This window comes from Rhea pennata, chromosome 6 (genome assembly GCF_028389875.1).
Source record: "Rhea pennata isolate bPtePen1 chromosome 6, bPtePen1.pri, whole genome shotgun sequence".
NCBI lineage: Eukaryota > Metazoa > Chordata > Aves > Rheiformes > Rheidae > Rhea > Rhea pennata.
The window spans coordinates 36,699,908-36,970,529 of NC_084668.1; the positions used below are offsets into that span (position 1 = coordinate 36,699,908).

The following is a 270,622-nucleotide window of genomic DNA, read 5'->3' on the forward strand; positions in this document are numbered from 1 at the left end:
GTTTGCAAACACACTTGCCCACAGGAAGCTATACCCCTGCCTAGCTGTTTCAGTACTCCATTCACTTGGCTGTTCTTACCTTTGTCATTTTTGCTGAGTTTGGCTGCAAGACCTCAGTATGCAGAAGGAGTGAGCAGTCCTTGACACAGTGTACAGTACTGGATCCACGCTCAATAGGATAAAAGAATTTTTTTTTGCTACTTAAAGAGATTGAATGTTTTTGTTTTCTCCCTCTCCTTTGTCTTAAAAAAGACAATAACAATAGATTGTGGGTACCAACTTTGTTACTATTAATAAGCAGGGAATCAAAGTAAAGAGTAGGTCAAGCAATATTTCTATCATTTTACTAATGGGATCATGTGGAAAAGAAAATGCTACTACCACTGCAGCAGAGTTGTTTCATGTCACTTTATTTTTAATCTCTTTCTGTTCCCTGATTATATAGACAAAGGCTTTTTAATGCATATGGATTCCTAGTGACAATACTGTAAAATAGTTCTGGCAGTATGATAATAAAAACTGCCATGTTTTCCAATGGCCTTTGGACCAGGCCTTTCTATCAATTTACTTTAACAGTAAGCAGGCATGTGTGAGGTAGAAAATGACATAATCAAATGTTGGGTAATGGATATTTATATCTATCCGGATTTCACTGCTGAAATTCTGTACTCAAAGCATTTCAAATTTCACAGATAAAAGACAGTAGAAGTTTAAAGAAGGAGACTTATTGTTTAAGGCAGAGAAGAGCCTTTTTATTCTGCAAATTAAAAAGTTTCATTCAGGAGATATATAGATTTTGAAGCTCAAGAATGAGTTTTTCAGGCAAAATATAATGGCATGCTAATTTCTTCACTTGAAGAAACTTAAGTTGCAGTTGAACTTGCAATGTTTTTTTCAGGGAGAAATGCGGTGAATTTTCATAGCCCTATCTCATCAATGTCAAAGATGCTCAAGATTGTTTGCTCTGGATCCTTGTTTGGTGTGATACGGTGTGATCCTTAATCAATCCATATATTGCTGTAGTTTTTAAAGTCTGAATATGAGGCAGTCTCAGGGTTTAAGCTGTTCTGAGTTAGTTGGAAGGGCAGGCTGAAGCTGATGTATTCTGGAGCTATTTAGGTAGCTATTCTGCCTTGCTATTTATGTTCCACTATTGGGAACTTATTTCCTTCCCCCCCCCATTTACTCAGGTTATCTTCCATTAACTCAAATGGGATGTAGAAGCTGTATGTTACAGGGTCATATCAGAGCTTTTTGTCTTATTGTCAGTGTTTTCCATTTAGTTCCATAGTTGCATGGTCTATGTAGAGACCAGTGTTAAAAACAATGGGGAAATACTATCTGACAGGAGTGATGGCGGGGAGCGGGGGGAAATGGCACAGGTTTTGGATTAGTGTGTGAAACACTCCTGTAATCATGTTTTGTTGTCCTTTCCCCCTGCTTCCCTTTGCCCCCAATAAATGACCCTTCCTTTTTTTTCCTGCTTATTTCCTTTTGCTCTTGCTTTACAGCCACTTTTGAATTACCCTTCGCAAAACTGTATCACGTGTAGTGTTGTATTTCCTGCTCATGCTGCATGGAGCAGTCTTTTTACTTGGCTGGTTTCTTGTTCAACCAAAATATGTGCATGTTTTTGCTTTCTTGCTTGTCTTGCATTATGAGCCTTGTATAGCAATTTCATGAAGCTATGAAACTGCAGGGGCAGATTTTTTTTTAGCTGGCCTATTCTTACCCAACTGCAGCTTTGCTTCTCAGATGTGCCATAAATAGTATCATTCCTTTTGTTAGTGTTGGTTGTGGAGGTGCTTGCCCAGCCAGGAAACTGTGGCCTTAACAGTAGAAGAAAGTAGATTAAGAGAAGGGTATGAATTTAAGTGTAGCAGTCAGTCCTAAATACCTATATGCTTTGTCTGGGGGGAAAAAAATACCTTCTCCCTGAAGGTTAATGCAGAACAAATCCACTTTGCTTACTGGATCAACTTCTATGTGCCAGCATTTCTCAAAGACCTTTGATAGATTCAGAAATATTGTGCTGTTTTTTTTTCTTCTTTTCAAGATCATGTTTGCTTAGTGAAGCCTTCTTGCCCTTTGGATTCCTTTAAGATCCTTTATGATCAGTACAATAGGTACTAGTCTTGGTATGGAAGTCAGGATATGCTTCTGGGACTTGAGACCAGTATGGGGACAGTGGTGTGCGATTTCTGCATTGTGCTTAGAAATGTAAGAGCAGCCATCCTGGGTTAGACTGACAGTCCATATTATCCATCTAGCCCAGAACTTGCCAGCAACCTGGGTGTCTTAAACTTGTCCAGTTTCCTTTTGAATCTTTGCAGGCTCTCTTTGCCCTTAGTGCTCTGTGCCATAGATTGGCTGCGTGCTGCATGATGGCTGCACCCAGAGTTTAGGAAGAATTTGCAGTCCAAGACGTTTTGCATTAAGTGGAAGGTATCCATGGTGTGAGGAGTCTGGGTAGCCATGTCTTTTTCAACAGTGGCCCTCAACTGCTATGCTCTTATGACAGCTCTTTTCTAATGTGAGGATTACGACTATTTTATCAGCCCCAAGAAAAACTCAAGCATAAGGACAATTGGCAAATAGAGGTAAGTGTTTATGTACAGAAAGCAGATCACATATTAGCCTGTGGGCCTGCTACCAACTGTAAAATGAGCTACACAGAACATCCAGGTTTTTGATAAAGCTGAGACTTGCTCTGTAACTTCCTGGTGTTCCTTTCCCTCTGTCTAGTGCCCTTTTTATTTACTTGATACCTGAGAGTCTTTGAGTAGTTTCAGACAAAAATAAACAAAACCTCTTAGCATACACTGCATCCAGGCATTGCTGTGGTTCTTGCCTCCCAAGTGGAGAAATTTGGGATGGGGAGGTTAATTTACCCATCTCTGAACTCTGGGACACAGCAGAGTTGAGAATCCAGACTTGCTAATATTTTTTTCTGATCTCTGAATAATAATTTGTTCATTCTTGCCTTTGCACAAGGGAATGCAGCATATAACCTACACAATGCTGTTGCCGTATTTCTCATTTGCAGTAATTGAGCAAGATACCTCTGAGTATGTAGGCATGTTAATTGCTATCTGGGGAGCTGGACTGATCTTGTTTACTTGTTTTCCCTAAGTTTTTCTGAAGGCAAATTAAATATTTGGCTTTTCAGCTCTAAGCAGGCAAGCAGATACTGTGCTTAAACTGCAATGTTATTTTGCAAACCTTGGTTTGTATGCTAACCCAAGCATGCAGTTATGCTTATTACTTACACTGTTCTTTCTGTAAGTGCACAATAGTGGGCATTTGTAAACAAGAGAATGTGTATTTTTTTTTTCATACCTTTACCTTGAGAGCTGAATGGTTCATACTTTGTTTCTCTTTGACTGAAGCATGATATTTTTCTACACATCAGACCTGAGACTGGGCTGGCAGTAGCTGAACAAGCTGTTGTCCAGCGGCAGGCTGTCCTCCTTTGCTACCAAAGTAGTGTTGCTCTTCGCATTCTCTTCCTCTTCTGTATGTGAGATTATTTTCCTCCCTAATGTTATTGGGAACAGATTGGTGAGTGTCACCAACAGGCTGCTCATACCTGAGTGTGAAACAATGGAAAATGAGGCCTCTGACATAGCAGGTGAAGAGATGGAAGTGTAAACAGCCTACGCCACTGCTGTGAGTTTCTTGGCTTTATTCAAGGGTTTTACCTGAATGTTTAACATGCAAAACAGAATCAAAGGCTGCCATTTAAAGCCCAGATGAAATAGTTTAAAATTAAACAGGTAGCAGATAGGACTGCAGACTGTCCTAATAGTTCTGTGCACTGTATACTGCCTTTCCATTCCAAAATTCTCCAGCTTCTTGCTGAAAAGCAGAAGTGTATTTGCCTAACTACCTGGAAGCCATTAGGGGTCAAAAATGTTTAGACTTTACTGTACCCAAATGATAACTGATCTGCTGTAAAGATGTGAGATCCCTTTGGTGTTAATATTTTATTATGGCTCTTATTTATTATTGTGCAAACAGCCAGCTGGCATGGGATTCAGTGATGACTAGTAGATATATACATAAATGATAATTAATGCTGCAATAGACTTTCCCTAGCGCAGCAGGATGTTTTCCTGTTCCTAATCCACTCAGGTATGCTTATTGAATTCCTTCTGCACACTGAGTGTAGTCTGGTGATTCAGAGACTTGGCTAGATCTCCTGCTGGAACAGATCAGTGCAGCTCTGAAGCTGGAACCACAATGATTTACACCAGCTAATATCTGGTTCATGAAGTATGCCTTCATTAAACAGTGCTGTACAAAAATGATGTGATTCAAGATATCTGAAGATTCTGGAAAATATTTCTGAAGAAATCTGAGAAGAGCTGGGATCAGAGTGGTAAGGAGCATGTCAGCACGGAGAAGCTTGTTTGAATCTTGGGGCATGAAGAATTTGATGCCAAGTATGCAGTGTTTGCTGTGTTTCTCTGCATCTGGCTGGTATTTTCCTCCTCTGTCAGTACTTTACTAATAGCTACTAATGTAGATATTAATGTGAAGGTCTAATTCTTTTCTCTAAGTCTTCCTCATTTTTAAAATTTCTGATCTAGGAATAGAGTCTAGCTCTGTACTTACCACAGTTAGCAATATATAGCTGGATCTATAACAGCTATTTAAATTAGCATGTACAGCTAATAAAAAACATGTACAAAATATGTACAGCTAATAAACAGCTGGATAATCATGAATACTTTTAAAAAATTCACTCTGGCTTCTGAACAAGCTGGGAGTTAATGTGGACTTAAGCTCTGCCTCTTTTTCACAGTCTGTATTGAACTCCCTGCTTCCCCTGCTCCTCCCCTCAAAATGTGAGAGCCATCAGATTTTACTCTGGACTGCACAGCTTTAATTCATTTTTAGTACTGAAGGAACATTAGATAGTAAATGTATTCCAAAATACTTTTTCAATTTACTTAACATGGGAACAATAATTCAGTGCTAGTCAGCCAGCCTCTGCAGAAGCCAACTTTGACGTTCACTGCACCCCAGTCAAATAATCTGTATTCCCTAGGTTTCAGCAAATACTGTTGCCCCTGAAGTTGGGCAGCCATCTAAAATTTTGAGGGAGTGGATCTCAAAGGTAAATGCAGTGAGCTCCAGCATTCCAGCATTTAGCCTTGGTTGGAGCTCATCCTTTTTTTCTTTTTTTTTTTTTTTTTTTTTGGCAAAGCTGTATCTTGTGGGAAGCAAAATTCTGCAGCAGTAAACAGCAAAAATGTAGGAACTGAAATTGCCACTGTTCAATAATGCCAGAATAAGTTATCACAGCCATTACTGTGCTTTTATGAGAAACTCTATTCCCTTATAGAGATAGAAAATTGCTAAAACATCCATTCTTTCAAAGTTAGTAAAGAAGGTTTCATGTCTTGAGCTCCTGTAGGTGGGCAAAATGCCAGCAACTGTGCATTGCACATGTGTAGTAGGAAATAAATGGAGGAGGATACTTTATGATCTGATGCAATGGGATTTGTAAGGATTCTGTATTGCAACAATAGGAGAGAATATATTCATGTGACTTGGAGAGAATCTGTGTTGTTTACTCATGACCTGGTAATGCAGCCACTCCAGAACTGTGCTGCTAAAACATGTTTGCCATGCTGCTCTGTTTTCTCCCATTGTGTACTGGTGCAGAGCTTCAGAGCACAGGTACCTGGAGTGCTCCTGCTGCTATGGGTTATTCTCTATAGTATATCTTACTAACTAGGGAAGTACTTTATCAAGCTTTAACTCTGCCTGGTTTAAGCCACATAGCTGCTCTTGTCTTAGGAAAGGCATAACTGTTGCAAATATGACTTAATGTATTCTTGTGACATTGAATCATGACACACTATGGTCATGAGCAAGTTGCAGGTATCAGTCCATAGCAGAGCTTTACACCAACTAGCCATGCTAGGCCTTCTCTGCTGTAATATGAAAGGAGTACTTACCTGGAAATAGTCACTTAATTTGCCTTTTAGCATTTCCAAGTCATGAGCAGGCCTGAGAAATGGCACTGATGTTCAACAGCTAACTTCCTTCATCTCTAGTGGAATTTTGCACCGCCTTCCTGAATTGCCTGTGCCTTCAGTGGCTACTCAAAGGGACTGTATAACTATGTCCTCAAAGGGCAAACCAAATTTTTCCGATGATACAGTGCCAGGCAGAACAGCTCACTGAATTACATGGCAAGACCTGATAGAGTTGTTGAGATCCAGCCACTTCTGGAGGTCAGGATAGTCTTTCCTTTTTTAAAAAGTACCCAAGTAATTGGGTTCTCATAAATAATCCAGCTGACTTTTTCCACCAGATGGAATTGCACTGTTTCATGCAGGACTACAGGTTGAGGTGGTCACTGCTGCGTTTGTAACAGTGACCCTGGAAGCTCTTGTCTTCATAAAGATCTGCAATGCAAGTGTTTGCAGAGACTTGTAGCCCATCCCAGTGTATGTGTCATCAGGATGCTGGCATACCAGGGCTTTCACTTACCTTTCCCATTTTTGGCAGTTCCCAGAGATGAGAGCTGTGAGCAAACAGTAGTTGCTTTTATATACCGTAGTCCTAATGCTGCATCTGCAAAAAGTAATGAAAAGGGGGCCTGTTCTGAGCTGGGGGGGAGGGGGATTTCATGTTTTGTCTTTATTGTAATGTGTGATGTTTACTGTATTTACCATATGGGACTCTCTCCCACTCCCTCCTCCTGTTAGGCTGCTTTTGCTGATATTGGGTACAAAGGAATTCTATATAGAGTGGGCTGTGCTTTCAGCTGGTATGAACTGTTTTATGTGTCAAATCTGACCCAGATTCCAGTGGGGAATATGTATTGTAAAAGCTGCCGTTCTTTACGGTGCCTCCTTGGCCTGAAAGCTATGTAACTCAGTGGGCCTAAGAAGTTTTTGGTGTAGGTCTCTTGGATTTCTCCTTTCTTGCTCTTCCTGTGTTGTTTACCTCTTGCCTAAGTTCATCCTGTGATGGTCAGTCACTCTTCTTTCTCTGGACAAAGCAGGAAGATGGACTTTGCTTTGCTTCCTTTTCAGTACTTTGTCACCTCTTTATTGGGGAAAAGGGAAAATGTCTCTATCCTGTATATGTCTATCTCTTTTTGCCTTCTAGTCCTTTTTTTTTTCCTGTGCATGTATTTTAACTCAGCAGCATGTTAGGAGGAAATAGTGATTAAAGAGAAGGCTGCATCAACTGTAGGAAAGAATTAAACAGTTTTATTACATGCTTATCAGTGTGTCTGAATTTGTGGCTAATACTAAATCAGTTTAGGTCTGTCAATACAAATGTTTTCCTTTGTAAGGCTGCTCTAAAATTCAAGAGGAGCAAACTGCATGCAGCTTTGCTCACTAGCTGGAGCTGGGAAGGGTTGTTGTCTCCACACTAAAGCAGAACATAGCTAGCATATTATGGAAAATCTTATTCCTTCTTTTTGGAGCTTTTCCTCTGGCACTTTTTTGTTTGTTTGCTACAGGGCTGAATCAAACCTTGACTTGTTCTGCTCTGATTATCAGTTTCTTGAACCAAAATCGTAGGCTCCTAAGAACAGGCTGGAATGTGTCATGGAATATGCAAATCCAGTTATACAAATATGTTATCACCACTAGATGAGGCTTCACATCAAAAGAAACTACTGCACTCCAAAAGCATAAGATCATAAACTTGTTTGTTTGAGGAAACTCATTTAAGCATGTAAAGACCTTGTCAATATGATTCATCAGTTAACTTGGCATGCAGATGAACATCTTTGTAGATCTAACTTATTTAAGAGCTCTGTTTGCAATTACACATTCTGTGCCTCCAACAGAACAAATGTGTGTGGCTGTAAGGAGGGAGAGTAGGGGAAGTTTTGGGAGGTTCAGGTGAAGTGTACCTTTGCTTACATGATCTTAGACCAAAGGGAAGGTCTTTCAATGCTGTGGCAAGAAAGGCAAAAAAGACGTAGGTATTTTCTAAGAGGAGGAAATAGCTTGGTATTAGTGTAGTCTGCTTAAATTGGCTTCTCCTCTCAGCTCTTGTTAAAGATCTGCTGTTGAACCATAGAATATGTGAGTTGGGACCTGAACTTGGACTTGAATCTCTGCTTTAGTATTCAGTATAAAACTACTAAGAGTTCTTTCTAATCTGTTAATAAGGCTGGTTATCATTCCTTGGCTGTCCTAGCGGTTTGCTGCATTGTGCTCACCACCCTCTGTGAAGCTGGAAACCCTATCAGCTTTTTCCTGAGGAAGGAAAGATGGTGTAGCAGCTTTAGACCCCAGAAGGGTTGGAGAAATTGCTACCTAAAAAGCTACATAGCCCAGAGCATCAAGGTGCTAGCACCAGGGTGGGATCAAGGCCCCTAATGTGGGTTGCTGTCTGATGAAGGGGGACTTCAGGTCTCTCAGCTTGGCTTTCACAAACTGAGCCCTGAGTAGGAAGTCACTCCTGGAGTGGACACACAGGAGACAATCAAACACTGGGGCAGACCATGTTTTGTATGTGCTGTCCTTCATCACTACCCAAGGCAGTCCTTAACCTGGAGAAAAGGATCCATGCCCTTTCTGTGAATGAAAACTGAAGTGAGGTGTCCAACTTGTCAAAGATAGAAGGGTGGGTGCTTTCTGACCATAAAATTGCATGGTTGCTAGAGCATATGCTTGGTGACATCCTTTCCTGCCTTTGACAAGATTTGAGCCTTTACCGCTAGCCTTCTGGGGAGTAGTCTGAATGTGAATGTGCACATGCATATAGGGCAGAAGAGAGGCAGGTGAGAACAGATTTGGTTTCAAAGACTGAGAATCAAGTGCTGCTGCTTTGCAGAAAAAGTAAGATTTAGCTAGTAGGCATCTTTTGCCATCTTTCTCCTATGTAGTCCAAAAATTAATAATGATGACCTTGGCCTCTGAGGTGTCTGTCAAAGCAGTCCATTCTTGTGTTCCTTGTTTTCTAGCAGCAGTGCTCAAGCTGACAAGAAAAGTCTGAGGTAGGTTTAGCTGTTAGCTTTTGTGGGAGGTAAGTCCACAGTGAGATCTTGATCCTCCATTACCCTCTTCTGTTCCCACACAGCAGCCATGATTTTCCCAGCTGCCCTTGCCCCAAGTTATGAGTCTGCAGCATCTGCCAAACTGAGTGAAACCTATAGCCCTCACCTTCAGTTACAAAAAGTTTAATTGCTGGCACACTTAAATGATGGGGCTGCAGTGTGCTTGCCACTTCCAAACAGGCAAATGGACCCTCCTGAACGCTCAACCTTATACTTGAAATCTCTGGGTTGCCTCAGAGCCTCTGCAATGTATCCCTTGTGTGTGGTAAATTGCTGTGAGTAGTCCTTGAAGATGAATGATGTAAGGGAACAGTTGTTCCTGCATGGATTGCACAGAAGAGTTGTTTTTTGAACAGTGGATGTTAATGCAAGTGCCAGTGAAATGCTATGGAGCCTGGTTTCTAGCAGTCTTTGGTAAACATGTCATGTGTTTGCTTTGCAGAAACTGACTGCATGTTTTGCAGTGGCAGTATTTGTCTATGAGTACTTAGCAGGTCATGTCCATAACAGCACCAAACCTGGAGACAACATACTGAGAGGGTAGTCAGTCTTCTCTTGCCCATTTTTCTACCATAAGGTCCTCCTTGGAGCTGGTCTGGGCTAGTCCTAGTTCTGAGCATTCTAAATGCTCTTGGCTATGGAAGTGCAGCAAAGGTGCAGAGTCTTCCCTCTTTAACTCCTCTCAGGGTGGCAGCATCTTTTACCACAACAATTTCTCAGAGTTTGGTTGAAATCAAAACTTTCATTGCTTTAGTTCTGGTATTTGCTCTTGCGATAGTATGCCTCTCAAAGATGTATAAGCCTTCATATATTAGGTTTCATCCTGCCAGAATCGATGCTTTCCCTAAGAGATTAGTTATATTTTGTCATGCAAACATACCTGTCTCTTAGAATAGTAAAATATGCCTGCTTTGTGCAAGGCAGATGCCAGATGTCTCCACTCTATATTGGGAATAGCTGGAAAATTGGTAGTGACATGTCTGAAGTTGGGATCACTGCTCTTTAAATAAGAGGGAAGTCAGGACTTGCTTGCATGGTACTGAGGGCTCTAACAAATTTGTATGGGGCAAATTAAGATATTACAGCCCTTAGATATTGCTTGGCCCTGTAAGCAGTCTGTCTACCTCAACTGCTGGGTTCATGGCCATGGTATTAGCTGAGATCAGCACTGATTTCAGTGTTGTGAACAGGGCTGTGAACTGCAGCATTGTGTGCCTTATCTTTTTCCAGAATGGATGGTATTGCAAAGTGAGTTGCAGTGTGGAGTTGGGCACCTCAGGACTATGTTAATTGCTTTTTGCGTAGCTGGGAAAAGCTTGACAGTTGCACCAGCTAACTGGTCAACAGAAACCTCTCACTTAGCAAAGCCTTTTTTGCTCAGGAAAGGAAGAAACTTCCTTCAAGGTGACAGAAGGGAATTGCCCACTAATCTCATTGCACCTGTATCTAAGCATTTTCAGGTACCTGGCTCTAGCTGTGGCTACCCAGGTGGTTGGGTGCTGGCCAACCAGCAGGGGAGGGAGTGGTGAAGGGGCAGGCATTTGCACTTCTGAAAATGAAATGCACCATGTATTGTGCTTATCAGGATAGCAAGACTTCTGTTGGTTGCTTCTGTTAACTCCATCAGTGGCTGCATGATCTTACCTATAACAAGCACCAAGTGCTAGCCAATGATAAGTGAAGACCTTGACCATACTCTAGTTAAAAAAAAAAAAAAAAAAAAAAAGCGTCAGAATAATACAGCTATTCACCTATTTGTTAAAGCCTTAGCGTTTGTTTTATTTCAGGTCAGTGAACAGAGACCGGTCATGAGACGTTAATCTCTTGCCCTCCATGGCTATTTAATATCCCCTGCAACTATTGTTTTCCTGCTCATGTGATCAGCAGCAACCTTCTCTCCTCCCCTTTCCCTACCACTGTAATGACCTAATTTCAAAGCACTTCTGCTTCGGCCTTCAGGGGGTGCAAATGATGCTATTTGATTCAGGATGAATTTTGTTGAAGTCTTGGGTACTGGCTGCTGCCTATTGCTCTACTGGACTTACTTGCAAAGAGAAGAGAGGTAGATGCCCTGAGGACCAGGGGTGAGCCGGTGCTGGGTGCGATAGGGTAGGCCTGTTGCAGCAGTGAGCACAGGCCATCATGGAGAGGTAGGAACAGCTAAATGGGATTAGATGGTGAGTTCTAGCAATCCTGCTCCCTGTAAGACCAGGCTGAAACAGCTGGTGCTGTAGATACCTGCAAAATGCTCCCTGGCTTCCTGTGTCAGGGGAAGAGTGATCTGAATGACAACCAGAGGTCCCTTCTAGCCTTATCTTGGCTCACATAGCTCAAGGGGCAAGTGAGGGGAGGCATGGTATGGGTAAGAGCCCCCTGTCACTGCTGGCACGGAGACCTACCAGTTAAACTGATTTTTGAATGTGCAAAGCTGTAGTAAGTTTTCTGCCATATACAGCTCAGAATTGAGGACAGACTTTTACAGCAATGAGATTTTACTTTAAACTGTGAATTTTAACAGGAAATTTGTGATAAGTTCTTTCAAAAACAAAGTGAACCTGGTGAGCTGAAAACAAACTTTGACTCATCAAGGTTTCTAAAAGGCCCTTTGAATCTGTAAGGTTTTGGAAGGTGTGCTAAGTTTAACCATTTCACAGGCTTTGCTGGTGCAGTGTTGTCTTCTGGCATCTCCATAAATAGGATCAGTGCCTGAGAGCCAATAAGCAGAAGAATAAAAACAGTTTTGCTTCACAGATGTTTATTTTTCTTTAGCATTTTTGCATTCGAGTACAGAAACATCTCCCAAGGCATGAGTTAAGGTAGCCTTAAAATACGTGACCAGCCTTTGGATGGCTGTTTGGCTATGCCTTGCCTGAAACGAAGCTGGAATCTTTAATTCTGTCACTTTTTTACATACATATTATATATATATATATAATATGTAAAAGCTCTGATGGAGTCTCTCTACCCTGAAATCAGTGTTATATGTGTCCCCTCAGCAGTGAACACTTCTACTCCACTGAGTCTTGGAACTTCTATGTAAGTAAATAGAAAGAGTCCTATAAAAACATGCTGTACTGAGCCTAGGCTACCAGCCAGAGGGAGAAGGAGGTGGAAGGAGAATGTGTACCCAAGTCTTATCCCAAGATGGAGTTTGGATATGAATGAAGGTTGTGACAGTTCCTGCAGGAGATGGAGAGTCTTCTTTGGCTGCACGATGTAGAAACAACAGAAGCAAACCCTTAGAGACCTACAAATGGGGAATGGAAGATGATGAAAGGCTCCAATATTGCACTGGCAATGTGGGAGAGATTTTTCTGTAGTTGACTCTTCTCTCCCATCTTGCTCATATTTCTGAGAAATAACAATTAAAGGGAAGGGCTGAGGAAAATGGGCTTACCATAGGAGGCACAACCCTCTTGTGACAGTGTTCCTCATTTCTGCCCCACTCTGTATGATGTGTGGGAATGGCACAGGACTGTGAGCATGGGGAAGTGTGTACTCCCTGGCTGTACAAAGTGCTGCAGCCTCTCTTTGGCTCTATCTTTCTCTGCAGAGTATCATGGTCAGTTAAGAAGCTGGAGAGTAATAAGGATGCACTGGGGAAATTTAAGCTCTCTGCACTCCAGCAGGGAAGCAGGAAAGAGATGACTAGGAGAAGAGCAGGGAATGTGCAAGTCTTGAGTGCAAGACAGGAGGGATGAGAAGAGGAACACTAATATTAAAAAAAAAAAAAAAAAAAAAAAAGCCAAAGACATCACTTACGTCACCTAGCTGTAGGTGAGCTGCATGAAATCTGAGTCCTTGTTATGCCTTAGCTTTCTTTGCCTTCTCTCCTTTCAGATTTGTTCCAGGCTTTTCTGGAGAGGTTCCTTGTTTTCCTTCTGTAGCTCCCTGCAGGATGCAAATGTTAAACACAAGCACAGCATGCCAGGCTGAATGAGTCAGGAGAGAGGGAGACTGCACAGTGGATCAGCTTCCCTCCTGCTTTGTGAAATGCATTGCACGTTGAACTCAGAGGTGCAGGGGAGCCCCCTTATACTGCTCATTCAAATTCCTGCTGTTGCTAGAAGGAACACTTTCTCAACTCTGTTACTCTGCAGACTTGGAGCAAACAATTGCCTTTGGCAAATCACATACAAATAGAAAGCTGGAGCCTAATTTGTGTCTGTGCCTGGCTAATGACCTAACACCACTGGGTTTTTTTATGGTATTTTTTTTTTATAGTCTTCAACTTCTTTTTGACCTAGAAGTGATAGTAGTGAATGTTTTGCAGTGAATATTAGCCAGAAGAACTCCTTTCATGTGTGCATGTTGAGAATATTCCTGGAATGTGACTTTCCAGCTCATGAGTGATACCTCTTGCCTAACATTATGATACAGTTACCGTGGAAGTCAGATCTAGGATTGACGCTGTAAATAAATTACCACTACTATGAAACTTTTCATGCCATGGAGCATTAAGATGGGCCTGTAAGAAAGGCTCTGTGGGCTCTGGGTGGCCAGAGGCACCACTCTAGCTGTGACATTCAGAGGCAAGATTGCAAAAATGGCTTGCTGACTTACGTGAAATTTTCAAACCTACTTTGTCATCCTGCTGCTTTCTTCTGGTCAGTGAGTCAAGTTGCTTCCCATCCTTTTTAGCTGTCCTTGTTGAACCAGAGTTGGTCTTTTGATTTGCTGCTCCTCTCTGGTACTTGATGCCTTAGGAAGGAGAAAGAGCCAAGTATCATCTTGGGCCTGCAAAGTACCCTTGAGCATGGAATCAGTTGTGTAAAATGACTAGAGGTGAAGGGCACTAGTATCAAATTCCCTAATGCTGATGGAGTTCCCCTCATTTTTGCTACGTTTGGAGAAGATAACCGTAACCAACCTTTGCAGGAGTCCAAATATTAGTCAAGTGTTTGTCAGATGTGAAGGCTGGCCCTACTGCAGAAATGGATAAACTTTCACCTGTAATGTTATACTTCAGCTGGAGAATAAAATACTGCTTTTTGCAACTGTTATGTACTTTGGGAGCCTGAGGTAGATACTATTTCCAGGCTGCAGTAGGAAGATACCCATGACAGGAATGGGCATGGAGCAAGGGATACATGATCCTTTTTACATGTAGCTTTTGGAGCTCTATGGGCTGTAATATGGTGGCAGTGCTGGGACAAGCAGCTGCTGCCCCATGTCCCCTGCCCTGGCCATATGGGGAATTGGGGTGAAATGTGCTCACTGTGCTTCCAGGTGTGCTCTGCAGCTCTGGGGGCAGTCAGCATGGCAAATGGGTGCAGGGAAAGGTTGAAAGGGTGAATCCAGTGGTCCTGGAAAAACAGTAATTCAGATTAGTACATCTGCAGAAACCATGTGCCAAGCCAAACAGGCATATCCTTCTGTGTAGTCGGTTAAAAAGTAAGATAACTGCTTCAGAGACCTTGATGGGCAAGTGAGGAGAGCTCTGCTGAATGGTGCTTGGCCCACTCAGCTTTCTGAAGTGTCCATCTTTACTGCCAGGACATGGCTGTTGGTTGTGCAGTAGCAGACCTGCTGCAGTGTGTAGTGGTGTGTGCACAGGGCAGTCCGCGATCTGCCCCAACACCCTGGCCTGGGCTGCTCAGCTGTTCACATGGGAGCTGCTGAAGTGTCTTGGTGGGGTAGGAAACAGAGGTGGCAGGCAGTTGGGACAGCAACTGTTAGGCTAGGAGGGCCCTGCTCATGATTCAGAAATTTTTAGTTCCTCCAAGAACATGACCAGGCTCTGAGTGCTAGTATTTATGTAGCTTGGTAATCTGGTGCTCAATTTTTTTAAGGAGATCTAAAAATTCAAAAGGCATGGGAGGTTATAGGAATCTCCATTATTTTCTTTTGTAGGGAAACAGGGGAAGGTGACCAAACCTGAGACCCACAAAAGTTAAATTTTACAATGGGCTGAATTGCAGCTCAAATTGTGGACTCTTAAAGAGGGATAAATTGTGCTTCCAGAGTTACTGTTAATGAAAACAGTAGCTTTAACTGCTTAAACTGATTAGGGCTCTGGAAAATTAATTATACTTACTCTCCAAATTCAGCAAAGCATTTTGGTTCCCTTCTTACAGGGTGGGAATGAGCTTAAGCCCCTGCTTAAAATTAAGCAGTGTCACCTGCTGAAATGGAAACTAGAGATCCTGGTAACAATGGCTTATCTTCCTCTTCAGAATATTTTATAACTTTGCCACCTTATGACGGTCATGGAAGTACCCCAACCCCACTAGAGACAGGTGCTATGTAAATGCAATGTTACATGAGAATAACAGGAAGACTGTTCCTTCCTAGTGTTGAGTAACAACAGAATATGAATCAAAACTTCTTTAAAAAAAAAATAAGTGGAGAACAGCATGAGTAGCTGGAAAACTTTACAAGAAAACCTCACTCCTCTGCAGTGTATGGTATGCACTCAGAAGGGATATTTCTAAAAATATCCTGGTTTGGGAATTCGTAGCAAAAAATTCATGCCATAAGAGAAATAACAGTAAAAATAGTGTAATGTTCACAGCAAAAGCTACCCACTAGAGCAGCATGGAAGATCCCTGCACTGAAAGAACAGGTTGTGAAATGCTCCTAAATAGGATCGAATGGAATAATTCAGTCAAGAGGTCATGGCCAAGGCTGTTCTGGGGTATGTAATACCGAGTTACAAAGTGCAGTTCTAGCCTTTTCTGGTCACTGGGTGGCAGTCCATCATTAATATTAAGGCCAAGCAAGATTACATATTTTTATAAGAGCATCAGAAATGCTGTGAACTACATGTGAACCACCTATTATAGTCTGATTACAATTCCACAGCAACTTTTAATGATTGTTTGGGAAACATTAATAAGCTCTGCATCACTGAAAATAAAACCTACTTATTACAGAGAAAAATGCTCCTTTGTTAAATAGCTAGGCCATGCAATAAAGTATTCTTGTGACTTATGAATTAAAGATTATAAGCTCTCCCTTATTTTTAGAGGGCAACTTCACTCAGACTGCACACCTGCTTTTGCACAGGCCGCCTCTGAACACCAGCAAGGCCCTCAAAGCAGCTTATATTTCCCTCAGACCTGCAGGACATCCTTTCTCACTTGACATTAGCAGTAATGATATCACACTAATGGGGCTGCTGCCCAGGAGCTGAACTGTACCTTAGCATGGTTGTGCGTAGTCAGACTGCCCTTTCCCCCTTTCTCCCTGGCACACTGAGGCAGAGGAGGAACTGAGGAGTTCAGCTTACTGTTATGTCTAAAGAGAGAAGGGCTAGAGCTAGTTTGCTATTAACAAAGGGGCAGAAGCCAAAGGAGCAGACAGCTTGAATTTTGTTAGGCAACATCTCTTAAAGAGCGCACATGTTACTAAATTCAAATACTCTGATACAAATGATGCACCTTTATGCAAGAGGAGATTCTTTGAAGGGTATTGCTTAGATCGCACAGGGCTGGGCTGGCAGCTGGTGAGAGAAGGGGCCTGTGGCATGGCATTGCCACAGCTAGGAGTTCCTGGGCAGTTTCAAGGCAGAGGAGGGTTGGGGTTATGAGAATGGGCATTGAACTGGTGGTACTTTAGACTCTTCTAGACCCAAAAGGCAGAAAGCTTTTTTTCTATTAAATAAGTTCTATTTGTTTGTTTTCATTTGGGGTGGATTCTGCAAGGTGTGTGATGCCAGCAATGTTGAAAGCCTTGTGAGTAATTTTGAGAATAGATTATCCCTTTAAGACAAGGGCTAAGTGTAGGCACCCGGATCAGGCAAGGAAAGACTGAAGACCCTTAACTGGTTAAATCTGCAGAGCGAACGTAAGATCTGATCAGCTAAGTTGCAGTGAATATCTCCTTTTTGTCCACTGTAGGTTTGTGGAGGGTGTCTTACTGGGTTTTTTGTTTTTTGGGTTTTTTGTTTGTTTGCTTTTCTTCAGGTGGAGATGATGTTGTTGCTCAGTTGTCTTCTGTATCCAGTTTTGCATGGACCAAATACGTAGTTTCTAGTAGTTTGAGGATAACTTCCAGCAGAGGAACAGCACAACAGAGCAAAATAACCTGCTTCTGCCTTTTCAGGAACAAAAATATGTCCCTGAAGGCTAGATAGTGAACACAAAGAGCTTTTATATATCTGTGCTTGCCTTGCACTGGCACTTTGGTGTGAGTCTTTGCCAACCCAAGTGGACAATGTGCAGTTCAGAAAGGAACCATGGAGTCTGTGGTCAGCTGGGCATTTAAGCCATAAAGTATGTCCCCCCCCCCCCAAAAAAAAAAAAAAAAAAAAAAAAAAACACTTCATAAATCTCTAAACCCAGGAGCATAGCATTCAAATCATCAAACATGCTGCAGTTGACTCCTTAGACTGAAGGGATGGTGCAGGGATTTTAGAAGTGATCCTTATGGTGCTAGAGACTTTTGACTGCAAAGTTGTAATAAGGGGTCAAACACTAGTGCCACCTTTAGCAGCACCTCTTGTCAGCCATCTCTCCCTCCATGTCTTTCCTTATCTGTCCCTTCCTCTAGCAGCTGTTGCTTTTTCTTAGATATGCTTGAGCAGTGGGGTTGTGTCCTCCCTTGGCAGAAGTTCTGGTGGGCTGTTGACATGGGTTTCTGAGCTGGCTGGCACAAGGCAATTCCTTGCCTTCCTCCAAATAGGTTGTCACTGCAGCCCTCTGCTACCTAAATCCTGCCACTTAAGCCCAGCACAGTGCCCCTGCATGCACTGACTGGGTGCTCATGTGTGACTGCAGTAAACCTTGTAATTTCTGCCCAATACAACTATAGAGGTTGGCCTGGGTGTTACTGGTTCCCTAAAACCTGATGGACCATTTCACATACAAGCTCTAGGAGGTTTTGTCCTCAAACAGGGAGGGAGTCATTTGTCTCATGGGTCTCAAACAATATTTGATTCTTTCGCTTAATTAAGATTTGTAAGAGTATGTCTAGATGAAGGCGTGCAAGAGGCACATAGTCTGCTGCCTGCCTTAGGAGCTGACCGTACCCAGGCAGCTCTAGTACGGGGACTGACAGTGAACCATGTTACCAAAGCACTATGCCTGAAAAAATATATTCTGCTTCTCTCAGGAGAGGTTTTAAGTACAAAGAAAGATCCAGGCTTTTTGGCTCTGCTATGGATACTGTCTGATCTTGGGCAAGTCATTTAATCTCTGTCTCAGTCAATCGTCTGTAAAGCAGGATAATGTTACTTCTGTTCTCTGCAATAATGAAATAATAAAACCTTGGGCGTGTTTTCTGTTTCTGTTGTAGGATCTGGCATGAGGGTATCTCCACACTCTGGTGGAGCATCTCCTCCCTGCAGATACACAGGTAACAGATAATCTTGCAGTCACAGTCACTGGTTTGTTCTGTTTAATTTGTGTCCAACTTATGTAGGACTGTAACTCACTGCAAGTGGAAAAACTGTCTTGGCATTGTTCTCTTGTTCTCCTCTTTCTTGCGTTGAAGAGAAAAGCTAAGGCGTTCTGAAGGGTGCCGTCTCCAATCCTTCACCAGCATTCAAGGACGATTTCTAGGGTGCGGTTATTGAATCTCCTTAAATAATGTCATGTAACACTCATGTAAGAGTTGAGTTTCTGTAACCTAGCATTGATTTTTTATGAAGTTACCTAAAATCAGGACACCAAGACTAACACCTGAAGTGTTGTCATACCCTGACAAGGAACAGACAGTAGCTAACCAAAAAATGGAGACTTAGAGGTAAAGGTCTTGAGGCAAACTTTTTAATATGGGATTTAACATTTTTGGTTCCTCTGACAAATGCCTAATCCCAGACCACTTGCTCATTTACTTGGCAGGAACGTTTATTAGCTTAAAGGGGGGAAAATGGTTGAAGGAGCCCATGAAGGATCTGCAAAGTCCATACAGAAGAGAGGGGCTGAAGAACTGTAGCAGAGAGGTAAACTGTGTTACTCCTTTAGAAAATTGGTCACAGGACACCCTGTGACCCATCTCTGGCTCCTGGGTGAGGCCAGGTGCTAGAAAAGCTTAGGCCTTACCCTGCAGTTTTCAGTGAGAGTGGAGACTTTTGGGTCAAAGCCTGAGTGTACAGGTGAGAGAGAAAAGGCACAGGTGCACTACATCTTTGGCAGCCAGAGAACAATCCCAAAGGAAGAAAGCAAGCACTAACTTCAGATAAAAGTCATGCTGCCAAACCCTGTCTATTGGTCTTGCATGATATCTGAATGCTTGTACTCTGCTGCAACAGGGAGTCATAAGTGTGTATTGCTCCCTCCCATGCATTGTCCCCAAACCACTGCTGGTCTAAGAGTAAAAAGAGTAGATTCTACAGAAAGCAATTAACTCCTTTCCTTTTATTAGAGAGCTGAGATAAACCATAGCTATAATAGCTAGATAATATGATCTGCAAGAAATTAAGAAATACTCTGTATTCTGCAGGTTTGACAGATATGCTCTGGCAGGGGGGCTGAGGTATACTGTGGACAACTGCCACCTCGCATGGAGGCTTTACACCTTGCAGTGAGGCTGCAAGGCACACAGCTCTAATCCCTGATGGCAGATGTGTGGCAGGGAGAAAAGGGGATGATTTGACAGGGTTTACTCTGTGTGGGAAAATGTGGAAAGGGAAAGGATACAGGGCTGAGGAATTTAGGAGAGAGGTAGCAGAGCCACACTTTGATGGTGCTCCCTAGAATGCTACTCTGCCCCATGCACTGGACCAGGCTGCTATAGGTGTGAGATCCTCACTCAGACCCCTGTAAGAGATAAATCTGCAAACCACTCACTTTTGCAGAGCTCTGCCAGCGTGTTGCTGAGTGCCTCATGCTGTAAATCTCAAAGACATCTTCAACAGGAATGCTGTTCTGTGAAAACAGTTAAGGCAAAGGGTCAGCTCTCAGGAGAAGTATTCTTTAAAATCAGTGTATGAAACCCAGCTAATACTCCCTTTCCTTTGAATTTTGAAACAGCTTTCACATGAACTCCTAGTATTGCTTCAAGTTCCTATTACGTATCTTCCTGAGACTTGGTCCTACAACCTGCTTTAGAGGGCCTGAAAGTAAATACAGGAGAATCTGGGGGAGAGAACAAGGAAGTGAGTCCTTTGTCCCATCATAACAGCCACAGTGGCTTAAGGTGAGTATACTGCATGTACTGAGGGACTGGTTTGGAAGATCACACTGCATCTTTGCTGGGATTGTTACACTCTCTCTGCTTATGCCTGTTTCCATCATCATTTTGTATTGACACCCCTTATGTGTGAAACAAGGTAAGTACTGATACACCCTCACAGAGTGACCTACTGAAACTGCCTATTTTGCTTTCTCAGGCTGAGCAAAACTTAATGACTATGTGATAAAATGAGTCATATCTGTAATATTTGCATTATCTGTATGCTGTGCTTTTTATAAGCAAAGACGTGCAGGATACAGGGAGACAGCTGCCATAGAGCAAAAGATTCTAGTATCTTTCTTGCCCTCTTACCATTAATATTCCAGCATATGAAGATAATATCATAGCTTCTCTCTCAGATCGGTTGGGATACATGTATCTGCTGCAAGTTGCCAAATTCCTGCATGATGTTTTGAACAAGATGTTTAGCCTGGTGTTATAAAAGCAAAAAAGCTGGACCGATTCACTGCTGCTTTCACTGCGCTCACACAGGTGTAGCCCATTGCAGCATTAGGGCCTTAGCTTTGCAGTACTCACATTTCCTCTGACGTATGCTGAGGCTGAGTGTCTGAGTCATTTAGCCACAGCAAAGCAACACTGAGGGCCAAGTTGTAATGAGCCTGGAAAGAGAGAAGCACCCCAACTGTCTGTTCTGCTGTAATCACTCGACCCAGGAATTGAGAGAGTGTGTAGGAATACAGGGGGAGATGAGCTGCAGCCCAGTGTACGCAGTTGGTGTCTTACAGTTGGTGAGACACTTGTTGAGGTTTGAGGCATTTTAAACATGCCTGGGAAGACTTTCTCATGCATTTGAGAGGTTTTATTATGCACTGACAGCTTTAGTTTATCTGCAAGTCTCTTCAGATGGTTAACTTCAACCTTCTCAAATGTCCTTTGTTTATGAGCTTTGTCTTGATGAAAAATCAGTCAGAACTTAAATTACTGCATATGTTACACTTGGATGTTATCTACAGCCAATCTCTGTAGATGAGAGAGTAATGAGCTTTTATTGATCACTGTAAGAACAGCTTATTTAAGTGTATCAAACAGACATCCTTCAGAGTTCTCATTAGCCCTGCAGATAAAGGGGTACAGGATTGGAAATAAATCTGATTACCATGTCATCTAGAAAGGTGGACTGCCTTTGTCCTCTTGGATCAAATTCATTTTCTCGTAGTCTGATGCCAACATAATCACTCCTTAAAGCAAGAGAGCAACTTTGAATTACCACCAGTTCTAAGCAATCCAGTACAAGGAAGATAAACTAGGCGATACCAAGGTCAGTGTAAAATTAGGGCTATTTTTTTTTTTGTGACTCAGGGTTAGGAATCTTGTGTGGGATTTCTCATAGGCCCATCCTGATTAGGATGGAGCATCCTAATTTTTGCATCACAAGCAGTCTTAGCTTCCCTCAGACCATGTTGCTGTCTTTCGCAGAAGCTTCAAAATACAGGAAGAAGCATAAATGTGAAAAGAGTATTACAAGTCTGGAACCTCACAGCAAGGGTTTCAAAGCAGAGTCAAGAGACTGAAAGAGGTACTTCACTGGTGTTTGTTTTTCTCATTAGCAGAGGGCCTGAGTCTGCAGTATTTCCTGAGACTGAGTAGTACTGATCTATGCAAGGAGACCAGAGAAGGGCTGGCATTGAATAGAGAAGCTCCCAGAAGCTGTCTGCTGGGCACTCCTGCATCTAAGAGCACTAACAGACCACTTACAGTGGCTGCTCTGGATGTACACTGGATGTATGGCAAGGGAGGAACTCTGCACCTCCCTTCACAGCCCAGGCCTTGCTCTGTGCTAGTGGGAATGAGACATCTCTGCTGTTGTGTGTGCAGTCAGACTCTGTCACGCTGCAGACAGCATATAGAGCATGCTAGAAAATTAGGAGTATCTAAAAGGAAGTCTGTCCATGCTTTCCAGCAAGAAAAGCCTAAGGACTTACTGCTGTTACCCAGCTAAGTCCTGCAACCTGTTGCAATGAAAGCAAGTCTGTCTCAAATTCGGTACAGGAAGTTGTGGGCGGAGAATACTCACAGGAGTTTTTCAATCTCCTTCTTTAAGCGTTGTCTTTCCATGGCCAGAGATGTTCTAGTTGTCACTGCAATGTAAATGGCTCACTGAAATCTAGAAGAGAGGAAAAAGTGCATGCCACCAAGTGTCCCTGTCACAGTGAGCAAAGTGGAACCATGGGCAGAAGCGTATGGGACACTTAGACCCCTACAGAAATGTGGCCAAAACCAATTTCCAAGTTGAACTGGACTAGACCTGGAGAGAAAAGATAGTCAAGGAAGAGAGGATGACATGCAAAGCACTGAAAGTGGGAATAAGGAGTTTGATGATGGAAAAGGGGCAGGATGGGCCCATTTACAATGAGCATCTATCTTGAATATGACTTGTCAGCTAGCAGGCTTCTTGCATCCCCATCAGTGATGCATGTTTTCTAACATAATGTCCACCTACTGCACAGTCTCTACCTGCTACTTGTTCTGAGTTCTTAGCACCTGGTTTTTCCTCCCACTGTGTATGTGTTAATCAGACCTGTGTGGTAAAAAGAGGGGATGAATAAAGGCAGTTTGTTGGCTGTAGATCACTGAATGGGCTGGGAAGAGGACAGGCTCGAAGAGACAAGATAGCAGCTGTCTGGACAGGATGTAGGAAAGAGAGCAGCCAGCACCTTGGTCCACCAGTTTCTTAGAAAACCAAAACATACACTTCTCATAATTCACAGCCACAGAGGCCCAGCCAGGCAGCAAGTGCACTGGTTAGTTTTCTAATGCAAAAAGGTAACCATCTCCTAGCCCTGCTGTGTATTTTACTGCAGGTAACAGTAAGTATTCTGGGCAGGATCCTCAGTTAGTAGGAGTTAGTAGGGACTGCTGAAAACCTGTAGGATGACTTACGCTACACAAGGTGCTGGCTCATCATTTATAACTGTAGTGCTTGGTCCCACTGGGGAGAAGGTTTCAAAGCAGTGAGCAAAGACATCTCACTAGGCAGTAAAAGGCTACATCTGGAGTATTCCCGGCCTGAACTGGCTTGTTCAGAAAAGAAGAACCCATGGATTATTATAAATATGCAAAGAAATCTATGACATGCTTGGTAAGCTCATCTGTGTTACTGGATATAGTCTCCCTATTCTTTTTCTCTCTCACACGTGTACACAAGAAATCATGCATTACCTGTGTCAAACTCGTTGGAATAGGCCTCAGGATCCAGGTTTGGGGCTTCTCTGACTCCAAGTATCTCTGAGGAAGAATTCCCTCTGGATGCTGCTGTTCCTTTCTTGCCTCTGTCACTGAGTTTGTGTGCCAGGGAAATTAGGCTATGACTATGCAGAACTGTAGCTTTCTCTGGTTGCTTGGAAACAATGCTGCTGAGCTGAGAGAAATTAAAGAAAGAAAAAACAATGCAAGATTAAACTTGCATCCTGATGTTGTGCTATCCGGCTCAAGTTAAATGATCCTTTTATATTTCTAGATATTGAGTTTCACTGCTAAGTGACCAGTTGGAAGCATAGATGACTGGCTAACAAGGAAGGTGGAGTCTGTTCACTGGGTTCTGATGGATTTAATTGCTTGTAAAAGAAGCTGTTGGTATTCAGTAAAAGTAAGACTATGGAACAGTGAAAATCTAGACCTGCTACCTCTACTTCATATCTGCAGTGTTTATGGCAAACAGGAAGGATCCTACTACTTGCTCTTCCATCCATGCCACATTTTTGCTTACAGCGTTAGGAGAAGCTCTAATGGCCGGGAAATCCCAATGCAACTTACTAAAGCCTCACTGATGGTAGCCAGTACAGCGGCATAATTAATAAGGCAGGAAGAACCCATTGCATCTGTAAACCAGGGAGGTTTGTAGGCTGCAGGTTTGAATGCAAGAAAGGAATGAGCAATCCATTTCCCTAGGAATATACTTCTGATGTTAGCTGATTGCCAAGTAAATAGCAATGGATTTATGACACTTGGACATAATGTTGCCTCTTTGTGATGGCCTAAGTTATAAAAGCAAATATATTATCATTAGACATAACTTTTCCAGGAAATGGCCTACTTGCCATTTACAGAATTTGTGCTATGCTTTCTCTTCCTCATTTCATTTCACCACTCTTTCCAAGGACTAACCTTTAGATATGTGTGTTGCAAGAGGCAACAGTGATGAACACAGCTCTGCTGCCTACTCTGTCTTTGCCAGAGTTGTGATGTGGAAAGCCAGACCGGCAGCTGCTGGGAGAGGGCTGGAATTTAGGGATGGCCTCTCCTACAGGCATTAGATGCCCATGGCCATTCTTATAGTTTCTATCTCCCCCTGTGGCAAATTAAGCACTGAGCCTGTGTCTTCCCTACCGCTACTGCCAGCTTGGGGCTGGGTTTGATTCTGAGGGTGTTTTCCTGGCAGGTATCACAGCTACCCTCTCTGCATAGTAGAGCTGCTGCTTGTTTGCACTGCTTTGAGAAACTAGGTCCGCTGTCTGAGTCTCCTTCAGTCACACCAACCCAGAGCTTGTCTTCTGCTATGGCCAAGCTGGCGTGCGAAGTGACCTTCACAAAGTGCCAAGTCTGACCAGGAGTCCAGCTAGCCCCAGCCTGTCTCCTGTTATGTAGCAAGGTGCCAAGGAGGAAAGTGGCTTCCCCAAGATGAGGCTGGTCCTGAGCTCTGGGGTGTTGTTGACTCCTGCTGTTTCCCCAAATGGAGGCAATGGCACTGTACCTGTCGGGGGGTGGCACACACTGAGGTTTGCTCTTACTGAAGGAGGAAAAAAAAAGAATGGTAGCTGCTAGTGGGTGCCTGAGGAAGAGTTTAAGAGCTGTGGTAGTAGACATGAAACTTTCTCAGTGTTTCCCCATTCTGTGTTGATTTTCCACTCAGGATCTCCTCGAGCAAAAGGTGTTGTCTTGGCAGTTAATACTCTTGCTTGATTTTGTCTTATATAAACTTGCCCCATCAATTTTTGAAATCCAAATAATTGACATTATTAATGTCACAGGGCAAAGATTTCCACTGTTTAAATACAGCCATGTGGGAAAAGGCCCCTTTGTTTTGTGAAATGGGGAAGACTAGGAGCATTTACGATGTTCAGGATTTGAGTGAGACCATCTGTTGGACTGAGACATGCGACCTTGTGCTCTGTTCACCCAGTAGCTACCCTACATTCAGCTGAATGCAAAGCAAGAAAACCCTGTGGAAGACCACAGTAACTCCATGCTCTGCAAGCTAATGCCTCATTTTTCCTCTCATGGCACCTTCTGTGTTTATTAACAATGAGATTAATGAGAGAGCAGGGAGAGACGCAGGCTTCAGGCCAGCATTGCCGGTGCACGAGCGGCACGGGTGTAGACTTACGTTTGACTGCGTGGTGCTGATGCGCCTGAGCAAATACTAAGCCTTCTCAGTGATTTAATAAAGTTGGTGGTAAAAGTTTAGGCTTGTCGAGTTTGTCATGCCTGGAGGCAGCACATGTATTACAGAAGTGTGCTTAAGCCTGTGGTCCCCAGCACAGCAGGTGCAGTGCTGGTCTGGGATTCCCGGAGCAAGAAATAAGGCGGGTGGGGAAATCCTTATCCAGGGCAAGTCGCAGTTTTTTGTTGTTTGTTTGTTTGTTTTTAAGATCACTTAGTGTTCATGGGCTAGCGCACTAAGTGCCATACAGATCAGGAGTAGGGTTCGGGCCCTTCTGAGGGGCTGCCGGGGCGGGCCGGGCCGGCGGGCAGGAGTGCTGTCGCCGCTGGCCAAGCCCCTTCGCGTCTCCGCGGTGACCTGCTCTTCCGCGAGCTCCTTTCCGCCCTCCGAGGGGCGGCCCGCCCGGCGGCGCGGCCCCCTTCCCCCCTCCCCGGCGCGGCATGGCGGCGCGGCGCCGCTCCCCCACCCCGGCGGCGCGACATGGCGGCGGGGCGGGGCGAGGCCGCCATGTTTTTATTCAAAAATCCGGCGGGCGCCGCTCGGGCGAGGAGCGCGGCCCTTCCCGGGCGGAGCGGAGCGGGCGAGGCGCTGCTGCTGCGGCGGGCATGGCCTCCCAGGAGGGCTCGGAAACGTCCCTCTTCGGCCTGAGCGGCGCGCGGGAGCGGATGCGGGAGAAGAAGAACGGCGCGCTGCGGAGCGCCAAGCTGAGCGCCTCGCTGGCCTCCAAGATCAAGACGAAAATCATCAGTGAGCGCGGCTTTGCCTTGCGGCGAGCCGGGAGCAGCTCGAGGCCGCGGCCTCAGGCGTGTGCGCTGGGGGGCGCGGCGGGGTGGACGCGGATGGCTCCAGGGGTGCTGACGCTGCGGGTCCTTCTCTCTCGCTTACAGACAACTCCTCCACTATTAAAGTCTCCCTGAAGCGCAACAACAAGGCGCTGGCGCTGGCCCTGAACGCGGAGAAGGCGAACGCGCAGCGGCTCACGCAGGAGAAGACGGCCCTGCAGAAGGAGGTGGAGCAGTGCCACTTCCACAACGCTGCCCTGCGCCACAAGCTCTGCCTCCTGGTACGGGAACGGCGCGGGGAGGGCGGGCGGCACCGCGCTGCGACCTCGGGAAGAGGGGGTGAGCTGCAGCCGCTCCTCCGGGCCGTCCGCGTCCAAAGCACGCCGCCGGGCGCTGGCTTGCGCCTTCTCACAGGCCCCGACCTACGAGAACTTGATCCCTTCCCTCCAGAAGGACTGCTTCTTGCTCTGGCTAAAGCGTCCTTGTTGGAAGAGACGTTTTGATTTGACATCTCTGTGGTTTCTCTCTCTATTATCTCAACACAGAATAACACCTTGAAAGAAATGGAAAAGCTTATGGCAGTGATTAAGACAGCCCGGCTCTCGGAGGTAAGCCGTAGGGTCTGTGAGCACGCCACTGCTTGTGCTGGGAAGGAGGCTGTATCTGCCCGTGTCTTGTTTTGTGTTACCTGCTTACTTAAGTGTTTGGTGTTCTGCTTTGCTCCTTTGCTTGCTCGAAGCACCCTGGATGCATTTTTAGCTTGATATTGATGATTTCCAGAGTTCGGTCTTGGGTAGCATCCTTTACAGGAAAGGCTACAGTTATTAACTGCCTTCCTCTGGGTCACTGGCTGTGTTGACCAGGAGGTTCCTGAGGGTGTGTGTGTGTGTGTGTGTATTAGTTGCCATGGCAACTCTGGTTAGGGACTGGATGCTTTCTATATGCCCTGTTTCTGAGGTGGGAAGATGGGGGAAATATTCTTGGTCTCAGATTGTCTAAACTGGCTTAGCTTTTCCTGTTCTTGGATTGTCTAAACTAGATTAACTTTATGCTCAAGACCACAGAGATATATTCTGATTGTGCTGCAGCTTATTGCATAATTTGTGCTGTAAATGGCTTGCATAAGGCAGCAAAATCCCTCTGAAGTTTGTTGCTGGTGTAGTCCTTGACCAATATGGCTGACATGCTCTGGAGAGGCTGATAAGCATCCTTCACCAAGGGACATTGCCGATGCAGTTCTGTTGAACCTTTCTGAGTGGGAGAGTGGGGTGTCTGGTTGTGCTGTTGGAAATGGGAGAGGGTCGCTGGTGGTACTGGACATGCTTTCCAGGGGCTTGGGGTCTCACGTCTCTACTAAAACTGAAAGGGAGCCCCAGCTGTCTGCATGCTTGGGCAGGAGATACGTGCCCAGGGGATTACAAGAGCTTTAAACCACCCTTCTGTTGGTCTGCTTCCCAGTTTTGTACAAGTTCTGCATCCCTGTCTAATGGCCAGAAGAACAGCATAACAGAAGATAGCTGGGCTGATGATTCCACAGAAGGTCAGCTTGTGAGGTAGGCCTGAAAGTGTCAGACATTACCAAGCTCATCCTGATTTCTACATGCAAAACTTTCTCTTGTATTTTACACTTGTGCCTAGTTTTCTGCTTCCCATGGGATGCTTTCTAAAATGCCATTGCTCCAAATTTTCCTTTACCTTGTGTCTTTCTGCTGCCATTCTTTGTCTCACTTGCCCTACTGCCTAGTCTGTGCATAATAAACTCTCTCTTCTCATGCTTTTGTTTGAAAGCATATTGCTTGTAGGTAGTTCTTTCTTTGCAGCTAGTGAGCATTGCAAGATTTCTTTTCTGTGTTCCTTGTTGCCTAACCCAGGTGGTAGATCCTGTGGAGGAAAGGGCCTGTCCTTTAAACTTATTACTGTGTATGTGCTACTGTAAACAGTTACACCCCGTATCCAGTAATGGCAGAAAGTCCTGTGATGCTTTTCTGGCAGAGCACTTAAGTCTGTTTGTATAGCTTAAATGTATGTGGTCAGTAAAACTCTGCATCTGTGTGCTTAGAAGTTGTACCTTTCTTTTCATGTGCTTTTTTTCATAAAAGAGCCTGTATGTGTATTCTTGCTGTGGTTATCTAACGATGCAAGAGTAGCTAGGTTTGCAGAAGAAAGTAATGTGTCTGATACCAGCTGATATTGCTGGAAGAAGTGGTCAAGCTAGTGCCTCTTCATACTCCGTTCACTGGAGAATTTTGAAGAGATTAGGTGCCATAGTTAGCTGCTTATGTTTGTTACATATAAATGCTTAGTAGTCATCTGCTTGTATGATGTAAGTTTGTTTTGGGAAGAAGGTCCAGAGTAGGACCTCTTAGGTGTTGAAGTTTCTGTTTCTCCTCTGTGCAGTCTCCTCTTTGAACGCATGGGAACCCTTTTGGTTCCCAGTGGGAGCTGCCCACAAACATACCTCTAAGCAGCATGGTTGTTCTTTCACAAAAACAACTGCAGTTGCAGCCTGTATGCTGAAAGGCCTTATTCGTTGCTTCAGTGTGTTTTTTCTCCCACTTCTGTGTCTGCAGGGGTGTGCTTTCTTTATGAGATGTACTTGCCCAAAATGGGAAATCAGTCCTGCTCTGGCAGTGTATGTTCTTCACTTAAGCACCTGAAGCCTCAGAAATGCATTTCAGTAGTTTTTGGATAGGAGTGAAAGCTGGCACTGTCCTACTGGAGTCTGGAGCCTGTCACAGTTACGGAGCATGCGCCATGGCTGCTGTTCTCTTTCACCAGGCCTGCAGTGATGCTGTTGAAAGCGCCTGTTTCCAAGCTATGTGATGGGGGAAGGCAAGATGGTAGCTCTACAGCAGTACAAACATCCCCAGTAGATCTCCAGAGACCAGTTCCTGATAAGTCCCAGGAAATTGTGCCTGTTGTCTCCAAAGATACTTTGTCACAACACCTGGCTGAAAAGTCTCAGTCCCCGCAGGCAGAAAATATGAAGAAGCCTGGTGAAGCACTGGAAACGGAAGAGGCTCTTGTTGACTGTCATGGCTTTGGAGGTAAGTTTGTATCTTCTGCTGCTGTTCTGGAATAACTTGCCCTGTCTTGGTTCATTTCTGAACTCAAGACATGCAAAGTTATTCCAGAAGAGCAGGATTTTGGGGGCATATTTGTAATAATTTGCAATACCTCCGTATCACTCATCATATTTCCTGGGTAGCAGGCAGTGAGTTTACATAAGCTTTCCAGAAATGCCCGAGTATGCTATCCCCTGAGAATCTGCTTGGGTACATGCTCTTCGTTCTTGTTCTTGTGTGCGTGAGCAAATATATATTCTTCTGTATCTACTGAGCTATTCTGATCCTGGTCAGCAATCTCTATGCAAAAGCTTGGTGCCCTGAAGGAGCACTGTCATTCTAGCAGCTGTATTTTTTCCCTTGTTGAGTTTAATTATAGCCAGTGGGTGACAGCAGGGAGCAAGACACTACAAGGGCAGTGTTTGGGCAGAATAGATTAATTCTCTGCTGCAGTAATAGCCTCTTCTCTTCCTTCTAGGGTGAGATATGCATACCAATACTTTTCTAATTCTCTGCTGATAATAAATCCTTACATGATGGGAGGGAAGAGGACGAAAGACAATTTAAACCAAGCAGTGTGTCTTGTCCAACTAAACTGTTAAGTGGCTACCTGGCTGCAGGAGGGCTTTATCATGCCTTCAGTAGAATCAAGTGATAAGATGATGTGGCCCTTCATCTTACCTTAACATGTTAGTGGAGAAACATAGGTTTGCTGAGGTTTGGGCGTTGTTAGAGAAAGCCTCTATGTACCCTGAAAATGGAATGGTGATGACGCTTTTCTGGGGGTGGAGTTGAAAGTCTTGCAAGTAAAACTCTTTGGGTAAGGCCTGCTGTCCTTTCTCTTGGTGTGTATATACAGGCCTTCAGACTTGTTGACTTGTGGTTTGGTTTGCCATGCAGATAATAAATCTCTTGTTAAATCTTTGAGTATTCCCAAATACTAGGGCTGGTAAAGGCCTAATGTTGCTTTGGGCTCCTTTTCTGTTCTGAAGGCAACCGGCTGAGCGGTTCTGCAACACAGTGACTGTGGGGAGTCCCTGCATAGAGAAAGAACATAATGCTTTTTCTAGCCTTGGGATTCATGACAGTGGTTGTAGGTTTTAGTGAAACTGAGAAAGTTGACTTAGGAATGAGTTTTTTTTGGTTTTTTTTTTTTTTTTTTTTCCCCCACAGAGACCTTGTATGCCACTCGACAAAATCCTAGCAGTTTGCCAGTGCTTATCTGGGAAAGTCATCCTCTTCCATATGAGGATGATGAGATGGCGAAACGTTTCTGTGATCGTCTCTCACAAGGGCATGTTACTCAGCGGAGAAAGCGTTCTACCCTGTTTGCAACAAGCACTCCATCTTCTGCTGTGGATTTCTTATCACATGTTGGTTCAACTCAAGTGTCCCAGTGGAGTATCACAAAGGACAGTAGCAACTCCAACAAAAGTAACACGCAGCTACAGCTGCAATCACTTAGCTCCCTGGCTTCACCTGCTCAAACTGCTGTTGATTCTGATATAAAATCTTTGGGTAAAGAAGTTGTCTGTGATCAGCCACAGACTCAAGAAACTATGTGTGATGCTGAAATTGATCCCAATTGTAGCCAAGTCCCTGAGCTTGTTCCAGTAAAAGTTAAAAGCAAAGGTAACTGCAAAACCAGTGAGAAAACAGCTGTTAAAAAGGCTAGTACAAGAAAAAAGAAAAAGAATTCAATTAAAAGTGCAAAAGGTGGTTCTGATGCACCTCAGGGTGAAGAGAGCACTGAAAGTGTGAATAAGCTACTTCAGCCAGAAGTTCTGACAAATTCTAGTGGGCCTGAAGCTCCTGAGATGAGGCAGGAAGCTCATGTGGGGGCTTTGGAAGGGAAGAATGGAGGCTGTGGTGCATGCCTGCATTTCTATTCTCCTGATGAAGTCCGAGACCTCAGGAGAACATATGTGGTGAATCCAGCACAGCTGCATAATCCTGAAAGTGGTGACTTACCGCAACAAGTTGAGAAGGAGGCTGTCTTTGAGATCCAAAATGCAGAGAGCCTGTTGAAAAGCCCAGTTCATACCTTCTCAAGTCATGAAGTTCCCTCAGATGTTTACAGTCTACAGTGTTCGCTTTCCTTGAGGAGAGAGGCCTCAGGTACGTGTGCTTTGCAGCAGGACTCATCAAGCGTGAGCACAAAGAGTGTCAGACGGAAAACCAACAGGAGAACTAGAGTAATTATGCAAACAAATGACACTGAGAAGAATGTGCTGAACAGCGTGAAAATGTTGGAGGCTAAAGCTGAAGACCAGCCCAAAAGAGGCCAGACAAGCAGGAGGAAGACTGTCAGGGAAAGCAACGGTAACGATCAGAGAAATGAAGTTGAGGTTTCTGTGCCATGTATAGGTGTTCAAGGAGTAGCTAAGGAGAATGCAAAGGATTTACCAGATAATCCTAAACGTAGCAGAAAAACGTATATTGTCTGTCCTTTGGACCTCCCAGGAAACTTGGGTTGTATCAAGACAGATTTTGAAGGGGATGAAATTGTACCTTCCAGGAGTGTTCCTGGGAGCAAAGCTAGCAAAATCCCCAGAGTTCAAAGGATGGTGACTGCTCAGAGCAATAAAAAGTGGACAGGGAACCTTCAAGAAAAGGGACAGGCTGACTTTCACAACAATATGAATGCCTTAAAAGAAGATGTCTGTCTCATACCAAAGACTCAGAAGAAGAGGAGCACCTGTAGTCCTTCAGAGACTGATCCCCTAGCCAGAGAGAGCGATGGGGCCAGGCTGCTTCCTGGAAGTTCAGAACTTGTGCCTAAGCAAAGTGTCCTGATGAGGAAGTTCTCCTGCATTACAGATCTCCTGTCTGAGCCAGATGCCTCCCTTGAGGAACAGATAGCTGAAATCTCGCTTACAAATAATCTTATGAGCATTTCGGACAGTCTTGAATCTTCCACTGTGACCTGTTCTGCAGCTCTGCCTCTCGGCTCCAGGCTTACAGATCTACCTGTCTCCAAGAGCCTAGATACCGAGGGCAACAAAATCCCAAAGAAATCTTCTGTTTGGCCAGAGTGTGCTCTGTCATTTAAAGAAAGGAATGCAGAGGAAATCCCTGAGGGAAGAAACCAGGTTGAGTCAAGTTCTAAAGAACATTCCCAGAGTTCATCTTTGCAGGAACATGGTAAGTAGTGGACTGGGGAGGGGACCCGTATTTGGAGAGTATGTACAAAAACCCATGCAATGAATGCTAATGTGTATTCTCCCCTGCGCTCATTTCTTAAAGCTAAAGGTCACTGTCTGACACACCATTTATGCCTCTTTAGTATTCTTAAGACAGTCACTAGATATCTGAAGTTTGAGCCCAGACTTTCCACTTAGTGGGCTGTAAACTAATTGCTGGCCAGGCATTTTTGTGGCTGCATTTGCTTGGTGTTTATCTGCATTATTGCATGCTAAACATCTGGTTGCTTTTTCAGGTATGGATATTGGGGAAAAGGCTGAGATCATGTGCCAAGTGTCTGTTTTCCCACTCCTGCTATCTACAGGGCATGTTTGTCTACTTAGAAAAATCTATCTAATCAAGTAGTCAAATGATGCAGCCTGATGCTGACCTGTGCCTGCTCGAGTCTGTTGCTATGGCAGAGGGTATGAAGAAGATGGCAAGCTTTTAGTCCTGGATAGTTAATGCTGTGAAAATTCAGACCATACCTTTATGTGGCAGCTGCTATCTTCAGTGCAAAATTGTCAGGAGCTACCTAAATTCTCCCTCTTTCCCCCTTCACTTCCTACCCCAAAGGCTTTGGAGGATGTATCCCCTGATTTAGTACAGTAGCTAAGCTGAGTCTATTTGGAAGCTTGCTCTTATTTGATACTCTGAAGAGAGAAAGTTGTTTTGCCTGTGTGTTGTAGTGGGGTGTTTTGTTTGTGAACAGCTGCAAGGAAGGGGAGAGAAGAAAAAAGAAAACAAGCAGGCTTGCTGTAGCTATGTACCTTGCAGGAGGGCAGGGAGTCTGTTCTCCTGCCTTTCCCTTTGTGGCTGACTTCTTTGAAAGCTGTAGCAAACACTGGCAGGTGCAGGCATCCTGCTGGAAATCTTCTAGGTTGTTTGGGTGCCTTGAACTTACTTGAATCATGAGCTGACTTTTGAGGAACAGGTCTGAGATTTTTGGACAAAACAGTCTCTTGAGGTTAGAGGTGTTATATTCAGGATTGTGCCTTGCTCTGCAGTGTTCAGAGAAACCTGGTAATGCGGTCCTCCTCTTCTCTACTTGGCAGCTATATTTCTTAAGATGCCTACAAATGATTTGGAAACACTGATCAGTTCACGTATGAACATCTGTCTTTGCAGAAATTAGGCCACTGCAAGACTTGACCAATGCCAAGACACTGTCTTCGCCCAGTTTGGAAGGAGCTTCAGGGCGTCTATCCAGGAGGAAACGGGACCCTACCTGCTATGCAGAGCCAAAACTCAACAGGTTGGTATTTAAACTATCCCTTTCCATGCCTCTTCCCATGCTGTACCTCCTTCTTCTCTTTCTCTCCTGTGCAAGCACACATATGCACACCTGCCAGGGCACTCCCTTCTCATCAGTTGGGAATGTGTTGAAGGTGGTTTTTTTTGAGAGCCAAACTGCCTCACTTGCATGACGTGCCCCATCAATCCTTGTCCACTGCCAGGCTGTCCTCTCTTGTCCTTCTTTACTCTCCAAATGGTGTAGTAGTTTATCTGTACAGGTGCCTCTTCAGGGCTGGATCTTATGTCACTTCATGTGTCTTTCAGCCCCTCTTCATGTTTCTTTAAACTGCAGTGGAATTGAGAGTCAGTTAAGTCAAAAGTCTGCGTTAGCACAGATGCCTGCACAGGCTCCTAGTAACATATTACTAAAGATTTGATTTCTCTTTCTGAAACAAACATACCTCTGAGCAGGCTGCCTGTGTGCTACTCCCGTGATAAAAAGGGGCTAGCATGACGATAAAATAAAAGATAAATAAGAAGAGCTTAGGGAAAGCCCTGCTTTTACTTGGTGTTAGTTTCTGATAACCAGAGTTCTATATATTTATACAATGATTGAGTAGTTCCATTTTAATTGGATACCTGTGAAGGAAACACTATGGTTTGGGGAGGGTTGAGGGTTTTCTCCATGATCTGTTTGGTTCTGTATTGCCTTTTTCTGGCAGATATCAATACCCAAAAAGTAGCTGTGTCTTCTCCCAAAGAAACTATGGATTGAGTACTTTCAGTGGCCACTGTATAGGAACATTTGCCTCCTAAAAGGATGCCTTTTATTATTATACTACTGAGTAAAACATATATATATATAACATATTTATATAACATATATATATATATATATTTTTTTTTCCTTCCCTGAAAAGTGTCGTAGCTTGACTTTTATGTGAGGAATGGTTATACTGGGTCAGAGCTGCCCCTGTACTGGAAGTGGAATAATCTGTACCACTTGGGCACCTATTGGTTAAAGCATTTCAGTAAAAATAGAAATAAACTAATTGGGCAGACTGCAATCTTATACGTAGTCAAGAAATTCCTTGACAGTTCCATCTAACCATTTTGGTTCTGCAGCAAACTGAGGCGAGGTGACCCATTTACAAACACAGAGTTTCTCCACTCCCCTGTCTACAAAACCAAAAAGAAGAAAACGCCCAAAACTAAGGCAAAGACCAAGAAGATGAAGGAGGAACAAGAATGGCTTCCTGAATGAGTCCAAGTGCCAAGGCAAGCAAGCTAATTACTGTGGGAGGAAACAAGGAACCAGAAGCGAAACAGTGGGTTGAACAGGCAAACTCTGAGCTCCTAGCTTGTGTATCTTTGCAAGAATTTCTGTCACGCTTTGCATAGCTTATTTTTTATTTAATTTTAAAGTATAAATAAAGTCTCATGTGGACAGTATAAAAGCTTTGTGACTTTTGTTTTTCTCCTCTTCTAAATGCTGGAGCACTTGTCTGTAAGGGCTGTGTGCATGACTGCATATGGCACCACAGGCAGCTGGTCTCCCCTGGAGCATGGGGAGACCAAGCCCTGGAGGGCTGATCAGGCACTGCAGATGCGCACAAGGCTGTTGGCTTGGGTTTAGAAGGGTGCAGCAGCTCAGGCTTTGACAGCAAGCACAAGAGTCAGGCTGGCAAACCACCTAGTGTTACCTCCTGTGGAAGAAAGCTTTTTTTTACAGGTAGAGCTGACACTGGAGAGAATTGTGTTTATGATTGAATGCTGAAGCTTTGGACAGCCCTAGAAGCCCGAGCTCTGTGCTGATCTTGAAGAGACCCATGTTACATTATTGATATATTCTATTCCACTGTATTTGCTATCGGTGAGAATTTGCGTAGCTGTGGAGTTAGACATTCCTCCCACCAGTCTGGAGCACGGCAGTCCCCAGGACAGAGATATGCACATCTGTCTGTGTAAGTGCTAAAGGTAAGGTAGGCTATTTTTGAACAAGGAGGGCTTTTGCTGAGGTCTGCTGATGGAAGTACTGGTGCAAGGGGCTATTGCTGCTGGTGGGAGCGCTGTGGGGCGCTGCTCAAGCAGCTGTTACACTGTAAAGGGGAGACAACTGTGTTTCAGGAAAGCCCTGTGCTCTGTGTTGTAGACCGAGTACACACTGACCTCCCGAACTTGCTTTGATTGGGTCCACTGCTGCCTAATGTTCAAGGTTATTGATGTTAAAAGTTTAAGGGAGCACTGGGGAGAGAAGTGATTATATTAGTAAAGGAGAAAGGAATATGTCTCCATGGAAGCAGGAAAAATAACCCCCCTCCCTTTCCCTGTGGCAGAGTAGGGAGGGAGGCTCTGTTGCCCACACTGACTTCTTTCTCTCCCCAGGCAGAAACAACAGTGCTGCTGCTTTCCGTGAATACTACAGCCGCGCTCATGAGTCCATGTGGATGGACTGGGATCTTCTATACTCTGTGGAGTCCTTCAGAATCTGGAAACTGGGTGTTAGTACAGAGGGGAAATAGTGTCATCTGCAGAGTCAGGTAAATACTACTTCATTGCTTCCACTTAAGCTGTACTTGCAAAGAATTAAAAGGGAAATGTTTTACTTTTTCGATTATTTATTTTCCTGAAAAGTGCTAAAGTTTCTCTTGTACTCTGTAACTCTAAAGCATAAGTAGGAGCTAGTAAATAACAGGGGAATTACTTAGAGGTGCTGCTGTATTATGATGTGGCTGCTTGTGACATGGTAGTTTGAACAAATAATGTCAGAAGCCAGGAAGGAAAATGGTTAGATTTCAAGGTGTTCTTAAGAGACAGATGTTTCCATTACTTCAACATGTATTCAGCAATGATGTGACTTTTCCAAGCAGCATCCTTCTTACAAGCATGTGTTAGTAACAGAATACCAGACTGTAAACTGCTCCTCCATGTTGTAGGTGCAGTGGCAGCTGCTAGCAATTGTAGAGCTGTTTCAAACATGCACTCATCCCTAGAGAAATATTAGTATTAGCTGATCTTAGATAAGATTGCATTTCCATCTTACTAGCCTTGAACAGGAACTCTATTTTGTTAGCTCTGTTATTTCTGAATGATCCTGGCAACAAGGCATAACAGATGATGGGTGGGGGAAGATGCGTGCAAGTACCTGGATGCCTCTGTTTTACAATAGTGCCAATGGTTGCACTTGAGAAAAAGTGTGAGGTGAGTTTTTCAAGTCAGCTTTCAGTTACAATGCCTTCATCCCTGCTAAGCTCGTGTGCAGCTCTCCTACCAGTCAGCTGCCCTAGGGTTCTCGTCTAGCACCTCCAACCAGCATAGTACAGGCAATACCATGTTTCCTAGAATAGCCATGAAAGCCGAACAGCATGAGTTCAATATCCTTCCCCACCACCTTGGCCTTACCATTCCTGGTCTCCACTTATGTCATAATTATTGAGGTTTTCAGGGGAATGGATCAACTACTTTTTGTTATGAACAACCAGCACCCTGTAGAGATTAAATATGCTTACAGGGCAGCTTTGTTTACAAGCTCATTCTTCAGGGTCCTGTTCCTCTTGGATATAGGGCTGGGAATGCCAGCGTGGCCCTCGGCTGTCTTGCCCTGATCTTGTGTAGGCTGACTTTATTATTAGGCTTCAGGACACTTTCCCAGAGGAGCTCAACATATAGCAGATACAACTTTGAGCTCTGCTTCAGGCAGACTAGTGCAAGCTTCCTTTTAGAAAGGACCCCCATGTGCTGGTTGACAGGTAATGGATTTTGTTGGGCCTTTCTGGTTCCAGTGGCTTCAGTTGTAGATAGAGACCCTCGAGGAGGTGGTGGGCCAGTCCAGTGCTTCGCCTACAGAGACACAGAGCTGCCTGTCTGCATTTAGTTAAAGTGCTGCTTTTACTCTCAAGAGTAAAATTTCAGTACAAGTAGTACCTCTAACTACCTGTGTACTGCCTGCTGCTTACCACTACCTTACAGCTGACATTTGCCCTGGGCCAGAACAACTTAAAACTGTGATTTGAGAAGGAAGAGACAGAACTGGGGTGTGGAGTGGGATCTACAGCACATTTGAAGTCTTTCCCAGCATGCACTGGACTCTACTGAAAGGTCCTGGAGTTTCTCTGAGGTAGGATTTCTCCCCATCTCCTAATCATACAAAGAAAGGAAAGAGGCAGTGAGTATTAGTTGCCTTTTATTTTAGTTTGAACTGAAGTATTCTTTAAAAAATGGATGGAATAGTGTTTCACAGGATATCTTAATCTGACTTGCTATATCACAATACGACGGGTAAATAATAGCCCAGAAAACTGGAGAAAGCAGTTTTGCACCTTTATGAAGTGTAGGAGGGGGCAGAGGTAACAGTTCCTATGCTTCACATCCAGTCAGGAGTATAATTAAATGCATGGCCTGCATTTAAACACTGCAGCATAGCTTTTTTAGGCTCATTAGCCTAAAAACTTGTCTCCAGCATTTACGAAGTGCTTATTCTCTTCAAATGCTACAGTCCTGATTTAAGAAATCCCTTAGTACCAGGATACTATGCTCTGAATGGCACTAAAAGATACATTAAGTAAGAGAGGAGCTGCAGTAGATCTGGCACAGTCTTGTGAGCTCGCTCACAGTCAGCAGACAGTACTGGAGAGAGAAAGACATTTCTTGTTTTTGAGGTCTGTTGCTCAGCAGATCGCCACTGGTTTGACCAGAGATGTGTCACAGACTGGCTTTCAGTCTGAGAATAAGGGAGAAAAGAAACACCGATGGTAGGTGTTACAAAGAAGAACCTTAGGACTTCTGTGAATGGCATTAGGAATCCAGACCTGCTTTGAGCTTGAGTCTTATCACATTCAGCTGCTTGGCAAAAGTAAGGCCTAGCCCAGCAGCCCCAAAAGTTTAAGAGAACAGGGTCTTTTAAACATTTTTAAAAAAAGAAGTTTACACACTAATTTCTTCTAGCATTTGAAATGTTACACAACAGAATGTGTTCCAGTACCACTTAACCAGAGCGTAAACAGGAGACGCTTTGTTAGTGGAGCTCAGAACCTGTGCCTTAAAGTTTGGGCAGAGTAGCCAGCTTCCCCTTCAGGTTTTCAGCAAGCTTGTCCATGAACTCAAAGGTGCTCAGGTAGTCAGAACGTGTGACACTGAGGGGAGAAACAAAATAAGACTGTCATTAGCTGTGAAGCTACTGAATGCCCCCTCAGTGGGGGAAAGACTGCTCAGAGCTTTGAGTCTTGCCTCTGAATCTAGAGAGTCATTTTCTACTTTTTAGGCTAAAGTTTTTGGCCAAAAGGCTCAGGAGAAGAGGTAGTCAAGTAGTGTTTTGCAGTGTAGGTTTCCACCCTAATAAATAGGCACGAAAGGGTCTGGCTGATATAGCCAGCCTGTCACAGAAGAACTCCCTGTAGTGTATTTTTTTTTTGTTTTCTCTTCTCCCTTCTCTCCCTCCCCCTTCTCCCCCCAAGTTTGGTTCTCTAGCAGGGACAGAGCAACCTGGCACAGGGAGGGGCTTATGTTCTGTTTGTACAGCACCATGTACGGAAGAGCTCTGTTCTGTAACCAAACTCGAGGAATTCTCTACATATGCAGTACTACAATGATTTTTGGCAAATCTTTTCCAGAAACAGTAAAACAGCCCCTCCAAACACAGGTGCAATTACTTAATGCACTTACTTGGGTAGGCCTTTGATACAGGCAGCAAGATCCTTTGTCATGAAGCCAGATTCAATGGTCTCAATGCAGACTTCTTCCAGGGCAGTGGCAAAGTTTTTGAGGCTAGTGTTGTTGTCCAGTTTAGCTCTGTGAGCTAGCCCTCTTGTCCACGCAAAGATGGAGGCTGAGAGAGAACATAATTTTTTTTTTTTTTGACTCCCTGGGTATTGTTCTGAATGGTTATGTAGAACAATTTTAAAAAATATGAATAAAACAGAAAATAGACTGAAGAAAGCTACTAAGTCAGATATGATAAAGAAAGCTTCTATCTTCATCTAGGCATCCTTTGCATTTTGTGCAGTTCTAAAGAAAAGGAAAACCTGGAAACTTCCCCCTGCCTCCAGCAATCCCCTCTTTGTGCCAGTTCAGCTTGCTTACTTCCTGTCTAGATCAGAAAGAATGATCTGTAGTGGGACTCTACTTACATGGAAAGCTGCCCTCACAACAGAAGATTGCAGTCCCCTTACCAGTATTGCATTATACTGGTTATGGTCCCTTTGCAATTGCAGAGGATTCTTTCCCTCATGTCCTGTTATAGTGCATTTACGCTTTAAGCGTTTGGAGGTTGGCTGGGAGTTTTGGAGAATTAGAGAGGAAAACAGAATAAAACCAACCAACTAACCTAAACCTTAATTATAGTGTGGCTATCAGCCCATCACTCACAGAGGAGCAAGAACATGTCTTGGAGGCCAGGTAGTTTAGCTTATTGCTCAAGTTCAAGCTGTTCCGGCCCGCTTTTGCTCCAGGCTGCAGGTGTCTCCATGGAAGACAAACATGTAATGAACAAACAGTTTCATCACTTAGTGGTGCTAAGCTCTACAGAAATGAGTTGTATGTTCTTACTCTGAACTTATTTTCTTCTATACATAGAGACCACTTAAGGACAGTGAAAGGCTGCTCACCAATGGGGTTAGTGGAAGTTTCTTGGCCTTTCTGGTGCATGCGGTAATGACGAGTGACTGTGCCATGAGCAGCTTCTGCTTCAACAGTCTTGCCGTCAGGGCAGATCAGCACGCTGGTCATCATTCCCAGGGAGCCATAGCCTGCAGAGTACATAGTGACAGTTTTCTATTGAAAGATGCAGTCTGAGAAGGGAGATTCCTAAATAAGCAGCATTGTGCTGCCAACTGCAACCTCTTCCAGGGGAGAGGGGAAACAAACCTACTTTATATCAATAGCAGCTGCTCTAGTTAAAGGAACCGTCAGCTAGGAAAACTGAACATTCATGTCACTTTTAACCCTGCAGGTTTCAGTGATCTGCACCTTTTGAAAACTTTTCTGGGTAGCTGTCCAACATACATTCTTGTTCTGTGGGAGGCAATTTACTGGTGTTACTCAAGAAGAGGTGTATTACAGAAAGCCACATGTTGCCCTGCAAGTTTTTTCATCCATACATGTTTTGGCACTAGGCAGCTTGATTAAACAGGATTCTTGATTAAGGACAAGCTTGTAAAGTTAAACATATTGATCTCTTTGGACCTGAGAGCTAGCTTTAGGTCTTGCTGCTCTGTATAGCATCTGGCAGTATGCTCACCCCTGTTCAGTTTAACCCAGGCTTTCAGTGACTGAATCCCAATTGTTTGGATAGCTTCTGTTAGGAAACCTACTTCTGGTTATACTACTAGAAGTGCCACCTTGTAAAGTAGTATATCTAAATGATCAGCATTCAATGGATTTCCTTGTTAAAGTGAAATCAGAAGTTCTTTGCTTGCTTAATAGCTTTGTGACTACCAGCTTTGAAACAAGTTCTGAAACCGAACATCACCTATTGGGCCATGACATAAGACTGAAGTCACAAGCACCAAGATACCACTTCTGAGCCTGCACCACTGTAGCACAGGAAACATCGCATACCTTGTGCAACAGAGTCGGATTGCACATCTCCATCGTAGTTCTTGCAGGCCCAGACAAAGCCTCCCTCGGATTTCAAGGCCTGAGCTACCATGTCATCAATGAGCCTGTGCTCATACCAGATCTTTTTGGCCTCAAATTGGGATTTGTATTCTCTGGAAAACAAAAACCAGAACAGCTTGATATATAGATAATCATCTGATAAACAGATAAAAACAGGGACCGTACAACTTGTGCAGTAATTGTGCATAGTGAAGTGTGTAGAGCAGAGAGTAAAAAACTATAAAAGAAATTTGCATCATCTTTGCTCTTTTTTTTCCCTCACTTGTTCTACTAGGGTACTGGAAGTCTGTTTCAGACTCAGCAAATCTGTTCACAGACACAGAATCTGTCAGGAGAGATGAATACCAAAGGCAGGTTTAGCAAAGCTTTAAGTACCAATTGCTGTGCCTTGCAGGACATGGGGGACTGACAGGGAAGGTGCCCAGCACTTCCAAACTGCTGCCAAATGCATGGAAATACTGAATTAACTGCAACAGCTCACAAGGCTGGAGGGGATGTTTCTGCTCTAGGCTGATGCACTATGGTAGGAAGTACACAACTATCCTAGTTACCTGTCATAGATCTCTTGGAAGATGTCTTTAAAGCGGCCATCATATCTCTTCAGGATGGTGTTTTTGGTGCTCATGTAGAGAGGCCAGCCTTTAGACAGTGCCATTTGGAAAGAACTGTGGGCAAAATCCTTGATAGACTGGTCAAGATTGTACATTCCCATGGCCACACCACCACAGCCTGTTAGCAGAGGAGGAAGAAATGCAAATCAATTCGGTTTACTTAGTTTTGGTCAAGGACTTGCCAATCTCATCAACTCTAGCCTGCTTGCCAGCACGGTATCCCCAGTTGTCCTGATGTTTTTCTCATTTTAAGGCTGTGAACTTTTTGAGGATTCATGCTATCAGCTCAAGGCTGCAGCAGTCCTGTGTAAGTGAATATGGAGGTTACTGTTTTATAGCTAGGTACATCTCATACTGTAAGCTAACAGCTCTGTGATGCTTCTAACTAATTTGGGCCTAAGATGTGAAACTGGGACAGGAGTGAGCCTGCTTGCAGTTCCTACTAGTGGAATAAATAGCAAGTCTTTCTCATCAAAGCAGCAGGCAGCAGTTTCAGAGCTGGAAGTGGGTTTGCTCCCATTTTAAGTGACTTTCAGGCTTCTACTGAACCTCAGAACCAACTCCAGCAGTCAGAGCCTGCTTTGCCTAGCTCAGATAAACAAGGCTCTGCACACATTCCTGTGTCTTATCTGTGCATGTATTTGGCCAACTCAGCAGTTTTGTCTGCATGTTCAGGTTCATTCTAGCAAGTTGTGGGAGAAAGCACCAGTCCTCTGGATGCAAGGGAAAATCCTAGGAATGCTCTGAGGAACTATCAGCACTCCTATGAGCTGAGCTGTTTGGTGATAGAGGTGGACTAGCAGCCTGAATGGCAGTGCCTTAATCTTACAGCCCAGGTGCCTTGGGGAAGAACAGTATTCAGATCAGGTGAGAGGCTTGGTTGTGGACAGAAGTAAAGCCTGGGGCCTTCATGAGAAAGCTCTGTTCTTTTCAGAGCAGTTTTTCTAGTTTCAGCAAAAAACAGATGTATTATTCTTTGAGTGTCTCACTACCACCTCTCCAGTTTATTGTGCTGTGCTTAGATCCTCACTCTGAGAACTCCCCAGATTTGTTTTTTCTTCTCTGCAGGGGAGGGAGGGAGGAGAGGAAAGGAAAGGAGACCAGGACAACTTTCCAAATACCCATCTGTCCTTATAGCCAATTAATTCTTAATGCATAGCTCTGCATGCAAGAGGGAGGGGAAGCTAGAGGAGGTTTATTTACTTGCCAAAACAGCAAGGTCATTTACAACTATTATTGGCAGGGCATGCAATTCCTGCTGCTACCAGTGAAAATATATATTGTGTCCCTGTCTTTTTTAGAACAGGGTCTGATTAAATACTGAGACTGCATCCTTTAGAGTTATGCTTTTAGTTAGCTGGATGACAATTATCAAGCTTTATTCAAATATTTACTTGCATATAGATTAAAAACTTGTTGCAACAATGGCATCCTAATGCCAACCAAAATTTCTTGATTCAGTGTCAGAGTTGAAGGTCCTAGTATAGCTATAGGACAGAATTCCCTTGTGCACTGTAGATAACTGTTGTGCCAGAAGATCTCAGTGAAAAAGGGCATCCCCCTCCCCCCCTCCCAGCAACAGCAGCAATCTATTATCTCTGCCCTTCCTTGCTTTCTGCTGGCTGAAGCAGCACATCAGAGCAGTGAATCAGACCGGCAGCTGGAGCTACTAGACATCTTCAATACAAGGCTCATTAGTCAGCTATCAAAAGGAAACAGATTTAAATCTGTGCCAGGCAGGACTGGCAGTGAAGCAGGTAGCCTCAGGGTGAAAGGTTCTGTAACAGATATTAGGGATTTTGCTACCTTTGAGCAAGAATGCCAGAGGAATCTTGAAATTCACATTTGAGGGTCGTATATCAGCCTTAGTACCAGTTTGCCAAGTCAAATGCACGCTACGTATTAAGTCTTTGTAGATAAGTAAAAAGGCAATACACAGTCACATAGGTCACCATCAGACATCACACCATGGACCCTTTGACTGCTGATAGGAGAGACAGGTGACTGGTATGGTGTTTTCCTGAATCCTGCCCCTAGCAACATACCTTGGGTTATAGCAAGGTTTATGCAATTGTTTTTAACCACAAAGCCCAGCAGGAGCAGCCTTCCCCTTCCTGAATCTAGCAGTGTCTACAGCCAACAAGGCAATATTGCTAGGAGGTACACTGACACCTTTTGGACTGAATCTGTTTCAGAGCATCTAAACACTTAGCATCGTTCTTACCAAATCTCCCTTCTGTCTTGTGCAGTAGGGATCAGTTTTCCTTTTTGTTGCAGAAAGGAGAATATTTAATAAAGAAGAAGGTACAAGCTACAGGTGTTTAGAGCCCAGCAAGACAGGAACCAAAATGAGAATTATACCTAATCTGTTATCAAATATACCTCCCTTCCCTCAGGATAAGCACTGTTTAGATTGCAGATCAGAAGGGGTGGGGGGAAGTGGCATTACCAAACAGTTATCACATGGAACATGACATGTTTGGCATGATCATGTATTAGATATCCTTCTTTGATCCCAGGAAGATATGAAATAGATTTGAAGTAACTTTCAGTACTTCCCAGATAAATGAGAGGCCTAGACCTTCCCCCACTCCACCTCCTAAAGTCACATTGAACCATGGAACAGATCTGACTGACATCTTAAAGGCTGAATTAAATGAAAACTATCGCTTCCAATCACAGCTTAAAGGCAATACATACTTTCAAAGTTATGTACCAAATAGTTGACTGGTTTGCCTCCATCTTTTGGAGTGTATATCATCTCTACTTTTCCAGGCCCAGGTACCACAAAATCAGTTGCTCTGTACTGTTAAAGGAAAGAAGAAGATTTTTATGTCAGGAGGGCAGAATTGCAAGAGACAACCTACATTCATGTCTGTACAGCCAAATGTTGTTTGGTCTGCAAGTAAAGAGGCTTTAATACAAAAATCTGTATTACAACTACTGATCTCATTAATAAGGAGGAAATCATACATCACCCTAACAAAAGCCACCATAGGACACTTGAAAGACCAGCCTGTAACAAAAGTTATTTCTGAATTTGTGAGTTAGTATACTTTTTGCTCCTTTGGGCTAAATAAACCCAAAAATACCAAAAGCATGTGTTTTTTAAAAAGTTTCTAAATAGTGTCTCATCTTTCCAACTGTCCTGGAACAGCACTGTTTAAAGTTACATTTCCATTAACTCTGTCATCCTTTTTCATGTAGTTTCATTCCAGTTCAGGAAATTGGTTCCTTGAGCAGTTCTGAAATTCACAAGTGTCTTATTCATATCCTTTACATGTTCTCATATTATTCCTTAACTTTAATCACCTACTTAGGCAGGGATTCAATCCTCCTTTTTAATCCTTTGTTTTCCCCTCTTATGATTTTGACCTTCTCAATTATTCAGTATTATGGAGTTAGGAATGTTAAGCCACATTCTTACCTAGTGTCAGGGCTGAACTCTCCCCCCCAGCCCCCCACGTTAGAAGACTCTCCTTCCGTCATGTTTGGCTGCTTTACAGAGTATCATTATCCTTGGAGGACAGTATGGCCAATATTTAGCCTTTTGAGCAGCCCAGAGACCGCTACACTGACTTCCCACAGCCTTGTACTGCCTCTGCTGGGAGAACTCTGGCAAAGGACATGTCCCTGCTTCTGCCCCACAGCTGATGTTCCCAGGGTGAATACCAACAGTTTACCTTCAGGAGTGCTGTCTATATCCAACCCTGATGTTGATGCCCAAGTAAGTTCATTGGCAGGGGAGGGAGAAGAACCAACTTTGTTGACATCTAAATATCATTCGCATTTGTTTTTTGCCGTAGGCCACATATGCTGCTAGGAAGTACTTCCAAGAAGCTGGAAGATGATGGCAGCAAAGAAGGTGGGTTCTTTTGTTGTTTTGTTTTTTAAAAGGCATCACTACTCAGGGAGGAGGCTCTACAGAGGTGAGGAAAAATGACTTAGAAAAGGGAGTTACATCCTGTGGTTAGGTACAGCCCCATCTAATCCAAACACAGGCTCCTGAATACTATTTCTACAGCTGCACTGTCCGAAGAACAGAGGCACGAACCAGGCTCTCCCATACTGTGCTAGATGTTGTACAAAGTGCTGGCAAGAACCATTTCCAGGTGGAGTGCAAGGAGTAAAGCAGCACCACCGAGATGTCAGTCTCTGCAGCTCTATACCACTTCAGAGCTAAGACTGTTCAGATAAAAAAAGGTAAACACTGAAGTGACTCACTTGGTCCCCATAAGCATGGCGGCCAATGACAATGGGTTTCACCCATCCAGACACCAGCCGGGGGATGTTCTTGCAGATAATGGCCTCCCTGAAGACAGTGCCACCTAGGATGTTTCTAATTGTCCCATTGGGAGACTTCCACATCTGCTTCAGCTTGAACTCTTCCACTCTTTTCTCATCAGGAGTGATGGTTGCACACTTTATGCCAACATTGTATTTCTTTATGGCTTCAGCAGCTTCCACAGTCACTTTGTCATTTGTAGCATCACGATTTTCCATGCCCAAGTCATAGCTGTAATAAACCCGCAAAGACTGTCAGAATTGCCCAGGGCATTGGTTCACACCCAGCAGGAAATAAACAGAGCCCTTGCCATAGCTGAAGTCATTCCTCCTCCACTCCAGCAGCAGTTACACTGGAAGAGAACATAGACTCATATATTAATATATTTCTGCTGCTGGTGGGAAGATGGAGACAGGACAACTTCAGTTTGTGGCTGAGGTGCTGTGTCAGCATAGGACATAATCAGCATCTCCTTGCCTTCTCAGCCCAGGCTGAAAACTCCCTTACTGATAGTTTAGGGCAGCACAACACCAGAGTGATTAAGGACCTTTTATTTCAAGCTTCTTGTGTGAAGGGTTCTGGCTTCCTTTATATCCTGAGCAATATAAAGCCACGCTAAGCTTCAAACTGAAAACTGTCTTGACAATGGACCCACAACCCTGCTCTGCGGTGGTACTGAGTCTGCCAACATTGCCCTCAACCAGTCAGAGGAAGCACTCACTGTTTCAACAGCTTTTGGAAAACAACGGGTGCCTAGTGTGGGCCAGCCCTGAAGCCCAGCCAGCTGTATATGAATCTAGCCATTGTGCTGGCTCAGCCAGGGGTCCGCTTCCCTTCCTCCCACCTCTCTCCAAGAAGCGATGTTCCCCAGACTTTGTGTGTGTGTATTATGCTGCTGGGTTCCTGTTTGTTTGGGTCTCAACAACAGCAAGCAGAAAGCCAGATGTAGGTGGCATACAAATGACTCCAGAAGCAGGGGAAAAGGTCAGACTTGTGGGTTTAATGATGGCTAACACCACTGAAAGCCTCTTTCCACACAGCTAGGAGCAATGCAGCTGGATACTTCTGTAATAATGATTGTAGTTCAGTGGCTAGAAAGGGAAGGGAGAGTTTGTTTTTGCTTGACCAGATGCTATAGATTGTCTATTTTGCCAAGCCATCTGCTAGTATCTCTTATCCCAGAAGGGAGCGCAGGAGCTCAGTCTAGGCTTGTGGAACTGCAACAGTTAATTCACACTGCCAGCAACCTGCCCGAAACAGGGCTCAGGCCTGCCTGGAACAGGGCTGCAAAGCAGAGTCTGCGCCCTGCAGCCTCCCTTTTGCCGTGTGGGTAGGTCTTAAAACTGGCATGAGGCCATAAACCTGCTCAAAGTCCACAGATGATGGAGCCTAAGTCAGGGAGTGGCTGCAATACCCTGCATTTCTAATAGTCTAGGCTGCAGGAAGCCACACGGACTGCCTGAAAAGCAAGAAGAGGAGTGCAGACAGAGAAGATTGGGGGGGGGGGGGGAGCAGACCACCTCTGAGAGACACCCCCAAGAGCAGAGCACAGAAAAAAGGTAACCTGCTATTGTGCATTCAATAGTTACTGTGAGAAACTCCAGAGAGGCTGCAAAAAGAGGGTTTCCACAGTGTCTTTGACACAAGCCTACGTTTTCCAGAGCAGTTAATAAGATTAGCCTTTAGGTAAATTAACCAGGGGGTCATAGACTTAACAAATAGGTCTGCCTAACAAAGGTCCTGGGAAGGCAGAGGTTTACCACATGCTCCTTGCAAAGAGCTAGAAAATTTATCAGTATAGAAAGGGCTAGGTAGCCTCTCTGCACTAGCACTGGAGGAGTTGCAAGGCTTTCCAGTGGTATGTGAAACAAGATCAATGCCTAATATTGCATATAGGCTGGCCATATATCATAAAGAATGGTTACCTGTGCAAATCCAGATCTATATAAGGGAAAATCAGCTTTTCTTTAATCAGTTCCCAGATGACCCGGGTCATTTCATCTCCTTGCATCTCCACAACAGAGCCTCCATGGATTTTTGTAGACATCTTGAACTGCAGCAGATACTTAAAAAAAATAAAAAATAAGACATCCTAACACACATCACTGATGCATACACAATTTACAACACAATTAGAATAGAGATTCTAATACAGCATACAGGACCTCTTCTGACATGTCCTTAAAATAACCCTGGTTTATCCCCAATTTCATGCTAGCTGATGTTTTTCTTAAAGCCCTAGCACTTACAGGTACCTGTCTGGGGATAAAATAAAAGATTAATAGCTGAGACTTAAAAGGTTGTGTGTTCTGAGCTTCAATTATGGTTTTGCAAAGAAATCTGAAAGCATGATGAAGCTGTTCCCCCAAATTCTGCAGAAAAATAGATGAGCTCTGTTTACTTTTAGATTTCATGAGTTCTAGGCCAGTTGTCTGCTTTCCCCCTTTTCTGAAATACTTGAGGCTGATATTTGACAGTTGAAATTTATTTTAGTAACAGTTGGTATGTATTGCTGGGGTTATCAGGAGTACTACGTTGTCAGACTCTTCATTTGCTTACTTCCTCAGGAAGGAAGGGAGTCACATCAGGAGCACTTTCTCCTGGCAAGCTTTATGTCTGATGCTAAAATAAATACTGGGCAGATTTGTTTTCTGTATGAAACAAAGGTTTCCTAACGTATTTGCTCACAGAGCCTTAAAAAAGAAAAAACTAAACATACCCCCCGACACACACACACTGAACTCTGCCTTCTATTTGCACTTTGTTCCTTGACAAAAAACAACTCCACAAAACACTGAACTGCTCTAGCACAGTGCTTTCTAACATTCACAGTTTCTCTTGATTCTCAGCTCTGATTAAGCAAGAGCTAATGACTTGGCAGTTTTTTCCTCCCAAGACAACCCAGTTCTTATATGCAGCTATTTGGATACAACAGTAAGACACCAAATCCTTATGCCTGATACTGCAGTCCAAGAGGCTGAAGTCCACAAATGGCCTTTATGCGGAATAAGGAAGGAGTCTTACTGAACACTGTCTATTCATTCACATTTGTTTATTCAGAGGTGTAAGATGTTGCAGAGCTGCAGGCTGTAAGTCAGCGTTCTCCTATTCAAGGTTTTTAAAGCAACTTTGTGTCTTAGTGTCCAATCCATTAAACATATCTAGATTGGGAAAAGAATCCACAGTTTCTGGCTAAGCTTTGTTCCAGGCACAGCATCAGGCTTTGCCAAATAATTAAAAAACCCTCCGTAACTCACAACCCCACGTTACTGATAATTTCATGTCAGTACGTCAGCGTGATTAAGAAAGCAGTCTGGGGCACTCTTATCCCCAAGGAAGGTAAGATCCCGACTCCCATTAGGCCTTCCCAGTTCTCATGAAAAAAGTCTTCGGAGTCCCTTGAGCACACAGGCTGAATTCAGTTTGTTTACGCAAGTGCTGTGGGCCCAGTTCTCCGCTGCAACCTCTCATCGAGGAGAGTATCGCTCTTGGGGCCTAGGCACTGGATTACCGGGCGGGAGACGGGTCCTCGCTCTGGGCGCTCCTACAGCCGCGGCAGCCCGGCAGTCGCTTGCGGCGGAGCCTCCGCGGGCACCCGCGGCTCGGGGCCGGCCGGGAAGGCGCCCTCGCCGCGCCACCGCATCCCCGCGGCGCGGGGCCGCCTCGCTCCGGGCAAGGTGCGCGCTGCCCAGCGGGCTCTGCCCGGCCCGGCCCTTCCGCTCCGCGCCGGCTCGGCGGGGGACCTGCCGCACCTTCCCCCCCCCCACTCTCCCCTCGAAGGGCTCCGGGCTGCGGCCGCGCCAGGGGCGGGCGGCGCCGCGGGCAACGGGCGGGCCTGCGCCGGGGCCCTCCGAGCGCAGGGAAGCGCGGAAGAAGGGAGAAGCCCCAGCGGTTCCCGCGGAGAGGAAGGGCGCGGAGGGTGGGCGCCGCCCGCCCGCCCGCCCGCCCGCCCGCCTCCCCCCCTGCCCGGGCCGCAGCGCCCCCGTTACCTGCGGGCGGAGCCGGTGCGCGGCGCGCGGCGATGCCGGGCCCGGGCGCGCGCGGCGCCTTTTATGGGCCGGCGGCCCCGCCCCGCCACCGCCTGCCGGGCGCCGCCGCCGCCGCGGGGCCGGGCCGGGGGTGCGCGCGCCGGCGAGGAGCTGAGGTAACGCGCGGAGCTGCGGGGCGGGGTAGGCGCCGAGCGGGGCCGCGGCCGGGCCCGGGGCAGCGCCGGCGACCGTTGGGCGAGCGCGCGCGCGCAGCCCCCGCCCCCGCTCCCCCCCAGCCCCCCCCAGCGGCGCCGCGCCCAACGGCCGCCGGCGGCGGGTGGATCGGCGCGAAGCCTCGATTGGCGACGCCTCGGCGCGGCGCGCGCCGTCGGCCGGCGATTGGGCAGGGCTGGCGGCGGCGCGCGGCGGCCGTTGCTAGGGGCGGGGCGGGGCGGGGCGGCGGCGGCCGTTGAGGGGAGGGTGAAAAGAGGCGGCGCCGCCCGGGCCTGGGCCCCGGCTCCGCGCACTTCTGCGCCGCCGCCACCGGCACCAGCACCGGCGCCGGCAGGGCTGGTGGCGCCCGCAGGCAGCAGGTAAGAGCTGCCCGCGCCTGACTGCGCGGCGCGGCCGCGGAACTGGCCCCCGCGGGGGCGCGATCTGCCCGCGGGGCCCGCCCGGCCCGCGGACGGCGCCGCCGCCGCCGCCGCCGCCTGTGGAGCTGGCGCTGCTGGGCTGCCTCCCCCCCGCCCCCCGGCCCTGAGGTGCCTGTGCGCGGGGCCGCGGTGCGCGCGTGGGTGCCTGTACCTGTTTTACTGGTGGGAGAGGATTGCGCCTGCGGGTGTTTGGTGAAGATCCCGAGGACAGCGCAGTCTGTTTTGGTGCCTGCCGACTGAGAAGTGCTCCTCGCTGCCTTAATTTACCTCAGCGTACAGACAAGCGGCTATTTCCCTGTCATATTTTCCACATACAACACTCTTCTTTCCTCTCTGTTTTAGCTAGACTAGTCCTGCTGTCACAGAAACCTTTTTCTTTTCTCTTTTTTTTTTTTTTTTTTTTTTACTCCCCTCCTGAAGCTAAAGATTATTTTTTGGAGTTACATATGTGACGTTTACAAGTTCAAAGACTTCCTTGTTTTCTTTTCTTGACAGGCTGTAGTGAGTTGCTGAGAGGTGAACTTGGTTTCCTGCAAAACTTCTGGTTGACTTCATAATGGTGTTTTTAATGTGGTGGTGCATGAGGGAGCACAGCTTTATACCCTATGCAACATTTAGGGAGTAAATGTGTGTGTGGTATTGAAGAAAGACTAGTAAATGTTGCAGTTATGCTTCTGACATTTTGAACTGCTCAAATTGAGGACAGAACCCCAAACTGAACAATGCAAATGGGAGATCTAGATAGTAAATTATCAGTTGCCTCAAGTATCAAAGAAACAATCATAAATTTACCTGAAGATGTGCTCTTGAAGGTATTTTTCATGAACTCTGGTGTCTAAGTGTGTTCATATCTGTGTTTCTTGCTTAATACTATTGCAGAAATGTATGACACTTCAGCACAACACAAGCAAAAAATACCATGGCTTACAGGAGAGAGAAATGGGGAAGCATTCCAGACTAAAATTCAAAACTTATGCAAAAAACTTCACAGAAGTTTCTCTTAAAACTTCATGAGTGATGTTTATCTATTTTTTTTAAGATTATGTGACTGTCAAGAGAAACTGTGAGCTAAAAGTGCTAATTAAACAGAGTAACAAACGAAAGTACACCAAGAAGTCATATGACTGACAAGCAGATATCTTCTTTTGTGCTTTCCTTTTAGGAGTAGTTAAACCTTGCAATGTGAGCTGCATGTGGCTTCTTAGCACTTTCAGTGTGAGTCAGTTGCCAACCATGTGGTTTTCTCTGGACTATACAGATTTTTTTGTGCCTGGCTTCACAGAACTTGGACTTCTAGTCAGCAAAATATAGGTATAGATTCTAGGAAGCATTTGCAGAATTGGGAATAGTTGTTTCATGAAGGAGCATGCCTGAGTTGCTAAGCAGGAAGCAGAACTGGTATGGATTTTTTGCTCCTTGGCATGGTAAAAGGGTTCAGCCCTCAGTCACATGTTCCAGCAGCTCCTTTTATTCCTGCTCTGTCAAACATTTCACTAAGTCTTGGTTAAACTAAGATGAAGGTGGTACCTGAGTTTGGGAGGACAGAAATAAAAGCTTTGTAAGGTGGGGTGGGTGATAGGAAGGTGGAAGTAATCAGGTGTATGCAACTGAGGTTAAAAAAAGTATATGGGAGGTGCAAAGGTATGACTCTTGGCCATGTGAAGGCTTTGGTACATGGCAAGTCAGGCCAACAAGTATAGAATGTTTTTTTTCCTTAATATAGCCACTCTTGAAAACAAGGAAGTTTCAAACCGTTAGATATAGCAACAGATAAACCACAGCTTGTATTGCTGACCTGGTGACTTGTCTATGCAGGCACTAGGCGCTGTATTGTACTGTGGAGGGAAAGGAAGCAGTGTACTACCAAACTTGACTTTTCCGTCCTGCTTTTACTTACCATTCATTCTGCTTCTTGCTCGCAAGTTAATCTGGCCAAATGGCAAATCTTGTCCTTCTGGCTGCTGAAGCATGCCTGTCTTCTGTTTTCTTGTTGTAAGGGCTGCAGAGGTCACAGCATTGACAGCTGTTCTCTTAAGCTTAAGTGAAAACTTCTTGGTACTATACATACACACATGCAGAGTCTCCGTTTAAAAATTTCAAGTGAGAGTTGGTTCCAATAAAACAGCAACCAAAATGTCTTGTCAGATTGTGTAGTAGCAGTTTTTTATTCTAGTTACTCTGGATGTTTAGTTAACAACTCTAAATTGCTCTCTGTGGAGACTTTGATCCCTTGCCATTCACTAGATAGCCAGACTCAGAGGAGCTGAAGTCCTCTATCTGACCTGTGCTAACAGCAGATGCTTGCAGTAGATGAGGTGGGTGTCCCTGTCAGTAGCTGCTGAGACACCTCTGAAAGTGTTCTGCTTTATCACCCTAGGTATAATATGTGTTGGGTTTTCATGCTGATTTATTTTTCTTTCCCCCAGGGCACGTGAAATGGCCGCAGATGACAAAAGATCTCCTACACTGGAAGCTACCAGTGATCTACCTCGTTCTCCCAGCAGTCCATCTCATCTCACACACTTCAAGCCCCTGACTCCTGACCAGGATGAGCCTCCTTTTAAATCAGCCTATAGCTCTTTTGTAAACCTCTTTCGTTTCAGCAAGGGTAAGTGTGTGTGTGTGTCTGTATTGTGTGCACTGTCTGTTTTGTTGATGATCTCTGCTGCCAAATAAATGCGTAAAAACACCTGTGAAAATGGCAAGAGCATAATTTCAGACTGTTGGCTAAGTAGATGTTGAATCAGTCTTGTGTAAGGGAGGTTATATCTTGCTTTTGGATGATGTAGTAGAGCTTTGCCATGAGAGAAGATAGCCAGCGTTTTGTAGCTAAAAACCTATGGCTGCCAGTGAAGGATTGAGACAAGGCAGCTAGCAGATGGTATTACTCAGCCTCTGGAAATGCCAGTGTTCCTTACCTGTCTGAAACTTTCAGGGCTAAGAGCAGGAGTAGCCTTCATAAGATGTGTGCCTGTCTTTTTAATATAAGTTCTTATACCAGACTTCCTCTACTCATCCTCCTGTGCATCTTATACCTTCATCTGGGTGGAAGCTGAGCTGTAAGAAAGCAGTGCATTTATAAAAAATGCTTCTTGAATTTGCATTGCTGTAGATACTCCCAATCAAGAGGTCTGAAGTGTGGTTGAATTCTTGTATGCAAAAAAAGTACTGCCTGATGTTGGCCTTTGTGCTCCATGTATCATGAAACACTTAGACTCTCAATAGGTGAGCTCTTAAAGAGCAATATATTTGGTTTTTGTTTCATAGCAGAGTATTGCATGGAAGGGTGAATGAAAACTGGTTTCATACAAAACCTGCATATCTCATGGCTGGAGATGGCAAAATGGTCAGCTGCTTTTGTTTAGTCTATTCTTTGTCCAGATCTTGGCTAAGCATAGTTCTGCAGTGTTTGGGCTAGGGAGAAAGGGGTAAGATAGCTTTTTGTATAAGCAAACTTACCTGTTCAGGCTCTTTTTGTACAGGATGAAAATAGTTATTTGGTATGACTGCTGTTAGTTTGTACAGTAGAGTATGGCTTGCCATTATTAATTTTTTGAAAGTAACATTAAATTTGGTCAGTACTGGATTAACTTATTTATCACGGACAAGCAGAGCTGAAGTCAGCAAAGTATTGTGTTGGAAGAATAGAAAAATGGCACATGGAATGAGCATGTTACTGAAATGAGTGAAAACAGCCTGCCTATACTTGATCCTCGGACTGAAAAGGATAGTTTAGTAAAGGCTACAGTAACTTTAATATAACCCCAATACATTGAAAACCAGGATTCTGATGTAACTGAAAATCTTTTCTGAGGGCAGAAGTTAATTATCAAGTGTAGCTATTCCACAAAGCAAGAATTATGTACACTTACCAACATTTATTTATTTATTTTATAAACTCTTTTCACATTGGGCATACTTCTGAAATGGCCTGTGCCTTGAAACACAACTTCTATGTACTGACCTGTTTTTATGTTTCATATGTCACTTGTCAGACTAGAAACTTGGATCTGTATCTGACTTTTGCTATGCATAATCACAAGCCAAATGAGCTATTTATGAGAGGTTTTCTTTTCCCCTTAGTTTTGTATGTGCTTCTGGTTTTCTCTATTGTGTCTAAACAGTTATTTCTTGCCCCCCCCCCCTTTTTTTTTTTTTTTTTTTTTTTTTTTTTTTTTTTTTTTTTTTTTTTAATGAACTCCAGATGATGGTAGGCTTTCATCCTCGGTGGAGAGAGGAGAGACAGGGCAGAGTGATCCACAAGCACTGAGTGGTGGCTGGTCCAGTCCTCAGCATCCCACGAGGGCTCATTCTCTGAGGTCCCCGGTTCCTTACAAAAAGCAGCTAACCGGTGAGCTACAAAGAAGATCATCTGCAACTCTAGGTAACTTCAGCTCCTTATGCTACAAAAGAATATTATACCAGCAAATCTGGGATGCTCAGAAGTGCAGTGGAAGGAATTGAACAAAAATTTCATTGACCATGTAGATTGGTAGCAGAACTTGGTATCAGGCTACACTGCTTCTGTTAGTGAAGTTACACTTCAGCCTTGGAAGCATATCTACTCCATCACCCTCCATGTTCCAGCAGGACACTCTTGTTGGTGTCTCTGCTGTTTCAATTACAAAACAGTTTGGCATGAAGGAGCTGTCAAACTCCAACGTTGTAAAGTCACTTGACTCCTGATGCACAAAATTTCTATGTTGTCATAAGGAACTTCAATTTCTTAACAGCTGTATGCTGAAAACAACTTTAAAGCTCTTTGTTTGGTGGTTGAGGTCTGTGTCGTGGAACAAAAATTTAGGTGCAGTCTTTTGCCTGTAACTGTTTTGGGGGACATTGAATACTTGTATCTAAACCATTTTCTTTATAACCTTGAAATTGTTGCCAGAGGCTATACTGAATCTCCATTTGCTGGACTAGGAATTTAATAATTTCAAAAGTGTAACTGTATAATGGCTTTATGAAAGATGAGAAAAGCTGGTGAGTAGATTGCAGGGGTCCTTGTTGATAGCTGCAGAGTGCTGCAGGCAGTTTGTGGTAGTTCAGAGCAAACTGTTCAACTGAGTAAAAATCCTGTGGAAAACAATGTTTCCAAGCATATAGCACCTACTGTCAACAAATTATGTCTTAAAAGTTGTTAATTTATATGATTTTTTTTTCAGAAAAGTGTCTTTATACGCAAGCAGAAGTCCAGTAGAGATAACTGGCATTTTCATCCTTTAAATTTACTTGCATGCTGTCTCAGTTGGACACATTCATCTTTTTCTTCCTTGCCTTCTAGTACTGTTTATGCTATTCAGTTGTATCTGTCACAACAAAGCAATTAATGTTGCAAGGCTTTTTTCTCAAGTGCCCGAAGTACAGAAGTGTGCTCCAGGCTGATTTGCCAAGAATGTGTTACCTTACTTCATTCTTAGTCACCTCTTATAAAACCCTTAGAAATTATCTGTGGATTGCAGGTTAGAAACCTTTAGATGAGGTAGGTTGTTTAGTAGTCAGAAAGTAGAAATAATCTTGAGATTTGAATTCTACTGAAAGGAAGCAGCTGGAGAGGTGAAACTTGGTCTAAGGAGTGGTAGGAGCTCTTGCTGCATTATTTCAGCTCCTTTTAAGGCCATCCATTTAAGCGCTTGTGTTTCAACTGAAGTATGCTCAGAAAAACATGATGATGAATCAGTGTGGAAAAAAGTAAAGTTAGATGGTGCAGGACTTGCTGGCTTTCTGAAGAGATTTCTGTTGGGTGCTAATTGATGTTGCTATGTATGTAGCAAGTGGTCTGACTGTCAAATATTTTCTCCAAATCTGCTAATAACCTCAGTGCTGTGACAAACATGAACTCTCAGTAATGCAAGTAAAAATCACCTGTATTTGTAGAGGGGAAAATCCTTGCATCTTCCCTCTCCAAAAAGCAGGCTTTTTTTTTTTTTTTTTTTTTTTTTTTTTTTTTTTTTTTTAGTTTCAGAAAATCAGTTTTTGTGCTTTCTTTTTGCTTTCTTTTACCTTAAAAGAAGAAAAAAACTGAAAGTACAGTTTTGAGGATATCTGAACACTGAGCAGAAGAGAATTTTACTTCTACCAGTGTAGCAGATGCTGAGTTGCACAAATAACTTCAAAAATTATTCTCTCTGTAATGATCACAAACTTATTTGTAACTCGTCTCAAGTATTTTTATTTGCTCAGATTTCAAAGCATGAAAAGAAGTGATATGATTTATGTAAGCACATAAATTGGTAACCTCCCATTCTGTTTAGTGACAGTGGTATGTCTAATCTAGTTGGGGTTTCTTGCAGCCTTGTATCCGCAGATCCTTAAATGTCTCTCTGGATTTGGCCTCTACTCATAAGAGATGCTCCTTCTTTCTGACAGCATAGGCAAGAAAATGCCCAAGTCCTTCACAAATTTCAAAGGTCTCCTCAGCCTTATTGAGTTTAAATAGCATGCAAAGTTTAAGCAAGGTGAAATGAAAAAATAAATGTTTTGGAGTAAGGTTCTTAGTGCATCTAAACAATGACAGAAAGAAGCTGCTTCTGAGGATGCTAACCCTAACCCCTTGTCTGATCATTAGCCTGTGCTGTCTGTACAGCAGATGTTCTAGTTGCTCAGAGCCTGTGTTGTCTGATAACTCCAAGCACAACATACAAAGGAGCGGAATTTCTTGTACAAGAAATTGTCTGGCATCAGCTGTGTACTTGTCCAGGTGAATGCTTCCTTCAGGACTGCTTGAACCAAAACATTACAATAGGTTCTTTTAAACTTCATGTTATCCCTTGTGTAAATAGGAGAAGATGCTGGGCTTAGGTCAGAGATGCTTTGTGGCCTATGCAGCAGCAGAATCAGTGCTGAGATTCTGCGTTGGCTTCTGCGTGCTACTCCTTGGGTAAGCTGCTGCATCCTCATGTACTGCAGTAGGATGCTGGATGGCTGGAATATCTTTTACAAAGATGGTGGCCCAGTTGATTATACTAGACTGCATGTTCATACCATGCATGTGTACAGTCAGCAGATTGCTTTCAGGGTGCAGAATACTCTGGTTACTGTGATAATGTCACAGTTTGCAAATCCACTTTAAGGAGAACTAGAAATGCTGATCAGTTGGAGAGCGAGTATTTGGTTGTAAAAGCACTTGTAGTTTTTTATGCAGCTATGCAGGATAATCCTATTAGGGCTAGAGGATCATAGCAGAGAGGCAATAATGGGGAATGGCAGGGGGCATAGTAGGAATAAGGAAACAGCAGTGATCATACAGGGGAGGGCCTGAGAAAAGAAGATGGTGGTTATTAGGAAGCTTAAGGAATGTGACCTATTAGCAGAGCATTTTTTTTTCCACTGAAAAAGGCCTTAAAATAAAAATGTGTATGATAAAATGAAGTTAAGGACCACTTTCGTACTTTTCATGCATGTCATGTACTTTGTATGTCAGTAAGTTTGGTCTGTCACAGTGGACTTGAATGTGAGATCGCATGCCTTAGCAGTGAAGGACTAGAAAGCAGTTCATGTTGTATTTGCACTAGCAAAACTGTGGAATCCCTGGCAGAGGTATTTGCTTATGGTTGAAAGGGTTTGAAGGCTCTCCCTTCTAAGTCTGCTGTTAGTGTTTGGGCAGCTCTGTTCCTGTAAACCAAAACTCAGTTACAATCACAGTTGCAATGAAATAGTTCTTGGCTTTCATTGTGAAGTGTTTGGAGTTGTGAAAAATTTTGGAAGGATACATTTGTGATTCAGTAATGGAGGATGCAGCAGAATTTCATGACTTACTGAGCCAATCTTTCCATGGCCAAACTCAGAAGAGCGTTTGTAGTGAGTAATCAATCATATTTGGGATTGTATTTCAGCTTACTTTCCAGTGAGTGTAGTTCATGTGGGGAGTAGAGTAAAAAGGGGGAAAAACATATGGTGTGTCAGAGGATTTGAGGTTTGGCCAAGGATAAGGGTTAATGCCGAAATCTCAGGATAACGTTCTAGAGTTGTAGGAGCTTATAAGCCCAAGAAGGATAAGTAGGTTAGAAGAAAGCCAAACTGGAAATCTAGACGGGGTTTGTTGGGCCTGTTGAGGCGGTGTTAAGTGAACATGCAGACAGGAAAGGCATAGATGGAAAAACATGATTGTTGTGTAAATCGATAGTCAAGAGAAAATGATGTTCCATGCTCGTGTTGATGATTTACATTGAGAGCTTTAGATGTAGCTGGATTTAGTTGTTCAAATGCAAAATAATGCAAGTAAAAATGGCTGTTATGTGGGGGCTTTTGGCAATGGAAGAAGAAAAGGACAAAAGTGTGGTTGAGTTGTGGGCTGAAAGTGTGAGGACCCTACACATCAACAGCCTAAAGCTGTCTTTGCTTGCTGCAGTTGTTTTTGTGCTGGTTGGATAATGACAAGCAAAAGTTTGTGGAGCTGATCTGGTTGGCATACTTACTGGCCTCACCTTGCTGCTTTTATTTTAAAAACTAATTTTTTGTATATATATTTCTTTTTTTGTTTTGTTTTGTTTTTTTCTGAGTAGCATATGAAGGCTACTGGAACAATTCAGTAATGGATCCTGAACACAGAATGTGCTGCTTCAGGAAGACTGGAAAGACTTGCTGTTACATAGATGTGCAAGTATGGTGAAACTTCTTGGGATCAGATCAAAAGAAGATAATCTTTTAAATGTAGTTGATTGCCATTGGGATGATACTGCGTGGAAAACAAGAAGAAATTTACTGTTACAGTTTCAGTGTTTGTGGAAGGGAAGATGATTTTGCAGATTTAATGGTGAAATATGGCAATACTGACAATTAAAAGAAAGCATAAATATCTGTAAAGCATGTATGCATTAGCTAAGAAAATGACTGTTGTAGTTATAGTAATTGACTTTGTATCAGTAGCAAGAGTTAAAAAAGGATGCAAGCCTGTGTGCCAAGCTTATGTTAAGGAATATATTTTAGACATAGTCTCTCCTGTATTGCAGGAACTTTTTATGTTCTTCCTATACAGTATGTTTTCTCCCAGAAAGAGAGAAATCTCATGATTGTGAGGAAAAAGAGCTGACCAAATCTTAAACTGAGAATTAGTTAGCTTCTCCGGTATAAACACCTTAGCTGTGTGCTCCTATTACTGATGATGTGCTTTTCTTAATGTAGATCACATCTGTTTTTGGCACAACATAATGTCAAAAGGAGCCTTTAACTAACAAAAGAACCAGAGTGGAGTTAGCTGTGGCATATCCTTAATGCTGTGTGCACTCATACTTAGGAATCGCTTGCCTGATAAGATTTATACCTAGTTAGTCAGGAAGGCCTAATAGTAGTTTCCTGAGCTGAAAGCAACACTCCTGGAAACAGGGTTACTCTAGAAAAATTGTAGCAGAAGAGACTAGAAGGTAAGTGCAGCACAAATGTGATAGAAGCAAGTAGGAGATAATGTTTTCTGTGGTATTGTTAGTGGTTTCTTGAAATCTTAAAGTCACATTAATCACTCTAAAATATTCAACCTGGTACTGTCCAAAAGTATAGTTGTTTGATTTTTAAGTGTATTGCTGATGGCTAACGGAAGAACCGGGTCTAAGCACTCTGGCATCTCTTTAAAATCATCTCCTCCTGTTGTGGATTCTTTGCTGCACAGAGGTCATTAAGTAGCTGCATGTGGACTGATTAACTAAAAATATCTGCTGAGAACCTGAAGAAGAGTCATGGAATGCCAGAGTTTAATCATGTTACTCTAAAGGTATTGATCTCTTGACCATCTTCTGCACACAAAGGAACAGCCTAGTGCACTGCAACAGTTAATATGCTTCTGCTGGTGCTGTCAGCAGTCCTGCTGACATCAGTGATATCTAAAACAGTAAACAAAAAGCAGCCATGTCTGTTCTTCCTGTACTAGGGGAATGAAAATAAAATGCTAGTCAGATGGAGAGCAGCGAAGCTGGTAAGAAACTTTAAACTATTCAGAAAAGTTGTTAATGTAAAAAAGTGACTCTGAAAATGTTTAAATGTTCAGTAGATGAAGAACTGTGCTTGTGAATCTTTCTGGAGAGAAGTGCCCTATTTGTAACTCACATAGCAATGATTCAAAGTGATCTAGCATTTTATAGAAATGGAATTAACTGTCTCATGTTTTTCTCCAGAAGTATCTTTATCTTTTGATGTAGTTAAATAAGGATGCCTGTACAGGTTTTCAACAGCTTGTTCTTTCTTTTATGAAAAAATATACATATATGTGGATTGCTGGGTGCAATTTATTCTGAGTTACTGCTTTTAATAGAAACTAAGCTATGGAGTTCTGAGACATACTGTAGTCGTTTGTAAATTGGTTCAAGTTAAGGCATTGACTTATATCAGTCCTAGAATGACTGTAAATATTGTTGTGGGTTTTTTTTTTTTTTTTTTTTTTTTTTTTTTGAGTATTAATATCCTAAAGGGCATTCTAAAGTGAAACGTCACTGCTTTCTAAAAGACTATTATAAGGTTTATAGCATATGTTGAAAATCACTTATTTTCTTTAAAGCATATTTTCATTCTCAGAGAATTGAACTCAATTCTTATAGAGAATGCTATTTAAAATGTCATTCAAAGCGAGCTATCTGGCATCAGAAGCCCCCTGTGAGGAAGAGGGAGGGGGTGCAAGGGCAAGAAATGAAACACACACTAACTTGTGAACAGTGTGCTCTTGCAAATGTTTCTCTCTAATGGGGTGTTGTGTTACAATATAAACGCTGGTGTTTCATGAAAGAAATGATTACTGCTTTCCTTTCTCTTCCAGACAATCGAAGGAAAGTGGAACCGCCCCTTGGAGGTCATGATCCTCGCACAGCAGTTCAGCTGAGAAGCCTCAGCACTGTCTTAAAGCGCCTCAAAGAAATCATGGAGGGGAAAAGCCAGGTACTCCTTCTGAGGGGTTTGTAGGCCAACGTATCCAGAATTGAATGTTTACTGGCATTCCCTCAGCTGCATCTTCATCGTTAATTATGTTCTCATTTTTTTACTCCCTCCTCTTTCTTTATTACCTAATCTAGTATTATGTGACTGTTTTCTTCCTTGAAGACCTGACTACGATCATATGAAACAATCTGACAGTGATAAATAGCAATGAGAATTCAGAGGATGAATTAAACCCGCTGCTTACTGTGGTAGGAAACAGCTAGCAGTATTTGTCTGAAAGACTTGTCCCTGTTAACCAGTTTTGATTCAACTGGGTAAGGGTCCAGTGGTTGCTATTGACTTGTTGCTTCCACTTCCCTCTGTTATGTGGGACTGTGCTGCTAAGAGGAGGATCTAGTTGAGAAAAGAAGCCACAACTATTCAGAAGTCACAATATAAAAAGCTGTGTCTAGGAACAAGAGATGAAGAGGCAAATGTACATTTAATTAAACCAGATGAAAAGGAAAAAGCTTTTTGACAGCTTTTACAGGTAGGCTTGGGATAAACTTACTTGGTTTCCAGTGCTACTCTGATTGTGAGAGTAACTTAGCTTTGATGGAGATGATGTTTGAGAGTGAAAATTAAGCCTGTCATTGTGGTGAGCAGGGCATTGAGTATGGCTTCTACTAATACTTCAGCTGTAGCAACTTCTGAAGACCCTGTAGATTTTCAGACATTTTCAAAGTTATTAGAGAAGCAAGTGCTCAAACAGGCAGGACACAGCAGTCTGGAATACATCTAGATCTTTCTCCGCAGGCAGTGCATTAGCTGTCAACATGTATACAAACCACAATGCATCACTGCCACTGATTGTGGCCATTTCTTGCTTGAGTCACTTCAGGAAACAGGTCCTTCCTATGGTGAACTCAGTCTAACTCTACGAGAAACCACCTTACTGTTGTAGAAAACGTGCCAGATCCTAGGAGGTGCTACTCTAAGCTGCTCTAAACAACCTCTGCTGCTAATGGGAGCCAGATTCCTGCTTGGGATCCTTCATTGTAGGCTGTGCTTGTCATGAGAGTGCTGGCTGACTAGAGCAAGGCAGGCATTTGAAGGTATTGCCAGTTTCCTGCCTTCTTGCTCCTCTCTAAATAGGGAGGTACATATGGACACCTGTGTGTGTGTGTATATAGATACATCTATATCTATCTGTGTGTGTGTGTGTGTATACAGATATATCTCTGTGCGTGTGTGTATGTGTATTCTCACACACATATGAGAATACACACACACACACACACACACACAGGTAAACCCAGCAGTGACTGAGTTCATAAACATCCAGCCATGTGCAAGCATAATGGAGGCAGTATGGAAGAGATGGTGGGCTGAGGCGCTGCAGGCTGTGCACTGTTGCTTGGAACAGCTGCTCTCCTGACAGCAGAACTAGAGACTTGGCTCATCCTGCAGAGGCGCAGCAAAAAACATTCATGAGCAGCCTCTGCTGCTTTGCAGCAGTTCCTTGGCAAAGGTTTTCCACTGTGTCTTTTCCTGCCTGGAACTTAGTATTCATGCTGAAGGTGTCCAGACTCTCCTAAACAGTCTTTGGCCTCTTTCTATACAAGTTTTCTTGGGTGCGGACAGTATGAAATGCTGTCTGGTTGTTCATAGATGTTTTGTTCTCAAAATTGATCTAGCAGCTCTGTCAAACATTACTTTTTGAACATCTGAAAAATAGATCCCACTTCAGGGTACTTTGATTTCATTACTTAAAAATCAGAGTGCAGATCTTTTTTGTAGTTATTTTCTTCTTGTTTTGTTCTGAGAAGACTCTTGCAGTACTTTTTCTTACTAAGAAAAACTCTGTGTATTCGGTCCCTCTAAAAGGCTCATTAACAGAACTGAACTCCAGCAAATGAATGATCTGCAGTCAGAGCTACCACGTGACTGCTAGCAGTTGTCTCCATCCTTGGTGCTTGTAGCTGATGTGCTCAGAATCACAACTGAGAGAGTTATCTTGCTCTGTTTATGGCTAAAACACAAAATGGAAGTTTTACTTCTTTGTTTTCAAGCCTTAAGCAGGGTGAAACCTCCTGTAGCTGCATCCATGCTATAAATAAGTATATAACATTTTCTGTTGAATGTTTGTTTCAGTTTTCTTCACATAGCAGTTAACCTGTAGTTCTGAAACTACATCAGCCTGAGACAGGCTTTTATCACTGTTTACTGGATTTTTAAAGAGTTTGGCCATTTAACAAAACATTTCTAAGATACTTTATTACATGTCTCTCTAATCCTTTTAAGGTACATTCCAGTGTTAGTTGTTGAAATGGTCTGCATGCACTGATAACATCTGATATCCCGGACACCTTAACTTCATTGAATGTTTTTTTTTTTAAGACTGTGCTAGGGCCTGTTATGTGCTAGAGGCAAAGGAGAAAAGGAAGAACAATCAATGCTTTGTACTTTTGCTACTTATTGGCCCTTTTCTACAGCTCATGATAGTTTTTATCTGACTTAATCCCACAGTTGAGAACTCTCCTAACCTTCTGGATTTTTGTAATGCCACACAAAGTCCTTTATGTGCACGTGTGTTTATACACACAGACACGCACACACACAGACATGCACAAAATTATCTTTTTCCTGCACACAGTCTACAAAGCAATGATGAATCCAAACATGCTTTCATATTTACAGAGAAGTATTTCTTTGCCTGCCTTTCGTTGTAGGACAGTGACTTGAAGCAGTACTGGATGCCTGATAGCCAATGCAAAGAGTGCTATGACTGCAGTGAGAAATTCACCACCTTCCGGCGGAGGCACCACTGTCGACTCTGTGGGCAGATCTTCTGTAGTCGATGCTGCAATCAGGAAATCCCTGGAAAATTCATGGGCTACACAGGTAGGGTTTGTCTGCTGAGAAGTAGCTGCGCATTCTCTGTGTGTTCAGCTCTATTTTGACTACTGCTTCTGGTACTGCTTCTGGTATCTGCCTGCTAAGTACTGCGCAGATTTCTGCGAGGATTAGAAATAAGAATAAAGAATGATTGGACCTTCTTCTAGTAGTTCTCCCATGCGTAGTGGTGGCTTATGCCATGTCCAGATGTTTGTACCACCATATCCTTGATGACCAAATATGGCCCCTATGTAAAAAGGATGTCCACCACAAAATGTGTGTCCAAGTAAAAGCTGCACTTAATAGTATTTTTAATATATAATGAGCCACATGCTCTAATGAGGGTGTGAGAAACTCCTTCTGATACTAATTACCGAACTGTGGACATCTCTTGAGGTAATGATTTCCAGACATCAGCTGGTAGATCATGTCTGACTGGCTGTTGTCATACCATGATTTCAAAGTGTTCTGTCTCTTTCTGACCAGACTTGCCTCTGCTGATCATACGTTTTGCATCATTTGACTTGAACAAATTGCCCATGTGTATAATTATCTGAGGCCCTGCCCTTTAAGGGATTAAGAGAACTAGACTTAAACATGCAAAGAAGTTTTCAAAGCAGGAAATCCTTCTTTTCCCACTGCCACACACCTCTGATCCTGCAGGAACGGAGTACTATTTGTTCCTGTTTGCTTATATTCTCTACTTCCCTTTTCCATAGGGGATCTCCGAGCCTGCACTTACTGCCGCAAAATAGCCTTAAGCTATGCACACTCCACAGATAGTAACTCCATTGGAGAAGACTTGAATGCTCTGTCAGATTCTGCATGTTCTGTATCAGTACTGGATCCTGGTGAGCCACGCACACCAGTCGGGAGCCGGAAAGCTAGCCGCAACATCTTTTTGGAGGAGGATCTAACCTGGCAAAGGTAACGTGAATGACTTCATGTTGAGCTCTGGAATATTACTGTTTTCAGGCTGTTGCCTGCTTATACAAATGCTGGTGCTTTCCGTCTAGTAAACTTGAAGTATATCTCCTGTAAAAAAAAAAAAATATCCTGTGCTTGCTTCTAATATTCTGTTCAAGTTGAAAGGAGGAAAATTTTCTAGTGAAACTTTAAAGTACTTGCAGTTCATTCTTATTGGATTGCTGGATGAATACTACTGACAGAGCAGACTTCTGGCTTCAGAGTTAAAAATAAGAATCAGACCTTCTAACAGCTCATAAATCAAGAGAGAAGTCAGTGTGACACTCATTTTTTTTAACCTGTTGAGTTTTGGGTTGGGCAAGAGAATACAAGAGATGCTTTGTAGGCAAATAAGAGAAGGATAGTGGAAGTCACCACCTGCTTCAACTGAATTGGGATAGAAGGGGCAGCTAGTGAGGGTTTTCTGATCTCCTTTCAAAATAGAGTTCTTCCTTTTGCTCTTGAATGGGGGTAGATCTTTACTTCTGGAAAGTTCAGAAAAGATCACTGTACTTCTGCTCAGGTAGCACACAAGTTAAATCCTAAGTTCTGTGACTTAACTTAATGCGAGAGAGAAGAAACAATCGGATGTATTCTTTGGGCCAAATTCCCTAAAAACAGAATTACAGGTAAGTATAAAACTACCAAAAAGATCTTGATGAATCAGCCTTTTTTATGCAAAGGGCAGTGTCAGAGTGACCTGTGTGCCTTTTTCAGTAAATCTTTCTTTAGTGTTTCTGATAGCATTAAAGGAAAAACCTCAAAGGTCATCTTCAGCAAATACTCGGACTTTTGCTTTGCCCTTTGCTCGTCAGAGTATGATGCTACTACATGGAAGCAATGAAATAATCAATTTTTTATGTAATGAAGGAAACTACATCTGCTTTAATGTCACGGCTATCTGAAGCAGTATATTGAAATACTTGAGATAAATACTACCAAATTTTGCATTAGGGGATGAGTATGTGTATGTGAAGTGCTTCTCTTTAGATATACAAAATAATAGAAGACAGCCTTAATTCTGCTTATGATCTGTTATTAATATCTTTGATGGCAATACAACAGCTCTTAGACATGAGCAAGTACAGAAAGTACTTGCATCTTTATTTTGGGTCGCTTTATAGCACTGGGGAAACATACCTATTCTTGAAATGTTGATAACTTGCTATATTAAAATGCCAAACCTTGTTGGGAGATGCACTGACTATACATGGACTGTATATGTTTCCTGTGTGTGAGAGAGAGAGACTGAGATTAGGTAGTTTATTGTTGCTTTTGGGGAATTAAATATATCTTCAATGCCTCTTGCTGTTAAAATGCAAAGCCTCGCAATGAACTACAGTGCTTTCTTAGTACTGGATTTGGTAAATTGCTGGTTGGCCTCCAGAGATACAAACTCAAGACATGCAATTTAAATTACCCCACAGCAGAAAGTGGAAACCCACAACTTTATGAAAGCAGTGTGTTTTTATATGTGGTTTCTGTGTGAGAAACAGCTTGCTTCAGAAGAATGTTACGTACAACTTGAGTTGAGTTTCATCCCAAAATAATGCATTTGAGACAACTCTTGCCTCTCCTCCTGTCACATGCTGCAAAAAAGCAATAATAAAAGCTTTTGTGGCAGTGATGTCGTGTTTACTTGTCCCATACTACTCTTTTCTGTGAACACTTGGAACATGGAGGCATGGCCTCCTGCTTTAATGAACTTGGAGGGCTATGTTCTTTAAAAGTGAAGGGAGTGATATACTGTGGGCAAATACAGCTACTCAGGCTGAGTGTACTGAGTGTATCTTCTCATGAAGAGCATTTATTGTGCTAATATCTCTACATCCTAGAGCATAGCCAGTGCAACTGTATCTCTTGGAGCATTGTGAGGGGTCACTTGCTTAATACAGTTTTGCCAGTAGGAGTTTGTATTTTAGGTATACACAAATCTCTACTCCTTCATCATGGGGTAGAGGGAAAGGAGGGCAAAGGTGGTAGCAATAAAGTTAAATAATTCCAAAAGCTCGTGAGACTGTCTTGGTAAAAGCTGTTCAGCGATAGCTATAGATAGCTTTCCTTGTAGAGCAAAGATATACAAGCAGGATGAGGGAATGGAGGGAATGCTTCTGCCTCCAAAGCATAGAATAGCAGCAAGTAAGGAGGGGGTCTGGAGGAAGAGGAAGAGAAGGTAGAATAACATAATAAGGGTGAAGAGGCTGCATGGTCAAAGATCGAGTCTAAAAGGAGAAGACCTGAGTGCTCTCCCCCTCCCAATATCATTGATCTGCATACGGGGAAACGTTTTTTTGTTCCTCCATTCATTTAACTACCATGGGTGTAAATGAGAGGTAATATTACCGTTCAGTCTATTTCAGCTGTTCTGATACTGTTTCATGTGGCAACTCTCAAACTAGCTTTAAAACAGCTTTTCCTTGCAGTTTGATTCACTCAGACTCTTCAACTACTACTTTGTCAACGCGACTTGGGTCTGTCCAGGAGGATGCTGGGAAGTCTCCGGCGAGGAACAGGTAAACTAATCATACCCATGTAATTCCTGTTCTGGATGCACATCTAGCACTCAGTGAAACCTGTTTTTTGAGTCTTGTTTTTACTGAGCATGCTGTCTTTTTCCTAAAACAGGACTCCTTCAGACTATATGTAGTGGTAATCAGAGATTATTTATGTACACATTCACACTAATAAAGCTACTACTTTTGAGGAACCTGTAGTTCACTGCTGAGTCATTCAGGTAGCGGTAGTGGTGAAGAGATGCTGAAATGCGGTAATGTTAATTGGTTAATCTGATTCCAGATATTTGTCGTAATGAAACCAGTAGCTGAAAAGACAAGTGTGAAAATTGGGTTATGAAGGGGGCAGAAAGGGAAAGAAAGTGCCCAAGAAAGGGAGAGAACTGAGAAGCTAAAAGAAAAGGAACCATAAATAGTGCTGGTATAGGAACCAAAGATTAAGAAGGTCATGAAGGAGCAGAGGAGGAGAGTGATCTCTCCTAGCTGTTGCAGGCTTGTGTGACTTTGATTCTTCCATTGGAACACTTGTATGCAGCCAGGGCTCATGAAAGTGGTTGTCTTGGATAAATTGGATTCACTCCAGATTTTGTAGGATCAGCCAGAGTAGTATCTAAAAGTTTGTGATATCTTGTAGTTGAAATCTGGTAAGTAAGTTCTCTCTATGCTGCCATGAGATAAAATATATGGTTTTTTGGACTTCCTACTCAGTATTTGTCCTAAATGTTGAAGGTTGCAACAGTGCTACATGAACTATCTTCCAGAGCAGCTGTTGCCGGTTGGACTGGATTACTTTTTTTTTTCCCTCTGTTCTGTCTGCTCCCCACTGCTCTTCCATTACATATTATCTTATTTAAGTTACCAGACTTCCTGAAGCTCAAATCTCATCGTAAGTCTTTATGCAGAGGTGCTGGAATTAACTTGGAAGTGTGCGTGAGAGCTTAGTGTAACTTGTGAATGCTGAGGTTTAGTCCCATTAAATGGTCTGGGACTGGAAGAACAAATAATTTCCACTTCACAGTGCTTCTGCTATGGTTCTGGCTGTATACTTCCATTATGGTTAAATTAGGAAAATAAAAACGAGGCAAGCATATGAGGAGCATATCCTTGGCCACTTGTGAAGGCTCTAAGTGAAGCTTTGTGAAGGCTGCTTTGTGAAGGGCTGCTTCAAGGCTTTATCTTTTGCGAGATGAGGACAATGAGGAGGAGATGCACACTGTACAGCAAGAGGTAAAGAGCTCACTGGGGGGAGTGAAAATACTGGTGAGTAAAGTAATACTAAAAATCAGTGCTGGGCAAACATGACAAGGAGTCCAGAGTTCAATGCTAAATAACTGCAGTGATGTCAAGAGACATCTGAGATCTTGAGGATACTCTTCTGCTTCATGTTTGAATTGATGTTGCTTATCTTAGGCCTTTGCTGTTTACTGATATGTGCTATAGCAGGAGGGTTCTGATCTGGTTCTGGCAGGCCCAGATGGCTTGTTCAGGTTAACATTTAACTCTCCCTGGCTGTTCATGGCCTAACCTTAGCATCTGGACTCACATTTGAAAAGTAATGAAGACGTGTAACCTACCTCTGCCAAATCCTGAGGATGTGGAAACAAAGATATTGGCTTTTTGAAGGCTGGTGTCACAGAATGCATTTTCAGGGCTAAGCAATGCTAGCCCTCAGATCTTCTCAAAGCAGCTGTAGGTGTTTCAAGGAAGCTTGATCATGCCTCTTTCTGGAGGAAATCTACTGAAAGATGCAGGTTGGGCAAATCTAGATTGAAGTAGTTCAAATTATTTAATATTTGCTTTTTCTGTGGGTGAGGGATATGTGTACTGTTATTTTTCAGACTGATTATTTATGGGAGCAGGAGATAAAAACAGCATATCAGTCTAACATTGCAAGCAGAAAGATTCAGAGCTCTGTTCTGCAGGTTCTTCTGAAAGGTGGAGGTTTTCATTACAAAAATCCCCCCTCTTGTTTTTTTAGACCAAATAAATACAATCAAGTCCCCAAAGTAACTAGCAGTGTTAAGAACACAGATATGAAACAGGGCTCAACTGTTCTAACTCTTGCTTAGTGCCCTCTTACATGAAGCAAAACTCCCTGCTGCTTACAACTAGAGGTTAATGTAGCTCTTGTGAAACAACTAGGACGTGCTTTTAATGATTGGCTTTAGTGTTAGTCTTAGCTTCTACACAAGAATGCTGTGTTAAGCTGCGTAGCCCTGTCAGACGGATTTATCAGTTCTGATTTTCTGTAATTTAAGACTGTCTGTACAGGAGCAGAACACTGGTCAAGTTTTTGCCTCTAATGCCTGCCTATGACATCTTGCTAATCACACTGAACTGTATGTAGGTGTAGAATCAACATAGTTGCCTTTGATTTTGCATAAATGACTAAAAAGGACTTAAGCAGAACCTTTTTTCAACTCAGTACTGTTGCTCAAGAAACAAAGAAAAATCAGTGATTTGGGCCTGCTATGCCTTCCGGGCCTACTTTCTGGCAGTACAGAAGCTGAATTAGCATGGCTAGTATTAGCTATTTCTTACCTACGCACAGCCCCATCATCCATGGAGAATTCATGTGGAAAAATCAGAGGATCTCTTAGCTTCACAGAGCTTGGTGACTGGCTGAGTTTCATTTCAAAAATTACAAGCCAGCAACAGTTTCTCAATTTGAGACTGTTTCAGGCCTCTGTACAGCATTGGCATTTTGAGCTTTACTGTTGCTATAGACAAACTTTTTCCTTCTTCACTCCTCACAGCACTGTTACCATTAGTAGCTTACACTGCCTGTTTTGGAGCTGCTGGGTGGTGAAAAGAAATTGCTTTTCTCAGAGGTTTAATTTAGCTGTGGAATATTGTAGCGGATGATTTATGGAAGCTGTTTGTAACTTTGCAGTGATTATTGCAAAATGATGGTTTGTCTGTACTGGAGTACACAGCCTGTATTTCCTCACAGCTGGACTGAGGTCAGGGGGATGCTCCATATCGCAGGACAAGAAAAAAAGTCACCAGCTGGACTGACCTCCAGCTCTAGCAGACAGTTTAGCCACCCTGGGGAACTTGTGCTCAAACTTCTTTATACTGTGAACTGTCAGCAATATATTTCAGAGCTGAAGAGAAGGGATTTTCAGTGGGTCATGTGGAAGAAGAGTCTCGGTGCTGTGTTACAGAGATCCTGGCATTAGTTGCCTTTGCTGGCATTTTTCTTGCATCTAAACTGCTGGAGCTTCAAATTACCTAGCATCTTATCCCCAGTCCATTCCAAAGCAGGTGTATATGAATTGGTGTGCCTAAATTTATCTCTAACTCCTTCCTACAAAGAGCTTTACAAAAAAAAGTTCCTTTAACTTCAATGTTCCAGAGTAATAAATTTGCTTTCTAGGGTTCTTTCCTTCTTTTCTTCTCCTACTTTGACTGGGGAAGGAAAGTGACTTTAAGCAACAGGTCTGTTCCTCTGTGCTAACTGTGTCATAGGCTTACGTTCCTTTGTAGCATGCTGCAAAGTCACAGCCTGCTCTGGGTAAGCACCGTGCGATGAATGCTTATACTTCAATCCTTCTCTCTTGCACTCCAGATCAGCCAGCATCACCAACTTGTCGCTGGATCGGTCGGGTTCACCGATGGTACCCGCCTATGAGACGTCCGTCAGCCCCCAGGCCAGTCGCACGCATACGAAGGCTGAGACCAGCGAGGATGAGCGGAAAATCCTTTTGGTACCACTTAGGCTTCAGTTTGTCTTGCTCTGTGAAGGCAGTAACGTTTGGCATCCTTGTCCCATGCAGCAGGTGTAATTTGCTGCCTTTAAAGGCTCTCAGATGAGCACTCTTACATGGTTCCTCTCCCCTGCTGTTGCAGAGATGGAGGCTATTGATGCTGCTTTGAGCTCTCTTCTGGTCTTTCTGAAACAAATCTTAGTTTTATGTGACTTTTGCATGAAGGTCCTTTAGAGGTTTAATCTTGTGAAGCATGTCACAGTGCATGGAGTGGGTGTGTGGTGGCTCCTTGTAGATTGAACTTGTAGGTGCAGTTGTTGTAACTCAGCGACCTGATTCTCTACGTCAGGTCCAGATCCTCCCCTTCATAGGCTGCATAATCTGAACTTTAAGTGGTGGTTTAAAGTGTTACAGTGTTATATGACGAACGAGTTAAAGCTGTTACAGCTTATTGGGCCAAAAAAATAACTTGACTCCCTCACCTTGTTTGCAGAATAAACGTACCCATTTTGTAGAAGGTTATAGTGACGTACTTTTTCAAAGAAAAATCAATATGTAACAAAGTGTTCTGAGTAATCCTGTTACCCTCCCCGCCACATACGCGCACACACACATGCACACACATATGGGGGTGTTACAGGTGGCAGTTCTGGTAAAGTGTTAAGTAGAAAAAGGGAGGGGAGTTTTTTTTTTTAATTGTTGCTGTTTTTTTTTTTTTTTTTTTTTTTGGGGGGGGGGTCCTATCCTCACAAATAGGACAAAAAGGCAAAAAGAGAGGGTTTTTCATACAACCAGAGGTTCAAGATTGCTCTCTATGCCATTTAATATCAAGAAGGCTGAACTGTATTGGTAGATATTTGACTCCTGTCATCATATTGCACACAAGTAGGCATTCCTGAGGGTGGAAAGGTACAGAGCAGATGGTTCAGTTTGGATGGAGCATAGGCTAAACAGGAAGCTGCACACATGCTTAGCAGGCCTGGGAGTAAGGTCAAGGAACAGGCTGAAGTGTAGGTGATAAGGGAAGAGATTACAACATCAAAAAAATGGATAATTTTTTATTATTGAGTTGGGAGGGGTATCTAAATCTTGCTTACTAGCCAAAGCTAGCAATATCAAAAATGGACTTGGTACTGGTCAATACAGAAAGGAGTCCTCAATAAGAAATGATATCTCAGAACTTGAACAAACTTAGCAGCGTGTATTGCTCTGTCAAATGCTTGCTCTATATCTGGGCTGGATAACTGACTAGCATGCTTCATAATGCCTAGGATGAACATAGATTATATAGAAAACTCCTCTTTTAACGGGTGATTTTTTACTGGTCCCTATACGTAAAAATACTGCTGAAGTTTGAGACTAGGACCCTTGAGGACAGCAGTGTATCTTACAGGCGGTACAGAAGCTTGCTACATTAAAAACAAACTCCTCAAGCATTAGTGTAACCAGCTTGTTTCTTCCTTGCTTGCTTATGACTTACATAAAAGGAAAGGATGCTAGAAGCTGATGCCATATGTATCAGTCTAGTGTTTTTATTTGTGCCTTCCTGTAGGTTGTGCATAATGGCTTAGATTGTTTGCTTGTCTGCGAAGTGCTTTTTACCTAGAAGCTGATCTGAGGGCTCAGGTTGATGACATTGAAACCAGTGCTGAGATCAGATTAGTAAGTAACTCTCATTATCTCCTTGTCTAGGACTCAGTCCAGCTGAAAGACCTGTGGAAGAAAATCTGTCATCACAACAGTGGGATGGAGTTTCAGGACCATCGTTACTGGCTGCGAACGCATCCTAATTGCATTGTGGGAAAGGAGTTAGTCAACTGGCTCATCAGAAATGGGCACATAGCCACAAGGTAACCGCGATGCTTTAGGAAGGCAGGGGTCTTCCATCTCTGTGGTAGAAGGCTGTGAGTTTAATTAATATAGGATACCTTAGACTATGAAGATAGACCCCTCTACGGGGAGATGAGAAAGAAACAAAACTCAGATCTCTTCTTTGTTGCCCAAGAAAGCAGGTAGGGTTCTGACTCTGTGGCCTGAAATGACAGGGGATGGCGGGGGGGGGGGGGGGGGGGGCTGGCTGGTTCAGGAGCTAGCGTGGGAGGCCTCTTCTCCATACTTAGCCATTTTTCCATACTTATCCATAGAATAAGTATGACTCAAGTGGACAGAGAACAATGAACACATTATGATAACTGGCCAAAAAATTTATTCAGAGCTCTGTGTTCTGTTTTGATAAATGGAAAACTATGGTAGGGTCACCTAAGCCTAGGCCGTGTGCCTTTTGGATACCTGTTAGCAAAAGCCTCTGCTTCAAGGTAACAGAGCACAGCATACAACTAAAAAATGAAGTGTGTTCTCTCAGCTCCTCAGGGTGGGTTTTGGCTACACAGAACACTGTTGTTACTAAGCTGGGAAAAATCCACTTTAGTCTGTCCAAGTCCAGAAAGCAGTATAGAAGAGAGGAGACTGCTGCAGTCCTTTATCTTCCAAGGAGTGAATCTGGCCTTGAGATCAAGGATCACTATTAGGGTTTGATAGCTAAATTTTTGGTAGAGCAGGTAGGTTTTTAACCTTGCAAGTGAGTGTGAAGATCTAGTGTATCTAACTGTGCAACAGAGGGATTAAACTGAAAATGCAGAGCCAGGATCCTCACTCAGCAGGGAAACTTAGCATATATATCTCAAGTTAAGGATGTTGGAGGGGTGCAGACAGTATGTGTTAATCATCTGCTGGTCACCTCAGATGAATTTAGAGTGCTGGCAGTCTTTTGACCTAGCTCTATACTTGAACCAGTAAGCTCTGCTGCCTCTCCAAATATTTTAAATACTATCTAGTTAAATAGGGGAATGGAATACAGAAGAGTTGGAGAGAGTCACACCTAGCAAATGACTTGATCCTTTTGTAGCATGTTTGTAACGTAAATCATCTGTATTTACAGCCAGACTTACAAAAACATCTCTTACATCTCCAGGGCCCAAGCCATTGCAATAGGGCAAGCATTGGTTGATGGACGCTGGTTGGATTGTGTCAGTCATCATGATCAGCTCTTCAGAGATGAATATGCTTTGTACCGACCGTTACAGGTAAAAGAATGAATCTGATTTGGGAGAGGAAGGGAGCAGTAAAGTTATAATTCTTGCTGAGCTTGGGAGCTGACTGGAGTCTTTTTAATCCCATTCTCAGCGAATGTTGTGCTTGCTTTTTTGTCAGCTGTGCAGCATAGAGAATGGGTAGCCAGACTTTTTTTGTTTGATTAAATTGATTAGTTTACATCTGTAGTTTAAAGCGAAGCCGCTTTTACCCAGAAAGCTTTTAGACTCTTTTGTGGAAGATGGGCTGTTAAGCTTAGTGGTGCCTACAGTAGAGGAAAGGGGGTGCAATCTCTGATCTAGGCCAGTGCCCCTCGTGGCAGTCATCTTTCACAGTGGCCTTGGAGTGGTACAGGCAGTGCTTGTGGCTGTGCTGTAACATGCATAATGTACAATCTGCTGTGCAATTGTTGGTGACTAAGACACAGTGATCATTTACTACTTATGTGTAAAATTCCTTCTTTAAAACCTTTCAAAGAAAGGATCTTTTGCCTGTAGTATATTAGAAATAAGATGAGCTTCTTTTATCTGCAGTGATTACAGTAACCAGGAATTCAGTCCCTTAGTCAGCTTCATGATGCAAGTCTGGGAGGGTTCCTCTGCTGTGGCTCCCAGATAGAGCTGACTGGCTAAGAAGGCTGCAGAGTACAGTGACCAGAGATGCTGTCCTACCTACTGTGAACCTCAATCAGAAAGCTTCCTGCCATTAGCAGCCCATCTTCCTCATGCCTTTCACCTCTTGACCACATTCACATGGTCTTCTATTGACAGTGCCCTGGGGTCCATCTGGCATCCCAGCTAGCTAATCACGGTCTCAGTTTGCTAGTAAAACTTGCCCTAAGCTAGCAAATGCTTGTGCGGTCTCTGCTCTAGCTATTTGTAAGTGGATTGTACTATTCAAAGTTTAAAACAGATTCTTGTACTCATCTGCTGAAAGCACTGTTTGATCTCATTTCTCCTAACTTAAGCAAGAGTTAGGAGAAACAATGTTGGCAACTCGATTGCTTGCTGCACTTGCTGTAGCCAAAGAACAGTAGTGAGAATTTCCTCCTGAGGTGATTAGAAGCATCAGGATGGCTGATGACCATTGCTAAGATGCTCTCCAGGCTCTGGCTTTGCAGCCAGGGTTTGTTTTGACACAGCTAGCCTCAGGTAGGGCCTGGCTTGCAAGTGAAGCTCTTAAAGCTGCTCTGTTTCATCAGTCGCAGAATTGCTCCTATGACTTAGATCTAGCCTCCACCAGGAGCTGTGCATACAGAAGGATATGTTTGTCATCCTTTTTGGGAGTGATGAGCATTCAGCACTGCAGTAGATATGTCCATTAGTGTCAATTAGTCACAACTTGCGTGGAAGTGGGGAGGAGGCAGAGACTAAGCAAAGTGGGAAGTGTAAGGAAATACTTATTTCCTGTTCCAAACAGTCCCTATTTCATGATGATGGGGGGGGGGAGGTGGCTGTATGACTAACCCTGCTCAGCCTGTTGAATGCATCTTTTGATTTTTGAAATGTCTGATCTATATGTGTAGCAGGCAGTGTGATACCTCAGCAGAGCTGAACTTTAACACTTTTTTTTCTTCCTTGTGTAATAGAGCACAGAGTTCTCGGAAACCCCCTCTCCAGACAGCGACTCTGTAAACTCTGTAGAGGGGCATTCTGAGCCATCCTGGTTCAAAGATATCAAGTTTGATGACAGTGATACAGAGCAGATTGCTGATGAAGGAGAAGATAATTTGGCCAGTGAGTTTCAACTGATTCTTGTTTTTATTCTGTCTTCTCCCTGCTGTCTCCAACCCCTCGGGACATAATAGTATAACCGTGTCTTGCTTTGCTTGTGTGTGTGCGTGCATGGGGCTGTAAAGATCCAAGCAAACTATAATCTAGCTAGTCCTCCTGTTTCTTTTGACGAATATGATATTCTGTATTTGGAGCTGAGGAAACTTCATGCATCTGATGGAGAAGCATGTAAATTATCTGCTTCTTTCTCAGGCAGACTGGGGCCTTATAACTCCTGGCTGACTGGAGCCTTATAACAAAGCACTAAAGAATGCCTACCAAATATGTCAGTATGCACACACCAAGATAAGATTAGAAGTATGAAAACACTGTATTCCTGTAGTATTTCACACTGAGCTTCATGTATTAAAGACAATTTTTCTCCTCTCCGGTACCCTCATGATATCCATTTGAAACCCTCTCCTCCCTGTATCTTCCACCTTACCCAACACTAAAAGACTCCGCCAGCCCTAGCAAGCGCACTTCAGTCAGCAGCTTCCAGTCCACAATGGACAGTGATTCAGCCGCCTCCATCAGCCTGAACGTGGAGCTGGACAACGTGAACTTCCATATCAAGAAGCACTCCAAGTACCCACATGTGCCCCCTCACCCTGCTGACCAAAAAGGTATGAGGTAGTCACCAGCTGGAGTTGCACACGATGGAGAGCTGGGCCCTAATAATACCAGCTTATTTAGATGCTACCTCTGTAGCTGTCTTAGAGGGGAAAATATGCTATCTAGTTGGCATTCACCTGCACTTTTGATATGCTCACCTCTGAGGAGGCTCTGTAGACCTGTTGAAACCACCTTCTCTGCAAAGTGTGTAGCTTCCCCTATGACTTTCTCTTTGAAGCAAGGTGTCCTGCTGTCCACGCATAATGGGGCAGATCCACACATACCATTTCTGGCCCACTGAGGGGGGAAAAAATAGTCCGTGCATAAACCAGTTTAAGATACTTGTCTCTCCAGTTTTAGACTGAACTGGAAGACCAAGAAGAAAAAACAAACAAAATTAACTTGAACTCTGATCCAACCTTAACAAACCTGTATTTGACAAAAGAATAATCTTATTGATGAGAAGGGCTAAATTAATACTTATGTATAATTTTTTTGTTAAAGAGACTCTCCATTGAAAAGAGAAATAGAAAGAAATCAAATAGTGTTGAAGACCTCTTTAGAAGGCTTTTTTCATAAAGGAGTGCTGTATTGAAAGATTCTAAATATGAGCAAAATCCCTATGAAAAGATAATGTGCTCCCTCTGTTGACACTTCTGTTCTGTAAATAGCACAAAGGCTGGCTGTAACCAGAGCTTGCTACTGGCTTGGGTCTAGCGACTTCTGGTTGCTTTACCCAGCAATAGCTGGGTAGCTATTGATAGGCTTTGCTCTGCTCCCTTACCTAAAGTTATAGCAGCTGTGTGGATTTCTAGCCTTGTTTGCTTCTGAGGAGTTTCTTGGTCTTAATTATGTTTTTTTCATCGCCCTACTCCTCTTCAGTATTCCCAGCTGTAAAGGATCATCCACTGTTAATTAATTATAACTCCTTCTAATAAGTTCATACTTTTATGAAGTCTAACAGACCTCTTCTTTTAGCGTGGATCAGTATACAAGACTATTTGTATGCTTACATACAGATTGCCTTCTTGGAAGCTGTGAAATGGTGACTAAATTTTGGAAAAAGAGAAAGAGGGGAGAGAGCTGTTCACAGATGACTTAATGCCTTAGACATGAGAGGGTGAGTGAGGTAGGTTAGAGGGGACATTCATTAGTGCCCATTGTAGTCACCTTTTGCTGTTTGTTAAAAATAGATTGAGAAGGAGAAGAAAATGTATGTGCTTACTTTTTCCAAATAGAGGAGCAGGAGTTGAGAACAAATGACTAAAAAGGGAGAGGATTTGTCAGAACTCCTGAGACCAATTCATTAATGATTGCGGTGTCAGTTTGCAGCTCTTGATCAAATGAAAAACTAGTACCTCTACAGAGAGGGAAGAGTATGGAAAGGGAAGAATATATCAAGGGATATACCTCCTATTTGAAAGGAGGGATGTTGGATTAAATGAGCTGGAATAAAGCCCAGGTGTGTTGCAGTACTCTGTAAATTTACAGCTGTAGCAGGGTTATCAATCAGTGTGTGCTGCCAATAAAGCAGGCTGTAGTCAGTTTGGCTGTGGCTAGTGTTAAGACTTATAGGGTGATAATTCTGGTTGCAGACATACCTCAGTCTTTATCTCCTTGTGGAAGGAATTCATTACATGATGAAGGGGAAACATAAAAGAACCTGCCTCTCTTGGAAATTGTTAACTAAATCAAAGCTTTTCATGGCCAGAACTGAAGCTGTTGTAAGAAAGATTTTGATGATGGAGAGTTCAGAGAAGATCAATAGAAAAGGCAAGTTGTGAGGGGACTGAAAGGAGAGAAGGTTCTATTTGGGTTTTGAGTTACATGAGTTGGTAGTACTCTGCAGTCTTCAGTGAATCTGTGCTGACTGATGCTTGTTACCTGTCCCTGAAATGTGTTGTCTCTGAACCAGGTGGTTCTGTAGCAGTGCAATTTATGCCAGAAAACTGGGAGCAATTCCTTTAAGAAACTGGATTTACCTTGAGGTAATTGTTTCAGTTAGGTGCCCAGAACTGGGATACTGTGGAGATGTGAGTCATTAAAGCACATTGTGGACCAGTAAATATTACTCTGCAGTTTTCGGAAAAATCTGTATCTTCTGCAAATACATAAGAATTACTGTGTATCTTTTTTGGCTTCCTGGCATAAGATTCTCTCTAGAGAAAAGTCCTAACCAGAGGGAGCAACAGAATAAAATAAAAACCAACATCTTGAACAGCAGGAAATGTTCCTTAGAAAGGTGAGACTGAAATTTCTTAGGTGCCTAGAGGTTTGTTGCTTAAGGCCTTCAAGAATTATGTGGGAGAAAACCCTACAGCATACACTACAGTGCCTAGAATACTGAAGCAGATGACTTCTAAAACTTTGTTCCAGAAAGTACTAAAATCTGAGTTTAGACATAGGCTTTCACTGTGTGTTCCTGATTTATCTTGGCTGTATTCTATAAAAAAAAAATCTTCCAGGATGTTATGAACATCACAATGACTATGATCAGACAGCCAAGACTAGCTAGTTAAATTCTGTGTAAAATGGTATACAGTTATTTAAGAATAGAGCATTTCAGTTATTCAGTGACTTCGTGTTTTTAGTTGTCAGGGACCTGTAACTTCCTTATGCCCACTATGCACTCTTTGACTGGGCTTGGCTTCTGCAGAATTGTGTGTTCTAAGACTAATTGTAGTGACTTAATTTGCCTTGAAACAAGGTGGGTGTCATCTTCAGTTTTGCTTCCTTTCCAGAGTAGTAACTCAATTTCCTCACAGCTGTAAATCACAGTCCTTGGGGGAAGGCCAAGAGGAAAAAACAACAGAGCTAGAAGTGCAGGTCAGCTCTGTAATCTTTAAGTGGTTAGAGTGTTTCTTCAAATGATTAAGGAGTGTGCAATTTCCACCAGTCACAGAGATCAGCTGCTTAGAAGCAATAGCCAGTGATGTGCCAGCTGTGTTTTAGAACAGTGTTTTGTTGATAGTCTCAGTTTAGTGGCACAACTTCTTTAGGGCTGACTAATGTTTGGTGGGATTTCATGAAATTCTAGTGACCCTAAGCTAGTTGGCTTGTAGTATCTTTTTACAAACAAGTATAGTGATTTATTCGTAGTATCATCTGCCTAGGGAAAATGGCACTTTGCTTATGGTGAGAATCAAAATGGGAAACCAAGCAAGGTTGCTCCCAGCATGTAATTCTGGGGAGGAGGTAAATATTTAAGTGTCTGAATCAGTTTATTTTAAAGGTGACTTTTAGTTGCTATTTTTAAAGAGATACTGTATCAGTACGAAGAGCATTATTTTCTAAATGTCCTCACAGCTAAGTATCCTTGGTCCAGGCAGCAGGTATTTTTAATAGTTAATTTTGATGTCTGCATTTAGCTGGGCCAGGGAAAGATGAGAGGATCTCAAAATAGTATATCAGAGTTCTTAGCACTGTTGCTTGCCAAGGCTTACTACATGATTGCCAGGAGCCCTTTCTGTGCACCTCATTTCATGTGGACCTCAGTGGATGGTGCTGTAGAAGGAAAGCTGTGTGTGTACTCATGCTTAGTTTCTGTATCTTGAAGAAAAACTGTGGTTTGTGGCCAGATCGCTTTGGCGTTTAGTCAGGGCAATCCAAAAGACATTTGAAAAGTCTACCTACTGATCTCCATGGGAGACCTGTGAATCTGTGTGTGCGTTATGGTGTTTGTTTCCAGTGTTGCCCTCGAATATCCAACTGAGCAAGTTCAGGTATTCTGTGGTATGTGTGTGCTTTTATAAAGGCTGTTTGGGGGGCATGTAAGATAGCTTGTAGACAAGGAGTACAAACTCTAACTGCTGGTAGACAAAGGTACAAAATACAGCACAGGAACCTCTTTTTCTAAAACTTTCTATGGTGTAATACATGTAGTGACAGTGTGAGGTAACACTGCATGTTAGCCACTCTGACTATTTCAGACTTGCACCTTATGCATGTGTTATCTGTCTGCTCCAGGAGGAGGTGCAAGCTTCTTACAATACCAGGAACTTCCCTTGGGGCACTATTGTAAGCAGAGTTATAGGACATGAATTTCTGTTAAAGAGAAGAGATCTTGGTTTGGGGTGGTTGCCTGCTTCTTTATGCAGGGCAAGACCAAGGTTAGATTTGAGCTAATGATGACTCCTGCTTTGGCCATGTCAGTTGGGTTATGTCAGACCGAATTTGAGTGTGTTCACGCTAAGAGCTCCTGTTCTGTAGCTGTTGAAAGGTGGAGAAGGATGGGGATGCTAGTACTTACGTTTGTTTGTAGGTGCAGCCCAACATGACTTTCTCTGGCTAGTTTGTACGACTGTGGGTGAATGCTGAAGGTGAGCCAGTCTTTATCAAGCAGTAGGTTAGTGGTAATGCTATACTCTTCATCTCAGCAAGAGGTTAAAAGAATCGGTGCATACCATCAGGCTGCAAGAGATTGAAACTTCCCTTTCTGCCCCCAGGTGTGGTACCTAGAGCATCTGTTGAGTATCTGATTTCAGACTGAGTAACTTTGAACAAGCTCAGATTTTTCAAACAATGGTGCTGCTGTTCAGGGATTTGTGATTGCTTGTGCTCATCATCTTCCTGTTGCTTTCTGTTGGTGTCTGAAAACTGCTTGGCTTTGCTTTCTGTTTGTGGCAGTAGGTCTGGTCCTTTCTCAAGAAAGATGGTAAACGGTTGGTTCTGGACTTTGGATCATCATATGGCATGAAGTTACACTACTGCTTTTGTTTTTCTCATTATACAACCACTTTTTGTGTAAGCTGGTTAACTAACTGAAGACTTAACAGACTAATGACCTCTAGAGAAAACAAGCTTTTTTTGTAGCCACTTAGCCTGCATGAAAGATCAGTCTGGTATTTTTACAGTGATCTAGTAAACTAAAGTGTAGCTGGTGTCCTTACATCTATAGCTTCATCCCATTTCGCATACATTCCTATAAGTAGCTCTTAGCTTTCTCTGCTCCTGGGAGTCCACCTCCATCAGCCTGGATTTCTCCAAACACTTCAGACTGTTTTGGACTTTCTGTAGCTCTCTTGACAGAAAGAAAGGCAACCAGTCTTTCACTATATAAGATAAATCTTATGGCTGGTGTCTCCCTGAATCTGAGATAACAGTAGAGAAACAGAAGTGGAATATGGCAGCAAAACAGTTTCTGAAGCTGCATTTTAGGTCAGAATGAGGAGACCATTCCCTGTCTGGACATTCACATGGTGTGTGCTCACAGTTTACATGTTTGTATTCAGGTCTAGAGAAACAAAGGGTGTGTCAGTTGGAAATGCAGACTCTTCAGTGCTAGTTCACTCTGTGCTCATGTCTAACTTTTGTTAGTTTGGTTTTTTAACAGTAATAAGGACTCTTTTGTTGTCCTTCTAAAACTTTTCGGATAGAACGAGAAGGAGAGGGTATTCTTGTCTTTACCACTCATCAAGCTGTTGCTAAATTAATGACTAACATTTAGATGAGTAATGCTGCTTCTTATGGTGTGGGCGTGTACATCATATAATTATATGCGTATGCCAGTGTAGCCTGTCATTTTTTTTTCCTGTCTCCGCCTACCTCACTCTTCTCTTTTCTTTCAGAGTACTTGAATCCTGACAACGGAGGGCAGCAGATGTTCTCTATCAGTGATGCTTTTATTAAAGGTAAGGGGAACCTTCAAAAGTTGCTGTTTTGTTGTTTAATATAATGATCACAACTACTCTTTAATAGAGATTTAACCTTTTGAAGCGGTTTACTTGATTGTAAACCTGAAGCTATTTGTGGAGAAACTTGTATAAACTGTACTGTAACCTCTTCTTGATGTACTTTAAGGCTTCTTGAATTCCTTGATTTAAAAACAGTCAAGGAAAGTCTTAAAAAATAAAAGCTAAGAGGGAGGGTTTATAATTTTTGTTTGTAACTTCCCCACCCACAAACTTAGATGCTAATTTTGACTTTCTGTACAAGGAAATGAACATCTGATATGATTAATTGCACTTCTACTGAGTAGCTCAAAACTTCATCTCCTAAATCTTTGAGTTTCCTATCACTACTACTACTGAAATGAAAGGCCACAAGACACAGCTGTGAGTAAATCATGTGCCTTCCTGTATCATGGCCAGGTGTACTTGTGGACCTTTTCCTCAGCTGGTGCTGTGATTTTTTTTTTTTTTTCTGATCAGCTCATAGAAAGAAGAAATACGGTGGCAGAGGGAGGAACAACAGTATCTGTGTAGCCAGAAAAATAAAATCTTTAGCTAAAGTGATGCTTGATTTATAACTAAGCTTTTGCAGGAGAGGGGAAAGAGAGGAGGAAACTGTAATTTCCTTTAATTTCTTACATAGCTAATATTGGATGAGGAGTGTCTTGAAGAAATATATTGCTGATTTTAAAGACTTTCTTCAGTATTATAAGGATTGCAATATTATAAGGGTTTTGCAGTGAGATCATGCACTCAGAATTGTTTTAAGCTTGAACTGTGAAGGCTTATGTGCTTGCTGATGAAAAGTTAAGCACTACTAGGGTAAATGACTTATAATAGTCACTCATCATGAGAATGGGGGAATTTCTAGCTGCCCTCTAGAATATCATAATACTTGTGTGGGAAATAACCTAATAACTCTTTCAAAGCACAGAAAACTGTATTGAAATAACCTCTGATCCTGACATTGCAAAACTAACGGGATAATTCTGTGCACTTCTTTGCACAGTATAGGGGCTTAAAGTGGCAATGACCCCCTCCAGTGGGACTGTCCTGCACTGTTGGAACATCCTTTCTGCTTCCAAAACTAGAAAGTGATACAGCTTATGCTGGTATTTAGGATTTTTTAAAAATACATAGATGCACCATGCTGCCAACAGCTCCTTCTGGACTTAACCAGCAAAGCAGTGGTGGGTGGGATCAGGACTGTAGGTCATGTAGAGGTTCCAACTTTGACATCTAAATTGGCAGCATAGCATTTCTTCAAAACATTTTCAGGAGACCTGCTAAATAAGACCTTTACTAAGCTATTTTTTGGAACTTAGGAAAACCAGCTGCTCTTCACTGGTTGTGTTCATGTAGGCTGATATTTTTATTGTAGTCAGGTCTAATAAACTAGCATTATTCTAGGCTGGTATAATCCAGTAGTAGAGTAGCAACTGTTTCTCTTTGGACAACCTGGATATAGAGTTATCAACTCTTGGGACCCTTTTGGAGAATAAAGGAGGCTTTGGTTGACTGAAAATTGAGCCCTCAGTGCCCTTAGCGGGAGGGGGTCAGACAGATAAGAAGTGAAAAATAGTTATAATGAAAAATAGGTGTTCTGTTGTGCCTACTGGATGAGGGAGTACCCAACAATTGTACTTGCAGCACATGATAGTGTTTGTGGTAAGTTGTTAAGACAAAGCTTGGCTTTGGAATTAAGATGAGGAAGAAAAGATAACTTTTATTTAAAAAAGAAAGAGCAACTCTTCCCCACTTCCAAGATTTTATTTTTTTTTAACATCTATTTTTAAATAAATGCAATTGTCCTTGTGCTGTAGCCTGACTTAAATTACTGGATATTTCTAATGCTGCTTCTATCTAGATGCCTTCAAAGCGGTAGCTTTTTGTGAATGAAGTTAGAGCTGTTGATCAACCTTCTAAATATAAAAGACTATGCGTAGTAATTATTACAAGGTATTTTGAGTTTACTGCTTATTTATAGGCAACACTGTCATATAACTTTCTTCTTGAACTGACTATTACTGAATTTGCTAAGACAAGGGAAAAACAAACTATCTGCTATATACTGGCAATATGAGAGTTCCAGCAGCTCAATTTTCCCTTGTACAGTTATCACTGCTATACTTGATACTGTTTGTGGCATCATGCTATCATGACTTCTAGCTCAAACTCAGCATTTCAGGAGGCTTAGACTGATGTCTTGATAAAGTCTAGTCTTGTCTTGTCTTAAAGTAGCCTTTCAGAAAGACAGCACTGTCCAACTGTGGCCTTACGAACAAGGCTGGTTTGTCTCTTACAGAATCGTTGTTCAACAGAAGGGTGGAGGAGAAGTCCAAAGAACTCTTTTTCACTCCGCTGGGCTGGCACCACAGCAATCTGGATCTGCTGAGAGAAGAGAATGGGGAGAAACAAGCCATGGAAAGGCTGCTGTAAGAAAAATGTAGAAAAAATGTTTGCATATCTTGAGTAACAATTTCTGAGGCCCTGCTGTTCGGCCAGTTTTCAATGGGACTTGATCTCTTGTGGACAATGTAAGGGGCTGATGTATATTAAAAAGATGCTTTTCAGTATCTTTTCATTTGTTTTCTTGGGTTTTATACTTCAAAGTAGGAGACCAAAAGTTGAGTGTAGAATATTCTAGACAACTATTCATTCAGATAGCTTACTTTAAATGTTAAGAAATCAGTTTCTGAAAGGTGACTTCAACTAATCACTGCTTTGTATTTTCCCCCAGGACAAACTTTATCACTATTTTTTTTTTTCTTATAGCTCTGCTAATCATAACCACATGATGGCACTGCTTCAGCAACTTCTGTACAATGAGTCCCTATCACTGTCCTGGAGGGATATCATTGTACCTGTGGTCTGCCAGGTAGTTCAGACTGTGCGGCCTGACGTCAAAAACAGAGATGACGACATGGATATCCGCCAATTTGTCCACATCAAAAAAGTGAGTTTCAGCGATGGATATAGGGAAGCAGGAGGATGTAGCTGCAGGCAGTATTCTTTGTTTGAAGAGAAGGGTCCCCTTCCCCTCACCCTCAGCATTCAGTAGTATAACTGGCCAACATGTTTCTTTTGGGTGAGGTGGAGTTCTGGGAAAGAAGAAACTTTGCATCTTCTGTGCAAGGTGCTTTAATACTCTGGAGCTGAAATCTTCTTTCAGGCTATAGACTGCAGTAGCAAAGAGCAACACCTTTGTGATGACTTTATTTTGTTTTTTTGCTTCTGCACATTCTGTGCTTAGATTGAAGAGGTGTTGAGCACTGGATAGGTAGCTTGCAGGACTATGTAGCAATCTCTTGCCCTGTAACTACCCATTATGGAGGATTTAACTCCTGTGTGAAGCACAAGGACTTTCCTTACAGAGAAAAGCTTAATTGTTATCAGGTGCTGCATCCAGTTCTGCCAGATAGCCCACAGAAGAGGCTGCTGAAGTGCAAGGCTGGAGTTGTGGCTCGCAGAGTTTCTTCTCTGTGGCTGATGTGGCAGTAACCTCCAAGGAGCTGTTGGGAACTGACAGTCACAGGCTTGGACCTTTTCCTCCTTGGCAGAAACTCCCCTCAGGAGACCGCCTTTATTTTGGCAGCTGTGGAGAGCCTAGTGTTTCTGATGGTAGTAATGGTAGTACTGTGGCATCTGTTCAGATGACATCAGTTGCTGCTGCCGCCTCTCCTGAAACTTGGGTTCAAAGAGAGATTGAGCTGAATGCGCTTCATCAGTGTTTTCATAACACTGATAACAAGCATCCCTTGAAACATGATATTTAGAAAACTGTTTTGTGTTGTTTATTGCTTTTGTGGTTGGCTATGACTATAGACACACGTTTGCTGTTCAAATAGTAGGCGGAGGTGTGATTTCTATGCACTCTTGCTAGTTATTAGTGGAAATGGCATATGCAAAGGTATATGTTCCTCTTGGCCTATAAAACTTGGATTCCGTTTTATTACAGTGTGTACCCAATTTAATGAATGGTGCATCTGTTGAGAGGGGCCCAGAGATCCTAGGACCTTAATGTTTAGCCTCATGTTGTTGTTGTTTTTCTTAGTTTACTAGACTGTAAAGGAAAAGAGCTGTGTATCACAATGACAGTATCTGATCCTTCATCTTCTAATTGATGGTGTAGTTGAAGTGTGCACATCTGCTGTAATAAGTGGTTTGTGTGTTTACTGCACTTAGAAGTTATGGGAATGCATGACAGCCCTGAAAGTGTTCAACTTTCTCTGTTCTGTTAGATCCCAGGTGGAAAGAAGTTTGACTCCATGGTGGTGAATGGATTTGTTTGCACTAAGAATGTTGCGCACAAAAAGGTAACACAGGCTTGATAATCAACTAGTGTCTCTAGGTCATGCTGAGGACGCAAGTGTGCTTTGAGTTCCTTTCTGGGTTATGAAGCTTTTCTTCCTACTCTAGAGATTTGTGGGCCTTCTCACCTTCTGAGTCCTTGAACAGGGATGGCTTTTAAATGTGAGCAGTGTGTTTTTTTTTTTTTTGACCAATTTTTATCTCAAATGAGAAAAACCAAACGTTCACCATGCAACCCTTCAACCCTTTCACTCCCACCCCCGTGAAAGACAACTGTAATTATCCAAAGAATTAGCCAGAAAGACTTTTGCGATCCTGACTTTTGACAGTGTAGTAAAATGAGCTTTTAACATAAGACAGGGGGTTGGGATGGAGACTCTGGAGTACATCAAGATTTCAAAGTTCTGGGTGGTGACTGCAGGAACCTCCAGAGTTGCGCTGGAGGACATTCCCAGAGCTGGCTGTAGCATGCTTATAAAGAGGGAAAAACATATAGCTAGTGAGGGGAATAGCTGAAACTATTATACATACGTAAAGTGTATGTGTATGTGTGTATATATATATATATATACACATACACACACACACGTATACATGTGTTTGTATATACAGACATATATATATATATTTTTTTTAAAAAAAAAAGTGTGTTGGAATGTCTTTCTCTCCCTTTCTGTCTTCTCCTCTCTTCCAGATATATCTTTTGTTCTAACTAGTTTATCTTTCCCAGATGAACTCCTGCATAAAAAATCCCAAAATTCTTCTGCTGAAGTGCTCAATTGAGTACCTCTACCGAGAGGAAACGAAGTTTACCTGCATAGACCCTATAGTGCTTCAGGTCAGAGCATTTTCTGGTTTTGGTTAATTGCCTGTGGCCCAGTGACTCAAACAAAAGTAATCGGTGCACATGTAATTTCTGAGTGTGTGACGTGGACTTGAGTTGGTGGGATTGCACAGGAAAGGAAAAACTGCTCTTGTAATAGTTAAAGAAACTGTTACAGTGAATACAGTATGAATTTGTCTTGCACTGAAGGCTTTTGAGCACCAAGCATTACGTGTACTGAAAGCAATTTTATGATCCTTATAATTATGCAGTGTTTTTAAAACGTGTAGTTTTTAAGGTTGTATTACACATTGAACACGTAGCTCTGAAGGTCAGAGCTAGACATGGCCTAGATGTGCAAAGGGATGTTAGAAATGAGAGTTAATGAGAGTTATAAGCGAGAGTTAGGCTGTGCCCACATTATTTATTGTCAGGATTGTAAAAGTGTGACAATACCCAGCTCTAATGAAGTGACAAACTACAGAATGTCCCTTCGGAACAAGTGCTTTGCCTTTGTGAGCAGGGAGGTGCCTTGGGTGTGAAAAAGCTGAAATAGACTTTTTCTTCTTTAACACTGTGTGCCTATTTGGGGATCAGTCCTTGCATCTTGGTCAGAATTAATGTAGCCAGGGTGTTTGATGCCCTGCTGACCTTGATCCATAAAGTCTGACTGTTTCCTTAAAATGCATCTGAGGCTACCTCCATTTGGTGCTTAATAGATAGGATTACAGGAAAGAAAGCATTGGCAATATTACTCATCCATGCCAAGAGAGCTGATTTCCACCCACCCCCCAAAAGTTAAGATCTGTCCTTTTCCTGATTGGGGTAGAAGTATCTACTCCTCTTTCTGAACATTTTTCACAGTGATTCTTTCAGTGTCTGCTTCAGAACGTGATTATTTATCTGCATTAAAGTCCTGTGGGATGGAGAATACTACAGAAATACTAGTTCAGCTGAGCAGGTCAGCTTCTAGTAAAAGCTTTATTTGCTGCTGCACTGATATGAATGTTTGTCCTGAGGTCTTGACAAAGTGTTGATAAACTGAGTGTTGTTGCACCTGGAGGAGGAGAAGGGAGAAATGTGCACAGTAGGCAACTGATGATACTTTCTGTGTAGCTGGTTTTCTCTTCTTTCTCAGAAAGGTCAGTATTGAAATGAGAGAGAAGTAAATGTTAAGGACTTAACTCTCTTCTGAGATTTGCAGCATCACTGCCATGCTTTGTTCCTGTCTGCAGGAAAGGGAGTTCTTGAAGAACTACGTACAGCGGATAGTTGATGTCAGGCCTAATCTGGTCCTTGTTGAGAAGACTGTGTCCCGGATTGCCCAGGACATGCTGCTAGAGCATGGTATCGCTCTGGTCATCAACGTCAAGCCAGTAAGTGTTTCATGCCAGAGTCAGCCTGGGTCTTGTGGAGGATCTCAATTCTCTGTGTCAGAGGCTCACTGGAGAAAGAGAAAAGTTGTCTTTATTTTCTCTTCTAAGAAGACCTGGAGCTACTTCTTAAAATATTTTAATACATTATTAAATTCAATTAAATTATTTTGAAAATGGCACTGTCATTTTCTAGAGGAAGCTAGTGATGCTACTTTAGCCCTTAGATTCTCTTTGCCCTTTAGTTTCTTACTGCTATTCTTATTTTCACAGCAAGTGTTAGACCGGGTAAGTCGAATGACCCAGGGAGACTTAGTGATGTCAATGGATCAACTGTTGACCAAACCACGTTTGGGAACCTGTCATAAATTTTATATGCAAGTATTCCAGTTGCCCAATGGTGAGTAAAGGTTAATGTGTCCTAGCTTGTTTGCCTGAGAGAGTGAATGTCTTGCTTATCTTAACTAGATCTGAACTGTTGGGTCCCTTGTGTGATGAAGTATTATCCTTCCTATTAATCTTTTTTGACTTCTGTTACATTTGAACAACTACACTGATCTAAAATTGTGAACATGAGCATGGTCAAGAAGTGTTGGATAACATTTTCTTCCTGAGATGAGAGACACTAGATTTTAATCAAACCAGCATGTTCCATCTGAACGCCCCCCCTCCTGCCCCCCCCATTCTTTAGCCCAACTTCATGCTCAAAACAGGAAGGGCTATATGCAGGTTTCTAAGGATGTTGACTAGCCAAATTTTGAAAATCTTGCAGGATGGAGATTTCACAGCCCCTCTAAGCACCTGTTTAGTTGCTTATTCATCTTCACCATAAAGAATTTTTCAATATGTCCAATCAACTTACCCTTTTGCAATTTGTGCCCACTGTCACTTGTCTTTTCGCTGTGCTCCTCTAGGAAATCAGGCTTCCTTTTCCTCTGTGACCTGCTTTAGATAGTGGAAGTTTGCAAAGGAAGAAGGGAGAGATGCTGCCTGAAGGGTTACCATGGCGCGCACAAACGCTGATCACAATTCTTTGTGGAAAAAGTAGTCTTTACTTCTCTTTGCCTTCCCCTCTGCAGCTTTGAAACTGCACTCAAAAGCTTGTAAAGCCTTTACTGTAAAGGCTGAGCAAATGTACTTAGGAGGATAATGGTTCTTTTGCTTCACTGCTTCTCATCCCGTCCCTGAGTATGCAGTGATCTTTGAACATGCTCTTTGGATTGACATGTTCTATATGGTTTCGACTTGGACTCTATGATGATTGGTTTTACAAAACAGGGAAAGTTTAGAGCAAATGCTTGTTTGTTAGCAAGTGTATGAGTTATTTCAATATAGTAATGTGAATTTCTACAGAGGTATTGTGCCATCAGTGTAATTTACTGTTTAGTCTCAATTATGGGCTCTGTGGTGTGTGAGATTAATTGCAGCCGTCCTATCTACTCCTCTGTTCTTGTTTTTTTTTTCCCTAGATCAAACAAAAACTCTCATGTTCTTTGAAGGATGTCCCCAGCATCTGGGTTGCACTATCAAGTTATGTGGTGCTGCAGAGTATGAGCTGGCTCGTGTGAAAGAGATCCTGATTTTCATGATCTGTGTGGCTTACCATTCCCAGCTGGAAATCTCTTTCCTTATGGATGAGTTTGCCATGCCCCCTACTCTAACCAAGAATGCCTCATTTCACTCCCTTATTGAGGAGCCAGGAGATGAAAGCGAACATCAGAACCTTTTCAATGGAGAGGACTTCAGCACAGCAATCGGAGACATTGAACTCTCTTCTGACAAACTTCCTGTCATTTCTGAGTCAGTGTCCTCTGATGAAGTGAGCTTGGTTGAACAAAGGGGTTTATTTGAGAGAGGTGACCAAGAGAGCAGTCAGCAAGAAACAGTGTGCTCAAAACAGCAAGAGCACCACAAAATAGAGTCAGCGTTTCCAGTGTTCAACTCTGTACCTCCTGCAATACCTGAAACATCCCTGCTGCCCCTCCATGGCATGGACCAGCACTTGGTTACTCTGGATAGCCAGCCACTAGAGCCTCTGCAACAGGCAGATGACCTGCAGGAGTCAAAGAGTCAGATGAGAGTCTTCAGAGACCCTCTCCAGGATGATACTGGCCTGTATGTCACAGAAGTGGTGGCTTCTTCTGAGGATCGTCTCAAGACTTATTCTGCTGCGTTTAAACAGGAGTTGAAAGATGTTATTCTCTGCATTTCTCCTGTTATGATGTTCCGTGAACCATTTCTTTTGACAGAAAAAGGCATGAGGTGTCCTGCCAGGGAATACTTCCCTGAGCAGGTTTACTGGTCCCCTCTCCTCAATAAGGAATACAAGGAGTTGGAGAGCAGAAGGAAGAAGCAGTTATTGCGGGATCTCTCTGGACTGCAAGGAATGAATGGGAGTATCCAAGCCAAGGCTATCCAAATTTTACCTTCCCATGAGTTGGTTAATACTAGAATAGCTGAGCATCTAGGTGATAGTCAGAGCTTAGCCAGAATGCTGGCTGACTATCGGGCCAGAGGAGGGAGGATACTGCAGAAAAACATGGATCCCTTTGCCCAAAGTAAGGATGCATCCAGTGTCCCTACTGGAAAAACTGGTTACAGAATTGAAGAGGATGAGAAGGGACTTGCTCAGAGTGAATCCTCATGGTCTAATAAGGTAAGCTTTAAGGTACGCTATTGAAAGGACAAGGTTGCAAGTTTTTCCTGGCAGTGCAGAAGGCTTAATATTTTGTATTAAATGATAAACCAACTTATATATATATATATATAATATATATGTATGTATGTATATTTTTTTGATGGATCAAAACCAGCATTTCAGATTGTAGTGCTCTGGGTACTTAAACAAGCTGATGGAATTGGGGATTAGGTAGGTTTGAGAAAGCAGAATGGGGAACTGACTGCAAAACTTATCTGAAAAGGGAAAAGCTAATGAGATTCCACTTTCTGATATCCTGGGAAGTGCACAAAGTTAACTCCAAAATCATGGTTTAGTACATTGTCTGTTTGGCTCACCTGTTCCTGAAAATGAGGGAGAAGACATCTTTGTTTCTAAAATTGGACTTCCCTGCTGTTTTAAACTGATGATTTCTGAACGTGTTATACTTCAGTCTTCAGGAGGCTTGGTATAATGGAAGCTGCATGCAATTACAGGCTATAATTGCATTAAAATAGTTGATTACTTGTAAAAGCTTGGGTGATCTGGAGAAGTGAGAATCTCATAATGCAAAAAAAAAAATCTTTTTAGAAATTTCAAAGCAGAACCAGGTGTATTTGTAACCAAGAATATTTAAAAGTAGGAGAAACTGCATGCTATGAAAGCAGTTAACTTGTATGTGAGGAAGAAAATCTGCAACTTTCTTGCACTGGAAGCTGTACAGGAAAAAAGATCATGAACAGCAGTAGTAGAACTGGTCTTTAACAATAGTCGAACTTGTTGAGCCCTGAGGCAGTCTTGGCCCCCATGTAAATAAGCAGTAGTCATTTTTTAGTCAATGCTTAAAATGAACTGAATCTGTATAGCTTCACTGACCATATGAGCTGTAAGAGAAGCCATTGCTCCAGATCAGACTGGTCAATACTGTCACATTTATTCAGTGACCAAAGCAAAATGTTTTATAGTTCTGCATCTTGGGATGCAGCAGGGGAGACAGTCCCACTCCAGCATCTGTTCGTGGAGCAGGACAGAAAGCTGAAGAATCTACTTTCTATAGCCTGAATAAGTAATTAAGGTATAAATATATTGGCAAAGCTCTGACTTTTTCAAATGATGACCTGCTAACATCCAGATGGAGCTGCATCCTGTTCAAGATGTGCTAAAATATGGTGTACCTTGGAGTCTTTGTCACTTTGTTGTGTTTTTCTATTTCTCCCTCTATTAAATTCAGTTCTCCTTAGCTTTTTTTCCCACTGTAACAGTCATGCATATGCATCACTTACATTGTGCAGATTAGTTATGCTGTTCTAAAAGCAGCCATTAGCATTTACACAAGGTATAAATCTACCTAAAGCTCTAGGATAATGTAAGGTTAATCAGTTGAAAAGGAACAAGTAGGGATTGGCCCTTAAAACTACTAGAAAAGAATTTTGTGTTATCAGGAGTTGTGCGCGGATGGTAGTATCTGTAACCAGTGAATGATTTCCCTCTTGCCCCCCCCCCCCTTTTTCCACCAGGTGGACTGCCTGAGTCCAGTAAACCATCAGAGGCTCTGTGTTCTCTTCAGTAGCTCTTCCGCTCAGTCCAGCAATGCTCCGAGTGCCTGCGTTAGTCCCTGGTACGAAAGCTACTTCTCTACAGCTTATCCAGTTGATTAATGCTTTTATTATTATTATTATTATTCCCTCCCTCCCTCCCCCAACTTAAGACAAGGTCAATGCTTGCTTCAAAGTAACTTTTTATTAAGGACTATTGTGAAGGTTGTGTCTGTCCTCTGACAGGCAAACTGTTGCTGCAAGGATTTGCTTGTCTGATCAGGTGGGTCAGAGCAGTATCCCTGGGTCTTTGCAGCCTTTGAGGCACAACTGAGAAAGCCCAGACTAGCACTGGATGCTTCATTTGTGCCTTTGACTGCAGAGAGTAATGTATGTGTTTGGAGGGCACTGCATGCAGTCTTGTGGGGAAGACTTTGTATAAACACAAAAGAGTGTCCAAGCTCAACATTCAGACTTTAGAGAATTTTAGAAAGAATAATTCTAGACTGTATTATCAGAAAGTGGCATTTGAATAAACAGCTTTGTCTGTCTTATATTAAAGTCAGCAGCATTAAAAGCTTTAGCTGTATGTCTGACTTTGAGGCTATAATTAGTTGATGACATGTAACTTGTAGGCTTTTGGCAGTAATCTTTGGACAGGTCCCAGTGTTTCTTCATCTGGCTCAGATCAAAATAGGGAGATGATGGCATCTTTCTTATAGGGGAGGGTGTAGGGTTCCTATACAAAGCTGAGGAATGAGCCAAAGGTGGTGAAAACCATTTCATTAAAAAGCAGTAATAACATTATAGGTATTAGTCAGAAAAGTCTGAATTGTGACACTTATCTTGATGTATGTTTTAAATGGCTTACTTGCTTCAGATTCTGAGAATTCAATAGTTGCTTTAAATGTTTCTTGGAGGAGAATAAGTCTGTAGACTTTTTCCATCTTTTAGGTGTGCCTTTTTTGTAACTGTTAAGATGTTAACGTTTGAGACTTCAAACTGTCTAGACTTTGGTGTCTAGATGTTCCAGGACATGAAGTTCAAAAGTGCAATTGAATTGTATTCAACTTCTAAATGTCAGGTTTAAAGTTATTCCAGTAGGAACTTAAATCACTATTAGCGAACTTTAAACTTGACAGCAGGGATCTGTGAAGGATAGTGAAGGGAAAAAAGCCTTTGAGTACAGGGCTGAAAACAACCATGCTGTAGGTGCAGATTTGTGAATTGAAGCCATTCCATGGCTAGCAGGGGCATCTTCCCTCTCTAAAGTTACTGTTCCTTCTCTGCTTCAGGATTGTGACCATGGAGTTCTATGGGAAAAATGACCTCACTCTGGGTGTGTTTCTGGAGCGCTACTGTTTCAGGTAAGGAAGAACTTATTCCAAATTAGTACAGGTGTGCACTTAAAGAAACAAAACAAAGCAAAAACTCCTCATGGTCCAGTTGTATCCTGGGAAAGCTTACCACCTAAATCTGCTTTTTAGTTTGCTTTATTAGCATACTATAGTGAAACAAACTGGGTTTAGGAATTCACTTGCTCATGCTCACTTCTTATAAGCAAAGGCATTCACTGCTTTCCCGCTTCTGTCCTGTCCCTCTTATTTCTTTTAATGAGGAAATGGAACAGATGATGCAACAAGACGTACAAGTTCATCAAGTCAAAAGTGATTACTCAAGTACTTTCTTGTAATGTATTCCAAACAGCTTTTGACCAAAAAAAAAAAAAAATAATAATAAAATACTCTGTTCTCTCCATTGGTAACCTGCAATAGCAAGATGCGCTTAGTGTTCACGCTTTTCTGGAGGGATAATCTTCCTTGTGCTAGACATTAGGGAAGAGGAACTTAATAGCCTGCTTCAAGTTCCTGTTTAGCTCTGCTGCCTAGCTGTCCTGTGCTCAAGTGAACCTCTCTCAATACTCGCTGTAGTTCCAGTAAATAAAAAGCCTTGTGATTCCTCTTCCCCTCCTCTGCCCTGCTCCATGTGAGCAAAGAGGATCTGGCCCTTAAGTTCTTACTTCTTTAAAGATTTTCCTACTTCACCTCACCTTGGTGTTGAAAGCATTCAGCTTTTTTTTTTTTTTTTTTTTTTTGATACTGGTCTGTCTGCTGCATGACTTGGCAGACAATTCCAAGGAGAACTTACGAATTTTTCTGAAGAGGTTAACATGGCAACATTTGACCCATTTCTTACCTCAAGAGCTGAAACATTAAAGTTTTGCAGGCTCTTTGGTACATCTTTGTGTCCTCAGTAACCTTTGATCTGTGATGCTGCCAAGGTGCTATTCTAATGTGGCGTCAAGCACTTCTTGGTGCTCGATCCCTATTTTTAGACTATGTGGAATACATTGTAGAGTCAGTCTTACCTAGAAAGGTTGTGATATCCACTGATACCCAGTCACTGCTTTTGGGATCTACATAGCCCTTGCTAGCAAGAGAACCTCCCTATGTGCTGTTCCTAAATAAATGCACTTTACTAAGCCTTTAGTGAAGACTTCTTCTGCAGAGTGAACTTTTATAGTAAAGATGTATGCTATTTAATGCCACAGTACCAATATGTTGACTCAGCTCTTTAGAAGTGCCTAGCACATGATGATTTACCAGTGTTTCTGTATCTTTTTTTTTTTTTTTTTTGCCCCCTAAGGCCTTCCTACCAGTGCCCCAGCATGTTCTGTGAAACCCCAATGGTGCACCACATTCGTCGCTTTGTTCATGGGCAAGGCTGTGTGCAAATTGTGTTAAAGGAGCTGGACTCCCCAGTCCCTGGATATCAGCACACGATTCTTACCTACTCTTGGTGTAGACTGTGTAAACAGGCAAGTATGCAGGCTTAAGAACTGTTGCTGTTACTCCTGTAGAATTCCTATGGTGACTGGCCTTGCATGGAAAGGCTGTATTTTTTGAGGAAGTGCCCATTTTTGGAGCTATAGGTAAACTAGTAAAAAAAACTGTTACTTTTGTAGGTGTTTTCAGGTGTCGACAAATTCCCTTTCTCAGAATTGCATTTGAGGGTGAAACATTTTGTGATAGGCTCCTGTTGGAGTGTGTCAAACCTTGCCCTGGCAGAATAGGTTTAAATGGAGTTGACATATTGCTGTAAGTGACTTCCTGACACAGGAGGGCAGCTAGAGTTACCCCCTTAAAGGGGAGGAGTATGGTCCATTGCTGGAAATGAAGCTGTGAAAGCAACTGAAGAATGTATGTATAGGGAAGGGCAGACACAAGACCGCCTAGCTTAGTAATGGCTAAAACCACTTAGTATTCATTGTGATCTGCCATAGACTAGGCAGTCTGCACTGAGTCAGTAGCAACTTATGTGGTGTCTAGACTTCCTTTAGTAGAGCCTAGAAAGAAAATAAAATCATTCATCTGAGAATGATTGTGATGAAAACCAGAAGATAAGATTGCACATTATCTGAGACTTCTTTGTAACTTAGTGAACAGGATACTCTTTTCTAGCTAAACTTATTATAAAAGTTAGGAGCCTTCAAAGAGAAGAGAACAAGTTTTAATTAAAACAAGATTCACCCAGTGCCTCAAACTGGAAAACATTTTAATTACCAGTGCAAATGACTCAATTCACCTACTTAATGCTAGCTTAAACATGGGTGTTGGATTTGAAGATAACTGGAGGAAGTTAATTGCTGAAGCAAGCCCTGTTTTACTATGTATGTGCCTGTTCCATAACCTTTTATTTCAGTGTACTTATGTAAACACTAATATGTTTGTGGCTATTAGGTATGTTTAAATTGGTGGCTACTCTAAGCTTGCAAGGACTGCTGGAGTTGAAATGCCTTGCAGAGCAATACCAGTGTATTTCTAGCTAAAGCATCACCGTGGTAGAAGTGTATAATGAAACCATTGCTGCTGACCATGTGCTGCTGGAAATTCTCCCTGTGGAGAGAAATAGCATCCCAGATACAAGCCTCCATCAAGGATATATTCAGACTCCTTCAAGTTAGCATTTGTAGTCGTCTCTGACTAGCAATTGTTGCTTATCCAGTTTACTGTAGCTGTGTGTATGTTGCCCTTAACTCCCTATAAACACCATAGTTTTGCTGGTATGTTTCAGACTTGTGGGCACATCTGGTAGTAGGTATATTAAATTGCTGTCTAGGCTATCCTCTTCTTAATTTCATCCTTCGAGCCCAGGGTTAAGATATTTTGCATTCAATTTTCAGGTGACGCCAGTTGTCCCACTTTCCAATGATTCTTGGTCTATGTCTTTTGCAAAATACCTTGAGCTGAGATTCTACGGGCACCAGTACACTCGAAGGGCCAATGCAGAGCCTTGTGGTCACTCCATTCACCATGACTATCATCAGTATTTTTCCTACAATCAGATGGTGGCATCTTTCAGGTGAGATCGTTGCTGGAAACCTTCCTTTGTCTAGTACTATGTGAAGCATATGGTCAGATAAGGATTCTTCAAGTCTGTCCTTCACTTTGAATAGTGTCAAGTAGTGTGACTGTGCTACAGCCACAAGGGCAGATATGCATGCTGACTTGCAGAGGATATTGTGGGTGCCATCACTGCTCTGCATGGGTGCGTATCATCCATAAGAAAGGATGGTTGCAATCCTTTATGTGGAAGGCCCGTAACAAGTGATCTCTGTTTTAAAGAATACTACTCTCTGTTTAGTCTTAGAAGACTTTTAGAATTTTATTTTTGCAATATGATGGATAAATTAATGTGGTGTTACTTGCTGTTAAAATTAAAGCCCTGGAAGCATCAAAAGTTCCTATTTCATATAACGCCACAAACTGCAGCATGATGCAGAAGTACTGTATGCTGAGAATTTTGTTAACAGCTGTCTCTTTGTCTTCTCAGCTATTCTCCAATCCGTCTGCTTGAAGTGTGTGTCCCACTCCCCAAAATCTACATCAAACGACAGGCTCCATTAAAAGTTACTATTTTGCAGGATCTCAAGGACTTCTCTCAAAAGTGAGTTTTACTTTCATGTTTTTCTCAATTTTAGTATTTTGGACTTTATCAACAGAACACAAAAACCATTCTTGCTTTATAAATAGTTGCTGGATATTAACTGTTTAGTATAAAAAGTAATGATTTTTAAATGCTTAAATTCATAGGTATATACAGTTCTAAGCAAGGGTGGTATTGGAATCTTTCACCTTTATCTGCTCTATTTCTACTGATCCGTCACATCTTTCCATCTGGCGCAGTTTGGCTTAAACATGGCTAGTAGAAATTAAGAGTTGTCTTTTCTTCATCCCTCAATATTGCGCTGATATCTGAGTGATCTAGTGTGTTTGAGTGATGTTGCCAAGTAGTCCTTGGAATGCTGGCTGTCAGCTGATGTCTGGAATCCTGTTCTTGTGAAATGCCTTCTCCAACAAAGCTAAAGCACTTCTAATTCTTCCCTCTAATTCTAAAGATGGACCAAAGGAAGTGGTCCTTGAAGGCTTAATCTGAAAACTGGAAGTAATGCTTATATTGTTCAAATCTGTCCAAACAGAACTGTTTTCTTTATATTGCTTGTGTGGCAATTAAGTGTGTATTTATTTTTTTTTAAAAAAAAAGTTGCCTTTGGCTTTTCAATCTGATAAAAATGGCTAATCGGGTACCTTTCTGAAATATAAAGCAAACTCTCTGAGGCCCGGCCACCTTCTAGGTGCAGGAACAAAAAGATAGGAGGAAGCTGTTTTAATGAACGTCAGTGTTTGCAACAGTTGAGGTTTCTGCTACACTAATGGATTTTTCTTCCAACTTTCCCAGTAAATTCAGTGGGACAGCCTACCATGTGGAAGACAGTCTTATGTTATCACTTGTACTGAGAAACTCTAACCTTAAACACATTCAGACTTACGTGAAAGTGTTTAAGATGATGATTTAAGTAAGCAGAGCTTAATACTTGACATCCCTGTTGACAGAGTGTCACAAGTGTATCTTGCTGTTGATGATCGCCTTGCTTCTCTGAAAACGGATACTTTTAGCAAAACAAGAGAAGAGAAAATGGAAGATCTCTTTGCACAGAAAGAGGTAATGAACTGCTGCTACGCAGACAGAGCTTATGCTATAAAGCGCACAGAAAAGCAGCTCAGAGCTAGGGTTGTGTCTGGTGACAGAATGTGAACACTTTCCTCTTGGCAGATGGAAGAGGGGGAGTTTCGGAACTGGACTGAGAAGATTCAAGCAAGGCTGCTTTCGTCATCATTAGACACACCTCAACAGTTGCAGTCTGTTTTTGAGTCTTTGATAGCTAAGAAGCAAGGTCTCTGTGAGATGCTGCAAGCCTGGAATAATAGGTAAGGAGAACAGATGTTGGAATTATGAGCAATACTGGTACTATGCTGCTTACAGAGGGGAAGAGATTCTTCTGTGTTCCCTCCTGTCTGTTCTGTAGCACAATTGCTATGTAGAGGATGTTATGACAACTTATGCTGAATGTTCTCTACTGGTGAAGACTACAGAGTTGATTGACTGGGTCAGAAGGTCCTTAATTAAAGGCCAGATAATAAAAGTATTTTGTATTGTTAAACTCTGCTTGCATCTGAGAAGAGAAAGCGTCATTTAAATACAAATGGAGAGAGGGGAAAATTTGGAAGAGAGGAGAGCGTGTGAAAGCAGTTGATTCAGTAAAACGATTTCAGAGCTGAGGAAATGTCAAAAGAAATGCTTTAGATAACTTATCTTGCTGTTCTTTTTAAAACCTTTCTCCTCTCACTCTGTAAGTCATTTGGGGTGTGGTGTTTGGAGTAGGTCCTACTGCTGGGGTGTTTGTCAAGGTGTGAGGGAAAGGTTCTGTCTGTGGTCATTTGAAACCTAGCTTTGGTGTGTCTTAGCAACTATCTGAGTTTGCAGTGAAAACTTGTGAAGGTCTGCTCAGCTGTGTTCCAGAATGGAAAATCTTCATAGTTTGTGCCTTTCACACTAACACTTGTAACCTATTTTGGGGGGCGGTTTTGTTTTTAAGGTTGCAGGATCTCTTCCAACAAGAGAAAGGGAGAAAACGTCCCTCAGTGCCACCCAGCCCTGGAAGGCTAAGGCAAGGTGAAGAAAGCAAGGTACTAGCAGCAGACTGGAAGTTAATTCTACCTTTGTTCTGGTAGATCACAACAGTCTGAAACTGGCTTCAGTTCGTTCATTTGATATTAAGTAAGCTTTTCTCACTGCATCATGATATTTTCTTCTGTAAAAGCTTAAATTGCATGTGAACACACGCATCTTTTTGTTAAGATGAGAACTGTGTTATACAGAAGTAGAAGACTGAGTACAAATAGCACTAGATATTTGTGTGTGTGCATGCACATGCTTGTGTGCTGTTAATATGAATACTGACAGCATGGAGCTGGCCTCATCGTCAAGGGTACATCTAGACAGGAAATCAAGTCATTGTGTTAGACTCTAGATCTCGATAAAATCACTTCCTCTAAATCTAGAGCCTTAACAGGATGAAAGCAGAGTGAGAGAAAATGGCACTGTGACTGTTACCCATCAGGTTATAGGTGCTCTCCTGTGAAAAGGAAAAGACGACAAAATAAATGTTTCGGAAGATATGAGTAGAGTAAGCAGAGCAGAGTACACAGGCAGTACTGATAATAAATCAGTTCGTTCCTCTCTGCTTTGTGAGCTGTCCTGTGACATCTGACCAGGGGAATGTGTAAATGATTTTGGAACTACCACCTCTCAAATGGAGCCCTGCTTAGGGGGACTGACAGTTGCCAGTGTGTTAGACAACCCCACAACTGGGAGGTACTGTGAGAAAATATCCATATTGTAAGATGATACAGTAGTAAGTGCTGTACAGAAAGACTGAACTCCTAAAAGCTCTAATTTTAGCAAGGTGTAACTCTTTCATTTTGTGACCCTGGATTTGCTCTGCTGCATGTTCATGTGTCCTTTCCATTTGAATAATATTTTTAAATGCTGAAGCACCCTTAATCTTGATCTAGCTGCCAGTAGGCTTATACAGAGCAGTGCTGTCTTTAAAGCATCGTGCAGAGATTATAGGCAGGGAAAGCTGGGATGCTATGCCTTGTCTCTTCCCCATGGTGGCAGATATAGGGCTGGGGCTGGGAATGGTGGGCGGGAGCACTCTGCTGCAGTAAGTTTGCTTCTGCAAGTGTTCCAGCAAGGAAGGCATACAGCTTTAAAGACCCTATCATCAACGTTGATCTCATTACTCTTTCTAGATCAGTAGCATGGATGCTTCTCCACGCAATGTTTCTCCAGCACTGCAAAATGGAGAGAAAGGTCTGTTTTGGGGGTGTGTGTATGGTTTTTTTTTTTTTTTTTTTTTTTTTTTTTTTTTTTTTTTTTTGTGGTGGTGGTGGTGGCAGTTTTTTTTTTCTCCCCCCCCCCCTTAAGCTGTCAGAAGGAAGCTTGCTGTAATCCTTTCTGTGACGTAACATGGGAACTGTTGTTTCTCTAAATTACCAAGTTTGAATCCGCATTGCACAAGATGGGAATAAACCAATTTCTAGTTTATTATTTCAAAAAGCGAAATGTGGGACTGTTACTAATGATAAACTGCCATCAAGGATTTTTCCTTTGAACTTTATTACTGTTTAAAAACTTCCAGAGTCTTTCTAAATAACAGAACTACTGCACAGGGTTTGGAAAATGCCTAGCCTGTTCTGTTTAGTGGTTATAGATGCTTGAGAGGTTTTTATCTGTGAGGCATACTGAGAGTTTGTGGGAGCTGAAGGCAGTGGGGTTATAAGCCTATGCAGCTTCTGGAGGTTATGTGCTACACTAATCTGTTGCTAGTTCTTTTCCTGTGGGTGATATTCCTTGCTTTCTAAGTGTGTTTTTTTTTTTGTTGTTTTTTTTTGTTTGTTTGTTTTGAAACAAAAAAACAGAAAAAACTTTAAGTAGATACTGGTGATGGTTTTGCCTGGAGGTTGTTGCAAGTGATATTGCTTGCCATGTGAAATGCTTTCCTGTGTCCTTAACTGTTTTTTGTGCTTTCAGAGGATCGTTTCCTGACCACTTTATCCAGTCAGAGCTCCACAGGCTCCACTCATCTTCAACTGCCCACCCCTCCAGAGGTTGTCTCAGAACAGGTGACCAGTGGCTCATCCTTTGCCAACACGCTTTCTGAACAGGACACAACCAGCAGCTCAGAAGGTATAGTTTGACTGTGGTCTTGTATTCCTTCTTCTGCCTTTCTGTGGCAAGCATGTTGGATCTGTTTAGAAAATGGTAGCTTTGGTAACTGTGAAGCACAGTGCCTGCTTCAACCTGCAGACTGAGAATACCTTTTGCTTCTTGAAAGTACACTGCTTCAGGATGAGCACAGATTTGTTTTTTGCAAACTATTTCTCAGACTAATAGCTAGGGACACTTCTGCAGCTGCAAAAGAAGTATATTATATGCAGACTAGCAAGAGACCTACCTGTTTCTTCTGTTAAGCTCAGCATTGTTTCTTTCTCCTGCCCTCCTTCACTTGTTTGCTTTCTTTTTTGTCTCAAACACTTCTCTTAAACAAAATAACAGATGCTGTCCTTGATGCTCTTTGTTGCTATCTTTAAGCTGCTATCTTTAGGCTGCAGGAGTCAGCCAGCATTCTGAAAAAAAAGTTATTAGTGCAGATGCTGTACTTCATGCATCACTTGAGATACTCCGTGTGTGTGTGTGTGTAGTTATAAGGGCAGAAGAACAATTTAGAGTGGGAAGGAGGAGAGCCTTGGTCTGTTGTAGATTTTCAATACCTTTAGCAACTCACTAGGTCTTGGTCCAAGTTTCCTAACAGAGGAAGGTAACAGTGGTATTTTGGAATTGAAATCTTTTAGAGAAAGATACTTCAGGACATGATGGAGATAAAAAGCGATGTACTAGCTTCCTTTCAAATTCACAGCTTGAAATTTGATTATGTGGTGCAGAATCAAGTTTTCTCTGTTCCAGATGTGTTTGATGGACACTCGCTGGGATCTACAGACAGCCAAGTGAAGGAGAAGTCTACTATGAAAGCTATTTTAGCCAACTTGTTGCCTGGAAACAGCTATAACCCCATTCCATTTCCCTTGTAAGTACCACCTGATATATGTGAAATACCAAATTGGCAGCCTGGTCCAATTGCGGACAGCCGTGCATGCTTCCTCTGCTTCCTAGATCACTTTAAGTCATCACCTGGGTTTTGCCTTTGAATAAACTGTAAATCTTCCTCAAGGCAAAAAGACTTGTCTGTACTAGGTGTTTGTAGGTCACCTCCTTTCCTTATTAATGACTCAAATCCTTCTCCTAGTTCACTCTTGTGTATGTGTTATCAATTTCATCTCTTCTTCTGGCAGGCACCTGGCCCCTAGAACTCCTGGGTGAGGGGAGAAAGGGTGTCTACTAATTTCTCTGCTTCAGGGAGGGAGAGGAAATGTCCTTTCTTACCAAAGACTTACTAAAGCTACATGCTTGCCTCTTTCTTTGTTTTTGCTTCCAGACCTCTTCCACGGGTTGGACTCAAATGGGCATTGTCTGGGTGTAGGTCAGGTTCAATGGCTACTGCATGTGCCCTCAAGTTCCTTTCCCATGTGAAAATGGGCAGACTGGAAAGTCTTTCAGCTACTCGGTCTGCGTGCATTATAGTGTTTCTTGTTTGTTTGATATGAGCCTAATGTTTGGCAGCCAGAGTTTAACTCTTCTGAATCTCACCCCAAGGTAGTAGTGGAGGCCATGGGCTAATGAGGTATGAAGTAAATGACTAGAGCCTACAGATAACGGAAAAATCCGATAGAGATTTGGGAGGCTTTTTGGAGGCTTATGTCCTAAAGCTTTTGTTCAGAGGCATCCAAGTTCGTACTCTTGCTTCACTCTGCAGGCCATGCTGCAGACCAGTCAAAGCAAGCACAAGCAGGTTTTGATACTGTTGGAAACAGTGGCTGCTAAACAGAAATAAACTTGTACTCTAGTTTGGAGCTGGTTTGCTGCTATAATAAACTTGCTTGAAGTGATGACTTTTTTGCCCTAACACATTAACATTTACTTTTGGCCATAGTTATGAATGTGTTTGATGGGAGAAGCTGATCCAGGGCTCTTTGGCTCTGTTTTGCAACTTGCGGTTCAAGGAATTGTTTGTATCTAGAGTGCAGTGATGAAATTTGAGTTTTGACCAAAACTTAACCTATGCTTTCCACAAACTACTACAATCTACTAACATCCTCTCTATTTTATTTTTGTTCAGTGACCCGGATAAGCACTACCTAATGTATGAACATGAACGTGTACCTATTGCAGTCTGTGAGAAAGAGCCAAGCTCCATCATAGCTTTTGCTCTCAGGTACTGATGTGATTTGCTGTTTCTCTGAGGTTTAAACTAACATATGTCATATTTCTATAGCTTTTATGTGCAAGGAATGCCTAAACTCTTGTAGGGATCAAACAGAATTTCTTCAGCTGCTTTGAGAGTTTCTACAACAGCTGAAGTTGTGTCTATACCCACCTTCCACATGTCAGTAGCATTTTTCAACCTGCAGCTGGATTTCAGACTAATGTTTCCCAGCTCAGTACACAAAAAATGAGTTGGCTGAGTGTGGTGTTCCCTGGAAACTGACGCTGTTAAAGAACTGCAAATTTGCTTAGCTCTCTAGCCTAGCTGAAGTTCAGCTGAGCTAGGGGACAAGACTGGGTATTTCTAACACAATCTCTCCCTTGCTTGTAGTTATTCATGGAAGGTCTTGTTACTGCTGAGCTCTCCAAGCCAGGTGCTTCAGTAAATCTTGGGGCTTGTATGTCATTGGATAACAGACTCGTTCTTAAATTGTGTATGTGGACATGGATGTGGGGAGGAGGGCAGCAAAACGGGGTGTCTTCTGCAGCATGATCCAGAGCAGCTTCTGTTCCAAGGGAACTAAGACCCAGTTGTGGTGGATGAGTGTCCTGCTGTGGGTTTGTTTCTGATAACTATTTATGAATTGAATCTTTGGGCTGGTGTTGCAAGGACTCCCAGAGAACTGACCTTTTTTTTTCTTTCCCTCCCCTCACTCCTCCTTCAGTTGCAAGGAATACAGAAATGCCCTGGATGAGTTATCCAAAGCATCTCTGAAGAACAGTTCTGAAGAAGGACTCCAGCCAAACAGGTTACATGAAAGGACTACGGTATACTACAGCAAAGGCAGAGTCATATGGTGAAGAAGTGAAAGTTAGGATGGGGGAATGGCCCTCAAATGTGCCTCTGTTGGTCCTTCTGCTTTGTGAAGGAATCTGACATGTTCCATGTCACCAACACGTTCTTACAGCATCAGAGTTTTCATTTCACACTGGGGCTGTGCTGACTTCATCACCTGATCCCCTGGTTGTTTGCATGATAGAGATATCTGGACCTGAACTTTCCTGTGGTGATGGAAGCAGCTGTTGCAGTGAGGCCCCGAGAGAATCAGGTTTAGGAAAATGTATATTTTTCTCAGGGAGGTGGAGGACAACTTTAGAGAGTTCCACATTATTACCACTTTAAATTGTATCCCTGTTCCCTTACCTGTACTTAGCATTAGGAAGGAAGGAGAACTAGATGTACAGAAGTGAAGCACTAAAATAACTCAAATGAGAGCATTTGTTTGACTTATGTTTTTGTTCCTCACCTTTCAGCACGTCAGACAACAAACCAAAGAGCAGTAGTCCTGTCCGCCTACCTGAGGCAAACATGGGTCCTTCAAATCGCACTGCAGAACCAGAACAATGTAAGACCGTTTTGCCAAAATAATATCTATAACGCTAATTTCAGGTTGAGTGGACTCGAGTCTGAGCTGAGTTCTAGCTCTTGTGAGAGTTAACTTAGAACAAGGAAAATGCATCCTGAGTACCAAATCCAAATTGTTGTAGGTCAGCTTACCAAACTTGCTCATGCTGAAGTTGCAACTTGTCTTGGAGTTGCTGGGATACAGACCATGTTATAGACTTTTAAAGTCTGTGTCTGAGGTGGCTTATTGGATTTCTTACGAGATCAGAATATTATCTATTGCTTTAGTCTGTTATTATGTAATGGAACTTGTTTTATTCTTGGGTCTGGCCACCCACAACGTGTTCTGAGCTCTTTGACTATAGTATTGCCCTGCTTGAAAAGATGCTAACTAAAATATTTTGAAATGAAGAGGGGATGTTGTTATTAACTTACACTTCATTTATTTATTTAACTTATTTTTGCTTTATGTTTTCAAGATACCATTCATTCTTTCAGAGGGTAGACTTTTTGTGGTGGTGGTCATAGGGTTCTCCCCGTATTCTGAAGTTATGGCTCTTATGGCAACTCCTGGTTTAGATCATCCTTGCTGCAGTTGAAATATTGACACTACACTCGTGCAGCAGCAGTGACTTAAGCAGTTAATTCCCCATCCCTGCAAAACACGCTAGGTCAAATGACTAGCATTCCAGAATGCTGCTTAGAACACTAAATCAGCTAATCTGATGGACCTTGGTAGCCTGAAGAATAGCAAATGACTTACAGTTGAATAGTATCATCACTCCATTTAGAACAATGAATGACCAATGCTTGTATGAGTCATGCTTTTATTTTTTAAAAACTGCCTCTGTAAATATCAATACCAACTTCTTTCTTTCTTTACTGTAGCGAAGAAACCGTCTGGTGTTCTGTCTTTCTTCCGTGGCACGGGAGGGAAGAGCCCAGACCTCTCTTCCCAGAAGAAAGAAACCTTGCGTGGTGCTGACAGTGCCTATTACCAGGTTGGACAGATGGGCAAAGAGGGAGCAGAAAACCAAGGAGCGGAACCTCAAGGTACCAATTTCTGATCGTCTTTTGCCTTGGACTGTTACTCTTCCCAAACCTCATTCAAACTTAAAGCCCAGAAAGGACTCTAGCTCTGACCTTTTTCAACAGTCCAAGATTACTCAACATCCTCTGAAAATGAATGTTTTGAGCACCAAATATAGTTTTCTCCTGAAGGCATTACTTTGCCTTATGAGAAGAGAAATGGAGACTCTCAAGTCCCTGAAACTATAGGGACAGTCCAGATATTGAGTAGGCTACACTACTCAATTCATTTGAATTGAGCTGAATTTAATCTAGCAGTCCAGACTCTCTTCTTCACTTCCTGTTTAATTTTTAATTGCTGCAGCTCATGGAAAAGAGAACGAAGAAGAAAAAGCTTACACTTACATATTGTATGAACAGCTGTCATCTTCTAGCATATGTAATCATAAACATGTCTATAATTTTAGTTACCTATATATTCTTGAAAAAAATTATTGTAATGTGAGTTTACAGGTAGTATCTTGCATAGATTTTTTTGAGTAATAATAATGAGCAAGACTTAGTGATCCCTTTGTGCTTTCAGATGAGGCAGATGGAGGAGATGGGCAGAAGAAGCAGCTGGTGAATCCCCATGTGGAACTCCGTGAGTTGTTGCAATTAATAACTTAATCTTAATTGACATACTCCTGTATTCCCATGATGTACAGGAAACCTTCAACTTGATGAAATTATTTTCCTTTGGATTGCACAGGAAGGAAGGAAGAAGAAAAATCAGAACAGAGCAATGTCATTTTTACTAATCATAATCAATCTCTAATGTGGAAATACTCCACAACTTCTGGTTTTCAGCTGAACTTTTGTTTGGACAGTTTCCATTGGTATATGCTGTAAGCTTATATGGCTTGTTATACACTGCCTGTAAGTTTTCCATTTAAGTCTTAGCAGTTCAAACTTCTGAAGTGGGTGGCAGTGGGGGATGTTTGGGAAAATAAATTTTACCAGACATTAGTAACTATTACTCGAGAAAATCTTTTCTTACAGAGTTTTCAGATGCAAATGCAAAGTTCTATTGCCGGATTTACTATGCTGGCGAGTTTCACAAGATGCGTGAAGTGATACTGGGGAGCAGCGAAGAGGACTTTATCCGCTCTCTTTCTCACTCAATGCCCTGGCAGGCACGAGGTGGCAAATCTGGAGCTGCATTCTATGTGACTGAGGGTAAAAGCAGCTTATTCTCCCCAACCTTTTATTTAAATTCTGATTACCCCTAACAGAGGATAATGTTGACTGTGTCAAGTGGCCAATCAGAATGGAAAGCTAAGTGAGTTGTTCAGAGGTTTTCAAAGTTAGATTGTCCATCTCTTTGTACATGCAGAAAAATGAAGTGATGGTAGGGGAGTTCTGTTTCCAGTGGTAACAGCTAAGGAGACAAGTTGAGCAGAAAGCCTGTAGTTTCCTATGCAGGCTTCAGACAACAGACTTCAGTGTAATTCAAGAAATGTATGTTTATCAAACACACTGCCTTTTATTCCATATGTCATAACTGATTTGTAGGATTTTTTAGTGTTGTTGTGGGGGTTTTTTTATTTTTTTTTTGTGGCTGATTCTAGGCCCCTACTTAAAGCAAATTTTGGATAATCTTCTGGAAGACTCTGTAGGTTGTTTCTATTGTCTGTATAAGGTGCCCATGTAGCTGAGGTAAATCTAACTTAAGCAGTCTGTTTTCCCTGATTTGCTAACAGGCTGAAATACAGAAAGAAAGCTTTCAACATGTGGAGTAAGAAAGTCCCTAAAAATGACCTCCTGTAGCTAAGAGTTTGAGAGTTACAGTCAGTCCTCAAAACTTTCAGACAAACTATTTTAACCACATGATGATAGTCCTCAAAAAAACAAAAAAAAACAAACAAAAAAAAAAACCAAACAAACAAAACCCACCACCCAACACTTTAAAAGAATACATCATTTGCAGTATGTAACCCTGTTGCCTCTGGCTGATGTTAACAGATGACAGATTCATCTTGAAGCAGATGCCTCGTCTGGAGGTCCAGTCATTCCTCGACTTTGCTCCACACTACTTCACTTACATCACTAATGCAGTTCAGCAGAAGGTAATAAAAAAAAATCCTTTATTTTAATAATTTTTCTGTATTTTATAGACTAATAATAATTTCCGTTAACTTCTTAAGCAACAGAAAGCATGTTGGAGGGTATGAGTTATACTCATAATGTAATTTAAAGATGAAAAGCAGAATTTTGCTAGAGCTCCTAAGCTGTGATACACAGGCAGACAAAACAGTGGCACTTTGAGCAGTTGATTAGTCATTGCCTGTAAATAGAAATTATACCCAGTGTATTGTGTTCATCAGAAGCCTACAGCACTGGCCAAAATCCTTGGAGTCTATCGAATTGGCTACAAGAACTCTCAAAACAATACTGAGAAGAAGCTGGATCTGCTTGTCATGGAAAACCTTTTCTATGGACGGAAAATGGCTCAGGTAGGATCGAAGTGTGTTGGTCAGGTATGACAAAGTATTCTGTTCCCCTGCAGTGTAGTCCCTTTCTTGACTGAGAACAGGAAGTTCTGGCTTACTGGTAGCAGTTTCTGGCTTATCAGTAGCCAGTTCTGTTGTTTCTATCTTTGTGCATGCTGTCTATATCTAGCATTGTTCAGAGATAATAATTTGTGCCTATTTCTTAAGTGATTCTCAGTAACTTGATGACTATATTGGCTTGTTCAGAAAGCTGCAGTGATTAGAAGTCTTATATTTGTTCCTGCCAGTCTAATTATGAAAATGCAAGGCTTTGCTATTTGCAAAGCTTATAGAAAAACTAAGTAAGCTACAGACTAGTTCATTTAGAAGCAAGCCTCACCTACAGAGGGGTTAGCCAGCTCAGGGGTTGGGGGAGGCCAGACTAATGATGCTTTGAACCTACTGTCCTCTCCCTGTACCACTTAATGCATGGAGCAAGGGTTTGAATTCAGTCTTGTTCTTCATGGAGTAGAAGTGATCTTTGTGAGACAGTAAAATGGAGACAATGATTGAGGGAAAACTGTTTTCAAATACAGAGTTGATGCTGAAAGGAATTTCAAACCAATGTCACATTGGAAACTGTGCAGACTCACTTCTTTTCACAGTCCTTCTCGATGCCTGACCTCAAAAGGTGAATGTTTCTTGAAAGAAGTAAATTGAGGGTTTCTAACTAGATGTAGAAAACTTCTTAATCATAAAGGTGGTCAGACACTGAAAACAGAGACGTGGAGAGGTTTTGGGTTCCCCATTCCTTGAATTATTCAAAGCTTGACTGGATAAGACCTTAGCAACCTACTTTTACTGGACTTGGTTCAAGCAAGGCATTGGGCTGCAAACCTCCAAAGGTCCTGTTAGCCTACCTTATTCTGTGGTCTGTCTCCTGTCTTGCCAACATGTGTTAGTGTGCTTCTTTTGAGACCCATCTCTCCTTTCAGTGGCCTTGCTTTTGTTGCCATTTGAGTCCCTGGGACCTGTCTGGGAAACTGAGTTTGCCCGAATCATTTAAAAATAGGGACTCACTTTTTTCCTTTGATTATGCTAAATATTAAAAAAAATAAAATAAAATAATAACTTGCCTAAAGCTTGTAAATTGAGGTTGCAGAGCTTTCATGTAGGTTTATGCGTTATTTACCACTCAGGAATCTTAATTGTATGTAGTATGAAAATTTTGTTAGTAGTTTTCCTGTTGCCAAGAAGGAAAGGGTTGCCATGCCGTACTGCTTTCTCAGACACCGCAACTGGGTGCATTGAAGCCTCAAACATCACAGAATGATGGAAAGGAGTACTGCTGTTCTCCACTTGCAGGTTTTTGACCTGAAGGGCTCCCTACGGAATAGAAACGTTAAAACAGATACGGGGAAGGAAAGCTGCGATGTTGTCCTGCTGGATGAGAACCTTCTGAAGATGGTCCGGGATAACCCTCTGTACATCCGTTCCCATTGCAAGGCTGTGCTGAGAGCTTCCATACACAGTGATTCTCAGTTTCTCTCCAGCCACCTCATCATAGACTATTCCCTGCTCGTGGGTCGTGATGATACCAACAATGAGCTGGTGGTTGGGATCATTGGTAGGTTGCATTTTGCTTTTTCTTACTTTCAGCTAGTGAGGCTGCTTGCTTTAGAGGTTTTAGTACTGCTCTTAAAACTGTACCACCATCACAGAGATACTGGTCGGGTGGGTTTGTCCTCTCTGTGCTGGAATGATGCTGCCACCTCCTGTCAGTGTTCAGAATGTTTACATGAATAACAACATATGCAGGAGACCTCTAGAGCAAAGGAAAAAGAATGGAGTTACTGTTTAACCTGCACTTTGACTCTAGTTGAAGTAGGGAGGGATTATTTTTATGCCACTGTGTGTGTACTCTTTAGGGTTAAATGCCTACATAAATATCAAACTTATTGTTGTGTGTGGGGGGGTATCTGAGGAGGAAAAATATTGAAGAAAGTTAGCATGGAAGAAGGATGTTAAGCATCACAGGATCACTTGTGATCATGTAGTCTGAGCTGAATAACATGGGTGGTAATCTGGTAATTCCCTTACCAAATCCCTGTCATGTTACATTGAAGATAGAGCCTCATCTTTAGGTAGACAAACTAGTCTTGTGCACAAGACTCAAGATGGCACTGTTTTGCAGGATGTAGAAATGACTCTTGGAAATGAATTGCTCCTGAAACCTAGCCCAGAAATGTTTCCAGATGAGAACTCAAGCTAAGAGGTCTGGATTACTCTATATTACAGTTGAAGCTTGAAAGTCGTTCTAGTAACAGTCCTAGTTGAGAACTGGAAGCCCAGCTACAAAGAGCTATAAGTTGTTATTACTTCTTTGTTTTCTAGACATTTTGAATTTTTGGGTGGATGAGATGAGACTCTGCTTCCTTCCTGTGTGCATGTGGATTATACTCCCAAATGGGAAGTTTGACATGATTTAAGAAATACAGTTTATATAATGTTTAAATGTAACTTCCTTGACTGTGGTGAGAACAGCTGTTCATAGTCTGAAGGAACCCTTTTAACCCTAATGTCTTGAAAAATGGAGAACATGCCTACTGCATCAGGCTATGCAAGCTTTCTCTAAATGCTGCCTTGAGAACCTGCGTGGTTCTGTCGTGAATTAACCAGAGTACAACTTAAGTTCAAATCAGATTAAAAGCAGTTTATTAGTATAGCTGTAGGGGAAAACACAGAGCAGCAGAGTGACAGTACCTGCTGATATGAATTCTGCCCTGAAGAGGTTTACTGCAGAGTTAATATACCTTTGCATTATAAGGTTTGTCCCTCACAGGACCACAGGTGTGTGGATAAACAGAAAAAGGAGATGAAATCACTTCAGAAGAAGAGGCTTCAACAAAACAAATGATTTTTTTATTTTTTTTTTTTAAATTTACAGACAATATATTCCTTTGACAGCTGGGAACAGTCTTCAGCAAGGCCATTTAGGATGTTTTTTGCTGGATAGGCCTATAAAGGCCTGTGAGACATTAACTATTTTACTTCCAAAGACATTAACTGTTTTCTTCCACAATACTCAAGCTGACTTTTTGGGAAAACTGTTAGCATGGACTGAGTTTGAATCTGGGGTCAGAATCTCTAGCTATTTCAAATCCTAATCATGACGAGGATACAAGTAAGTTAGGCCTGTGAGGACATGCAGGGACAGTATTCCACCAACTGATGGTGTCAACTCTAAAGCACTCTGAGGGGGTGTTTTCTAAGAATATTTAGATGAACTGATAAGAAATTTAAGGCTGTCAGGTCTGAGTGAGTTTTGTTTAAAACACACTGTGATGTAATATGTAGACGCTTAAGGTGGGCTTTTCTAATTCTAGAATTACTGAATTCAAAGTTGCGTAATCAAAGCAGTAGCCAAATGTTAGGGGAAAGGCTTACAGACTTCTTTGTGATCTCATTTCTTCTTTTTTGGCTGTGAGGTAAGAATAATAAGTTAAAAGAGTAATAAGATCCAGTAATGAAAATTTTGATTTACCATAGCTTTACGTTTGCAGAACAGAATGTTCATTTGCCTGTAATAGCTGAGCTCCTCTTTTCTAGAGGGCATTTTGAAGCAATACTGAGCTCTGCTTCTTGGAGCACCCTCATCTCTTCCACTCAGGGTGTCTCATGATGTTTCCCATTCTGCATTTCATGAAGACAAGTGGAAAGTGTTCGCTATCTGTCATCAAACCTATAGATGGCTGCAAGGAAGAAGAGGGGTGCTACTGGCCTACCTGCATAGGTGCCCAAGTGTTGGTGTTGCTAGCTGTGGTGGTCAGGTAGCAGGAAGTGTTAGAACAAAGTGAGGGCTTCCTAATGTGTTTCTAGGCTGAGGATCAGCTACATGACTCCTGTAATCAAGCCCTTAAAACTGATTGAAGGAAAGCACAGTGAATATGTGGGAAATCTGCTTTTGCAGAGGCGAGAAGAGCTGGTTATGATCTTCATGGGCTTTTGAATTACTGTTTTCACCCTATCCAAACATCCCTCTGCCAGTTACCTCATTTTCTGGAGATCTAAGTGCTTAAAGTAGTCCTGGCTATAGAAGCCTACTGCTCTGACACCCCTGTTGAAGGGGAACTAGATTAATTTTAGAACAATGCTATTTGAGTTAAAATGTGTATGACATGTTTTTGAGTGGATTTTTTTCTTGTGATAGACTATATTCGCACCTTTACCTGGGACAAAAAGCTTGAAATGGTGGTGAAGTCGACTGGCATCTTAGGAGGTCAAGGTAAGTTCAGAACGAAAGCAAAACTTGGTCATGTTTACTCTTCCCTTGAAAGCTTCTAATAACTGTACTAGCAAAGCCGCACGTTCCCCACCAGGCAGAGTTTCAACACTAGCTAAACTTGTGCAGAATAGAAGAAATAACAAGTTTCAAAGAAATTTATGCATTGATCTGCCTTCTTGAGTGACCCTTTTAAATATTATTAATCCTGGGAATGGAGCATGATCAGCCATGTACCAGGCTGTTCTTTTCTATTTCTTAGTTATCCAATATTCAGAAAATCTTAGCCAGACATACAAAAGTACTAGCAAGAGCAGATTTGAGCCCTTGCTATCTGATTTCAAATGATGCCTTCTTGATACAGAAAACTAAGTGTACTCTTGGGTTGTTGGTGTAGAGAAATCTATATCCAATGGCTGCTAATACTGTCCTGACTGGGGGGAGCTGAGGAGGTTTTTCTGTGGGAGTGAGAGGTGTTCCTATTATGCAATGTTGGCCACATATTAGTAGGAAGGGAAGGGAACACTTGACCTCACTGCTGAGCTATTTGCAAAAGATGAGAAGAGCATGTCTATAGAGAGAAACTGTTACTGGGAGGGATTTGCATTTCTGTTGGAAAAAGTCAAAGACAAACAGGAGGTGGGGGTGAGGCAAAGAAAAGTGATCAAGGCTGCTCTAAGAAGCCTAGGTGGCTCCTGCAACCTCAGATATCTCAATTCTGTTTTAAGGATTCAGCCATTGACTTCACTTGTCTTGTAGGTTGGCTTTTTTTTCTTAAGAAAAAAGATAGTAAATCTTGGTTCCAAGACCCTTCCTTGTACAGAATGTCTGCATCATTCTGCTGTCTAGTGTTGTAATTTCATGTGAAACCCATCTGTACTGCCATATTTATACAATGGACTCTTCAGCCCACTTCTAATTGCTTTTGATTTTTACATATTAGGTAAGATGCCAACAGTGGTGTCTCCAGAACTGTACCGGACCAGGTTCTGTGAAGCTATGGACAAGTATTTCCTGATGGTACCAGACCACTGGACAGGGCTGGGCCTGAACTGCTAAACCCATATTGGGAAAGCACAAGAAGAGAATATTGTAGACTGCTCCCTTCCTGCAGTCTCCCCAGCAGTAAGCAAAAGGATTGCAATTCCATGTCTGCACTGACCATGTGCATCTGAAGTGTAAGATCTGCTGGTTGCACTTTAATCCTCTCTTGAAGACTGGCAAGTGAGCCAGCCTCTTTAAGGACCCAAGCTATAAGGTACCACTGAAGAACATTGATAAGAGACCTTCCCCCTGTCAGTAGGGAAGGTGATGCTATCTCCATACAAGAGCACTGAAAAAGATGCTATCCTGCTCATGATGGTGTAATTTTGCATAGAAGTACATGATCTCTGTAAGTCTTACACTCTGTGTGGTGTTGAATGAGTAACTTATGCTTCTGTAGTGGATGTATGGCACTGCAAGTGTGAAATAAACCCCTTTTCTGTGGGCGAGTGAGAGAAGAATGAAGTTAACTCCAAAGTTCTGCTATGATTGCAGTGGTTTTTAGTTGACCTGTTTATGATCCATGAGTAGCTTGTCCTGCTTATGCTCTGTGGTTTCAACTTTTTCTAGCTTCTATAAAAAAGTACTTGAGGGTGGGGGTGTGTGCATGTGTGTATATATACTTTTTTAAGGCAGCTCCATTACTATAATGCCATAACCCTCTAAATGACTACATCTTTTAAGTGTATTGTACTGCAGTGCAACTCTGTCCTCATCAGTCATAATTCTGCTTAGCTGAGTCCCATAAAAATAGGTTAATAGTCATCTGTACACTGCAAAACTCAAAATGTATTGCTTGGATCCTAAAAAGTAGTTTGATCTAAATGTTGCCCAAATCCTGGGAAGTGGGTAATTTAAAATCTACCAGTCTGTTTAAGCAGGACTTGAGTATGTATAGTTATGAAGCTGGTTAACCCTTTGCTTAGCAGAACACACTAATTTGCAAGATGTAGTGAAGGACGCTGACTCATTGAGTGACAACTTTTTTCTTACTGATACTAACGTCCGTGGCAGATCATTTCAAATCCATTTCAGTTCCCCAGGACTTTCAAATAATGCCTTTACCTCCTACTCAGACCTTGCAAGGAGAGAAAAAGGTTTTATTTCCTTGCATTCATGACATTGATGAGAATGAGCATCCAGATCTCATCACCCTGTCTTTGCAGTCCTGATGGAAAATTGTCTCTTCAGCAGTATTAGATTTTTGCACCACTGAGATGAATGTTCTTTTTTTTTTTTCCTGTAAAAAGGAAAACCTGAGCTAGCAAGTATCTTGTGTGATGGATAAGATGTGCAGAGATCTGTGAATCTCTATAATATGACAATAAGCACTTCTTTCCATTTTTATTATTTTTTTACCTGTTTTTGTAGGTGACGAGTTTACTTTTTAGCTTCAATATAATAATATAGGCCAGTAAATAGTTTTTGTATGTGAGTTTGAGGAGCAAGAACACTGTCCTTGGATTTCTAATCTTTCATGTAGACGGGATTTCAAATGAGCATGGAGTCTAAGATAGCTGAGCCCTTTATGACCTCTTGCTCATTCTGGCCAGTTGTTTGGTAATGCTAGTTTTATTGTAACTGGAGATTGAAATGTGCATTTTGTTCACCCCTACTTCTGTGTTCACTATTTTCTTCTGCAGCAGATGGTGGTGGCCCTATTCAGGTGTGCCAGCTGGGCAGCACTGAGAGAGGAAAATGCTGACAGTGAGAACTGAGCTATTGGGCTTTGAAAACAGCCCATACAGCTCAGGTGTGAGCTGCCAGGAGGCAATGCTCATTTGTGTTCTCTAGTGAAAAAAGTTGTTGGTTTTGCTTTGTTTGTTTCTCTCCATTCCCCCTCCCCCCTGCAAAGCCCAACTAGAGGATGAGAAAAGATGCTGACCTTGAAGCATCTTTTGATGCCTGATGCTTGTGATGTTTGAATGAAAGTGTTTGCACTTCCTCTGCTCAATGCAATCTCTTTCTGGGGATGCCGTACAGAGAGCTGCAGTGATGCCCTGTGTTGTGGAGAGAGGACACAGTACTGCTTGGTTCCTCTGGCCCAGAGCCCCTCCAATCAAGCCAGCTCTTCAGGTGCAACCAGCTGCCTCTGGAGCACATCTTGCCTCCTGTGTTGAAATGTATTCGCAGGATGGCTAGCTGTGTGCAGGGCTTTTCTGGTCTTGTATAATGAGGAACCAGCCTGTCCATCAGCTCAACACTACTTTCACTTCTGTGACTTCCACCTTCTGTCTTGGTCCATCGATGTGGAAGAAAACCTGCCATGCAGCCTGAATCTGTTCTAGTCTCAATTCAAGCTTACGTGTGTTTCTCCTCCTTCCTTTCCTAAAGTTTATACCATGGAACCTTGACTTGCCTGAACAGCTAAGGTGACACCACAGCAGCTGGTTATGTTATCTTCCCCCTCCATCAGTATGTGGAATGAGTGATGGAGCATGGATATAGGCAACGTCAAGGCGTCAGCACTAGGCTGCTGTGGAGCAGGATGTGCTAGCTAGCCTGTCACCAGTAGCCCTTGCTTTGGTGGTATGTGGCTGCACTTAAACTGCTTGTGTTTCAGAGTCCCAGACAGCTGGTTCTGGAGCAAAACGATCATCCAATTGTAGCCTATGTTCCCCTGTACTGGCCATGACAGCGTGAGGCTCTAGGCGCTGTGTGAAATGAAAGAACTATCCACCCTGACCAGCCTTTTTGTATCCAGTGAACGCAGAGCCCAGAGGTGTGAATTGCGACCTTGGGCTGAAGTCATAGCCATTAGAGGGATTTTTCAGACATGATCTTGAGCTAGAATCAGCAGCTAAGTTTGAGTCGGGATGTGGCTGGTAGACTATTCCTGACCAGACTGGAGTGCTTAGTAACTGTACTAGTCATGAGTAACACAGCAGCTACAGCATTAACAGGAGCTAGGACATCTTTGGATGCCTTGTAACAAAGCTGTGAGCATTTCTTGCTAAAATCCCAGCAGTTGAACAAATCTTCCCAAATATTCCCTTCTTAGAATGAGAACCATCCTGGCATTTCACTTGCTGCAAAGCTGACTTTCTCCAAAGAAAAGCAATACTTCATGCAAAAGATGTTTGAGAGAAGCCCTTCTTGTGGGGCTATGTTAGGCCTGCATCCTTGCAGCATGCTGAGGTATGTCTTAAGAGAGCAGTCTAGGTATTACCTGAGCCCTTTGATTAGTGTAATCCTTTTTTTATTTTGTTTGGAAACTAATTTTTATTGTTTGTGTGTGTATGTAAGCAAATCCCAGTTGCAATAACAAAGACTTCTTCTCCCCCCCCCCCCAGCTACATTTGCTCTTTTATATCAAGTTGAGGCCTTGTGGCAAACATCTAAATCTTGCAAATCTTATCCCAGTCAGAAGTGATGACTGTTGAGTCATGGCAGAATGTCTTGCAGTGACTCAGGGCTGTGTTCTTGCCCCCCAAAAGCACATATGAGGGACTCTTGCTGGTTAAGTAGCACTGTGGGGCTCCGGTGGAGTTACCTGCAAATGGGCTGTCCTCTGTGAGAACGAGCAAAACTGAATCAATTGCTCATGAACAGGAGGCTGGACTAGCTGTTATTCAAAGCACTTAATGTACCATAATGTATGTATTTCTAATCTATCTTCGTTCAGCTGTATTTTATAAAATTGATGTACTGAACTATTTGAGAGTAACTGCCTTGACTACTTGGAGAATCAAAATGTAATGTATATAGATGGAAATACAAATAAAGAAGCTAAAATATACTTGGGTCTATTCCATGTGGTGGAGCAGTTATGTCTCCTATAGCGTCCCATTTTCCTGAATCAGAGGCTAAGCACTCTGCTTGCTCTATAGCAATTGCTCTGCTGAAGATCGGCAGCTCTGTATGCAGTGCAAACAGTCCTGTCGTGTGTCTATACTGCACAGCTTGGCTCTTCTAACAGAGCAGGACCTTTGGGCAGCTCTCCAGGTCAGTGGTTTCTGAATGTGCAAATAACCTGATGTACTCTTCTCCCATCCTCTCCCCAGATGCTTTTAAGGCCCCAGAGCTGTGCGAGACAGGGAGCTGGTTCTGTCCAGCAGATGGTAGTGTTGTCGTGGCCCGGTGCTTCCAAGAGGCAGACCACGCATTCCTTGGGAAAAGATCTCCAGGTATTTCCATGGTTAACTGTTAAGTGGATTAGATAAAGAAAAAAATCAAGGAGGAGTAAAAGTTTAAGGCATACTTTCATCGCTTCATATTAACCTGATATATAGTAACCTCCTCTCCTAAAGCTAAAAATGCATTACTAAAGGGAAGGAAATTGTTGTGTTCCTAGACTGTAATGTGCAAAATTTAAAATTTAAGGCTCTTACCTTGTATTATGTGCTGTTCCCACTTCTGCCAGGTGAGTGTTTTCCCTTATGTGCTGCTGTACGAAACTGTATCGGAAGCTGACCCAGCACAGGAGTGTGGGCAAGACTTGGCCTAGGAGAAAGGCAGGATACACTGACAAAAGGCAGCACTACTCTTGAATTCAGTATGGTGCTGTTGGATTGTTTGCAGTGCCTCACAGGGGACGACAGAGTTCCGATACAAAAGGAGATCGACTGCTTTGCAATCATAGGACTGAACCACCTCAGTCTGGCATGATGAGGACAGTCATGAATGCAGGGTTGTTGGAACAACATTCTTCTAATCCTTATAAATGGGACTGCTGGCACCAAGTAAAGGCCAAGAGTTTGTGCTCTAAGCAAGCTATGTTTTGGTCAGTACTAGAGTCATCAATAGTAGACAATAAAACAGTAGTAGAGTGCTTTTTCCATTGATTTATCTGATGGTTTAGGATGATGGCCTGCTTCCCCATTGCCTCTTGATTTAGACAATGCTACTATTTAAAAGAGGAGAGAGAAGGGGGAAGAGCTCAGTATGAACTCAAACGTGTATCTTGTCAGTGTCTTGTTCCCTGGCTCCTGCTTTCCCCTTGTGACATGGAAGTTGCACACCAAGTGATATATGTGAGAACAGGAAGCGATGCTTCATTTGGATGATGGAAAACAAACTGGTGCTGGAATCTCCTGTTATGAATTATCGTCGTATACACCAAGCTTTGCAGAGTTTCAAGCTAACTATTTCCTTAAGCATCTGTAGAGGTTCGAGGTTGTCATAGTACAAAACCACACTCATTTACACAGCTTTTACTGGTTATGGAGGCTGTTTTTCAACATAACATACTGCTGCAAGCCACTAGGAGTTAAAGCATAGTTGTCAGCAGCCAGCTCTCTCCATTCCTTTACTCCACGTCTTCCACCTTAGTTGAGACTGTCCCTGGTAGCTTGTGTCATTTGTGGAGCTAGTTTTACTGTACATCCTTTCTGGTGATTATTGGCAATTTGTTAAAGGCTTGGCTCGTAGGTCTGTAGTTAAACCTGTGTATCAGAGTTCACTGATGTTTAGATCTCAGGTTTTAATCTTTCAGAGTTCCCTAACTAGTTCTTCAAGTCTTTTGAAGTGCAGTGCATTTGAAGCTTTGGAAAACATGACTCTAGTCAATGAATGTATTGTTAAGTGCCTATGAACTTGTCGGTATTCAGGCAGAGGCTTGCTCCCATCTGTGGGAGAGAATTTGCTGTTACTCTAATACAACTAAAGTCATGCTTTGTAAAAAGCTACACATTTATGTGCTTTTGTTTGTTTTGTTTTTCTTTGTACCGTAGGCATGTATTTCACCTGCAGGCTTCTAGCCGAATCATGATTCATTGGTACAAGGTGGTGGGGGTCTACAAATGAACAAGTCATATATCCTCGTAATTATTATGGTTTTGCTGTGCAGCGGAGCTTACCTCAGCCAGCTGGGAACTTAAACCTAATGAACATGAAGTTGTATGTCAAGATCTTGGAAAAGAAATGTATTGTTGCATGTTTAGACAGTTGAAACGAATTCAGTAGAAAAATAGAAGAGACCTAGGAATCCAGCTGAAGTTCTGTTTAGGCTACATGTTCAGGAAAACCTGACTAGCACTCTACCATTGCTCTTGTCAGTACGGGACAGGTGGGTAGTTACTTATGTGGTTAGCAGCTTGTCTTGGTGTCTGACTTCTGGTTTTGTCATTCATTCCTTGATATTTGTTAAGTGCTTTAAGAGCTGTAATCTGGAAGCTCCTGCCTGAGAGTGAGAGTACTCCAGGCAGCAGGGCAAGAAGTAAACTCTAGGAGGGAAGGCTAGGTGCATGTCTTGCTAGCTACCATCAGCCATGGATTATGGTGTTAGTGGAGGCTGTGACGAAGGGTTTCTGATGGAGGTTACTATGTCCCTGTATTTTAGCACAGAGCTGAGCAGCTTTCCTTAAAGTGATGTGAGAAAGGGTGAGCTCTTATAGCTGGTGCCACTGAGGTGGAGGCCACTGTAGCACTGAATGATGCCACCAACAAGCACGTGGCAAAGGAGTAGTGCAAGCTCCTGGAGACAGTTCCAACAACCTCTGCTGGGTTTTTGAGCCCACCTGGGCAAAGTCAGTCACCAAGTTTCCCTGCCTTTTGGAGGGTGAAGTGGAGAAGCGAATATGGAAGAGGCACTCTGGGCAATCAGTTTCTTCTCTCTGAGCCTGTGCTGGTGCATGCTACCCAATCTTCTCTTGGAGACTGTTCAGAAGAGTAAGATAACCCCGGGGCTCTGCAGACTCTAGGAATGCAGCCAGCCACCTAAATTAATGCTGACAGAGAAGCATGCTAGGGAAGAAAATTACCAACCTTAGCAAGTTGCATTTTAATTCTTCCAGATTGTTTACAGCTATCTATGTCTATAACAAGTAAACAAGTTCTGGGAGCAGGAGAGATGTGCAGGTCAATCACTGAGTCACAATTTAACAGCTAATTATACTGATTAACCTTTCTAATTACTATCCTCTCTGTTTATTGGTACAACTTCCCAAGAAAGCTAATAGCTTAAAGCAGGCAGATTACCATCCTGGGAAGAAATTCACTTTAAAATGGTGAATTGAAGAATGTAAAAACGTAATCTCTTACCTTTTGTCCAGGAGTGTTGTACTAATAACTTAAATGTTTAAGATCAGAGGGTACTGTTGTGGTCAACTGCACTGTGCTGTGTAATGCAGCATGGATTATTTGTACCCAGTAATTACTGCATTGGATAGAGATTTCCTTTTTAGTTAAGCAAACATGTCAAGTCTGCTTGAAGCACAGAACTTGCTCCTCATGCTCCTATGGCACATCCCTATCACACACTACTGCTTGGCTAGAGGATGGGGCAATGAAGCAGGAGGGGGCCACTGTGTTACAATAGGGATGCCCCACAGATAGGAGTCCTAACAGTGAACATTTTTGCGTGCAACCTGTTCCTGGATTGCTCTTCTAGTTGCATAGCCCCAAAGGTAGATTTGGGGCATAGCAGCAGTATGTCTCAGAGCATGGAGTCTTACACAATGGAAAAAAGGGGGGAAAAGTCTGTTTTAGTGAAGTTCAGGCCCATCCTTCTGACAGAGGCTGAGTAGTATCAGTGTAGTATGATAAGAGTTGTGTGTTCTTGAATGCATATGCTTGAGTGACCTGGCTTTCAATAAGAATTAGCCTTTTATTGCAAGACATCTTATTTCATCTCCTTCAGACCCTAGTTTTCCTAAATTTTTGCATCTTTATCACTAGTGGCTTTTTTTAGCCAAAACATCCATGCCAAAAGTTACTAAATAAGAGGGGAGAGTTTATTTCCAATGTATTTTCTGTATTTGTTTTCCAGGCATACCAGATGGTGGTTGAATCATGGAGGAGGAATAGTATGTGCAGTTTGGGTGTTCAGCTCATGTACTGCTAGCCTGAAGGTGAGAGAGTCTTCTCTCACTCAAAAGAGAGTTTCTGGTAGAGATGTGAGAAAGAGCTTGCTTTACACCTCTGATCCAGCTGCAGGCAAGTGAATGCGGGACACCTTTGTCATTAGCAAGCAAGTGGTAACAGCTATTAGGGCTATCTCCTGCACCATTGGTGAGATTTACAGGGAGGCTGGCCCCATCCATTCAAGGACTGAGGGAGTGAAGTTTCATGGGCGAATCCTCAGCCTGGGACAAGGGAGCACTGTGCTACTGTGATTGGTTTGTGTCCAAACACTTGTTTGCACTGTGACTGCTTCTACCTGCTTTTCTGATGTGTATGAAAAGGGCATCCATGTCACAGGTATGTGGGGTACATATGCAAACACGCAGGCTGACTAGAAAGTGAATCTGAATGACAGCTGGAAAAGTAGAGGTTTAATAGTTGCTGGCTGATGTTTACTCAGCATGTCTAAGAACACCTATTACTTAATCATTCCTGGAACTGTGTCTATGATACCCATAGGTGCCTTTGGAGAAGGATAAAAGGCAGTGAGGCTATTTTGTTAATCACCTTAGACCTATAGTCCTATACAGAGTAATTGGAGGTCTAACCTGGAAGTGTGCCTGCTGTTTTGCTTACTTTACAGGGCTCCTAAAGTGGGCAGGTATCTGCTTTTGCTTGAAACTCTCCTCATCAGCGTGAGGAAGCTACAGGCCAAGGAAGGATGGTCAGGTTGTCTACAGAGTGGAGCCGCAATTCCCAGTCCCCTTGGCGCAAGGGAGAATTGGGGCCTAAGGAAAGGTCAGTCATGCCCCAGCACTTAGCTGGAGCAGCTGGCTGCAGTTGCGTAGCCGGGGCTGGAGCTCTCCATGATATGCCATCCTGCTACCTGGACTGTATTAGAAGTGGAGTCACAGGTTATTTAACATTTCACAGAAAACAGGGCTGAGCCATAAAGATGTATGACAGTTGCAGGGAATTATGAGTATGATTTCTGGCCTTTGCCAGTCCTCTTTGCTTTCGTTAGAACTGCCTGTAAGTAAATAGATGTGGTTAAAGATCATTTCAGGAGTCAAGTATTCTCCATGCTATATAACTTACCACGTCTCTGGTTGAATCCTGTTAGACCTCTGTGTTTCTCTCCCAGTGTGGAAGCAGAGATGGTCTAAATGTAAAGCTTTCACAAAGATATTTTAAAGTTATTTCATGTAATTCAGTTTTCATGGAGGAAAGTGCAAATGCTGAACACTTCTCAGAAAAAAGCTGCAGGAAAGATTTTCTCATGGAAAAAATATACTTCCATCTACCAGGGCGAGAATAAATTGAAAAAGATCAAATCAGAACTAAACTAAAGTAATCAGATATAGATTGACCCTGAAAAATCTCAGAAATCAGAGCTTTAAGAAAATACATTATTATAATTCTGTCTTTCATTCGCATGCTTGGCTTGGTAATAAAGTCAATTTATGTTGTTACTAAGCTGTGCATAAGATTTTTTTTTTTATTACATATTCTTGGACAAGATATGTAAAATTGAATATTATTGCTAGGGAACGTAGGTGTGATTACAGCTGTTTAGCAGACAGGAGTGGGTATGTGTAGATTCACAGCTTTGCAGCAGAGGCACAACTGTTTATGTCTGTGCTACGAGATTTTCAGTCTAACAAGTGAAAGGAGCTGAAAGCTTTCTGATTTCAAGATGGAATTGGGAATAGTCTCTTCAGATTTGGTGCCAGCCTTTTACTATTTTTTTTGTGTTTTTCCTTCCATTGTGCTAAATTCTGCCAAGCTATGTGTAAACCTTTTCAGGACCTTTTGCTGTTTATAAAGATTCAGTGGGGCTTTGTTGAGGACAAGTGCTGAGATTCTGTTGGCTTCTATCTGCATTGGTTTGTAACTTTGCTTGAACTTCAAGAGTAACCAGGGATCTTACCGGTTTCCTTAGTTGACTGTGTGCCTATTTTCAAGGTAGAATAAAGTTAATATCTGAAAGACAGCGCTTAGGCCATGTCTGGCTTTTAGTGTCTGAAAGGGCTTAGGTGGGCTTGGAACAACTTCAGAGAGGGTAACCTCTTCAGACCTCTTCCAGATTATAGTAGAAAATACGTAACAAAAAAATCTGAGACTTCAATTTGAAGCACTACACAAATTGTATGTGCCGGTGTTTCTTAAATGCAGTTTCTGATAGGAGAAGTCTGCTCTGCTTTTAAAATAGGACATGTTTGTTTTGAATTGAAGCTTGAAAAACTCAAAATTAAAAGGGTATATCTGATTCTAGTTAACTAACTATTTAGGAATCTATCTCTAAATTAATTTTCCTTAGGCAGATACAGCACCATTCTAGGGGAGAATATTGGTTTTGTTTCCACTCTGCTGCCATCAGAAGTTTATTGGTATAGAAGTGTTGGCAGAGAAGACTGCCATGTATGTGAGAAACGAGATTCATATTTTCTCTAGGTAGACCTGGAAAGGGGGCCCATTTTGTATTTGAAGAGATGCCCCTTATTTAATACTTAATGCTCCACAACCTCTCTCAAGTGAGAAGCCAGCAAGGGGTATTGATCAGCTGACAATTTGTTTTTGAACAGGAAGCTCGTGGTGATAATGAATGTATGGCTTTGCGCAGTGAAACAGGCTTCACAAGAGGACGTCGTACCCTGCAGCCCATATTTCAAATACAGCTCATAGGAAATTTTCAAGTGAGTAGGAAGTCTTAATAGCAAGCACAAGTTCCAGAGCAGTAGAAGAACTCTTGGGGAAAAGCTTGAAGTTTTCCTAAGATGTTTCATTTTCCCTGATAGAGAAATAAATATATTACTGTGGGGGTTAGTTTGACAGGTGTGACTTGGATTTTTTATGCGTCCTATTTAAAGGAAAGCATAAAAGCAAACAGAGGGAAAATGAAAAGCTATGTTTTTGCGGTAGACAGAGACCAAGACTCAGCCATACAATTTCAGAGTGCTAGCTGAGGCTCTGGTTATATATATATATATATATATGTATGTATGTGTATATATATATATATATATATATATAAAATATGTGTGTGTGTGTATATATATATGTATAAGAAAAAAACAATTTGGGACAGGGCACTGAGGGATGCTGATGGTTGAGATTAGATGCTCACTGATTGCACATTTTTTCCTAGCAGAGGTGGTTGGAGTTAGGGAAGGTGCTCGTTGCAGAAGCAAATGTGTTTTCTGTGGCTTACAAGAGAGAACACTAGTACCAGATGCTTCTCCCCTCAGAAGTGTTCGACTTAATTTGTCAAGCACTGACTGTTCAAAGATCAGTTGAAGCCAAGGACCTCTATTGGATGATGGTGCACACAGTACAAAGATCAAAGCTGAATTTCTGTTTTGGGGCTTTTTCTACAGCAGTATAATTTGATCCAATATTTGATTTGCTGTATTCTTTGACTGCTACTGACTTCTATTTGATAGATGCACTCTGTTACTGATACAGATGCCACAGTGGGGCTCCTGAGAACTCCAGGAAACTCTTGTCGTTTCTCCTGTGATGTTGCTGTAAACCCCCTTGTTCCTCATTGAACACTTTCCACTTCCATGATTGTATGGTGTGTTTCAGAAACACTCAGAAATATCCCTCCCAATTTAACAACCAACACTTCTGATCTTTCAGTCTGAATTACTGGTGGATTTGTATTGGCTCTCCTTCCTTTGGATTCTTTGAAATACCAATATCATGTTCTGTCTGCCATCAAAGCAGCTGATTACAGTTTCATTCAGCTACTCTATGTAGCAGCATGCCCACTGTAACAGTGGTGGTGTGTTGTAAGAAAACATTCATTCCTTAGGACCTTGCCTTTTACCAAAAACTTACCACATCAGCACCATTTTTTATGATTTTATGAGGATCACCAGCAGTTTCCTGGTAACACAAACAGTCCTGTTTGCAAATTTATCTTCCAGTTAGGGAGTTCAGACTGTGTGGAAGCTTCATCTGCATACTTTTACATACTTGCAAGCTGAGGAAGAAGGTTTTCCTGCTGGACTATGAAAGTTGCAAATATGTTGATTTTTTTTTCCTACTCCCTTTCAGCCTGTGTCAGTTCTCCTGCAGTGACTAGTTCATCCCATGCTCAATCAATAATACTTAGACAGGTCTGCCTCTAGATGATATAAAATAACATGTCAGCCACATTATCATTGACATGGAGACCTATCTTTCCTTGATATCTTCTGCAATTTTTAGGGAAGCTGAAGCTCCTCCATCAGTTCGGCAGTCAGAGCAGTTAACTCTGAGTCTGAGCTTGGCTGAAAGAGAGGGATGCCTTGCTTATCGTTATTTGGTAGGAGACAAGACACTGCTGGTAATCAGTAGTACCTGTTTCTCGAGGGCCCACGGCATGGGCATGATGTTGCTGGCCTAGAATCTGAAGGAGGCTGGTGGTTTAGCCAGTGCATTTCTGATTCAGGCCTTGGATTTCAGCCCTTAAGGAAGTTCCAGGCAATTGTTAATGAAGGGATAATGGATATTTGTTTGTCTTTGTCCATTCCTCCTAAACTGCAGAACAGGCCCTGTACTTTCCCCTTCACCTTGTCTCTTAGATCTCTCACACCCGCAGAACTTGTTGGCCTTTGCATGCTGGTGTGGAGATTCCGCTATTTAGCGTGCTGGCTGATACTGTCCTGTAGTGCCCTTTTCTCTGGTATATCTGCTGCTTAGGCTTGGTCACTACCCTCAAGGGACTTACTGCCTGTTTTCTTGCTTTTGTGCAACTTGTGAAATTTTGAGCTCCATGAGGCCTGGATTCAGATCCCTATAGCACTGCATTTATCTATACGAGAATAAATAGTAATCATGAGAGCAAGGGGTTGTAGAGTGAGGTGTGGAAATCATACTGGAAAACAGTTTAACTTCTAATAAATGGTAATGTAACAGTTTCTCAGGTTGCATGCTTCCTGTTGAAACCTCTGACTGCTCAGTTACTTGCTCCTATTTAGTGTCCTCCTTTTCAGTCTATGTTGTGGATTATGAAACTTCGTGGAAATGGATCTGCAGACAAGACTGAACTTGGTAGTGGTGTAATGGTGCTGTGTTGGTCCGATGTATTTTCTTCCTGCCTCTCTCTGCTTACAAGTCAAAACATGCTTTGTTATTTAGAGCTCCAATAAGGTCTTTCAAGCTTTCATCCTTCAGTAGTTGCCAATTTAAATCTCTGCTTCACCGTTCGGTGTTGTGTTGTGTCACTAATGCAGTTATCAGTGTGCTGGCTGCTTCTCTGTGAGTAGTTGCTCTGGGCTTTCACTGGGCTCCCCTGGCCATTCACGGATTTGGCAGAAACCTTACATGAATGGGAAAAGATGAAATTCCTACCCCTAGGCAGACACCAGTAAATAACAATTAATTCTTCCACCGCTGTGGAGTTTAAACCACTCAGTTGTTCTTTGTATAGGTGCAATGCCTGCGTGTGCAGCTAGAGCAAACGATAGCTCACCCTTGTGTCTTCGTAAGCTAGACTGTTCCTGTGTGATGGTCAGCTTATGCCACCGTCCAGCTTAGTATTTGCTGTGTGTATGGCTGAGGCAGAGGCAAGATGGATCTGGTTGTTTGCTGGTTCTAGCCTGTGTGCAGAGGATTTCTGGCCATTTTCTGTGGGCTCTGCTGCTGGGTGGGTGCTCTGAAATAGGAAAGGAAGGACTTTGTCATGGCTAGATGTATGCAGGCAGATACTTTTTGAGCTGTCATTGGTATCAGAACCTCTCCTCTACCAAGTTTGATGTCTGTGGGAACAGGACTGGTTCTCAAACATGAAAAGTTCAAATAGTTGTCACTGCAATGTCAGAGGTAGCATAGAAGATGGGTGGCACCAACAAAGCTATGTCTAGGCACCCTCACTGCCATCTTCATGTTAATAAAATGCCTCTGTATGAGTTGCATTTGCTCTCACTGTTTTATTATGAGCATCTTGTTAGGTCTTAGAATGCAAGCTGAGCAAGAGGCAGCACCCTGTGGGTGCTTGATTATCTGTGTAGTGTGAATGGTGGGGAGTCATAGGACAAAACTCTTTTGTTTTGATGTGAAGGAGAGTGCTTCCTCTGCTCTTTGAAGACCTGACTCAGGTTCCTCCAGAATATAAAGCTGTCAGTGAACCTTGGCAGAAGTATCTTACCTTTTCTGGAAGAAGAGAGCTGATTATAACAAGGTTTTGGAAGTTGAAGTTTCTGAGCACAGGAGAAATACAGCAGGTTAGAAAGGAAAGGAAATACAGCTAAGTGGGCAGTTTCTGGGGAAGATGAACTGTCCTCAGTCTCTGAGGCACACAAATAGTTCATCTCTTCTTGCTGATCATATGGGATGATCATCAAGGTGTTTTCTGTTTTGCTTTAGCTTTGTCTGCAAGTTCTATGGATGCATAACACAGTACAGGTTAAGCTGTTGTAAGGGCTTGCAACTTCCAGGATATGCTTCCTTGGGAGGGCTTTTGTTTACTGTTCCTGACTACTTGCTTCCTTTCCCATCCCTGCTTTGGGCCAGGCTTTCTATTTCTCTATTCCTTCAAGGGGCTGATTCAGCTCACCGAGTTGTCAGAACACTAATCCAGCCTCCCCCCTTCCCCCCCCCCCCCCCCAAAAAAAAAAGGGGGGGGGAGGGGACAACATAATTACTGGGAAGAAAGGGAATTCGATCAAAATCAAGATCATGACTACAAACAACTCTAAAGTGAATTAGAAATCCCACAGCCATGGAAGTTGTTGGCCTGTAACCAGAGGAGATCTTGCAAAGCATAACTACTTAATGTCAGAGAGGAAAAACAGCGTAGCCAAAGAGCACAAAAGGAAGTATTTTTGTTGTTGAATTAAGAACTCATTACATGGTATATTTATTTTAATCTCCTGTTTTTCATTCAGTATAATCCTTTTCTTGAATTGGAGCTTCTCTTCTGTTTTAACTGACTGTTTTCCATATATATAGCAGGGATGCTATTCCCTCAAGCACTTGATGTTGCTTAGGATGTGTCATGTCTGAAGCCATTTAATTAGACCAAATGCTTGTGCCACGATTATATCTTCAGAGATCTGAATGTAATTGTTCTTCCTTCTATGTTTTTTGGCTATAATCTTCCAGTTCACATAAACTTGCCTACTCTTCATACTGATGAAGTCTGTATTCCTGAAAGTGCAGGGTTCTCTTCCAATGTAGCTAGGCTGCATAAGCTCTTTTTCCCATTGCTGTGCATAGTCATTTCTCTGAATTATACCCTTTATTACTCTGTTTTAATAAGTCTATTTACCTTCATCTTGCTAAAGAACAGCTCTGTTAACATAAAAGCTGCAGTATTTGGACACAATTCAGTTATAATTTCACATTTAAATCCTTTGCGTAAAGAGAAAGCCAACATTTCTCACTTATAGCACTTCTCAGTGCTATGGTATTTGAGAGCTATACTTCAGAACACAGTAGCAGTGTTACCTGACTGTTGCACACTGAGCAGTAATTAAACTGAGCAAATAATGCACTGTGAGCACATCTTGCTCCCTGCCATCAACCTGAAGAAATACAATGGAAAGTAAAATGCGGGGGCCAGAAGCAGTGTCAGAGGGCAAAACGAGTATGCTTGAGAGGGAAGCCCACTGTGGAACAAAAGTGTCTACAGCAAACTGTAAGGCTGAGTTTTCAAACATTTCCTGAAGTGCTGAGCTCTGTTCTTAATGGGAGCTCCTGCGTGCTGAGCACTCTGGAAAATCTGGCCACTTCGTCGGAGTGGAAGTCAGTCTTCGTGGGAAAGCTGGCTCTGCTCTTGCTGCTGAGCACTGTTGCCCTGCAGTATGGTGTGCTGCAAAGCAGTGCTGGCTGTTGAGGAGTGTGGCTCTGCGGCTGGGAAAGTGGCATGCAGAGTGTGTCCTATGGAGTTGGGCATAGGGGGTCCCTGTGCAAGACTCCTCTCTGGAGAGGATGTGTGGGATGCTGTGAGTTTTGCTTTACAGAGCGGACATGCAATTCTTCAGTTTGGAAGGCTTTTTCCTGCTTAGATTCCCCGGACTTTTCAAGTTTCAAGCAGTGTGCCAAACTGCTGCAGCAATTCAGGTGACAGTGCGCATGGCTCTCAGCTGAGGAACTGGGGCATAAGCCCCATGAGAGGTACCCACCACCTTAGTACTGTTGGGAGGCTCAGTTTCATATCACGTGGATGGATTTCCTAGCAATGGACTGCTGAATAGGAGGTGAAGGAGGACACCGATTAATTTAGTTTGGTTTAGAGTGAAGGCCAGCTGGATGATTTAGAGACTGATTTGCTTTTCTGAAATGGAAACTTTTCCATTTTAGTACCTAGCTGTGGATATGTATGTGTTTAGTTGCATATGGGTTATGGTCTTAAGAACCAACTCCACACAAAATTGTGACATAACCACCACATCACAACTCCTTCAGCAACCATTCTGAACGCTAAAATCCGCTGGGAATCTCTCCCTGTCAGCTTGTTTCTCTGGAGTCTGGTTTTTATGACTGCTTTGGCTTTAGCAACATTGAGCTCACAGAGCTTCTTTAGAGAGAAACCACTAGCACCCTAAATATCTTAAGTCTGGCCATTTCATGCTTGTTTTACTGACGCTCTGGGCAGCAGGCTGGCCCGTGATTACTAGTGAGACAACATCTGCTGCTGCAGCTTGTCTGAGCTGTTCCTCAGGTGAGCAGGGAGAGGCTGGTCCATTTAACATGGGTTTTTAGGATGAGGTTGATGGATGCAGTCATTGTAGGTCTACTGTCTAGATTGTAAAGTGGTATTCACCTTTGTAAAGCCTGTAGATTTGGCCAGATATGTTCAGTTACGATTTCTAGTATTCCTCAAATCTTCTATGGAAAAAGTGTGTGTGCACGCATGTGTATAGAGGAATTGCCCACTGCCAGGAAAAAAATTAGACTGAGTTCCCTTAGTTTTTTTGAGGGAAATTTTGACTGGATTTATCCAACTACTGTGTGATGAAGGATAATTTTCAGAAATACAGAAGGAAAAAAAATGCATTCTTTGTATTTCAGCTTTTATCCTTGGCATTGAAGATCTTACATTTACAAGTTCATTTGGTTAAAGACCCCTTGATGCAGCAGGTGAAAGATCTGTTCAGAAGATTGTGCCCATGGATAAATCAGATGATGGATACTCAAGCCTGGTCTCAAAGGTTAGAAGAACTTACCAATACATCAATGAAACATGCTCACAAGCACATGTTACTGTAGGGGCAATATTTAGAAATTCTTTCTCAATGACTTTAAATATGAGGTAACTTCACTTATGGAAATAGATAAAAATGCAATATGATCAATGTACTCCGTATTGAAGAGAAAAAATAAGTCCTGTAAATAGAAAGCAGCGTTTCATTGCCATTAAACTTAATTTGTAGGTCTTTAAGGTAACCTTTTCCTTCAGTATATTGAAAGGCTTGTAAAGGAAAAATCATTTTAAAAAAAATCATTTTAAAAAAAAAACATTTTAAAAAAAACATATAAAAAAAATTTCATATTCTAAATGAAAAACTAATACGTACACACTGACACACACACACGCGCGTGTGCGTACACAGCAGAGCACTGCATCCCAATGCCCTCATCGTCAGGACAATGTGCCCCTTCCCTTTGCTTTTCCTTTTCTGATTACCTCAGTTTATTCATGATGAAGTGCTTTGGAAATTCATATATAGAAGATATGCATTGGGAAGTGGGTGTAAACTGAAGAACAGCAAAAAGATACTTGGGAATAGTTGCAAAAGGTTTTAGCTGAAAACTTTGGTGATAAGTAGCAGACTGTGAATGAAAGGACTTGGAGGGGGTATTTTTATTTATTTATTTAAAATAGATTTTATTTCCAGCGTCCTGTCTGCTGAGGACGGTAATGACTCAGGCAGGAAAATGGAAAGTATATCACCTTTACTCGAGGTGTGTATATGTTCAATCATAATCTATTAGGGAAAAGCACTTGGGCTGTATGGATTATGCAATGAGTATGGGAAGATTTAATGACACGAAAGAATACATTTGGGGAGGGATCAGGTTGCAGGGATTTAATGAAGCCTTTTCTTTTTGAGGATGCTGAAAGGGACATGCAATAGAAATAAACCTTTGACAGTAACATTTAATTCAGTTTTTAAAGAATGCAATTGCTTTGGAACATGCTAAAAAGCAGTAGGCTGGAAACACGACTAGGTTTCCTTGTGTAACAATGTTACATAGTCAATAGGCTTCTTGTAAAAAATTCCTCCTTCCCTCAAAATAAGCCTTGAACTGTAAATAATTATCTAATGTAACTGAACTGGGATTTAGGGCAATCCTCTCCATATACTATGGAAGAAGAATGTGCTGATCCCCAGTTTAACTGCTCATTCTCTGTGGTCACTGAAAAAGGATGGCAGGGGGAAGAGTTGTTGCTTTTTGTTTTAATTTCTGGAGGAAATAATTGCCATATTTCTCTTGCTGTTTCTTTAACTGTAAACTGCTCCGATCTTTTTATTTAAAATATTGTTTTAATTTGTTATTTTAAAACAAATGTTTTGTTTTCTGTTTTACATTTCATCAAAAAGCTGGCTTTAATTTGCTTTCCTTTTTGTGGGAACTAGAGGGAGGTTTTAGTATTCTCCTCTCCTCAACCTAGCCTGGTCTTACTCACCCACAGTTGAGGGCAGGTGATACAAAGCTAAAGAAAATGGAAATGTAACCTTTGTCCTCTTCAGCCTTACCACCCAGTGCACGTGGGTCTCTTCTCTGGGGAGCAGTTTCTTGTCTATCTCAAGAGGCTGAAGATTCCCCCTCATGGCTGGATTGAATGTTCCTGATTATTGTGGCTGATTTCTTCCCCCTCCCCTCACCCTTTCTCTTAGGTTTTCTTCTGATCTTTACTTTGGTCTTGCAAGTATAAGACAAGAAGTCACCTCTCTGGCCATTTTGATGTTACTCTGCATTCTGCCATCTTTTCAGAAGCTGCAGCAAGCAAAAAAATCAAGAAAAGGGAGGATGAGTTGATTAAGTGGAAAAAAAAAATCCTTTCATAGAGTTCCTGGGCACTCTGACTTTTGCCAGACAACTTTATGCTCTGCTATCACTGAGGGCAAGTGAAGGAAAGGACACCTAAACATCAAACATGAATCCCATAGGTTTTGGGGTTTTTCCCCCACTTAAAGCATTTTTTTTTTTTAGCTCTGTGTGCTGAAGAGTTACAAAAGGGCCAAAAACCAAAAGCATCAAATGCAATTTCTCTTGCATTGATACATGAAAGTGGGAAGAGTTCCAAACCATTCCTGATAGCATCATGTGCTTGTAACAGAGATCAGTGCTCCTGACTGCTGCATCTTCTTCTGCCTTGATGTTCTCAGATCACTAATACTAATTATACTGGTTTTATGTACTAAAGGCTGCTTCAGCAAACTGGGCTATGCCCCGGCCTTGTGTCCTCCACAGGAAATGGAGGACCTGATGGAATGTTACAAAGCCACAGTCTTGATCCTTTTCATTGAAAGTCTGGAGATTCTGAAAAAAAAACAAGACTAAAGTTGAGCAATTCAATTCTGTTTGGAAAAAAAGAGTCAAGAAAATTTCTTTTCATTCTGATTGGTTTGCATTTTTGTTTTCTAATGCAAATTTGTTTTCAAATGACTCCCCATTCTGAAACACATTTATCAAAATATTTGTTTCCAGAAGATGAGGCTATTAAACCAGAAACTTTTATTTGAAAATTATAAACTTAATCAAATCAGCATTTGCCAATGAAAAATAGTTTTAGCTACGATTTTTAGCAACTCTATTTGTAAGCTATATGGAAATAGCAAGATGTCAGGAGACTTCTTTTGGTGTCTTGCTGCATCTTAAACTGTTATTAAACAGCATTGTGCTTTTTTCAGGATAAGTAGTTAGGTATGTATTTGAAAGGTTGTCAGTTACAGAAAAGTCAAATGTTCAACAGATCAGTGGTTTGGGATAGAATGAATTCTACATTTCTGTTTCCACAAAAATGTTTTGTATTAAATGCTGAATTTTCCATTGTTTTAAAAGGAGCTTTTTGCAAAGTAGAAATTTAAGTGAATGCATCCCTGCTACGTATGGCCCTCATTCTGCATTTGTAGAACATCATATTCCAGTGTACAACAAATGGTTTTAATGGGAAACAAACTAGAGCCTGCTCAAGCTGTAAAGATTGAAGAGATGTTTGCTGTTGCAGTTGAGATGATTTTTTAGATACTGAAGTCCAATCCAACTCAAAGATTAGGTTGCTCAGGCTGTATCCAGGCAAGCTGTGAACATTTCCACAGATAGAGATTGCACAGTGTCTCTGGGCCTTTCTTCTAGTGCCTGAGCTGTTTGTGCTGCCCATGGGTGGCACTCTGTCTAAGCTGTATTTAATATTTCTAAATAAGAACTAGTGTGTCATACCTGCTTCTGCGAATGGATGGAGGCTCTAATGGGAAGGCTAAGGCTGGGAAATGTGGCTGAGGTTTGATGTACAGTGACAGAGATCAAAGTCTGACATTCGAAAATAAAAAATTGTAGCCATGAGGAGAGTGAAGCCCTGGAATAGGCTGCCTTGGGGAAATGTGGGCCCTTTATCTGTGGGAGGGGAAAGCTAAAAAGAAAGTAGACTGGCCTCTAAGAGGAACAATTTGAATCCTGTTGATCCTGTTTGAAAGGTAGAAAGGCAGCTGTGTTGAGCCCTGTTTTCTGTCATCCTGTGAAGATCTCTGTAACTGCAGGCGTGCAGGGTTCCTTCCACAGGCGAAGGGGAAGCAGGCTGCTCCCATGGCTACGGGGGAGAAAATAAGCCCCATTTCCCAAAGATGGCAGCTTGAGAGAGACCAAGTGAATGAGTGAAGTCCAGGAGACTGTCCAGCCCTTCCAAGGGAAAGAAGCCTGCCTTAAATATATCACCTCAAAATGCCAGTATGTATCAGCTGCCAGTGCCCAGAGCAAACCTTGTGCTATTTCTGGAGAAACCTACAAAGTAAGCGGAAAGAAATTAGGAACCAGGAGAAACCATCCAGTGTAAGTGTCCAAGGAAGGTTACATTCACAGGCAGGTCTAGTTAAGGGCGGCCTCCTCCCTTCCTCTGTCCAAAGTCAACTGGGTGCTTGAAATACATTTGATAATAAGCCCCCTCCCTCACCAGCTTACTGGTCAAACTATTTCCTGGACTAAGCTGTACTGCAGAGTATAATACAGTTTGTAGATGTTTGTTTTGTTGTAGTGTAATACCTGGTAATTACAGAAGCTATTCTTGATGGCTGAAAAAAAATTGCTTTAGCTATAGATAAAAGGTGAGGGAGCACTGCTGGGTAGATGCGCCTTTGACAGAGAGCTCAGGTAGGGCAGAGCATGTGCCCCCCATCCGCCGTCCACGTATGATGTTCTCAGAAGCCGTTCAAAAAGCATTCCTTCCTTAAGTAAGTCATAGGCTCAGGGAGGATTTTCTGACTTTCTCAGGCAAAGGGGAACAGAAATGTCAGTGAGTGGTGTTTCTATAGGTTCCACGACACAACTGACTGCTGTTGCAATACTTGGCAATCAGCAGCTTTTGGCAGTGGGAGTGTCTGCGGCAATGGAATCAAAAGAAGACGTAGCTCAAGCTGCAGAGGAGTGAGGTGCCTTGGGCAGCTGAGGGTGTTGTGTTGTCTTCCCTCGTCCTCTGTTTTCTGCAGTGGAGTTAGAGGATATCCTGCTGTTGTCGAAACTTCTCTGTTCAACGTTGCCATTTTGGGCTGAGGTGTTCTCGAGAGTGGTGAAGGGACGACTCTGGCAGTATGAACACACCATCTGTGCGCTCACAACAGGGCTCTTCCAGGGAGTGAGAATGCTTCCCAGGAGCCACACTGGAGCGATTTCAACTTGGATTTCATTTAGAAGTGTTCACAGATAATCTACCAGCTGTACGCCGTCCTGGGGCAGTAGGGAAGGTTTCCATCGTAGCCTTGATACTGAGAGTACAAGCCTTAGAGAAACCTCTGGTCTCCTCACCACATATCTAGGCTTAAGGTGGTAAATGCAAAACAGATGCCAGTGGAGGATTTAGCTCTTACTGCTATGTCCTGGGGGCTAATGCTACATGTTCTGCATGCATAGTTCAGTCTATTGCTTTGTTGTATCCGTCTCTGAGGCAAAATAGCTGCACATTGTGCACAAAGGGACACAACGTAATCAGTTTAGGGGAAGAAATTAATCTCTTCTGTTGAAATCATGGGATGAAATTAATAGGTACAGAAGCAATTACTTGACTTGGAGTCTAGCCAGGATGCTGGGCCTAATGCACAAGTCAGTAATTGTGCTTGTTGTTGGGTTTAGGGGTGTTTTTTGGTCTAATGACTTGCAAAAAAACCTACAAAGCCACGCTGAAGCCAACTGTAAAATTCATCGTTGTGTTTTCATTTTCCTTGTTTATAAGCTCAACAGTTTGATATGTACAATGAAGATTTGGGCTATATGAAATAGATAATCAAATTAATCTTCCATATATTAATCCAGAGTTAATTAGATGTTCCTATGTAATTCTGAATATTTTGGGGGATGATCATTCACCATAATCAGTGTGCTACATTCAGACATCACTGATATAATTTATGTTTCTAAATGGAGATCTCTCTCTTTTTTAATAAATAAAAATAGAGATGGCCAGATCTGATATTAACTGAGACTACAGTATGCAACCTTTTAATCTCCACTGCAGTTAAGTGATCAAAGAAAGATTATTTCTGTAATCATTTTTCAGAATCCATTGAACTACTGTCCTCAAATTCACTGTGAAAAAACTTTCCTCTTGCATATTGTGTATGATATACAGAGTGGGTATGTTTTACTTGCTGTGTATAGCTTGAAATCTGGAGGTATTATTGTAAGCTAGCAAATAGCAAAGTAAAGCAGACTCAGCTACAATAAGCAGGCCAATAAGCATTTGATGTAGGAAGATTTGTTTGCTGTTAAATCCAGAATCTGGGGAATAGATATAGAAGCAGGGAAGGACTGTCAACTGTCTCATTTTGGTAAAGAGAAGCCACGCTGCAGAAGTAAGCTTAGGTCTGTTCTGAAATTTTTCAGAGAAATCACTTAGGTCAGAAAGCACTGACTTCTTGAAACTAGAACATCCTGCACAAAAGTACCAGGCGGATTAACTATGGTAGGATCTGGCTGAGTGTCTGGCTGCTGGGGGAGTTTGGCCGGTTCCTGTCGGGGTGTTTTGAGGGCTGTGGGGATTTAGTAGCCTTGTGGGGTGCCTTTTCCTAAACCTTCGAGTTCCGGGACTCCTGGGTTCACTGTTGTTCTTGGAGATTTTAGGCTTCTGGGTTTGTATTAGGCATGTAGGAGGGACTGTCAGAGCTGACTGGGAACCTCCTGGTAGAAAATGTTTTGTTAGAAGGAAAATCAGTTTGTCAAAATGGACTGTCTTGTACAGACGTATGTTTGATGCATCTCCAGCAGAGCAGAAGCAAGATCCTGCCTGCTGAGGCCTGGAGCCAAGAGAGGAGCCTGGGTCTTGGCAAACTTTGGGAGCCACAACTGGGCTAGCAATCTCACTGTTTGGGTTGCTGTGGTCAGGTGCTCTTAGGGGTGATGCTCTGCAGGAAACCTACCAACTTTTTCTTTACTTCAGCTTCCCCTTTTTCTGGAAGCTCTGCACTCCCCAAAAGAAGTATTTATTTTTCAAAATCTTGGAATTCCCAGGAAATGGAAGTTTAACCCTCTATCAGATATATCTGGTGCAGTTTGATCATCTTGGTCTCAGCCTTCAGATCCAAAGAACTGTGCTGGGTGGAGCTGGGGTATAGAAAAAGGTAAATATGACTTATATAACTTCTGCCCATGTGATTAAAGAAAATCGAGCTACTAGATCCTTTCTATAATGTGGAATAGCTTGTTAAAGCAAATTGAAGAGGTTTGGGGATAAGTGAATTCCAATTTTTATTTCATCTGGAGGAAGCAGATAAACAGAGTTAATAACATGTTAAAACTGGGGGCTCTCAGACCTTTAGAAAGAAGCCATGAATGTAGTCCTATGAAACTTAAAAACAAAAAACATTAAATGATTAAAAAAAACCCGGCTAACACAGAATTCAGTGTCTGTGGATGCTGGGCATTATGGTATGAAGCATTATTTAATGGGATCGCTTTAGCAAGAGAAGTCCCAGGGGATATGGTGAAATTAGTGACAGTACATTCAAAATAAATCTGAATGCAACATGTTGTCTTCAAAATTAAAACTTGTGCTGTAACTCACCGCAGGCAAGTGGTTTATGAAAACAGTCTAAATGAAGCGCACATTTTAAAGAATGTGGTTGCTAGTGAACCATAAATGTGAGACAAATTGTATCCAGTGTTTGTATAACTGAACTGTCAGTTATTTTCCCAGCTTTGGCTGCTGCTAAGTCATAAAAGTGAAAGTCAGAACTTGTAAGACAGCCAAAGAGACTGCTTATAATTAAGTGTAAAATAAGAATTAAAAATACATTTTTTTTTAATGTGTAGCATACAAACTGCTTAAAGAACTCTGAAAGCAAAGGCTGAATCTGCATAAGGAGCCACCTGTGGCATTTAGAGACTGCACTGGGTGAAGTACTACATAACTACAGTAGAAAGAGAGGCGGTGTCAGCTCTTAGCTAAACAGTGGGAGAGGACAGAGAAATGAAATGATGTCTCAATGTCACAGAGACTGAAAAAGAACTGAGATGTCATTTTTGCCATCCTTGCCCTCATCTCTGACTTCACTTGTGGGTTTTAGGGCTGTTGCAAGTGTTGGAAGACCATAACCATCAGACTTTGAAAGGAATTCCCTGCTATCTGAGAGGCTCCACACACCTCCGGTCTCAGTACGTTCATAGCTTCCAGGGCCAGGCTTTAAATTGCATGGCTGGATGCGAAATTCCCTGACAGCTGAATTGAGCTGTCAGGCTGGAGCTCGAAAAACAAACACTGATATGAAGAGTTTTTAATAGGAGGCTGCTTTCTGACAGCCCTGTGGAGAGAAGCTTGGAGCCAGTATTAATGACAGCCAGGCTGCCTGCTAGGAGAGTGACACCATTAGCTGTAACATCTGAATATGAAGCTAGTCCTTGGTTGGGGGGGAGGGTACGGGGGAGGGTGGTACTTGACAGAGTAGCTGAGAGAGGAGTTTTGCATCTCAGCATGACAATATGGAGAAAGGAAAAAAAAAAGATTATTGTAGAATTCTAACTAATTTCAGTCTCTTGTATTTGCCTTTGGATGGTTTCACATTCACAGGTTCTAGTGGGGCATTTGGAGCTGCAACACAGTACTGAGTACACAGAGGCCTGCTGGGTGCTAGGAGCTACTGACTCACATGGAGGTGAGAAATGTGTTGTGATTTGCACCGATACCCGTGATACCCCATCGCTGAACTGTACCCCCACTCATTTGGAGAAGGTCAAAAGGTGTCATTCCTGCGTTATGGGCGTTCTTTGTGCTGTCTCTGGTTTTTATTACTTTATTTTATATGTTATGTTACATCGGTGTTCCTGAAGATCAGGGCAGCTTGTGGAAAACATAAAAGGTCTTTTGTGGGACAGAGTTGGAAGTGCACAGGAGCAGGTGGGCTGCAGAGGAGTTCAGGAGAGGGTGGCTCTCATGGTGCCCCGTAGGAGTTCACAGGCACAGGGGCTCACAGACCTGTCTGTGCATAGTTTCTTTTGTTTCCTTTATTTTCTCTTTTTGTTTGCAGCTCTTGCTGATCACTTCCCTAGAAAGTTACTGCATGATTTGTTTTCAATTAGGTTGTTTGAAACCTCTGACATAATATAGTCAATAAGCAGGCTGGTTTTTAGTTAGTTTGCATAATTACCTGGAGGCAGATGTCTCTTGTGGTTTTGATATCTACTGAGTTGAATGACTTTTTTTTTTTCTCCAACCAAAATTCTTAATCATCCTTTCAGTTACATTTTTTTTCCTTTGATTGTAATTATTTGTTTGTATATCAGGTATTAGAAACAGTGGTGACGTGAAATATATTGTTTATTTGTATTGAGTTTTCTTAATAACCACTGCAGTAATTGGAAGTGCCAGTATTTGATTCCAATATTTTAAACAAATTAGACAGTCAGCCTGTTTATGGATGAATCTTTTCTAAGGAGAGAAGGATTTGTTTCTCTCCTCTGCCTGCCTAAAGGTGAAGCAGAGCTTAACAGTGTCGCTTACTCCTAGTTCACAAAGATGAGAAATCACATTCAGTCCAGCCTCTAGGACAACACAAGCCAGAGAACCAATGATTTTTCTAGTACCTTCACAGCTTCTGCCTGAGCTACACCAGCTCTTTTAGAAAGATGCCTAGTGTTGATTTAAAGATAGAGCTCCTTTTTCTTTTTTAACCTGTGAGCTATGCTCCTTTGATTATTTCTCATTAATGCCATTAATGGGAAGGCAGAAGGAGCTGAAGCTGAGGAAGGATAAGCTGTCCTCCTAGGAAAGCCAGCCAAAGAACGTCATAGCCTTGGCTGCTGAGGTCACCTAAATGGGCTGGATCAGTACAATGATCTCAATTAAGAATAGCTCTCCTTTTCCTCAGGTTAATCTTAATACTGATCATTGGTCCATGCCACTGATATTCATGCCAACAGAGTTAGTTGAAATAACTTGGTGGGTGGAGCGGGGGAGCCAGGTTTTGGGGCTATCTTACGAGATACTTGTGCTGAGAGATGTGACTATGGGGCCACGGGCTGAATGCAGGGAAGGGCAGCCCTCCTGGCTTTCCCGCAGTCAGGGATACTTCAGATTTGCCCTTGGTGCACAGCTTTCACTCAGCGCAACAGAAATCCATGTTTTTTCTACTGGAAAATAATTTCCTATTACAAAGTCATGCATCTCATGGAGATAACATTAGTCCCAAAGGTACTTCTGTTGACACATGGGCAGTGTTCTGTGGTTTTATTGTTGATCATATATTTACCTGAGAAAGGGCTGTGAAGTTAGGAGTATGAAACTGGCTATTTAAATGATTAACCCCTGTGCATTTTAAATTACCTGCAGGGAGAATGACTTTATATCCCAGATTTTTTTAGACTGTGTCTTGTATGCTGATGTTGCAAGACTTGAGGAGGGATGACCATCTTGTTCTGTTGTAATGGGAACCCTTGGGTCAAATTGTAGTTCATTTGCTTAGGAACTGAGAGCTAGCAATGAATAGTAACACTGAGTTGCACTGGCTAAATTAATGCCTAGATGATAGCAGAAGTTATTTTGACATGATGACAAATTTTACCTGGAGGAAACCAGGAGGCTATGTTGCCTGCTTTCCGGATGTTGAAGGCTGTGTTTCTGTTTCGAAGGGTCTGTAGTTTGGAAGCTGATAAACATCTTATTACAGCTCCACCTCCAAACTTTGAGGCTTCAGTCTTTAAATACTGGCAGGGGTGAAAATCTCTGCACTGCCAACTGCAGTCAGGCCAAAGTATCTCACCAGGAGAGCACGAGAGAAATGCTTCTCTGATGTGCCCCTTTGAGAGCGCACACACTGTCCTTCTGTCTTGGGTTGAGCTGCAGAAGTGATTCTTTGGCCTGTAGTTGATCATACACATGCCATGACCAGCTTGAGCACTTTCTTACGTGTTTGTTCGCTCTAGTGAACTGCCTTTCACAGGGGAGAGCTGTAATTGTGTATGGCCACCTAAGCCAGCTTCAAGTAGAGCCGAGGCAAGCGGCCCCCTTCCTGGGAGGCAATCGATTGTCACAGCGCAAAAACTGGTGCTCAGAGGTGCAAGTGGCTCCTGAGCTGGGAGAAGAAGCTGGGTTTAATACCCTCCTGTGTGTTGGAGGGCTGCGTTTCGTTCTGTTCTGTATGCGTGCTGGGTGAGGGCTGAAACGACAAGAGCACGCTGGCAGGGGTAGCGGGAGCAGCTAGCAGGACGGAGCTGAGCTGCTCAGCTTGCACAGCTCCAGTGACACCTGCTGCCCAGCAAGCTTTAACAAGCTAAGGCGAGTGCAGCGCTCCTGTGAGAGGGAGGCAGCAGTGTAGCTGGAGAGAGAGCCCTGAAACCCTAATGACACAACTGCCATCGCGAGCTGGGCATTGCAAGGTGCCTTGTCTGCTTGAGTGCAGTTTTCTTTTCTCTTTGTTGAATAAGTAACTGATTCATGTTTGTGGGTGTGCTTCTTTGTCTGTCTGTCTGTCTGTTTTTTTTTTTCAAGCCGAGGAGAATGTATTTTAACCTTCTCAGGTCTGCAGGTAGGGTCTCCAGTAGACATTTCATTGGTGACCATTGCACCCAAGTTTTGCTGCTGCTGACTAAGACCTGGCAGACAGGTTGCACAGGTTTTTACAGGTGAATACAAGGCCAGGACTGGAGCAGATAGCAGACCTGGCTGAAGTCTGGGGTGTCCTGCAAAGGACTGGTATGTGTGACCTGCCCTTCCTGTCTGACTGGTTTGCAGCACTGACAGTGCTGACTGGTTTTCACTCCAGCAGTGAACAGAGTCCCTTGCCAGACTGTTTGCAGGACTGCAGTGCTGGCCCACCCTTCCCATGTCTGTCTGCAGAGCAGTTATTAGGTGCCGTAGCCGAGCTTATCCATGAATACTTCCCTGGGAACATCACAGTTTCAGGAGGGACACGAGAAATGTGTGCAGACAGTGCTTTTGAGCATGTCTTAATTCTGTTGTGTATTCAGCTTGGTTTATTCAGAGCAGTTTACTCTGACCTGCTTTAATAACTGTCAAGCTAGACTGACTTTGTTTTAAGTGCCTTGAGTGGTTGGCTTTTACTATATGAATTACTTATCACCAGGTGAAGCTCTGGGGAGATTCTGCAAACATTCAGGTGTGAGGGTGACTGCAAGCCTGAGTGGGAGCAGGAGGCCATAGGTGGTAGGTGCACCCACCATACAGGTGGTGGTATTGGGGAGGGGGGTTTAATCATCTTGTAGATGCAACATCCAGGAGGAATTCATCGGGGGACCCTTTTCTAAAGGATCCTCTTTCTTTCCTTGTTAGGGAGAAAGTCACTCTATTCAGGCAGGTTCAGGTCTCATGGTAGAAGCTGCTCAGGATGGTTCTAAAATGGTGCAGCATGTTGCCTGAAAACTGCTCCACCTGTGTGAACAACTTCCTGAAAAGCCCTTTAAAACTATGTGGATATAATAGGATACAACAGAATAACTAATAGTGGTTGCTTAATGTGAAATCAGGCACCAAAGAACAGTTTCCAAAGATTGTGTGCTTCTACCAGTACAATCATGTTCAGTAATCACAAGATTGCTGCCTTTTTTTTTTTAATGTATATCTCGCAGCTTTAGTAATCAGGATACATTGTTTTATAGGACACAGTATTGCTTGGTAGCCATGGAGGTAAGGGATTAGATTTCCTTTTAAAACTTCCTGTAATTTGGAAGGAAATATTGTAGTATTGTGGACTGGAAAAAATTATTTCTGATTTGCATCAGACAGTGAAATATCATATATTATTGTATCTTCCTAGCAAGTAATTCAGCATGTATATGTTACATATAAAAAGTAATATACAATGATAATGTTATCTGAATGTAGTGACAGTAGTTATGAACAGTATATGGGCAGAATAGAAATATCTTTGGGTTAATGAAAAGAGTATTTTAAATAGAGGAACTTGTTTTTCTTAACGTGAAGGTAGCAGTTATTTCAGCTGTATTTTAAATACGCAATTAGAGAGTGGGCAGTTTTTAAGGCACTCAGTACAAATCACCATTTCAGCTGTCAAAATGTCTTTTTTTTTTTTTTCTCCCTCATGGAAAATTGAATTTTTCTAATTTGGCTGGCAAATACAATTACTTAATTTCTAACAATTGTTTGCTTTCTCCTGCCGGGTTTTCCATTTAAAAGGACGGTCGTCTTCAAACAGGGTATATAAGCTTGCACAGTTTGTTTTATGTCATTTTAGAGATATCGAACCTTATGTGTTGGGATTAGCCAATGCATCTTTGGACTTCATTTTGCCTTTGGAGTGCCACCTAACTAAGTATTTTGACAGTACTGTGAGAATTTAAAGCTGAGAGTTAGAGCTAATTATTTGAAGGTGAATGGACCTGGGAGAGGTGAGAAATTTTACAGCTAGTGCTGCAGGCTGGGCTGGCTCTGGGTGAGAACTGTAGAAAACTGATAGGAGAGGATTAAGCGAGTGCTGTAAATAAATTTGTTATGCTTCCAGAAAGGGGAAGAGAAGTGGTTTTTTTGTTTGTTTTTTTTTTTTTTGGTTGGTTTTTTAAGAAAAAAAAAAGAAACTAGTTAGAGTAGACTAGTTAGAGTAGACCTTTCTCTGTGGCTCTCTGGTTTAATAGCGGGTATCTTCTAACTTCAGAAGGAAAACTGAAGCAGCAGAAAAGGTCATTAAAGGGACAGGCTGGATGGCCAAGAAGTACTAGTGGCTAAAAATGTCTCTTGGAGCCTTCAACGCGATTAAAACTCCAGACTGTTGTCTTGGTAAAAGGCCAGTGTAGAGGACCATGCTGCTGACTTTGAGGCTGCGTTGTTTGCTGTCACTGGGGGTGATGGCAAATGCAACACACAGGCTGTGCTAGGACGTGATGCGGCTCTTTTGCTGCTCCACTCGGCCTGTGCTGCACATCTCCGACGTGCCCTGTGCTGCAGCAGGCTCCAGCAAAGGGCATTAGTTTAAATACTCACTTTAATGGATTTCCTGAAGATATCTGTAATTTGGGGAACAGTGTTCCGGAAAGTGAACTGCTGGGACGGTCATGAACATCAGTGGCCCAGCAGTGTGCGAACTCTCCTTTTTCCTTCTAATGAGCTTTCTTCACACTTAAATAAAGAAGAGGAGGGCTTATTCATTCTCAGAAATTGCACAGTGGTTGGATGCACTTCTGGGATTTTAATGAACCTGTGGTGCTTTAAAATCTGAAGCACGCAATTCTCCTCCTACCAGAGAGCTTTTTTTCCTCCCAAGGCTATTTAAGAAGTGAAATATATCACTGTTCCACAGTGCATGTTTTCAGAAACATGGGGCAGCATTTGGTGGAAGTAAACTGTAATAGGAAGCTAATGTTGTTTGCAATGAGACACTGAATCACTAAGAGAGCTGCTGTGTGATCTTAGAAATAAAATCTTGGACCTTGCTTTTAAAAGGGATGGGAGACTCTTCAAATACTGTGATCCTTGAATCTATGCTTTCTATCCTTACATTCAAGTTTCAGAAGCTGTGGCTTGTCTGATGCACAGAGATTTTGGCCTTTTTAAGAAGAGCTCTCAGGTATGGATGGGAGTTATTACAGCTGTCATGACAGAATGGGAGAAGAAGGGTCAAAGTCACTGTTCATTCAAGTGCTTGAGAAGTTCAGTGGGAGCAGTAGCATGGTTTAGGCCGTGTTTCAGCACCAATTAAAGTCAGACAGTATTTCCTGTAGTGGTGCAAAATTGGGTCTCTAATGAACATTTGGAGACTTCTGTTGTAGGAAACTGATCTCATAAGCTTGGAACAATTGTTAGGTCCCCTGAGTTTTCTTTTCAGAAAGCCTACATTTGAACAAAAAACAAACTTTCAAAAGAATTGTTGATCTAATTTAGTTCTTCAAAAACAATTTTTCAGTTCTAGTAAAAAGCTTCTATATTCATTTCAACCACCTGCAGTGTAATTAAGAGGTTTTTAACCACAGAAAACTCCAGCATGTTTCTTCCTACACTATTTGTCATGTGGGGTGGGCTCTGCTTTTCAGAAGTGATCTGCTGACAGAGAGGCTCGTATAGGGATTTGCTAGCAATAGACTTGAATGTTCCATACTCTGTCCTTTTTGGCTCTTAGCTGGTGCCAAGATAATCCACACTTTCACACTTTTTTTTTTTTGTGAGTCAGATATTTAGCAAGGCTCAGACAGTATCTTTTGCACTGCTGGAGATATATAGACTGGAATACCACATTATACTGGGCAGTTACAAATCTAAATCTCTTTTGCTTATTCTTTGATGCCATAGGGAGTGGCAAATATCTGTGTATAGATCCATAAATGTGGATCTATCTTGAAGGAGATTAGAGATCTCATGGCCATAACTCTATCCTCCCCATGTCCAAATCCTCTGCTTAGTTTGCCTGTGGTAGGTAGGTTACAGAGTTAACTGCATTGCCACAAATTTTCATTGACCTGAATTCTACCTGTGTTGTGTGCAGACACCAGTCCATGTATAAGCCATTTCGTCTCTTTCAGTCCCATCAAGTCACAGGCTGAGAAAGAGCAATTAGCAGTAGTTCTAATGAGCACTAATGAGTCAAGCAAGCCTCTCTCTCTGCTGTGTCAAATCTACTTTTATTTTTTTCCAAGCACTCTGATTAATGCTCAAGGCAGCGGAGGTAAATAAAAGGCCTATCCAGTTACCAAACGCATACAAAAACTCTTTCCTGCTATAGCTTACACAGTTGCATCACCGCGATGCTTTACCTGCCTTTTAGAGCTGCTGAAAAGATGAAGGAAATGGATATGTTCAATGCTCTTACCTGGATCCACGAGGTACTGCTATGTGTCTTGTCCTGGGATCAGCATAGCTCATAGAAGACATTGGTAAGCAATGTTTGCCCTAGAATAAAGCACATCTGGACTGTCATGGATGGTAATTATTTTGTCTGTGAAGCCATAGCAACTGAAATAGTGACAAAGGAAGATGTTACTTGTGGTGAGCACAGGAGAAGTTTGTATTTCTTTTTTCCGTTCATGAGTTTTAAGTTTGTTTTCATTTCATGTTGGATTACATCAGAAATATTTTTATTTAATCCCTTTATAATGGCTTGTTAATAGGTCAGGCTGTCCTAACCACAGTACCTGTATGGAGATCATAACATGAAAAGTAAAACATGAGTTCACAGGTACAAAGTAGGCAAATCAGAAAATAATTTGGAGTCATAGGAATCAAAATAAACTATTTTTAATTTGACTTTCTGTTAAAAATCACAGTATGACATGCACATTCCAGTAGTGACGGTCTTATAGAGAATTCAGTCCCTGTAAACAAACACTCGCATGCACATCAGATGTCCTCAGGCACATCTGATGAAGTTCTTAATTCCCAGTTGCTGCAATCTAATTCTCTTGGCTTCCGTTTAAAATAAACAAAGAAATGTTTGAGTCCCATACAGTTGCAGGATAAAAGTTTAAAAAGCAGTGCATGAAGGCACTAACAAGAAAATAAAAAGAACTCAAATACATTTTTGCTATAGCTTTCTTAGAAAAGTAGCTGTAATAGAAGTAACTGCATTCTTAGAGTATAAATGGTAGCATATTGTATTTATCTGGCCCTTTCACAGATCCGTTCCTTTGTTTTTCATAATTTCAGGGACAGCTTCCACTTACAGTGGCTACCCTGCTATGTGTTCACGAACTAAGTCACTATTTTGTTTGGTCACCCTCATTTCTTTTGGCTCTGTGTTATAGCTGGATACTCTGCTGTCTGATAAGATGTAAAGCTCCTCCTAGGAGTATTGATAACCTCTTTTGCTGGTGTGGACTCTCTGACTTCGGAGTCAGCTGGGTACCCTTCTCCCTCCAGAGGATCTATGTGGTCCCTCTTTCTTTCTCTGTTTGCAAACAAGTGGGAACTTGGAGATCTGAGACGAGTTTGTTGGAAATTGGCAGTTACTAGAATGGCATCCAGGCAGACCTGTATGTTGCAGCATGACTGCGTAAGCCTTATTTTTTTAGACAGTTGAAAGTAGTCTTCAGACACCCAGGTAGTAAGTGAGAGTAAGAGGAAAAACTGTACTGGCGTAATTGGCTTAAGGATTAGTCGTCTATTTTTCCATCCATACCCAAAAATCTAGCTTTTAGGAGACTATTACTTCTGTGACTCATAGATTTGTTTATTCCTGGCCTTATTACGAGCCATAAACAAGAATAGCATCCTTCAATTGTTTGTAAAACTCAGCGAGATCATCATCAGCTTGTTATTAATGTCTCCCTTTTGTAACACCCACAGGCCCTACTTGGGCAGGTGTGTCCTGTTGTATGTATGAAAAGCTTTCCCTAAGGCAGCAGGCTGGATGTGGCCTCCTTCAGTTTTGCTGGGGGAAAAGTGCTTCTGATTCTAATGTGTCTATCTCAGACTCATAAGATGATATTGTCTTTATTCAGAACAAATAGAGATTTAATTCAGGTATTTGCTGCTATGCTTGTAATTAGCCGGAGTATTCTATTTGCATCACTACACAAAATATTCAGTGATGTTCTAGGCCTTTCCTGTTTGTGTACCAGCATTTTGCTTGCTTCTAGCTAACTTCTTAATCTTAGTGATCCCAGTAAGAGAAAGAGCTGAGTTCATAATCAGGTGCTTCGCAACGCATTATGGTTTCCTCAACTCGTGTAGTTTTACTTTGTACTTTTCAAAGCATCCTCCTATAAGAGGAGGCTAACTTCTAACTTCTGCAATTTGGTAATTCTGTACCTGTGATGAATTATTTTGGTATTGTGCTGATAACTTGTAAAAGCAAAAAGTTCTTTAAGCTGCAGGAGCTCTGATGTAAACTTCTAAAGACTCAAAATTGAACTGATCCCTAAGAATAAAATCAGGACCTTAGATGATTGGAATTCTCATGTTTTGGATCATGTCACATGTGATTAGAGACTGCTGAGGTATCTTATCATTCAGTAGACATGGTGTATATGGAGGGTGATGTTTGGAGGGAAAGTACCCTGAAACGTTGGCAATGAACATTAGAGCTATCCTTGTGGAGCTCAGGATCTGGTGAAGTCTCTTTCAGTTAGTCTTCACTTTAAGAAGTACATCTGACTTTTAGAAAAGGCTTCTGTAGTTCATCTGGCACTTGAGATTGGTGAGAGCAATGTTAGCTGTTATGTTCTGCTGGATGACGGGCTAGTCGAAGGCTAGGTTACCAAAGCCAGCCTTTCTGACTTCACAGTCAGACATGACTTTCAATATGTTCACTTCTGAGTGCACTGGGGAATGAGTGCCTGATCCACATACATTCATATGCCACAAGAATCTGGTATTCCATCAGCTGTTATTTTACTTATTTTCTGTTATTGTTGCTGGGGTTTTTTTACTGGTACTGTTTAATAGAAGCTTGAGAGTGAAGTGCCTCTAATTGTGGCTGCAAAGCAAAAACCCTAATTAAATAAAGTGACGTCCAGCTAAGGGACTAGCTCACTGCTTGTTAAAGTACTCTGCAGGAATGTCTCACTGATCAAGTAATTGTGTTCCCTGCTGCATATGCTGCTCTTCTCCTAGCAGTTGAAATCAGTAAAGCTGCAAAAATAAGATGCATCTACAGTTTGATCTGTCTGCACTGATTGAGAGAAAAATATTTCTTCTCAGAAGCCACTAGAGCAGCATTTTTTAAAAGCTGTAAATAAATAACAGCTGTGTGTTAAGCCAGCCTTTAATTTGTCAAAGCATCTGCCTTATTAATACAGTACATCAGAAAGGACTGGAAAAAAAAAGTCAAAGCCTTTTCAATCAGCTAGGTAACTCTCAACCACTGAATATCTTATAGAAGAAAGCAGAACATGAGTCTACAAAGTGATTTGGAATCATCTTGTACCATTAAATACCACCTGTAAAACTGGAAACTAAAGTTAGCTAATTAGGAAACTATGCTTTGCATCACTTCATCTATGCAGTAAAGTGGCCAGCAGGGTCATTACCTTTTAAAGATTCACAAATATGTTCCAAAACACTGACCAAAAGAGATCTCAGAGAAGATCATTTCATTTATTTCCTATCTCATTAATTTTTCCTAGTCAGGAGAAAAGAAGAAATGCTGCAGAAAGGTAGGAAGGGAAAACAACTCCTTCTGTGATGGAGAAATAACTGGGCACTGCAGTGAAATAACAGAATCGCACAAAATAGTTGAGGTTGGAAGGGACCTCTCGAAATCATCTAGTCCAACCCTCCTGCTCAAGCAGGGTCACCTAGAGTGTGTTAGACAGGGTTGCATCCAGGCCGGCCTTGAATATCCCCAGAGAAGGAGACTCCACAACACCTCTCTGGGCAATGTATGGCCTTTTGGCTTTGCAGTGGTTTGTCAAACTCCAGAAAGACAAGTGTCTCAGCTTGTTCTTGAGTGCTTGGTAGGAGATGGTTTATCAACCACTATAGACCTTTCTACAGAGTAAGGTCCATTCTGTGGTTCCTTTTTTGAAAGGATGTGTGCTTCACTCCCTCGTGCAGGTAGAGGGAGGCAGCACGGGGCTTCACTTCCACCTCAGGTGGACTCTGTCGGCGGGAGCCGGGTGGCCTGTAGCAGAGCAGGTTGCAAGGACTGCCCATGTGCAGTTAGTCCTTGGCACCCGTGGAATGCAAAGGCAAGACCATAGCGATGTCAAAAAATGGGGGCACGTTTCTTGTAGGGTAAAACAGCCAAAGCAACTGGTTATGTGGATTATTGTTCACTGCAAAAGCCACCACATCCTCTTATCTGAAATCTATCACCAGTCACAGCAGTATAGTTATCAAACAGAAGATGAACACTGCTACTTTTTCATCTTGGTTATAGATTGCTGTGCAAGAGGATATTACTGGTCCCATCTCCTCCCCTTATCAACACACATACAGTTTGAAAAAACTTGAAAATAGTAAGCTTTAACTTGTAACTTGCATGTGTCTGAGCAACCAAAGTTTCTGTTGATCCTTCCAGTTTTGCTGGTATGATACATAGTGCCAAATGCATTCATCAAAACAGAAGAAGTCCTCTTTGCAGTGAAATTAATGAACAAGTGATCAAAAAAAAAATCACTACAAACAAGAAGGAAAGGGCAAGTTCAATTCATTGCATATTTGCATATAACGAATAGTTCAGTCAGCAGTTATAGTTTTGCAGGAAGGAAGACTTCACAAGACATAAGTATTTTGGAAATAAAAGTGAGATGCGAGATGACCCTGGAATTTTCGCTTGTTCGTTTGCCCTGCACTGTGTGTGGCTCTCAACAGCTCTACTGCACTCAGAGTGCAAGATGCCCCCTGAAAGACCTGGCCTACAGCCACAGGGCTCTGTGTTCCCTTGTGGGAATCAGCTGAGTCAGGAGAGGGAACAATTGCTATTTCAAAGGCTGTGGAAAATAAATAATCACAAAGACATGAGGCTCTGTCTGTAGACAAGACTCTCCTCTGCTAAAAGAACTGGTACCATTAAGCTTTCTGGCAGGATTGTGTTTAACTAGGAGAATATTTTTCATTGCTTTGTACCTAAATGAGAGACGTATCAAAGTGCAAAGATGTCTTAGATGTTCCCAGATACCAGGATTTTCTATATATTTTCTCTTCACTAAGTCAGCCTCTTTTTTTTGGCTATCAGATATATAATCTGTTCCCCCCCGCCCCATTTGCTTGTAGTACTGCAACTTTGAGTCTTTCCTTTTCCAGAATTCTAGGCTGCTTGTGTCTGGTTTTTCTGTCTGGTCCTCCCTGTAGTATTTGCTGAAGTGTGGATGTTCAAAGAGGATGCCTAAAATTAGATTGAGTTCCAAGGCATTAGTACCACCCCCAGCTTATTATTTTCAAATTAGATATCTCTATTTATAATACATTTTTTCTCATGCTGTTTCATACGCAGTAAAATCCACCCTACCCTCCCACGACCTGTATTTAATCTCTGAGTGATGCAGCTTTCAGGCAAACTATGGAGAGCTTTGAAATTTAAATCCTGAACTGGAAATGTAGTCACACTGTGAGCATCTTATGACAAGACTGGGGTGAACACTATCCTGATTGTGGGATAGTCTACGAAGGGTGTAACACTCTATGTAGAAGGCTTTATCCACCAGAATAGTAGATTGCATGCAGTTTAGTTTGAAAGAGCTATTAAAGTCCTTTGAGGGCTGTTTCAGTTTCTTTTTGCTTTGAGATATCTGCTTCTTGGCCCTTTATAGCTCTGTTAAGTCTGGATTAAGCAGAGCTGGGGTTTTATCAGGTAGAGGGGTAGCATGCTTGCTTTTAGACACATTTGCTGATGGCAAGGAAAGAGGTGTCATTGTGGCCACAAGGAGAAGGCAAAAGGGCTGCTTGGGAATGGAAATGCTGTGACTGTGATGACATAGAAAGGATTTTCTGAGGTTACAGCTGATGCAGTTCCTGTGTAAATGAGGTAGTTGTAGCTAGAGGAAGAAGTCCTGCAGAAAATACTTAATAGTTCACTGAAACTTCCCTTGGGCTGTTTTGAAATTTCTCTCCACTTTAATTGGAATACAGTGATCTGATACTGGGCTTTTATACTGCTCAGGGGAAACCCTTATAGAGGGTAGAAAATGAACTACAAGGGTTCAAAATGGAAGTCAAGGAACCAAAATCAGTTTCCCATCTCCTGTAAAGCTGTGGGAGTCATGTCAGCTGGCCTAGAGCACAGCTGTTGGGAGCAAGCAACACTGCAGCAACTGGGGATGCTCTGTGGAGCTCTTGGCTGGGCACTGTGCCTCTAAGGACCCTTGCTGTCTCCAGTGCTTCCCAGGGCAGTGGTGCAGTGCAGGCCTCCCAGTGTGCCAGGAGACCCAGGGCCAGAGGAGCTTTTCCTGAGGAGGAAGCAAGAGAGTTCAGTTGTGGTGGCTGAGGGACAAGCTTGAAGGAAAGCTATGCAAACCTTTATTGTTCCCCAGGAGTGGTTTCCTCAACATCCCTGTATGCTGCAGTCCATCTCATAGGATTTGGGGGAGAACAGGATAATGGGGCAAGAAAGGTGAGAGTTTCTCTTTCTGAGCATGTTTTTCTGACAGGCTTGCTGCAGGTCTCAAGGAGAATCTCTGAATTGCAGATAAATACTGTCTCCTCAGGTAACTTTTAATGCAAGTAAGATGGTGGATTGCATCTGAAACAAGAATATCTCTGCCAATTTTCTCCTCTTGTCTTCTGGAATTCAGAGAAAGTTGAATTTCTTTTTAATAAAGAAAATAATCTCTTCTGTTGCCTCTTAACGCCAGACTTTGATAAATTCATTTGTAGCAGACCAAGTCAAGCTGAACAATATCCAGCCCACATCCTTACTTCTCTGCTCATTTCTATTAAAATCACTCAAGGATGTTAAAGTGAATTGAGTGAGTCAGAAGAGGCTGTTCCAACAAAGTTCAGGAAAGCCTAACAAGTTTTGAAAGTTCATAGGTTCTGTTGGTAGTGCGGTCTTTCTTGGGGAGCTCTGCCTTGCAAAGTCATTTGTTTTGTGTCTAAGAGAAAAGACAGTGTTGTGTCCAATGTACTGGGCTAGAGTTTGCATTTAGATTCTACTACAGATTCTCTGGATAACATGGGAGAAATGCAAATCACTCCGTGGGGCTAGAAGATATCCTTTTTTTAATATTTGTGGACAGTAGGCAGCTTGGTGGGGAGTGCCTGTCTCTGATGCCAGGCATAATTGAGTCCCATTATCAGTTGCAGCCTCTTGGTATACCCAAACAGTTGATGAATGCTAACTCTTAAATCAATCAGATGGTTGCGGCTTATGTCAGAAAACAGGTTTCAGACTAAGTGCTGCTGTGCTGAACCTACTCTCTGAAATCTCCTGATGCCTCTCTCTCCCTCTACTGCCTTGCTGACTCACACAGACACCTGGGGAACTCATGTAGGTGAGCAGTGATGTGTTTAATGGCAGTTGGGTAGTCTTTTAGCTAAAATGCAAGGACAGCATGAGAAGATTAGTTTTATTACAGACTATACTTCCCCCCCCCCCAAGGGAAAGTTAGCAGTGTGGTCACAGATGTAGACAGCTCAGCAAGGAGGGCAAATTTATGTCTCTGCTCTGTGCTGTTGCTGGTACCTGGCTTTCAGCACCTAAGCTGGCTGGTATAAAGCATGTTTATGGATGTCCACACAATGTTGTCCTCCTTACTCTTTGGCAACATCTTCATTGCATCCATCACTTGCTTCTGACTCTTTGAGATGATTTTGGGGGTGTTTTATACCAGCACTGGTCATGGAGCAGTGGTATCCCAGCTGTATTTGGGGCTCACAGTCCCCTGTAATGTATCTAGGCAATATGCTGCCCCCAGTTCTGCCTCATTATTTACATACCATCTTCTGTTGCTGTGGCTCACAGGCAGGGTGGCAGCTTAGACCATGGTAATGCCAGCCTCCTTACTTCTGCCTCCAAAAAGGGCAGTCCACAACCCTGTGGTGTTTCCTGGTTTTTTTGCAAACGGTTTGAGTACGTTCTGCTTAAGACTGCTGCTCTTGAAAAGACAAGTAGTCCCTCCTGTTTAGGGCAAGGTAGTGTGCTTTCCCAGTTACAATTCTCTGGCCTCAGACCTGTGGCACAAGGGTACTTTCTCCAAGTGCTAGGGATGAGGGTGCTAATCATCTTATTGGCTCTTGGCTGAGTGAACTGGGAGCATCTGCTATAGTAGTAAAGTAGCTTTCTCTGTAAATAAGTGGTGTCTAATCAGTAGAAACTGATCAGTGGACATTGTAGAAATCAGTTAAATGCTGTAGGCAGCCCAAAATCCAGGGATGCCAGAGCCGTCATCAGTGGCCAATGTTATGATGGTGTTTGCCTCAGGCCACGTGCAAAGGCTTGGGTTTGCTCCAAGCAAGCTGTTGGTGTCAGAGGCCCTAGGGAGTGTTTGAGGAATTAAAAGAACTTGGGCAAGTGTTTGAGACAGAGTTTTAGTAAGATACGTGCAGATGTGACAACAGTAATTTTTGGTTTTGAAATTGTCAGCCAACACAGCTAACTTTTCTCTTCACCTTTATAGCCATCTTTGTCTGAAGGATAATTTTAACTTAAATGTTCTCTTGGATGGTGAAACCTGTTTTGTATTTAAAGCCTTTTCACTTGCTCAGTAATATTGGTGGCTCTGATTGCTGGCAGTGATCAAATCACTGCATGTTTTTGTTGTGCAGTCAAAGGGCTGCTTCATTTGGTTTGGCCAGACAACTAGTGATCTTACGGAGAGGAAACTGCTGGGTCACCATTGTCATCATCAGTCATTGCAACTGGGGAAAAATGGACCTAAGAATTGAACCCAAAATATTTTAAAATTCCCATCATTAAAAGGGGGAAAAAAGCAAACAACCTCCTCTCCCCCTTTTACTCATTTTTGTCACTTGCATGCCTTGTAACCCATGTAAGCTGCAACTAGTTTGTTTGTCACAATAAGAAAAGTCTTGAAACAGTATTTATTTTCTGAGGAAGAATTAATTTTTATAGAAGAGATCAAGACTAAAATGTCTTCCTTTCTTCACATCTCGTGTAAAATACTTCCTTCACTGCTACAGTCTTGTTTGTTCTTTGCAAGGTTTTATTTAATCAATGTGTCCTCTGATCAGGGCTCTTAGTCTGTGCCCCATGCCATCTATTCTATCAATATCTAATGCAAATCTCTTTATTGTTCCAAGTGACTGATTGTGTGAACTTTTTATTAGCCATAATTTTCTTTCTGACAACTAGAAACCAGTGTTGGTTTATGAGATTAAGTCACTCATCAAACTCAGATATGTTTTATTATCAATAGATGGTTGTAGGAAGCAGAGAGAAAACCCAGCTAAGAAGGGCAAAGAAAACGAACACACTAATAACTTTAAAACTACTGAACTGTTTGTAGAAGAGTGTGAAGCTGGGATAGTTATTAGGGCCATGGAAACATAGGGCCTCAAGTAAATATGGCCTTGCAATAACAATAGCATGGATTTAACTGCTAATAGAGGTTGCAAGGAAGAACAGTTTTGCACGAAGCTCATCTCCTAGAGCTGAAAAAGTGTCTTGTAGGACTCCAGGTTTGATTTTATGAATATTTGATGTTGATGATTTGAAGGAGAAAAGAGGAAACGATAGCAGCCATTGTGGTTTGAAAATGCCCATCCTCAGGGGCAAGTGGCAAACGAGAAGGTAAATGAACGAGCACCCACGTGAGATTCGGGCGGTGCTTTAGCCGAGCTGTGTACCGCCCTGTGTGTATGCAGGCATGTCTGTCTGGAGGCTGCTGGGCTGAGCCAGCAGTGTCCCATCGGCGAGGTTTCACAGGGGGGTGGTGCTGAAATGGCTGTAGCACTGCTCCTGCTGGCACAGCAGGAAGAAGGCTGTTGGGACTCACTGGACACAGCTGCTGCTTCCTTTCTCACTCAGAAAAGGGCCCTTGTGGTCACATTGCACTAAGGGAGCCACTCTCAGTTGTAGTCCCCCGTGTCCTGTTGGCTAGATGAATCCCCCAAATGTTTGAAAACTGCCTTGAAGTATTAGGAGGGTTGTTCTGCCTAGGGCAGTGTGCTGGAACCTTGAACAGCAGGGCTCAGGCTCTTCTGTTGGGAACAACACCTAGCAGGCATGGAGATGGCATAGATTGGGCAGGTGAAGTGAGACACCAGAGCGAATTTGACCTTGCAGGTCAGTGGCGAGTCCTGGAGCAGAATGCAGTTGTGGAGCTCACCTGCAGGTTTGCATTGCTTTTTGCTACAGGCATAGAATCTCTCTCAACCAGTCAGAAACTTAATCTATGGAAATTAATCCATGCTGACCCCTGAAATAGATGCAAGAGATGGACACTTAGAGGATTTAAATGCTCTTGAATTAAACTAACTCACTTTGGATTTGCTGTCTCTTTGGAAGCAAATTAAACTAAATTGAATTTAAACAACATCAGTTCTTAATAGGAGTGTCCACACAGAAATGCCGAATGGAATTTAAATAGTATAAATAAAATAGAAGTTTACTTTTCTGGTACATTCTGATTAACCTTTGTGATTTCCCCTTTGCCTGGAAGCAGGGAGACCTTTCAACTTAGTAAGGAAATAAAGGGAAATATTTGAATTGGTAATAAGTGGCAGTTGAATGCAGAAGGGAATATGTTCATTAATCCAGACCATCTGCTTCAAATGGCTGGGAAAGCACTTGAAGACCCTTTCCCTCTTTTTCCCATCATTTCCCCACTTTATGGGCAGTCCCACATCTCCTACTCTGATCTGAAAATGTTCTCCTTGTAGGAGTTCTCCAATTTCCCCCTCAAATGCACTGCAAATCCCATTAACTTTGACAGCTTTGACTCAGACCCTCTGACAAGGATTTCTGTTTTTCCTCCCCAGATTTTCACCATGAATTTAGGTGTTAAGGAAGTCAAAATTCCTAAGTAGAGCAAAACTAAGTCTCCTGGGTTGTACATGGTTTGTGGAGAAACCTTCCTTAAGTAGTTGCAGGCTCTCGCTGCCAGCTAGTTTTGGATCTGCAGCTTGCTGGCAGCCCGGCAAGAGCAGGCACTGCCAGTAGTGTAAGTGGTGGTTGCTTGAAGCTTTGCGCTGCGTGCAAGCGTATGCACGCATGGATTAGGCCAGTGGTTGTGTAATTGTCTAACTAGTGCTAGGAATATCTGTTCTCATCTTCTTTATATCCAGAGACATCAGCTGTGAAAACCTAAATGGGGCAAGGGACCCCTGTCAGATCCTCAGCTGTGAAGATGCCATTGCTCTACTGTTTACCCTTGTGCTGTAGCAGCTTATCTCAGCTGCAGGGCTAGTCTGCATGACTTTAGCTGATTGGGAATCAATTTTCATTCAAACACCAGAATGAATAATGGCTCCTATCTCTCTACTTTCTTGTGTTTGTATCCATTCAGAATTATGCAATGAAACACATCCTTCCTTTCATAATCTCTATTTTGTGGGTTTTTTTTATTAATATAAACTGGCAATACATTTTGCAGAAGGTGTAAAACCTATTATGACACTTTTAGCTTCCACCAATGTCAATTGCTAAGCCCTTAACTAGGGTGCTTCTGTAGTTGTGTACCTGCTGAAATGAACTAAACGTATAGTAACAAGTGGCCAAATAGGATTTAAGCTCTTTCTCTGCTGTAATTAGAGTCTGGTTTTGAACTAGATCCTGTAGAAGATTTAAGCATGGACAAATTAGTTATTGCAATGCAATATGTTCAGAGAACCTGGTCTCTGGTGCCCAAACTTCTTGTCCACCAAGGAGTAAATTCCTCAGCAAGAAAATCAGCAACCTGTGGTAGGTGAAGTACTGCCAGAGGGAGGGACTGGTACAGTTTCAACTCAGCAAAGCATCAGAGCTCTTACATATGTTCAGAGTTTAGATGCAAAAAGAAGAGATGTGAAGGAATTGCGTCTGATGTTTAGATAGCACCTGTCTGATTTCTATATATTGGTTAGAATTCTTGCCAAAAAATTTGTTGTTTTTCCTGACAGGGGTTAAAACAATACTGGTTAAGTAGTTTTTAGAGATTTCATGCTACAGTTCTTTAATATAACAGGTGTCCAGGTTGCAATGCACATCCCATCAAGTACCATGAGCTCTCAAAGAGAAGAGATGCATCTTGGTGTAGAGGTGAGGAGTATGTGTGCAGCAGAGAATAGAGGTGTGAGGCAACAGGAATCAAACCACAACAGTAGTCTATTGCAAAGAGCATTCTGAGTCTTTGGCTTCTTTATTCATGTGTTTTGTTGTTTTACTTTGAAAAGAAATGCAGGTGGAAGAGACTCTACCAAATGAAAGATGGAAGGTGGACTTTTTCAGCATTTTGAGGTTAAAATTTGGAAAAGTTACATTTGCTCTGAATGTAAATAATATTTGGAAGTTTTAGTTAAGTTCATCTCAAGCAGCCTTATCTCCTAGAGACTTACAGAATGCAGTTTCACACAAAACTGAAAGACAGTGGAATTATTTGCATGGATGAATAATCTAGGATCTCAGCAAATTATTGTCAGGAATACAAAAGTGAGAAACTTTTTGGGGGGGAAGGTGGCTAAGGAAGTTCTTGTTGAGTGAAGATACAGGATACAGTATCTCAAAATAAATGGCAGTTCTGTTGGTTTCAGCTTACCTCCTAGTGTCATCAGACTCAAATCTTTTGAACTTTAAGCCGATACAAATTATCTGATTTTTCTGGCCAGGGACCAACTACAAGCTGCTCTCCTGTAGCACCTATTTCTCTCTTAAGCGTCTGATAGAATCCTATTCTGCTGCAAACTTAATGGTTTCACTTGCAGTGTCTTCAGTATTTTCAATCTATATCATATAGAATTTCTTGTCAGATTGTACTCATCTCTGCCCGTCATGCTAGCGACAGGCAGCGAGGAAGAAACTCACTTCTGAAAAAAAAAATGCTAAGGCAGAAGAGAAACATGAGATTTTTTTCAAAAAAAACACTAAGGCAGCAGCAAGCAAGAGATCAGTACTACATAAAGAGCAATAAATAAGAACTGTGGGTGTGGAAGAGTCAAATAAATCAATGTAGATGATTATTTGAATGTTAATGAGTTGGAAGACTGATGGGGTAAACTTCATAGTTTGACGTTAAAATTGACATAAAAGTGATAATGCCAGAAGAAAACTGAACAAACAAACAAACAAACAAACAAACAAAAAACCCAGCAGGAATCCATATGGAAAAACAAGCTTCGTACCCTTTTCATACCCATGACTGTTCATTTATACCCACCCATATGGAAGATTACAAAATGTGGTTGTGCTTGTTATTTCACAGCTTTAGCACCAGCAGACACCTCCCTTTAGTATGTTGTTTCCCTATGATTAAAGTCTTGCAAATGTTTGTCCTTTCTGCTTGCTATGTTTTCCCTGTTTTACAGGAGAGCAGTTTTCTCTGTGGTCCAAGCCCAAGAGCATCAATGCTTGAAAAGGGGAAAAGTCGTGTGTGACTATTTAGTGTGAACAGACTAGTCGCTGGGTGGGAATATAAAACTCTCCCATGGTCATTACCACAGTGCAAAGTAAAGAAAGAGCGGTAAGAATCCAAACTGTGGCTATTAGGCCCAGAAAGATTTTGTCCTAGCATCATCTGCAGGTGAATATGCTATGTGTTTAACACATTCAAGGAGAGCAAGGCTCCTAGGCAGCACAGAAACGAGTGCTAGTGATGTAGTCAAAAGGAGAAAGAAAGTGGAAGAGCTTGTGTTTTGCATCGCTTTGCTGCGGTTCTTGCACTGCTGTCACGGCAGAGCAGAAGTGGGCTTTAATAAATAACTCGGTCCCGTGCCTTGGACTATTTTTGCAGCTCTTGCTGTTGGTAACAGAGCCACTTGTAGGAGCGTTCTGCAGAGGGACAGCGTGAGGCCGGCCGGCAGGTAGGGCTGCTCGCGGCACTGTTCACCCCAAACGTTGCTTTCCAAGGCTTGGACTTACTTAGATTCAAAACATGGAATAAATTCTGCTGCCCTAAGAGCTTGCAGGAAAGCAAGTTGAGAAGTCAGCTCTTAGGTGGCATGATGGGCTGTGTAGCATGAGTCTAGCATAGTCACAGTCATAATCTCCCAGTTGCTGGCTTTGTACTGCTGTTATCAATAGAGTACAGTCTTACGACGCAAGACTATTTGTTGCATTAACACTTTTAAACTAGGACCCATAAACCATGGCTCATACTTTGCAAATAAATGGAGAGGAGAGGAACTGCCTTTTGTACCAGTCCCGTCTTGTCAGCAGTATCTGGCTTTGTCTTGGAGAAATCACTAAGTAACTCTGTTCCTCAGTTTCTCATCTGGAAATTGATGATAAGAATATTTTCCTGTTGTTAATGTTACAATAGATGCATTTGAGATTTGTAGTATTCAGGATGCTGTTGTGGCAAAAGTATTGCGAATGCCTCTGATCCCCTAGATAGAAGAGTTCAGCAACCAAAACATCAGTCGCCTGCTTCACCAAGATCGAGGCATAGGAAAAGATCCTCTTGTCTAGGGAGCTTTAGATTTGGGTTGTGGGTATGTGTTAATTGTTTGAATATGTGAACTGCAGACTAGGAAGGGACAGCACCAGAATGCTACCAATGAAAGCAAGTGTTCTTACTGCTTGCTAAAAATAAACGTGTTCAATCATTGCTCCACTGTGATTTCGTTGCAATTTGGAAGACAAATCTGTACTCACTGTGTTTTTCCAAGGGCAAGAAAAGCCAGAATACCATTCACTCGGGAGCTAAAATGTTGAACTATCAGAAACGATTCTTTCTTCAGCACAGAAGGTGGGATTTTGCAGCTGATTTAAAGCAGCAGTGCTGTTTTACACCAGTTGAGGATCAAGCCTGCTTTTTCTCCCTCTCTTTTTCCTCAGCATTTTTTCCATAAATGACTTCTCCAGGGCCCAACTCGTGACTGTATCAGTGTTGTCTGTGGACTTTGCAGCAGTGTGGTCTCACAGCTTAGTTTCTTCTTTCTGTGCAGAGGTAGTGATAAAGTTGTTTTCATCTTTCCTGCGACTGTAGTTATTGAAGAACAGCAAGGGTTCGAAAAAGGAAGGAGGAAGAAAAGAAACACCTGCTTGTTCCATATCCAGATGAGGAAAGAAGTCTTGATAGTTGTGATGACGAAATCTCCATCCTTTTGGAGATTTGAGAAGTGCCCCATGGGGACAGCTGATTTTCAGGATTTTGTTTTGTTTTGTTTTATTTTTTTTCTCTAGAGAAAACCCGTGAGAAAGGGTGGCTGTTTTGCTTGTAGTAGTAAGGCCAAAAGCTTGACTATGTCTTGCAGCTTCAGTGCAGTATTGTTGATTCTGAATTCTGAAGCAAGGTCAAAAAAATGTTTGTTTACTTTTTTTTCCTTTTTCTCCTGTGACTCTTCTCTTTCCTTAACAAAGCCATTTGTGCAGCTTCTCTGTTGCCCTCTGGCAAGGCTATATTGAGCTCCAACTAACTTACTCCTCATGTCACAAGGTGGGGTTTTGCTTTGTGTTTTGCAGTTCAAATGGCTGCACACTTCGGAGCAGGGTGCAGGCTGTGCTGGGCAGAGTGGGTAGGATGGGGTGATGCAAGATGACCGGGGAGGCTGAGGTTGTGTTTGCTTTATTTACGAAGCATTATGTTATAAGAGCCAGGAAGAACTGTTGTGTGTCATTCACATTTCTTATATCATTTTAGTAAAGAATTGAAGTCTTATCCAGCAAAGAGCTTGTTTGCAGCATGTGCTGTCCTAACCTTGGAACTCATGGAGCAACTCCAGTGTTTGAAGTCAAGCAGGTGCTTGTAGGTCTATTCTGGCATTACATTTAAGTGTTATTAGATAAGAAACAGCCTGTAGGTGTGTTTTTTTTTCCTTCAATTTGATGGAATAACTCCATTGAGAAAGCTGAGTATTGCCCATATCAGAAAAGAGTAAGGTCTTAGTGCCAGAGATATCAGTTATTTAAGTGAAAATCTGGATGAGTGTATGGATGAACAAAATCCTGATTATGTGTCTAACTCTGGGGATCATGTTTCCATGGGTAGAGATATAATTGTCTCCTGGATTGCTCAGACCTCTGGTAATAAGTCTCCTTCAAAAGTGTTTATAGGCAAGCCTGCTATTTTCTGTGCATTTCCTGGGAACGGTTTCATGCTGATTAATTAAGCAGGAAGGAGAGTGCATAAGGGCTCCCACTGCAAAGCTGCCTGTGTGTTTAGGACACAACAGCAACAAGAGACCTTGGATCAAAATGCATATATGAATCAGGATTGTGTAAAAATATGTGTTACTCAGAGGCAGTGCCTTTCTCATCGGCTTTCGTATAGTTTATGCTGACACTTCCTCCTCTATGTGTTTGCTATTTTCTGTAGGCTTTCTCAGGCTTCTTAAAATGAGCTATTTTTCTTCCAGAAACACCCCTGCCCCAAACAGCACTCTGCAAAGTCTCTCTAACTCCAGAATTCAATTCAGTGCATCCTACAGCTACCTGAAAGGGGAAATAGTAGATAAAACTACCTACAGCTATAGGCAGCACTGTTTGCGGAGAGGGCTAAATGACTCCTGCTGGCCCTGCCAACCCAAAGCACGTTCAGCAAGAGCTCAGTGTATTTTAAAGGTCATTTGGGCCATTAGCAGTGCATCAGAAACTTGCTCTCATTGGCATAATTACCCACCCTCCTATACTACCTATGGCAGCCACAAAGCACAGCTTGAGCAGTCTGTACTATGCATGAGAAGTTCTCAGACAAATCAGCCTGAAGAAAGGAGGCTTTCATTGGCCAGAGGCTCACTTTTTTTTTTTTTTTTTTTTTTTTAATAAAAAAAAAGATTATGAGGGATTTGAGTGGGGTTTTTTTTTAAACATAACTGTAACAGTTGGTGACTATCTAGAGACCAAAGGTTACAGCTGCTTTGTGTGGTACCAGAGTCGTCATTTGGAATCCAGGCTGATTGGGAAGATATTTCTGTGTGACACAAACAAGGCAATTTCCAGTTGACCTCAGTTTTAATTAGTAGTTTACAATGAGGGGTGGGAAACAAACCCACATGAGCCAGATGGTAAATGGTGTTCTTTCCACTCGGTGAAGCTATTACCTGGGTTTGGATTGCGCAAAAGTCTAAAATGTGGCACTAGCTGACTGCAAATTAATCTACTTAATTAAAAGAACACTGAAAAGCCTTCTGAAAGGGAAAGCCCTTCTGAAAAGGGGCATGGCGCGCTCATTTTATAAAATAGGACATAAGAAAGGGCAGTGAATCATTAAAAGAACAGCAATCACAGAAGCTCTGCTTTTCCAGCAGATTGAAAAAGGGAATAGTTTGTTAAAATTATATCTGTTGGGATTTCCACCTCATGTCTCCAGTCAGTACTGTCATACAGAAATATTTTTAGTCTCTTAACACTTGGTTGCTTTCTTTTTCTTGCTTTCTAGAAATTGTTGCATCACATTTTATGTGGCTTGAAATTCTCATTTCCTACTGCTGGCAGGACTCACTGGCAGTCTCCAGAAACCTGACTGATGCATGGCACTGGCCTCTTCCCCTCCCTAGATGCTAGTCTAGATGTTAGGGGCTGAGACAGGTTAGTGCGAACTGAAAGCATTGTGTCTTTAAGGATGGTCTCTGTTTTGAGACATGGTTCAGGATCCATGTAAACCCCTTGGCTTAGGGATGATATCTGAGCATGCGGGACAGTGCCCTTGTTAGTGAGCTCGGGAAGTCCTGAGTGTGTAATGTGTTATCCCCATTTAACTCCAGCACGGGAGGACCAGACAAGAGGGGATTGTTTACCAAGCTGACAGGGATGAGTAGTGCTCTGGGTCTTGGTCGGTGTGAACAGCCATGCTGCAAAGCTCTGCCTTGTCTCTTGCCCCAAACACAATTCAATGCCCCGTAAGTGGAACTGGCAGAGCGCGCAGGTTTACAATCTGTTCAGCACTCCTGGGATAGCCTGAGCACTTTTACGACATTGTAAGTAAGTATCTTTCTTCAGGGTGTGTTGCTACAGTCGTTACTGCAGTATCAGGGCACTTCTGCCCAGGCCTCTGTTGTTCTCTTAGTGTTGAGGTCTTACTGAGATGGGAAACATCCCTGGGGGAAAAAAGGTAATGTCAGCCCGTGTTAGCCCTCAACGATATCCGTACATTTTGCGGAGGATTGTGTGTGACTATGAGCTGCATTCCTGTTGTTTTAGAGGTGAGCTCTTTGCAAAAGATGTTGTTTTCAGGAAGATTGGGGGGTGTATTTCAGATGTAGCCCTTCGCTGAAGCTGCTGGAGCAAAGTGGGATTTTGACAGTTGGGGATTTTACAGGGCAACTCTTTCACCAGCAGTGTCCTAGGCTGTCTAAGCTGCTGCCAAGCTGCAGTGCTCCCCTGTGCCGTGGGGAGGAACTAGCCTGGATCCCTCAAACAACATAACCATGTAGGCCTGGGCAAAAAGGCTCCTCAGCCCCCTTTAGGATCTGGCAACTCTCCTCTTTAGGCTTCTATGGAAAAGAGAGAGAGAAAGAGGCTCCTCTTTACCTTCAGGGAGGTTTGGGTGGCTTATTGGTTCCCATTTTGAAGCTACAAGAATATACATGGAGAATTCTGCTAAAATAATTTAACTGTTAATTAACTACATACATCATGGCTGTAACTCCTGACCGTGCGCCCATCACCTACTGAAACTGCCCTAGCAGTGTAATTTAATAAGTAGTTCCTAGATATTCTGGCAAAAACGAGACCTCTACAGAGGTGCCCAACTCTCGTGTCAGATTAGGAAGTTCTGATGTGAATTAAATAAAAATTATCTTAGTGTATTATTAATTTGATAAAAGAGTACTTATATATACTAACAAAAGACTAAATGTTGCTTTTTTATTACTTGCTAGCTAAAATTGGGGTAATTGGTGCCTTGGGATTAAAAAAAAAAAAAAAAAAAAAAACTCTTCATTTCCTATATTCATTATTTTGGTTTGGATGAATGATAGTTCTTTTTTCAAGCCAACTAATTCCTCTGTTTGTTGGCATTTGAAATGACTGGTTCATAACAGATATTATGGTGCATAGTTAAGCTAAATATCCTTGTAGAAGACCTGACATCCATTTTAGGCAAATCTTGGTACTGTAAGTCGTGTGTTTTCATAGGTCTGAGTCAAGGGATGTATGTTTGAATCACGTAACTCAGCCCTGGGATGCTCTGCTTAAGCATCCAGTACCAAGGCTGTCTTTGAGAACTGAGGAACTGCAAGAGGAATCCAGAGCACCTTCATCTATCTCCTCCACATCATGCAAATTTCCAAGAAAGTGGTTGGCTCCCGAGGACTAACACAGGGTCTGCGCGCTGGTGCGGTGCCAGTGTGTCTGCAGAAGTGGTCAAGCTAGCTTCTCCTGCTTGTTTCTGATTGTTGCTGTGTGAACTGAGTTAGCATAAACCACCTTGGTGGTCTGAGCTAAGCTACTTCATTTTGCAGTTGTGACTGACCAGAAATGCACAGTGATGCCTGTGTTTTTGCTGAGAGATGGTAACTCCTTAGGTTGTGCAAGCTGTTTTTTTCCCTTATGGCTGTGAGAACATGTCCCTAGCCTGCCACACTGCAATCTCATGCAGGGCTTAGCTTGAACTGGGGGAGGGAGGATGGTAAGGTTACTTCTGCATTCAAAACTGATCGAGAGTTTAAGTATTTGCAGGACCAGTGCTGTAGTTATTTGTAGTACAAATCTGGGTTCTTAACTTTGGAGTTTGCTGGGATGGGATAGAGGAGTAAGTAGACTTTGGTGTAGCCCAGTAAGGCTTTTGTTTTGCTTCCCTGAGCAAATTCTGATTCAGCTTCAAAATACTGTATTGCAAATGGTCTAAAAAAAATCTTATCCAATTGCAGCTGACACTTATTTTCAAGATCAACTAATTAATAAAAACTGAAACATATGTTTCAAAGTGTGTGTAAAGCAGCTTCTTCAGAGACGTGGAGAAACCCTGCTTCGTTGCCAGGCGACAGCCTGACCCACGCTTATGCCTCGGCGCTGAACAGTCTGCCTTGCGTTGTGGAAGACCAGACGGTGCTGTGCATCCTGCTGCCTCTCTAAATACAGCTTTGCGCACAAGGGGTAAGGAGGTAGATACAATCCGTAGCAGCATGCTTTACTGCTTTTGAATCAAACAAACCATGTACAAATGATTTCCTACCTCGAAAAATCAGAGTGGAATTTTCATGCGAGTTTTTCAGAGCAAAAGGAGTTGTTGCTTGTGTCTCAGAAGTGGTCTTCTACACTTTATGATAAATTCAATCTTTTGTTTAAGTTTTCACATCTGAGAAAACGTACAAGATATTCAATACGTCTTTTCTATATTTTCCAGATGGAAAATGTAGCAAAAAATCCAAGTTCTTCACTTAATATTATATATGATTTTTTCTTAGCGTAATTAGGAAAACAAGCAGAAGCAAAATGATAAAACTTGGAAGTTCTTAGTTTAAAAATGTAAAATTCCCTTTTCCATATAAAATGAAACAAATGATTTAATACAAAAGTTCAGAAAGGGGAAATAATGAGAAGGATTCTTATAGAAAAACAATTTCAGTGAAAAATATTTATGATAGAAAAAATGCAATGAAAAGAATTCAACATGCTCCATATTTGTCCTTCCATGTCTTGCGTCATACGCCCAGGGGTTACATGACATAGGTAACACTGAAGTTATGTACTTGGGTACTAGGTAGTTGTTATTTGGAAGATGTGGAAGTGGTGTAGGAAATTAGTGTAACAAACTCAATGCAAGGTCTTATGAAAGGGAAATGTTTTTGTTTGCTTTTGTTTTTAAACAAAATTGGTTACATTTGCTCACATTCATTTTCTCTCAGGCTTCATTCGCTCAGTCTTGCACCCACATGCAAGCCACAAGACACGTGTCCTGATGGTCTGGCCTGATTCACTAGTGCCCAGCTTGGAGGACAAGGAATGCCACCTGGTCAATCCCCCTTGTGCTGCTTAGGTTTCTCTTGGCTGATGATGACAAACTTTTTAATGCCAGTTTTAGGAATCAACAGTTACTATGACATTGTCCTTTTACCTCAGTTTTGCTTAAGGCAGCCTCCATAAATTTTAGGTGAGTTTGTGGCTTGTTGCCTGTGTTCCCTGATCTGCAGTATCTTTAGCCGTTTTGCCGTTGGGCTAACAGAAAACAAATGGCCACAGGATGTGCAGCAGCCTTTTGGAGGCTGCTAAAATGCAAATGTAACATAAACATCGCTGCTTGGCCCCGATGAGCGTTTAGTTCTGAAGTTAGCTTTCTTTCGTTGGTGGTGGCTTTTTTTGATAACTATAGTTATTCACCGTGCAGAGGTGTGCAGCCATATTACCGATTGCAAATCTCAGTCTCCTCAATTCCTTTCCATTTGACAGAGTCTTAAGCCAGCCTTTTAAAAGCTTTGCTTTTCAAAAAGGCTATTAGCTGAAGTCCTTACCTGTCGTTGTAAGGGCATCTGGCAAGGCTGGTAGGTCAAACCTGAAAAAATGAGTTTGGGTCAGTATTCAATCTTGAAGGATCATGTTTGTGAATGTGTAATCCCTGGTGGATTGCCAGGCATTACTCCCCCTCTCTCACAGTATTTTAATAAGACTGGAAGTTTGCTTTGACCTTGCTTGTATCTTACTTATATTTTGTTTATATAGCTTCCTCCTCTGAAACATTAGCATTCATCCTCATTATAATCAGAAAATGGCTTAACAGAATTGCCTTTCCTAGTTGCTTTCTTTATGCAGCAATAACTATACAGCCATAAACACAATAAGTTAAATATGGAAATGCAATTTTTGAAGAAGCAATATATTTTGGCTGATAATCACCCTAAGCTGGACCCCAGGCTGATTTTTCATCACTTGTGCTCTGAAGTGACTGAAGCTGCAGCAGCGTGTACGTTGCTAAGGAATTGTCAGTTCATAGTATTCAGGCCTTGTCCTGCTTCATTGTGGAGTCTGAAAGTATTAACACTGATTTGAAGTGTTATAGAGATCACAGGGCTTTACAACAGAAAGGAAAAAAATCTTTAAAAAATCCCTTTAAATTGAATTTACTTGCCTCAAAATGAAGCCTTTAAAACAAACTTTGAAATTATGATTCATCTCTAGTAAGCCCTCCCTTGACTTCAAGCAATCAAAATAACTTAATTTCTATACCAATACTATTCAATCTATCCATGACATTTTGAAGAAGTTGGAGCACTGCCCTGGTGGAAGTCTTTCTGCAAGTGTCAGGCCCGGCTAGCGTGTGGGTGGCGTGAGCTTCAGCGCTGCTCTGCTTTCCTCTGCTCCTTCCTCCCGCACGCGGTCCCTGCCGGCCGCCGCCTGAGCCGGGCTGGCGGCTTCTGGCTGTGCCGGCTCCCACGTGCTGCTTCTGCTTCCGAGCATCCAGCGCCGACTTCCATTAATTCACAGTTATCCCATTCATTAATTTGAACTTGTTAGATGTTAAAATGTAGGAAAGACTTTCTCCAAGGGGTGTATTTCTCCCCTCGGTCCTGGAAAACGGCAGCATTTTCTAACGAGACGGGGAAGCTCCCGGGGAGGGGGAGAACGAAGCGCAAGGAGCCTCCAGCGATGCGGCCTCCGGGTCGGCGGCAGGGATGTACAGCCCTCGCTTTGATGGGGGGAAGTCCTTGGTTTGCTTTGCAGCCGTGATAATTGGGTGTCAGCTGTCGTCTCCAAGCAGATGCTGAGGTTAATCACTTAAGGAGCGATGATGGATTGATTGCACGTAGTGAAGAGCGCTTGTAAGGGTACAAATTCCGTGGATAAAAGAGAGAAATCCGATTGATAGAGTAAACAGCAGTTCTCTCCCCTTGGCGCTGCCTGCCGTTTTGGGCAAGTGCAACGTTGGGAAATCAAAGGAGGCGTGTGAAAGAAAGGGCTTTAAAGCTGCCTGCTGATGGGTCTCAAAACATACCCCCAAATGGGACATCAGCTTGGAGTAGCTGTTTTAGGGAAGTTCTGAAAGATTTGCTCTTTGATTGTAAACACTTTAATTTCTTTGTCAACGTTCCAGAGAAAAGCTATAAAATCATTCAGGGTTACTGTGAGAGGCTCATAGATGAGGAAAGTGCTAAATAAGAAAGAGGATAAACATCGATATCCAGTGACTTGTATGGGCAACTGGGGCCAGGCAATCAGCACACTCCTCTCCTGCTGGGTCCAGGCTGTGAAGGCATCCAAGGTGTTGCAGGGGCACGTCGCATTGCTCAAGACGGTGTCGGGTCTCGCACTGAATGCAGACGGAGCTATAAAGGATACGATAGAACAAATTCTGAAAAGCACCCAGAGTGGCAGAAAACAGGCTCATTCGGTCCCTGTGTCACGCTGTAGCGTGTAGATTCAAAGCTTTTGAAAGTAATTATTTTTCGTGCAGCGCATAATTAAGCGGGGACTCTGGCAGTGGCCTTGCGGTTCGACTGCGCCAGCTTCTGAGTGCTCGTTCAGCTTCCGTTCCCGGGTGCTGATCCTTGCTGAGATAAACGGGGAAGCTCACGGTTACTGAGACGGTTTGGGCCTTGGCCGCCAGCCTGCGCCTGGGGCTGCAGGTCGGCAGTTCAAGACTCGTGTGGGGAGTCCGGAGGGACGCGGGGAAACTGAGGAGCCGGGGCTGGGAGCACGGTTCACAGCGCGGGGCTTGGCGAGCGCATGAGCTGCTTCCACCCTGCCCGCCAGCGGCGCTGGGGGTACTGCTCTAAGGGGCCCACAAAGGGCAACAACCAAGGCAAACCACTTGTTAACAGTCTTATGCTCACGGTAAAAGCTCTGTATATCCTCTGGAAAAAAAGCTGATACTTGTTGTAATCATGACTGCTGTTTGTCTTGAATCTCTTAAGAATATACTTCTGCCAAGCTTAAAAAAAAAAAAAGCCATTTTTTTTTAAAGAGGGTGTGTTGTTTTGCTGTGCTTACCCCAGCTGGGCTTAGGGTTCCTGCTAGCATTTTCCATCCCTTCCACTTTTTTAATCATCAGTGTCTGGTTAGCTGCTACAGACCGGTTGCATCTCACGTATCATCTCACACCTCCCTGCAGTCCTCACATCCTTTTGCAGCACCAGTCCTGCGTTTTTCCCACCCAGAGCGCCAGATGCTGCTAGAACTGGCAAGCTGTTGCGCCCATCACTTTGTGGTGCCACATCAGGAGGAAGGTCAGGAGACCTTGGGGTCTGCCAAGGGTTCCCATCTCCTGCTGCCTTACATGCGGAGAAGCCCAGCTAGGAGGCCCATGTCCTGGCTCAAGCTGCTCGCTGGTCTGCATTGGCCCACGGCTTTGTTCTTCACAGCAGAGCAAAGAACCTTCACCAGTAAAGGGACCCTCAACGTATTTCAAATGGAAAAACAGCTGGTGTATATAAAAGCAATATTGGCTCAAAGGTATTTTCAGGGTGAGTTGAATACTATTTTGGCAGTTGGTAATTGGCACTGTTCAAAGGTCGTAATATTCCTGCTTTTTCATGCACATTTGAAGATACTGAAGTATATTCCATAGCGCCTTATTTTGAAGAACACTTGGTCCTGGGACTCCAAGTGTTGTCTATGTCTCCTTCAAGATTAAGCCTGCGGCTGTAGAATAAGAATGCCCCCCCCCCCCCGGGCTGCATCAAGGGCTCTGTGCTATGGAAATACCAAGTTTTACGCTTGTGGTTTTGCTTTTTATATAACCCATTAAAACTGGAAGTCTGCAGAGCAAAGGTGGTTGTCCCAAACAGCTGCTGCAGTCACAGCCCAGGGCACGTGGCAGGAGACTGTAAACTGGCTTCACTGTGTAGCTTTTAGACACCATCAGAGAGTGCTGCCCACCACCAGTTTGTTAGTGAAACTATGTTAGTTCCGGGCCCCTAGACCTGCAGGGAGGTCAGGGACGGCTGCTGTGCACTGGCTGCTTTCCTCAAGGAGCTCTAAGCTTTGGCTGGTGCCTGTTGCACCCACTGTGAGGGGCAGGCGTGAAAAGACTGTGACTGCGATTGGCCACAACTGCAGAAAAATCCTGGCAAAGAGTAATTACTGATCATGCAAAAATTATGAATTAGTAGTTGGCTGCTTCAGACTTTTTTTTTTATTTCATGAATTCACTTGTGTGTGAAACCTTAGTGTGAAACGCTAACTCAGAGCACCAGAGGTATGGCTACTGTTTTGAACTGAGCCGCTTCATAGCTCCTTGGGCTCCAGAAATTCGGAAGACATTTAAGTAACAATTAGAAGAGCAATTTACAGTCATAGAAAAATTTTTGCTCTAATTCCTTCAGAGGCTAAGGTAGTTAATCATTAACTTTGTTAGGAGATGAACATCGTTGATGTGGATGTCTTGTTATGTCATTGTTGGTTTTAACATTTGCAATGTGAAATAATATGGTGAGACTGAAGACTAGAGCTTGGCTGTTATTTTAATTTTATTATGAAGAAAGGCTGTGTTTTCAAAACTTAGATTTAGAGCGTGAAATCTCCAGAATACTGGACTTTGGACTGGCCATTTCTGGTAATTATCAGGCAAACCTAGCAAGCATCTAAATAATATTTAATCCGTTGATTCTTTTTCTCAGAATGTACTGTTGTGCTCAAGCTGCTGCTGTTTGTCCCTGATCAAAATTATATTGATGGCAAGACTACCGTTAATTTCAGGGACTACAAGACTTTTGGTATTTTCCCTTCGTAGGAGGTTTGTGCAATTTATTCAGATATTTATGAGAGCCCATTTTGAATGGCTCTGATATTTTTGGCAGAGTTAGAAAGCACATCTCAGAGAAAGCTCATATATGTGGCATGAAACAAGGTATTTCAAAGGCAAAATTGCTGCTTTAGCGAAATGTCTGTCTTTGCAATAAGGAAGAAGAAAATGTTTTTCTGTCATCCTCAAAAGGCTCCTTCCTCTAGTGCTGAGGAGTTGCTGTGACCATCCTAGGTTCGGCTGCAGCCCCTGAATAGGTCCAAGCTGGGGGAAAACCATCTTCCACTGGCTGAGGGTGCCTAAGACTGGATCAGAGCACTCAGTGCTACCACAGTTTACTGTCCAATTTATGAAAAGGAGCTGGCAATAATTTCCTAAGCCGACTGAACTGGAACTAGAGACATGTGCCAGCCAAGGAAACCAAAGGAAACCACAAGACTCTAATGAATAGAATAGTGTCACAATATTTCTAAGAGCAATAATTCAGCATACAAGAAGTCTTTAAAGCTCCTTGTAACGCTCTTTTTTTGAAACTCTAATTAGATCAGAACATTGCAGTTAACACAGTACTAGCTAGGTACAGTTCCTGCAATGAATGTGTTTTGGTTTTGCTTCCCTGGTATCTGTATAGTTCACGTATATCCTGAGCTATGGTGAATGCATGCACACTTACTAACAGCAAATAAATAGTTTTCTGAGATTCTCTGTTTGCAAGAAATCAGTTGCAGAAGATGAAGGTCTTTGTTGGTACAGATGATATAGCCAATGCTAAAAATCCTTTGACACTAACTCTTGAAGCCTTTGCTTTTAGGGCTATTCACTTGCTGTACCTGGGAGAGAAGGGGTAGGAGGGCAGCCCAGTCCCAACCTGGTAGAACCCTTTGATGGAAGTGCTCCAGCAGGTGGATCTAGTTTGCATTGCATTGGAGGCCGAGAAGCAACATCCTTAGATACTCTTTAGACTACCCTGTGCTGAAGGGCAGTGCCACTTTTCTTAGGAAGACTACACATGCTGTGTAATCCATAGGAGTCTTCTTGGCAGTGGTCCTACCTCTGTCTGATGTGTGTGACTTAACTAGTGCTCTCTTCTTTCTTTTATAACCTCTTGAAACAAAGAAACAAAAAGTAAATCTGCTTTGTAAATGGAGAACATCAGCTCAAAGGTGTGCACAGAAGCAAAGCAGATGGCTCAGTACTCATCAGAAAAAAATACTATTAAAATGAAGAGTATAGTGGAGCTCAGTTCAACACAGTTTCAGTGGTTAAAATCTCCCTTTTGGCTGGCATAAGGTCATCTCTTCACTAAATTACATTTCTTTCAATCACTGGAAACCTGCAAGTAGCCAAATATAGGCACAGAGCAAGGTCCTCTGTGCTTGGAGATGAACAAGGTTGTACTGGGCACATTTCAAAATGTCACTAGACTTTTGTGAAAAGTGAGGATTCTCAAATGTTTGTTTCTTCTTCTTTCCCCCAAGTTACCTGTCTGTAGCCCCTTCCTACCCTGTCCTTGCTTCCCTTCCCATTTCCTGTGCAGGTCTTTCTGCTCTGTCATGCTTCCACTTTTAGCCACATCTGAGACTGCTGGGGTTGCTTAGACTGTGAGGACTTTGGGGGCAGCATCTGAGTCTACTTTAGCCTTTAGTGAACTGGGTCCTTTACTCAGAGTCCTTTTATATGTGTTGTTTGGGCCATTTTCTTCTGGCAAGCTATAATGAAGGTGACTACAAAAGGTTACAGGAATAGAAAGATGAAAGGGACCTTGCACACAAAGATCACCTCCAAAGGACAATTACTCAGAGTTAAACTGTGGTTTAATTGCAGAGGCACCTGGCAAATATTTCTGTGCTCAGCAACGAGGCTGGATGAATTGTGACTCACAGCACAGTTATGGCAGCAGAGGCAAAATTTGTCTGGAAGAGACAAAAAAGCGAATACAAATCATTGTACCCTCAGATAAAAGGTGTCGATCCCAGGGTGTTTTTCAGATGGCTTGTTTGCTAATGGTAGGGTAGACCCTTCATACCCAGTTTGATCACTTTCTCCTCAAACATTCCCATTCTACCTAGTATTACCTGTGGGTTTTGTGCTTTCCCTCCTTTTTCCCTCCCCCAGATTTGAGGGGTTTGGGGGATTGCACAAGTCTGAGTCAGCAACCAGCACTGGTCCCTGCAGGCAACGTGCCAGTCCCTTCTCCAAGCAGGTGGGGCAGGTGTCAGTCTCAGGAGCCTGCTTTGCCCTTCACCTTTGAGAACACAGACAGTTTGGACAACAGGAGCTGTGCTAGGAGCAGGAAATGTTGTTCTCTGCCTTATCTATGACTGAAGATGGTTTATAAGATTGAGGTATAAATCAAGCATTGAAATTGGTGCAAGATACTAGAAAGCAGAGATTGCCTGAGCCTCTGTTTGAGACCAGGGTGCAGAGCAGCATTACATTTAGCAAGCTTGATTCCAACTCCGTTTTGTTGACTTCCTCACGCTCCAACCTTCAGAGCTCCAGGTGCTTGTCGTCTCTCATAGGAGTAAAGCATGTTTTGGAAGTAGGCCATATACATAGTTTTTGGTCATTTTGTGTCCTATGAAAGAATGTCTTAATCCAAGAGGACAGCATGTGCCCTCTTTGGCTAGGAGGAACAGCATCTAATAGGATTGGGAAGTACAGCCTCCATTTAGAAATATTTGTGTCGATGTGGAGTGTTTTAGACTTCTCAACTCCAGAGAGCCTCAGGAAAGTCCGTTTTCTGAAAGGGCTGAGAACCTGCAGCTTGTAAGAAAGCGTCTTTGGCAGAGTCACCAGTGCCATGTGGGTACACCAAACTGTTTTTGACAATCTAGTGCATCTGTAGCAATGGATTGCTAAAAGCCTGTGCAATTCATGCCTTATTTTGAAGGATGTGGTCTGTATGTGTGCTGATTACCCGGGTTAGTATGGAGTAAAAGTAACTGAGGTTAAAAGGGCAAGTGTGTGCCCTTGTGCTATGAGAACGGCACAGCTTGCTTACGGTGTTTTTAAAGGCAAAATACAATCTATTAGAGTTTATCGATAATGTGTTTTTCCACACTGGAAAGCATCCGTGCCTTTTAAATGAAAGCAGTGCAAATCATCAATTGTGCAGATGTGAACTTCCGCTCAGACTGTATAGATCACATACAGCTATTTCTGTTACTCGCCTTCTGCCTATGTCAAGAAAGAAACTAAATATTTTGGGAAGAATACTAAAAGGTCAGTTAAGCTATATGCTCCATTGGAAGCAATGCTGGGAAAAGTGTCATGGAGAGATTGGCATGTAAAAAAGTAGTAGCACTGAAATGCAGCTCAAATGCTGCCAGGCAAGGGCTATTTTCTGTGGAAATCAAGAGTCGCTGCCTTTAGCTCCCTTTGCCGCTCTGCGCACGGCTGCTGCCAGCCCGTCCCACGAAGCGTGGGAGTCGGCGCTCGTCCCAGGTCAGCAAAGCCAGCGCTTCCTCTCCGCCTGAGCCGAGGAGGCCGAGCTGGCGGGACGCGCGGCACCTCCCTCTGCCGTCCCTCGGGCAGCGGCTGGAGCCGCAGCTGCGCCTGATGCGCTTGTGACACGGAGCTGGAGCAGCGCTGCCAGGCGGGCTGTGGCTAAGGAGCGGGATGACTTGCCGACCGCCCCCCGCGCCTTTTCTGGCCGGTTAGGGATGCGTTCGGCTTTCCTGAACATCTGTATTCAGCACGTCACCGGTCGAAGTCGCGCGTGCACGTCTTTGCTCGGCATGTCTTGTGTAGGGCAGCGTTATCGGCCACGCTTTCTGCAGGTGCAGATTGCCCCTGCGGCTTGGCGGGGGGACTAAGGGATTCAGCGGAAATCACAGAGCAGAAGTTTGAAGCCGCCTTTAGTGACGGCCGTTCGCGTTGCCCCAGGCTTTGCTGGGCAAGACGGGAGAGGTACCAAAAGCAGAGCAGCGTGCGCCTCCGACACCTGGCACGGCCCCGCCAAGGGCACCGGCCGCATCGTGTCCCCAGGGAGGGCAGGGACGTAGCGCTGCGGGCCCCTGTCACCCCCCGGGTGGCAGCGTTGGCCTGGCTTGGCCCCCAGGCTCTGCACTAGCGACGGTTTCGTGCTGCTCAGCAGACCATACGTGAATTGGGAAGGGGCAGTTGTGCAAAATAAAGAAAAACTTGCAGGGTTAAATTTTGCTCAGTGACGTTTGCTTTTGCAGTAGGCAGAGCACTGTGGTTTCTGATTCTGTGCCTGAAAAATATAAATAAGCTTATGAAGGGAAGTAGGCAAAGCGGAGATGATGGAAGTGCGCAAAATGGTCAAAATTGGTCATGAGGTTATTGTCTTTTTCCTAAGTAATTTATCCATATTTGTAATGTTTTGGTTTCTTTGAAATGTTTTTTCCCTCCTAGTACACATTGTAAACCAAAAAGCCAGCTCCAGTTCCCCTGATATCTTCCCCAGGTTATTTGAGAATGACAAGAGGAAAGCGTGTGTTCTACGTTACTAGGTTTCCTAGACTCTGTGTTCAAAGATTGCTATTATATTCCCTGGAGCTCTTCATAACAGATTGTATTGGTTTATACTGAAGAGTCTAAGAGAGGAAGTGCCAAAAGTCTTAAACTTCATGGTTTTTTTCTGTCATTATTTAAACTTTATTCTATGCTTCTTAACACAGATATTTAATTTCTGCACTTTTCTACGTTTAGAGTGGCGCTCTGAATGGGATGGACGCAGTCACTCTGCATTGTAATTTGGAATTAAATTGCTAAGTGTGCTTCTGCTTGCAAACAGTGGTGATTTGAAACTCTTTGATGCTGAATATGACTGTGGATAAGATAAGTTTTTGCTCCTTTTTGAAACAAGAACCCTTCCTAAGGCTCTAATAGCATCTATTTTAACAATGGTATAAGGTAAATTTGTTTAATATTCCTGCGTTAGTGCTTGCCTTGACTACCACAGCACTGCTCTGAGTATTAGTTAACTTTGTGTTCTCGTGCCCAAGTCTGCAGGGACTCGGCAAGTCCCCAGCGATGGGCATCCTCGGTGGTGAAACCTCCTGAGGAGCCGTCCCGGGGCCACGTGTCCTCCCCCGGCCACAGCGCTCGGCTCAGCTGGCTGAGCCCCGGGGACGCGCTGGCCCCGAGGACAGGTCCTGCCTCCCTCCTTTCTTTGCTCCCCAGAGTTGTACGTTATTACTCCAAGGCTTCTTTGGAAAGCCCGACTTTGCGCTGTGCCGGCACCCCCTCGGCAGGGAGAGAGGAGTCGTGCCTGTGCGGGAGCACGTCGGGGTTTCTGACCGCGACCAGTTACCGTGGTTTCTCTTCAAAAGAAATATATAAAAAGCCAAAGTAGAAAAGCCCCTAGTATCTGGGTTTATCTTGGTATGCTTATGCTAATGTAATCAGAACTCATGTGTATGCAGATACTGCATGCTTTACTGAATCACAGGCCAAGGGTTAGAAATAGCTCTGAAATTATCGGAGGAAAACACTTTTTGCAAAAAAACAACCCTGTAGTCTCTTATTTTATATGATAAAGGGGATATAGGAGATGAAGTGGAGCAAATCAGAAAGTTCTTACAAAGTTGAAAAGCTTTGTTTTGATGTTTTAAGCTTCTGACAAGGTTGTTTTCACAAATCAGATTCATAAATTCAGGTCATGTGGACACAGATCCAGTTATCCTGAAATAGTGTTGTCGTGTGTTCGTGCAAGTAAGCTTTTTTGGGGGAACATTCCTGCTTCAAGCAGAAATCTAGAAAAACTTTCCCCTCACCCCCATCGTTCCTTCCTTTTTCCTGAACACCAGGAAGGAAACAGAACAAATGTTACCTTTTCTTTTCCTTGCCAACCACAATGAAAATACATTATAATGCACAAATGCCACAGGGCTGCCTGTAAAATCCATTTCAGCAAGGCCCTGCAAAGAGCTACATTGCCGAAATGATTTATACTGTACGTGACTGAGCAAAGCCCTGGGCTGAAACGGATGGAAAGCAACTCACCTAAACCTCTCTGTGCACTGATATTTGTAATCTATTCAGACAACAAATTATGAATAATACGGAAAGGAATCCAAAGTGCTGCTTTAATTCCCTCGCATGCACTCACATTAATAGAGGTGAGATCTGGAGCCAAACCCCACCGCCATCGCTCGGCCACCAACCAGGAACCTGGGCTCAGGCTAGGGCAGCAGGAGCAGGGCAGGGAGATGGGTGAGAGGTAAAAAGCCTCCAGCGTTTTCCTCTCACAACAGGTTAATAAGCTATGACCGTGGTTTGTCATGCTGCTGCCGGACCCTGGAGAGGAAAGTCATCACTGTCACGGGCACAAGAAATCCATATTTATGTTGTCTACGTTCTGCAGTCTTTAAAGGCAATTAATGATGCTTGATGCTAGACAATTAAAAAAAAAAAAAACTTCTGGAATACTCAGCAGTGATGATGATGATTAGTTATCAGCTCTAAGGAATTTTTAGCAGCCCTGTTGCATGGCTGTCTCAACCCAGCCTCTTCAAACTGCGGCCCGGACGCCACAGAGCTGCAATTATTTGGCAGGTATTCTAGTCCATCTCCCTAAAATCTTTCCATCCCTAATTGCTATGCTTTTATAAGAGGTGCTGCTTCCTTTAACGAGTCAAAAGTTTCTCCTTCATTTATTGGTACTGCAGATGCTTTAGGTTGAGGAAGAAAATGAGATAGTTTTGAAGTCTTTCATGACTCTTCCTGTTCCTTGTGGCTTCCCCTGTAGAAGCATATGCTCTGGACCATTAATCATTGGTGAGGTTCATTTTCCAGCACAGTTTATGCTTCTGTGAATTTGAAAAGTTAATAGGTGTTTCTAGGTGTTTTTTTCCTCTGTTTTGTTATATGTCTTACCGTATGCTATGAAATAAGGAGCTCTTTTCTCCTAAGTAATTTTTTCCGCTTTTATTTGATCTCAGACTACTGCAAACAAGCACTCCTTAACGAATCACCTCTGCACTGTAATGTAGTAACTACATTCAAAAGTGAAAAAAAATAATTAGCCTTTGGCTCATTCTGTTACAGTATGTTTGCTTGCTGTATGTAAACAGACATCTTGAACACATTAATGACACTTCTCAAAATAAGTTTAAATGCTTGTTTAATCAGTCTTTCCCTAAGACTAGCATGTTTTCTGCACAGTTCAGAAGAATGGCGGGTAGGAATCTTCAAAACCACTTCTGAACAGCTCCAGACAATTTTAACTTGTATCTCTTAGGCACTCTGAGATTATACAATCAAATCCTTAAAATTGGTACAGCCGTATTCAGTTTGGGGAGTCTTAAAGTACTGTTAGTGACAACCTGTAACTCATTTAATAACAAATGGCTCTGGGAATTTTCGCAGTTCTCCGAATGTACTGACACGATAAATAAATGACCTGGGTTCTTTCCAAGAAGCACATAAAGGCTACTTAAACTTTACCAGCATTGGGGGGGGTATTTTTTCCTCACAGCATGGAATTGGGCAACAGTAAACTCTGCTTGCGAAGTTTCTATTCAAAACTGTGGCTGATGCAACTTGCATTGCCTTGCGACCAAGCAGGCGTGAGGCGATGCTGGCTGTTGGGGCACTGGTGATGGTGGTTGCAGGATTTCTTTCCGGTGTGATCCAAGTTATCTGGAGCAGACACAGCACTGTTCAGGGCCAGTTTTGTATTATATTGCTTTTCATAAATAATATTTTGCAGAATGGTTTTTGAAAGGCAAGTGGGAAAGAAATAGCACAGGGAAACGTGTGGAAAGAGATGGGATGTACATTGAAAGAAGTTAAGGAACCTGGTAACAAGTACAAAAAGTCAAGTGTGGACATAGCCTCAAAAGATCAACTCAGCAAAAGCTATCCATGCTGTAGCTACCCATCCGTTAAGGACTGGTTTGAATACGGCAGTTCTGTGATGACAGTTTCTATACCATTAAACTTTACTGTCAATGAAGATATGATTATTAGTAAATATTGGTAGATATCTAATTAGTAGATATTGATAAGGGAAGCAAAATACAGCAGCTCACTTTTTTTTTTTTTTTTTTTTGCTGTGTTTATTGCTGCTTAAAAAGGGGTTGTCTGTGTGTTTCCTTCCTTCCCTGTCTGTCCAGAGCAGCCGTCATACTGTTTTTTTCCAAGGAGTGGAACGATAATGTCATTTCAGCCTAATAAGGCTTTAAAATACATTGCAGAGAATTTAAACAGACATCTGCAGTATGCAGTGCTGATGGGAAGCTGTAAAATACACTAAAAGAAAAATCTTGAAAGCAGTGGAATAGTTTCCCTTGAAAGGCTGCAGTAGCTTACACTTGTATTATACTTTTCATAATGCAAGTGAATGTTACGAGTTCTTGTGAATTCAACTGGGAAAAAGGGGGAAGGATACAGACGGTGCCTAATGGGCTTCTGAGTGTTTGTAATCTCTTGAAGAACAATTTTAACATGCCAGCTCTAAGCACTAAGCTCCTCTCTGAGTTAGGGGTGAACATCTCTTTCAAAGACCAAATGACCCAGTTAAGTGACAGAGGCACTTCTGTTCTCAGGAGAACCTGAATCTGTCTTTGAACTTTCCTGGGCCAATACAATAGAAGAAAGCAGTATTGAAGGGATTATTGAACCTTGTTGGATTCAAATTGAGCATTGCAGTGAAATTTTAGTGATTTATTCTACACCACCATGTCGTGAAGGCAGAGAGAAACAACAGAGGAAAGGAATGTTATGAAATTAAGCCAGTACCAGTCACTAGCTATCCATCAGTGATTTATATATTCAAAGGAGGAAAAAAAGCAGTGAAGTGCAAGAAAATATTCAGAAAGACAGTATCCTTGCTGAGTGAGAGGAGAGGAGGTCTGAAGTCCCCCCATTATTCACTGGAAAATGATGGTGTTTTCTCTGTTCAGAGGCTCCAGGATCCTCTTCTGGATAATTTTGCTGTTACTGGCAGGTTATAGACTAGAAGGAAACAAGGGAAAGTTGTTCCCTGTCTCTTATGCCCTTGTTGAGAGCAATGGGGAGGATGGAGGGCACCAAAGGGTAATGCAGCCGTGGTGAGTCTTGCTATTGCTGCCGCCACTCCTGAGTGTCTGCTCTCCCTCTATGCTGGTCCGTGCTCCCTGCACCATTGCAAACTGGTGTGGGGTCCTCGACCGTGGTGCTCTCCGCGCTAACTCTGCTGATACAGCTTTTGTTTGCTTAATGAATCAGATTCAGTTTCTTACATGATGATATAATTAGAAAGAAGGAAGATTTGGGAATTTTTGATGCTCAGATCATTCAATTCTCCTAAAGATTAGAACTTAATTAAATGTGAAAACATAGCACCTGGATACGTGCGGATACTCACCTCTGCAGGGGTCCTGTCTGTGCTAAGAGAAGGTTGCCTTCCTTCATTCTTCATTTGCTAAGGCAGGTGTTGTGGCACCTCAGTGAAGACAAGCGTATCAGGGTTAGCCTAGGATGTGTTGTTTTACATCACACCACTCCCACACGTGTCTTATAGTAAGAGAGAAAGAGATGTTAGGAAATGTCAGCCAGAGTTCCCTGTCGTGGAAATGAAATCCATTTCCTCCTGAGGCTTTGGCTTTCTTTGTTTTGGAGGCCCAAGGTGATGCATGTTCTGTCCTGATCCAGACTGATGTATTACGCCTGTGTTGTGAGCGCTTCCTCCCAGCGGCTGTCTGCACAACCTGTCCGCTGGGATCACGTGGTATTTCATATCTCGTCTGTCAAAGGAAATTTGTTGTCAGTTTGTAGTGCTGAAAGTAGGTCTTCAAAGATGTGCTGTTGTTAAAAGTTTCTGTATTGCTGACTTTAATGGATCCCTCATAGTTCAATAATGTTTAATGTATCTCAGTCTCTGCAGGATTTTCTTATCTGCAGCATATGTCTTCAGAAGAGCACTTCTACAGAGTAGTTTGGCACTTTGTAAACGCTTGTAACTAATGGACATAGCAGCAGGGTCTGGCACCTGTGTCAACTTCCGTCAGTTTTGTTTCAGACCTCTTAAAGAAAAATTTAATACAAAAACAAAACAGAAATCTAAGCAAAACATAAAACCTTGTGTTAAGAATTTCCTAGTGAACTGATACTTTGTTTTTTCTAGCTTAAGAGTAGTCTTTTCTAGTTTAAAAGTAGTCTTTAAAATGTCAAAGAGCTAAAAATGATGTGCCAAACATCTGTGGATCAGGATTAGGATGCTCTGCCAGGAAGAGAGTCCCCTTTGTGCTTAGCGGGCAGGTAGTATAAAATGCAAATTCTGATCTGTGTTTTCTTGTATAAACAGAACAAATGACATGATAGGCAAGGATCTTTGTCATACTTAGCCTAAGGTTTTTCCCTTCTTCCAGAGTTTCATTTTGAAGATGCAATGACTCTGTTCAAGTGAAATCTTATTTTTGCTATTTGATAGAGCAGCTTGCAATTTATACTTCCAGCTATAAAATCTACACAGAGATGCAATTGCTTACCTAAAGTAAATGGATTGTCACTTGATTTTTATTTAAAAAGGCTCTTGTTAGAGTTGAAAAATAGATCCAGAAAACTAGAAGGATGCTTACAAGGACTTTAAAATAATTGAAAAATGTTTTCCAGTTATGAAGAGGAAAATCATGTATAGGTGTATGTTTCGAAGGACAAGGAGGAGGTTGGGAATAAATAACTGTGTAGTTTCTGAAAAACATTTTTAGCATCTCTTGACACAGTTTCTGGTCTAGTAAGCTCTTACATATGTGTATGATGTTCTACATCATGTATGCTTTAGAGTTAATGCACTCTTACTGATATTCTATTTTCCTTTTTTGGCTATGTTATAATGCTTTAAAAAATGTTTTAAGAATGTTTTAAGGGGAGAGAGCAGTGTTTCATTTCTACCCCTTTAACTATGCCTAGTGCTAAAATAATAATGGTTTGAATAATACGGTAATACATAAACTAATAAAATAATAGTGGTCTGAATGTATCTAAATAAAAATGTCCTATGATGGAAGTAAGAGGCCTATTTTTATGGCTTTCAGTAAAGGTCATATTGTAACTACCCTCCAAATGTGGCAGGAAGTAGCCACAATAAGAGTTTTTGTTCTTCTTGATTTCTTTTTTGGTTAAAGAATGTTGAAAGCAACTGATGAATAAAATCTCTCTTCTAGCTGCCTATGCTAAAAGCAAGCGTAGAAGAAAAAGAGAATTCCTGTCAAATGCACTGCAATTTCTAGTCTCTCCCAAGGTAACTTTCCGAGGTATTAGACAACACTTATGCTATATTGGTGATTCAAAATCATCCTCAACATTTTAAAAAAAAAAAATCTCCTAGGGGTTGTCTTGTCCATAATTAAAATAAATTTTGCATTTGGAATGTAGTGGCTGTGTTGCTAACAAAAACCATCTTGCTTATATAGAGCAATGTTGGCACTACAGTACTGTTAGCAACAGCAAGAGTGTTCATCTGAGAGTAATGTAAACAAATTTATCTAGAAGACAAATAAAGAGCAAGTAATTTGACTCAGAGCCAAAACTGTGACTGCTACAGAGATTTTCTGCTCTAAAGTTTGCTCTTTAAAGTAATCATATTAAAAATGTTTTAGCATTGACATGCTGTATTTGTAGTAGAAAACTAACTTTTTTCATCAATTTGTTTTGTCACTTCTGAAGACCGCCTTCACTTGGTGCCCACCGCAACAAAGCTGCATAAAGCAGCCTTGCTCCCACCGTGCCAGCCGGGCCGGGGAGCTGGTGCTGCGAGGCCTGGTGGGGCACAGCTGTGTGTTCCTCTGGCAAATAGACACTATTGGCACAGAAATAAGTCTCAGACTTCGTTCGTTTTGGGACATGTTTCCCTTGGTCACGTTGGAACTGGCTTAGGCTGCTTGGAGAGTTTAGGTGGGAAATGTTTGTCTTGACATGGGATCCTGGACTAATTTTGGTTGGATATTTGGGCTTGCTTATACTTGAGAATGTTTTCGTGTTGAATCAGGCTAAAAGCACCTTGATTTTATTAACGGCAACTATTTCTGGATAACAGTATGGGAGGACGTTCGTATTGCAGAATTGGTGTGCCTGTTGAAACTCTTCTGTTTTCAAAAACGTATTTTATTCGAAGGAAGTGACAGCTATATGTGGAGCTAATCAGACTGTAACCATTTCTGAAAATCCCAAGCACAGACGTTCGTGATGTTGGAGGAAAAGGGATGTTAGCTAACTTCTGATATACGTGGATTGTTTGTTTGGGGCTTTGGGGTGAGAGTTGGCTGCTTTTCTTCTTTTTTCTTTCCTTTTAAATATGGAGATACTGTAAGTGAGGCAGACATTTATCAGAGTTAGTCAACAATCCCTGATATAAAGACCAGCAGGATTATGTAATGTAAGGCACATGTATTATTGCTTCAGAAATTTTCCACATGGAGTCTTTTGCAGTATCTTTGCCAAAATTGCCCATCTGTTCCCAAGCACAAGGTGTGCAAAGCATACGCTGCTTTGCTCTTGTTTCCAAACCGCAGTGATTTCCTTCTAGGAGCAGCAGTTTGCTGCTGGGCAGCTCCAGCGCCTGCCCGCGCCTGCGGCAGCACTGCACTGCGGCACTGCAGGGCATCGTGCGGGCTGCGCTGCGGGCTCTGCCTGGCAGAGCGTCGCCGGTCGATTTGAGCAGCTGTGGAAAAGCACCTTGTCTGCAAGGGCCGTGACCTGTTTTTGCGAGCACCAAAAGAGAAGGTGGCATAGTAGGACATCTAGGTCCTCATGCAGCCATGACAGCATTGTACTGGAGAAGCTAGTTAATCAGTGTTCTGGATGAACACTGGAATATGGAAAAAAGAATTAAAGAAATGTGTGTTTGTATCTTTTTTTGGACAAAATGAGTGTAATGAACTCCTGAAGTTTTCAGAACTTTTATAGAAAATCCAAGGGTGTTAATTCAGCAGTTAAGTCCTAGCTGTTACCTAATTTGCTAGGAAACTATGCACAGGAATTGAACTTTGTTATAATGAATTCGTAATAGAGAGATGAGATCTTTCACACTTTCTTTCTAAAAATCTTAGATGCTTCCATTAGAAGATACTAGGCTGCAGCAGTGAGTACATTAGAAAACTATTCACCTGTTGCTGAGTGACTCTCGAGTATTAATAGATGTCCACAGCAAATACCAGTCTGGTAAAAGACCCTTATACATAGCTGGTGTTAGTAGTTACCTCTGGGACTGGCAGGGGTCAATATTAATACTTCACCAACCATTCTATGGCTTAGCAGTAGATGTGGAACAACTGAAAGTATGAAACAGGAGGGATTACAAAGGAGTTTGGGCCAATCTGGTTAGATGTTTCAAACAGTTTAAATGAACTAGGCTGAAGAGTAACGTTAGCTTGACAAAGTTAATCTTGCCAAGCTGAAGCTACAGGCAGCAGGTGCTTGTGCGGCTTGTCAGAGGGTGCTTCTGGAGTGTGAAGGACCAGATGCTCCTAGAGCGAGGGAGAGCACAGCTTCTGCTCATCAAGGCTGGTGCATAGCTTCCCAGGCTCACAACTGCTCTGCAAGCGCAGGATCATGGGATAATTCAAGCCATCAGTCTAGGGCCATGGGAAAATCCTGAGTGCTTTATAGGAGCATTTATGTAAGCAAAATATTATGGCTTAATGCATGTGATACTAAAATGTCAGAACAGCTGCCAGAGCGTCTTTACAGTTGTCATGCTGCAAGGCCAACAGATAGACTCATAAATTTAATGCTGAGTGAGCCCTTCAGCCATGAATAATGGTGACTCTGGCTTCCTGCAGCTGCCACAAATCCTCTTGATCTGCTTAATGCCCTGTGTGTCTTTTTTTTCTCCTTCTTCTAAAAGGGCTGCAGAGGATTTGGAAGATGCTGTGTTGCAGGACCAAACCCATCTAGGAGTCCTGGGGGCTCCAAGTTTGGGCAGTGTTCTTAGGGGGATGGAGGAGCCACAGCAGCTGGAGGAAAATGAGTTTTTTTTTTTTTTTTTTTTTTTTTCATCGGGATCTCTAGACTCCTCTGGTGTGGCCCAGTCACAGGAAGCAACTCCATGAAAAACGGTTGTGAAGCTCTTCTGTTATTCGTGGAGTAGGAATGGACATGAAGGTTCTCTTTCCTTTTGTAGAAAGACTAGGAAAAGAAAGTAGAACAGGTCCAAAGCTGCTGCTCTTCCTATGCCTCTTCTCCTCTTTGCCTTCTCCCCCCTATTCTCTTCTCCCCACTTTGAAAAGAAAGCCCTTCTCAGACAAGCTCTCTAACTTTCTGGAGCAGGCCCTAGGCAGTCCCACAAGTCTCCTTTGAAATAACATCAGCAGGGAGATAGGACCCTCCTTTGCTCTACCGTCTCCCAAGGAGCTGAGCTGACAGTAGAGGGCCGGGGCCTTCTGGTGCCACACAGTGTGTGGATTGAGGGGGGAATGCTATGCCAGCAGAGCTCTCCCACGTGGCCAAATTAGGTGATAGTGAACAGGCTAGAGCAGTAATTTTGGAGTAATTTGGATGTTCTTAGGTTCTTGAAAGCATAGAATAGTCCCTAGAGGCACAACTAGGTGTTAAGAGAAAGTTGTGTCTGGGATGTCTGGTGCTTTGCAAAGAACAGCTCTCTAATGCAGTTATTGTCTATGCAAAAAGCATCCCAGCAAAGCAGTAAGATCAAGGAAAACCTTCAAAGGTATTCTGCAGCGAGGTACACCAGAACAGTGACTGTTCAAAGAGAAAATTCAGAATACTTTTATCCTCTGAGGGGAAAATCAGTTCTCATTGTAAACTGCATTGCTGCCTCTAATTATCTGCCACAAACTTTTTCTTGTTCAAAATTTCAACAGAAGGATCTGTCAGACCTGTGGCTGACAGTTTGGTGGGAACAAAGGCAGCCATATCTCTGCTGTCCACATTCAAATGCTCCTTTGCCTGAGCTGTACAAAAACATGCTGACATCCAGCAAGAAAGATAGCTTTCTGCAGAGTATTTACTAATAGCTGTGCTCCTATTCACTGACAAATAAAGTACAATGCTCGGTATGAAACAATATTTTCATGATTTACAACACTTACAGTTCAAAATATATATATGTAATAAAAGGCAAGCATTGTCTGAACATTTATTATTCAAAGTAACAAAAACATTTTGACAAGCCAGAGCAGGCATGTTGTTTGTTTTACTTATTTTCCATCTGCGTGCAAGCATACTGCACTCGGCTAATTTCTATGAGACTCCTGCTCACCAATACTACTTTCTTTGTATTTTAAAGCACACAGGAGAAGCTTTTCACAGCACCCAACTGTAGGTACCTACCTAATGAGCTGAGACGGTCCTACATCCCGTCTATGGACTATGGAAAGACAGAAGCTTCTGGAGAAGGCAGTTCTGGGTAGGGACATAATTTAGCTCCTCTGGACTGCCTTTTCTAGCAGTAGCTCCCACCTGACATTAAAGAGGGTGTTGGAAGAGAACTTAGCAATTAAGGTGGGCACCTGGAGGTCATGTGAGTCTTCCTTTTCTTCCTCCCTTTTTTTTGCCCTTCATAATGTGTACTGCATCAACCTCTCACTGCTCCGAAGAGCTTAAGACTGTTAAGCCCCTGATGTTTTCATCTCACGTTTTATATGTTCTTGAATGCTATCCCAGGATGCCTGTGGTTTCTGACTACATCATCTGCAAGTAGATCACCATGATTAAGGTTGTGGACACCATGATGATTTGCCCATTGTAAGCTGTAACTAACTTTTCTCTCCAGCTTTCTTTCTGTAACTTTCCTGTTTCTCTGCTTTTCAGAGAGCTCCTTGTGTTGTCAAGTACAGACAGTAGCACTAATACGTATGCCAATATGTCATTTGAAAATTGACAGCAGAAACAACTGACTATATTATAAGCAGGATATTATGTGAACATCGGTACTGGTCTCTAAGTAGTGGGAGAGAGCAGAATCTCCAGGGAAGTTAACACAGGAAGCTAAGGCACAGAAACATAAATCATGGTTATCTATTAACCTGTGCACCATGTTGGATCATGGTCTCTTATGCCTCTTTTATTCCTGGGTTGCAGTCAGATTTTGGTTTTGTCCATCCCAATTGCAGGAAAGGAAAATAAATTTCATTTCTATACTGGTCACTGTGGCATATCTTTAGCCTACTGGAAAATACTGCTTTAGCTCATTCTCCTCGACCCGTGAGAGCCTGTGCTACTCTGGCCTCACCATATGTGCGTGAAATGCATGGAAAAGACACTTGCGTGCTGGGAATCTTTAAAACCTGCGGAAGCAAATTTGTTTGAAATCATTCTGTTAACAGTTACAAATCCATTAATACTGTCTTAAATCTGAGGTGCAAAGACTTTTTTTTTTTTTTTTTTGCTGCACATAAATGCACATCTGAAAAGCTTTGGACGGAGGCAGAAGTATGTGAGTGTAAAGAGGGAGCAGAAATGTAACATCAGTTGAATACCCTCATCTGTGAGGAACGAAAGCCTGATTCTCATCTCCCAGTGTCCTGTGGCTAGTGAGCTACTGCCTCTCCTTTAGTGAAACCCTGCCACATCCACTTCTGGAATGATCAATACTTTTGTAACTTTTGCAAGTGGTAACACAAGTGCATTAGGTGTAGCTGACACTATTGACCCCAGTGAAACGAATGCCTTGCAACAAATTTCTCCATTCAGTCAGCTGATCAGCTCTGCTGAGTGCCCAGCGTTGTCATGGAGTGCTGAGTGTCGTCCGTGCTGCCCCAGGGAAATGGAAACTGCATGGGCTTTCAGCCTGGCAGGAGTGTGCAGCAATTTGCAGGATTATGGTCTAGTATAGGGTAAACCAACTTCTTACAGCTTCCTCCTGTCAGGATGACTTGATTTTCCCCTCTTTGTGTCCAAGCTGATTTCAGCATCTCCTTCTTCATAATGCATATCTGGCATTTCAAATGTTATGCTAAAGTAATCAATACTTTACCAATGGCTGGAGAATCCCCAGGGAAAATTGGCTGCAGGAGTCAGAACAGACACTTAACTTCAAGCCTGTTCTCAGAATCAGAGTAGAAAAGACAGTGATGAGAAAGAGCAGCGTTAGGGTTTGCGGAGAGTGGTGGTGTTCTCCTTCGCCGAGATACGTAGTTTTGTTGCCATGTACTAGTTTGGGTGAAATTGTTACAGGAAAAAGTCTGGCATTCTGGTTCAACTGTCTTAATTCAATTCAGTAATATCAATGTAAAACATCCACAGTGCAAAACATAACTTTAGTTGGTCTTAAGTCTGAAATACAGTGCACATTTTATATCTGAACAACCTTATCTGTTGGAATTACCTGAAGAGTTAAACAGCACTGTAATGAGAGAGTTTCACCCAGTGACAAAAACAGACAGCTGAATGGAAATGAATTGAACTGGAACATTACCCAAATGGTAATGTCAGCGTTGGTGGTTTTATGAGGAACAAACACAAAGAAAACTGCTGTCGTCTTACCTGTATGTATCTCTGATGTGCACTGAAGTGGGCAGCAAATCATGGTCTGATGGTCAATTTTGCATGAAATCAAGTGGCTGTGGGGTTCTGCCAGACTGTGCCTCTGAGCCTGCAGGAGCTCCCCAAGGCTAGAGATCACCGTTATCTTGCCTGCATAGGAGAAGTGTCTCTGGGTGGGCTTTTCGGATGCAGTCCAGGAAGTCTGCAGACGCAGGCAGGAGTGGAATGTTGCACTAGGTGTCTGACTCAAGACAACGGGAAATTTCTTACTGCACTCCAACCTCTTGTGGCTGGAGTTTTGCCTTCTCTGGATTACCTTTGATGTGGATTTGGAATGGATTTTTTGGACTGTCCAAAAGGTTCCTTCCTAAAGAAGAAAATATCTGTCATGTCTGTTTTTTGCACCTAATTAGCTCTTGCAACTCACTTTCTGTTCCTTCTTCTTAAATCAGCTTTACCTAGCCTGTTTTCTCTTGAGCTTCCTGGAATGACATAAACCTCTCCAGAACCAAACAAGCAGCTCCATCAAAGCTCCAGTTTGAAACTGTCCTTCTTGTATTATTATTCCAGTGCCATATTCTTTTACTTTAAAACTGGTTCCTAGGATTGTATATGGCATCGTTGTTTTCTTCTAGACAAATACCAGTACTGAAAGCAGAACATTAGAAGCCTAGCTCATATTTCCAGTCCTAGAAAATTTAAGTAATGTTTCAGGAACTGCAGGGCTCAGCTATTTATCCGTTTATAGATATTTCCAAGGGACTATTTTAGGCAAACTTTGTAATGCAGACAAACTGATTCTTAATAACATTTCTAATTCCTTTATAGAATACCTTCTTTTTTCTTTGTAAAATATTATTTATGTTTTTTTTTCTTCTCTTCTGGTTCACCCTATGAAGTCCAACAGCTTTGTAATGTATTAAGGGAGCAAGCTTTATTTTTAATAGAGTAAATATCTTATTACCAATTAACACTGCATTCTCCACTCTTTTATTTGCTAATTATTTAGCTTGAAGCTTTTGGTGATCGCAAAGAGTGTTAAAGGTCAATTTGATGACTCATTCCCTGAAGAGCCAATTCATCAGTGATATTTAACAGGACAGATTATTGCATGTTAATAAAATACTGTTTTCCTTTTTAAAACTTATACCAACATTTCGGCACACGTAATAACAAAAAAACCCATGCTGTTGCATATGTAAAAAAAAAAAAAAAAAGAAAAAAAAAAAAAAAAGAAAAACTTACGGTAAAAACCCATATGGTATCAGCAGTTGCTTTCCTATTATTAAATAAGAAAAGAAAAAAGTGGCTTTCCTATTAACTAACATCCTTAGCTTAAATTCTTATGAGAATAACACAAAAGCCTGGTTTAGAAGCCTTCAAATTAAACATTTCAGTTTCCAGGATACATAAGAGAGGCCTTGGGGAAATACAGAAAGACACAGCAGGGGTCCCTTTGATTCTGCCGCTTATGTTCCTAAACCTGTATAATCTCAGGGCTGTCTGTCTTCCACCTCCAACCAGCCTCTGACCAAAGTTGCAGAGAGCTCTGCGACTGAGTTGCAGACATACTGACCACCATCATAGCTGCTCTTGGAGGAGGTATTTCTCTGGTTAAGAGCTTGGTCCCTTTTGATGCCCCCCAGTAGGCCTTCTTAAGGACTATTTAAGAACTTGCTTCTAACACATGTTGTCTAACTAATTTTCCTAAGCATCTTTGTTGTTTTTAAATGGAAGAGTGATAAAAGTCTACAGTGCCTAAAAGGAGCCTGTTGGGAAGAGCAGTCATTGTGCTGAAGTGTCCTCTCTCATTGAAGCTTACTGAGCATGCTGGGAGAGTCCACTTCCAAAATAAACAGTGATATCCAGCACTAACTTGAGTAGCTGCAGTGTTTTCCTAAGAGGACAGTTCTTCAAAGTCTGCTGCTGAGTGAGTTGTTAACCCCCTCCTGCAAGGCAGGATTCCCAGAACTGCACTATGCCTCTGGGGTGCTGTAATTAAACAAGCAGTGCTTGCTCCCTAGGCTGAGCAAGGCAGCTCCTTTTCAGGGCTCAAAGCTTGGCCTTAGACCTTTTATTTACTTGCAGTGCTGAAGCTGTGTGAGTCATGCACCTTCTTAAAGAGATTTTTGAGCTTGTGTTGTTTCTCTACTCCATTTGTTAACACATATAGTGAACTATTTCCAAATACATCTGAAATCAAGCCATCAGTGGTACACTCAGTTCTAGTAAAGCTAATATTGTTTAAAGCAGTTACTAACAGAATAATTATATCTCCAGGTTTAGAGTAAACCTTTATTTCTTTATGCAACCTCTCAAGTATGGGCTTGGCTAAAATCCAGGAAAGAATATAATATATACATCTAGCTTGAAGAATTCATTTACCTTTTCTTGTCTTTGAGGCTGATGAACTCAATCACATGCTTAATATTAAGGAGGCATTAAAGAGTTCTGCTCAGCTGGGGTTAATATTACATAGATAAGCATAGCCTCCCTGCCTGAAGGGCAGGTAGCAAGATTTTGACTTGAAACAGCAGCTTTAATGGTAACTAAGCAACATAGACAAAATTAGATTGATAGGAACTAGCCTGACTCCCATTTACTGGATCTTGACTAACTTTGTGATGTTTGAAGAGTGAGGTATTTGTCTGATCTCTGAACACAATATGGTCCTGAGGTCTTAAGCCCCTTCCCATCCTCTGCATTAGAGAGAAGTTTTTCCTTACCACTAGCCATTGACATCTGGTTGCAGTGATCAATGCCTTTGATTTCTGAGGCAAGTGCAAGCTGTTGTATTAAATAGTGGCTATGTTCACCTTAAAGATGGCATCATCGCATCCTTTTAACACAGCTGCCTCTGTATTCTCTGTTCATTATAGTGGTTGCAAGTACCATGCTAGGTACAGCTGGCAAAGACCATGACCCTCCTCTGCTGAAGGGGACAAATTGGAGCATCCTTATTTTCCTCCCATTTGGGTGACAGTGCTACAGTAACAGCTCCAGCTAAGTACAGCCTCATGCAGTTATTCACTCTCTCTACTATTATTCTGCAGTCTTTTCTGATAATCCATGACTCAATAACATGTTTATACATATAAATAAACCTAGATCTCATGAGCTTAAATACTTTGTTGAGGACAATTTATTTCAGTTTTTCTGAATTTAGCTTAACTTATCGTGAAATATTGTTTCTATTAAGTCATAACCTTTCTGTTCCTACTTTTACCTCTCGATGTATTCTTTAAAATGCTGGTAGTGTATTTGTGGGCTAAGCTTTCAAATTTCTGTGACTAGGTTTAAAGTTAAAAACAAAGAAACAAACAAAACAAAAGTAACATAACAGCTGGGTTGCTAGATTCTGATTATTGAGAAGAAAAAAAGTGTCTGCATCCCAGTCTGAAACCACATTGTGGCAGGATCACTGAAACTGTCTCAAATGAAGTGGTAGAGAAACACATTTTGAATAACTTTGCTTGCAATTTCAGCAGAGGATTTTCTTTATGCATGGAACCAAGTGACTATAATTGCTATAATTCAACCTGATCCCCCAATGAAAAATAATGATGGGACTTGAACAATATTCCAGCCAGCTGATCTATGGCAGCACGTAAGGCTGCAGCTGGTATGAATAAATGGATTGGATGACATCCTAAAAGATAAATTGGCTTCTCCAGTTTCAGAGGAAACAAAATTATAGGCAAAGATGAAGATAACAAGAACACCTAAATTGGAGTCTATTCAGTTTGGAGTCAATGGCTATGTTGTAAGCTGTTTTTATTTCCTATATACTGCCATGTTTAGGAGCCAGCACAAACGAGAAAAGTTGTCTCAGCCTACAAACTTCATCCCCGTTTTTGTAATTTCTATTTGACATTCACCTGTTCTGTTCCATGTATGTTTCTCTTTAACTTGTAGCTTGGGTTCTTTTATCATTTATTTTGTATTTCTGTCCTTTATCTCTTGGCAGAAAGACCGTTGGACTATCAAGTGTCCTCAGCCTTGATAATCTTCCCTTCAAATAGAACCACCAGCTGGTAGTGGCTATCTGAGAGGATTAGGTGAGGCTTTTTTTTGTTTGTTTGTTTGTTTTGTTTTTTCCTTTCTCATTTCAAACACAACAGAACCAGAGCAGGAGTTGCACAGATCCATGTACTGATGCAGTATATTCCGGAGGTTCCATCTTCTGAGTGCCACTATCGTAAGAATTCACTAAATAGAGCCAGTTTTTGTAAATTTGCTAGTTAAGGAACTGTATTGTAGCAATACAGAAATCTGTACAGGGGAATGGCTTTATCCTTGCAACCCATAGAGCTTAAAAGGTGAATTGTCAGATCAGAATTTTACTTGCCTTTACACCAATAAAACATTTAAGAGGTAATAAATTCTCACTGTATTTGATCAAATTCCCTATTCAGTTACATTATAAAACATCTTATATTGTTCAAATATTCATATTCTTCTTCAGCCAAACACAGCTAAATATGAACTAAACTTTTCTAATGCTTATAAAAATGTACTTTATGATTCTACATTGCTGACACAGTGTGAGGAGTCAGAAGGGCAGCAGTATGCTTTTCTTCAAACTTATGTACGTTTTTTTAGTATGGCGATTTGAGAAAAAATCTGAACCACTATACACCCTAAAACAGGTATTTAGAGACTATGTAAGGAGGGCAGAATGAGACAGCAATACACAATACCTGGGCATCCATAGCATAGGCCTTCTGCACTGCAGTTCTTCCTGTGCAAATGTGCAAATTCCAAAGCTTTATAGAGAAATAGGTTCAAATCAAGGCTCAAGAGTAGAAAAATAAAGAAGAAAACAGAATTAACAAAACTATTAAGTAAAATGAAAATGGAAGTATCCCACATATACACTGAACTGAGATTTTTATGATAATACTGATTCCACATTAAATACATTTTAATATATTGCTTTCTGTATGTTATTTAAAGGTGTGTGTGTTGTATAGGCTTAAATTATCATTAGACATTTATTAACTGATAAACTAACAGATGATCATGTTCTGTGGATGCATTTGCTGAGAACTGCAGCAAATTCTTTGGGTATTAATGTGAACTAACAGAAACACCGCATCTTTTTAAGCAACTAAAAATGTCATCTTTTTATAGGTGAGAGGTTTAGATATGTTATTAAACCATTATGCTGGTCTTTTGGAAATACTGTATTGCTGCTTGCTAATACAGAGATCTGAATGCAGGTGCACATGTTGGGTTTGAATATTTTGTACCTCCTCCTGACTTAGAACCAAAGACAGTAAGCTGATAAATTACACCTCTGCTAACTTACAGTACAGTGTGCTAACCATTCCTCAGGAGATTAAAGTGAGGCAGCTGCTTTGCTAAATTGGCAGTAGAGTTCTTATCACTATGTTTAGGACTATGCTTTTCTTTGAAACTCTGGCTATATTTTTATAAGTGCTTTAATTATTGATTTTATGGTGGCCATGCCACAATTTTTCCACTGTTCACTATCTATTTGTGCTGTCTTTTTCACCTGCCTTCTGTCATTCCTGGTTTACCATTGGAATTACCAAATTAACCCTGATTTCCTAATTTCAGGATATTCTACACACACCTTAGCCAGGTGTTCAACAAAACAGTAAAAAATCATACCTGATTGAGCTCTGCCTGCTTCAGTGGGATGAAAATAAGTGCTGAACTTGGTCCACTTCCTGTCTGAAAGGTATAAAGCCTAATTTATAACAGCACAGTAGTACCAGTATTGACTGTAAGATTCTTATAGACACTGCCTTTTGCTGACTACTTGTTTTTTTAATTCATTGCTGTAGATTTAGGCCTCTGTTCAACATAGCGTGTTCCAAAGTTCAAATGAATGTGTTCCATATCAACAGCGTTAGAGATATAAACTGTTGTTACCATCTCAAATTCATGCAAAGAGTTAAAGGAGGAGGAGATTCTTTAAGAGGCTAAATTCTTTAAAACACCTTTCATCAAATGAAGCTTGGACACATCAGATATTTTTAATCTGTTTTTTTCCTGTTCTTTTCCTTATGTATATGGGACTGTGAGAGGTATCTTAAAATAGATGTATTTAAAAAAAAAATGTGGCTGAACTGGACATCCTGTCTTCACAAAGGACATACTAATGTGGGCTATTCTTATTTATCAAGCAGTCTGGCAAGTGTTAGACTGCACTTACGATATAATGTAAAAATAAATGAATATACAACCAAGTGTTTTTTCCCAGGATCCTGGCAGCCACTAGGTTGTAAAATTCTGCGTTGGAAACACATTTATCACAAGTGGCTTTGCACATGAGGGGCATAACTCAAATATTCAAAACAGCTTTTCAGATTGCAGGAACATGAAATAATTAAAAGCTTAAGTCAATTTCGGTACTTACGTCTAATAAGTGATTAGGCTCCTTCTGGGAAATTGTGGTTCCACTGACACTGATGGCCAAATTCCTGCTTCATCTTTATGCAGAAACCAGTCTCTTTTCAAATAAGCATCATCTGCAAAGTGAATTAAAACCAAAACAACTTTAGAGACTACAGGTAGAAATGGATAGAACATTAAAAAACTTCTATTCTCAGTGAAGTTTCCAATAAAATTGTTAATACATTTTGAAAGGCAAACAAGTATTTATGTCGTTTGCTGGTTAAGTCCTGCTGTGAGCAAGCAGGGCTCAGAGGTGGTGTTTATGCAGATGTAGACTCAGGCTCTTGTTCTGTATGTCCTCTTGAGCTAAGAAATCCCAGCATGCACTTACTTGAATGATTGCTTCTCTGATTTGTACTTTTCATTTCAGAAATATTCCTACAAAACCACTTAAATTCCAGCACATGCTTCTAAACCAGACCTATTTAGTATGAGCAAGAACTTCTTAGAGGCTTTTAAAAGTATTTTTCTAGATTATTAATCTAAAAGTATGTTTGGAGATAATTCACATAACTGACAATGAGTTTAATATGATTTTATTTTCTGTAAAATAGTGGCAATTTTCATGACATGTCAAGGCATTTTCTGCTGTTCAGCTTACTGGTTCTTTCCTGTTTCTATTAACTTGCGTGTAGTAGCCAGTTTAGAAATGAGTATTTTATCAAGAGAGAATACTCCTTGAATACAAAATCTAAAGTTGTTATGAAAAAGAACTGTAAATGGTGTTTGCTTTCTTCTGCTTGTAATAATATTTATTTACAACACTGCAGAATTCCTTAGGGAGCTACAGTTATTAAACTACAACAGACTGCTAAAACACATGAAAATTATTAGCACCAAAATTTTATAACTGATGTTAAGACAAAGGACTGGAATATGATTTTTCTCTCTTTATAAATCTCCAACTCTGGCAATCGTGATTTTCTGAAAATCTTATTTTTCAAGGGTCTTTCTCTGCTTTAGTGCATTTCTAGTCCATAGAGTTATGGAAAGAAGTTACTGCTTATGTTTGAGCCCTGTTGTGGTAACTGGAGTTGTGTGTCAAATAATCTACCTGGTATTTTGTTTTTATGGATTTTAAGTAGCCAGCCATAGTGACTGAATGAGAAATTTTAATACAGTGTATTTAAACACACACACACACACACACACACACACACAAATCCCACTGTAATCACAAGGAATTATTTGTTTGTAATTGCTAGTGCTGAGAATTCAATTTATTCAGTAATTGACATGCATGTTTTAATCAGATAGTCCAGTGTTTTGGAGCTACACAGAAGTAATTAAGCTTTGGGGGGGGGGGATTAACAACCAGTTAGGAGGCTATAGCAGCCCAAGGGGGTGCAAAAGGTCATTAATTGTAAGTGAAACTTTGGGTAACTCCTTGTTTCTCCAATCACTTCTACTCAACCCATGGCTGTTTTTACTGTAGATGTTGCCCAGACTGGTAGATGAGGTAAGACTCAAGATAATCAGATTGTGTCCCTCTGTCCCTCTCTGTTCTTCAGCTTTAGTATAACACTCTGGAAATCAATGTCTGCTCCTTGAAAGGTTTCAGGTCTGATCATTACTGAAGCAGTACAAAGCAAATAGAAATTCTTCTTTTGCATACAGATTTTTTTCTATTTCCTTGTAAAACCGCAGAAGTGCACAATACAAGATGATCTCCGTCCCAGACTATTACATTATCAACAATCCAGATAGTTAAAGAAAGAGAGGGCAAAAACTGTGTCAGGAGGCTTAGGTTATAGTCATAAAGGCACTTACTTCTATATTCCTCACCCTTGAAAGGAATACGTAGACCTGAGCAAAACACCTACACGTGTCACATAGACGTGTAGAGTGGGATTCTCGTAGACATGTAAGGTGAAAGGCCAGAAGCCTAATGTGACCCTACAGGAAACCATGAAGGCAGGAATCAGTCTCAGCATCTTAGAAGTCTTAACACCACACTCCAGAAGCAAACTAGGGGAAAGAGACTTTCAAAGAAGTTAGATGTTATTAGGAAGTGGTCTGTGAAGCAGTGGAACAAGCCACATGGGAATACTGTTAAATCTTTAGTACTGGATATTTTTAAAAACAGGTTAGACCAGTCATCCTTGGATGGGAGCATCTGTGGATAGCTGATCCTGATCTGAGGAAAAGTATGGACTAGATGGACCTCCTGATAGCCCTGTCAGCCTGTTCTTTATGATACTAGAAACACGAGTTGTGTATTTAGGAAGCACCTATAAACCATGGTTGAAGCCAACAGAAGAGAGCACTGAGTGGTGATAAGGACTGCAATTTGCAGGAATGCCTTCAGCCTGAAAATAGCAAAGCAAGGGTTGAGTTATGAAGAAAAAAAAAATATATATATATATAAAGTAAAAAGCCAAAGCTGTCATTACAAATCCTATTTTACATTTGCTCCCTGCTTTTTGCTGGAAGAATATTTTGCTGTTCATAAGTAGTATCAGTCTATGACTGTCTCCAGTACTGTCTTGGGTATCTAAGGTCTCTCACAATACTTACTTAGCTGCAATGCTTTTGTTCATTAATTTGGAGGAATAAAATGTTGCTTGATGGAAGTCTGCAACATTTTTCCCCACTTGTACCTTCTGCTCCATAAGAGACATCTGTTAAATAAAGCCAAGCTCAGGAACCAAAGCTGTGTCAGACTCTACAAATGTACTAGTCATTCCACTGAAGTGCTGCCTGGCCCCAGCCAGATCTGCCTGCATCTCTTGTAGAGTGTGGCACCGCTCCTCCATGCCTGCCACTTAGAAGGGAGTAGAAATTAAGAGTCTCTGCACTTTTTTAAAATGCCATCCCTCATTTAAAGAATAATGTCAGCAGACAACAGTCTTTAGAATCATTGAATCATAGAATAAGTAAGGTTGGAAGGGACCTCTGGAGATCAACTAGTCCAACCCCCCTGCTCAAGGAGGGTTGCCTAGAGCATGTTAGACAGGGTTGCATCCAGGTGGATTTTGACTATCTCAGAGAAGGAGACTCCACAACCTCTCTGGGCAAGTGCTCTGTCACTCTCACAGTGAAGAAATTCCTCCTCATATTCAGGCAGAACTTCCTGTGGTTCAGTTTTTGCCCATTGCCTCTAGTCCTGTCACATGGGACAACTGAAAAGTTTAGCCCCATCCCCTTGACACTCTCCCTTCAGGTACTTACAAACATTGATAAATTCACCCTGAGAACCTGCAAGACTTTTTTTGGTATCCTAGTCCTGCAAACTGTTCTGGATTGATGAACATGTGCAAAGCTTCAGTGTGAGGCAAAGCTGAGTGCTTTCAAAGAGGCTTTAAGAACACTCAAGGCTGCTCTTACAAATGAAATCTCAGTCCATATCTCAGTCCATATTTGGGGTCAAACCCAGCAAGGAAGCGCCGGACACCTCTGTAGAGCAGGAGAATGGAAACCTTTTTCTCTGTCCATGCAAAGAAAACTTTGGAGTTGTCATGGGAGGAGATACACAGTTAAACAGCATCCAGGTCAAGTTAAGGAGTACTGATTAGCCATAACTTTCAATGATCAAACTTGTAGCAATAAAGAGTTTTGGAACAATGAGCTAAAGAACAGGGGCAAGATGAGGGTGGATGAAATATAACTTTACCTCCAATGGTGCCATTCAGGTTTCCAGTATTAATCTGAGCTGTGAACATACAGTAATGTTCATAATAGCTTCAGACTGTGTAAGTTCATAGAAAAAAACTTAATATGGCAACAACAGAGCTTGGAAACCTAATGAAACTGATGGAATTCAGTGGGTGCTGAGTTGGACTTATAGTGAGTTTTAGGGATATAAATTAGTGTGCATCATAAAAATACTTCTTTTCCTCATCTACATTCATAGCAGCTCTAAAAATGGTAATGCCATTAAGAAGATGATAAAGGTTATGCAAAAATATCCTATTTTGCTACAGCAGTAAGACATTCAGGTCTGAATACATCTGTGGGTGGTTTATCCAGGTTACCTGTACAGGTAACTGAGCTAGCTCCATCCAGAACCATCTTAGTTCCATGCACTGCTCTGCATGGATACACCTCAATTGCTCCCAAGCGGGGCTTGGCATACCCCAAATTAAAGTAATCTGATTTGCAGCTCCTAGGTGGACAAATCCTGTCAGACCCAAACAAGGTGCCGGCAAAATAATCCTAGCAGGTCTGCACTGTGTGCTCAGAAATGAGAGTATGTAGGTCTGACTTTGAGCCAGAGTTAAAAAATCTGGCAGGACTTTAAGGCACAAATGCAGAGTCAGCTCAGGTTCTGTGCTAATAAACTCTTACAGAGCCCACGGCAGGAAGAGTGGGTCGCTGCAGAGACATTTGTCTGGCTTTAATGGAGATAGCTCTGGTTTGACTAGTCTCATTAGTGACTGAGCACTGGCTTTCTAGATTTGAGCTGGTTATATGCATAATCACTTGAGTAACTCTCCATCATATTTTCAGTTTTCTGTGTTTATGTCTGTGAGTATACCCTTTGTTGGAGATACCTCAGACTGCCATCATCTCATAGAATGGAAAGATGACGAGAGAGCCGTGTGCCATATGCTTGTTTCTTCTTTGGCCATGAGGGCATACTGCTGAAAATTCAGCATTATTCTCCAATAAAAAGGAGAAGCTTTAAAAAAAATAATTACTAACATCAGCAGACTTAGTTTAATTCTGTTATTTTCCTGTAATCCATAATGACGCAGGTATTTTTTTTGTGTGTGTGATTTCTTCTCTTTCTATATGTAAATTGGAGACTATAGGTTGAACTGTTAAAATTTCTCCCACTGCAAGACATTTCTGCAGGTTCCTGAGTGAAAAGAGCCTTTCTTGCAGAGCCAGTGGATGCCACCAGTACGTTACCACAAGCTTCTGACTTTCAGTCCAATCCAGCTTTCACTACAGTGTCGTTATATATCCTTGCAAAATTTCTCTTCAGAAGGGTGCTGTGACCCAGGCAGTCAAGAGAACTGCAAAAGCCCTGCAACACCACCAGTACTGCTGTTCTCAGGAGAGAAAACACAAATGTGAGGGGTTTGCTTACACATTAGGCTCTGCCCAGAGCTGAGCTGGGCAGAGCCATCCCAGGGACCATGCACCGAGGATGGCTGAGTTACCATCTCCTTTCCACAACTGAAGCAAGGTGGAGTACATCTATTTAACGCCCTTCCAGTGACAGTACCTTATCTGTTACTTACCGAAGTCCTCAGAGTTGTACTGGACTGTGATTTAACGTGTGCATAGTGGAAAACGTGCTCCACCAGGGTGTAAGAACATTCTGTGTCTTTACTGCTGGCACTTCACTGCTAAAACACCAGAAAACAATCTTTTAAAGGTCATTTTACTGTGGAAAATTCAGTGAGCCAACATCTTAAGAACGGAAGAAACTAAAAAAATAACTAATAACATTAGCAGAATTGGTTTATTTTAATTCTTGACTGTTATTTTACTATAAAACATAATAGCATTGGATTTATTTTTAATGGCTCATTTTCTTTCCCTATTGTACTTCTCCCTGAACTTTTTACTGCTTTGGGGTCTGTTCAACTGAAAGGCATTCACTACGGTGGCATTTTTAACAAAATTACAATGTACATTAAAGATTTATTTTTCAACCAGCACTGTAACTTATATCAAGCACAAGGTTTGCATCTATCTCTCTGACCAATTACATTCATTTACTGTGTGACAGTACTTGCATTATTTTATTTCCTGTCTACCAAAAAATTTAAAAGCCTGCCCACAGTTCAGAAAAGCACATAATTAATGCAGACTATAATTTTGAGTCATTTACTCCTTTTTATTTTTTTTTAATGCAGTACATACCATTATCTACAGTCTTCACTGTTTACTTGAAGACATTTCCATAAAAAGAATTATCTTTCCTCCCAGCTTTTTCCACAGTGTTCTTTATGTTGCATTTTATAGCACTGTATTTACTGCATTCTAATACAGTTAATTTCTATTCAACGAGCTGAATAGCAAACACTGTTAAAGTGGGAAAATCAGTGGTAGATTTGGGAAGTGGCACAAACACCAAAACACCAGCATTGTAACAGCTGGGAACCAAGTCCTCAGCATGTGTCAGTCATCTTAGCACACGTTCATGGCATGCAAAAGGCAAGCAGTGTTTCTGCATGTAAATATGAAAAAATCCAAAAAATCATGAATAACTGTGTGACAGCTAATAAACTTCTGACACTTCATCCTGCTCTGTTTCAGTTTGTACTTTGACCACCAAAGCAATGCTATTCCTCAGACAAAACTGGGATACTGTAAGAAGGAAGATTATTTGAAAGAGGAAGACCTCACTGCTCGTAGCACTGGGAGCCTTTTCAGTGGACAATTTGAAAGCCTATAATCAAGCCAGATGCTCTCCCATCACCAACTGATACTTTCCATTCAGTTCCAAAGAGCTTCACCAGTCTACATCTGGATCCACCAAGCTTCACGCTCTCATTTTTTCTCTCCTGGAAATGAAATAATCTCTTGGCAAGGCTATGCTAGATATTTTAAATAATAAGGCAGCTCTATACAACAAGCTGGGAAAGACATAGAAACATCATATTCAGTTGAAATGGAGAGAGCATATTTGGGAGACTGAGAATATAATTTAGTAGAAAAGGAATGTAACTGCAGTAGTTAAAACTTTGTTAGAACAGATGTTAACCTTATTCTTCACAAATTTGCCATGGATTTGTATTGGTCCCTGAAAATCACCGAGACCTCAGTTTTATGTCTCATCTGACATATGGCACTTCTGCCAACACAGTATCTCATAATTACAGTACATGTCTCAATATATTAAATCCAGTGGTATTTTGTTCTCAACAGGTCTGTGATCTACAAACTGTGACAGCATATTAGTTAGTTCTAACTTAGAGGGTGTTTCTTTCGTATTGATGGGGGAAGCACAGCTTTATCCAAATGCAAGACAATGTCAGAGATTTTCAAGGTTGCTGTAGGTAAAATATTTTAAATGTTTTACCAATAGCCACAAATAAACTTTTTTATTTTAATAAGTATAATTAGTTTTAATGTGAACAGCAGTTATATTTGATACAATTTTTGGACAAAATTGTCTCAAATAAATTTGATAAAAAATAGAAAAAAAGCAGTGAGTACCAAAAGCCAATAGTGCTATACTTTTTTACAAAGTCTGGTTTAAATTTTAGAAATTTGTAAGGAAATAAAGGAAGTTAAGGATACCAGAGCTCTCATTTAAAAAAAAAAAACAAATTTTAGCTAGTTCTAGCCACATGGACTGATTATTACATGCCAGGTGTCCTCTGCAGGATGAGACCTCTGGGTTTGACTGAACTGATGTCTCATAACCATTTAGGTGAAAACACCGGAACCTTTCATATCTTTTGCCTTGGTGAGCAGAATTACCCTGTCTTCTAACTGTGATTTTGAGTTTTTTTTTTTTTCATCAGTGAATTTTGCATGTTGAAATTTGTTTTATTTACAAATGAAACTGCCTAGCCCATTCCTCAGGGAAACTGGAACAGTGCATCTTGCCATTATTGTGACTGGAATTCAAGGTCAGGTACAAAATAACAATTCCTTTTGTACTGTCATCCAGAGTTCAGACACTTACAGAAGACAGACTGTTAACTCATTTGCAGCAGGACCATGGGGAGATAGTTGTCTGAGATATGTCTTATGCTTGTTTCTTGTAGAAGTTCTGCTGTGATGACCTCTCAGGACTGTGCCTTTGCTTTCATTTGGGTTTTGCAAGCAGGAAAAAGCCAGAAATGATCAGAGCTGAAAGGTTAAATCCTGCTCTGAATGACAATGGTGCAAAGCAAGATTAGCTTCACAGAACACATCTGGGCAGAAAGCCTTGAAATACAAAGCAGCTTGACGGGCTGAGCGCCCGGCCCAAGGTCTCCCCAGCACTGGATCAGCTCCTTGCTCATAAAGCTGGATAAGGGAGGTTATATTACGTTGCCATGTAATTCTGCTGCTCCTTGCAGCAATGTCCTTTAAGGACACTGTCCAGTCTAAATGTGTTTGGAGTAGCCTTGGCCAGTGAACTCTGAGAGAGAGGACTCAGCCTCTGGGAAAGAGATCTCAATTCTTCCTTTGGGTTGTGCCATCACCAAACCACTTCCTATGCCTGGATTGTAGAGAGATAAGAGAGCAAGGGGAGCCTGGGAAGACTTGTTCCCTGTGCCTGGCCCTAAAAGTTCCCAAGGATTGACAGCAATCCTATCTGGCCCATCAGGAGCGGAGAAAGTTTGAGGTATGAAACTCTGTTTGAAGAAGATTAGTTTGCTTGTTTTTGATATGCCTGAAGGAATTTTCTTGCCCTCACCATTTCTGAGGCTCTGTTCATGTATGGACAACAAGGAGATGGGCTGCGGTGGTCCTGGTCAGAGGCAGCCCCACACTAAAGAAGGCACCATGACATCTGTGTGAAAAACAAGGATGCTGTGTGAGTATTACTGTCCTTTCAAGACTCCTATCAGGGCCAAAGTCTTACCTGCCCCTGAAATCATGTTAGTATATATTAAGAGCTTTACCAAACACAAACACACACAAATACAGTGGGGCTGGTAAGCATTGCTCCTCTGGCTCAGACTGTCCTATCCAGGCTAGTTTTGGATTTTATTTTCAGTGCTGGGCTGAAGATAATCTTCAGTTCCTGGGCTGAGAGCAGTGCTCCATCACTGTCCCTGCATTGGGGCAGCTGTGCCCCAACTGCTTAGAGTCCAGATTTGCACACTGGATGGACAGCAGGAGAGGAAAGCACAAGTGCAAAAGGGTCATACAGCCATATGGTAGCACAGAGCTGAGCGGAGCAGCCTGGCTGGTTTTTGCACTGTCTGGCAAATATCAACAGCTTCAGATGGACTGAGAAGCCCCCACTTCTCTTCTGCCAATTAAGGGGTATTTCATTATTGACCTCTGTTCCTCAATCTAATACAGATCTAATCTATTTAGAAAGCCCATTAAACCCTTGACCTTTCTGATACCCCACGGTAACAAGTTCTCAGGCTTGCTATTAATGCGCATCGCTCTGTTTCTTGAGGATACATGCACAGAAGTTGCACTCCCATGTGTATTTGATCTCCTATCAGCCCATTTTTCTTCCTCAGTGTAAATGATGCTAAGCTGTGAATTATGATTTTAATTATTTTTTACACTGACATACCCCAGATTCAGATCCATATTGCAAGCATAGCTAGAGCAGTTTAGAGAGTTTATCTGAGGTTAATTACATTTTAAAATACTATAGCTGTACCTAACAAAAGTTGAATTTTCTCTGCATTCAAAGGAGACTTTAGTGTTATTGGCAGGAATTCTGTATAATTTAATCTTTAGACGAGCAAATCAATGCATCATTCATTTGCTGGAGGAAGCTCTGTATCAGTAGGAAACAATAATATAATATTCTGCTGCACTGTGTATTGTTACTGGCATTAATGAGCTTGCTGGCTATTATCTCCAGAAGTCAGCATTGCTCACTGAGATTTGTATATAGCGTATTAGAAAAATCAGTTATTTTTTTGTGCACATCTGCAGAGAATCAGTATATGTGAATCACAGGATTCCAGCCCTGCTGTAAATGTAGCTAAGTAATCAGTCTAAGGGAAACCAATAATCTCGATCCCATCTGTTAGTCTATGTAAAAACATACATATTCGCTTGAAATGGTTAGTGTGTTCGTGACATTTATTTTTTTTTATTTAAAGAAAGCTTAAAAATACTGGTGCACATCATGTGAGTTCTATTCCCTGAATTGAACAGTGCTTTCAATTCCTACCAGCATAAAAGAAGAAAAAGGCACTCAGCACCATGCAAGATATGGTTCCAAATGCTGCATGGGCAAATAGGAAGGAATGAACTCTAGTTTATATCATTAAAGCTCAGGTGAAGTGTGTTCCAGAAATAGGATTTCAAAGTTAAGGGAAGAAAGAAAAAGATTTTGGCTATACGACCTTCTTTCTTGTCCTTTCCAAGCTTTAGGCAGACATTTATTTACTAAGAATCGCTTTTGCTGCTGCATACATTTGCAGAGCTCTTAGATCAAGCCTCAGCAAGCAAACTGCGTGCTTTAAGATAATATACTGGGGTAATTATCTAAGGAGACTGTGTATGGTTTTGTTAATTCAGAAAACTGACAGTGTAACTTTAGCTAAGACGTAATACTATCAAACAGCTATCTGACATAGTTGAGTAACTGCTTTCATTTTATAGACTGTTCAGTTACCAGGACATGGAAATTATATAATTAATCCATATAATCTGCTTGTGTCATACAATCCTCAACAAACTAAAGAAGCCTGGTTTTGTTTTTGTTTTACAGATTTGTGCTCACAATTGTATCTATGAGCTCTGATTAGAACTTTTCCTACAACTGCTACATTTATAGGGTTTCTCTCAAGCCTCTTCTCTTTTGAGCTTTGTACCTTTTCTTTGGATAAGGCACTTATAATTGTTACTAATAGGGTTTATCCCCTCTGCCTTAGTGCCTGTTTTCGTGAAACTCATGAAAATTTGATATTTGTTTGTTAAAATTGCTTGAAATTGGCCAACTGGCTCAAATGTTGTTGGAGAGTGGGAGTGGAGAGTAGGAAGGACAGGCAGACATGTGCAGACACACACATGCGTGCAGTGTGTACACATCAGTCTTGTTTTTTGGCAAGGCAGTGCAGGAAAACATTACCAAGGTTGCATCTCCCTGCAGTTTCAGACTCCACACCCTAACTTCAAGTAATTACATTAAGATAACCCCTGTTATTCAACCAATCAACTCTTCTACTATATTCAATCAAATCTGATATTACTGAAATGTTTTATAGCTTCTCTTCAACTTTCCATCTTGCTTTCTACCCCTATACAGCTGTCATGGCTGGAGTAGCTAGAACTGAATCTCACTAGTTTTAGTTCACTGTCAAGAGCAGTGTCAAGTGAGCATGGGCAGTTGTACTGCCTTACACCCACTGATACCGATAAAAATAACAACAGGCATACAGTGACTTGTGCCATTTGATAATCTGTTTAGTGTGTAGCTAATTCAGACCAATAGAACTAGTGTACTGAGTCACGCTGCTGATGCACCTCGGCTAGTAATGTTTCTGGTACCATTTAGCTGCAGATGTTTAGGAAAAGAGGATATGTGTATTATATACAGAGCATGTAGGCAACGATCCTTCCCCTAGCTAGTCTCCCAAGCTGTCAGTTATTGAAGACCTTCATGAGCTGGACAACTGAGTTTAGCAGTTACCAGTAGATCTATTTTTTGTGAACTAGTCTATACTGTTTTTGAGACCTTTTGCATTTTCTGTGTCCACAGTGAATTCCACTGTAATGGTTACACAGGAGAAGCTTCCTTCTGCTTGTTTTTAACTTGCTGTTTTACAGTTTCACCGGGCTACTGTTTCTGTACTAGGTGAAAAGAGAAGAATTCCTATTTTTTTTATTTTTGGTACCATTCAAGGTAGTTCTAGTCTGTCTCCCTTGGGAGCTACAGAGTTTAATTCTTGTTCACCTGGAAGCCACTCCATACCTCTCCTCCTGCTATTTTCCAACCTGTATTTTTTTCTAGTTCTGCTGTAACATTTTCTAAAAGGACAACCAAGCTTAACACAGTAGCCAATATGTGGGAGCACCACAAATGTATGTAATAGCATAATGGTAGTTTTTATTTTGCTCATCTTTTCTGTCTTTGATCTAAATCTAGCCAACTTACCAAGTATTTAAGAAATCTCTTCCACTGCAAAAGTGTTCCTCAGTGGCACATCTTGTGACTTAACTCTACCCATTTGGCCTCAATGTGCAAGAATGAGCATCCTGTCATCTTCATAGGAAGTTTTCAGGTAAATCTCCACATCCCTGCTGCCTCAGTGAAACAGACTGGACTCAGTCATTCTTTTGGCAATATGAAAGATAGATACAACAGATTCCAGCTCCCCTGGTCATCCTTGGGCTACAGGAGGTAAGAAATAGCAAAAAACAAGATTTTCATCACTGAAGCCAGCAGATCTATCTGAATCCACGGAGGGAGAAAATTTACCTTGCAGTAAAGTACCACTTTACACAGCTTTCACTGCATGGGCTATCCTTTCATGACAGATCTAAACAAAGTCAGGTTCCTCAAAGGTGGCCCAGTTAGAATTGGAGATAGATCATTCCATGCAGTATCAGTATTCACTACTGTTCTGCTGTTCACTTTTTTTCCTTAAAAAAAAATCGTTCTTGATCAGACAATTTTGGTTTTGGAAAACAAGTTCTGGCTCAGCCTTCTGCTGACTTCATTGTATTCAAGAAATATGTTAAAATTCTGTGAAGTATAATAGATACTCTGTTAAAAATGAATTGTCTAAAGAGTTACTGCAAGAGATGGACCTGAAGAGAATGGTAACAAAACCTAAAGGAAGAGAAATGCTGTGGAATGGACACATAAAAATGGTTAGAAAGCAGCGACTTATAATGTCCAGACCAAAAAAACTGTTATGATTAGTTAGGATAATTATATTTCCCCATGGAAAGACAGAGGCAATCTCAAGTAATGTGTAGAACAAACAGATAAATTTGGGTCTCAAGAGGAGAGAAAGGTATCTGCATATGAGGGGCTGCCTGCAGCAATGCAGGGCAAAACAGGCTAGAGATTATTGCCCTCCCACTGCAAATTGACAGCAATGCTGAATGGAGGCATGACATTGTCAGTCTGCCCGATAGCAGCTTTTTTTCACTCATTCTGCATGGATACAAGCAGCTGTAAATAAGAATACAAGATGCAGGATGAGAAGGAAACAGCCTAAAATTAATGTCAGTGAATTATAGGAACATCACAACTGAGGCACCCAGCTGTAATCTTTCGCCTCATCTATTTTGTCTTGGTGCTGGTGGAGGAATTCCTTCAGCTGAGAGTACTATCACAGTAAGAGTTTGGAAACCATTTCCCACATGATGCAAAACTGACAGTGGCAAGATCATTTTGCTATTTTATGAATGCAGATCCAACATACAATTTGGCTGTCTGTCTTGTCTCAATATAAGCCTCCTCTTTACACTTGCATACACAAATAAACTTGCTTTTGCAGGTGCACCGAACCTGAAGAGATTTTCATAAGTGACATTTTTAAGCTAGTAGTCCCTGCAACTCTTTGCTAAATCAAAAAGAAAGGATAATTTGCATATTTGCATTTTTAGAAATAGGCTTGGTTGTATAAAATATGAAACTGAACAATGTGTGTGAGGAGAAATTTGCTCTAATTGTGATGAACCATCTCTTTAAAGGAGCAGAGAGGAGGAGAGTGTATGCTGCTTTGTATCTTATGGGCAGTCTGTTCCTCCCGATAAAAACTTGTTGGAGCTAGATCCACAAAGACGTGCTACAGCTGCTGGAAACCAACTCTTCCCACAGGGCTGCAGAAGCACGCATCTACTCACCTTCACACCAAGCAGAAGCAGATTCAGAATGTGGTTGCTTCCCCCATGGAGGAAAAATTTCATGAGAGATACTGAGACAGCTACTACTCGTGTGAACTTCTAGTTTCACAGGTGGGTCATGCCACAGTATCCTCCTTGTCGCTGCTTCCTCCTGTGGCTGGGTTTGCATGGAGCCTGAGGGGCTAAACCAGCTGGGGAGTGTGTGCCACATGGGAACCCATGAGGCCAAAGCCCCTCTGCGGGCCTGGCCGCTGCGAGGTGCAGGGGCTCAAAGACAAGCCTGCATCCCAGAGCTCAAAGAAAATCTACAAGTGCACAGGAGAACCCAAAACTTCTGGGCAGGACCTGCCATTTTCATTCTGCAGGTGACTCCTGGTAAGGGGGATTTCACCGCTAGGGACTTACTTAGAGGCACCTCAGTCTTTCAGTAGAATTTCCAACAGTCAGTCTACTTCCCATTAAAACAATGGCAATAATGCTAAAGTACGTATTGCGGGATTGCATCTTTGGGACTTCTCATGGCGATTTCTCTTAATGGTAATTAAGTACTTACTGTGTTAACTTAGATACAAGAACAATCTTACTGCAGGGTTGTGATGTCTTTATGAAGAAAACTGACTGTAATCGGCTTATAATGCCAAAGACAGTAGCCAGCTTCTAGTTTATTCTGAAATAATTATATAGGGCATTTATCAGCTCTGTTTGGAAGAAAGGCTTATCAGCATGTTTTGTAAAAGAATAAAAATTAAGTTAAGGATACACATTGTTTCTAAATCCCCCCCACAATGCCCAAGTTCTTTGATGTGTAATTGAATGAATGTTTGTATTAATACAAGTCAGATCATGCGGACTAAAAGGATTTGCTATGGCGTCAGGAAGTCACACTCTCTGATGACAACATTCACTTACTTGTCACTGAAAATGATAAATGGGAAGTCCTATTGTCCATAAAAAACAGACATGAGTCAGTTAAGGAAAAAAAAAGGAACGGGATCTATCTGACAGATCACAGATCTGGGGCCCAAGAAATCTACAGCTCACTAGATGGTCAGAAACAGGGGACAAAAGATTATGGCAAATGTTTTCTACCTTTTGTTTCAGTTTGGAAACTCTGAAAGCATCCATGTCCTTGTCGAACAGCTCTACAGGTAGCCACAGAGGTTAAGAGTGTGAAGAAGGGGCAGAAATTCTTGAGTTTATCTTTAAAATCTCCCTCTTGTGTTGCACTTTTTTCAGGTTCCAAAGTGAGAGCCCAACCAGTCCTGGACACCAGCAGTAAGTGGAAGCCACCAATGCCTTGCAACTCAGATGACTATGAGTGAGTTAGCGCTACACATGGAGACGTGTCTGAATTAGGAGACTGGATTCCTGCCTGCCTCGGGCTGAGGGCAGGCAAGGCAAGGGGACACCCCGAGCCCTGGCGCAGAGGGCCTGGTGTGGTGTTCGCGGCCCTGCTGGTGCAACGGAGCCTCTTCTGCAGTGAAAGCTCATGTGCTGTCTGCAGTTCTCCCTTTGCGCTGTTTTCACTTTTATTATGTACAATGCTCAGAAATGGAATTACGGTTAGATACTTGCAATGATTTTTCACTGCAGCCCAAGTGAGTGGCATTGATGAGAGAGTCTGAGTAAGTGCAGTGTGAGCTGATCCCATGAATAATTGGATTTAATTGACTTAACTACTATACTTAGAGTGATGTCTTCTCCTTTTCCTGCTTACAGAAACAAAATAGATGGTGAAATACTTCCTTACTATGTCCTCCTTTATCTAATTAGTTGATAAAATTAAAGTCCTTCAAATATTAGACCAAGAACTCCAAATGTTTTTATTAGAGCATTAGCAATCAAAACACAGGGTAGAAATCCAATGTACTGACTCTTTACAGACAAATGTTTCCCCTAAGTTTTTTCAAATAATGCTGTGATTTAGCAGCTTTGCCACAGTTTTGCCTATGATGTATTTGTAATACCATTCCTACTAGATGCTTGCACAAAGGTTTCTAGATTATGGTTGGAAAGTGCCATTTGGTTTAATTTCTTCATCTTGGATGTCTCAGTCTTTCATGAGATCCTTATTCACAAGCACAATGAGTTGGTGTTTCTTTTGTTACTGCTCTCCTTCCCTGACTCTTTATTGTTTGGTTCTGGGTTCTTTTACTTGAGATTTAATAATCCTTTCCCTGAATAAGCATTTAGGCACAATGGTTGGGATTCACATGGGTATTACTGTAAATATTTGCTGCTCCAGAGAGCAAGGAGGACAGTGAAGAAAACTTGAGTATGAATTGGCAATAGCATAATTGAAATCAGAGACTGAGTTACACTTGCTCAGCACCAGGGCCTACTCCCATCAGAGAGAAGAACAGTCAAGCTTTTTGAGTCAGGGACTATGTTTCACCTTCTGTTAGGCACTTTGTTGTGTGTAGATGATGTATCTTAGCGTGATTCACACAGGTTTCCCAAACTCAAGTTTTCAAAAAAGCTACAACTGTGCCTGGAGTTGATTTAAATGTAAAAACAACACCTGGAACAAGCTCTGAAAAAAGCCAGAAAAGAGCAATGTATTTCCACCACGTGGAAAACATTCAGTGAAGACTTTTGTTTCCTTTCAGTATTTTAATAAAATTTCATTTTAAAAGAATTGTTGGCGGCTTCTATTTTTTCTTCAGGTCTGCTTCCTGCTGAGCTCTTGGCACCACCAGTAAGACCGGGGGAGGCTGCCGTTAGGGCGACCGTTAGCCCGTTAACGGTCAGGACGGGCGCGCGGGGGCAGCGCGCATGCGCGCGCGCGCGACGCGGGCTGGCGGTTGGCAGTTGGCGGTTGTTGGCGGTTGGTGCTGCCCGCGCGCCTCGGCGGGCAACGAAGTTGCGGGCGGGCTGCGGCGGAGAGAGCGGCAAGCATGGCCAAGCGGGGGCCGAGCCTGTTGGGCTGCCTGGCGCTGATCGGGTGCCTGCTGTCCGCGGCGCAGGTAGGAGCGGCGGGCGGGAGGGCGGGCAGCGTGCGGGGAGCCGCCTGAGGGGATCCGCCGCGGCGGTTGCCCCGACCGGCGCGCGTGTGGCCGCACGGGGACGGACCGTTGCCCTCGGGCGGGCTTTTTATCCGTGTAGTGTAAGTTAGACGTGCGCCTGGAGCCGGTGGTGGTTTCTGCGCTGAAGTAAAACGTGACTGGGGCGGTCTGCCTGCTCTCAGCCCGGAGTGCCCTTTAAGAAAGCTTTAAAGACTTGCTTGACTTCTGCGAGCCTGTGCTGCGGCGCTGGGGGGAGCCTGGCGGCCCCTCCTGGGGGCTACCCTCCTCGTCTGTGCTGCGCTGCTTGCTCTCCACGCTCGGCTTGCTTTGCCCTGATGTAGGGGAAATTTGCAATGATTAAGGAGAGTCGGTGAAATTGAGTGTTTTTTTTTTTTTTTTTTTTTTTTTTTTTCAGGGCAGGTGCTTAGGACTTGTTCTGAAACTTAAAAATCCAGCTCTGCTCTCACTAACTTTGCTGTGAAGTGACTTTCTCATATAGACTTAAGGTGCAAAATAAGGTAGGATAGATGAGTCTCCCTTCCTTGCCTAGTCTCTGGCCCTCCCTGCTTGCCTCTACTGGGCACTGGCTCTCGGGGTCAGTCCCCAGGTGCCATGAGCGCTCCCTGTGCCTGACCCCAAGAAGCCCTTTATACTTGTGGGGCAGCATGTAGATTTACTTACTGCTTGATAGCCCTACCACTAGCAGGGTTTCTGTAGTGCTATTCTTCATTCAAGTCAGGATTAAGCCTGCCTCTTTGAAGAACGGGCTGGACTATGGTACAAGCACAGAACAAAACAGCCTTCAAAGCTGGACAGGGTCAGGCACCTTTTTGGAAATCTAGGAACCTTTCGGAATTGGCATCAGGAAGCACCTGTTTGCTCCAAAGTGTAAAACATGTTCTCAGTTTTAGCAGAGATGATAAATGGTGCCTCCTGGAAAAAACGAACAGCATAGCAAAGGCAAGATGAGGGATGCATTCTGTTGTTGGTTGTGCAGTTTTTTGAAAAGAGGGAGGCTAGTCTAACTATCAGGGTAGTATCCTCCAGACCTCTTCTGAGTGTAAAAGCACAAAAGCTAGAGGACGCTAGTGCATTAGTGATGGGTTAGTGAGAAGTACCTCATACAAGGTTATGCAGGATTCCAGCCCACCTAATGAGTTTTGGACTTTTTTGAATGTAGGGGCTGGAAATGGGGGAATATGTTTGAAGTGTGATGGATGTGCAGTGCTCATGTTAGTCTATGAGCAAAACAGACTAGTTACTGCATTCTGCCTTGGATCGCCTGGCACACAAGGTGAAAACTGATAATTTGATCTTCCAATGATTTTTTTTTTTTTAATCGCATGATTCTACAAGGAAAAGTTGCTTTCTTTCTGCACCCTTCAGATTGGGGATGTGCAAAGGTAGTATCTATTTTTATATTGATTTTTCTGGTGTAAAATTAGTTTTCAATATGCTTTTGGGTCAGAAAAGAGTTTTCTGCTCTGGGGAGGATCTGCCTTACCAATTGTGCTTCTACTTTGCTGGCCTTGACTGTTTGCTCGAGAACGTACTTTCTAGATAACTGCAGTTTAATGAATACCAACCATACCTCAACAGGGATGTGCTGACTACTGTCACTAAGACTCCTAGCCTGAGGCGAATGTGAGGTGGAATGCACTAGTCTGGGTCTAATTCGTTGACGTTTAAATTACTGTGTTTTCACCTCATGCTTGTTGCTGGCTGCAGACAGTTACTGCAGGTTGTCTGGTGGTTAGTGGCTTGTTAAAACATAGTGATTGGATCATGTATCAGACTTGAAGCCCTGTGCTTAAGAAAACAGCATCTCTTTCAGTCACTGTTTGCTTTTGAAAAGTATACTCCAAGAATGATGGTGATGCTGCTATCCCAATTTAGACCCATCTCCAGAGATTCAAGTCAGAGTAAGACACTGTTCTGCTAAGCAGTGAGCAGTCGCATGTCCCCAGGGACGTTTTTTTTCCTATATACAAAATGAACAATGCAAAGGTTTGACCAGCTCATAGATAAGGTGGGTGGGAGTGACTGAAGAGCATTTATTTTGCTGGCGTCAGCAACAGCTCCCAGTAAAAGGCTTGCTATTTCAAGATATAAAGAGATGTGTTGAGGATGTTCAAAGTGTGTGGTAGAGTTCAGTGCTGAGTCTTGATCTTAAGACACTATGCAATTCAGCTGTAAAAGACTTTCTCTAGACAGTGTTACCATGTATTAATGCATACTAATGACATGCTAAAAAAAAACAGGGGAAGCTTGTTAAAGTAACATTCTGCAGGTAAAAGGGACCTAGGAACTTAAATACAATAAGGTAATAGAACTAAAATTTGTCTTGCTAAAGAGAAATATGCTTCTAGTTAGTTCTGCATGTGTGTTATACTCATTTCATGGTAAAAACAGATTTCGCTGATCACAGAACGTGAGTTTTGGAGGCAATGTATGTATGTTCTTCACTTGTTCGCTGGCTATGTAGAAAAAGTCCTATGTAGCTCTTCTGTCCCAAAGCTATCTGTTCAGTGCTGAGCTAAACCATTTTTTGCAGCCACCAAGAAAATACAGTGGATACTGAGTTGCTTTCCCTTTGTGTGATAGCCTTGACCAGAGTGCTTGCTTGTCTTCCACATTGGTGATCAGATGCTTTTGTGTGATAGCCTTGACCAGAGTGCTTGCTTGTCTTCCACATTGGTAATCGGATGCTTGTGTAAGTATTGCCTTTGTCATATTACTTAGCATCCGTAACTTGGTATCTGTGCTGAAGCCAGTAGGTGAAACTCAATAAATGAAAAGCAAATCCTGCTTAAGAGCTACCATATCCTTCCCTAGCGTTTTTAAGGTTAGAATCCTCTTTGAGAAGGCAGCTTGGAGCTTTTAAGGGTGTGGGGGGGCATTTTTGTTCTTAATAAACAGAGGTGGTGTGTGATTAGTGAGCCTTATTCTGCAGAAGTCTTTGTTGCTAACTCTTAGCAGGCAATATATTGCTCCCTAAGAGGGAAAAACAAAAATAAACTCTAAATTCTCTATAAATCTTTGCTCCTGATAAAGCTCAGCAGCAAGCTGATAATATAATACCAATGCTGACTTGGCAGATATGACCAGTGCTGAGAGACACAGAAGCCAAGACTTCGCCTGCCCATTGCTCATCCCTTCTCTGTCCACCACCTTAAAGAAATTTGGAAGTGTCTGCTGCCTTTTCCTATGTTTATGAATCTGGTACCTGAACTGACTAGTACTCCGAATTCTTACCTGATCCTAAGAAAAGATAAGCTTGGCTTCTGGCTTATTGCAGTACAGACTGTTAGACACCTTTTTTTCTGTCTGTAATAAATAGATTATTAAGTAAGTGTGCTTAAAGGAAATGGCTGCAAATAGCGTAATGGAGTGAGGCAAACAATGCTGTTCTGAATAATGAAGCCCTATGTTTGTCTTAGCTTCCTTTCTTTTCATGTGGCTTCCTCTCCTTGACTCCATGTATTCTTCCTTACTAAAGCAGGCCAGGAGTACTCATGCAGCCCTTCAGCTGAAGGGATGTCTGCTTTGCGTGGGAGAAGCAGTTACATATGACACTTCCTTGTTAGCATGCGTTTACAGTTGTGATTAAGATTGATCTGTGAATGACAACTGGACAGTTGTTGCAGATGAATGAAATACCTTTAAGGTGGAGTTGTGGAGGCTTAAAATAGAACTGACCCATAAAATGCTTTGTTCTTATGATGATATGGTTGCTGAGCAACTTATCTCTTAGTCAGTCAGCTAGTCTTCTCTTAAGAAGTAAAAGCTGTGCCTGGTATGTCTTTGCAGTGGTAAGATTAAAATTTGATTCTTCTGTATACATTTCTAAAGTTACCTTCTACTGGAAATCGTGATTGTGACAAAAGCCAGTGAAGTTATGCTAACGATCTGGCTCGTCTTGCTGTTGAGAAAAACACCGTAAATGTGGGGAACCTTCATCAGTGCTATTGATCATATAAGATGATGATATAATTCAGGATGATAGAACATTAGATGGTGGCCTACTGGAGAGGTTTTATAAAATTTTGCTTCCTTAAGTAGCTGTTACCTTGTGTGTCCATCTCCTCTAATACCTTTTGAATCTGTCAGCCAAATTGTAGTTTGGCAGGGCGATTTCTGCATGAAGCTTGTGTGGATTTTGTGACAACAAGGAGCTGGAGTAAGGAGAGGAGAGCCTGCTATTCTCCCCTGCTTCCCCCTTTGGACAGCACTCTGTCAGTTTGCAAACTTTGGAAGAGATGCTCAGCTGTATAGGAGAAGGTGGCACTTGTGTTGTTGAGATGCTAAAGTCATAGAATGGACTTCTTATTTCCCTTTGAACTTCATGAGGTTTCTCTCTTTCCATTTCTCCAACCTGTTGAGGTCCCTCTGAATGGCAACACATTGCCATCTGGTGCATCAGCCACTCCTTCCCGTTTTGTATCGTCAGTAAGCTTGCTGAGGTTGCCCATCATCCAGATCACTAATAAGCTGAACAGAATCATTAGGTGAACTAACAACATGATGCAGCCCCTAGGAGATGAGAATTCATTAGTTCTTGGTTCATGGAACTGGTTTCTTGAAACCAGAGTCATTAGAGGCCTGAGGTAGTAGCATAATTTCAGAGGTTTTTTTTCCCCCATGTATAACAAGTTGTCCTCGCTGGATGACAACAATATTTTAGATCTTGTGGCTTTAGAGGGCTTGATTCTTATGTGTTGAGTCATTTTCAGGTGTTTGGGAGAATTTGCTGTGGGATAAAGTCATGTTTTGACTTACTTTTCACAACTTTATTCATGTATCCTGTCCTCTAACAATAGAGGCAATCTCCAGTACTGCTTAGAGATGGCATTGCTGTGCAACTGTAAGAGATTTCCAACATGTGCCCTTTCTTGGAACCTAGCCACTGATTTTTCTTAACAAAGGACAGAATGTTCTTAAGCTCCCTATGGTACTACATGCAAAAAGTAATCCACTTTGCTTGCCTATGTGTTCGTCTAGGTAATTATTAGGGATTAACTGGATAAAATGGACACTCCACTATCAATTTTCAGAGAAACTCCATAGGGTTATGCTTGTTGGAGTCACTTTTCTCTGATCACTTTTTTGATTGTTTTATTTCCCAGCATCAGTTGCTTTTTTTTTTCTTTCCTTAATTGTTTCTGTAATATTTTTATATTGGAATGACTTCTTTGCAGTGCTGCACTGGATGTATTTTCCTTTGAGGTTATCCTGTTGAAATAAAACTGCCCAAAGCTCTTCCTGTATCTCACCTTTATACAATGGACAGTTTGAGTTGTTCAGCTGTATACTGTATGCATTCAAAGCACTCCAGATTGGTCCAGTTACCCAGAAGGAGGAGATACTGTTTTGCTATGCTGGAGTTGAGCGTAATCTGTAGAGACTGCAGGGTCTACCAGGTAAAAGCAAGAGAGCAGAGGTTGAGATGCCACACACGGGAGGAACGAGCAGCCAGGCAGCTGTGAGAGGCCACACGGAGCGCTGCCCAAGGTATGGAAAAGAAGCTTGGTCCGAGCCATGTTTCTGTTACCGTAAGAGCATTCCCGGTGAGCAGAGGGGGGTCTAGGAAGAGTTTGCCACTGCTCAAAGTCACTGCGTTAGGAGAAGCTATACAGAGAACCAGCAACCTGTCTGTGTGAAGTCAGAACGGTCAGGAGAAGAGTTGAGTGTAAACCCTTCTCTTTTCCTGTGCTGACTGACCTTGTCACTTGCATTTTTATTCTTAAGAAAAGAAAAAAAGTTAATTGTATGTTCTAATAACACCTGTTTTTTTTTTTTTCTTGAATTTAAATCCCGTCCTTTTGGGGAAAGCCTTGTTACAAATATCTTATGACTGTAATCAAGTCATAACCTGTTTTCTGTGGGCTTTCCCCTTCACCAGGTTGATTCTGATGACATTATTACCATGGAGGAGCAGATTTATCTTCTCTTGGAAGCCAAAGTTCAGTGTGAACTGAATATTACTGCCCAGCTGCAGGAGGGAGGTAAGGTGCCAAATTAAGTGATTTTCCTAATTCTTATTTTTTCCTCTAAGAATTTTAAGATATCAAATCCTTCAAATGTATCAGCTAACACAAAGAGTAAAGGAACTGACAATGAAAAACTCTAGCTTTTTATATTCAGCACTTGCTTAGGGACTTTATTTCATGTGCATGAATGCAAATAAGAATGTTTATTTCTTCTCATACCTTAAAGAGAGAGTTCTTCAGCCTGTGCTTCTGTGTTCAAACTATGCAATCTCTTTAGTTTAGTGGTGTGGTTATTGCTTGAATTCTTTGGTGCACCAGAGGCGTGTCCTTGCTGTCATATGCCTGTTCTCCATGCAGCTGTAGAAGGCCTGAAGTTCTTTGGCTTTTTTTTATAAGGGTGTGCACTTAAATCTTGAGAGTTTTTAGTCTGTGTGTGAAGTAGAAAAAGAAACCCACAACGTCCCTGGAAATGTTCTTAAAAATTCAATTTTCCTTGGCTACAGCTGTCCAAAAGGATGCAATTTAGCTAGTTATGAATACTCTAGAATTGTAACATACAGGAAGTGGAAAGAAGTAGAGTTTTCTCCCACTCTCTGACAAGTAGGGCAGGTCCACTCAAATATTTCTTGCCTTCTGTGGTTAACACTATTCTGCCTTTATAGGTTTCCATCTTGGCTTAGTTGTTCGTACAGTAGCTACTCAAGTCACCAGTTTACAGCCCAGGATGGCCCATGGTGGGCCCGTGTCAGGTGCCACATTAGCAGCTAAGACACATGCAGCTGAGATATTCTTGTAGATGGTGTGAGGAACCTCTGAGAGATTGGCAGCACAGCCCAAACTGATCTCACTGCTCCTGCTGTTAGACACTAATGCTTTTTGAACACCTTAATTTAAAGGTGGTTCTCAGATGTTTGTACCCTTTGCTGAAGGGATGAGGAGACTGATTATTTGACTAAGTTTTCCATTATTCAAAATTTCAAATAATTGCTGAGGGTAGTTATGTGGTATGACAACAGTTATATAGTGTTATTTCCTTTCTTTGTCAATTGTTTGATGACTTCGTTTCACAAGTTCTCCAGTCTTCCCAGAGTTTTCTTGGTTTATGTAGGAATTAAGTTACCAAGTTTCTTTCCTTTTTTTCTTTTTTTTGTTTTTTCCTCTCTCTCCCCCCGTCACTCAGATTACCTTATTATAATGGTGTTGATTTCACCAGCCAAAATACGGACTGAAGGAATGATTTTCTTGCCCATGTTGTTCTACAGTCTTGTACTGGCAAGAAAGTTGCGTGTCAGTGTTTTGTACAAACCCAGTGTCTTACAGCGTATAACCCCACTTGCATGCAGTGATATGATTTGATATGTGGTATATTTGATAGTGATATTGATATGGTTTCAGTTAATTAAGAAAACATTATTGCCAGAGGTAACAATATGTATGCTAAAGAAGTAAATACTAACCACAGTAAATCTGCAGTGAATCATACTACTCATGTCAGCCAGAGTGACATCACTAGTAACACTAGGAGTATTTGAGAACTTTTATTTTTTCCCTTTTTTCTGAAGGATGAATGAATGACCAGGAAGACAGCTGTATTCCTGTTCCACTCTTATTTTCTGTGAATGATACTGCTTAAAAAAAAAAAAAAAAAAAAAAAAAAGCTATTAATCTTTTTTCCTCTCCCAGTGTTTCCCATGCGCCAGAACAATTAATGGTGTTAATTTAGAGGAGATTAGCAAATCATTAGCCAATTTGTCATGCACAGAAGGTCACTTGACTTTTTTGGTTGTGCCAAATAATTAATTTAATCAGCTCATGTATGAAACAACTGTGTTAAATGAACTACTTATTGAAAACCCTGCCTGCTGAGGGAGTTATAGGTAAAAATGATGTAAGAAAATCAAGCTATTTATGCATAAGCATAGCAGTGTAAACTTGTTTGACAAATGACAGCACAACAGAGATAACGAACTAGAATTTCACTTAAAAGCGTTGGCCTGGATCAAGGATGTGTTCCTCTAAGTCCTTTTTTAGGAAAAAAATAACTGCTTAAGTGCTATCCTGGTTAGTGATATTTTCTTTTGAAGTAGTATACATTTGCAGACATTATTTTCAGGACAGTTGTTTCCTCAAACTTGCATTGGTAACTATCCCTCTAGCTCCTCCTTTTTTGTACGTAGATATTTCTAAGACTTGCTTGCTTGTTTTTTTCTTTTTTTTTTTTTCTTTTTTTTTTTTTTGTAGTGACTGTAGGACATGAAGTACAAGTAGTTCTAGCAGATTTTTTTTTTCTCTATTACATGGAAAACACAAGAATACTGCACTAACTTCTGATTACACTCGTATTTCATTCATAAAATAACTTCCTTTATCCACTCAGAAAAGTCCTCTGACCTATGTTCAGAGAACAGTGTGATTATCTGATAAGAATATGAAGCTTGCTCTTTCAGTTTTTAGAGAACTTGGGTATTCAGGGTCAAATGTAGTTTCATTTTTCTGCAATGGATGGTTCAGTATTGACTACCTAAGGAAAAAAAATCATACAAATGAATGTATTTTTTTCTCTTCAGATCAAATTAAAGATGCCTGTTTGACTTAATGAGACTATCTAAATAGATTAAGGAGAGCAGGAGATAAAGGTGTCTTTATAAGGCAGAGAAAAACAATTCTGTGGTAGGAGAAGTCAAATCTGGATGATGTCACACTCGCCGGGAAACCAGTTAAAAGAAGGAAGCACAGTGAAGTTGAATGCACAGATTAGTTGCATGAGAAGTAGAGGCCTGCAGAAAACCTGCAGTTCACTTGCTCTGCAGCATTTCCTTTGTTAGCACTCCCCTGTATAGCACAATCTTGACAAATGGTATGCTTATGACACCAGCTGGGAGTCATGGAATCACTGATGTTAGAAGGGGCTTTGAAGAGCTGAGCCTCTAGTTCAACCTCCCTGCTCAAAGCCGGGTCACCTGGAGCAGGTTGCTCAGGGCTGTGTCTAGTTGGGTTTTGAGCCTCTCCACAACCTGTCTGGTAACCTGTTCCAGAGTTTGTCACCTTCACAGTAAAAATTTCTGATATTTAAACGGAACTTTTGTATTTCAGTTTGTGTGCATTGCCTCTTCTGCTTTCACCGAATACCACAAAAAAATCTGGCTCTGTCTTTTTTACTCCCCTATCAGGTATTTATGCACAATGATAAGATTCCCCATCCCATGCCCTGAGCCTTCTCTTGAGGATAAATGATCACAGCTCTCTCAGCCTTTTCCTAGTGTGTCAGATACATCACTTAATTATCTGGGTGGTCCTAAGCTGAAGTATTTGGTTCTTAGATAACAAGTTTGAACTTAGCATAAGTGCATGGTAAAGCTAGATGCATCAGAAAGGTTTGTGTCTTACACACTGTTATTGTCTGTTTCTGCCCTTTTGTCAGAAGGAAACTGCTTTCCAGAATGGGACGGCCTCATCTGTTGGCCAAGAGGATCTGTGGGAAAAATATTAGCTGTTCCATGCCCTCCTTACGTATATGATTTCAATCACAAAGGTACGGTTCCTGTAATTCTGTACTTCATAAGCAGAGTTAAGGACCTAACTGTACTAACAAAGTTACTGGATTTTTTTTTTTTTTTTATTCCTTTCAGGAGTGGCTTTCAGACAGTGTAGCCTCAATGGAACATGGGATTTTGTGCAGAGTTTAAACAAAACGTGGGCCAATTATTCTGAATGCCTTAATTTCTTACAGCCAGAAGTCAGCTCAAGAAAGGTATTGAATTTTCTCAGGTACTGATAAAGCTGCGGGGTTTAGATAAAAAGAACAGACATCATATTGTGTGTAAGCCTACTATAAAGGGAGTTAAAGCAGATGTATAATCTGCCAAATAAAATGTAGCTTAAGAGCTTCTTGCTTTTTAAAGAAATTTCTTTTTGTAAAGACCATGTGACTTATGATGCAGCACTTGTGGAAATAGGCCTGTTTTCTTTTCCAGAAGGAATTTTTTGATCGCCTCTATTTAATGTATACTGTGGGATACTCCATTTCCTTCACTTCGCTGGCAGTGGCTATTTTCATCGTTGGCTACTTCAGGTAGGTGAGTCAGTCTTGGGCTTTAGAGTTTTGTTTCTCCTTTTCCTTTGTAAAAGAAGGACACATCCTTTCCTATGGGAGTTAAATGCTTGGTCCATTTTATAGCCGAGATGCCAGTAGGATACTCTGTATAAGAAGTAGTTCACTGCAGACACTAATTTTTTTCTTTCTTGAAAACACTGTTACAAGAATATATTTAGTCTGTTCAATCTGCCAGGAGCAAGGTTTTGTAACTCTTGTCTTTATAACTGTGGATGGTGAGAGAAATGAGTATTAAAATGAGCTGGATATTTTTCCCAAGTTTATTAGTGTGTTTCACGAAAACAATTTTGATACGGCAGTATGGACCTGTTCACTGAAGTTACTGCATCCTGTTGTAAAGAAGGAGGAATTCAGTATTCCAGAGCTTTAGATAATTTTTTTGTTTATTTGTTTATTCTATTTTTTTTGAATGGGAGGGGGTGAAGAGAAACTCATAAAGCAGAAACTGTGTGAACGACATCCCTGACTCATGAGACTGGTCTTCTTGACTTAGAGACAGGTAACTGAAAACTTCTGCTCTTTGGTATCTGTACTGTGAAAAATTTTACCTACTTGCAGAAGGTGAAATTATAAACACTTTCTTGTATTTTCAAACCTGAAAATGTCAGCAATCAGGCTGTAATGAATCCGTGCTTCAAAGGCTGTCAGAATCAGGCTGGTAGATGTAAATGTTTTGCAATCATACTACACTAGCAGGTAAACAGTGAGGGAGCTGAGGGGCTAGAGCTAATAAAGTTGCATCTGTCTCCTTGGCTAGTCACAGATGGCTATAAGCTTTATTGTGCACGCTCTGCAGTGGAGGTGATCCACAACCACTCTGAAGCTTTTGAGACCTGTTTATATAATACTGAGTCTGAGCTTAAGCATTTCGCTGCTCATCAGTGCCCTGTTAGCACAACTACGTGGCTTTCTGGCTGCTGCGTGAGCCTACCTGCATCTGCATGGCGTTGGTACAGCATTCTGAGGTGCCAGAATACCTCACTGAGTGGCATGCAGGCCCTTGCTTTAGGTATAATGCAGTGTTATGGGAAAATTAAATGGCTCAGAATGAGTCTAGAACAGTTAGTGCTCTGAAAAGGGGGTGCATAAAGTTAACATGTATGTTTCGAGGTCTGAAATCCTACCTTCCAGGAGCCGTAGTGTTGGATAGACAGAGGCATTTTTGTTCATTTTGCATTACCATCTCTAAAACTTCTCCAGAGCATACTCCGCTGGGGAGAATTGAACTGGGTTCAAACTTGTGCTGAAGGCAGTGCCCAGACTCCTCCTCCTCTTGGTGAACTTGCACAGTGCAGAAAAAATTCATGGGTACTTGTCCAGAGCAAGAACAAGTCTGTTTCTGGGCATGTTCCCTAGCAAACTGTGCAGAAAGGAACAGGCTCTGTTTACACTCTAGAACTGATGAGATGCAAGCTAATCTCTACTGAAAACTTGTGGGATCAGGTGTAGTGCAATGCTAATAGAGTCTTAGGGCTTTTAGTCATCTTGGGGTGCTGGTTGACCTGATTCAGGTTTTTTCAGTGTACTATACTGATTTTTATCCTCACTAGCCTAAAGCTCAGGCCCTTTTTGGATGGATGGGCATGGGAAATTTCCAGATTTTAGCCTCTGTTTCAAGGGCTGTTCTTTATTTTACCCTGAATGCTTAATGGATAAAATAAGGGAATAGTCACAGAGTGTAAAAAAACCAAACAACAATACCTCCCACACCTGCTGAAGGATTAACTGAATCTTGGTCAAGCAGTCTGTAAGCTAGCACCTTGATCGAGAACCATACTTGATCCTTGACTTAAGGAGGACAGCCTTCATTTACAGCAGGAGTGGGTCAGAGGAATGATGGTAGCCAAATATCAGTCAACCAACCGATTGCATAAACATGGCTTCTTCAGTGCTCCTACTTGTCTTGTGCTGTTTCTGATGACTCCCTGTAGATGCATCAGAAGCAGTAGTTTTGAGTGCAACTGTACATTCATTCAGGGGAGGCTCATCCACAAGAACAGATAAGTTTCCATTCTAATGAGAAGCTACATCAGGTTGTTTTCATATCCTCACTATCATGTCATTCTCAGTCTCCTGGACCATCATTAGTTGTATTTACTTTTCAGGAAGCTTAAATGAGTTAATCTTGTTAGATGGACCCTAGTAGTCATGAATTCTTGGCAGTTTTCAGTAATTGAGAATGAATCTTGTTTTGTTGATCTACTGGTTACTGTAAAGCTCTAATTACTTGCTTTAAATGTTCAGACCACCATACCCTTGGCATCGGCAAAGCAATTGGGAATGACACAGTAGATGTCACATTCATTTAAAATGTGAGCGAATGAGGGTTTTTGAAGGAACAGCAGGGAATTAGGCAGCAGTTTTCCATTCCAGCTGAGTATGCAGGTTCCATAGCTTCCAGGCCAAAATACAATTTTGTATCTGAAATAGTCAGTAGAAACAGTCTCAGAATGGGAAACTTAATATTTTGACATTTAGATCCAAATCTGTTACAGTGCAGTGGTTGTTTGCCTTTGAAAGTGAGGCAAAAGTTTTGGAGTGAGGAGCAGTGGGAGGTGAGTGGGAAACTGTTTTACATGCTTGGTCATATAACTTCCTGGTAAAGTATTCAGCTGTGACAATCTGAAACTTGTTTTTGCAAGCTCCCCTACTGAAAAGTTAACGAATGCCTTGTGGTCTTTGAGGTATTCTGAGCACCTGCCCAAAAGAACTTAGAAGTTTGCATAGCTTTTGCTCTTAAAAGAGGGAACAGCTACATTTGCACGGTCCCTGTGTGGGGTATGAGCCCTGGCATTTAATAAAAAGGAGTCGGAGTCATTGATTAATTTTGCTCTCACTGGAGTCCATGGCAGTCTTGTTAGACAAATCTTGCTCTGCAGATCACCTTTGTACTTCCAGCAGCTTCTGCTTTCTGCTTTAACAGAATTCTGATAAAAACAGGGAGGTTATTTACAGAGAAATCAGCAAAATAGAGCTGATTCTAAGTCACTTCAGCCAAAGCCACCAGCATGATAGCCCACAATTTTGAGAGACTGCAAATCAGCCTTCCTGGAGGACCCTCTTTATTTTACCATTTGAATCTCATTCTTCTTGTTGGAATTTTGTCAAGAATTCCTCAATTCCAGGTTTTGCAGATGTCCTTGCAAGTATTTGTTCCTTCTCTTTTTAGTAGTTTTTTTTTAAAACAGACTTTATTCCCACAGACGGCTGCACTGCACGAGGAATTACATCCACATGCACTTGTTTGTCTCCTTTATGCTAAGAGCTGTCAGCATCTTTATCAAGGACAAAGTAGTGCATGCTCACGTGGGGATCAAAGAGCTGGACTCCCTGTTGACAAATGATCTTCAAAGCATTGCAGTACCTCCTTCTGTGGACAAGTCACGATATGTAAGCACTATTTATTGTTGGTGTTAATGAGCCTGTTTGCAAAGTTGTTTGTGTGTTAAGTTGTACTGCTTTGAAAAGTGGATGAAATGAATAAGAGAAATTAGATCAGAAATTAGAAATTAATCACTGGCTTTCAGGCAGTGTAAATCCGGTGGAGAACTTGGTCTATTTGGAATCGAGATGAAGATTCTGTGAAGCACCTGTATCGTGTGGGCTCTGAAGAAGTCCAGCTTTTGAAAACAGGGCAAGGGCTTTAAGGTGTAAGAGTTGGGTTCCTGTAGCTATGATGCATTTTCCAAGGGTTTTAAATAATGAAGGCGAGAACCAGTGCCTAGTGAGATGTCTTTTAAAAGCATATAGATGACAACATTGAGTCAGTCTGATATTTCTAAAAATTCCTTAGAGTCCCTTGCCTCCATCTAAACATCAAGATGGGAAAAGTGAGACTTCGGTTGTGTTGCTTAGGAGCCATACTTGAAAACTGCCCATGCCCCCCAAATGTTGCTGTTTCCCAGCTTACGCTTGTCAATGATGGACTTGTAGTAGTGAGGATGAGACAGTCTCTGTATTGCTTATTTGTGAGTTGCCCTCCTGATGTGACCTTCTGTGCTCGAGTGAAGCAGCTGCAGGTTGCTGGAGGCTGCACTGGCACAGCAGTTGTGACACTATGGGCAAAGCTTGTGTAGAACCCACCTGCACAATGCCTTTTAGGGCTGAGCTGCTGTGTCTTTGCAGGCTTTCATTTGGCCCTCCAGTTCTCCTGAAGATACAAGAATACTAATACATGGGAGCTTGGTTCCTTTAAGGGCTGCTGTAAATAAGACATGAAAGTCTCTCAATAGAGCACTGGTGGTACAAAGGCAGGTTGCTGTATTCTGTTTTGCTAACTCATTGTAGTTTTGCTTGACAGGTTGGGTGCAAGATTGCTGTAGTGACGTTCATTTACTTCTTGGCCACCAATTACTACTGGATCCTGGTGGAAGGCCTCTACTTACACAGCCTAATCTTTGTTGCTTTCTTTTCGGATAGCAAGTACCTCTGGGGCTTTACCTTGATAGGCTGGGGTAAGGCACCTGGGTTTCTCTTATGCCTTTTTTTGAGGCAGAGATGGCTTTGGGAATGCACCCTCTCTGGATGTCAGTGCATGAAACTTAAAGCATGGCTGGCTGGGTTACATTATCATCTCTGTCACTGGTTTCCTGCATGGCCTTCTGCATGTGAACTAGTTTCTGTGACGCACCCTGTGAAATGGTTGAGAGTCCTACATCTTGAATTTGTGGAATGTTAAGATTAGAAACAAATCCTTCCCAGCTCTAGGAGAGGGTAAGGATATACTTTGAGAACTCTGTAAATTAAGCTAAGAACATATGCTCTTAAGTGACTGGAAAAGTCATGTCCTTAGTGCTCTGCAACTGCTCCACTGGTAATGCATGTCTTGTTAGAATCACTTTGTGTCTTATTTTTACCTTACCATTGACACTTCATACCTTGTTTTAAGTGATTTTGAAACAAGATGCTGTAAATAGAGGCTTCCTTATAACAAGTACATCTGGGAAAATGGCTGCGTCAATAGGTGCAGTAGGTATTGCAGTCTGTAGTCCTCTTTCAGGGAATTGTAGTCTGCATTTGAAGGGTAGTAATTGATTAGTCCTTTCACTTACAAACTGACAGGATCCCATCTGTTTTTAAAGGTTTGGTCACTTCAGTTAATTCATGCTTAAGCAGGTTTTAGCATGTTATTCTAAACTGTGATCTTGCTTGTAATTAATGATCTCTGCATTCAAATTATAGAAATGCTTGTTCTGTATTTTCATGAAGGAAGAAGGGAATATTTCTGTTTTTCATAGTTTCACTAGTCCTAGTTTAAAGAGGAAAACAGTTGTATTCTTTTTTCTTTTTTTTCCCCTCCATATCAAGTGGGATGCTTTTTTAGGAAAAACTCTAAGATAGTGTCTGAATGGAGTTTGCTTGATATTTATTACATTGAAAATGAGTAGAAAAGTAAGTTTTCCATGCTACAAGAAATTCTGATGCTTCAAAGCCCGTTTTTTTGATTTTGTTTTTCTTCGTTTGAGTTGGTAGTTGTCTTCTTGTTGCAAGAACCTTTTCTTTTTGATCAAAGTATTGGTGTTACTGAACCAAGAGATCTGAACTGACTTGAAACGTACTGGTTTGGAATAACTTTTTCAAGCTGCATCTCTTTCTACTTCAGTATTGCTTCAGAGAAACAGAAGTTTGGGTAACATGAGCGTTTTTCAATATGGACCAAATAGTTTAATCAGATGGCTTTTTTATATCATGTGATCGTTCACAGGCAAGTGGCCATTTCAGTATGGGCTGTCATTCTGCAGAAGAGAGACTGTTTCTCTGTGGGAAATAGAGTAGATGGCCGACCTCACGCTGTTGAGCAATGAAAAAGGATGTTTTCTTGTCAAATAGTTGCAATGAGATAAATATCCAGGATCATCAAGGAGCTAGTGCTTGTGTGAAGATTTAGAGCATGCTTTTTGTCCTGTTATGGGTGTTTACCTGTTAGAGTAAGTTGTTTAAGTCAGCCTCTGAGGGTGAGATCAAAACAATAGAGATTTTTACTTGACTTTCATTCCACATCGCTGTTTTGCTGGATTTTCAATGGGGACCATAGTTCTCTTTCCTTAGGCAAAAGCAATAGCTGGTGAGCAGCTGGAACTGAGGAGTAATTTCCTGGAGTGATGATCTCCAAAGCCGTGTGGATGCAGGTTCTGTTTGTGTTGTTCTGTAGCATCCATGTATAGCACAGTGAAGGCTAATGGAGAATGCGTAGCTGATGTAACAGCTTTAGAGGCTCTGGACACCCTGTTTGCAAGCATAACTGAATACAGCCCAGCAAATCCCAGGAGTCTGATTTGCAGTGCTTGTGCAGAACAGCTGCGCTGCATACAAATAACATTTCTGGCGCCATCATTGGACCTAATGCCCAGTAGTTTTGGGGCCATTCCAAGCTCTATGGACTTGATTTTTCAGGTAAGGCTTGTAGAGTAACATGCTTCTCAAGTATCCTCAGGAAGGTGCCTGCTGTTCTGTGACCAACAAGATCAGTGAAATTTTTTCTAAATGTCTTCCACCTCCTTCTCTCATAGGTGTGACCAGATTACTTCACTTGCTGCTTCACACATTCTCATTAGTTCCTTGATGAATTCAGCTGGCAAATGTTTTTTTTTATGTTAAGTAGTCATGTGTGACAGACAGGAGCAATGTTTCTGGTCTGTGTTACAGCATGCCCGGGAAAATGGAGGATTCTTCTCTTATCCTTCATTTCCTAGGGCCCGTCTCTGCTCTGTTCCTTTTTACCCTTCTGGCATTTTCTGTTTGCAGTCTAGTACTTCACTGATCTTGAAGGTATTGCTTGAGATGAATGAATCTGAGAACATTTGTTCCGAGGACAAACATTCAGGCATCACTAGTAGTCAGAAAAGATCTGCTTTCTCTGCCCCTGCAAAAGGTTCAGCAGAATTCAGTGTGACCAAGTGGGGCTTACGATACATGTAGCCTCTACAGAGGAGATAGTTTCTATGAATGTGCAGGCTTTCAGTGAAACTAGGAAGCGTATTTCTTGAAACAGTGAAATTGTTGTAGATATGTGCTCTGTCCTTTTAAGGCTTAGTGCTCTTTTTTTTTTTTTTTTCCTTTTAAAAGGTGCTGAAGAACTCAGGGTAATGAAGTACCATATTACTGCAAATAATTCCTATACCTCTGTGTATGGATTCAAGTGCAGTCACACAACTGATGCCATTTCCATTAACTCAAGAGAGGAAGTAATTTTCATTAGAACTCTTCAATTTCCATTGCAACTCTTTCTAGCTACATCAGTGCAAATGTATTGCTCTCCTGAACCCTTCTCATTAGAGTCTTCCTACGTATTCCATCTCAGAAATCAGAGCTTTTTGAGCTGATAAGAATATGAAACAGAATTCTCCAAACTGCTGTATTTCCCTGGGCAGTATTCATTTACAATGTTAGTGTTCAGAGGCATTGCTTCTCCCTGTGGCCCATATGGTTCATCCATGTACCATTAGCTAGCATGTAGCTCCATTCCTCTCATTCATGCCATTAACACATGAAGTAAAGATTAGAGCTTTACACGTATACAAGCCTTGCTCTGACCAAAGAGCTCCTCTGCCAGTGGGAGGGGTAAGTGTAAGTTTCTGTGAAAATTGGAAAGTTAGGTAGCTTTGCTTCTCTTACTGAGGTAACAAATATTCTTCCTTCTTTCAGAGATACTGTAGCTGAAGCTTTCTGTATTCATTTTTCCAGAAGTCAACAGTAAAAATTGCTGTTAAACTTAATGGAAGCACTGTATAGGGTGTTATATTTGTCCCTGACTACTGTTAACCTTGGTTTATGTGGGTCCATGTTCTTTCAGAAACAAATTGAGATGACCAGTTCTTGCATACTGGCAAAGAACTGGGAAGTTTTGTGATTTCTGTTTTGGGCTGCATGGGTAAAACACAGAAACATTTTCTTTTAGTGTGATTAAACAGTGAAGTTGAAATCTGAGAGTCGATAAGAATGAGTTTGCTCACCAGCATCACTGACTTTTCATTAGGTAAGAATTGTTCCATGGATATTCGTGTGCTCAAATTTTCAGAAGTAGCTATACTTTAGGACTGAAGCTGGGTTGATCTAAAAATGCTAGTTTTTAATCTTCCTGTTGTGTATTGCATTTGGTTTACTGATAATAGCTTTATTTCCTGACAGTCTGAACTTCTATTAAAATAGTTGCTGTCCATTAAGTTGCTGCCATAAGACAGGCACAGCCGTTTTTCGATCTGCTTAGTTGTCACCCTGCAGATGACCCTGTTCTAACAGCTCTCCATCGATTTCTTGTCTGACAGGATTTCCAGCTGTCTTTGTTGTGGCCTGGGCGGTGGCTCGTGCAACAGTAGCAGATGAAAGGTAAGCAAAAAAAAAAAAAAAAAAAAGAAAAAAAGAAAAAAAAAAGTCAGGGAGGAAGGGGCTTTGGTCTGCTGTTGCTAGAAGCAGTTGGACTTGTTTCCATCTTTACGTTTCTGCATCCTTTTTCTAGTACCTGCTGTCATTCATAACAAAAGGGCATCCTTATCCCAACTTTACCAGTTCTCTTAGGTTTTAAGAGCAGGGTGTGCTTAGGGCTATAATGAAAGGAGGAGCACTCATGTAAGCATCACTTGCCTTATTGGGATAGAGTTTGTAAAAAGGACTTTTCAGTACTGAACCCCTTTGCAAGGGATATTTGGGGCAGTTTAATAACCATAGTGTTGTTATTCTACTGTGTGTGGGGAAGAGATTGCATCTTAGCACTCTGTTTCTAGCCATTCAGCTACCTGGCCAGAGGGGTGGGAAGGAGGACTGCTTTTCTAGTCAGTGCCTGCAGGAGTCCTGAGATCAGGAGAAATGGGTCTTTGAAAATGCGTAGAAGAGGAGCCCTGTGTTTCTCAGCTAACCCTTTTCTTGGAGGCATGTCAGATTATGACAATGTTGTAATATGAAGGAACCTTGAGAGGTGACAAAACCCTAGTTTCACCACAGCATATGCAAGCAAAAGTAAGCTTTTATGAACAGTGGGGACAAACCTACTTTGACTGTGCCTCTATGGTTGAGCTATGTGCTCTCTGATAATCTAAAGAGAACTGCGCTAACATCACCCCTCTCCCTGAGCATAGTTGCTCTGAGGGTTTCTTTTGTCTAACAACCTACTTTCGGAAAACATGAAGAAGACGGCATCCTGGAGCCTTTTACCCTTCCATTTCAACTTCACTAGAACTGGTCAAGGAATTTGAGGTTATTAGTGGAGACTGGGGAACACAGGCTTAGCTTAGTCACATCAGTCTTGTTTTTTAAGCAATGAATGCTTTAAAAAGTCTTGGAATTCAGATCTTTGCTTTGTAGCGAGAGCTGTTGCACTTAACTGTAGTAACGAGGCTGTAAAATATGAGGAGGCGAGTGAAAATCTAATGGACCAAGGAAAGGCAGAGACATCTCTTAGGAGAAATAAAGGACATCTGCTGCTTTTATGTTCTGATCTATATGAAGCTTTGAAGTAAATCTCATGCAATGAAAAGTACCTATTAAATTTTACAAGATGCAGTAACAGAAACTTATCTTCACTTGTATCCAAGTGTCAGTCACCATTTTGATGTGACATTAGTGAAAGCAGTGCCTTTAAAACTTGAGTCATATCCAGATGTCAGAGGGAGAACTCTAACAATGCCAAACACCTGAGTCTATAGCCCTGATTAGGGACAGATTTGTACTTCTAGACAAGCACGTATATATATATATATTACCAGTTGATGCAGGTACATCCAGCTTTTACAGAGCTGTGTAATTCTGTGTGTAAGGGCAGTGCATTGAGTTCCAGATCTCTTCTGTGTAGCCAAACACCAGAAAAATGCATCTAATGTGTCCTTGCAGAATCTGTCTGCTATGCTGCTTCCTAGAGTTAATGTGGAAGCATCTCACCTTTATCAGAATTGGGATTACATTTAAAACTTGGCCATCTCGATTTCCAAAAATGTCAATATGTAACACAGCTGAAAATAAAGAATGCTTGACAGTACAGATGCTGTCTACTTTGACTGTTACAAAAGACCATAAACTAAGGCACCAGCTTTTCTGAAAATTCACTTGGCTTGGAGCAAGGGTCACTCATAACTGAAATATAAAGGACTTAATGTTGCTTTTTGACAGAGAGCTGTGGGTGTTCCCTCCGAAGGGTTAGCACACATGCTTTGTATTGCTTGCATGTTGCTAGCCCTAGGTGGAGTTGATTATCTTTTTACCCATTTTCTTCCTTGTGCTCAGCTGTTCAATAGCAGTTGGTAAGTGTTGCAACATAATTGGTGAATATTGGAAAAATGTCACCATTTTCAGGCATACTACCATAGCTTGTAGCTTTAATACAGAGAGGAATTGATTCTGATTTTGTGTCATTGGTGTATGTACAGAATCACTCCACTAAAATGTACATGTCCATATCCATCTCAGTGTAGCATGAGACAGTTGAAGTTATTAATGTACCCTTTTCAGCTGATAAATTATCCCAGGAGGTTCGCACCTGTGAAGATTGGGCCCTGTATAAGATATGGTCTGTGAAGAGACGATATAAGTAATGCTGCTGCGGTATTCCACTGGGCCCTGCATCAACTGCCTTGTCAATAAGAGGTGCTGAAACTTGATGAAGATTTCTTGGCATAAGTAAGGTCAGCCTGAGCGACCTACAGCGCTATAGCACATGCTTCTTAACTTGCTACAGTCATGACAAAGAAAGCAGCCTTTTTTCATGATAGCTAGGAGACTAAGAAAAGTCAGTTGTAATTGTTAGTTTCTTTACATAAGCCAATTCATATGCTCAGATAACTTTACATGCACAATCTGTAGATGTTTCATAAATTAGAGAGCAGAATGTGGCTGTGTAAGAGAATCCAAGTGTTAGGTTGGCAGTCCTGGAGATGGAAAGTTGTCAATTAAATATGTGGTTCGTGGACCGAAACACTTAAAGGCCTCTTTTGCTGGAGCAATGTCCGTTAATTTTTACAGAAAATAACTGCTCCAAAAAGCTGCTTTTCTGCTAAGATTTGGACAAAGTCAGAAAACCGTTCCCCTTGGCAGTTACGGAGTAGTCATCTGTCAGCTTGAGCCTGGATGAATGTCACCTGTTTCTCCATGTTGCTCATTCAATTGCAATCAAAACCAAACAACTTTGAGGGGCAGTACTTCCTGCTCAGTAAATGACTCTGCTCTCTAGGGAATCTAGCCTGACTCCTTTAAAGAGAATTGCATCCATTTGAACTAAAGAGTGTGCAATTGCGGATGCATGTAAGGAAAGAACACTGGTGTTTAAAGCCCAGTTTTCAGAAGTGAAGTTTTAAATGTGGAATCCCTTTTAGAGGCAGTGGGGTGTGCTTTGCTTTGATTTTGTTGTTGTTTTGTTGTGCTTCCTTCCCGTGCCCCCCCACCCCTACCCTTTATAAACTGATGGCTAAAACAAGCTCATTCTCAGCCAGGGTTTTTCTTTAAGTCAGGAGGCAGACACCAGATGAAAATGCATTTTTCTGCTGTTGAACATAATTCCTTTTCCAGAACTACCTTGCTGTTTGATGCTTTCCAGGGATGACTTGGCAGCCTCCCTGATGAGCCTCAAAGCTGTGATCTTATCAACACAAGCTGCTGTGAAGCATTTACCATCTTTACCCATGGAAAAGGAGCTAAGGAAATACTCCAGTCTCTGCTAGTTTTTAGTGTCTGTTTTTTCTTTCAGTGCTGCATCTTTTTATGTAGTACAGGTTCACAGGAAAGCAGCATCTTAAGCAGTAGTTTGATACATGGTGCCCTGTAGTAATCCACTGGTATTTTCATGTTTCTTACCATGTGTATGAGTATGTGCTCTGTCTTGCTTGTGACAGCAAAAAAGGCTGGATGGAGAGGGCAGAGGTGCGGGGTGGGGGGTGGGGAATGGAGGATTATCTCTTAGGGATCTAGCATGAGATGACAATCCTAGTGTTGAATGTACTCCTTAACATTGAAGAACTATGTTGCAGGAGCAGAGCCAATAGGAGAGTCTCACTTGTTTAAAGGAGTTTGGTCTGAGCAAAGTTTCCCACTCTTGCCCTTGAATGCAGAGACGTTTAGCAGCAAATATTCATTAAGTTGGAGCTTAGGCCTGTCTTGCAGCATGTATTCAACTGTACGGCAGTATGAGAAGCAAGTACATAGCAAATAGTCATGTCATGCCTCTTGTCAAAATGTTTGCTGGTTCAAGTCTCATATTTGTGAGACAACAAGTGGTTGTGGAGAAAATGTGTGCTCAAAAACAGTCTTTCCAAAACGGTCTTTCCTCAGTGAACTATGCAGCAAATAAGGGTTGTGTTACTTGAATTGGTCTTTTGGGGGAATGTTAGAGACAAACTCTTATTTCCTCACTGTTTATCAGCAACTGTCAAAACTAGGCATGATTGTCTAATAAAATGTTTCTCCTTTTTCCTCTGTTTCTTTTAATTATCAGCTTAATAGTTTATTTCTTTTCTATTCTCCCTCGCCCCCCTCCGTGGCTTGTGGTTGAAGATCAATTCTGAGAGTGCTTTTTTTCCTATCTTTTTTTTTTTCTCCCTCCAGCTGTTATAAAATAACTTTTACATTTGTCAACAGATAGTGGAGAGCTAAGTTTTTTGGTGGGGTTTGATTCTGTTGGGGGATAAATCTTTAATGCCCAGCATGCAGATAGATTACTTTTGCTTTAGAAGTATTTAAGAATGCCAGCAAGAGATGACACCAGCCAAAAGGAATTGCTTGTCTCAGTGCAAGACATCTGTTTTCATTTTGAAGATGATAGTATAGACTTTGTTAATAGTGAGAGAGCTTACTCTTCCTGAAATTTTTGGCTAACCAGACTGGGAAGCACACTACTTCACGTGATTTCAGTGATGGAAAAGGGCTATTCTTGGTCAAGCTTTAGAATAGTAATTTGCTTAATTATGTTGTCAGTAACTGTTAGGTTTCTTTTGCAATTTTAGATGCTGGGAGCTGAGTGCTGGAGAGATCAAATGGATTTATCAAGCACCAATTTTAGCAGCTATTGGGGTAGGTTTTTATACACATCTCTTGGTGTGTGTGTGTGTGTGTGTTAAAAAAGTTTCTTGACTTTGCTAGGGAAGATGAGTTACATTAGGAAATGATGGGACTGTATTCTGCAGTACCTGAAGGGGTGCACTTACAAATAAGGTGATGTCACTCGTTGCCTCCAGAATTATGGAATAACCTGCCCACATTCTCTATCAGTTCGTTGCACCCAGGTTACAGAACAGGTCACTTGAATTCCCAGTGTTTTTTGTACTCGGATTCTTGCTAGGAATGAAAAGAGTGCACCATGTAGGTAAAGCTGAGAATTAGTTTAAGTGAAGTCTTAACAATCTAACCGAAGATTTATTATTAGCCCAATTCCAGTGATCTTTTGGTTCAAATTCTGTACAACTTAACGCCTTCTAGTGTTTACTCCTCTTTCTGGTCTGAATCTCACTTTCTTATGGTTGATAACTTCAGTGTGTGTTTTGTGTGCATGCATATGTGTAGAGGGCCCTTACGGTGAGTTGTCAGCATCCTGAGTACGGAGTATGGTGCCACAAGGAGTATGGTGGTGATTTCTTCATTTTAACTGTAGAATCTGCTTGAGGTCATTTTTAGATGATAAGGTAATGCACTGTGCATTGGCTCTTTCTTCATGGATCTGCAAGTCCACATTATCAAAATTTATTATATATGGTATAGTTTATTCTTGTGTGTGTTGGATGCTTTTATTGCAGGAAAGTTCTCACTAGAGATAAATGAGTTGATTACTAGAGTGTGATGTGACACAGTGAAGTGGGATAATATTTTAAAACACACGTTGTATTTGTATGGTATATTATTGCAGAGTTACATGCTAAAGGAGTCCTGTTGGTAGGATATCCACATGTTGTCTTTTTGCTACAATAAACTTGAAACAAACTTTTCTAGTCTATCATATTCCTCTTCATTTTTGCATCTGTTTACCACTGCAGAAACACTGGCTGCAGTCAGGAAAAATCCTTCCCCCCCTCCCTCCACATAGTTAAAATTTCCTTTTCAGAATAGCCTGGTGCACGGATTTTAGGAATTTTATTAACAAGAGCTCACTTTGTATTTGAACATGAAGGCAGGCCTTATTTATTAACCATTTTAGGCTGTTTGAGAGGAAAGGCATAAATTTGAAGAAACAACAGCACAGTAATGCCCTTTTCCAGCTGGTAAGTGTCTGTTTTTGAGTTTGCTGTTCTGCAAAATCTCTTCTGTACACTGAGGTTTGAAAAAATATTGGCAAGATTACTAAATGCGGTTTGTTTCTTCTCTTTGCAATTTTTTTTATTTTATAGCTGAACTTCGTTTTGTTCCTGAATACTGTACGGGTTCTGGCAACTAAAATTTGGGAGACGCATGCTGTTGGCTATGACACAAGAAAGCAGTATAGGTACGTCTTCTGGACAGGATTTTAAAAACTAGATCTCTAGTAGTTCTAGGTAAAAACTGTTCTTCAATACAGCATGAGTCATGTAGAAGTCTTTATGAAGACTAAATCAGCTTTGTGGTTAAAATACAGTTTCTGAAGAACTTCCAAGGTTAACTGGTTGCTGTGCTGTAAGATCTAAAGTGCAAAATCTTAACCTCATTGTTGCTGTAGAGGATGTGATATTCTTGCACTAGTCCTGTTCTACCAGCTGCTTAGAGCTGTGGGTATTTCTAAAACTAAACTAAAACAATTTTAGGACTATTCCCACACAGAAAAACTCGTGTGTGATTTTTGCAGAAATACGCTTTCAACAATTTACTCTTCCTTAATGAAAGCTGTCAGCATCTCTCTGGATGCAAGTCATTATGTAAAGCTTACCTCTTTCAGATACGTAATAGAAGTGATACGTCTTACAAATAAATACATGTTCTGATGTATAGATTGAGGGAATGGATGTGGTAGTCCTTCAGTTGAGATAATGATACTTCACTTTTCGATTCTTCTGACACCAAATTTGTAACTGCTTCAACTAGGTTCTCATCAGAATTTAAGAACGTGTTTTAATAGAATGTTGAGAGAAAATTCTGTACAGAGGAATAGAGTAAATAGGTGAGGAATCATGTTCACAAGCTATTATGTGTTAGGCAAGGAAGTTTGCTAGCCACAGGAGAGACTGGGCACTGCTGTTTTGAAGGGACGGCAATAGGTGTGTTTCACTGAGAGGTTCTCGGATCTGGAAGAATCTGGTCTCTGCTGTATCCCAAACCATCTTTGGTGTGCAATGTGGTCATACTCCACAATACAACTTTCTTTGTGAAGTGGTTGCATTTTCCATTCTTTATCTTCTCTCCACTAATTTTTAATACCCCTATGAAGAGTCTATTCAAGTTATATCCAGAACGTGTCTACAGATAGCCTTCACCTTACTTGGGAGGCAAATGTAAATGGTTTGTGCTTTTTTAACTTAAAGAATTTCAAAGCCACTTCCTCATTCAAGTTCTTATGCTCTTCAGTTGATTTTACTTGCTGTTTCCCTGCTGACATTTTTCCCTCTGGAAACTGAAGTCCTTAGTTACAGATTGGTATATTTATCTTCCATATAACTTAAACAGAATCAACTCACGGTCCATTGATTCAAGGTTATCTTCTGTGGTAGGCTCTCTACCAGTATTATCAGTTTGTATTAAAACTCATATTCTGTTTCCTTTAGCTAAATCCTGCTGAAACCCATGAGCTTGTAGACCTTCCAAAACAAGTAAAGAGTGCTATTGATCTCTGAAGATAAAGCATAGATGTCCCCACAGATCTAATTTACTAGTGGTGCATTTGTCTACTGCTGCACCAGAATCCTGAACTTCTAAATAGTTACTTAAGGATTACCAGCTAATGTAGATGAAGTTTGAGCTGAGGTATGTTTAGAGAACAGAAACAGATCTAAATCTTCATGCTTTGTTTTAGATGTGTGGCTTCATTACAAAAATACTTTGAAAATGATTTCTTACAAGTACGTTAAGAGGTCAGTTTGCTGAGTGGAGGGGGATAGGAAGAGGCTTAGCTTAGATATGTGGTTTCCTGGGGGCAACCCTTTCTTAGACATATATATATGTGTATGTGTATGTATATAAAAATAGGTTCTTATCTTTTTTGCAGGAAGCTAGCAAAATCCACCTTGGTTCTCATCCTGGTCTTTGGAGTACACTATATTGTCTTTGTGTGCCTACCACATACATTCACTGGGCTTGCTTGGGAGATCCGCATGCACTGTGAGCTATTCTTCAATTCCTTCCAGGTATGCAAGGCAGCAGTGGACTGTATTATCCACTAAGTGTGTGCTTTTTTTTTTTTTTTTTTTTTTTTTTCCTCCCCCTATTCTGCTCTGGGCCCTGCTCCTTTGCAAGAATTCACAACTTTCTGTCCTATAGTGCTTTCATCAGCAGTGTATTGTGACCTATTTTTTTCAAACCTTGGAGCAGCAAGAAACTTTGATTATTTTATCTTTGCTCAAGGGGGAAGAGAAGCATGCTGTTTTTGTAGGCAGTTTGCCACAACAAAATTACAGCTTTGGCACTGTGTGTATTTTCTTTAGGGACTCATAATTAGCATGTGGTCATACCTTGTTAGTGTACTGGCCTACTTAAATGAGCTATGCTTTAGAAATTTCTTGATTTGACTCTCTTCTTGGAAACATGCATTATTTTTATGGTTTCTCTAAGCCGTGCAGGTCTGGTGTAGATGGGGGAGAGGGAGTGGATCTGATCTAAATTGTTTGCTCTGCCTCATGCAGCAGATCGGATGAAATGGTAACATTAACTATCAGATATATTGAGTCTCACTCCCTTGTATGTTCTTTTAAAGTCCTGATAGTGTAATACACAAATTCAGTGCCACTTTTTTCTTAAACAAAAGGCATGCATTAAGATGCGAGTTTACCCCTGAGAATTTCACTTACAGCAAGTACATGATATTTATATACAGGTTTAAGTATTGAACATCTGAATTTGCATTCTTCTGTGGTAAGGGTCTTTGTTTATTCCTTGAGGAGATGATGGCCCCTGGCTATGCCTAGGAAATATGAACATTTTTGAGGTACTTGTATACAGTCAAAGAATGTTAGAATGTAGCAGTTAACTATCCTTACTGATTGAGTTTTTAAGTCTGTAAATTGTAAGAATTCCTTAAGAGTGAAGGAAGAGCAGGCATATCTCTGGAAGGACCTCCAGAGAGAAAGTAGGTGTGTGAGGAGAAGCCCGTCCTTGGTGCTTGTTGTCTTGGAGAGGCAAAGAGGACAGTGGGCAGTGCCTGCAGGCTAGTTCCCTGTAGGATGTAAGCATTCAATACTTTTTAAATGAAATAATCATAGCCCCTATGAGAGGTGGGAAGCCCTTGCATGGGTCTCACCTTAGTCTGTGTCCGGGCTCAGTCCTTCCCTCCTACAGAAAACTGTAGTCATTGTCACTTTCTGCTGGTGTCTGTTTCTAGGAGCCATGTCTCTGTCAGCTGTGTTGAGGTTGGCAGTTTTACAATGGTAGTGTTACAAACTGTTTTGCCCTCCCACATGAGTGTGAGTGTCGTTAGATGATCAGCAAGAGGAGATATTGCTGCCAGTCAGCACAGTGGGGTGCTGCTAACCTCTGGCTCAGGAGGCCCAGAGGAGTTGGGACATGGTGGGGTGAGGTCAGCTGCTGCCTCTCGAAGTAAAACTTAACAGCTTCTGGTCCTGCTGCCACTGGTGTTGTAACATACTTCTGTGGGTGCAAGTAAAATAACAGTTTTAAAAACGTAAAGCAGTTTGCAGATAAAACTAGGAGGCTTAGACTTGACACACCGTTGCATGTGACAGTTACATCTTACTTTTATTATCCTCAGGGTTTCTTCGTTTCTATCATCTACTGTTACTGCAATGGGGAGGTAAGTTGTGAACACCGTATTATTGGAGTGGAACTCAAAACCTGGAGGACTGAGTAACAGAGAAGCTGTTCTAAGAAAATAAAGAGAAATCTCTGCAAGGTTCCTGAAGCTGTATGTGGCATGGGAACAGCCCCAGCCAGAATGAGGAGTTTAGGACTGCCTAGTCCTACTTCAGTATCACCTGTGCTCCAGAATGTGACTAGTAGATTGTAGGATGGCATACAGCTCACCTAACCTTCTTGTTAAATTTCTGCTTGGTTATAAAGCAAATACAGCAGTTTGTACCTGCAGCTTGCATCAGGGGTAGAATAACTGTACTGCAAAATATGCTTTTTTTCTTTTCCCCCCCCCCCTTTTTTTTTTTTTTTCCTCCTGGATTTTGAACACTGTTGAAAGAGCCTCATGAGAAACTGGATGAAAAAGCAGGAAGCAAAAAAAACAATCTCAAAACACACAAAAAAGACCCTTTTCAGTCATCACTATATAGAGTGAGTTGACACACAGGGAAGAATGTCTAATATATCATGGGGGGTTAACAGTTCAGGGAGAGATTCTCCTTATTTGCTCCAGAACAGATTGCAGCAGTACCAAATGAGGGACCATATGACATACTAAAGGGACTTAGATTCAACCAGTAAGTGATGACATGTCATTGGGCTTTAGAGTCTTGTAAATGATGTTGTGACTGACAATACCCACATTGAAGAACTGTTGGGATGTTTGTAGGCTGAGGGCCAGTCATAAAAGGACAGAGGGGTTTCAGGTTGATGTTCAGTAGGGAGTGTTGTTGAAAGCTTCTGCCTGTCTTACCTGTACTGTTAAATCTCTCTCTCCCCCCACCCACCCCCCTGGCAGGTTCAGACTGAGATCAAGAAGACTTGGACAAGGTGGAATCTTACTGTTGACTGGAAGAAGACGACACCATGTGGCAATTACAGATATGGCTCTGTTCACACCCACCTGACCCATAGCACCAGCAGCCAGTCACAAATGGTGGCTAGCTCCCGTTTGCTCATTTCCAGCAAAGCCTCCAGAAATACCAGTAAACAGAGTGAGCCACATGCAAATTTGCCTGGGTATGTTAGAAGCAACTCTGAGCAAGACTGCATTCAGCATTGGGTTCACAAGGAAGGTGGAGAGAAAGAGGTGGATGATGCATCTCTGAAGGAGGCTCTTATGCTTCAAAATATCTCTACAGAGGGGATCAGAGGAGGAATTGAGGAAGGGCTGTGAATTCCCATGGCTGTTGATGGGTTTGACTGACATAGCATAGGGTGGATCATCTCACTGCATGGGATAAAAGTACCAATCTGCTTTCTTGAGCTGACTCTGTTGCCGATGGTGCTTGGTTTACAGGGACTTCAGTTCTACATGCTGCTATTAACCAAGCAGAATGGTTTCGAGATTGCAAGTGTTGAAAGCACAAAGTGAATTCTTCTCTACAGGCTTCATACACAATAACACCAGTTATTCTGATATTGGCATGTTCTTTATAGACCTACAATGCCTATGTTTTTCTTCAGTGTTGTACAGCAGAAACATCTGGCATTTTTAGTAAATGTTTTAGGATCAAAGAATAGCAACTTGCATTTCTTTTAGAGGAAGAGAAAGAAAGACATTGTGGCATGAATCCCTTTATGAAATGAAGGGATTGTTTGGAATTTGGACCGTCATCCCAGGGATGCAGGTTTTCCCTCCATTTCTTGTGAACTCTGATCTTAAATTTGGAATCATTAGATTTATTCTAACTAAGAATTGTTTGACTAATGCTGCTGTTAAAGTTCTTGTAGCTTGCTCTCAACATAAATGCTGGTAGATGTTTATTGCACATGTGTGAAAACACCAAACTATGAGGCTCGTGTCTGCAGGCATTTCTTGGCAGTGGTAGGAAGGAGGGTTCACAGTGGATGATTGAGGGCCTCCTGGAGGAGTGTAGCCCTCTACATTGGCTACAGAAGTAGCTTACACAAACAGCTTCCTTTGGTAGGTGGCATAAATACTCCCTGCATCCAAGGTGCGAAGAGCCCTGAATTTTCTCAGCACACAGTCCCTAGTGTAGTCAGTGAATTCTGTAGTGAATTGGGAACATGTGGGAATGCTAGAGAAATGTAGAAACCTTCCATGACCTCCAGCAGTGCATTTTGAGGACTCAACTTCAAGTAAAGTCTACTTATGCTATAGTGAAAGAATACTTCATCCCATAGGCTGGCATCTGAAAGGTCTCTACACTGAACAGCAAATATTTGTGCCTAATAAATCAGTTATGTACTGGCCAAGGTTGTGATCTATGAGTTTCTTTTACAGGGAGCTAGCGCTGTTCCACTGCCAAAAAACAGAACCAGGGATGATACCAAAGTCCTTGTCAGTGTCTTAACTGCTGTTGGCCAAGCCTGTGGACAGAAATAAAATTAATTCACTGGCACAGATGAGTATCTGTAGGTTTGTAAGTGATGGAGTTCTCTATTGGGAGTTGGGTCTTCCAGGAGTAACTGTGGGCTTCAGTTGTCTCCAGTTACTTCCCTCTGGGCTACCAGTTCTGCTTAGCTTATATGCTTCGTGTTTTTTTATTTGTATGTTTCTTTCTTTATTTTAGGATGCCCTCTAACAACCTGTGGTGTCAGGTGGAAAAGCAGTACTTAAGTTCAGAGGTTATCTGCTGCAGGCACAGAAAAAAAGTGTGAGTGTGTGGAAAGCAAATGAGATGAGATGAGATAGGCTCAGCAAGTCAAAAACATTAGCCACTATTAGAGAGCAAAGGAAGGACTTTGAGAAACCCCAGGTTTGGAGTAATTCTTCCACTCATACACGTTCTCAGATTTATGATGGTTGATCTGTTTTGATCTGGTTGGAGCCAAAGTGAAATGTTCAGTAATCACCAGAAGATTTGTCCACAGCAAGTTTGGTGGCTCCTCTTTTTGACCCCTTGATTTTAATCAGGTGGCTATAATCTCTCAGCCTTCCATCCTATTTTAAAGCCAGGGCACAAGGATAACCACATGTTGAAGAGGAACTGGAATATCTGGAAGAGAGGTGTAGTGAAATGGGGGAGAGTGACACCTGGTAAGGTTCCCTGGAATTGTTTTCATAGTGAAATATTCACAGAGGATTTTTGAATCATGAGAGCTGGAAGCTGTCAGTATGTTGTAAAGTAACTGTATCATTTTGCAAAGCTTGAAGGGGGAACAGTGACTGTGGGAAAACTGTTTGAAAGGTGGAATCTCCTGCTAATTTGAACCTAAAAAATGGGATTAAATATCTAACAATGCTGTGAATTTAGTGTATGTTGAAAACACTAGCATGAGCTGCAACTTTTCTGTCTCTTGAGGCATTAAAAAAAAAAAAAAAAAACAAGCATATTTTCAGTATGCTTTTTGTTAATTGCATTTTTAGTCCTCTCAAGGAGGTATTATGGCTTCCACAGCAGTTATATTTCCTATCTCATTTCTCCACAGGAGAGTGAAATAGAGTTGATACTGTCAAGTAGTAAATGACTTCAGGAGTCAATTATGCTGATTCACCTGCTCTTGTTGACATGTTTTATTGGGAGGATTTGTTCTTCTACACAACATGTTAAGTCTCCTTTTTTTGTTGCTGTTTTGTTATATTCTTTGTATTCTGGCAAGTTACTTGTGCTTTCTGCCTCAGTGAGTCTAGCAAATCTCTTTCCAGAGATTATGAATTTTTTTTTTCTTTTCCCCCCTAAGGTGTTGAATCTCCACCAGTCTAGAGTAAGAATGAAGTGTCACGACTAGAGATATGGAAGAACAGTTGCATCAACCATGATGCTAACTAGCTCAGATTTTCATAGAGGCATCTAAAAAGCATTGTATATTAGGTGCAATACTTTAAGTTACAGAGGGGAATTTAAATGAGCACGGATTTCCCAAAGAAAACTCTTGGGAGTTTTATTACATTTATTCATTACATTATTATTTATTATATTACATTTATTACAAAATTTATTCTAGGTTTGAGATTTTGCAGTGTTTGATTTAGTGCTTGAGCATTAAATGTTTTGTAGAATACTGGAATTAGAGGAGTTTGCTGACATCAGTAAGCTTTGGATCAGGCTCTTAGCTACTTCAATGTTAAATGCACTTCATCCTGCAGTTACTTTCCACACTTTTTTGCTGCTTTCCCTAGTCTCAGCACGCAATATTGATTAGTCAGTGTGTTCAAGTGCTGCCCTTGCGTAGTGTGGTACATAGGATAATACCATCCTTCTCTCCTGGATATAATAATGTAGGAAGATGCGGCTTTCCTTAAATAGCTGTTTTTGAATGTGAAAGGGAAAGAAATTCCATCTCTTCTTGTGGTGAACAAAGCAAACAAAGTCTGAACCTGAAATCTGGTGTTTAGGGGAGGAGAGGGAAAACATCTGTACCATGAACAGTGGTGTTCTGGCTCCAAAAATCGTCTTTAAGGGGTTTGGGTTTTGTCTTTGTATAACCAATCAAAAAATGCTTTATATTGCTCGTGTATGTCCTAACAGAGAATGCCTCATGCTCAGTTGTGGCTTATTAGAACCCCCCTTGTGAGAAGTTTCAGTCGGCTCAGTGTACCTGATTAAAAGATCTGCCCTTCATAATGAACTAATGTTGCATGCTTTGTACCACAACTGTAGCCAACCTTTGCAGCATGTTTTCAACACAGGAATTTTGCATTACACCGTAACTTCACTTCGTTGACAATGACCTTGGGCCTGGCATGTTCACAGAACTGTCTGGGCATTTTCATAAGGTTTTCAATGAAAGAAATGGCTATTAATGAAGCCAAAGCTTTTCCTGGGAAGGATTTAGCTGAAATAAATACTAAAATACAGAGTTTTTTTTTTTACACTTACAAATGTGTTTTTTGTTGTTTTTTTTTTCAGAATTAAACTGCCTTCATGATCTGAAATGACAGACTTGGAATGAAATCTAAATTATTTTAAGTTTCTTCTAAAACCTTGAAATTATTGGAACAATGTTTTAACTCACTTGAGCAAAAATTTTGCAGATTCTACAGAATTCATGGACACTTGTATGTATTTAGTTTTATTATCGTAGTTTGAGGGGAAAATTTTTGACATGGCAAAAATCTCAGAACTCTGAAGCCTGGTGTCCTGCTTAGCTCTAGAGTTGAGCTCTCAAACAGTCGGCATATGTTAAATCTTCAGAAGTGAGGTAAGACTTCAGAGGTTGTTTTCTGTAGTAAATCTTTACAGTGCCCTAGAGAGGGATCAGTGCTATTGGTGCCTTTCAGTAAAGATAAGCAGAAAGGGAAATGTATTTATTTAACCTAATGTCTACACTAATTAACAGACAAAACTGACTGGGCGTTTTCTTAGTTCAGATACTAATAACTTTTTCATCTAAAATAATCCAGAACCAATGTATGTTCCTGTCAGGATAAGTTAACAGCACCCATTATCATGTATACAATTAATATGCACATATGTTTTTTGTAGGTACACAACCGCTAAAACAGGTTGGGGGGGTGGGTTAAACAGGTTTTCAGATGCAAAGCTAAATAAGCTTTGGATAATGACATGAGACTGAGATCCAACACACTGTTCTTCCCCCACTGTGTGGTTAATGGTAAATCCAAGTTATAGATCATCTTCCTAATCTGATAGTGATTTTTATTTTGCTGTTATGGTCTTAAAAGCCTGTTAAAGTAAAGAATCTGTTCTCACTGTCTTGGAAAAAGGCTAATTGCTCAACCAGACACATCTGATTCTTGCTGCTTTAGTTTACAGGATCTAATCAAGTAAAAGTTGGTAGGCTCTTTCTGCATCTCCCATTTTCAGCAGAAATGTCAGCTGATTTCTGATAACTGAAGACTTCTGATTGCCTTTCCTCTGCTGGCAGCATCTTTATTTTTTAAGAACTGATTTACATAGTAGCTCAGCTTTATCATTCTGGGATTTTTTTTAAAAAAAAATTTTTCTTAATCTCCCAGCTTGTAGACTTGCTGGGAGAGATTCATATGGGACCTCTCAGTGCAATTATCAGTCTTCCGATAATTTTTTTTCTAACCTGTATTTTCTTAATACAAAGTTCCTGCACACCTTGCATACGAAGAAATTGTCTCTTCACACTGGAAGAGACATCTTAAAAGCAACAAGCATGACACCAGAAGTTGTGACGTGCTTTACCTGGGCCATGATTGACTTTGTCCAATGACAATGTAGTATCAAGCTGTTACAGTTGGTACTAGATGCAACTTTCCTGTTTTTCCTACTGGCTTCAAACTGATTGAAGCTACTGCATGCTTAGCTGATTTGAGAGACAGACATATAAATGGCTGTGTAAAGATTCCTCCCCTTTTTACCTTCTTTGTGGAATGTTGTATGCTCTCTGCAGGTAGATTTTGTAGAGCTGGGGCTGTGCAGCTGCATATTGAAGGCCTATATAATGTTCTGGCTATTATGTACTTAGTCATCAGTACAAGCTGGTATGTGCTGTGTTCTCAGCATTAGTTCCAAAAATTTAGTTACTACAGGGCTCTCAAATGGCAGTTCTCTTAGCTGCTTTCTGTGTAACAAGAACCAGCGCTAGCCAGTTCATAGTACGTAGTTTTTCAAATGACTTTGAAGTGAGCAATGGTGGGGTGTGTGTGCTCATTAATGCATTTGGGTGCCATGAATAATTTGATCTGTTCTTGAGCAGTGAATGAGATACTGATTCTCAGCTTATTTGGGTAACTGCCAACTCTCAGGTTACCTTCAAATTATGTTTTGTTTGATTCTGCATATCAGCTACATATCACTTCCAGACCTCATAGATCACTAGTTGCCTCCAAGCAACTGTGTGGGAGGAACTGTGCAGGCCTCTTGGTACAAGCCACTGTCAGTACACTGATGGTGGCCCATGGGGCCCTAGTTACCTGATGCTCTGTATTGCTGTGCTTAACCTGTCCCTGAACCATATTGGCACAGAAAAATGTATGCTTTGTGCATGCACTTGTTCCAGTTATTAAGACATGTTTTCCAAAGCAAAGGATATCTGAGGTGAAAGTTAAACATAGGAGATAGTTCAGCTGTCCCAGTATAGGCAGGCAGGAGTTGTGCTGTGAGAAGCCCCAGGGAGCAAGAGTAAAGCTTTGTGGAGAGTTGTTGCAGTAAGTGCTATTAGGATGACAGAACTGGCTTAACATGTAAATATACAAACTGAATTGCAAAATCTCAGCTTAGTGCCATTCTGAAGAAGCAATTACCTGCGTTTAGCAATTACAACCTGACCTTTTAAGTGCTGAGGATGACTTTTATGGGAAAATGGCAAGTGTGTAAATAGCAGAAAAATGTGAGAGAAGCACAAAAGCTGATTAATGGCAATTACCATATTGGGAAGTTATTTTTACAGGAGGGTGTGTTTTGAATGTTAGAAACAGAGGAACCCTGTCTTCAGCTTTAAGGGTTTTGTGATGCTTTGTATATAAAGCTAACAAAGAAGTTGAGAGGAGGATGAACGAAATACCACCACTGCAGTTTAAACAAAACCAAAAAACCAAAACCAGGTAAGACTGAAACTGAAGTAGTAAATTGAAAGAAAGGGCAAGTTTGAAAGAACAGAAAGATTGAGAGGCATAAAGTAGTATACTGGAAACTGTATAGGCCAAGATAATAGAGCCTGCCTTCCGTCCAAAACAGAAGAATTTTGAACCTAAACTTGAGGTTAAGCCCATTGAATGAAGAAGTTTTTGTGAAATTTGGAGCCATTTATGAGGAGGAAGGGAAGTACTAGCTCTAGTAAACAACTGTGCTTGTCTTCGAATTCAAAAACTCCTCTTGTGTACTTACTGGCAAAAGTCCCATTCATGCAACCTGGCCTTCATGTTGGTTGTTTTCAACTGTGTTTCTAGGGTATAAATAGTCCTCCTATTGCTGGAAAGCAGACTAGCTAGGACTGGAGACAGTTGCTTTCCACAGGTCAAAACTCAGGAGGCGTATTAGCACTACCACCCTGTTCAGAGATGCCTTTCCCAGCTAAAAGCAAATGATAACAACACTTCAGTGTATGAATTTGAATGAAAAATGAGTGAAGTGGGAATTTCAGCCTGCCCTTGGACCAGGCTCCCCACTAACTGTGCTGCAAACCTCTGCTGATGAATGTATGAGGGTACAAGCCTGAGTGCGGGCTGGGATACCTTGTGCATACCTGGGGACTTTGTTTTTCACTCATGTTCTCTTTCACATGGTATAGATGAATTAATAAATTGTACTGAGCTCTGTTCTTCTCAAGCCCCTTGTCAACACGTATGCAACCAGATCACTGCCTTAGAGCAGAGGTAAAGGAGCTCTGCCTACCTGTTTTCAGCCTATTCTCTCTGTCATGGCAGATGTGAGCAGACAGATTCTGCTCCCAGACCTGTGAAAGGTTAATACATTTATTAGAGGACTTTACATTGTTTTCAATGCTATAATTAATTTATCTCACATTTATATTCAATAAAATTTAAGCCAACAGCACATCTGTACGGTAAGTCTTCTTACTCTTCTTTTAGAAATGGTTATCTGTGATACAAAGTAACAAATGGTTTGTCCTACATGGCAAAGTCTGTGGCAGAATGAAGAAGGCACCATCCTTTGCTAAGGTGGTAGTCTCCATTTATATTGACGGAGGGAAAGGCCTATTTTGGTGAGTATATTAATTACACAGTAATAATACACCAGAATGGGATGAGGTAAGGAGCAGCCATATGATTAAATAAAGCTGTTAATCCCAAGAGGTGAGTTAACACCTATATGAATAGGAAGATGATGATAGTGAGCTGATCTTTTTGGCTAGTTTGCTCCCAGATGCAGTGCCTACCTACAGGGAGGTGCAGAAGACTGCGTTCCTTTGGGAGGAGCTCTCAGCCCTCCCAGCAGCAGCTTCTGCTCTTCTCTGTCATCACAGCAGAAGCTGTTGGCTAGGTGTGGTAGGTAAGAGGAAGGCACTTATTAGACCACCCTAAAATAATGCAACAGATACTGCAGAGCTGAAAGGCTTCCTGTGTGGAAAGGACTTGAGATGACTCCAAAACTTTGAGATCGGAAGGTATCTGTAGGAGGCCTTCCTCCCTGCCCTCATTTCTGAGCAGAACAGTAATTGAAATTGCAGTAGGAAAATAGAGTAGAAGAGCAGATGTGTGACAAACTGCATGGTGAGCTTTCTATGGAACGTTTGCTAGCTGCAGAGTATTTTTTTTTTAATGAAGGCTGAGAAGCCAGGTGTATTTAGAAACACAATTTGGATGGATGCATGCAGATCAAGGAGAAGGAAGCTGACTTGGAAACAAACGGAAGAAGCGTGATTTTGCTGTAATTTGACTGTTAGGCTTACTCAGCCTCAAAAGTCTGATCTCCTTGGGCATGAATGAGGCATTATGTTCCTTATGTTACTTTTGAGGAACTGCACGTTGGTCAGTACCCCTTTGCTTTATGTAACTTCTATCGCAGGTGGAAGTTGCCGGATATAAATCACTACAGCACACCTGACTTTTCCAGTCTGTTCTTATTGTTATGAATAAATGGCAAATGGATTAGACACATTTTGTGAAGTGCTGAGTAACCTCAGAGTTAATGCAGCCTCAAATTTGCAACACAAAATAGCCAAATAAACTTAGACTTCAGAAATGCAGACACTTAAAATAGTTACAGAACATAGAGGTGTTAGACCTAGGGTTCAAGGAACAGGTGCGGTTCAAGTTACATTTTTAGTTGTGCATGAAGTCAGAAGGGAGCGCTTCCAGGTTTCCGCTTTGGGGAATTTATTTATTTATTCATTTATTTTTGATATTTTCAGGACCCAGAAATTCACGGTCGGTGTGAGCCCTAAGCACTCCTGCAATCTGGCAGGAAAACTCGAGCTATTGCCTTGGAGCCCAGCCATCTGAGATGCTGCTTTGCCCTTCTGGGTAGGAGCTATGAGCCACCACAGCCATCTATGAGGAGATCAAGGGAAGGAGATTATGTTCCTCCTTGCTAGCTGCCAGAGGGGAAGGGGAGTCTAAAGCTGATTTGTGCAGTTTATGCGGTACCAAGAAAGGAGTAGGATGATATGGCTGCAATGGAAATGGCTTACCATGTTATTTTAAATCCCTCATGTCAGAATGGAAGGGACTGAGGGTGAAATGGTTGAGTGGTGAGGTATATGTTTACTGGCTCAATGCTGAGAATGGGGCAAGGGAGGCTGCCAGCATTTTGCCTATCAGCCTGCAAGGGTATACCATGCCTAAGGTTGATCCTTTGCAGATGGTCTAGGCCATGACATTAGATTCTTAATGTGTTGTCTGGGAAAAGTTAATCCAAGAAATGTATAATGTGTTGCTTGAGATTTTTTAGGTAAATGAAAGCTTGTCATAAGCAGGATAGGTTCTGAAATGTACTAATGGCTCTATCCAACCTCTGTTTGTCTAGATACTTCATTAGTGGTATAGAGGATGGGTTTGATCTTATGCGCTGCTGTAAACTGTTCTCTATGAAAGAGTTGATCCAAATAAGCAATACGAAGTAGGAGGCAGCGGAACAAGTTGAAGCTCGTTTTGATGTATTGGGAAGTAGGAGGAAGGGGATGTGAGCTTTCCAGTGTTACTTTATCCAGGTTAAAGTGGGTTGGCCCTGTGTGAGAGCAGAGATCATGGGATCATGTTGAGTGGGAAAACAGGCACAGTAGGTTTGGTCTTAGAGTAAATAAGCCCAGGGAGGCAGGCAGAACCAAGCCATGGATTGCAAGAGATTTTTTCCTGGCATGATGAATAAATGCCTTGTATGTGCTGTGGCCTAATCTTGCTGTCCATCTAGTGAGATGTTACAGAATAAGCAGACTGTTGCCTGTTATATCCATGAGTCTTTCACCCTTAGTACTATGGACTTTGCATAAGATGACTTAAGCAATGCTAGTTTGAGCTGTCTGCTTGATTACATGTTTTGTAAATGTTTTCCTGAAAAGTTCAACTTTGTCCATCTCTGACTTGACTCTGCATGAAAACCCCTTTTTCCTAGAGGAGGAGGAGGCAGCAAGTGCTAATTCTGAATTTCTGCAATGCTAAAATCACCTCTTATGAAGTGTATGATAAGAGTACAAGCAGGCTTCCTGCTTCCAATTTAGGGAAAATTAAAAAGATTATAGGTGAAATATATGGGCAAAGACAAAGGAACTGTAAAGGCTTTTCTGGAAGGAAACCTCTGTTATCTGCATTATAGCTTGTATGTGGGCATGTTTGGGAGCAGAAAATATTCTCGTTCTCTAGTGTTTTGCAAAATGCAGGAAATGTAATCAGCTCAAAAAATACAGAAGTGCACGAGAGTGTGTTCCTTTCAAGGTAATTGCATCTGACAATTTTCCAGGGATCCTTAACACCTAGTCCCCATACTATTGAGATATGATTCTAGGCAATGCTGGGAAATGCATTAATAGAACTGCAGAAATACTTCTGTTGTGTTCACTGTGCACTGTGCAAGTCCTAATACAATTTTCTGCAATTAACTTGATTCTTTTATTTTGAATATATTGCTGATTGTCTTGGTATGTTTACAGAAAAGAGTTTGTGCTTTGTGTTGGAAAACACTACTTTTGCAATAGGCATCTACATAATGATATGTCTTTATCAACAGGTAAATTTTTGAGATGCCCAAAGCCTGTTCATTCAGTGAGTTCTCAAGTTCAGTGATCAATATAATTACAAAAGATGGTAGCTAACCCTGCATTAACTGCTGTATGTTAAAGGGGGAAGTGCAGGAATAGGGGAGACCTAAAGGAATGAGAAATTACTAAGGTTCTTGGAGGAAATGGATCTGAACAGAAGTTTGGCAGCCCTCTATTTAGAGGGGTGGCGAGATGGATGTTGTAAAGCCAAGGAAAGGGAACAAATGGGAGATGAAAGCTGTTAAAACAGCTGGGGAGAGTGCAAACAAAATGGGGTGGAAAAAGTAGTGGAGTGACTGGCAAGGCAGAGCAACGATTTTGTACAGTGAGAGAAAGGGTGGATATAGTCGTTGTATATAGGGAAGACTTTTTTTTTTTTTTTTTTTAAGAATTCAACTGCAGGCTGGCAGACTGACAGAACCAGTGTGCCTGGTTCTCTAGTCCCTTATACTGGAGCCACAGACGGGACTGGGATAAGGTCTGCTTTGCATCCATTTTAGCTTGTAATATGCTACCTGGTTATTATACTGAATCTGAATGTAGTTACAGCTCCAACAAAGCTGTATTTCTTCTGGAGGAAGACCAGATCCATTTGTTATTAACTAGTCTATAAGGAATTTAAAACATAATAGGAGAAATCAGATCACTCGTTATATGTGTTTTGCCATATCAGCACAGAAATGCTTAATACATCTGGATTTTTGGATACTCAAAGCCCATTCAGAAAACTGTGTATACCAAGGAGGAGTCACGGCAGAGCAGTAGTATGACCCAAGTTATTGGTGTGATTCTGAGGTTAAAAGGATGTTTGTCAGCACTGAGTGTATGAATAGGAGATTAGCAATTACAGAAATGACTCTTTGTGTATTTGCTTATACTGTGTGAGATACAAATGTCTCTCTTTCTAAAAGAATTCTGCAAATCTGAAACAGGGCTAGCTGAAATTACAAAGTCATTTGGGAAGGGAAGAAACTGCCTAATGGAGCTTGGAGAGTGCAGTCTTTCACTGACCAAGAACACCAAGGAGTGATCACGTGATGATCGTGTTGAACAGAGAGCTGTGGTGCTCCAGGAGTCTTTGATATGGTGGAGACAGGTATGATACAAGAACTGAAGGCTAGAGAATAAGGCTAAACTAGCTCAAACAAATATGTCTCTGAACTCTTATGCCAAGTGAAGTGTCCAGAAGGCCCCAAGGATGAATAGCTGATGAAACACATTACCACAGGGAGTGAGTAATTCTCCATCTCTTGACATTTTCTGATTCAGAGTGGATGGCTTCCTGGAAATGTGCTTTAGCCACCTCAAGTACACTTGATACAGGGTAGCTGTGCAGGATGAGTTATGTGGTCTTTGAGATAAAGGATCTCATATTAACTCACTTATGGCACCTATCTAGTAACACCGCTGTGAATCTGTTCACTTCCTCAAGCCAAAATGGTAGTGAACAACTTATAGGCAGAGAGTGGTCACAGAGTATGTATGACAATAATGGAGTAATCCAGGGACCTAAGCATCAGTATCTAAAACCTTCAAACCGGCACAGGGGTGTCCTGCCCTGCTGCCACCTGCTGCTTCAGTGGGTGCATTTCTCTCTCATCCTGTGTCCTATCTGCCAGTCCCTGCGCGTAAATTTGAAACCCAGAGGCATCTGCAGTGTCACTGGGCATGTGTGTTTAGGTAGTTGAATTGATCTGTGAATAACAACAGACTATTATTTAGTAGTCCTTAGTACTACAATTGATGAAATTGTCACAGTTCACATAATTTTTTTTTCAAGCTGAATAGTCGGCAGTGGGCCAGTATCTACAGATAACAAAGAATGAACATGATTGAACTGAAGTCATTAACAGCACATCTGTACTGCTTTGTCTTATGGTTAAGCAAAGCGCTTATAATGTGAATGATGGGGAAGTTTTACAAGATGAGCATAACTTAGTATGAAAAGATTATTGCTGTGTGTTGTCTTTGCAGTTCCAAGCATGTTTCTAGCTTAAATACAGTTGTGTTCCAAACATAGCTGCATATCTATATCATAGCCTAAATCATTTGTGAACTCACAGATTGTGAAAACTTGATCTGCTAATGCATAAGCCTAAAAAGATTGTAATGATCCTGAGAAGTCTGTGATGTTTAGATGATTCATGATGTGTTGTGCAGACTTGTCAAGTGGCAATGAGAATGTAGTTCAGCTGTGCATTATATCCCTTTTTACTGGTTTCTTTGTTCTTGCCCCACTTTTTCCTATTGCAGGGAGTGTGTGGAGAAAGACAGTAGTTACAGTGGAAACATTAGCAGTAGTCCAGAGTACAGTTCATGGATATCAGTTTGTATTTAAAAAAAGAAAAGAATTTGAATGGTGGTGGATAAAGGAGTAAAAGCAAATTGAAACAAGAAACACAGAGTTGTCAGAGTCTAACCAAGAAGTGATAATCATGGCTGAACGTAACTGTAAATGACTCCCGTACGTCTCCACTTTAGCGAAGAGTCATGATTCTCACCAGCATTTTGTACTTCTCTCTTGACTGACTGTCCTATGCAGAGGACAACAGCTGATCAGCTCGTGGCTGGTGGTTCTCAAACCCCAGGCACTGACAACGATGATCCTGTGAGGAGCACTGTTCCAGTGCATATCTTTCATTTTGCCTGTTAAAAATAACTTTTTTTTAAGACAGTGAAAGATACAGTAAGTGTATGAAGCTGTGCTTCACAGTTAGGGAAGACGGGAACTAAGGTGGCAATTGCCAGTATTTTCTATCCCTTTGTACATATGTGTTATAATACAATATTTAACCTGATTTAACTGGTGGGAGTTTGGTTGATTTGACTTTTTTGAGCAATAGGTGAGAAATGAGTTTGTGGAGCAAGCACACTCACAGACCTTGCGATTTGTTCACGGAAGATTGAAAGGGAAGAGATTAGATTGATCTGTATACTATCAGCTGTGAAGAATCTTGCCTACTTCTCTGTAGCCTAGATCTAGTAAGGCATATAACCATTCACTTTAGTCTATCCATGCAAAGGAAGTTGGAGGCCATGTTAAGTGCATTAATTTCCTTGGGACCTAAGTGTTGACCTGAAAAAGGATGCATTTCTTGATCAAGTCCTTTATGATCTCTGTTCTCTGGAAGCTGACGGTCATGGACAGGCAGCCTGGTAGCAGAGAAGCAGAGTATAAAATCACAGACTAGTCTTCCTCTTTTTCCTGCTGTTTTGCTCGCAAGGCTGAAAGAACCAGTTCAGAATATTATCACACCTAAGCAGAGAGCAATGGGGGCTCCAAATGGTAGATATATACTCCTCTTTTTGAGGGAGGGGGAGAGAAAAAGGAAATTAATTCCTTTCTTCCTGATGTGGTGGTCTTGGATTGATTTCTGCACTGCTAGGAATAGCAGGGAATTGCCTTCCTCATGCAGGAGACACATGCCTTGAAGCTGTACCTTCTGCAGTAGTTCATCACTTACAAGGAAAGATTCCCTTAATTGCATAAAAGGAAAACAGTTGTTTTTCCTCTCTTCCCCCCTCCCTCTCAGAAATCCTAAATGTCAGTGCCTCTGTGTCCCAAGACTGTGACTCGTGCATCTGTGAAGGCTTGTTCCCCAAATCCTAGACCTAAACTTGAATTTAATCCTGCACTGTGTATAGCAACATAACCATGTTCCCCCTGCGCTAGCCCATATGGTTTTTGCCATTTAGGATTCATGCGGCCACTTCATGAGCAGTTGTAGTCATCGTTACGTTATGTGCCTTTTGTAAAAGGCTTCTTGGAATCTCTAACAGTTCTCAAAACCTTTGGAACTCCTTCAAAATAATAATAATAAAAAAAAGAACAAGAACAGGAAAAAAAAAGTTTTCGGAGCTGTTTTTCTTCCCCAACACAGTTAGCATTTCTACCTGCATCAGTTTCTGTTCTTGTTTTCACTGAGTTTTAGAAAATACAAAGCTTATTTCAGAGGGTTGAGTGACTGATTTTATTTGACCTATGAACCTAAATGAGGAAATACAAATCTGTTCAGGAAGGTTCCTTGGATGCTGAATTTTCTAATCACTACTTGACCCATACAGAGCTCAGAGCTGAAGTACAAGTATTTTGAGGGATAAGAGCTGATCGTGAGAGACAGACGTGTCTGTGCTTGGGACAAATGTGTTATTAAATAAGGTTCAGATCCTGCTGATTTAATAATATAATTAATGTCATAAAGATAATATCCTCCTTTCAATTCTGCAAGAAACTCTGTAGGAGCTCTCTGGGCTCAGTGCTGTAGGAAGGTAAGGTTGGTGGTTTACAGAGAGGAGAAGTGGAAGTTTGGGAGATGGGGGCTCCTGCCATTGCCACACAGTCTGATCCCGAGGGAAAACTTAAGAATGAGCTGCCCGCAGGAGCACCAGCCAGAAAAATGAGTGTCCGAGTCCCTTGAGACAAAAGGACGTGCTGGCACTGGTGTCGTCTCTAACCAGAGACTGACTGCGCTTTGAAGGCCGCTGCAGTGCTGGCGCGTGTTCAGGAGCTGACCAAAGTCTCTGGGCCACGTGAAGGGCTGCTGAGGGCCTGATCTCTGTCGTGTGTGTTTTCCCGGCTTTGCTTTGGGCCAGCCCTAGTCTGCGCTTGTGGCCTAAACTCCCCTTGGTGATGTGACCAAATCATTCAGTCTAGTTTCATCCTAAGAGAGCCTTGAGGTTGCCCCGCAAGGTAAATCAAAGTGCAGCAGTTGGGGACAGTAGGGCGATTGCTTCAGAAGTACAGCCCTGGCCTGGATGAAAGCACTAACACAAGGTGAGCCTGTGAAAGCCTCTTGGCAGTGCAGCTCTGTGTTGTATGGCTTCCTAATTCTTCATGATGTCTGACTGTTTTACTTTTTCTAAAACTCCAGTGGAGAAAGGAAAATTTATTTGGTTTGATCTATGAATATGGAGGAAGAAGCAAACTTCTGCCTGCTCCCATGTGCTAACAGTAGGAAGGGAATCTTGGTAATTACATTTTTCTATGTTAGCTGAACTATGTTAACTTTTTTTTTTTTTTTTTTTTTTTTTTTTTTCTTCACTCAACCATGGTGCCCACTTGATTCCCCTACTTCCTTAGCAGGTGTTTACACTTTCTGCAAGTTATATCAGGGAGTATCTAATCTTTGGGTGTAGATGTGTGAGAGAAAGAGAGCACATCAGTATGAGTCAGTAGAAACATTTTTTTTCATACATACTAATAGCAAAGATAATCAAACCTTTTAAAGGAAAATTTTGAGCTTTCTGCTGCTGTTACTCTACTTGATTTTACCTGATTATTGGTGTCTGCAACTTCTACTCCCTAGCATGATTACTGATGTGATATGCTTTGGATGCTCTTTCTACTCTATGCACCTCACTGTTTAGTCTAGTTCTCTTGTGATTTGAGGTTATCTTCTCTTCTGATGGGCTACTTACTGTGCCAGAAAAGTCAGCAACTCCAGATTGGTAATTAGATCAAATGGAGATTTATCTCTTCTGTTACTGTAATTGCTAGTGCTGTTTAAACATCTTGTTCTAGTGGCTTTGCTATTAGAAATATCATACTCTACAGGTGATATTTCAGGATCCAGTAAATGAAAAGTTTAGGTTAAGTCAGGCTGATGTTAGTATGTTATCCACAACCACCTTCTCCTTTTCCTACTCTTCAGTTCTTGGCTAAAGGGGGGCATTTAAAATTGTATTGGAGTTTTTCACTGAGAGTTCAATCATAGGGAATCTCTTCTGATGATTTTGTCAGCAGATAATGGTCTGACTGGCATTCTTGGAGCTGAATCAATTTCTTTTTCATATCCCTGCTACGTGGGGGTATTTTTCTTATTTCCTTTGGTCTATGTCTTGCCTTAGCTTAAATAGTGAATAAGCTATGGTCATCTGTAGATCCTGATTTTGATATAGGCACTTACACCTGGGTTTGGACAGGCTGTAAACCCCATCCAGTCTGAGACCTTTTTTTTGACAAAACGAGTTAGACTATAGGAATGTTCAGCAGATACAAGAGAGGCCTGACTGTAGACCTGTGTCTGTAAGTGTGACTGTAGCCATCTCCTGGTAAAACACTCCAAAGTGTCAGGTCTTGATAAATTGCCTTCCTCATTTTTATTTCTAATAACATTTATGTACTTATAAGAAATAATGCGAATAAAATACTGGTACTGCTTATGGACAGCTCGTGTGTATGTATATGTAATATTTAATATTCTATATAGTGTGGAGACAAAATCCATGTTCACGTGGCGCCATCTATCACTCTGCGTGTGTCATGCAGCTTGCACACAGCAGTGGTGTATTTCACTTGCAGGGAGGTAATGTTGAAAAGTGAAGAACAGCTCTCCGCTCCCACATATCCCCCTGGCAGTTATAACTTAGATCTTCTGGCAAATCCCCTTCTGATATTTTGGAATATGGATGCTAAAGGGTGTGGTGTATTCACAGACCTTTTAATATATCCACAGGAAGTTTTTAAGAAAATACCATATAGCCATACGAAAACCCATTTTTTCTAACAGCCTTTTTAACCCTGTGAAATGAATCTCACTTCACAAAGTGTAAGCCTAACCTCGCTTTTCAACCATGCTTTGGATTATTTCTGAATTGACCACCTTAGCTCTTATTCTGGAGGGTGTTTATTACTGCAGGTATTTAAGTGCGCAGCAAGTTAGTGAGTTTAACAAAGCTTATCTTTGTACGTGAAGAACCAATCGCAAATCAGCCTAGTCCTAGGTCCTATAAAAGGTCCTGTTTTGGCTTGTTGTGGGAGTGAGAACTCTACCTTTTTCCTTACTGGCTAGAAGTGCCTGGAGATGGATGGCATTTACCGGTCTGATAGTGACTTTGGGGTAGTGCCACTGACTTGTGTATCCGCATGAAATTAAAAATCAGAATTAAAAAAGGAAAGTAGGATTTAAAAAAAAAGACAATGCAGTTGGAGTGAGGGGTTGTGACTGCAAGGATCCCTCATTGCAGGGAGCGGTTGAAACACTGATTTCTGGAGTTTCCCACCCCTTGTATCTCTTTGGCCTACATGTTCAGATCCCATCTCTTTTCCAGAGCCCAGGTCCAGCTGCAGCACTTGCTTTCTGGGGAGATTTTGCTTGCATTTCAGGTGACTCTAACTATTTGCTGCCTACTTTCTGGAAACATTTTCAAAGCAGATAGTTTGGAGGCTTATTCTCTGCTTAGTATTAATCATTGCATGCTTAGCAAATGATTAATACGGAGAAGTCATGCATGACATTAACTCTCTGTTTTTCAGGCGTAATAATTCAGTGAGTGCAGCTACTAGTGGCAAATACTTGCATCTCATAATGCTACTACTGCAATATTTTGATCAGATTATCTGAAACTTAGAAAAATTCATTAAGACTTTTGGGGAAAAAGATCAAATTTATATTTCACCATTATCTGCCAGAAATCATGTGAAATCACAGTTTGATTGGCTTGAATTTGAAACTAGGCCATACCTACCATTTTATTTTGATTATTGTTTGCTTAGAGGAGAAAAATAGCTGAATCAAAGTATGAAGGAAACAAGAAAACTAAGTGGGTTGAAATTCCTGTTCATAATAAGAAAGGTAAATGATAGGTTAAAGGGGCCATACAGCTTTGAGAATTTAACATAATCAGAAGTATTTTCTGATACCTTCTTGCAGTGATGCCAAAAATACTTGAAAGCATAGCAACTTCATGGTAGGACACAGGTCTCAACACAGGACACAGCTGGAAGAACAGCACCACAAGACACTGCTACTGCTGTGCCAGTATTTTCTCTGACTTGAGTTTTATGTCCTAAGCTTTTTTTGCTCTTATTTGGAGCATCCCTACTGACAGATCTGGCCACACAATAAATGTAGTCCCTTGCATCGTCTCTAGGGCTAATTCAGCTTTCTCTCTCCACTAGAGTGCTTAGGGAAGACCAAGAATGCATGCAAGCTGACTGATGGCTGAAGTAGTAAGCAGCAGTGTTAAGGAAGGGAGAGGGCAGTTGTACTCAGCACTGAAATTAGCCTCCTTCCTAAAGACTGTCCAGCATGCAGAGAATGAGGCCCTGCTTATAAGGAAATCCTAGTGTCGGAGGGATGTGGCAGGTCTGTGATCAGCCAGGGAGCAGGAATGGTGGCAAGACACTTGGGCCAGTTGGGGTCTCTGGTGCTGAGGTGAAATGTGTGGCTTTTCCCTCTGGATCCTGTTGCTAGAAGCTTGCAGCTAGCTCTTCCACTGAGCCGCCTAAAGCCTCAAACATGGGAATCCAGCTAGGAGGAATCTTCTGGTAACTGCACTCTTCTGCTGGATAAAGCCAAGTGATTTTCTTTCTCCCATTTCTTCTCATCCCTTCTCCCACTTCGGTAGAGAATTATCTTGCCAGAACTAAGAGGTACGGACCTTCCCTACTCTGCCTTTGTGGCATGGAGAGCTCTGAAGCACTGTCAACAGCTCACAAACCACCCTGAGCTGCAGGGCAGCCTTCTCCAGCAGTGGTGAGTCTGTTCCAGGTGTGTGCAGGGAAGGGTCATGTCAGGGGAAAGCTTGAAAACCCATCCATATGCAGCAGGTGTGAAAGGTGTCACATCTCTCAGCTGAGCAAGGCTTTTAAACATGTGCTGACTTTAAGCAGGTTAATTATATACTTTCTGATGTGGGCTGCAGAGAAGAAATGTATTTTCTTACATAAATATAGCGAAGTTTGCCTTTGAGTGCCTCTCTGAGTTGTTAATACATTACTTGAAGGTCCACAGATGCTATTGGCAAACAAGGACTGGAAAAAATGGCTAATAAACCAATAATAATGACAGTTGTCTCCAGTACCATGTAAATAGCCTGGCTTTACTACCATGGCCTTCCTTTCTTCCTGTCCAGCTGGCTGCACCATTGAATTTGACAAAGAATTTCTTTGGCTTTGATGCTGGATGACCCGGAGTGGAGACTGAAGCTGTGGCAGTGATGGGTACCCTCCGGTGTGAGTGCTCGTCGTGGCGGGGTCTGTCAGCAGAGGTCAGCAGAGGATCTGTGCTGTCTGGCATCTGGCTGGGAGTGACTGTCTTGTTTCAGTCTCTCCTCTAAGTGCTTTCAGGGAGACTGTGATTTCTTTCGCTTTGAAAAGGGGCTTTTGAATACATGAAAACAGAATTATCCAGGCATTCACAGTTTAAAGGTAAAATAAATTCCCAGATCACTAAAAATGTACTGTTTAGGATTTAATGAAGGGTGTTTTTTTCATAGTGAGTGCTGTACACTTTAAATTATGCATAAATCTATTACAGTATAATCAGTGCTTAGTATATATGCCTACACAGAGCATACTAAATTATGTATCTTCCCTTAATATTTCATGAATAAGAGGCATGGCATATATTAATTTCATTTAGACTCCAGTTTAGCAGAGCATTTAAATATATTTCTATTTTTAAATCCATGAATCATCATAATGGGACTGTTCATGTGCTATGAGTTAGACAAGTGCTTAACAACCTTGTTGAATTTGAGCCATAATGTTAATCAGATTAATATTTTAAGTCAGTGCCCAAGGAAGCCGATGGGAGCCATTTTATCCATTTTACTGGGCTTCTGGCATGATCTTTTAGCATAGGATTTGATTATTATATATGTATAGAATACGTATGTGTGAGTGTGTGTATATTTTATATCTATCTATCTATATATTTAACATAGGAAAATTCAAGGTAGAGTTCCACTGAGAAAATCGGAGTCTATCCGAGTCTGGAGTTGCCTTATATCATCATGAATTTCAGTAGCAATCTGAGAAATGAAAGAAAACAATCTCAAAATGCCACCAGTAGTTGATTAATCATTCTTCTATTGTGCAGCTCATGTCATTCTGAAGGGTGGACATTCCCTCTGCCCTTGTGAGCAAAACAGTGTCACTTGGTAACAGGAACTTGTTTTCACCTGATAGAATTTGTGTGGGATTTTTCTGTCTTGCAAGATATGGGAAAGATTCTGTTTTTACAAGCCTGAGCAAAACTTTCAAAAGTGCTTCCATGATGTAAATATCTTCCCGACAGGGGCTGGCTTAACTTGGACCAGCTGATAAGATTAGGAATTCTAGCTGTTTCCCTGCACAGATGTCTGAGCTGGTTGTGAATTAGCAGTTCAGGCGCTGTAACAGTTTGCAGCACAGGTGTACAGTTATGCTGCACTGATTTGGCCATTTATCCTATTCTGAATCTGCAGTCTTAAACTAATGCTTTCTCTTTTCGAAGACAACTAAACTGTTGAGATAGTCTTCTAATGGAGAGGTCAGAAAGGATCGGTAAGTCTGATAAAGCAAGCGGTTGCTTTAAATAGGTCATTTAATTTGGCCTTGATCATAACATTACAGAAGTTGTACTTTCTAGAGTGAATCTACCATACAAACGTTAGCACGTACCCAGTTTTCCTCGTTTTCAAGTCACTGAACACCTCTGACTTTCCCTTGAATCTTGCATTTCTTCCCCAAAACATATCCAAATTTCACTCTAGAGAATGTGGCTACAGTAAAATCATTTATAGCCTAACATAAAGCTTTAATTACATTATAACTGTGAATTTATAAAATCGATACATAGCTAAGAAAAACTTAACCAAGTTTGCCTCATTGCCAGCAATTGTCAGTAGTAGTCACAGGGCTGTCCATGAAATGTAATAAAAGGGATTTATATGTGCTTCCCAGAATAAATTCCTTTTTACATTTTGCTTTTAAAGTGTTTAAGAAGTGTATGGTTCCTTTCCCCTTTATAGCTTTTGGAAACAAAAATAAATTATGTTCTAGGGTTTTTTGTTTTTCTGACTTTTGTCTTTATCCCACCAACCTTTAAAATGGTCAGTTTTGGTGCCACTTCTATACCAAATCACAGTGGTTCGTGGCCTGACCTGTAGAATGCTGTTGCTCACAACAGATGTTCTTAATTGCTTTTTTTATTTAGAAAGTAATTTTAAAAGATGGGCACTATTTTATGCAAGAGCAGCAAGGAAGAATGGAAGGGATGTGCTTCCTATATGTTATGGTGCTCAGTCTTAGCATCAAAGAGCAAAACTGGGAGGATGAGTTGAAAAAGGGCTGACTCTACCTGTCATATGTAATACCTGTGTACAAATTACTGAAAAGACCTGTTCATCAGCCTCTGCTTTCCTGTGAGGGGTATCAGTGAATTTAACTAGAAAAGCAAGATTTCCCAGCAGTCATGGTCACTGGCTATCATTAGTCAAAATATTTGCCTGTGTGATCTACTCTCACCTGGTTCACCTGAACCTGTCATGTGCCTGTGTCTGTCTTCAGGCACAAGCAGCTGGGCTTGGTGTTGTGGCAGTGCTGTCGTGAGGCTGCAGAGCTCAGGCACCAGCAGCCACATGCCTTATAGCTGAGCCTGAGAGACCTCTCGCTGCCCCTCCGGCAGAGCTGCCCGTTACTCGCTGGGAGGACAGAGCTCGCCCTTGCACACTGTGCATGAATGCTCGTCGCTTCGTGCAGTACGGTACCACACAGGAAACATGGGCATAACCTAAAAGCCCAGTAAACTGATTTCCACTGAGTAACTTTCTCATCTCTTTCCGTCCCTTCCTTTTTTGAATCTCTCCAGGACTTAGGTAAAGGACAGTGGCTAGTGGTTTTACCTTTAATATTTGCAAACTGCAGGCTACCTGTGCTTTCCTCTCTAGCTTTTTATTTGTAAGTAATAATGGTTAATGTGTCCTTTTGAAAGAATGGCACACATGAACTGGCTCTTATAAAAGAATTTAAACCATGTTTTATTGCTTTATTGTCATTATTTATTAACAATAAGTTGTGTTGGGCTCTTAACTTAAAAAAATTAGAGGTCATAGCCAAGTCTGTATGTTGCCTAATGCATTAATATATATGCAAATGTTGAGCCATTCTGGGTAAAACATTGCCTCTAATGGATCTTCAATATTGCTGTGCTTTGGTTGCATGAGATGTTTAAACTAGACCAGAATTTATCCAGCGTATTAAAGTTTAAGGGTTGATCTTTTTTTTTTCTTTTTTTCTTTTTTTTTCTGGCTGCTTTAGAAATCAAGTTTTATTGGGATGGTTTGTTGAATGTTAGGAAAAAACAATCAGTGTGAACATATGAGGATTCCAAGACCCCTGCCTCCAAAACACTGCCTTCGTTGCTGCTCAACTATAACTTCTGAGATCCAAAAATAGTTAATCTAGTGAGACTAAAAGCTTTTCAGTTGGATGGGCCATATTAATATAATTTGAATGATGATAGGACAATATTAAATCTATTTCCTGTTGTGTATTCTTTTTATTTCCTTGGAAAACCTGAATAATGCTATTTAGCTTTTTTCCCTTTCCAGATAAGCAGATAAAATCAATTATTTTTTCACTTACTTTACCCTGGAGGGGTTTAGAATTTGTGGACTTCACTGAGTAGAAAAAAATGGAGCAGGTCCCTATATCGAGCAGAAACTTTTATTCAATTCACTTCTGTAGATTAAGAAATTTCATTTAGATTTTAAGGATATATTTCATATGTCAGAAGCTGTTAGATACCCTGCAGCAGAAAATCTCAAAAGACATCTGTTTGTAAATATGATTCTTTTTATGAGAGACAAGCAAGCTAATAGTTAGTTCTATCATCTAATGGTATCAGAACTTAGTTACAGCTCTCTTTAAGATAAATTTGGACTCTTATATGCTGACATTAAAATTGGATCATGCCACACATCAGGTCTGTCAGCTTGCTTTGCAAGATGTGTGAAGAGCTTTGCACATTTAGTGTAGAAATGTCTCTTATTTATTCTCTCTATTAGTTGGAAAGACCATTGAAGAAATGACTAAGCTTGCAGCATTGCTTAAATCATTTTTAAGGTCTCCCTACTAACAGAAGAATTGCTATGACTGTTTCAGACAAACAGCTATGTAGCAGGTGGATGGTAGAGTAAACAGTACGGAATGCTTCAGGAGAGGATGTAAGAAGCAGTGAGAGCTCATAGAGGTCAAGTTCATGCCCCTTCCAGCAGCTGGCAGCTCAGAGATGTCTACAAGCTAGATAGATGTATCGGTAGATCATCAGTAGTTGCTGGTGGACTGATCTGTCATGAATTTATCTATTCCTTCTTTGAACCAATTTAAGTTTTTCACCTTCAGAAAGTCCTGTGTCAGTGCCACAAATCAGCTGTGTCTGTCCACATAAAGATGCCTACTACACAGAGCATCAGCCTGTGTCTGATGTTCCTGTTAAATTCTGTGGAAGCTCTCACTGAAAGGAGGGAGAGCTACAGGGTGATTGATGATAACGCGAACTCCTAAATTTGAAATGAAGAAGCACCCATAATTGGAAACTTTTGTTTTCCGTGGTAAGAATGAACTATAAATTTCACAGCTGAGAAGCGAGAGGGACAAAAATCAGTTCTAGTGATCTCATGGTTATGGCATTAGGCTGGAGATCCCTGTGGTTCTGGGTCTGCTAATGAGTTCCTCTGCAACCCTGAAGTGTCTGCCTGTCTCGGTCTGAAAGGGAGACAGAAATGTTATTACTGACCTAAAAATTACAGTTCTCAGCCCGTGGGAGCAGCCTGCCTGGCACACTTCATTGTCTTTGTCCTAACGATAGCTCTAAAAGACAAGGAGTTGGCTCTTTGGCCCTGTCTCAGATGAAAAACAGCAATGCAAGGTAACAAAGCTACTTATCCAAGGCAGGTAAGCGAGGCAGAGAGCTGGGGGCAGTATGAAGACTGGAGTCAAGGCCCTTGGCTCTAGTCTGCCATCTTAACTACTAAGCTACTAAGCCTCCCTGAGCAATGCTTTTATAAGGTACAGGTGTGTTGTGAGGTTTAATTTATAAATGTCTGTAAAGGTTTTAAGAAAAGCAGAGTGAAGGTGATCTTAGAAGAAAAGTGCATTATTCTTTTGGGCGGCAGCAGCTGGAATATATCAGTGCTGCAATTATATTTGATGATGCATGTACTTTGTTTCAGAAATGCTGCCAAATGGCGTTTTATTCATACCTCTGTTCAGATGAAAAAAAATAATTTCCATGCTCCTTGGCCAAAAAGTGCCTGCAGGTCCTTATACAATTTGACTGCACTGGGACCAAGGTCTGACTCAGAGCAAAAAGCACAATTCAGGCTGGTGTCGTCGGTGGTCAGAGTTAAGGCTTTAACAAGTGGCTCTGACGAGGGTGAAGCTACAAGGGGTGTTTCCTCAGGCAAGATATTACTGGCTAGGACTAAATGACTAGTAAGTCAGTCAAGCCCGAGTCTGAGCCTGTTCCTAAGACCAGGCCATCTAAATCTCTAGATTTTCTTTTTCCAGAAAATGGAAGGGCATTAATTACCAGTTTTACTGGTTGTTTTTCTAGGTGAGATCCCTTCCACTGGTTTGTTTCTTAGTCAGAGTAAGCGTGGACCTGGTGTCCTAACCTCACTTGCTGCTTTTGAGTCTGCTGGAGTTCATCTGAAGCCCTCTGAAGGCAATAGAGGAGCAGCATGTCTGTCAGTGTGGCTGGCAAAGGGTGCTTCACACTATTACCTTCCTACTGAATTGTCTCCATGTACAATACTCCTGCTACACCCTCTTCCACATGCAGGTACAGACATGTTTATTTTTTTTCTTTTTGCACTAGTCTCTTTCTCTATCATACCACCAGTGTTGGCAGGCAGGCCTGTGTATTGGTTGTCTTGTTTCCCATCTGACACTTTGAGAGTCTGAATTTCTTTAGCCAAGTTTGCACTAAGAGATGGGATCAAATATAAGGATTAGCTGGTGCCAGCAGTCCAGAGCTGATTACAAGGACAGGTTTCCTGTGGGTTAAATTGCCCTTGCCACATCATTCAGGCTGCCCAGCTGAAGTTACTGTTGCTTAGCTACAGGACTTATAATAAGAGTCCACGCAATAGCAGAGTGGGTACCGAAGCATTTCATATATGGCAAGACCCAAAGGATGCTCATTCTCTGTGTGTGCAAGAATATTACAGGTTACATATGCAGAGATACTAGTGACCATGAATGTTAGCTTTTATCATACGTGTCTCTGGTTAAAAGTGAGTATGTCAACACTAGCTCAGCTTTTGCTGTAGCTGGGTTGTTTGCCAACTGCGGCCGGAGACGCTGGTTTTAAGGAATGTGTGCGTGTGTTGATGGGGAATTTTTGAATAAAGATGAACATTGAATAAGGCATTCTGAAGATTTCTACAAGGAAATGCCCTAATGACCTGATTAAGTCTCTGGTGCCTACTACAATCCTATGGAAATATTGGTAGTTGCCATGTATTTGTATAGCAGAGCTTTGTGATTCTTGGGGGGAGAGGGGACAGGAGGGGATAAAGGTCTTTGAGAATGACCTACTGAAGGGATGTGTGCTGGACGCTCTTGAGCCTTCAGGCTGTGCAGAGGCAGAATAACCACCAGAAGCAGTAGGGAGCTGCCTATCTGAGAGCAACTGAATTTGCCTTGCTAGAACACTCCATCATTTTCACTCTCTGGCATTGTCAAGGCCACAGACAACTGCAGCTACAACACTACAGTAGTCCTTAAGATTTATCCCCCTAGGAAACAGCTCTGTGTGCACGCATCTGTCGTGAAAATCCTGCTTTTTACTGACAGAGCTGCACCACAGACCAGACCAGGTTTACCTGTGTTCTGTCAGTGGCGTTCAGCCTTGTTTTACCTCTCATGTGCCTGACACATCACCCCTATAGGGTACAACTTGGGACTTCGAAGGAGCAACTCCTCCCTGGAGAGCCCCTGGGCATGGAGTGAAGGAAGAGGCACCAAAAGGAGGCTGTTGGGACCAGGGAAGACCATCCTGAGAGAGCTCCTGCAGCTGAGCCTCGAAGACAGGAGCCGTCGAAGGAAAGACCTTCCTCCTTGAGGTGGCAGTGCCTCTGCTGCCCTACTAGAGGCCTTCACTCACCACACCCCTGTCCCCTTCAATACACAAAGATACGGTAAGCTTTTAGAAGGATTCACAAGAGCAAAAAGCTGCCTGAAACAAACAACAGCCCTTTTGGGTTTTTGCCCCTAAGCCAAAAACCCTGCTCATTTCCCTGCTGCATTGTTAGGTATCTGCAAGTCCTGCTGATCCAGACAGCTAATATTTTTGAAGTTATCTCAGCTACACAGTCAGCTTTATTTGTCATTGATTTCCAAAAATTTCTTCACCAATGCAAACATAGTTGGAAAAATAGACGTGTGTCTTTTGGCTTGACCAGACATTTCCCCACCCTCCCTATAAATCCTTTTATGAATAGTTAATTTGTGAAAACAGTCTCATGGTTCAATGGCAGAGGAGTTAAAAAGTGAAAAGTAGAAATTAGTAAGATGAAATGTGAAGTTTATTTTTTAAATTTTTATTAAATAGTGCAGACTTGAGGAAAACTGTATCCTTGCACATACTTTTTCACTGTACTAAAATACACTATGGAAGGATTGATTCTCAAAGTTAAACCCTAGTTATTAGAGTCAGGTTACGTAACTTATTATCAATATGAACTGGAGAACTATCCATACACACTGTAAGTATTGATCTGTCTGTCTGCAGCAACGACACTGTTCAGCTTTTCCCTGCCGATTCTCACTGGTGATTTGTTTCACATTTTTACAGACTATAATTGCATTTTGCAGTGTCATAAAAATGAATGCCTCTGATTCCATAGAATATCGTCTTTTGGTTCCCAGAGCAACTACATGTGAAAGGATAAGTGCTGTGCTTCAAGCGATACTAATTAATAGTCTGGAAGTAAGTTCCAAGCTCAACAGCTGACGACAGTAACAGTTTATCTGAACTCAAGAGAAGGTTTCTCTGAACTTCTAGCAGAATCTAGAAGGACTGTGAACACAGGGACTTAAGTGATAATCAAGATTTTTGGAAGGGATGCAATTTGTCATTTTCCAAGGCATAAGCCAGCCTCTTGGTAGGAAAGGGTTGCAGGAAACTTGCACTGTGGAAAATTTTTAGTAATGGCATTCTGCATAGTTCTCACACATCTGTAGCACCCTCCCTAAATAGGAAGCTGATTTGGTTCACTTTAGCAATCCCTGTTGTAGTCCTCAGATCCCCATCAGAACAGTGGCAATGTGGCCAACCAAGTAAATGCTGAATTAGTTCCCTTGCATTGTCAGAACGAGTACTCACCGTCTGATCCTTGACCGCAACATGTGCGCACATATTGTTCAGATAACCGCTTGAGAGCTGATACCCTCAAAGCTACTGGGATCTTGGGTTATCTGTTGTGTCCCTTGCAAAAAGGGACATTTTAGAGGGTTTGATTCTACTGGCACCTTTGGGAATCTTCTAGATTCCACACTGAAGGATGAGAGTACTGACTGCATTTATCCTGAACTTGTACCTCTCATCTTACATAGTTTAATCGTGTCCTTCTGAATACTTGGGCCTTGTGTTGTATCACAAACATGCATGATGACTTCTGCTGTAGCCTGATATCCAGGTGGCTAAGGAGGGGCTTTCTGCAGATGAGACTGAAGCAGAGCTCTGCTTAGGCACTTCCACATTTTCCTTTATGCAAGGGGGGAAAAAAAAAAGAGGCATTTAGTTGGCATAAGTGGGATTATCTCAGAGAAAGGAGAGCAGAATTTGGCAAGGTATCTTTTAATGCTAGTAAAAGGAGGAGTAACTGTCTTACTAAAATGAAGATGGTTTCAAGACTATCTCTTCTCTCAGCTGTGAGTACAAAGACTACCTCTTTGCATCAGCATTTCATCTCTGTTTAAACTGTGGTTATTATGTGAAGCAGCTTGAGGAAAATGTTTCTTTAGGTCCCAGTGTCTCCAGTGTGAATCAGTAACAGGATATAAAGAAAAGAGCCAGCACCTTGGCATAGCTGTGTCACTGTGCTCAATCCCCCCAGCACAAGGCCACAGAGAGCGCCTGGAGGGTTTTGGGCTGTGGAAGCTTCAATGGAGTTACTGGCTGGTTAGATGCTTCTTGAGCCAACAGCTGGCAAGAGCTGTCACTTCTCACTGCAGCTGGAAAGCAGCCAAGCTCTGCAGAGTGATGTAAGAACAAGGAAGCAAGAATTAACGAGGCCCTACAGAAAGGGGGAAGATGGCAGTTTTGGCCTTGTTTGGTTTTGTGTCTCAAAAAGATTGTTCTTGGTGCTTGCATTACAGGTGGATGACTTGTGAGCCCTGGGAGATGCTAGAGATACCAAAGAGATACCAAAAAATGAAAACTCATCAGGTGGAACAGTCTTGTGTTGCTGCCTA

At 41.8% G+C, this 270,622-nt stretch overlaps 6 protein-coding genes across 16 annotated transcripts; 4 read left to right on the forward strand and 2 right to left on the reverse strand.

The window, feature by feature from the left end:
- Positions 1 to 12,847: 12,847 nt before the first annotated feature.
- Positions 12,848 to 23,397, reverse strand: C6H2orf80 (chromosome 6 C2orf80 homolog). The gene is made up of 9 exons (XM_062579351.1): positions 23,342 to 23,397; positions 22,197 to 22,286; positions 21,279 to 21,360; positions 20,699 to 20,781; positions 20,474 to 20,561; positions 19,777 to 19,854; positions 14,262 to 14,349; positions 13,626 to 13,744; positions 12,848 to 12,934 (listed from the first exon to the last, which is right to left on the reverse strand). The coding sequence occupies exons 2-9, from the start codon at positions 22,235 to 22,237 to the stop codon at positions 12,848 to 12,850; spliced, it is 666 nt and encodes a 221-aa protein (XP_062435335.1). The 5' UTR covers positions 22,238 to 22,286; positions 23,342 to 23,397.
- A 2,770-nt stretch (positions 23,398 to 26,167) lies between these two features.
- Positions 26,168 to 30,664, forward strand: LOC134142365 (shugoshin 2-like). Its single transcript, XM_062579352.1, has 7 exons — positions 26,168 to 26,309; positions 26,450 to 26,625; positions 26,890 to 26,952; positions 27,803 to 27,897; positions 29,123 to 29,391; positions 30,583 to 30,615; positions 30,660 to 30,664. Exons 1-7 carry the CDS (start codon positions 26,168 to 26,170, stop codon positions 30,662 to 30,664), a joined length of 783 nt encoding a protein of 260 aa, XP_062435336.1.
- On the forward strand, positions 30,641 to 35,224 carry LOC134142145 (uncharacterized). The gene is made up of 3 exons (XM_062578925.1): positions 30,641 to 32,553; positions 33,721 to 33,847; positions 34,954 to 35,224. Exons 1-3 carry the CDS (start codon positions 30,669 to 30,671, stop codon positions 35,090 to 35,092), a joined length of 2,151 nt encoding a protein of 716 aa, XP_062434909.1. The 5' UTR covers positions 30,641 to 30,668; the 3' UTR covers positions 35,093 to 35,224.
- Positions 35,225 to 37,998: 2,774 nt separating this feature from the next.
- Positions 37,999 to 50,405, reverse strand: IDH1 (isocitrate dehydrogenase (NADP(+)) 1). Of its 2 annotated transcripts, none has more exons than XM_062578441.1 (9): positions 50,328 to 50,405; positions 48,264 to 48,403; positions 46,278 to 46,569; positions 44,754 to 44,859; positions 41,994 to 42,171; positions 41,383 to 41,534; positions 40,431 to 40,571; positions 39,490 to 39,652; positions 37,999 to 38,960 (listed from the first exon to the last, which is right to left on the reverse strand). In XM_062578441.1, the coding sequence occupies exons 2-9, from the start codon at positions 48,383 to 48,385 to the stop codon at positions 38,867 to 38,869; spliced, it is 1,248 nt and encodes a 415-aa protein (XP_062434425.1). In that variant the 5' UTR covers positions 48,386 to 48,403; positions 50,328 to 50,405; the 3' UTR covers positions 37,999 to 38,866. The 2 variants fall into 2 exon arrangements, with proteins under 2 accessions (XP_062434425.1, XP_062434424.1); XM_062578440.1 differs by lacking the exon at positions 50,328 to 50,405 and adding an exon at positions 49,850 to 49,912.
- Positions 50,406 to 50,815: 410 nt separating this feature from the next.
- On the forward strand, positions 50,816 to 194,000 carry PIKFYVE (phosphoinositide kinase, FYVE-type zinc finger containing). Of its 10 annotated transcripts, XR_009958833.1 has the most exons (44): positions 50,816 to 50,899; positions 53,386 to 53,567; positions 55,164 to 55,343; positions 61,701 to 61,819; positions 64,531 to 64,702; positions 65,416 to 65,623; positions 68,086 to 68,175; positions 71,747 to 71,885; positions 73,578 to 73,735; positions 74,857 to 74,968; positions 76,564 to 76,711; positions 77,206 to 77,373; positions 82,930 to 82,992; positions 85,337 to 85,466; positions 85,807 to 85,987; positions 87,273 to 87,347; positions 88,073 to 88,180; positions 89,401 to 89,541; positions 89,812 to 89,938; positions 91,008 to 92,194; positions 93,712 to 93,812; positions 95,025 to 95,096; positions 96,376 to 96,547; positions 97,913 to 98,091; positions 98,563 to 98,676; positions 99,624 to 99,732; positions 99,844 to 99,998; positions 100,667 to 100,757; positions 101,886 to 101,946; positions 102,667 to 102,822; positions 103,600 to 103,720; positions 104,870 to 104,965; positions 105,681 to 105,764; positions 106,270 to 106,361; positions 107,249 to 107,413; positions 107,973 to 108,032; positions 108,431 to 108,607; positions 109,394 to 109,497; positions 109,756 to 109,884; positions 111,226 to 111,487; positions 114,071 to 114,145; positions 115,086 to 115,535; positions 119,191 to 119,313; positions 192,934 to 194,000. XR_009958833.1 is itself a non-coding variant. In XM_062579275.1 (42 exons), the coding sequence occupies exons 2-42, from the start codon at positions 53,396 to 53,398 to the stop codon at positions 115,199 to 115,201; spliced, it is 6,369 nt and encodes a 2,122-aa protein (XP_062435259.1). In that variant the 5' UTR covers positions 50,816 to 50,899; positions 53,386 to 53,395; the 3' UTR covers positions 115,202 to 118,925. The 10 variants fall into 10 exon arrangements, 6 of the variants coding, with proteins under 6 accessions (XP_062435259.1, XP_062435260.1, XP_062435263.1 ...); XR_009958835.1 differs by lacking the exon at positions 119,191 to 119,313; XR_009958832.1 differs by lacking the exons at positions 119,191 to 119,313; positions 192,934 to 194,000 and adding an exon at positions 116,830 to 118,925.
- PTH2R (parathyroid hormone 2 receptor) lies at positions 119,294 to 242,053 on the forward strand. The gene is made up of 19 exons (XM_062579353.1): positions 119,294 to 119,313; positions 131,972 to 132,111; positions 140,178 to 140,262; positions 194,022 to 194,112; positions 195,638 to 195,761; positions 209,723 to 209,986; positions 211,112 to 211,193; positions 218,783 to 218,885; positions 222,292 to 222,402; positions 222,500 to 222,621; positions 222,845 to 222,942; positions 226,188 to 226,374; positions 227,285 to 227,438; positions 231,249 to 231,309; positions 235,905 to 235,971; positions 237,279 to 237,373; positions 239,063 to 239,201; positions 240,779 to 240,820; positions 241,676 to 242,053. Exons 8-19 carry the CDS (start codon positions 218,807 to 218,809, stop codon positions 242,051 to 242,053), a joined length of 1,533 nt encoding a protein of 510 aa, XP_062435337.1. The 5' UTR covers positions 119,294 to 119,313; positions 131,972 to 132,111; positions 140,178 to 140,262; positions 194,022 to 194,112; positions 195,638 to 195,761; positions 209,723 to 209,986; positions 211,112 to 211,193; positions 218,783 to 218,806.
- Positions 242,054 to 270,622: the final 28,569 nt, after the last annotated feature.

Coding starts and splice junctions, on each gene's coding strand:
- LOC134142365 (XM_062579352.1), top strand. CDS start 26,168: ATGGCCTCCCAGGAGGGCTCGGAAACGTCCCTCTTCGGCCTGAGCGGC. Junction 26,310..26,449: donor GATCAAGACGAAAATCATCA/GTGAGCGCGGCT, acceptor TCTCGCTTACAG/ACAACTCCTCCACTATTAAA. Junction 29,392..30,582: donor TGACTGTCATGGCTTTGGAG/GTAAGTTTGTAT, acceptor TTTCCCCCACAG/AGACCTTGTATGCCACTCGA.
- PTH2R (XM_062579353.1), top strand. CDS start 218,807: ATGGAGGAGCAGATTTATCTTCTCTTGGAAGCCAAAGTTCAGTGTGAA. Junction 222,622..222,844: donor CAGAAGTCAGCTCAAGAAAG/GTATTGAATTTT, acceptor TTTCTTTTCCAG/AAGGAATTTTTTGATCGCCT. Junction 227,439..231,248: donor CTTTACCTTGATAGGCTGGG/GTAAGGCACCTG, acceptor CTTGTCTGACAG/GATTTCCAGCTGTCTTTGTT.
- PIKFYVE (XM_062579275.1), top strand. CDS start 53,396: ATGGCCGCAGATGACAAAAGATCTCCTACACTGGAAGCTACCAGTGAT. Junction 88,181..89,400: donor TAGACCCTATAGTGCTTCAG/GTCAGAGCATTT, acceptor TCCTGTCTGCAG/GAAAGGGAGTTCTTGAAGAA. Junction 114,146..115,085: donor TGGCATCTTAGGAGGTCAAG/GTAAGTTCAGAA, acceptor TTTACATATTAG/GTAAGATGCCAACAGTGGTG.
- C6H2orf80 (XM_062579351.1), bottom strand. CDS start 22,237: ATGGAAAGACAACGCTTAAAGAAGGAGATTGAAAAACTCCT. Junction 20,562..20,698: donor CAGCATACGTCAGAGGAAAT/GTGAGTACTGCA, acceptor AACATCATGCAG/GAATTTGGCAACTTGCAGCA. Junction 12,935..13,625: donor GAAAGCAGCAGGATGACAAA/GTAGGTTTGAAA, acceptor TGCATCCTGCAG/GGAGCTACAGAAGGAAAACA.
- LOC134142145 (XM_062578925.1), top strand. CDS start 30,669: ATGGCGAAACGTTTCTGTGATCGTCTCTCACAAGGGCATGTTACTCAG. Junction 32,554..33,720: donor TTCATCTTTGCAGGAACATG/GTAAGTAGTGGA, acceptor CTGTCTTTGCAG/AAATTAGGCCACTGCAAGAC. Junction 33,848..34,953: donor GCAGAGCCAAAACTCAACAG/GTTGGTATTTAA, acceptor TTGGTTCTGCAG/CAAACTGAGGCGAGGTGACC.
- IDH1 (XM_062578441.1), bottom strand. CDS start 48,385: ATGTCTACAAAAATCCATGGAGGCTCTGTTGTGGAGATGCAAGGAGAT. Junction 42,172..44,753: donor TTTGGTACATAACTTTGAAA/GTATGTATTGCC, acceptor CTCTGCTAACAG/GCTGTGGTGGTGTGGCCATG. Junction 38,961..39,489: donor TGTATCAAAGGCCTACCCAA/GTAAGTGCATTA, acceptor TTCTCCCCTCAG/TGTCACACGTTCTGACTACC.